Raw genomic sequence first — 288,358 nt, 5'->3', positions numbered from 1 at the left:
TGTGCCTCTTTCTCCTTGATTATGTCTTATGTTGCCTTATCTCCATGGTCAGCCATCTCTATTTCAAAAGGCACCTCTTCATGATGTTTCAAGGGTGAATCACATTTATCTCTATGTGATTCCTCTCCCATGGCTTCCATATGTACTTCTTTAGTAACAACCTCCTTAGGTATTCTTTTTGCTTGAGACCTAGTTCTAGGTTTAGGTTTAGGCATCTCTGTTTCTAGCTTAAGAGCAAAAACCAACCTCTCACCTCTCTTGTATGTCTTTGAAATCTCTTCCCTTGGATGAGCTTTTGTCACTGATGGCCTGCTTGATGTTTGATCTCCTTGTGGTCTAGATGATGATGAAGGAGTACTTGGACTCTTTGACTGGTTAGAGACAAAGAAGAGAATTGCCTCCAAGAAAGCTTCCCGTGACATGTCGATCTGTGCTAGATGGTGGAGGACTATCAATTTGACTAGAGCATGATGAAACATGCTTGCTTGATGATCTCTTCCTTTATATTGCACCTTCTCAGTCATTTTCACCAAACTTCTAAACAGATAGTTAGGTAGGTTTAGGGGCTTCATGGAAGTGAAATGCATCAATAATCTGATGTGATATTGATATAGTCTGCTAAAGCTGCCCTTACAAGTAAAATACTTCATGATAATCTTCATTAAAGGGTTTTACTTGTCCAACAATTTCCTACTAGGAAAAATATGAGAAGGAGACTCCTTATATTGTGGTTTCAAAAACATCTTGTAGTGTGGTCTGGAGTGATTTCAAGGTGGGCATCCGACCAACTCAAGATGAAAGAAAACAAATTTTTATTATAATTCATTATTTATTTAATAAATTATTTTTATTTTTAATTCTTCCATGTTATTTTATTTTTGTTTAATAATGGTTTATGGACTTATATTATGTTTGATGATATAAATTATGATGTTATTAATTATTTATATAACTACCTTTATGTTTTTAACTTATTGTAATAAATTGCTTTTTAATTTTAATTTTATTTTAATTAAATATTTTTTTGTTTTAATGTTTATAGGAGTTAATCTATTACTTCATTATTGCTATATTATAGAATTATTTAAGTTATGTTATTGGTTTTTATGACTTTTAATTATTGTGAATATATATTCCAATATGATTTTTATTATATTTGATAATAAAATTCATGATTTAAAACCTAAGTTTTGGATCAGGTTCGTGGACGACACCAGTGTTGATTGGCCTCATGGGGAGGAAGAACTTAAAAAAAAATTAAACCATCTCAATAGCATGTCTGATGACATTAAGTTCACAATGGAGGTTGAGGAGAACAATTGCATACCATTCCTTGACATCCTCCTCATTAGAAACAAGGATGGTTCCCTAGGACACAAAGTATTTAGAAAGAAGGCACATACTGATAATTACCTTCATGCTGATTCACACCACCACCCAGCTCAAAAAATGGGTGTTCTTCAAACCCTATTTACTAGAGCTTGTAGAATATCAGACGAGATCCATACCAAAGAGGAGATTACTTACTTGAAGAAAGTATTTACCAGCTTAGGATACAATAATAAAAACATCATTAAGCCATTCAGAAAGCCAGATCCGGAAGCAAGAAAGATAAATCTGAGAACCAACCATCTGCGAATGCTTAGCTTCCATACATTCATGGAGTCACTGACAAGCTAGCTAAAGTTCTCATGAGGAAAGATATCAAAACTTCATTCAAACCCTTGACGACTATTAAACAAAGAATGAGATCTGTCAAGGACAACCCAGAGAACCTCCAACAAAAAGGTGTTTATATGATCTATTGCTCTTGTGGAGAACACTATATTAGAGAAACAGGTAGGTCCGTCAAGATTATGCTCAAAGAGAATGGTGCAAATATCCATAATGAAAGAACTCATTCTTCAACTTTAGCTGAGCATGCAAGCAAGACAAACCAACATATCTTCCTTGAAGACACAAAGGTCATTACTATTGAAAAACATCATTTCAAGCATAAATTACGGGAGGCACTCGAAATCATCAAGCACCCGCACAACCTCAATAGAGATGGAGGCCTGGAAGTTAGCAGAAACTGGATTTCCCTTCTCCCCCACATTGAATAAATTGCTTCCCCCTTCCCATCAACCTTACCATTCTTCATCATGCCCACCCTCCGCCCCTGCTTCTCACAGTTACCTCCTCTATCACATTCCCCCTCTCCTCTAAAAAAATTCCCTATCAACCTCTCATGACTCCCCCCCCGTATGAAATTTAGCCCCCTTCTATACCCCTCCCTTCTTTGGACCCATCCTTGGTTTACAACTCCACCCCTCCCATAACCCCTAAAAATAATATTAAGCATTATTAAGAAATACCACTTATATAAGCTAATAGCATGAACTAACATTAGGTATAATTAAGTTGCATAAGTGAATATATTATCTAAGCATTAGTAAAATAATACATAAAACAAAATAAAATATTATTTAACCAAAATAAAATATAAATTATAAATATAAATTATAAAAAAAATAAAAAAATAAAACTTGAAAACATAAAGGTAACAATGGAATTAACAATATCATGAATTTTATTATCAAATATAATGAAAATCATATTTCAATATATATTAACAATAATTAAAAGTCATAACACCAATAACATAACTTAAATATTTCTATAATCTAGCAATAATGAAGTAATAGATTAACTCCTACAAACATATATATATATATATATATATAGATATATATATAATTAAAATAAAAATAAAAATAAAAATAAAATGTAATTTATTACAATAAGTTAAAAACACAAAGGTAGTTATATAAATAATTAATAACATCATAATTTATATTATCAAACATAATATAAGCCCATAAACCATTATTAAACGAAAATAAAATAACATGGAATAATTAAAAATAAAAATAATTTATTAAATAAATAATGAATTATAATAAAATTTTGTTTTCTTTCATCTTGAGCTAGTCGGCTCCCCACCTTGACATCACTCCATACCATATTTATAGCTCCTGTTTCTCTTCTTTGCAAATAAGTCCCATAGATGAGTCTTGTTCTAGACTCGAAACGTAGACAACAAAAAGTGAAGACTGTGGAATATCCGAATCCGGAATCACAAAAACCACACCACAGAAATCTATAAACCACTATCTTGTAGTGCTCTAGATCCAAATCCATTCCCTTGAACCAAATCTCACCTTGATTAGGGATAGTAGTTGTTGAAGTTATGACCTCTGATGACACTGGAAAGTTCACTCCTGCTATAGTGGCATGATCCTTCTTGAAACTAATGGCAAATAAGCTTGTTAAATCATGATGATAGCCCACCACTTGCACTTTCTGATAAAACCCTAGACAACCTGCCTGCCCAAATGATTTTCTAATGAATTCTGATGCATTGACCTCTTGCATATGAGTTGTATCATATCTTGAGATATCTCCTCCCTTATACCTCCTTCTTTCATTGGTCTTCACCATGTTTTGGCTTCACTTTTTGACAGAAAACCCTGATTTCAAGCAAGAAGGAGTAAGGAATTTGAGCTGCAAAATAAGGCTAAAAGTGCAGCAATTTGAGGGAAGGGAATGGAGAGGAAGGAGGATAGGAAAAATTCTGAGGAAATTGTTGGGGGTAGGGATATGCGTTAAGGATACAATGAAAGTGGAATTTCGCAAAATGAGCAAGAAACAAGGGGTGAAAAGGGAGAAACACAATCCTAAGCCAGAAGCGCAGCGACTAGCTAGGCCTATGGAGGAAAATGATGAAATTAGTGAATTTGAATGTGAGGAATGATGAGGAGTGTTTAATGAGGGTAATTAAGGGGATGTAGGCTTAGAAACCAGGGGATTTCTTCTTAAAATAATTAAAAGACTATGGAAAGTAGAAAATGCAGCAAGAAAGCGCAACAAAACCCTAGGGATAGATTTCAATTAGTTTTTGAGGAAAAAGACTGCATGGATGATTTATGAAGCTTTAATTACTGGTTTAAAGAGGCCTTCAAGCATGTGTTATGAAAATTGAACCTACTTTCCCTCCCTTTGGTCTCCAAATGAAAAACACAACGAATACCTCCAGAAACGCAGCAACTACTTCTAGAAACACAACAAACAGATGAGAGGAGCAGTGGTGGTGAAATTCGAAATTCTAATGGCTATGGCAAGTATCAAACTGGTGGAGAGGAGCTCTTGGAGATTTTTGTAAGGATGCAATGAAGTTTAAAAATGCTTTTATGCTCCTTTATAACTTAGAAACTCGATTTTTGGCTTCATAGTGGGATGACATCATGTGTACTTTGACATAATGATTTGATGATGTGATTTGTACTGCAACATTATTTCTTCAATAGGAAGGTTACATCTCCATGTGACATAGAAGTACTTTGATTATTTTTGAAAAACTGTATTCCCTAATTGCTAACTCCCATGATGGTGACCATAATGGATGACATGACTCCCTAATTTGATATTGATGACTAATATAATGATTGCCATCAAATGCATACTCTAGACCATGACCTAAATGGTGACCAACTAACTCATTTGATGACCTATAACAGGAAATGATGACATGACCATGATGGCTATTTATGATCTTGAATAAGTGGAGGGAGTAGCAATGACACTTAGATAATGACTTATGATCATTTGACAACCAAGAAAGATGTCAAATTTTATTTGAAAATATAATAATTTGACCTAAGACTCTATCAACAATGTGAAAGAGTAAATTTGATCATTGTGACTAATGGACACTAACATTGGCTCCAATGGGGATGGAAACTCCTTTATGAGGTGTTAAGAACACTGTAGACTAGATAGCCTTGTTCATTAGGCAATGAATCCACTGCAGCTATAATCCTCAAACTAACTCAAATCAAACTAAAAGTTGAACTATACACCATCAATTGCAAATTGTACTGGAAACTTACACTGAAAAATATGCTCAGAATGTTGAGCTTATTCATCACACCTTACCTACTCTAACTGATCCATAAATCACCTGATCAAGTAAAATGGAACAACCAATGAAACCATGCAAGCATTTTATCCATTGATTGAGTTCTTTGCATATGCTTGTTTACGAGCAAAATAGAAATTCTGCATGATGACAACTCCAATAAAAACTTGCAAACAAATCCAAATTTGGTAGGATTGAAAAATTTAGATCCCCTTGTTGACTCCAAAAATAGTGAAAAAGGATCTTCAAATGAATGTGCACTTAGGTTTAGGTCATCCAACAAATTGCAATTCTACTCTAGGTGGTCTTTATACCATGAATACAAAATTTCATTTTCATCCTTACTCTCATGCAATTCTAACTTATAATTGTCTTGATATGACTGCAAATTTTCGGATGAGCTTTGTAATGAGACTCTTGTTGAACAAGACAATGAAGTCGGTTGCCTGATCAAGTTTTTATCATCTCTGTTTTTAGGCTCATAGCTAGCTAATGGAGAAAGGCTTTGACTACATATATCATCCAAAATATCAGCTATTGGATCATGGAGAACCTGAGAAGGTTGTTGCAAATTTTTATACATTGGTTCCAATGAGACTACAATCTATAGGCTTGTCATTCTTTTCTTCAGAGATATTATCAAAATTTTTCTTCAAAAACTGAATTAATCAAAACTTAATGGTACAGAATTATCTTGCATAAATTCATAATATATTTTAGGTTCTAAGATTTCATCTGTGGTTTGAAACTCAATGTAACTCAGTGGCTACGATTTTGGAGCGAAAGAAGCTTCCATATCACAAGTGACATCCTCAACCGATTCATGAGAAGGTTTCCCATTTATACTGTTGACAACTCGCTTATCTGCTTGCTTATAGTTTTCTCTTATTTTTGCAAATGAGGAGAAACACAAGGGTAAGGAGTCCCGATCAAGAAGTTCATTATCTTCTTTGTGCTCAATATCAAAACTGAAAGACTATTGATTTCTAATCTTGGGAAATTTTTCTCTCAGAAATTGAAATGAAGCAAAACATAAGGGCAAAGACCTTTCACTTGCTTTGAAATTTTTTGCATTTTATTCATTGCTATCATGATTGATCTGCATAGTCTGATTGCTATATTTGAGTTTCTATAATTGAGCTTCCTCCTCCCAAAAACATGTCGCTGATTGCTTTGAATATTTAGCCTCGATATCGACAACATAGTCATCATCATACTGATCATACTTGGGAAAGTCATCCATATAAGTAATGTCATCAAGCATTCACATTGGATCATTTGATCGTTTCTCCACAAGCTGATTTTGCATTTCATCTTCGTACGTGGCTTGGAGTGAATACATAAAAAAATCATTTTCCGATCTATGGTTACAAGGATTAGCAAAAAAATGATTAGGACCAATAACCTTTACTTCTTCTGCAATAAGTGGGACATTTTGTTTTTTAACAACAAGTTCATCTCTCATGATGTCCTTTTGCATCATTTCTTCTATTGTACTTACCAAAGTGTCAAGTTTCGCTTCTGAATATGTCAGGTGCTCCTTCTCTATGTTCTCCCTATCTTATGCCTTAAACTTTGACCTTTTGACCAACATATTAGCTTCCACACCTATTGCATTGTCCTGCATTTCTTCGAGTGTTGTAGTTTTCATTTCTCTTAATTGAAACACCATTTCTGGATCAAAGGCATCTGAGTAGTGTGAGAGAGCTAAACCAGGAGGCAGTTTTATATAAGCAAGCATTGAATAGTATACTTGATTGAACCTGGCAGAAAAGTGTTGCACTGTTTCTCCTGGATATCTTTTCAAATGATTATATTCTTCTAAAATCAGAAAAGGATTCCTCTTAATCACCCATTTATCAAGGAAGACTTTAACAAACTGATCGAAATCGAAAATTCTTGTAAGTGGCAAGTTTTTGAACCATTTCTTGGATCGCCTTGCAAAGATAGAGAAAAAATCCTAATACTGACATCATCTTCTTCAACCTTAAAAATATCGAGAAAGTGTTCAAAACTCTAAATGTGTTTTTCAGCAGTGATGTTACCATATTCTCCAACAAACCTAGGAAGATATTTCTAATAATTTTGAGGGAAATCATGGAGTATAGGAGGTAATATGAGAGACTTGTATCTATATGGAATTTTAAAAGGTGTAGGAGTATGTATAGAAGTTGTAAATTAAGTCTTGATCTCTTGAGGCTCATCAAGTTGAATATGATGAACATAAATTTCAGAACAAGGGTCTTGAGCAATATCAAAAGCGTAAGGAGAATTTGTATTCACAATCTTCAAAGGAAAGGAATCAAATGTAGGTCTGTGATCTTTTCTCAAATACTGTATACATTGGAAAACCTTCTTGACATTCTTAGGAAAAGAGAAGAAATAATGAACAATAAATCATATTATGTCTTGGATGAAATTCCAACTTGAATACCTGATATTTCCATATTGTCTTTTCATGTTTTTGTTGGTAAGGTTCATCCTCTAGTGGAGTCTTTGAATTAAATTTGAAATTGATTTGGAGTCACCAGGTGAATGATTTCAGCCTTCCTATGTCTGATCACTGTCCACCATCAGCAATCAGATCTAATCCTTGTTGTTCACACCCAGGGAAAATGTGACCTTTCTTTCCCTGACAACGGTGCCAAAATGTTAGCACTCCTTAGTTTTTCAAGGCTGAGAAAGGAAACCAAAGGGGTAACCATATACCAATTTTGGACATGAAAACTAGCCCTGCCAAATCAGAGAGGGATCTCTCTCTAAATCAATCCTCACAACCAATGGAAGTCACTGGAGAATACTAGGGTTTTAGGCTAGTTATTAGCTCAGTAGGGTTTTGATTAGGGTTTGCTGGATAAGAAGCACAAGGTCTAGGAACTAGGCCAAGTAGGTCAAAAGATAATTTACAGACATAGAATGAGGAAAGGTAGGTATAATCAGTGACTCAAATGGTTTGTCATTATAGTATGGTAATGAGAAAATCATATGAAAGAGAATAAATGAGAAAATGCATGAATTCACTTATATGGAAGATAAACATGTAAATGTTAATCTCAAACAAAACAAAACACTAAGATAATGATTTTTGTTTATCGCTCAAGAGATAAAGCATAAGAAGAAATATGAATAGCTATTGAAAGTATCTAATAATCATATGCATAAGAAAAACTGGAGAAAAATAGTGTCACTAACCACAACACATGAATCCCATAAAAATAGCTGCAACTGTATATTATTTCTGCCAATATCAAGTACACTAGTTCAAAAAGTATGAGCTTCCAGTATCCAACCCCCTCTTTGATTTGATTCTGACTATATATAGATGAAAAAACAAGATTTCCTTCTAAGGGGTTGAATCCTGCTTCATAGGAACTGATTTCATGATCCTACCTAACCACTACCAAACCATAGGGGAGTTAGAAACCACTTTCCCCTTTAAAACTAACTGATTGAGTTTGTTTTCAAAGCATTTAATTACAAGATTTTTTACTCTAGTAACCACTAATAGAATCATTTACATCAAATGAAATCATAAGGAAACTATTTACATCAAGCTAGCTCGACATTTCATTATTTACATGCAAAAACTAACTTCATTCACAAAAGCGCAACGAATTTCCCAAAAGCGCAACAAATTTCAACATAAGCGCAATGAATGTTTAGGTTGATATTTTGATGGCTTGAAGAGGTTCTAAGATTTGTTGAAGACCTATGAAGAAAGTATGGGATGTCTACTACACCCTAGAACCCTTAAGTCATCCAAAAACATGATTTTGACCTCCTCAATCTTCATCCCAAAACTAAGTGTCCAAAAACGCTGTGACTATCCTGAAGAGGTGGCATAAAGGTGTAAAAAAGGCCTTGTTTGGTGTTTTTATGCAAATTCATGATTCCGCAAGTCTCCCCAGGTACTTTTCTAATGTCCACATGACAATGTCTACCTCCACATGCTTGAAAATCTTGATTCTAACCCTCTGAGAAAATGCGCAACAACTAGTTGTTGCGTTTATGTAGGATGTTATTTGCTTGTGCACAAAAAAAAGCTTCAAATTTTGCCTCCTTTCCTTTATTCTTTGTCCTACATTCAGACCATCAATGATGCATCCGATAAGAGGTCAAGGTTATCCCCCTTTTTTAGTTTCCTTAGGGTTCTTTTGAGCTTCTTCTTCATGTTTTTAACTCTAGCTTTGCAAATCATATTTCTTGCATAGTAGTGCCTTGCCATATTTCTTTGCATGATGGTATCCCTATTTTCCTTTTTCAATAACTTCTCCAAATTCTCATTTACTCTCTCAAGCCAATATTCCTTGTCCTTCTCAAGTTCATCAGCTATGGTGTCATCTATGGTATTTTGGGCTTGAGGAGGAGATGACTCTTTTACATGTTTTTCCTTCCTTGCCATTACTTTAGTTTTGGGTCTCCTTGGTTGTACCTGACTGTTCTTCTCCTCCAACTTCTCTACCTCAATGATGGTTTTCCCTTTATCCTTTGTTGTTAACACACATGCCTGGCTTGATGATGGAGGGTCTTCTTGTGACTTGCTCTACTACATTAGGCCTAATTTCAATTTTCTATTCTCTTGCTGCAAGAAAGCCACCATGAAATTTTCTTTGGCAAGGTCATATTTTAGCTTCCTAATATGTGCCTCTTTCTCCTTGATTATGTCTTCTGTTGCTTTATCTACATGGTCAGCCATATCTACTTCAGAAGGCACCTCTTCATGATGTTGCAAGGGTGAATCATCTCTATCTCTAGGTGATTCCTCTCTCATGGCTTCCAGCTGCACTTCTCCAATAACAACCTCCCTAGGTATTCTTAATGCTTGAGACCTAGTTCTAGGTTTAGGTCTAGGCATCTCTGTTTCTATATCAGGAGCAAAAACCAACCTCTCACCTCTCTTGTATGTCTTTGAAATCTTTGCCCTTGTCTGAGTTTTTGTAACTAATGGTCTGCTTTATGTTTCATCTCCTTGTGGTCTGGATGATGATGAAGGAGTAGTTGGACTCTTTGACTGGTTGGAGATAGGTAAGAGGGCAGCTACCTCCAATAAAGCTTTCCATGACATGTTGACCTGTTCTAGATGGTGGAGGATTATTACTTTGACTAGAGCATGATGAAAGAGGCTTGCTTGATGATCTCTTCCTTTAGATTGCACCTTCTCAGTCATTTTCACCAAACTTATAAACAAATAGTTAGGTAGGTTCAGGGGCTTCATGGAAGTGAAAAACATCAATAACCTCATGTGATATTGATATAGCCTGCTAAAACTGCCCTCACAAGTAAAATACTTCATGATAATATTCATCAAAGGGTTGTACTTGTCCAACAATTTCCTGCTAGGAAAAATATGAGAAGGAGACTCCTTATATTGTGGTTTCAAAAACATCTTGTAGTGATCTAGGTCCAAATCCATTCCCTTGAACCAAATCTCACCTTGATTAGGGATAGTAGTTGTTGAAGCTATGACCTCTGATGACACTGGAAAGTTCACCCCTGATATAGTGGCCTGATCCATCTTGAAATTAATGGCAAATAAGCTTGTTAAATCATGATGATATCCCACCTCTTGCACTTTCTGACAAAACCCTAGGCAACCTTCCTGCTCAAATGATTTTCTAATGAATTTTGATTCATTGACCTCTTGCATATGAGTTGGTTCATATATTGAGATCTCTCCTCCCTTATATGTCCTTCTTTCATTTGTCTTTACCATGTTTTGGGTTCACTTTTTGACAGAAAACCCTAATTTCAAGCAAGAAGGAGCAAGGAATTTGAGCTGCAAAACAGGGCTAAAAGCGCAACAATTTGAGGGAACGGAATGGAGGGGAACGAGGATAGGAAAAATTATGAGAAAATTATGGGGGTAGGGATATGCGTTAGGGATACAATGAAAGTGGAATTTCTCAAAATGAGCAAGAAATAAGGGGTGAAAAGGGCGAAACACACTCCTAAGTCAGAAGCATAATGACTAGCTAGGTTTGTGGAGGAAAATGATGAAATGAGTGAATTTGAGTGTGGGGAATGATGAAGAGTGTTTGGTGAGGCTAATTAAAGGGATTTAGGCTTATAAACCATGGGATTTCTTCTCAAAATAAGCAAGAGACTATGGAAAGTAGAAAACGCAGAAAGACCCTATGGATAGATTTCAATCAATTTTTTTGGAAAAAGACTGCATGGATGCTTTATGAAGCTTTACTTATTGGTTTAAAGAGGCCTTGAAGCATGTGTGATTTAAAATAAACTTTCTTTCCCTCCCTTTGGTCTCCAAATGAAAAGTGCAATGACTACCTCTAGAAATGCAACAAACAGATGAGAGGAGCGATGGTGGTGAAATTCGAAATTATGATGGCTATGACAAGTATCAAACTAGTGGAGAGGATCTCTTAAATATTTTTGGAAGGATGCAATGAAATTTAAAAATGATTTGATGCTCCTTTATAACTTAGAAACTCGATTTTTGGCTTCATAGTGGGATGACATCATGTGTACTTTGACATAATGATTTGATGATGTGATTTGTACTGCAACATTATTTCTTCAATAGGAAAGTTAGATCTCCATGTGACATAGATGTACTTTGATTATTTTTGAAAAACTTTATCCCCTAATTGCTAACTCCCATGATGGTGACCATAATGGATGACATTGTAGAAAATATGTGATAGGTTAACTCGACAATGCAATATAAATCAAAGCAGAATACTATAACCTACTTCTACTATAAATTTGTGAAAGCTTAAAGATCGAGATGAATAATATAACCAGAAGAAGAAGAATCAATGGCACAATACACATGAAAATACTTTGGGGAAAGTCTTAGCTAAAAACCCCACACTATTGTATTATAATACATGGTGGAAATACATAGGAACTATACAAAGCCTTAGCTCTCACAGCTAGCCATATCTCAGTACAATCCTCACAGATGCTCACAGGAAATCTTGGCTTCTCTCCAGCCTTCCTCTCTGCCCTCCAATCTCCTATTTCCTTGTGTTGTTTCTTGTGGATGATTTGCCTATTATCAAGTGAAAAACCAAACCTTCAAAACTGCGCAATCCTCAAGGATGAATTCTTGACTGCATGCATGAGTTTTCTCCATGAGAAAACACATGCAACTGATAGTACATTGTCCTTGAACATTAATCTCAATTGGGTCTTTCTCAGAATAGACATGCATGAGTTTCTGATGAGGGAATCTTCAGTTAACTGGAGTAGCACTAGTTGAGTGCATTAATGCATCAACTAACTATTAACTCTCTATTAGTTCCTCAAACAGTTTGGAACTAATTTAACTGGACTTAACTCAGTAAATTGAGTTAACTAATTACAACTCAAATATAACTCAATCATATCTCCTTAATTTAAGGGATAACTCTTGCATGACTTCAGAAAGACTTCTAACTTGAATTTCTCCAACTAATTAATTTAAAATAAATTAATTAAGTATTTCCAAGTAGTTGTTAAGACTCAATTTGATTTTAATTCACAATTTAATTCAAGGACAAATTAAATTGGAATATTCTTGTTGCCATCTTTCAACACTCCCTCTCAACAAGAAAGGGATTATCTGCCACCCCGATCTTGTCTCTATGGAACTCAAATTTACACTTCGATAATGCCTTTGTCAAAATGTTAGCATCTTGCTCCTCTGTCGAAATATACTGCAGCAACATGATCCTCTCAACCTGTGAAAATCCACGGGAAACAAATCTTGCCTTATGCTTCTCCACACTACCATCAACAGCTTGCTTTACCTTGTAAAGCCAAAGTGAACTCACAACTGACTTGTTCTCCGGTCTCGGAACCATGTCCCAAATACTATTACGAACTATGGAGTCATACTCCTCCACCATAGCATCAACCCAAATCAGCTGCTGCACTGCTTCCTCAAAGGAAGATGGCTCAATCTCAACACATTCCCCAGCAAGGGCCATGTATCCAGTGTACCTCTCAGGTGACCTCCTCTGTTTACGCTGAGAAGATGGTGCTCCCACATTCTCTCTCGCATCCTCCAACAATCTGTCAGTTTCTCTTATGCGTTTCCGTCCATCTCTGGAAGACTCTGCTTGAGTAGATGTCTCCACTCCTGGAACCTCTACATGTGATTGCTCCACATCAGTCTGAGGCTCCTCGTCCTTAGGAACCAGCAGTTCGTCCATAGCCTGTAGTTGGAGCTCCATCTCAAGGGAAACTCGCATGGCCTTCTGCTCATCAAACTTGAGATCTATGCGAACCATTGTCCTCCGACTGGTAGGCAAGTACACCCGATAGTTGTGAGCTGTATCAATGTACTCCACAAATATCCCCAACTCTGTTGTCGGCTCAAGCTTCTTCTGTGTATCCTTTGTCACATGGCAATATACCGATGAGCCAAAGATCCTTAAGTGACCCACATCTGGTCTCTTACCAGAGAAAGCTTCCTCTAGTGTCTTCATCCCAAGTATGTGATGCAGGCTTCTATTCTAGAAATAGACCGATGTGTTGCATGCCTCAACCCACAAGTGAAGTGGTAGGCCTTGGTCATGCAGCATTGCCCGTGTTTCCCCTACAATAGTTCTGTTCTTCCTCTCAGCCACCCCATTCTATTGTGGGTTATGAGGTGCCGTCAACTCTCGTTTAATTCCTTTCGTTGCACATAAGTCCTTAAACTCTTGAGAGACATGTTTGGTCAATTTAGTGTGTCCTAAATTGCTATTTAAAATGTCAATCCGAGAGTCGTAAACTGCTGAAGTGAAGTGCATTATATATGCAAGATAACCGATTTCTTAGTTCTTTTTTGTTTTTGAGTTTTTGGTTTTTTTTTGGGTTTATCTTCTGTGGATTCCCCAGTGTGAGATGGCAAAATTGAAGGTCAAGTATGGATGGTAATGGTGATTTCTACAATGATTTTCCAAACTTTAAAGTTCTCAAAAAGAAGGTTTCAATCTGACTGTGATGAAATCAATTCTCAAAAAAAATAAAAATATACCAAAATAGTGAACTAGTGACAATGAAGCCCAGTATCCTTACTGCTGTCTGAAAAGAAAATAAAAACTGAACTCAAAGCAATTCAAATACTGAAAGCAAAGAAAACTAAATCACACTACTTCAACCCACATTCTGACCCTTCACCTTTCAACTCGCTCCGGCTATAGGAAGTAATCATAAACAAGCTGGGTAATATGATATCTAAATTGCAAGAAATGAAATTGCATAAAATGAAACTAAGATTTAACTACTCATTCATATTTCAATTCCTGAAAATGACATAAGTAATTTAATCACTAACTTGCAGGAAAGTAAACTAAATCATACTACATCGAGTAATATTCTGATTCCTCACTATTTGAGTCGCTTGGCTATAGGAAGGAAATCATAAACATATGAGTAATATGATATCTAAGTTGCAGAAAAGTAAATAAGAAAAGCAAAACTGAAAGAAATGACAATGCTGGAATTAAAACTCAGTAAATGAATCAACAGAAAGGACAAGATGATCTCATGTCATTAGTCATTAAAACTATGTAATTTGCCTGGGCTACCTACAAGAACCTAAAAGAAAATACTGATCAGCTAGCAATCATGAGAAAGCACAAAAGAAAAGATGAACAGCAATTAGTATAAATATCAGGAAATATATACACAAGCAACTAATTATAAAAGCAGTAACATAATGAAAGAAAGCGAGAAACTATACAGTAGATACAGAGCCTTGGTGTACAGGGGCCCTCTGCAACCTCGGCCAATCAATACTCAGTCACAAATTGAACTCAAGAATGTTGTCTTCTCATATATTAAAGTGCAGTAAAAACATAGAAATAGAGCACGGCACAGTGGGCTCGTAAACACAGTCAATATTACATGTAAAGGCTAGCTATCAAGCGTATGATAACATGTTATTTATAAGTGAAAATTCTATAACTGATTCCTAGATTCTACGCTGCCAAACAGACACGTAAATCTCCACGGCCTGAGATCTAGCGGTATGGTAATCATGACAGATAAATCCATGGAGTGGTGGCTGCTCGATTCGGTTCACAGATTGATCCACAGGTGTTAGCACACCTCCGGAGATTGAGGATCTTGCCACACAAAACTTCACGTGGGCAAAACAGAGCCGTGCCACCGCAAAACTCTTGGTTTGACCACTCCTTTGACCGTCTTTGACCATGGCTGTTTGTGAGTGATTCGGCTGAACCAAGGGGACACGCTCCATGTACATGTCATTTGTAGCTTGCCCATGTGGCCGGATTCTCCATTGGACACCTGTAACATAGTCTTTAACAAAATGGCTGCGGAAACTTGAGCTGGCTGCGGAAAGTGACAAGTTTCCACAGCTGATTGAACAAAAATCTAAATCAAACAACAATCACAAACATAGTTAGGAAACCATTTTATAAGCTCTTTTTAGACTAATATGCAATGATTTGACAGCTTGGTGGATCAAGTAAATGGAAAAGAAGGCTGAAAAGGTATATAGGGAAGATGCAAGTTTGGGACTCAACAAGACATATTCTCCACTGTTGTTGCTTCTCAAGGCCTTAATCTTCTTCCCTGACTCTTTCTCGACCAAAGCTTTGAACTCACAAAACTTTGTGAAAGTTTGGTCCTTCTTCTGCATGAAATGAATCCAACATTTACGAGAATAGTCATTAATGAAAATCACATAATACTTTTGCTTCGTTATGGATGCCATCGAGAATGGTCCACAAAAAATAGTATGAACTCGCTCTAAGATAGCCTTTGCTCGACTGTCTCGATCATGAAAGGAAGACTTGGTGTACTTTCCCAAGGTACAACCTTTGCATGTGTCAACTTGCTCAAGTTTACCTTTGGGAAGTCCTATAGATATTTGCTGCATTATCTTCAAAGCGCCATGATGCAAATCACCCAACCACCTATGCCACAACTCGCCAATGTCTTGGCTTTGCACCAATTATGCTTTCGTACTCAATGCTACACAATCATCTACCTCTAATTTATAGAGATTCTTCACCTGAATCCCTATCCTCTTGGTCTGACCCGTGGCTATGTGTCTTAGGAACGCCTTTCCTTTACTGAAGACAACATCGTAGCCTTTGTCCTCCAACATCGCGACCGATACCAAGTTCTTCTTCAGTCCAGGCACATACATCACATCTATCAAGGTGAGAGGAGCTCCATGCTCCTTCTAAAAAGCAATTATGCCCACTCCTGAAACACTATACCTTCCATCGTCACCCATCTCTATGTGCATCTTGAGGTCTTTCTCCTCCAAGGCACTGAATAAATTTTTATCACCGGTCATGTGGAATGAGGCTCCACTGTCAAGATACCAGACACAACCCATCATCGATGACACCATGCATGTGATGAGGGTAAAGTCCATTTCGAACTGAGAGGCTAACGCCTCACCTTCCGATCCTTCCAAAGATCCCTTCTTAGACTTCTTCGATGGGAAATTAGTCACATAATGTCCCATCTTGTGACAATTAAATCATATTACTTTAGACATGTCACCCTTCTTCCCTCCATGAGAAGAATTCGATTTGAAATGGGAAGCCTTCCCCTTCCCTTTCCTTGCCTTACTTGCTAAGGCCATATTTTCTTCATCATCATTCTTGGATGAAGAACCATCTTGTGTGCTCCTCCTGATCTCCTCCTACATAAGATCGACCACAGTCGTTCCCAATTCGACAATTTCTCCCTTCCATTCACAGAGTCCTGGTAGCTATTCCAACTCTTTGGAAGGCCAAGGAGAGTGAGGCTCACCATATAATCATCGGCAGTAGTTATTCCCACACTGCCAAGCTCATCTCTACAGGTGGTGAGCTTGTTCAGATATGTGGAAATAGTATCGCCCTTCTCCATATTGATTCTTCGAAGCTTATCCTTGAGCACCAATTTCCTATGGTCGCTACTATTCTGGTAGAGGTCCTTCAATGTCTTCCACATTGAAAATGGAGTATCCTTCCCATGGAGACTCGAGACAATATGGTCTCGAACTCCCTCAAGAATGATCTGTCTCGCCTTCGCCACACACTTCTTCCACTCAGCCAACTCTTGTGCATTAGTTGAAGTTGGCTTTGGGTCTTCTTGATCAATGAATTCCTTCGAGTCATTGTCTTCTAATACAACCTCCATTCTATCTTTGCATGCTATGTAATTCGAGCTACCTTCCAAGGCATACTCGAGTCTCAAGCCATAGAATGCCATTGGCCAACCTTGAAGTATGATATGAATTCGATTTGCACCAGCAACCCTGAACTTCAAAATTCGAACTCTCTTTTAGTATATTGTTCATAGCTCCGATACCATGTAGAAAATCTGTGATAGGTTAACCCGATAATGAAATATAAATCAAAGCATAATACTATAACCTAATTCTACTATCAATTTGCGGAAGCTTAAATATCGAGCTAAACAATGTAACCAGAAGAAGAAGAATCAATGGCACAATACACATGAAAATTATTTGGGGAAAGTCTCAGCTAAAAACCCCACACTATTGTATTATCATACATGGTGGAAATACATAAGAATTATACAAAGCCTTAGCTCTCGCAGCTAGCCATCTCTCAGTACAATCCTCACAGATGCTCACAGGCAATCTTGGCTTCTCTCCAGCCTTCCTCTCTGCCCTCCAAGCTCCTATTTCCTTGCACTGTTTCTTGTGGATTATTTGCATATTACCAAGTGGAAAACCATACCTTCAAAACTGCGCAATCCTCAAGGATGAATCCTTGACTGCACGCATGAGTTTTCTCCATGAGAAAACACATGTAACTGATAGTACACTGTCCTTAAACATTAATCTCAACTGGGTCTTTCTCATAATAGACATGCATGAGTTTTTAATGAGGGAATCTTCAGTTAACTGGAGTAGCACTAGTTGAGTGCATTAATGCATCAACTGACTGTTAACTCACTATTAGTTCCTCAAATAGTTTGGAACTAATTTAACTGGAATTAACTTAGTAAACTGAGTTAACTAATTACAACTCAAATATAACTCAATCTTATCTCCTTAATTTAAGGGATAACTCTTGCATGACTTCATAAAGACTTCGAACTTGAATTTCTCCAACTAATTAATTTAAACTAAATTAATTAATTATTTCCAAGTAGTTGTTAAGACTAAATTCGATTTTAATTCACAATTTAGTTCAAGGAAAAATTAAATTGGAATATTCTTGTTGCCATATTTCAACAAACATGACTCCCCAATTTGATATTGATGACTAATATAATGATGACCATCAAATGCATACTCTAGACCATGAACTAAATGGTGACCAACTAACTCATTTGATGACCTATAATAGGAAATGATGACATGACCATGATGGCTATTTGTGACCTTGAATAAGTAGAGGGAGTAGCAATGACATTTAGACAATGACTTATGATCATTTGACAACCAAGAAAGATGTCAAATTTTATTTGAAAATATAATAATTTTACCTAAGACTCTATCAACAACATGAAAGAGTAAATATTATCACTGTGACTAATGGACACTAATAGAACCCAAGATAGGAATAGTCCTAGAAGATCATAATCAGTGAACACTCGGGTGGGTATGTACCTTGAGAGAGAATGACTAAGGTGTCTATAACTCACTAGTCTCGCCAACATTGTGCTCTGATCTTACGAGAGATAGAGTTGTTAGTCAAGGCCTTTCTATGAACAATGTTGGTTACTATGATGCTATTACAACCAATTTGGTTTCTCTTATGTGAATTCTTGAAGATTGAAAAATAGCCAAACACCTTGTAATGATTTATGAATACCTCCCTAGTTAGGAGGGAGTGTTGAAGAAAGTGTAACTAGGTTCGGTCTTCATAAATGTACTTTTGATATTTGTATTTATACAATAAAAGAAATATTATTTTTGTTGTATTTATCAATGAGTTTCATTCTCATTGAAATAGGTCTAGCACATGTCAAAGTGTTATATGTAAGTCAAAGAGTCAAAAGAAATTATTGAATATCCTTAAGGGTATGTTGCACCATGTATATATTTGTATAATATTCAAAGAATATCCCTCCAAGCAAAGAAAATTCCTCTCATTCAATGACATCTTCAAAGCAACAAAATTGAAGAAGAAAAATGAAGTCGGCCTATTGTCCTCAAGTCAGCCTCAAGTTGGCCTAAAGAAGGGACAATCCTCTATTTATAGAGGTTGTCCACTCCTCCAACGACAAGCCAACACACCTCTGAAATCAGTGAAGAAGTATAGCCAAGAAAAGGTGAAGAAAAGTCGAGTTTAAGGAGCCCTAGTGCAACGAAGAAGGAGGAGTCTAAATGGAAGTTGAAGGGACTTCTTTTAGTGTGAGAAACAGTCACACGTGCGAGAAATAGAGGACAGTATGTGGTTACATCAGCAGCAAGATCACAATCATATATATCTTATCATTTGGGCTAGAAATTTAGGCCTATAAGGCCTCCTACTCAAGCGAAGGAGAGGCTCTCCCAAGCAAAGGTCAAAGGAGCCTAATATTCAAGGAAACTACCCACACGTGTGAGAAATTAGGGTTGCTCTGTTGTGACATCAAGCCTACAAGTAGACATCAAGAAGAAACTCGGTTGGTCAAGAGAAGGAAGGTGTATCCATAGGTGAAGGATCTCACTAAGTATAAAAGATAAGTAACTCTTCTAGAGCTCACATAAACAAGGTCTATCTCTAGTCGAAGAAGGAAGAAGGAGGACGAAGTGTCAGAGGAAGGAGAATGAAGTGCCAAGAAACAAAGTGCAGGAAGAAGGAAGGACTTGACTTGTGCTTGGAGGATATTCTTGTCAAGGGTAAAGGGTTTGGCATTGATCAATAAGAAGTTTCAATAAGAGAAATTTACGAAAAGGTTTTCCTCTCTAAGAAAGAGAGGTTTTTCCCTGGCATTGAGCCAACATCTTGTGTTCTTGTTCTTATTTTTTTTGGGAGCATTTTAATGATGTAAACACACATGCATTAATAAAAAGAGAAGAGATTAAGCTAACAAGATAAATTGTAAAATAGCTTCACAAATTGTTATCAAGTCTAGAATAATCCTACTATACCTTATTGCGCTAGATTCTTCAACATGGTATCGAAGCTAAGATGACACATCAAGGAAAGGGAATCTCAAGAACACTCGTAAGGTGACTCATCAAGGAAGAACATCTCAAGAAAATTTACAAGGTTGAAGCATCAATCCAAGAAGTCTCAATCACATCAAGGACAAGAAGGTCTACCATCTATCATTCATCAAGGAAGACTGCAAATCAAGAAGAAAAGCCTTATATAAAGACACCTATAAGAAGAGAAAATCAAAGAGGGACCTACATCAAGCTACACCATCTTCAAAAGGAAAAGAACTACAAAGTCAAGTCATCAAGCAAGTCCATTTGGAGAACGCAACTTGAAGAACATCAAAATGTAAGGAAGGCAAGCCATAAAGTCTTCAAGAAGAAATCAAGTCCACTACATCTAAAACTCTATCAAGTAAGTATATGTCCCCTCCTGAATATACCGCAATGTTTTTTGCAAGGAAAGCAACAAATTGGTTGGGACCACTAACTTTCTTGCATGGAAGAACAAGATTGATTTACTTCTCAAAGAGAATGAACTTCTAGACCATGTCAATGTTGGCATTATGATTCAGGTTTGGCGCTATGGCACAAGTATTGTACTTGATGGCAACTCACTCAAGTGGCAAAACTCTGTTTAGGCTCTCAAAATGATGGAAAATAAGAGGTTCGCAGGTGCAATGTTCAAAAGGTGCGGACCCGCAGGTTCACCGACCAAGAAGTGCGGACATACCCGCAGGTTCTCCGTTCAGAAGGTGCGGACCCCAGTTCACTCACTCCAATGCACAGAAGCGCACTCTCGTGGGGTTTCTTATGTTTGGCCCTTGGTATTTAGCCCGTCGATTCATGATCTTATGGTTTTGGCCCGTGGTATAGGATCTAAATTATTGAACCTCGATTTGGATCCCTTGTATTGGTTTTCGATGGTTTTGTCCCATGGTGTGAATAAGGGCTTGACTATAAAAAGGAAAGGAGATCACTTGGCTAGACACTTGTGAAATTTGAATATCTTAAGATCTGAAATTTTGAGTAATCGGTTTAAAAGCTAGATCTAAATCAAGGTGAAATCTGTAAAGTGTAAGGTGGATCTGTTGATAGGTCGTGATCTCTTGGGCGTGTGATCAGATCTATGGATCTGACAGTCGGTGGTACATTGGAGGATTGTTAATTTGGCTCTATTCAGAGGTCCGCAGGCAATCCACTGCATAGGTGCGGAGGTAGGCAACGCAGCAGAAGGTGCAGTTGCGAGGGTACGCAGGGAAGCAGAAGGCGCTAGTGCGAGGTACGCAGAGCAGCAGAAAGGCACAGTGCGGAGGTACGCAGAGAAACAGAAGGACCAGTGCGGGGGTACACTGTCAGACAGACAGTGCAGGTGCGGATCTGAGCTGAGGTACGCAGTTCAGCGGAAGGAGTAGGTGCAGAGGTACGCAGAGTAGAAGAAGGACTAGGTGCGGATCTGCACTGTTCAGCCACAAAAGAGCTACGGATATCCGTAGGTTTATATTGGTGAAGTTGCGGACTTTTCTTGAAATATTTGTTGGCTGCCTTTTATCTATTGCTGCAGAGTTCTGGGTTTAGATTACTGGTATTAGTTTTCTGTTTACAACATTCTGAGAAGTTGGGTGGTTCATTGGTTTGATTGTATAAGGAGATTGGTTGATTCACATGTACTTGATGATTATTTGATGTTCTTGGATCCAGTCTGAAAAATTAATGAAACGTGGTCCTTAAAGAAGTAGAAGAGCAAAGGGGGTTGCAGCTCCCTTCCAGGAGAGACTGGAAAACGAGAGAGAGTTGTAGCTCTCTGTTATAGCTCCAAATCTCACTCTTATGGTTTGTGATGCTGTACTCATGGCCTAGGGCAACCCCTCCTTCTAGACCTGGTCCTAAAATTTAAAAAACAGTGTTTTATCCCTTATACGCGACATTGCCCTGAGTTAAACGCGTGTATACGCGGGTATGTGTATAGCCAACCCGTGTGTATGTATTAGAACACTTAAAAAAATATAAAACTCCTTCTTTTCGGGTGGAGATCGCGGGTTTTACCTGCTGATCACCTGTTAGTGCCCGTGGCCCAACTGTTCCCAACCAACTCCTAACTAAAAAACTACTTTGGAGATGGTATAAAAAGACCTCAAAGGGAAGGCCTAAGGGAGGAGAGAAGAGAGAGAAGGTTATTATGCTGAGATTTTTCCCTTGACCAGGTCTGAAGTCCCTTGTGCCTTCTCCACTTCCCCCATTTTGTACAGGAAACCTTTGTTTCCTTGTGTGTTGATGTTCATCCACCATTTATGACATCATGGAGAGAGTCATGGAAGGAGTTTTGTTAGAGGCTTGAGGCTGGAACGGATCCGGAAGGAAGCTTTGCTTGGAGCCTGCTGAAGGTGACTCAGGTGAAAATATTCCTTTTTATGTACTTTATTTGTCTATAATAAAAGAAACACATGTCTTGGTTCCCGAAATGAATCTTCTTTATGTTAATGATATTCATGCTTAGAATTCATATGTAAATGGTTGTTTGGATTTCATAACTAACTGCCTTTCTTTATAACATGAAGATGGTTTCTTTATAAGTTTTTGTCCATGTACTGTTGTATTCTTTGAATTGGTTGTTTTGCAGGACAAAAGAGAAGAAGGGAACTCCAAGAAGGGTTTGCACCCTAAAGGCCTTCTCAAACGTAGGACCAAAGGTACGTACCCTTATCATAGAATTTGCTTATAATAGCATAATGGCTGTATGAATGTATGTTTCTTTGAATAGATAACTTTCAGTCTGCTAGGGTTTCAACCCAAAAATCCCTAGGGGAACATTTCCCTCTACCAGAATTGGCGACTCCACTGGGGACAACACTCTTGTTGTTCCTAGTTTGGGTGTTTTTCAAGCCAATAAGGGCTCAGCTGCCTTGTCTGCTTGCTGTTACTGTCTAGTCTGTTTTTGAACTTTAAGTTTTGCCAGTTTCTTCAGTTTGTCTTTTTTATTTTTCTTGAAGCTTTTCATATACGCTGTTTTTCTTAGATACAGAAGCGTATATACGCTGGTTTCTTTGAGTGAACCCGCGTATATGCAGGTTTCCTCAAACACAGTCGCGTATACACGCAATCTGTACATAAGTACAGTCACGTATATATTGCAATTTTCAAGATCTATAAATCTTTTTAGTCTCTGAAGGTTTGTCTGGTGGTTTGAGTCAGTCTGAAACAATCATTTTCCAGTATCAGTTATTTGTTTTACAGCGAGCATCTCATTCCGAATTCTCTTTGATTATTAGGAGTATTGGTCTTGTTTTTTGTTGATTGCACGCGTCATTGTTTTTTGCTAAAGCACGCAAGATTTCTTGCTAGGAATCTTGGCTACTCTGTTTCATCAGGGTAGGAAGATTGAATTCAATCTTTGTGTTAATCTTGCTTTTGGGTGACTTTTTGTTTGCATGACAAAACCGCTTTGTGACCATCCACTTCTTTGTTTCATGAAATTTGTTGATTGACACTTTCTTGGAATTTGTCTTTTTGATCTTTTGGTTTTCATTGCCAAAGCTTGCATTGCTGCTTTTGATTGTTAAGAGCGATTTCAAACACATTTATTTTTGTTGAGTCTTCATCCATTGTGTGGTGTCAATTCGCAAAAGTGTTTAATTGCCTATTCTTCAATCACAAGTTTCAGTGTTGTTGAGAGCATTTTTTGAAAAGACTTTTTTGTTTGTTGCTTTGAAGAAAATCTTTTGAAAATCTTAGTTTTGCTTTCTTGAACTTGCTTTTCATTTGGTTTCCTTTTAGTAAGTGAAAGTGCTTTATGTTTGTCTTAGAACTTGTTTTTAGTGTTTAGACGAAATGAATGGTAACATTTCATATTCCATCTAGGCATTTTAAGTGGCAAGATAAAGATTGATAAGCAAGCAACTTTCATTTTTTGTTTTTAGAGTAGTTTTGAATCTTGCATCCACATATAGTTGTTGCATTAGGATAGATTTGCATCCCCTTTTTAGGCATACATAGCTTTGTTAGCTTTTGTGAGTGTGAAGTGTGTATTAACGAAAAGAAAAGAAAAATTTGTTTTATTAGAAGTACCTCTGAACCCTGTAGAAATTGCTCTTCATCGAAAAACGAAAAAGTGCATGTGCATGTAGTTAAGTTTTTATTAATTTCTTTTGCGTCAAAAAACACCACTAGTTTCACTTTCGTTACCTTGTGACTTAAAGAACGGCGTAATAAAATCAATCGCTAACTAAAATTCATTAGAACTTTTTGTTTTGGTTAGTTACACCAACAAGATTAGGATTTTAGGGCCTTGGATTAGGCGAGTGGAGAGTTAACTCTCCAAGGCCATATAAACGTCAAACGTAGGAGTCTGAATAACGAGAGAAAATCCAATAGCGTTAGGAAGACCAGGAAAGCTCCGGATCTGGGAGTTAAGCACGAGGGTCTGTGAAGACAGGGAAGAGAGATACCCCCTCTCCTACTTGTCCGAACTTACCTCACGACTGTTCCGCCTGGTTTCTGTGACGAGTTGGTATCCATAGTTGCTGCTCCTAGGGAACTACACAGGTGGCTGCGGAGGGGAATCCGTGGCACCTGAGGTTGACGTTGCATCACTCTCAACAGTACTACTGGAGGGCACCCTTGCGAAGCTTGGGGGCTTGCACCATCGCAGGCTGTTTTTAGGAGGTCAGCGTAACTTCCTCTGTTACCTTCGTTGATAGGACTGGGCCATCATTATCCCAGACTATCTTTGGAAGGCCCTTGACTCCACTTTCTTGTATTTTGGTATCCGGTCCTCATCACACGGAGCGGAAATACTTGGAAGTTGTTTGACTGGCTGTTATCTTTAGGGACTTTATAGTGTGTGCTCTTTGTTCCTTGTATATAGTTGGCTTTAGGTATTTTTGTCTAGTCACGTTTGGACTTTGTGTTCTGAGTGACTAGCTTACCACTCTACCGATCTTGAAAGGCTTTTGGTCGTTCTTTCAGAAGTTGTGGAGTTGCCTCCTCAAGGGCAAAGGTTTTGATTGCTTATCCATATTCCTTGAAAATTTATTTCTATATTCCCGTAGGGGAAGGGTCTTTTGGAACAGTTAGATATGGCCAATATTCTCGTGGAAACCAACCAAGGTGCCCTCCCAAAAGGGGATCCTTGTGCTTTTCCTTTCTTTGGAAATGTTGGTACTCCCTTGATGGCCACTTTGAATATTCCTGGGTTGAATGTTGGAATACCCGTTTGGCTGTGGTCCACTCCGAATATTCCAAATGCTCTTGAAGCTTCTCAGTTGAATGCTTTATTTCAAGGGCATCACATGGGTGCTAATTGTTCATCTTCTCTCAAAGAGAAATCTGGGGTTCCTTCTTCTCCTCTTTCTTGTCACAAGAAATCTAAAAAGAGGAGAAAGAGGAAGTCAAAGAAGAAGAATAATTCTATCCTTTCATCTTCAACCTCTGCAAGTCATGTTGGAGATGAGCCTTTAGCCACTGCTAGTCATGCTGGGGGCATAAGTCTAGTCACTGCAAGTCACACTAACACTTCATCATCAACCTCTGCGAGTCATGTTGAAGATGAGTCTTCAGCCGCTGCAAGTCATGCTGGGGGCACAGGTCTAGTCACTACGAGTCATACTAGAAAAGAGTCACTGACCTCTGCAAGTCATGTTCAGGACTCTCCGCAAACCACTGCTAGTCATGTTGGCGGAATGGAGGTTGATAAGAAATCTGGACGTAGAAGTTTTAAACCTAAGTTCCCTTGTAAGATACGCAAGGGAGACCATCTTACTCATTTATGCCCTGGTATTCCAGAGGTTCAAAAGATATGGTCCGAGTCTGAAAGTACTTCTACTCTTAGATTTGATATGGTTTCTCATCAATCCCATCAACCATCGGTTGAAAATGTGGTAGAGCCAGTGAAATCACTGGCCGATTACACTCCTCTTTTGGGGGGTGAAGTGCCTAATAAAAGAGTCTGTTTGATCTCTAGTACAGAGTCTTCTGGTATGGGGGGCATTCTTGTTTCTTTGAATGTTCCCCCTCCAAGTGCTAAGAGTGTTTCCTTTGATTGGGATAGTCTTGTTGAGCCTCGTCTTCCTTCTGCTGCATCTTTCCAAATAAAGGTCAGAGTGAATTCCACAAATGTCTATTGATGTATGGTGGATGAAGGATCCTCTACAAGTATTATATCCTCTTTGACTTGGAAAGCTTTGGGTTCCCCAAAGTTGTTGACATCTCAGAGTCGGTTGTTAGCCTATGATAGAAGACCTGGTGAATCTATGGGTGTTCTTCCTCAATTGCCTATCACTTTAGGTGGGAAGATTGTCTTAATCGATATGATGGTGGTTGATAGCCCTTTAGACTTTAATATGCTACTTGGGCATGATTATGTCTATGCTATGAATGTTGTGGTGTCTTCACTCTTTCGAGTAATGTGCTTTCCTCATAACGGGAATATTGTCACTATTGATCAACTTGCATTTGATAATCACCACCCTAATTCGACTTTACTGCAAAATTCCCCTTGGTTTGTTCCAAGTGTTCAAGTAGACTCTACCCCGCCACGGGTCAATTATGTGGCATTGAATCCTCAATGTTCAATCGCTTCTAAGAAGGATCCTTTGACCTATTATTCTCCTTCTTGGGACTTGGTCCCGGCAGTTGACCGAGAGATTCTTCCTATAGGAACATGGGACCCTTTAATTCCCTCTTTCAATCCTTGTAGTTCTCATGATTTCTCAGATCTTGTTTTGCCTTCACAGGAGGAACTCTTTGAAGCCATGAGTTATGACTACCAAAGGAGTCCTTGGCCTGAGCCCTGCAAGGGGTTTGTTCAACAGAACTATTATGCGTAAGCCGTAAGGTTGCGTGGTTCCCTGTACCATATTGTATATATGAGGTACGCATTTTCAAGTCTTGTATTCTATAACACAAGATCTTATATGAAGTTTATATGTGAGATGTATTAACTTCTCGTCTAGTGTTCCCATTTATGTTTACAGAACTTGGAAGATTTCTCCTTTGGAAGTTTATGGTTGGTCCGTTCTAACAGGTATTGGTTCTCGAAACTGGCATATAGGTTAGGGACACCATTTTTCCGTTGCATTATGCATACTAACCTCCATTTGACCGATACATCTGCCATAGGGTCGATCCCATCGTGTTATGGTTCGTAAGCCATCTTCACTCGCTGATTCTTTAAATCATGACACGATGGTAGAGCCATCCTTTACATGGGCATCCTAGTTAGCACCTCACTGACATTTGTTGCTCATGCTGCTCCGATTTGAGTAGGCTCGGGAGTCCTCTGTAGTCCCGCCATGACTTATGCATTGAAGACTCATTCCTCTTAGCTTCTCCGCTTTGTTCTGGCCTTATACCCTAGAGGCTCCTTTGTGTTGAGTTGTACTACTGCATTACATGTTGACTACTTGCACCTTTTGGCCTAGAGCTGGCTTCACTTGGACTCGTGTTTAAGCCAACTTTTGACCATGACGTCTGCAAAATCAACCTTGCATGCCTTTAACTTCTGTAGCTTGACACACCTTGACCCGTGGAAGGAACATACCTTTGAGTGTCACTGACCAGTTTTCACCTCCCTGCATTGAGCATAGGAACGTTCCTTTCCCAGGAACCAGATCATCTGTTTCACCGACACTCGTTCTTTCCACTGTACCATAGCATTCTTTTATTCTTTTTCCAGCTTAACAGAAAAAGACAAAAAAATTAAATATTCCAAAAAGAGCGGGAACAGGACATTATTTCCATTTATTGTTGGCAGCTAGAGTCAGTTGTGTCGCCCTTGAACAAAGCACTCAAAACAAAGTCTCCTCCGTATGGGTGGGATTTAGTTTGACTTAGGTACACCATAACCTTGTTATTGAGTCAGTTCTCCCCTGATTGGTTATCTCTTCCAATCATATGGAGGGTTCGTTCGTGCCTCCTGCATAGCGAACTTATACAGAGTCATCATATGCTGCCACATAGTCACGTTGAGTCGTGCTTTTGTTCAAGGGAAGTTAGCCTGAGTCAGCCTCTCTGCAGTGTCTCTTGACTCATTTTTCAGTCGGCCATCCCTGGTTGTCAGTATCATGTCTATCATCACATTAGTTATATTGGTCCTTTACTCGTTCCGGTTTGAGAAGGTCCCCATTGACTTCTTGCTGGCGGGTCTTGTCCTTATCGACGACGACACATTGCTCTGAGGACAGGCCTAGAGTTGCACCCTAGCCCTATTTTCATTATTGATAGGTTACCTTGTGCTCAGCATCGATCAGTATTATGGGTCTTTGACTGAGTGGTTTCCCTTGTGTTCGACATCAGCTTACATTATCACGCATTGGGATTCGTGCAGTACCTTGGTTTCCATTTGACCCTATTGGTGGATACCTCGCCTCTGTGTCAGCTTTCATTATTGGTTGGTTCAGAGGGTTTCTGCCGTGCGCTAGCCACATCTTGTGTACGCCGAACGTACTTCGGTTGGGTTACTACATCTTTTTCGTCCGATTCCTTCCACATTATTGGCCTACGGGTTACACTCGCGCTAGATTGATGAAAGATGCCTTAATGCCTTCCTTCTAGCGGATCTTTCCCTATCGACTCCGACTCATTGCTCTGGGGCAAAGATCTATAGTCCATTTGGCAGTACCTTGGGGTTTGCAGTCATTAGTGGCAGATCCTTCGCTATCGACAGTGGGGAACCATCATTGTCTCCTGATCGATAGATTCTTACAGGTGTTCGACTCCAGCTCATCTATTCACACTTGTTAGATTGTACTGGGTACCTTGACACTCATTATCATTATCAGTGAGTAGTCTCGCGTTTGTTAACGGTATACATCAATGACCGGTAATCAAACGATTTCTCACATGGTCGACTTCAGATCATTTATTCCCATGGTGTAGAAATGTACCACGGCGGTCGGTGAAGACCTCAGGTTGTATCAGCATTCATTGGTTCACTTGACAGTTGCTCCTGTTGCTGCTAGTCGATACCACTCCACTTTATATGTTGCAGTCAGTCATTGCGACATCCTATATGCTGGCACCTGAGTTTGCAGTGTAGTACCATCCTATTCCATCATGTTCAGTTGGTACCTTTTGGGGATCAATCTTTGATATCAGTGATACGTTGCATCTTTCAGCATCATTGACAGTCTTATATGTGATATTCAGACATGTACTTGTTCATTATGATCAGATGATCCATTATGTATCTTTCAGTCATTTATACTTGTATACTTAGTGGATCCGCTTGTACTTGATATGCGGACATGCTTTACTTTTTCTGAGCATGGGTATGCCCGCCTCAGACAGTGTTTCTTTCTGATCTCCTTTGGTGGCTTGGCAGGATGAATTCTGGTGAAGTCCTCCTCGGTTTTTGACAGACTTCCTTTCCATGTACTTGCATAATATATTTCGGCCATCATGTACCCCTTCTGACCTCATATATTAGGGGGCATCTGTTATAGCTCCAACTTTCACTCTTATGGTTTGTGATGCTGTACTCATGGCCTAGGGCAACCCCTCCTTCCAGACCTGGTCCTAAAATTTAAAAAATAGTGTTTTATCCCTTATACGCGACATTGCCCTGAGTTAAACGTGTGTATACGCGGGTATGTGTATAGCCAACCCGCGTGTATGTATTAAAACACTTAAAAAAATATAAAACTCCTTATTTTCGGGCGGAGATCGCGGGTTTTACCTGCTGATCACCTGTTAGTGCCCGTGGCCCAACTGTTCCCAACCAACTCCTAACTAAAAAACTACTCTGGAGATGGTATAAAAAGACCTCAAAGGGAAGGCCTAAGGGAGGAGAGAAGAGAGAGAAAGGTTATTATGTTGAGATTTTTCCCTTGACCAGGTCTGAAGTCCCTTGTGCCTTCTGCACTTCCCCCATTTTGTACAGGAAACCTTTGTTTCCTTGTGTGTTGATGTTCATCCACCATTTATGACATCATGGAGAGAGTCATGGAAGGAGTTTTGTTAGAGGCTTGAGGCTGGAACGGATCCGGAAGGAAGCTTTGCTTGGAGCCTACTGAAGGTGACTCAGGTGAAAATATTCCTTTTTATGTACTTTATTTGTCTATAATAAAAGAAACACATGTCTTGGTTACCGAAATGAATCTTCTTTATGTTAATGATATTCATGCTTAGAATTCATATGTAAATGGTTGTTTGGATTTCATAACTAACTGCCTTTCTTTATAACATGAAGATGGTTTCTTTATAAGTTTTTGTCCATGTAATGTTGTATTCTTTGAATTGGTTGTTTTGCAGGAAAAGAGAAGAAGGGAACTCCAAGAAGGGTTTGCACCCTAAAGGCCTTCTCAAACGTAGGACCAAAGGTACGTACCCTTATCATAGAATTTGCTTATAATAGCATAATGGCTGTATGAATGTATGTTTCTTTGAATAGATAACTTTCAGTCTGCTAGGGTTTCAACCCAAAAAGCCCTAGGGGAACATTTCCCTCTACCACTCTCTGCAGGTTGCAGCCTGCGTACTGGTAAAGGACTGCACCAGTACAAAATCATTGTAAAAAGAAGTTTCTAATTGAAAGAAGATAGAGACATATTGCAGCAGGTGGTTTTCACCCACATTGGGTTTCCACCTTATATCTGGTGTTCTTTGGTGTGACTATCTGTTTTTCCTTGTTCTTGTTCATTATTATATGGTACTGATATACAAGTTAATGATCAATATCTGAAGAATAGATTAAAGTATAAATCTGGAAGGTATATTGAAAAGAATTTGATAATACTGATTCACCCCCCCTATCAGTATTATTTCCAACAATTCGTATCAGAGTAGGTCCTTCAGAAGAAGCTTGATCGCTTGAAGGAAGATCTTTCATCATGAGCAACTACGAGAGGGAAGCATCAATCAGGCCACCGGTTTTTGATGGGACAAACTTTGTATATTGGAAGGTAAGAGTTACTGCCTATCTTCAATCTCTTGGTACAGAAGTCTGGGATATCATAGATACAGGGTATACTTTTCCTTCAGCAACTCCTACAGATCCAGCTGAGAAGAAGAAATATGAAACAAATGCAAAGGCAGTCAATACTCTATTAGGATGTCTATCTCAATCAGAATTTGTCAAGGTTATGCAGTATAAATCCGCAAAAGAAATATGGGACAAGATTGTTCTAAGCTATGAAGGAGATGATCAGGTAAAACGAGCAAAACTTCAAACCCTCAGAATTCAGTATGAAAATCTCAGAATGTACAATGATGAAAGTGTGGCTAACTATTTTCTTTGTGTAGATGAGATTGTTAATTGTATGAAAAACTTGGGTGAAGAAATAAAAGAGGCTGTTGTGGTTGAAAAAGTTCTAAGATCTTTGTCCCCTAGGTTTGAATCTAAAGTTTCTGCAATAGAAGAAAAAGAGAATCTACAAAACCTCAAAATGTCACAGCTGCACGGAATTCTAACTGCTTATGAAATGAGGAAAGGAGGTCCATCAGATAGAAGAGAAGCTGCCTTCAAGGCTTCAGGCAAAGGAGAGTACTATGAGTCAGGACATGTGTCAGAAGAAGAAGAAGAATCAAATTTTGTCATAAATCTTCAACGGGGTGCTGGACGATTCCGAGGTAAGTTACCTTTCAAATGCTTTGCTTGTGGAAGAGTCGGACACTATGCTTCCAAATGTCCTCATAAGGATAAGATTGACAAGGGGAAGGAACCTGTTAGATGGAACAAGAAACAGAATGCAAATAAGAAAAGCTACTCATGAAGATAGTGATGTACTTTCAAATAGTGACGAAGATGAACGAGGTAATGATTATAAACTTTTAATGGATTTTGAAGTTGATGATTACATGGATGCTATAGATGAAGAAGGTCTTTATGAAGAGATTTATAATCTCAACATTTATTTAGAAGAGAAAAATGTGATTATTGATTCTTTGCAATGTCAACTGGCTGAAAGGGAAAAACATCATGAAAAGTTGGAATGTGAAATTGTTGGTCTTAGAAAAGAGATTGAGAAGAAAAAAGCTATTAATCTTAAATTTGTTAAAGGATCTGAAACTCTGGATGAGATTATCAATGTGCAGCGTTCTCCACTAATCAAGACAGGTCTGGGATATAATGGAGAAACTTCTCAAGCATCCACCTCCAAAAGTTATCTTGATGCAGCAAGGTGGAGCGAGCAAAGCCCTAATAGAAATCATCAGGTAAATCAGGGACAATTTACCTCAAGAATGAACAAAGTCTATCAAGAAAATCAGGGGCAATCTACCTTAAGGGCAAACAGAAGCTACAACCAGCCACAGGTAAAACCTTCCCAATTTGCCTCAAGAATGGATGTCAGTAGAAACTACAATTGGTTGGTTGATAGATTTGATAATCGCAGGAGTTACTTCAATGGCCAATGTTTCTCTTGCCATAACTTTGGTCACAAGGCAGCTCAATGTGTTGCCTATAAGACAATCATGACTAGAGAAGCTCAAAAACAAAGAAGCATGACTGGAATCACGAAAAGGACCTATAACAACTTTTCCGCCCTTGAAAGTGAAATTGAATGTTATATTTGTAATAACTTCGGTCATGAAGATTCTGAATGCAGGAGCAGGTTTCAGCAGACAAAGGAACAAGCCTCTAGCACCAGAACATGGAGAATAAAGGAACCACAACCAGAAAGATGTGGGATAGATTTTTATGCAGAAGGACAGGAAAATCTATGGTACATCGACAGCGGATGTTCGAAGCATATGACAGGTGATAAAGAAAAACTTGAATCATATACTGCTTTAGAAAAGGGAAAGAAAGTTTCTTTTGGAAATGATACCCCTGCAGACATAAAAGGAAAAGGCACTGCTCAGTTGAAAGAAAAGGTCAAAGCTGGAAATGTTTTGTATGTTGATGGCTTGAAGCATAATCTACTGAGTGTCAGTCAGATGTGCGATCAAGGAACCGAGGTAATATTTCGATCAAATGGATGTAGTGTTCGTGATATGGATACAGGAAAAACAGTGATCAAAGGCAGAAGAACTCCAAATAATCTATACATATTTGAAGAAGGACAACAACAATGCTATTTGAGCAAGGATGATGAACACTGGTTATGGCATCAGAGGTTGGGGCATCTAAGCTTTTCACAAATAAGGAAAGCATGCAAATACCAGGCAGTTCGTGGTCTTCCAGATATCAAAATTCCAGACAACACCATATGCAAATCATGTCAGTTTGGTAAGCAAACCAGAACTAACTTCCCTGAGAAGGAAGGATCAGCCAACAGGCCTCTTGAACTAGTCCATACAGATGTATGTGGTCCATTTAGGACAAGGTCACCTCGAGGAGAAGAATACTTTATATTATTCATTGACGACTTCTCCAGGATGGTTTGGTTGGGACTTATGAAACACAAGGACGAAGCATTCGAAAAATTCAAATCTTTCAAAGCCTTGGCTGAAAACGAATCAGATCACAAAATTAAGTGCCTCAGGTTTGACAGAGGTGGGGAGTTTACCTCAAATGAATTTTTCGATTTCTGTGAAGAACATGGAATAAGAAGGGAATTCTCTACAGCTAGGACTCCTCAGCAAAATGGAGTGGTGGAAAGGATGAACAGAACGGTTCAACAAATGGCTCATGCTATGCTTGATGAGTCTGGAACTCCCGCAACCTTCTGGGGTGAAGCTGCATTTGCTGCGGTTGTTATTCTCAACAAAACAAATATCCGAGTGAACAACACTCAAACTCCTCATTAGCTCTGGTATGGTGAGACTCCTTCGGTAAAGCATTTCAAAATTTTTGGAAGCAAATGCTATATTAAGAATAATGATGAACAGCTTGGAAAACTTGAACCTAGAGCAGATGAAGGCATTCTCCTTGGTTATTCTCCCCACAGAAAAGCATATAAGTGTTACAATAAAAGACTTGGAAGAATTGTTGACAACATTGATGTAGTGGTTGATGAAAAAGGATACATCCCTAGGCAAGTAAATTATGAAAATATCGAAGAGGATGAAGACTACTCTCCAAATCAGACAGATGACGAAGAAGAACCTCAAGAGGCACCAGAGGAACAGATAAGGATAGAAGAGAATACTCCATCCAGGTACGTTCAGAAGAATCATCCAGAATCTCAGATTTTGAGGCAAAAGGAGGCAGGCGTACAAACAAGAAGAACAATTGCAGAAGCTTCAAGCTATTTGGCATTACTCTCCTCCACTGAACCACAAAATGTAAGAGAGGCATGCAAAGATGAATTCTGGGTCAAGGCAATGGATGAAGAACTTGAGCAGATCGAAAAGAACAACACTTGGGAGTTGGTTCCTAGAGAAAAATATAAGAATGTCATAGGGACAAAACGGATCTTCAAAAATAAGTTGAATGAAAATGGGGAAGTAATTAGAAACAAGGCCAGACTTGTTTGTAAAGGGTATGCTCAACAAGAAGGAATAGACTTTGAAGAAACTTTTGCTCCCGTTGCTAGACTTGAGGCCATCCGAATGTTCCTTGCTCTCTCAAGCTTTCAAAAGTTCAAAGTATTTCAAATGGACGTGAAATCAGTCTTTCTAAATGGAGACTTAGAAGAAGAAGTGTACATTGAGCAACCAGATGGTTTCATCCTTGGGAATGATCCAAATCTTGTATGTAGACTAAAAAAGGCTCTCTATGGTCTTAAACAGGCTCCAAGGGCTTGGTACTACCGTTTGGACAAATATCTTCATCAACAAGGTTTTTCAAAGGGATCAGCAGATAGCAATCTTTATATAAAAATTGAAAATGACAAATTGCTAATACTTGTTGTGTATGTAGATGATATTATCTTTGGCAGCAATGAAGAAGCTATGAGTCAAAGCTTTGCCTTGGTGATGCAGAAAGAATTCGAAATGTCTTTGCTTGGAGAACTAACATATTTTCTTGGATTGCAAATCCAACAAAATGAAGGCGGGATCTTCTTGTCTCAAACCAAGTATCTCAAGCAGATTTTGAAGAAATATGGCATGGAAGATGCAAAACCAGTATGTACCCCCATGGTCACAGGATGCAGCCTTAGTGCAAATTATGAATCAGCAGCAGTGCATCAACCAACCTACAGATCTATGATTGGAAGTCTACTTTATTTGACAGGTACCCGACCAGACATCATGCATGCAGTGGGAATAGTTGGGAGATTTCAGGCAAATCCAAAGGAAACTCATCTTCAGGCAGTGAAGAGAATCTTCAAGTACCTTCAGGGAACTCAAAACTATGGCTTATGGTATCCTAGAGATACAGATCTCACACTTCATGCTTATACAGATGCAGATTGGGTCGGAAGTGTGGATCACAGGAAGAGCACAAGTGGTGGTGCATTCTTTATGGGTTCCAGATTAGTATCTTGGTTCAGCAAGAAACATAGTTCGATTGCTTTATCTACAGCTGAAGCGGAATATGTGGCTGCTGCATCTTGCTGCACTCAACTCCTTTGGATGATGCAGACCTTGCAGGATTTTCAAATCACTTGTACACCACCTATCTCCATCTTATGTGATAATACAAGTGCAATCAGCATTTCAAAGAACCCAGTCATGCACTCAAAGACCAAGCATATACCGATCAAGTATCACTTTCTCAGGGAACAAGTGCTTGAACAAAAGGTCAAGTTGGAGTATGTTCCTTCTAAGGAACAAGTTGCTGATATACTCACCAAACCATTGCCCAGGGAGACCTTTGAATACCTCAGGCAAAAGCTGGGGGTTGTTGATGCATCATCTTGTTGTTGAATCTCATCTGTTTCAAAGATTGTTGGTTGTACGCAAGTTTCATATGGGGTATACGCGTACATTTGTTGGGTTGCGGATTGGTCGAAGATCGAATGGCACAGGTTCAAGGGGAGCATATATTCTTCTAATAATGCATTGTTGGCATTATGGTAGAAGATCTTGGAGGAAGTATAGAAGGAGATCATGGATGTTGATCTGAATATTGCTGCAATAGTCTCTATCTCTTTCACGGTCATTTATGGTGTATGGTGGATTATGGTTAGGCATGTTCTCAGGGGGAGCATAACCCTTTGCCCTTGATGTAAAAGGGGGAGAATGACGTTGAGGATCTTGAGGTTGCCATCAAGTCCAAAGGGGGAGATTTTTGGCATTATGATTCAGGTTTGGCGCTATGGCACAAGTGTTGTACTTGATGGCAACTCACTCAAGTGGCAAAACTCTATTTAGGCTCTCAAAATGATGGAAAATAAGAGGTTTGCAGGTGCAACGTTCAAAAGGTGCGGACCCGCAGGTTCGCCGACCAAGAAGTGCGGACATACCCGCAAGTTCTTCGTTTAGAAGGTGCGGACCCCAATTCACTCACTCTAATGCACAGAAGCGCGCTCTCGTGGGGTTTCTTATGTTTGGCCCTTGGTATTTAGCCTGTCAATTCATGATCTTATGGTTTTGGCCCGTGGTATAGGATCTAAATTATTGAACCCCGGTTTGGATCCCTTTTATTGGTTTTCGATGGTTTTGTCCCATGGTGTGAATAAGGGCTTGACTATAAAAAGCAAAGGAGATCACTTGGCTAGACACTTGTGAAATTTGAATATCTTAAGATCTGAAATTTTGAGTAATCGGTTTAAAAGCTAGATCTAAATCAAGGTGAAATCTGTAAAGTGTAAGGTGGATTTGTTGATAGTTCGTGATATATTGGGCGTGTGATCAGATCTGTGGATCTGACAGTCGGTGGTACATTGGAGGACTGTTAATTTGGCTTTATTCAGAGGTCCGCAGGCGATCCACGGCGCAGGTGCGGAGGTACGCAGCGCAACAGAAGGCGCAGTTGCGGGGGTACGCAGGGAAGCAAAAGATGCTAGTGTGAGCTATGCAGAGCAGCAGAAAGGCACAATGCAGAGGTACACAGAGAAACAGAAGGACCAGTGCAGGGGTACGCTGTCAGACAGATAGTGCAGGTGCAGATCTGAACTGAGGTACGCAGTTCAGCGGAAGGAGTAGGTGCGGAGGTACGCAGAGCAGAAGAAGAACTAGGTGCGGATCTGCGCTGTTCAGCCACAGAAGAGCTGCGAATATCCGCAGGTTTATATTGGTGAAGTTGCGGACTTTTCTTGAAATATTTGTTGGCTACCTTTTATCTATTGTTGCAGAGTTCTGGGTTTAGATTACTGGTATTGGTTTTCTGTTTACAACATTCTGAGAAGTTGGGTGGTTCATTGGTTTGATTGTATAAGGAGATTGGTTGATTCACATGTACTTGATGATTATTTGATGTTCTTGGATCCAGTCTGAAAAATTAATGAAACGTGGTCCTTAAAGAAGTAGAAGAGCAAAGGGGGTTGTAGCTCCCTTCCAGGAGAGACTGGAAAATGAGAGAGAGTTGTAGCTCTCTGCAGGTTGCAGCCTGCGTACTGGTAAAAGACTGCACCAGTACAAAATCATTGTAAAAAGAAGTTTCTAATTGAAAGAAGATAGAGACATATTGCAGCAGGTGGTTTTCACCCACATTGGGTTTCCACCTTATATCTGGTGTTCTTTGGTGTGACTATCTGTTTTTCCTTGTTCTTGTTCATTATTATATGGTACTGATATACAAGTTAATGATCAATATCTGAAGAATAAATTAAAGTATAAATCTGGAAGGTATATTGAAAAGAATTTGATAATACTGATTCACCCCCCCTCTCAGTATTATTTCCAACAATAATATCACTATCCCTGATAAGGAAAAAACTCAATCCTTAGCTTAATACAATAAGGATGAGACAAGAGCTAAAAGGATTCTAATAGAATCCATCAAAGACTCTCTCATTCCTTATGTCTCCAAATTTGAAACCTCAAAAGAAATCTATGACAAGCTAATAGAGCTATTCTCTATAAGCACAACTGGAGAAGTGATATCTCTACGAAATAATTTGCACAAGATGAAGATATCAAAGGAAGGAATAACTCCATACTGCATGAATATCTCTGAGATGAGGGATCAACTTCAAGAGCTAGGAGAATTCATGTCTGACAGAGAAATGACAATTGTAGTACTCAATGATCTACTTGAGGATTGGGGCAACTTCACATCAAGCATATTTGCCAAGAAGGAAGTTACTCCACTAAGTGAACTATGGTCTCTATGCAAGATAGAGGAAACTAGACTCAAAACGAAGGATGATGTGGAATCAAAGGAGAAAACATTTGCAACCATGGCCAAGAGAAAGAGATTTTTTTTGCAAATTTGGTCCACAAAGAACAAGCAATAGAGATATGTCCAAAGTCCAATGCTTTGGATGCCAAGAATATGGACACTACAAAATGGATTGTCCCAAACTTAAGAAGGACAACAACAAGAAGAGAAAAAGGGAAGAAGCTCACATAACTCAAGAAGTGAAAGAAGAAGACAAGAAACAGAAGAAGGAAGATCCCCGAGAACTCTACTATGAATAAGTCAACTTCTTTACTTAAGTCTTCTTTCAAAGTTTTGAGTAGCATAGGAGCATATAGAGATATGATAGAATGCAGGGTTAGGTAGCATCTTCTAGAATATAGGAGTATGGTGTAGATATAGCTCAAGATATTCATATAGAAGGAGCATACCTATTATAGGACCTCATCCCCAATGAAAGCATAATTGTTCATGATTAAGAATCTTATAAGGCCTCTATCATCAAAAGGAAGAAACATTTGCAGGGTAAGGGTCTTCAAGATCCTCTGATAGAATCTTCAAAAGAAGGTTCATAAATAAGAGCAGATGTCTCATTGGGAGTCCCATTCATGGTATTCAAGAAAAGGATGACAAGCAAACAAGAGAATATGAAGCAAGAAAGACCACACCAAGCACAGTCAAATGAAGCCAAGATGATCAAAGAAGAATCAAGATGAGATATGTATGCGTCAAAGTTAAATCATGTCATCATATATATATATATATATATATATATATATATATATATATATATATATATTATTGAGTCATGGGAATAGTTCTATGGCATGATCAGGTATAAAAGGTTCTCTCTCATATGTACTTGTGTTATTTCATCACTTATACTATTGTTGTATGTTTTTGTTTTCTTTATTTTGCTAATTATATTGTTTTTTATTCATCTTGTTGGCATTTTATATAATTGGTAAGTTTCACAAATATTTTTACACATTTTTGTTTTTGTTTTTTTACTGGAAACATTTTTACACTTAAAACTAAGTATTTCCAATTGTGTAATTTATAATTTAAAAATTAAATTTTTAACATATTTGTTTAATTCTAATTTACATTAGGATGGATCAAAATATTGTAATTCTAAGCATGAGTTATAAATTTTGCACTCTTTTGTTGTACTTTGTGATCCCAAACATATATTTCTAATATAAAACATTTTCTACTCTAGATAATATATTAAAAGTCCATTTTGAATCCTAGAGGTGAGCACTCCATTAAGAACGCTTATTTATAACTGCATTTTTTTAAGATATCAATCTAAATATACTCATTATCTCCTTTCTCAAATGAAATTGTGAGTATCGTCCACTGGGTCTTGGATAGATGGTGAGCGGGTGCTCTGCTAAGGCACTCATTGATGTGAAGTCATCGGTTCAATTCCCCGCCCCGATCGGGGTGATATATTGGACATGATGAAGATATAGTCTTGCCAAGCTTACAAGAAAAAAGAAGACATTGTGGGTATCAATATAAAATAACTCACAAAGTGATAGAAAATGGATAAGGAAAATCATAAATGTGTTATATATGTGTACTAATAGACCTACTAAAATCATCGTCAAAGTTTTTCAATATAGTAAAATAACCTCCCTTAATTTCACTATGCAACATATCTCCATAAGTATAAATGTTTAAAACATTGTGTACAATATCTATGATAATAAGGATTCAAGGTGACAATCCTTCTCAAATAGGAAAATGAGAAGAATATCCTAAAAATGAGAAAATAGGGAATTTGGAAACAACATTGAAGATTTCTTCTAGAAAGGTTCATAAGAGCACTCCATGATTTCGATAAAATACGTTGATTCTTCCCTACTTGACATAAAATGTTTGAGATGACGGAATTAAAAAGAAGGAATGTATAATACAATGTTAGATACTTATTAGTTTATTAATCATTTCACATGTCTTTTCTTTAGGTTTATATCAAAATCAATATAAATCATGAAGTAATAAACCTATGAGGACTTTAACAATGAAAAATTTGTGTATTAATATGTAAAATTAAATTCTTGACATGAGAGGTGAACTCATGTTTACTATATTTAAATCCCAGTTCTTACAATATTATGTAAACTGAAAGGAGGTCTTATGTGCATATGTAAAATGTTGGTTACATCTTTTTATGGACCATAAGAGAAACAAATGGGCTTACATGGATGCATGTGAAGTTTTATTTTTTTCTTCATGGACAATGGAAGAGTTTCGACTTTTCTAATTTTCAATAGTAATTATAAATAAAAGTTGAATTAATAAATATTTTATGGCTAAGAATTAAATGATAGATCGTGTGATGGTGATTAAGAGACATTTTGTTTGAATTTCTAATAGATTTGGTGATGCATTTTTCTTTCCTATTTAGATTATGTAAAATCTCTTTTTAGAATGCAAAACTTGAAAAAGATGTGCATGTCAAAAGATTTAATCTCTTTTAGTGCTTCATAAATCTGTGAATAAGATGGATATATAGGGTTTTTTTTTATCTCTATATATAGACCATATGTAATTTTTCAATGTTTAAATTGTATTTTTGAATAATTTATTATTATTAATTTTTTATATTAAAAAATTAAATGAGTTACACATTTTTCCTTATTAAGACTAACTAAATGATTTTACCTTTAATTATTTTTCCTTGTAAGTATTGAAACAATTTTTTTTTTTCTCGGCAAAGACTAATTCTATTAACTGAAAATCAAAATAAAATTACAAGGGGTTGAGGCCTCGGGCAGCATCAACCGAGAACGATCAACGCAACAAAACCGTCCCTGGTAAGGGATAACCAGTTACAGTAAGCAAGAGAGCAGATGTAGGAACCAGAAATTAACCAAAAGGACATGAGGATGAGGTGGTATAACCACCTAGCAATAAAACGAGACCAGAAAGAGAGACAGAGACACTATCCAAAATCCCAAAAGAGCTTTATACTGCCGCCCACCAGGAAGAAGAACGAAACTGCCTGGCTATAGAGGCCGAACCAGAGCTGCAACCAAAACCGCCTGAACTTGACCAAACGAGTCATCAGAAAAAACCGGGAATGTCTGAACGGGCCCAGGTGGCCTCAAATTGCCACGTCCTCATTCGGAGGCTCCTCCACCACCGGGCACGCGTTGCCAACCCACATTTCATCGTTTCCAGCCATGTTACCTGCATAATCGCCACCTGGGTGCACCGACGAGGGATGAGTGTCACTGGAATTACCTTCCCTGATCATCGAGACAAAGGCTCCTGGAGGCTGAGTGTCGTTGGGAGCACCGCCCTTGTCAAGCAGCTCACCATTCCTTTTCTCTTGGCTTCCCTCTGCCAAAAACTGCTCACTACTCTGGCTGCCTACCTCTCTGAGACCACCCTGAGAAGGCTCAGACGTCAAACGCACCATAGTTTGAGGCAGAGCCTCTTCTTCAGAGAAGATAATAGTAATATTGGCCGTGATAATAGACCTATTAAGATTGCTCTGAAACTTGAAGTGAGTAGACTGAAACGCATTGTGCGGTATCAGCCTGCGGGCAGGGCTTAGAGGAGGCAAATTTACCGGAGAAGAGGGCAAAGTAGTAGGAGGCGGGGTAGTATCCACAGAACGAGCAGCTTGCAAACGCCCACGGCCACCTCGACTCCCCCCATAGCGACTTCTCATCCGTTCGCGAACCATGATGAGGCGATGAAGGGAAAGCACAGCGATATTAGAAGCAGTGTCGTGAAAACAAACCAGCACCACGGGAAACCACTTCAAGCGCAAAAAACAGGCCTGAGAATGAAAGGAGGGCAGCACAATTCTTACTTCAAGAGCCACTGAAAGCTTACCTCTGTTTGCAGAGACTGACCTGCCACAAAGACGCGCAGCCAGCCAAGGCTTGAGATAAGAAGGCGAGGTGCAAACAGTGGGAAGGATAGTCCAGATCGTCATGGTAATATCAGCCAGAGCCTCACCTTGGACGAAGTGAGCAGTTATTACAGAAATCATGCCAAATATCCCTCGCTTAAGATTATCCAGCTTGAGCCAGATACACTCATGGGTAGCCGCGCTGGTATGCATCTGGCAGTACCACGCTCTTCCTCCTGTCATTAAGATCATTAGATGTCATTTATTTCACCCGCATCCGGGTAAGTATTGAAACATTTTACTAATTAGGTTAGAATGGAAATGTATGAACTATCTAAGAAATACAAAAATATTTATGGTAATTTTACAATTATAGTTTAAATCATATTGTTATCACTCAGAAGTCTTCCCTAGAAGTTATCAAAAGAAGGAGTAATCCGAGGTAACCACAAACCTAATCTTTTAGACTTGGGTTCTAGCCAACCTAAGTCCAGAGAGGGCTCTCTCTTTATAATTTAACTTTGTTTTGGGTGGTATTTTAGGCTAGTTCTTAGTGTTCATAAGGTTTTGAATTTGGTTGGGTGGTGGAATTCTAGGAACAGATGGATGGAGCAAGGCCTTCAAGCCATTGGGCTATGGAGTCAATCAAAGGGTGGCTTAACTGGACCAAATCACTAAAGGGAGTGTTCACAGGGCAGGCTAGCAAAGCAAAAGGAAAATCTTCAGGTTTAATGGATGAAATAGTCCTAACCAGGGTGAAAGGGAAATGAAGAATCCTTAGACCGAGATCAAGATGAAGAGTAGGAGGTGATCATGAGCAAAGGGAAACTAAGAATCCTTTACTATAGACCGAGGGGGAAACTACAGAAGTAAGGGAGCATTTAAGAATTCCCTAACTAAGATAGTTTAGCAGAAAACATTAAGAATGTAAACAATCAAGACAGAGAGCATTAAAGCCAGTTTTGAAATATCATTCCTAGTTTACCATTCAGATTTCATAGAAAAAAATATGATTATTAATAAACATAAAGAAAAACAATAATACACATGAGAGAAGATACTTATTTGATTTCCGCTTTACACAAGAATCCTGTGAAATATCTTTACTTTATTCCTTGATCCAGTAAGCCAATCCAGTCTTGATACAATAGCACTTTAACTTGATAGGAAAATGCCTACAGAAATGTCTTCGAATCCACCCTAAATACTTCAAAAGGTGAAGTATTTATACCAAAAATATTACAAAATATCTCATAACATTTTGAGAATTAATCTAGGAAATCAAAATATCTTCAAGCATGAAGATAGAGACAAATGGAAAACTGCATCATGTTGTCCCTTTTGTTGTGATAGTGCTGGTTGTTTTCAGTTTGAATTTGAGCTCTTTATGCTGACTGATATTTGTATGCTAGAATCACCTTTGTCTTTAATCTTTTACTAATACTCTTTAACCTGCTACTCTTTGACCCTTTTTACCTGTTTCATCTGGCTGCCATTTAGATTTACTGTGGTAACTTATAGTAAATCTGTCATTTTTTCCCACCATTCATCTTGAAGTAAATTTACCTTGAGCATCCTTCTATATATCTCGTCTGCCTCAGTCTATTTGGCAAATTTTGGCTTGGTGACAAATAGATGTTTCACCTCATGCTCTAGGAAGAATAGATTTTCTAAAGTATCATATAATACTTTCCCTGTTGGCAATGCTTTGACTCCTGAAGTGCTTGCCTGTTCCTTGGAAAATTTCTTTAATCTGTCAACATAGTCCAATTGGGTCATAAGTTTGTCATTGATTACCATGGGACTGGGAAGGCCTTTATCCATCAAAATTTGAAACTTTGCCATGAATCTGTCAATGCCAACCTGCATGTTATGGCATTTTTTCTCTAGGTTAAGCATAAGGTTTCTTTTAAAAAGAACCTTTTTGACTTTAATGATGGCTTCAGTGCTGTCCTCCACACCAAGCTCATTTATTTCATGCCTGTTCTTACTGTTCAAGAATTGGATGAGTCGATTAGCATCCTCAGGTTGGTCTCCTAGGTCTTCCTTTAACTTTTGTATTGCTTCGGTGGCCACTTTCACCAATTTTGTTTGCTCGAATATTACTTGAATTGATGGCCAAGTATCATTGATAGAGTCAATGATATTGGCCCAGAGCATCTCCTTAGTCTATCCTAGTTTCTTTTGCAATGTTAGATCCTTCTCTAGGAACTTAATCTTCTCACCCATCCTTAGGGCTTTCTGTGGTTCTTCTTTTTGCTGTATTTGGGCAAGCTTACAGTCAATTTCTAAGCTTGTCACTTTCTCCTTAAGATTTTTTAGCTCTGTTTCCTAGATGGACATTTCCTCCATGGCTTTCACTAACTCTGATGGCTTTTCTGTTGAGGTACCTGCTGTTGTAAATTCAGTTGTGACTGGCAGTGTTGTAGCAGGTGAAACTGTTGGTGCTAAAAAGGCTGCCAATGTTGAAGGGACTGTAGTTGTTACTGTGGGAATGGCATCTATGGAGGGAGTGGCCAATTCACTCTATTTGGACTGAATCAATGTGTCCAATTCTTTCTCTGTTTCTTTCAACTGGTCATTTAGCTTAAGGACCAAGTCCATAAGCTCTTCTTGTCTTTTTTGTGTTTCCAGGATTTCTACTATTTGTGGATGATGCAATGGTGGAATTTTGAGTTGCTTCTTCAAATCAGCTATGCCATCATTCTTCCTCTTTATCAACTTTTCAATGGCCTTTACATCTTTGGGATCATGTCCCAACTCAATGATTAAGTCCTCTAAGGACTTGATTTTGGTGTCTTTTGCCTGTGAAGAGGCCTTCTCCAATTGGAACTGAGCTGATATATTATTCAGGAAGTTCTGCAATTGGTGGGTTGTGATGGCTTTCCCTGTCAAGGTGGAGTAAATAATCTCCCCTGTCTGTCTGTGCAACTCAATCTGGTCAATAGGATGTATGTCCTTTGGCAGCACTTCAAAATCTATCTTTTGGAAGTCAGCTGCTGATTTTGGTTGTTGAGTAGTGGGTTTCATGAATGTCATTTGAATTTTTCCTTCTTTCACATCATAGGCTAACATCAACCTTGTTTGGTTGGTAGGTGCCATCTTGAGGTACTGTGCATAAGTCTGGGCCTTTAGCCTCTCATTCCTGACTTTGATGTCCTTGTACCTTTCTCTGATATCTTGATATTTGTCTACTAGCATCCTAAATGAGGACACTTCAACACTCTGTTGCCTCTCCAACATTTGAGTATGAGATGTGGAAGGTTCTGGTATGCCCCTAGAAGGAGTAGCGGGTCTACTTCTTTCTTTCTCTGTGCTGGTGGCCCCCCCTGTTTCTTTTGTGAATCCTTGCTCCGAAACAGGATTTAACCTCTGCCTTTTGACTAGGCTGGTTTCTGCATATGTTTGTATGGTTGCTCTACCTGATGTAGTGGCCTCCTCCCTATTCCTTTTGAGGCTTCTTTCTTCATTTAGAGGAGTTTACAAGTTAGGGGGAGTACTCATATTGGGTTGCTACATACTCGTTTGACCTAATTCCTCTTATAGGTCTGGATGCTCTGGTTCTTCTTGTACCTGGGATTCTTCTTCTATATGTTGTTCACTGTGTGTCTGTGATTCTCCTTGTGCTTGAGATTCTCCTGGCACCTGCAAGAAAGAACCTTCATAAAGCCTTTTCTCTAGATCAATTAGTGCATTTTCAACAGCAACTTCAGTGCTATCTCTATCCACTAGAGTATTCTCCACCCATTCCAACTGATTTGCATATTTCTCTATTTCAGGGATTTGATGGTGAATGTAGGGAGTCATCTTATTTTTATGTCTTCTATTGTAGATGAATTCACAGGGGTCATATTTCCACATGAAGCTTTGTTTTAGTTTGAGTCTCTGAAGGATTTCTTCTACTTCTCTTCCAGCTTCTCTGTTATTGCATACAAAGGGTCCTAGTTAATATTTGATTCTGAGTTGGGCCTTCTTTTTGGATTTAACAAAATGTACCTCATCTGAATTGATTATTTTCCTATAGTACTCCAGAGCAAATAACCTCATTGGGAGGTATCTGGGCAGTTTATATGGGGCCAAATCACAGCCATAGATCCTAATTTCTGTGTGATTTTGGTACAAGTACCAATCTCCCACTTTGTGTTGTTTTGATAGCTGCAGGATCCTCTTGATGTCTGAACTGATTCTTGGAGGAGGACTTCCTAGTAGCATGGTCACTACTGGATATACAAAAAGATCAATGAAATCTGTATATGGATATGGGGAATCATGCTTATGTATCAAAGGAGTCCAAAAAATTACTGACCTAGGATGACCTTTAGTGTCAAGCTTTTGGAGAGTGAATGGGAACTTGTCAGCTTGATAGTATAAGAAAAGGTGGTACAAAACTGAAGAATATTTAAACACTCTTTCATTACTCATTCTCAAAAATTGTTCATGCATCCTATCAACTATGTACTTGGCATAATCATACATGATAGCAGGGGGCTGTCCTGGAGTAAAAATGGACATGAAGGCTAAAATGATTTCATCTATGTACTCACTGGTGGTATAGCCTAAAACACAAGAGATCATTGCTACTATATCCTGACAAAATGGGGAAAATATGGTAGCCACATATGGAGGAGGTTCTGTTGAGACATGCTTTCCCTCCCTGATGAAGGTTTGAAGCATTTCAGCAATCTTGGCAGTGGTAAGCTTGGGAAATTAGTCTAGTAGATCTCCAATTGAAATAGGGGTTAAGTTCTACCCTAGTTGTAGTTGCAACATTTCATTGATTAACTTGGCAGTACAGTTTGATAGGGGATTCAAGGATAGAGGTGTCCTTGATTTGGAAATATTTATCAGCAAGGGGAAGGTGGTCCAGGTCCAGGTGAGGAGTAGTAATTGGCCTGACATCCATGGCAATAGGGGCAGACATTCTTAGTTCTTGTGGATTTAAGAATGGGGGACATAAATTACAGTTTCTTGAGGGTAATGGGGTTTTTCAGTCAATTAGGGCAACTAGGTTCCAATACAGAGTAGTCTTGGGTTGTTGTGCAGTTCTTTCACTTAATTTCTTATTAATTCCAAGAAATGCAAGTAACTGGTTCAAATTTAGACAAGGTTTCCAGTGAATTTTGGGTTAAATACCTGGAATTTGGGGAAAATTGGCTCTGAACAGGTTGACGGGTGACTGTGCACGGTCGAAAAGTTTTGCGTGGACTGGAGGGTGAATTGAGTGTTCTATGGCGCCTTCAAGTTGGCAAATGGATGTAGGTTGACAGGTTCGTTGTCGTGCAGGTGCGTGCATGGCAGTTTCATTTGAAATCACGATAAAAGAAATGATTTTGGGGTTTTTGGCTTTATTAACAAAGTCAAAATTTTGGCGGGTAATGTGAATAGTGACACTTTTGGCAGTTAGCAGGGTGATGTGATAGTTTTGGCATTTAGCGGAGGGGTAGTAAGCGGGTTTTTTCGCATCGCTTATGAGAGCTGGGTGGTTTTGGGGGGAGGCCACCCGATTCCACTCATCGGGCGCCACGTCGCACCGGGGGCCCAAAGGAAAACAACCCATTTCGGGCAAGTAAAGTTTGGGTTTTGAGCCTACCCGAAATTGTTAATAACCATCGGATCAAATGGGAGGCAATCACACGGTGATCGGGCGTAGGAGTTGTACGGGGGGTAATGGAGGGGCCGGGCGGGATTTAATTAAATGATGGATTAAGGCGGGGTTAGGGGCTAAGTATAGTTTATATTTAAACTGGGTTAGGGATATTAAATATTAAAGGGATTTAAATATATACGGGAAAAGGGAAATTTCAGGAATTGATAAATATAATTAAAATTAGAAGTTAATATGAACATTGCGGAAAATGGATTAGCGCTAAGTATAATGTGTATTTGAAACTTATTTTCTTTTCACATAAAAACTTTATGACTTAGGCTAAGTGTTATTTTTGTGGGTTTTTCAGAAAAGGGGTTTACTTGGGGGTAATGGCTTTTCCTTAGGAAAAATAGTGTTTTATCTTAGGAAAAGGGGTTTGTTTGGGAAAATGAAGGAGAGTGAAAGGGGGTAATGTTTGTGGGGGGGAATTTTAGTACTTGGGATCCATAAGTCATCAGGTTGAGGGTCCGGTCCCTCTAGAAGTCAGAGAAATTCTCTTAGCCCTTTGACTTAAGATTTTGCGTACTTAAGACTTTTTATTGGAAATTAGTTAAGTGAAAGGTGTAATGAGTGAGGGAAATTAATCAATTGACTTTGTGGACTTGATGCATGTCCAATTGCTCATTAATACTTGGAATTTTCATGATGAGGGTGATAAATATGCTTTTGTCTAACAATCATCACAATTCTGCAACCTTTCTACTACTTACCCATCTACTCATCCTACCATTTTTACTTCTCTTTATTAGGGTGCACTTAAGCTGGCAAACCCTTATCAAAACATTTTTCTTTTCTTTTACAATAGTAATCTAACTAATTCTAACCTTATTACATCCAAGGGCTCAAATTAAACAGTTGAGCTCCTTTTATTCACTCTACCTAATCTAATTATCTGCCAAGATTACACTATTTGGTCATATTTTCATTCTCTAACTATAAGCATGAAATTGAAAACATGAAATAGCCAAGTTTAAACATTTTGACTATCATGGATTGTGGCATAGGTTACAAAATGCACATAATCATTTATTTTGTACAAAAAGTAAATAGTAGTGGCATTTTGACTTGCACACTTTCATGGTCTTTTCTTTCTTGGGGTTCATATTTTTCATCTTTTTCAACCTTTTTTTATTTTTTTTGCCCTTTGGTTTTTCTTTTAGGACATACCCTCTTTACATTTTTTAATTTTTTGAATATGGAAAACATTTGCAGAAAGCAAAGGTATGTACATATTACAGGTTTAATCTCAACCATTCAAAAATTATGACTCCTATTGGTATAGAAACCTAACACATATTAAACTTTGTAATTTATAAAAATATCTTTGCATTTTTTTAAAAGTAAGTCGTTTTACATGTAATTTCATATATAAAATTTTGATATAAGTTCACCAATGCATAATCTATTATAAATAACATTTCGTAAAAGTAAACATCATGGTCATAACCATATGACAAACATGAACATCATCTAAAATACACATTCAAATTCGCTAACATCATCTAATTATATACACCTTTAGCACATATAAATGTCATTAGCTAGCACACAAATCTAATAATCTAAAATGGCATCATCATTGTGATCACACTGAGAAAACACAAACATTGTAATCTAACCTCATCACCACACACATCCTCAAATATACATCTCGTGTCAAATAATTGCTATCACATACACATCTATCTACAAGTACATTAAATGAACATATCTAACATGACTTAATAATATACAATATACACATCAACACTAACATATGAATTAAGTACATCAACATGAACAAAAAAATCCACCATATATATATATATAAACAAGTCAAATAACTGTTATAAAATATCTGATACAACAATACTAGTGGTAGTCTGGTCTGTAGCAGAAGACAATGGATGGTTAACTGCCTCAACAATCAAACTACAAGGTGGAGAAGAAGGTGGTTGGTTTGCTATCTGAGGAGAAACAGACAATATTAGTGTGTCATGAGGCGAAGGAGGAGGAGGTGGAGTACTACTAGAAGGATCACCAGTACCCTAATCACCATTCGATGGGTTAGTACTGGGTGAAGACTCGTGTATATGTTGCATGCCCTCCCTCCTTATTTCCAGTAGCCTCGTAGCTCTAAGGATATGATGTATAAGACTCACCATATCGCACAGACACTCCCTCAAGAGCACTGGGACTCTAGGATTTGCCCTGATGTCTCGAGTCCTTGCAGGGTAGATTCCATCCTCAACCAAAAGTCTAGAGAGTTGGTCGTAGTACTCCATCCTGAATTTGAATTCAACCTTATGTGACCGCATGGCCATGCCCATCGGCATTCGAGGATGTGCCTCACCTACCACAGGCTTGGCCATCTCTGCATCTACATCTAGTGGGGGGGGGGGGGGGGGGGGGGGGGGGGGGCGGGGGGAAGGCATGTCCCCAACGAATGTGCAAATATCTACAAAATATATAGTACAAATCAAATAATTAGACAATTTCATTAAATAATTTAATAGAACAAGTTAAAGAACATGCTAGAATAAATTTTATTCTAATTAATTAAGACAATAAAATGAAACTATATTAATTTAAAGAAAACACTAATATTACCTCTATCGTCATGTTGGGACACTATTGCCAATCCATCCTCGGATAAGGACACGACACTTAGACACAAATGTGGTCAGCGTCACTGGTTAGTAGCCCTAGTGCCTTAGTGGAAATCCTAGCTGGATACTCCGCATGGCCCCTCTTGGGCATCATCTCACCCCACATGTGCATTCGCACCTTAGTCATCAGCCTAGGAGGGAGACGGTCAAAAGTAGGCCTCGTCTTCAGAAACCTCTCAAAAAATAAACAAAAAAGCTCTTAAGAAAAAGGGAAGTTCGCCCTCCCATGTCTCATATCACGACATCTATAAATCCATACACAACTACCACAAAAAATGGCAGACCATATGATACATCGTGGCCTCTGCACCAAAGAATTGACATAAAACAAAAGAGGGAAACTAATGTGTTTTCCATCACTAATATAGTGTGTAATGGTACTCACTAATATTCACCTAATAGTGAGAGGCACGTAAGCTCCTCTGCACCAAAATAGGCGATCCATAACTATCCACCAGACACTTGAAAATTTGCTGGATTCACTACATGATCCCCAACATATCTCTGAGATTAGATAAGTTGTCTCTCTGTTGCAACACCACTGGGGACATCAGGGAACTGGGGAAAATCCTCCCCTCTCCTTGATAGGTTAGTGATAAAATAAATTTCTTCTTCAGTGGGCACATACCACTAATAAGGACCGACATAGAAATCTTGCTGATGGAAATCCCACTGACGGATCAACTGTGCCAACAACCCAAAGTGCCCCTTTAGGGATGTAGCCTCCTCATAGTACTTAAGCAGGCCTACATTCCTCAAGAGGCTTTGGGTCATTGTGGTAATAGGGCGAGGGTATAAATATCTCTCCCTCTCTCGTGCCTCCCACGGTCATACCATATTGTATTGGTCCACCCTTTACTCTTGTTGTTGTTTCTCCTCCCTCTGTTGACGTCTCTACATGATTGGCATATAAAATACATCAACCTCATACATAAAACATAATTGTTTTTATTAAATGAAAAATGTGTTTATAAATATGGAAATATAAATTTTAATTAAAAAAAACATTCATCCTCGGTGCGCCAAAAAAAATGGAATGCACCAGACATAGTGCACCACAAAAACAGGAAAGCGACAACCACGGTGCGTACATCGACTTGAAACACCGCTTTCAATTTGCATACATACATATACATTAGTTATTTTTATTTTTCAACGTGATGCGTTGACATAAAATTTTGCACCAGTGCATTGCCATAACCTTTTCACACCAAAACAAAACATTTGGGTTAACGAATGGACTGAGCTATAATTTTGTTAACATTATGCGGTGTGTTTGGTAAAAGTAAACGGACTGGGAAGTAAGTTTCACCAGACGCATCTCTGAAAATTACAACTTTTCCTGGTGAGTTTCAATTTACCAAACACATAAAAAAATATTAAAAACCAGCGGTGCGTTAATGTCGCACATCATGTAAATTTACAAGGCGCATCGTTATTAAACAAAAAAAATAAGAGGATTTTTACCTATTTTACAACTGTATTTCGCTAAAAAATTAAATTAGATAGAAACATAGACATTACCTGGACATTTTCTCGTCGGGGAGGCATGATGGCCACATACATGAAAAAATAAATTTGCCCACCATTTGAGAAAATTCAAAATCCACACAGTGAGCAATGGACAAAAGGATGGAAAACAATGGAAGAACCGATGATAGGGAGCTTCACAGAGGCAAGAGTAGCACCGATGCTTAAGAGATCTACAACACTAAAAATGGTAAAATGAATTTTAGAGCTAGTAAGTTTTTTTTTTAACCTTGTTCCAGTGTGCTCGAGTAACCAACGCACTGATGTAGATTATTTATGAAGCGCACTATTATTTCTTAAATTAAAAATGCTACCGTGGTGCACCATGTTTTTTACGCACTGGGGTGTTTCAATACATGAATAACATTAGTGCTTCGTGGGAGTGTAGCACCGAAATGGTGAAAATGGATTTTACGACTGACATTTTTTAAATCAAACCTTTGTCTGGTGTGATCGAGTAATATACACACCATTGCTCCTGCTTCACCTAGTGCACCACCATTTTTAAATTAAAAACCCTACAATGGTGCACCATGTTGTATACACACTGGGGCATTTGTAAAAGGTAATGGCACTGGGGCTTCGTTGGAGTATAGCACCATAATGGTGAAAATGAATTTTACAATTGACATTTTTTTAATCTAACACTAGTCCGGTGCTATCAATTAGTATACTCACTGGTGCTCCAGAGTAACTTAGAGCATCATTATTTTTTTTTAAATAACCCTTGAATGGTGCACCATTGCCTATCAAGCACCAGGAGGTACAATTCTATTAATGACACCAGCACTTATTATATGAGTAACGCATTGATATTTTTAAATTAAAAACCTTGCCACGGTGCGCCATGTTTTTACGCACCGTGATGTTAGTAAAAATGGAAAGCACTAGTGTTTTATGTGAGTATAACACTAAAATGGTGAAAATAAATTTTATGACCGACATTTTTTTAAAATTTAACCCTTGTCTGGTGCTATCGAATAGTATACACACTGGTGCGCCTTATATAGGTAGCACCGTTATTTTCATTTGTATAAAAAATAACCCTGCATCGATGCACCATTTATTATTAAGCATTGGGGCCTTGAATTCAATTAACGACACCAATGTGTATAATATATGCAACACAATGCTATTTTTAAGTTAAAAACCCCACAACGGTACACCATATTGTTTATGCACTGGGGTGTTCATATACAGGTTTAGCAACAGGGCTTACGTATGCAATTTTATCACTAGGGCATCGTCAGAGTATAGCGTCGAACTAGGAAAAAATAATTTTACGAATATATATATATATATATATATATATATATATATATATATTAATTTAACCCTTTCTGGTGCTATCGAATAGTATACGCGCCGACACACATTATGTACTTAGCACACCGTTTTTTTTTTTTTTAATAACTCTATCACGGTGCACCATATGCTATTAAGCACCAATGCGCATAATTGTAGACAGCATCAGTGCATTAGTGTATTATAGATGCATCGTTGAAAAACATCTGCTAAAACATCTGCCCACCCAACTTCGCTACAAACGGATTTTTGGGCTATTTTTATAGGGGCTTATGCAAAAACCTTTGCTAGAGGGTCTTTTCCTTGTAGTGTTTGAAATATAATGATTTTTTTAATCTTATTTTTATCTTGAAAATTTCATTGACAACCTAGGTTCTTTTGTAATGACATATTGTTGAAATATAATACATATGGCTTGTATCCTTTTGAATACTTGAACATTTTGTTCTTCAGTGAGAAAGACATGTTTTCTTGGTGGGTTATTGCCATAAGATAGAAAAGGGCAAATTAACTTTGTTTCCTTGAAATCATCATTGTTAATTGTTGTTGTGTACTTCCTTTGCCTTTTGGGTGATTTGGTCTCATATTAGACTCATAATTCTTCTCTCTGTCATTATATGTTCATTATTTTACTATGAAATCACATACTTTGTTATTGTAGTTGTTGATAAGTTTGGATTAAGTTGGACTTCGATTTATTTTTATTATAAATTATACATTGCCCCTTTTAACCACCTTTTAACTTGTGCTTTGAATTATGCCATGAAACCTTGTTTTAAATCCATTCCTACTCTATTATGATACACTTAAGGTGCAATTGACAAGCTTGAGGGAGGATACTCCAACATGGAATCAGTCACCAGGACTTTAAAATTAGGTGAAAAGTTTTTTGCATAAGTATTTACAATTAGGTGGAAAGTTTTTTGCATAGGAGTTTACAATTAGGTGGATTTTTTTTTGCACAGTCTTGATCATTAGGTGGAATTATTTTTGCAATATATTTGACCACTTGAATAGTTATAAGCTTAGGAGTTTATGATTAGGCATAAATTTTTATACTCATTTCCACTTAGATAGTTAAGGTGTTTGATGCCACATACTTTACCTCCACATCAATTTTGATATTTCATTATAAAAAAAATCAAATTTGCTTTAGAAGTAAGAAACAATGTGTGGGAGAAAAAAACGAGTTAAGCTAAGGGAGGTGTGTAAAGGTTTCCTTAGGTTGGACAAAAATTGGCCCTCAAGTTCAAAAGCAGCAGGGAATACAAACTCATTAGATGCATGTGAATTCAAAAGTTTAAAAAACACACTTTTACTTTTTTATTTTGTAGTTGTTAAGTCATTGGCATTAATCATAATGTTGTAAATGAAGTATAAGCTGTAAATATGATCTTGATTCCATTACATGCTAAAATATGTATTTTTTTTTAGATAAATTTTTATAAGTATATTTATAATTAATAATTTTAAAGTTAATTGGGTTTATCTGAGGTGGTTGGGAGGAATGCTTGTTATCCTCTTCACCCAGAAACAATTCTCACAAGTGACATTATGAAATTTGAAATTAATAACTTTCAATATTTTGAAATATAAGAAATGAATTATTGTAATGTTTAAAATCTTCTTGTACTAACCAACTTACACCTCATAAAATTGTTTGGAATTTGTTGAAACCTTCCTTTAGACACTTTGAAGGTTATATATTTGGTCTATGACCTTCCTTAATACACTTAAGAATATTTATTTTGGTCTCTATAGACTAACATAAAAGTTTGAGACAATCTTCATACTAAACAACCAAAAGTTTGCTACCATTGACCTAAATTTTACCTAGTTTTGATTCAAATGCATTCAATGTGGCTTGTGCATTCTACCAAGAGCATTGTGAATTAGTAAAATGATCTAGAGTGTTATAGGTTGTTTGTATCATTATAAACAAATTTGTAAGGAAAAAGTAATGTCATTGGATGACAAAATTTTGATTGAAATGAGTTCAATGTGTCTGTTCCATTCTACCAAGAGCATTGTAAACTAGTAAAATGATCTAGATTATTTCAGGTTGTTTGTATCATTACAAACAAAATTGTAAGGAAAAAGCAATGACATTGGATGATAATTGTGGGAGTTTATTTCACGAGTGGCTTAAGCTCCTTTGATCATTGTAATTGAAATAATTATAATGGGAGGTAAGGCAATTTCAAGAGTACCCCAAGTCACTTTTACCATTATAAACAAAATTGTAAGAAGAAAAATAATAATTCACAATCTATATGAGGTTGATTTAGAAAGTGCCATAGATTCCATGGACCTCTATAATAGAAATAAAAATGGGAGAAGGGGTATTGGGCCTACACTGGTCACTAATTCATAAACATGTGGAAATAAGAGAAGTGCTAGATGCTTGATTAAATGAGTTAGTCAATAGATCCAAACTTTGTATCCTAACCCTTACATAAAATTACAATGGACTAAACACTTAAGATTTATATCAAGTTATTTTTGTATGCATTACATGTAAATATTTTAATAGCATCAACCAAACCATGAGCGATAACGTAAATAACAATAAAAGAATAAAACCAACCATAATAACTTATTAAAAAAACCACCAACAACTATAATTACCGATCACATAACTTGATTATTAAGATTTGCACCATAACACATAGAACATTATGGAAACATAATATTCAAGTGGGGAAACTTGAGTATAAGTAGAAAACCCATTGTAAAAAAGGACCAAAACACTTAGTTCAATAAATCAAGAGAAGAGGTGAAGACCTAGAACACCAATCACTGCAACAAAAGTTCTTACTTCGTAGATCATAATCACAATAAGTAAGACAATATAACCTAGTATGCTAATAACTACTTCTACTTATATTTGAGCGTTACTTGACATGATAAACCTTGATCACTAATTCAAGTGCCCAGTTAGTTAGCTTATCCGATTAAATCTAGTTATTACACATTATGTTATATGTATTAATTATAAAAAGAAGGGTGTTCATATTTGATAAGGAGTGATTTGGAAAGTACCCTAAGTTACTTATTTTGCTATAAACAAAACTACAAGGGAAGAAATTCCCATGTCCATAGTTCATTGACTATTTTTCCCAAAAGTATCTAGGAAATTAGAAAGCCATCAAACATAAGTTATTTTTGGAAAAGTGACTCACATATGTTTGAGTTCGCTTTTACTTACCATTCCATATAGTGGTCCCAAGTAGTCCTTCAATAAGAAAAGACTTTGGTCTAGGATCTTTGAATCTCAACCAAGAATTAATCAAAGGTATTTATGATAAACAATCTAGAGACTACAAGAGATGGAATGATTAAAAGGAAGAATTATAGCTTTGCCTTGCAAATAAGATTATTCTAGAAAAGGTTTGGGTCTTGATCCTTGATAACCTATTCCTTAAGCTAATCCTTCTAAGGCTAAGATCTAATAGAAACATTTTAGATGAAGTCATAGAAAGGGGTCTATGAAGTATAAGTCAATTGATGTATACAAATGGTTATCGAAAAGGCCTATACAAGAAAGAAAACCTCAATAAAGTCTAGAGAGCCAAATCGAAGAAAAACATTTGGCTACATAGATGAAAATTCATTTGGAAGTGGCAACTTTAATCCCAAAAACTTGTTTTATTTGATCATTGTTGCATGGGCCCAGCATAATCTTAGGAAATCCCTTGAAATACTTGAGAATTTTGTAGCTTGAATGTTCATTGTGTGGCAAGAATCAAACTCCAAAGCACTAATTTTGGTTCAGAAAATTAGTTGAATTAGGTTGGAATTAAGCTTTCAGAACATATCACTCATTGCACTCAACCTATATTCTAAAAATCACCTTCTTAGGAAATCCTCTCCCATGTGTTATTGATTTTACATGGCCTTGATATTGTGCATCATCTTTGGAAAACAATAAATGAATGTTGTTTCACTGGCTCAAAACATATCACAAAATTTCCTTACAAAGGATCTCTAATATGTTCCCATTTGCAATTGTAGATATAGGTTGTTATCACTCAGGTTGTCCTTAAGCTCCGAAAAAGGATACGGACGAGGTAACCACATACCAACTTTGGACTGTAGGTTCTAGCTAACCTGCAATCAAAGAGGGCTCTCTCTTTTAGGTTTAGCTTTGTTTTAAAATGATTTTAGGCTAGTTATTGAGTTCAGGGGTTTTTGTTTTGTTTTTGGTGGGAAGGAAGATGTCTCAAGTAGAGAGGCAAAACATAGTCTGGTAAGTTTCAAAGCATTGGGCGTGGAGTCAAGGAGTGGGACTGCTGGTGCGTTTTCTTGGTCACAAGAGAAATAAGGAGCAAGGTAGCTGCTCATGAAACAACACTTAAAGCTTAAAAGGATGGAATGAGGGATAAGGAATGAGAGGCAATAAAGAATCTCTCACTCGGCTTAAAAGGGGGAAGGTGAATGAGCTCTGTCTAGGAGCAATTAAGAATTCCTAGACAACTGTCAAAGATGAAGGGATTAGGGGAAACATGAGCCATATGGAATTCATATTCATTACTAACCCAGATGAAAACATAAATAAATAGCAGAAAATGAGCATAGAGGGTGTTTAAACCAATTCTAGACTATTCTTTCTTTCTACTATTTTAGACGGTATATCAAATGGAAAAACAGAGGTAGGAAAACTTATTGAGTCATGTTGCAGCACAAGAATTCCAAATTCACTTCTTCAAAACCATTAGACACAGAGCAGACAATCTTTCCTCCAAGCCTTTCAGCAGTCTTTGATTACAGAAAACATATCAGGTATACAGTGCGAGTCTCCACTGAAGACTATCAACCAACCGACCCTTTAAACAATACAGAGGGTGGTCTATATAGAGAAGGTTTTTCCAAAATTTATCTATTGCAGCTGACCTAACAGGTCTGACAGAAAACTGATTACTTTTAACCTAATCTTATCCAAAAATAAATGCCAGAAAATATCTTTGAGCTATGCTGGGGGCAGCTGTAACAAGATGAGTTAAAGTCTGTCCTTGTGGCTGTGTGCTGTTCATCTCTCATAACTGTGCATTGGTCTTTGCACCCTTGCTGTTCGGCGGCATTGAATGCTTCTGACTGTGATTTGAGAGCTAGGACGGGCTTACTCTTCTTGATTTGACTTTTTGGGGGGCTCATCAATGTTCAGGTGCTTCGAGCCTCCAAAAAATCTTCGGCTGATACTCTTTGGCTCTCCTTCTTCCTCTAATACTCTTTGGCAATAAATTGATGTTGTTCTGGCGTGCTCTGGGTCTTTTTCACAAATTAATGGCCGTTGTTCGGCCTCTGTTTCTTTCAAACCTATTTTTTGCTCCTTCCGGCAAGCTTCGCGAAGAAAAATGGGTCATTCGGCGCCTTTCGGGCTTGCTGGGGGCCGCAGAATGAAAAGATTCCCTGAAGATTCCCCATTAAGGCCCAAAAAATTTAGCGATGAGCGATTTGCGCTACATCAAAAACTGCCTCAGAATCTGATTCCGGGGCTCCGAAGTGCGATTTTTGCCCTTCGCGCCAAAAAGGTGCTGATGGCGTCAGCATGACGTGACGTTGTACGGCGAGTGACGTCAGCGATGACGTCAGCATGATGACGTGGCAGGATGACGTCAGCATGACGTCATCATGTACGGACGGTGACGTGGCATGACACGTGGCAAGGGGCCACGCAGGCAGATGACTGGACAAGTGACTAGGCAGAGGGGGTGACATAAGCAGTGACTGTGTAGGGGGTGACGTATGCGGTGACGTCACCAGGCAGGAGGCGGTAAGCGGTATTGTGGCGCACCACCTTTGGGGGAGAGCGGTTTCGTGAGGGGGGCCTCCACCACAGCCCAGGGGCTGACGCATGGCGGGAGTACGGCGGCAATACCGCCCATCTCCTGGACGCTAAAGCTCGGGCGGTTCGGGGATGGGGCGGCCCGCCCACCGTTGATCTGTGGGGCGGGCGATCCAACGGTTGGCGGTAGGCGCGAGGAGATGGCGGGTTAGTGGGCGGGGATATTCGCGGGAATATTCCCATTTAAATATAGCGCGCGGGTGGGTTTAAACAATGGTTTATGCGGCTTTACGGGGGTTTTATGTGGCGGGGTTTAATATTTGATGCCAAAACTTTAGGTTGGGGGCAAAAAAGTGGGTTTTTGTGGGTTAGGGAAGAGGTTATTAGTCTGACCAGGTGTCAGATTAATCCCTGCTAAGACACGGATGGGCTAAAAAACAGCCCCGGATGGACCACTTTTTCCCGGACTTATAAAAATATGGCTATATTGCCAGGGAGGGACTTCACATAGGGGAATTATATGTACAAAGTTTTAATAGGGGAAAGGAGAAAATTGATAGGGAGCTATACAATATTGTTAGTAGTTAATATGAAAGTGATAAGCAAGCACTAAGGTCAGGGACCTTAGGCTAAATTTGGGGAAAAGAACTTGTAAAGAACTGAGATCCTTAAGTGAAGTAGATCTTCACCAAGGCAATTGATATGGAGTATGATGAGACTAAGAGGCTCAAGCAGATCTTGACCTCTTTGGGGAGTTAATAAGTGATTTTTTAGAAGAAGGGGGAGTTAGTTATATCTGCCTTTGAGCTCCTTTGCATGAAAACTGCCTGCACTGTGATCTGAAAAGATAAAACACTTTGTACCACAAAATTGATCACAATTTATCATTCTGCAACTACACAGCTACCTACCCAGACTATTTTTCTAACATTTTTTTTTCTTTTTAATTGGGTGCACTTAGGCTTGCAAACCCAGATTTACAATTTTCTTTTGAACATTTCCTATCTAAATCTACACTTATTTCTGCCAGGGCCCAGATTAAACAGTTGGGTCCCTTCGATTCTCTACCTATCTACAAATCTGCCAAGATTAAACTGTTTGGACAGATATCATTTTCTATATTCTAAAACAGGAAATTGAAACCTAGGGAGGCCAGGATTTAGCTGTTTGGCCTTCCCTTAACTGAAAAACTCATCAAAAATGGAATACAGCAATGGCATTTGGACCAGCACACTTTCATTGCTTCTTGTGGAAATATGGAACACTGCAGCTTGCAAAGTATGACATATTTGGCATGTAAAAATGTCAATCATGAAAGATGAATACCTGCTGCAGCAGGAGGCTAACATAGGTGCAATCTTGGAATGAGATGGAAGTGGCCAACTTATGGGAGCTATTGGATTATTGGACCAACATACCATCTACCATGAGAAAGGAACCACGAGAAGGGCAAACTTTGCATGTTTTGCTCAGAGTTGAGACTTTAATGGCCATTGAAGCCATCATAGAGTAGTGCAATTGTAAGGGTGCATTTAGGAAGGCAAAGAAGTTGGCTTCCAATAAGGAACCCAAAAGTCCTAAAGGTTTGACAACTTTTGTAATGTTCCTCTCACCATATTTGGACTAAAGTGTCCAAAAAAATATTAAGCAAAACAATGATGAGTGGGGAGCTCATCACAATTGTCCCCGAACCCATATTTGAAGGATTGCAACCTAATATTAATTGACTTAATGTTAATGTAGCAATTACATAACAAAAACCTAAAATAAATTATGAAAATAAACAATGAATATGAAATTTGATATCTTGTAAAAATTATGACTAACAATACTTCATAACACGACCATTGTCATAATTAATATTTAAATTTATTTTAATATAATAAATATATTATAATTTATGATAAAAATATATTTATTATTTTATTAATAAGAAAATTATAATAAAAAATTATTTTTATTATTATTAATTTTAATTAATTAAATATTATATTTTATTATTATTATTATTTTTAATCTCACACTTTATTTTAAAAGTATTAAAATATCTCCTTTTAATAAAAAATGAAAAATAAAATAAAATACCTCCAATTATCAACACTTTATTATAGAAGTATTATAACATCTCCCACACGCTGGTGTGAAACGTCTATACAAAATTGGAATATAAAATAAAATGCATTCGATTAAAAAGAAGTAAAAACGTAAATGAAGTATCCATTTCAACAGACTTCTTTGCACGGCATTAATAATTTCTTTTTTAATAATAAAATGATACTAAACTACAAAAGCGTCTGAGCCGAGAGGGAATCATTCTGTAAAAAAATATGGTGAGCCATTCTGCTTCCTTTTCTTTTAAGGCACAAAAAGTGACTTTAATCAACCGACCATACCTAACCACCTTTGCTTAAGAATATATACACAGTAAAAGACGGTAATCAATCTCTCAGGCAAGTAACGAATTCTCCTCGTCCATGAAAACCAGTTAAGTCAGTCTCAAGCATAAAAATCTGCAGAGCAAGGGAATTCCTTCAATTTCGCTTCCAGCTCGTCAATGGCGATCGAGGAGGGTTTGAAAATTTTCCCGGCAGTAGAATTTGATTGCTGCGTTGTGACGGGAGGACGAGGATTTGTGGCTCGTCATCTTGTTCGGAAACTTCTGGAATCCGGTCGATGGATCGTAAGAATTGCCGATTTTGCTCGTACAATGACTTTGGATGAAAACGAAGAGCAGAGTTCGATTCTTGCTGAGGCTCTCAAGTCTGGACGGGCTGTATACTATGGCGCCGATGTCAGAAACAAGTCGGAGCTGGTTGAAGGTTAGGCATATACTTCCAGTTATTAAATTTTAATTACCGGTATTGATTTTTCCCGCGCTGGATCATAGCTTGCTTTTTCTTTGAGTTCTTCGGGCCGGTTTTGGCTTTCGATGCCTCTGCTGCGCAATTTGCTGTAAAAGTTTAATGGATTTTGTGGCAATTATCTGTCGTTTTGCCGTTTCTGCGATTTTTTTCTTGTTTGAACGTTTCTTTATTGGAAAGAGATTAAAAGTGACAGATATTGTGGATATTTTCATTGGAAAGAGATTAAAAGTGACAGATATTGTGGATATTTTCATTTCAATTTTCTTTGCTGCAGTTTTCTATTTACAATTGCATTTAGTTTTGTGGATTTTGTGCGGATGGTCGGGTATTGTGTTTCCATGGATTATTTCATGGTTTAATTTTGATCATGAGATGAAGCATGTTGCTGCTTTAGCAAGGAGATTTTCGAGTGAGATGTTTTGAAGGTACTATTAACAGTTTAAATGAATTTGCCGATAAAAATTTAGAGTCCATTGCCAATTATTTTACTTTTCTATGAAGTATTCAGTTTTCTTGATGTTCAGAGTGCTGGGATTTCATTGTAAATAGATCAAATGCAGAAACTTACTGCGAGTTTTCTATCGATGTTTAGCTTGCCGATTTGTGTTCGCTATAATACGATGCAAAGGTAGTCCTGCAGCACTTTTAATGGAGGGTTCTTGCTTTCCATGTTTGATTGAGCCCTTCTTTAAAAGGGATGGGATGCAAGAACCACTGTTAACAAGTTTTCTGTTAAGAACCGGTGTTAATAAGTTCTGTTTGGAAGAATTCTCTTGTAAAGGTGTGCTTATTGCATTATCTGCATTGAAGTATCGGACTCTCTTGTTAATAAAGGTTCATGGCCGCTAAACAATTTCCATCCATAACCTAAATGCTAGTAATCGATCCATAGGTTTCTCTTTTCCATGGATCCATAGGTTTCTATTTTCCATGGGGTTTTTATAGTTCATGCATTTGGTTTCCTTATGGAAAGACGATATTCTTTGGCCATTAATCATAGAATTATAGGATCAGCACAGATTTCCATATCTCGAGCTATATTTTGGCCGGCTGTGTTAATTTTCTGATATGTTTTGATGAGGGAGATTGAGGTCAACATATGGGTTGCATTCACGTTTTTGAAACTCGAACCTATGGCATCGCTGTTTGAGTTTTCTGCTCATTCTGAGTTTAATGTTTATGGAAAGAGAACCCGTAGATAAGAGTGGTTAACAAAAGGTGAAATCCAGTTAGAGGAGGAACACAAGCAACCAGATCACAGTATTGCATTTCTCTCTTTGGCTAACCCTGAGTGAAAGGATGTTGATAGGTAGCACATGCAGATGCTATCTGAAAATATTTAGTAGATAATGATAATTTATTCTGCAACTTAGAGTATATAGCCTATTGCATTAGAGAACAGCGAACAAAAGGCTATTAGAGTTACATATTTACTAAATTATTGATTTGCTATCCTAGACAAATGAAAAGTAACGTATATGACAGAGATCGAATGAAATGTCAGGGATAACATTTATAGATAGAAAAATTATAAATTATATTTTATTTCTTACGTGTTCAAATTTGATTGATTCATTGATGGCTCTTGATATTATTTTCAAACTAAAATCTTCATCAACACCATATGCTTTGACTGGTTTCAGCAACTAGAATAGTGATACGCACATCGGTAAGTGATGATAAAACAATTGAACCTCCGGATAGATAGTGAGGAGTAATTTGAAAAGTTATTTAGATAGTTTTTAATATATATAGTTTGAGAGAGCTATCGAAGTTTTGTCTAACGGCTATGTGGAGTTCATATATATATATATATATATTTATATATATTTTAAAAAATTAAGTGACGCAATTTTTCTATATATATAGAAAAATAAGTGATTAGACTATTTATCTTTTAAATAGTTAGAAGTGGTTTAAATAGTTTGTTATTTTATAAATTTATATTTTTCAGTTTTTATTTTTATTTTATATATAGCTAGGAAATATATCATAATTGATTCGTTATATTAGTTTGTGTTTTATATATTGTGAGGAAATTTAGATGTGGGACAGTGACTATTATCATTAATGTAGGTTGACTCATTATTATTATCGTGTTAGTTGCTTCTGGATCTTGGATTATGTTTCTTTAAGAAGACCAAATCTTAACCAAATAGAAGTACTTTTAGAACATACTCCAGTCTTGGATTATGTTTCCTTAAGTCATAAAAAAACCAACTCTTAATAAAGTAAAAATACTTTTTAATCATAATCCAAACTTATGCTCTTTTTTTTATCATTCCCATTATTATTAAAAATTAACTTTAATTTTAATCATATCAAGTAAATTAAGAAATTATTTTAACTTAGTTTTATTATTAATAATACTGATATATATTTACGTTAATTTTAAATATAAAAAAAATAAAAATATTGAAAAAATATTTTTTTAATCATTTAAAACTAATATAAATATAAATAAAAATAAATAACAATATTTTTATAATATATTTAATTTTGATATATGTTTTTATTGAAAAATTTTATTAATATGAAAAGTTTTTAACTTATAAAAAGTTTTTCTAATATTTATCTATCTACACTTGTGCCTAACCACCATGTAAGATGAGAAACAATTATCACCTAACCACTATGTATGATGAAAAACAATTATCAACCACTATGTAGGATGAGAAACCATTATCAATGTAGGATGAGAAACAATTATATGTAAGATGAGAAACAATTATATGTAAGATGAGAAACAATTATCACCTAACCACCATGTAAGATGAGAAACAATTATCAATATAAAATGAGAAACAATCATCAAAAGACATGTTTTGCTCAGTTTAAAACCTTTAATAACAATATACACTAACCTAAATCCAAAAGTTCCATGGTTAAACAAATTTCTTCATATTCCTATTTCTTTTTAGGATATATAAATCAGAGTGTCGAATAATCCAAATAGAATAATGATCAACCTCTTAAATGAAAGATGAATGCGCCATTATGTGAATAAAAGCCCTCCTCGATTATTTATGATTATGTTTTTTAATTAACATTATTTTTATGTTCAAACATTATAACATCTTTCAACAATTTAATTTTGAATAACCTTATGTAATTATTTTTAATTGATTAGGATTTATGTTTAATAATAAAGCTTTCATATAATTATTACTTATTAAATAAAGTTGTAATATAGTTATTATTATATGAATATATAATTATTAAAATGAAAATTTTAATATCTGATAAAAACTTTTTGATATAAAATAAAATAATTTAAGATAGTAAACTATAAATATAAAATTTGATATATTATATAATTAGTTATTAAGATAGTAATCCATAAATATAAAATTATTTTTTTGTTAATTAAAATTTATATCTATTATCTATATATATATTTTATTAGTTTATTTTAAGATAAATATCAAAATAAATAATTTGATATGTTTATATATTTTTTTTGCTAAGTAAATTTAATCTATTATATACAAAAAAGAGAACAATTACATCCTTGGATAACAGAGAGCCATCAAGCCTGTGGATTAGGCCGTTTGTTCGTGACAGATTCAGAAACAGAGAGATTGAACCTTACTTCCCGCGCAGGGGAGACAGAGTGATACACATAACCGACACTAGACATTCCCTGTGAAGGGCATACAGACACAAGTAACATCGCCACATCAGACACTAGACAGTAGAAAACGGTAAAGAAAACATGAAGAAAGATTGACAGACAGAACCATAGATAACCTGTCCTCCTTTTCGTTGGGCATCCAAAAAAGGCGAGAGCTGGAACCTGGATTACTCATCGGGCTCCTCCTCTACGATCCTACACCAACCCATTTCCGATTCATGCATGTCTGGCTGCGCATGGGTCTCCATCATGGAGCTGATGGCGCTCGCTGGCTGGGGCTGCTCTTGCATTTCTGAGGTGGGCTTTGGAGAGCTGGGATTATGGACTTCCTCAGAATGAGGAATTGGAGTGTTGGATTCTCCCTCGTGCTAAGCTTCCTCGATGAAGAGAACAAAGACATGAGCCGTTATTCGAGGGCGCGTTAGAGAGCAGTTGAACGAGAAAGTGGCTGAACCAAATGAAGACGAATTGGCTGAGTCTGGAGAATTTGGGTCCAGGTAGTTGCTAGGGGTGAGAATGCGCTCTGTTCCCCGATGATGAGAAGGAATCCCCAAGGAACCTGAATCAGCAGGGGGCCGTGAGGGGGTTCCTCTTCCAGAGCCTCTGCGACTCAGCATACGCTGGCGGGGTCTCGGCATCACGCAATGACGAACACAAACAACAGCAAGAAAGTCTCCAAAAGCTGAGCTGCCTTGACTAGTAGTGACACCACAGGGGTTGTTGCTTGTCTCTGTGAGAGAATTACACCGCCAGAGCGTAGCCTCAGGCTCAAATCGAAACCAGCCTCCGACGTCAGACCTTCCCCAGACCCATTCTTTCTCACAGCTCCGAATCTTACCGAATTGAATGAAGCATAGATGCAGATTACTGGCAGTGAGGTCACTTAAAACGCAGGTGCCATTCCCTCGATCCTCACTCGCCATTACTATGGCAATTAAGTTCGCTGCAGACCGATATCCTCCTGAGCAGGCGTGAATGGACAGTGTTGTAATTCCAAGACCAAACATCCGAGCTCCCGTAGTGTTAATCAACCTCGCATTTATGTCTTCCCACCTGAAGTTCTGTCTGGCGAGCATGCTGGACAGGTGCCAGCCATGCTCCGCCTTCCTCCGTCCCATCTTGGTTATTGCTCTACAGGTCACCCGCATCCGGGGATATGTTTATATAATTGAAAATATAACATAAATAAATTTATAAAATTGTAACTTTTAGAAAAACTTATGGTATATTTAGGATAAAGGTAAATTATTTTTTTATAAATACATATATTTTTATTAAAAATTGACATTTGAATAAAAAATAAAAAAGATAAAATATAAAATGAATTTCTAATTATTGATAAAATTATTTAGTATATCTTTTAGTAAAGTTTTAAGAAAAATTCCAATATAAAATTATGGGATCAAGTTTTGAATGCTATTTGGATAAAATATCTACTTTAATATAAATAGGGTTAAAAATAATTTGCATAAAAATTTATAAAAAACTAGATAAAAATATCAAATTGAAATATTGATGTTAAACCTTATCATTCATCTTTATCCAAATTCATTTATATCTATTGTTTTTTTTTTTTTATATCTAATAAATTTTAAAGAATAAAACAAAATAAAAACTATTTATCATATCTAATAAATTTTAAGAAATAAAACCAGATAAAAAACTATTTATTTATTTTTAAATTGGGTCCGCTAACCCGGAGACTTAAGATCACACAATTCGAATAAAAGTGGAAAAAAACCAAACCACACTACCACACCTCTCGGTTAACTATATATATATTCATTCGACCACACCACACAACCTCCTCTCGCTTGACTATACATATAAATATATAAAAGAAAGAAAGAAAACAGAGCTAATAAAAAAAGTAAAAGTTATCTTTATTGTTTAAGTGGAATAAAGCTAAAGATAATAAAGCTATCTTTATTCTTTAAGTGGAATCCTGCATTTACGGAGAGGTAGAGAAAAATGAACTATAAAATAAAGGATAAAAATAATAAAAATAAAGCATCATCCAAACCGAAATCTTTAGTAAACATAACCAAAATAAAGAAGTAAAGATAAAATAATTTTAAATCACAAAAGTATACCTCCAGGATAAGACAAAATAATAAGGCAAACGAATTTTATAAGCTACGCTCCTTGCTTGTCTTAAAAGGCGGACAAACTAATTTTTAAGCAACCGACCACACCTAACCAAATTTGATTACAATATTTCCACAGTAAAAGACGGGAATCTATCCGTCAAACAACGAATTCTGTTCGCCTTGATGCAAATAAAACAAGTGAGTCTCACGAATAAATACACGCAGACAGAAGGAAATTTTTCAATTTCGCGTCGAGTTCCCTCAATGGCGATCGAGGAGGATTTAAAGAATTTGCCAGCATTGGATTTTGATTGCTGCGTTGTCACGGGAGGACGAGGATTTGTGGCTCGTCATCTTGTTCGGAAACTTCTGGAATCCGGGCGATGGATCGTAAGGATTGTCGATTTAGCTCGTACAAATAGTTTGGATGAGAACGACGAGCAGACTTCGATTCTCGCAGAGGCTCTCAAGTCTGGACGGGCTGTATATTATGGCGCGGATGTCAGAAACAAGGCTGCGCTGGTTGAAGGTTAGGATGTTCTCCAGCTATTAAAATTTAATTACCGGTTTTGTTTTCCCGCTCTGGATTTAAGTAACTGATTGCTAATTTTAGTGTCCATGATAGTTTGCTTATTCTTTGAATTATTCGGGACAATTGTTGGCTTTCGACAATTCCGCTAAGTAATCTGCTGTAAAAGTAAATGGATTTTGTGCCCATTGTCCGTCCTTTTCTAATTTCTGCCAATTTTTTTATTGTTTGAACAATTCTTCATTGCAAAGAGATTCGAAGTGACAGGTACCGTAAAGATTTTCATTTCAATTTTTTTTGTAGTAGTTTTCCATTTTCATTTGCTTTTATAATTATATGGATTTTGTGCGCATTGTCCGGTATTTTGGGTTTCCATGGATCATTTCCTATTTTAATGTTTTTATGATGAGTATGTTGCTTTATCACGGAGGTTAAAATGAATTAGCCATAAAAATTGAGTCCGTTAGCAATTATTTTGCTCACCTATCGCCTTTTTGGTTTTCTTCACGTTTAGAGTGTTGGGATCTCGTTCTAAATAGATCAAATACCAGAAATTTACTGTCAGAATTAAATGCTTAGCTTGTCGATTTATTTATCCTTCCCTTGATAAATTCTCCGTTTGGAAGAATTCTCTTGTAAAGTGGTGCTTATTGCATTATTTCTTTGCTAAAACTATAGTGAAGTATCGGGCACTTTTGTTGATAAAGCTTAGTCGCCGATATAGAAATTCCATCCATAATCTAAGTGCTGGTAACGGAGCCATCGGTTTCTCTTTTCCATGTGAATTTTGTACTGGTTTCCTTATGGAAAGACAATTTTCCTTGGCCATCGAGCACAGGAATATAGGAATACGGATTTTCATATCTCGAGTTTCGTTTTGGTTGCTGGTCTTAGTGTTATTTTTCATACAAGTTTTAAGGAGTCAAATTAAGGTTGAGGTCAACATATGGCCTGCATTCATCTTCTTGAAACTCGAACCCATAGCATCGCAGTTCCAGTCTTTATCCCATCCCGAGTTTAATGTTTATGGAAATAGAACCTGTTGCATAACAGTTGTGTTTACCGAAAGGTGAAACCAAGTTAAAAGAGGAACATAAGCAACCAGATCAAAATATTGCATTTATATCTTTGGCTAGCAACGTCTGGAAGAAATTTTGAAAGGTAGCAAACGCAAATGCATGCTGTTAGAAATGTTTTACTAAATAATGAAATTAATTCCATAGCTCGTAGCTTATAGAATATATATTTGAGATATGAAAACAATAACGCCATGACAAAAGTGTTAGATCCAATGTAAACAATAACGCCATGACAAAAGTGTTAGATCCAATGTAAGGCCATTATATTAACTGTCAGAAATTTTCAGGGTAAGGCCGTTATTTATAGAGTTGAGATTTCCATGGTCGGTTAATTGAATGCGTTAGCTTATGCAGTAGACAACAGCATTATAACTCTATTTCAAAAAAAACAACAGGATAATTCTATTTCCGAAACAGTATAACTTCTAGATTTATATATTTTTATTTATACATATATTTTTCTCCATCTAAAAAAATTTAAACTGCAATTAGGGGTGGCAGGAGGGGGAGCCGTTTCATTTTCACCTAAAAAACATAAAAAAAATAAACTGTAACATAAAAAAAATTAAACTGTAATTAGGTGTCTAGGAAGAGGAAAAAATTAAATTGTAATTAGGGGTTTCATGAAAGGGGATCAAGTTAATTTTTTGTGTTGAAAATCAAGAAGAAATTAGGCATGTTTGGGTTTAGGTCACACTTCCAACAATAACAAATAGGTATGCTTGGGGTTTATTCTTGGGTTTAAGTCACACTTCCAACAACAACAACAACAAATAGGTATGCTTGGGGTTTATTCTTGGGTTTAAGTCACACTTCCAACAACAACAACAAATAGGTATGCTTGGGGTTTAGGTCTCACTTCAACAACAACAACAACATTGTTAGATCTAAGACTTTTGTGATTCATAATATAGACATTTCTAATCAACTAATGTGGTTCATCCTCAAGACAAGGTGAGAAATCAATAAGTTGGTAAATTAGTTAATAAGGTAAGTAAAATACTATTTAAAAATTAATAGCAAGGAGTTGTCTATTAAAATATTAGAGTTAATTTTTTGTGTTGAAAATCAAGAAGAAAATAAGTATGTTTGGGGTTTAGGTCACACTTCCAACAATAACAAATGGGTATGCTTGGGGTTTAGGTCTCACTTCAACAACGACAACAACATTGTTAGCTCTAAGACTTTTGTGATCCATAATGTAGACATTTCTAACCAACTAATATGGTTCATCCTCAAGATAGGGTGAGAAATCAATAAATTGGTAAATTAGCTAATAAGGTAAGTAAAATATTATTTAAAAATTAGTAGCAAGGAGTTGTCTATTAAAATATTATATATTTAGTTAAAAACTACCTGTTAGGAATAAATAAATGTAAAATATTTTATTTCAATAAATTTAATAATTATATAATATTAATATTATTAATTTATATAATATTATTTGTTAGAGAATAAAAATATAGCTATGATGACTAATACGAAACTAGAGTTATAGGTTAAGAATTGCTGCTAGAAATATTAATAATTTATCATAACATATCAAATGAAAAAAGAGGTTACATCTTATTATTTAAATATAAAGGAGAATACATTAGTTATATTAACTAACTTAATAATATTATAAAAAATAAATGGTAGTGAAGGACTTAACAATTATATATACTCATAATGATGAATGGTCAAGAGGGGAAACACAATATTAATTAATATCTAAAAGGTTAAAAAATAATATAAATAATTTAAAAGAAGGATGCTAAAGAAATAAGAGTAATTGCTAAAAAATAATACTATGATAAACAAACAAAATTAAGGAATCTTAATAAGAAAAATAGGGGCTTATAAATGATGAAAAAAATTAAAAAAATTATAAGAGTAAGATAGAAATAATGAGGAGAAAGGAGAAGAAAGGGAAGAAGAATCATGAAGAGAGAGTTGGAATCAAGCTCTTACTCAATTTCCAACCATCATCCCTATTAAGATTTTTGGCATGCCTCTCAATTTCAATGGCTTCTCTAAGCTTCTTGTGGTGCAAGTGATCAACCCTAGCAATGACTTTGGATTCTTCAATGCAGACATGGCGTTTCAATTTCTCTGCATGTTTTGTTAGGGTTGATGAGCGGGAGCGATTGTGTCTAATATCTGCAGCATGCTCATGGATTCTCTGTTTAATAGACCTACATGTTTCCCCAATATAGGGAATACCACGGGAGCAAGGAACAAAGTAGACCCCTTCATGTCCTTAGGGTTAATAGGGTCTTTAACGTATCTAAGAGATTTTTTTTTTGGTTTTAAGGGGCTTGAACGAAGAAGAGACATTAATCTTCCTAAGGATATGGGCAATCATGTCTGTGGTTCCTTGGATATACGAGAGATGAACCTTAGAGATAGGATCAACACGAGCAGGTTTAACTCTTGGCACTTTGCAAGCCCTATGAAAGGCCTTGAGGCTTTGAGATCTACTATACCCATTATTTTTAAAAACCTCAAGAAGATGAGATTTCTCCTGTTCAAGGTGGCTATCATCATAGATTCTTAGAGCATGGGTAGCAAGAGTGCTGAGAACACTGAATTCTTGAGTTGGAAAATGATGAGAACTAGCAGGGAGATATTGTTTCGTGTGAGTTTTCTTACGAAAAACTTGGTAACAAATAGAACCATCATTTATCCTCGAAAGGGGAATGTTTAGAAAGGGAAGGCAACCATTCACCTCAACTTCCATCGTGAATTTGATGGAATCTGATTGAGAATTAAGGTGGTTAAGAGACATGTCCAACTTCTCACGACCACGAGGCTTGATGACACAAGTATCATCAACAAACCTCTTCCACTTTTTAGGGCAAACTTGAGTTGTGGCTAAGGCCTTGGTCTCAAAATCTTCCATAAACAAGTTAGCAACGATAGGGGAAAGAGGGGAACCCATCGCAACACCGCATGTTTGCTCATAGAACTCACCTTGAAAACTAAAGAAATTTGAGGTAAGGCAAAGGCCGAATAACTTGGCAGTGTCTTTGTTAGTGATGCATTTATGATATTAATGGCCTATTGGATGGGGATTTTGGTGTATAAGGATACAACGTCAAAACTAACCAATAAATCTCCACTCTTGAACAAAGGAAGCAGAGTCTTTAACAAAAGAATCAATGTGACCAACAAGAGGTTTAAGCTTTTGAGCTAAGAACTTAGCAAGAAGATAGGTAGGTCCACCTATTGTGTTAATAATAGGTCTTAAGGGAGCCCCAGATTTATGAATCTTCGAAAGGCCATAAATTCTAGGGGTAAGGGGATTGTTCTCGATGATCTTTCAGGAAAGAGGATTAAGAGATAGATTCAATTTAATAATGATTGCTACTTCCTTAGAAATGGACTTGATGGGATTCTTCTTAAGCTTGATGTAACTCCCACTATTAGAAAGGTGGTCTATCATTTCGTAGACATAGTTGGACTTATCAAGAATGACGACGGCTCCACCCTTGTCACCTCTAAGGACGACAATGTCAGGGTTGTCCCTTAGGGACTTAAGGGAAAGAAACTAATTTACCAACGACTAATATTTAACGGCTAACTCTCGGCAATGATGCATCTATGCTATTTATTCTTACAGATCGATTGATTTCTCACCTTGTCTTGAGGATGAACCACATTAGTTGGTTTGAAACATCGACCAAATCCTAATAACAAAAACATTGTTGAAGTCTGTGCCTTATATTAGGGTTTGAGGCAAATTATGAATATGAGAATTTAGAAGGTGATTGTTTTGGGTATTCATGATTTCTTTCCTTAGATGCAAAGTTAAGTCAAATTTCCAAGTGGATTTATGAGTTGTATCAATCTAACCCCAAGAAGAAATGTCTCCATGTTCTCAGATCAAACAACTCCAAGACTCATCACATGGGTAATTTGGGGTCAAGGTTAAATCAATGTTGACTTTGATGGCAGGGAAAAAGAGGTATGTGGGCAAAATGAGCGAATGCTTTGTAAATTTTGATTTTTGTTAGGTTAGTATTGACTAATACACAAGTAGAATGCTATAAATATTGTAGGATTTTTTTTTCAAAAACTTCAATATTTTATATATGGTAGTTGGTTTCAACTTATTTATATAAATCATCTATCTAAATTAAATTTTATCTTAATGTCTTCTAATATATTAACTATTCTTCCCGGATGCGGGTGTTTAGGCATGCATGTACTATGCAGCGACCTTGGGTTGGCAAGTGGCAAGGCCACCTGACCACCCACGCTTCCATTCAGAAGCATATACAGAAAGCCACCACCGATATTAATGGACATTAATTGAACTGCGCGGGTCGAGGCTTCATCAATTTGGTTTTTAAGAGGGCCTCTTCAGATTGTCTTCCCCCCCGCTTCGCCTCCTTTGAACTGCAATTGTCTCCTTGCTGCTGCAGAGCCGAGCTCGCGCACGACAACGGGGAGACGCTGCCAAGTTCTGTGCTACATTGAGATGGTGGATGGTGCACATTTCTCGCAGAGTCTTCTATGTTGCCTACAGATTGGTTCTTCGGTCTTGAATCTCTGCTCTGAACGGTTGATTACAGGTCCTTCTATTCCCATTGACCATTTATTCTTTGGCACTGCTCTTTCTCATCCTCGTTCGCTCAATTTTGCCCAAGTGAGCATGCCTTGTCTGCGTCATCGAATGCGCTGCAGGAGGGGCAGTAGCAGAGAAGATCGCCCCCCCTCCTTGTCCCTCTCTGACTCATCCTCCCCTTTGATGGCTCATTTCTCTGGACGCTACCCAGCCACTCGCAGCGGTCGGGGGCGGGCTCAGACTGTAGGTCCTTGGCCTGTTGACACTGCTCTCCAGACTCCTGCTGCCTCTGTATCATCTCTGTAGCCCAATCATTCTGCACAATTTCAATTTTGCTGCACGTTGGAACGTCCCTGCATAATAACGACTATCTCAGTGACATTTAGAGAAGAGCCACAAAACTCTGAAGACTCAGCCCGCAATACTTAGGCGCGAAACACCACCAGCAAGAGAAAATCCTTTGGAAGCAGTTCAGAGACGCACCAATCTAGATCGCTTCAAGAACATGGAAGAAACTCCGAGAGACAAACAGGACGCAGAAGATGACATGGAGGCATAGAGGTGTTTGATAGTGGAAGAACCTCCTTCTCTTAACGACACCTAGCTGGTCAATGTTTTTCAGGTTCTGGGTTCCCGGCTCCCAATACTATGGGTTTATTCTGGTGTTTTTTTTATGCAATGTTGTTAATTTTGATGATTGTTCAAAAGATTGTTCCACTCTGGCACTACAGGCTATTACCCATGCGTGGGTAGCAAACTCTTATAGTTTTGGACTGGTTTCGCCGGTGCGGGCAGTCTTTTTCCAATCTTTTGATGATAAACATGGCATAGTTTGGGGCTTGCTCTGCAAAGGTCGGTGTCTCCTTATACTACTTTTGTTACATTAATAGAATTAGTGTAATTTAGAAAAAAAAATATAATAACTATTCTCCATTCTTATTTATAAAAAACTAAATTAAAATGTAATTCATTATGAATCTTAAAATTCCAATAATAATAATATTATCTAAAATGTTGAAATTCGATTGAATGAAATAGTTATAGATATAATATATTTGTCATGCAATTATTATATGAATGGAGAAGTGCATTTGACATTATGGGGAATGAAATGTAACTTAAATTTGTTTACAATATTTATGAAATAAAATTATAATTTAAGTATCAGTAAAATTAGATAAATAATAATGAATATTTTAATAGTTACATATCGAAAATTGAGATTTATGTTAGAAGTAGTTATATGTTTTCTATTCTTTTAATTAAATTGATTAATGTTATATAAAATAAATTATTGTTTTTTAGATATGTGATATGGAGAAGTCATGATATTGTAACAAATCTTTTATATATATATATATATATATATATATAATTCATGTATTCATTCGTTTTATAATTAATAAAAATAAGTATTCATTCTTTTTATAATTAATAAGAATAATTGAAGGCAGATATACACTACCCCTTTTTGGTTTTGACCCTGTGACTTTTTAGGAGGAAATAGGTGCTCTTAAAAGTAAGTATTTATTTTTTTTATAATTAATAAGAATAATTGAAAGGATATATACACTACCCCTTTTGGTTTTGACCCTGTGACTTGTTAGGAGGAAACACATGTTTTTAACTATTAGGCCAGCCCACTCAAACTGTTTATCAAAAGTGTAACCCATCTTCATGCATTCACATATTTTACCCACTTAATTCCATCTTAACTCTTGATCTACTAATTTAGAGTGAAAAGAAATTTGATTGCTCTGAGATCTTGATAGATTTAGAGTTAAGGCAGATAGTTTAAAATAAAATTATAGTTTAATTAATTTTATGACTTTTTAAATTTCAACCATATAAAATATATATGATATTTCTTATATGTTTATGGATAAATATATGAAATTAAAAAATATTCAAAATAGTAATATATGATATTTCTTATATGTTTATGAATAAATATATGAAATTAAAAAATATTCAAAATAGTTGTTTTTTTTAATAACTAAATAAATTTTGATATAATTATGGCCAAAAACATTTTTTAATAAACCTCTACATTGAGTGATCTTCATTCAGATCTTCACGTTTTAATGTTAAAAAAATTAAACCGAAACCACAAAACCTCAACTGCATCAAAGATCAACTGTGGACGACCAGGAGCTTCAGCAGAAGGCGGCAGCGGTGTTGGGGCTGTTACCCGGTGGGAAAAGGAGTTGTCTATAATGCGACTTTTTGGAGATTCCGGTGACAGAATCCGGCGGAAGAAATTGAGGTTAAATCTTGATTTGTTGCAGTTAAAATGGGTTTTTAACTGCATATTTGGATTCAGCACCCTCGAAAACCCATGGGACGATTTCATTGTGTAGAAACTAGCTATCAAACTTGCGATTCCAATAAATTCCTGCCGGATTTCTACGGAAAAACCCGCGGAAAAGACTTTCAAAAAGTCGCGTTATAGACAACTGCGTGGGGAAAGATGTGCGATGAGAAAGACCAGTGAACCCACTGCAAGCGCTCGCCGCGAGAACAAGCACTGAACGAGGAGAAGTGGAAGTTTGCAGAGGCAGGTAAAGTTGGAAGCGAAGAAGATGCAGATAGGGACCATCACCCTCCTCGACGGCCAAGAACAATTGGCAAGGGTAGCGCGATTATCAAGCGTAGATTGCAGTCTATATGGCAGTGCGTTTACCGAGACTAGGTGGCAGTCAATTTTTCCCAAATTTATAATCATATTTTAATTGGCACCACTCTTTGCAGAAACGAATTTAAACTCTGTCTAATATTTTATAATTTGGGAATATTTTAAAATTATGCATAAACCTAACCATTCATTGCAGAATCGGATTTAAACTCTCTATTTAATGTCTTATAATGTAATATCTGGATATTATAAAATCATGTATAAATTGATTTTGGGAGATTATAATTTTTAATATTAAATTTATGTTACTATTATAAAACAGATTTAATATTTTAAATTAATTTTTTTTTAATAGTGCATTTAGGTTAGGTTTGATCATTAGTATTTATTATTTTATAATTTTATTAATATTTGTGTTTGTAATATTTTTTTTTAAATTTAATTTAATTTATTTTTTATAGTAGTTTATTAGTCATTTAATTTTAACTTGTATAATTTTGTTAATTCTATATTTTACATTAATTTTTTCAAAACGATTAAAAAATACACAATAATAAATTTGATTCACGGTAATACTTAATAGTTCCAAATTTAATATATATATATATATATATAGATACATATTGTATGCTAGGGGAAGGGGTAGGGCGAGGCGTTGAACCCTTGTTGCCCTCGCCCTTATTATTCGTGCATCTATTTTCTCTTTTGCCACGACGTATTTCCGCAAGTGACTCCGTGGTGACGTTACGAGGTTCACTTTGAGGTGGAGAGAACATTTTTGGTCGCTGAGTTTTTCTCTTTTGCTGATCTATTCGGGGTATACCGATGGATGGATATTGGGCCTGGGGAAGAGGCGGTGAACCTTAATTCCCCTCGCCCTTGTTTTTTCGTGCTTCCCCTTACCCTCTTGTTGCGAAGTTTTTTTGCAGGGGTCTCAATGGTGCGTTTTCGAGGTTCACTCAGTGGTGGATGGTGCGCTTTTGGATGCCGTTCGTTTCTCTTCTGCTAATCTGTTTGAGGTTAGTAGCAGTCTGGTTACTCTCGCCATTCGTATGGTCCCTCCTATTGGTGCTTTTGGTGTTACTACTGATGAGGTGGCCATGGTTTTCCTTGTGCCCAACAACCCTGATTTTGCTTCGCAGTTTTATACTTCACGATAGGGGGTGTTATTTCTTGCCTGTCAATGTTTTGGGGACGTTGTCGGAGATGTTGCCATTCTTTTCGCTTAATAATTTGTTCCTTTGGGGTTTCGATGGCGGGCCTTCGAGCTTTTTTTCTTTATGTTTCTTTGCTGGGTTTTTTTAACCTGCATTGTAATGGGGTTTTTTCCTGCAGGCCTGCGTGCCTGGTTTTTTTTCAAGCATGTAAGAGCATTTCTAGGCTTTTATTACCAGTCAAAGTATCTTTCGATGATGTTATGTTATTGTTGGTTAGAGTATCTTTCGATGTTGCTTATCTTGTTGGTCAGAGTATCTCTTGGCGTGTTATCTTTTCGGTCATAGTATCTTCCGATGCTGCTAGATTGATAAATGTTTGCCCGTTACTTGGGCTATATTTGATGTTCCCTACGAGGTTTTTTAAGGGGCCTACACGCCCTGTATTTTGATATCAATCATATGTAATATGGGGGTTATTCTGACACATATGCTATATGCATAATTATGTAAACATCTTTTTATCTATTAGAAAGATGTTTTTTCTTTCCTGGACCAAAAAAAATCAGATTTAACAAATATAATTTGGTTTACTAAATTCAACTTTAAAATAAATCTATATTAATTTATGTATTAAAATCCAATTTAACATAAATTTAATATATATGTTTGTTTGTTTATGAAATCATTACAATATTTCTGTTATATTAAATTATATTTAAAACACTTAACTACTGTTAATATGATGATTTAACAAATATTCTAAAGTGAATTTGAATTTGAATAAAAAGTAATTATTTTTACCTATTTTATTTAATTAATAAAAAATAAATCTAATCATTTAAATTTAATAAAATAAATAAATTTTCCTTACTCTTGTTTAATTAATAAAAAAAATTAAATCTGATTTTGATTTTAAAAAACACCTCCCATATTTATAATATTTTAAGCTAATTATAAACACCAGCTAATTATAAAGTAGATTGAAAAAATATATATAATGAATAACTACTATTATTTAATTAATAAAAAAATTAAATCTGATTTAACTACTATTATTTAATTAATAAAAAAATTAAATCTGATTTTGATTTTAAAAAACACCTCCCATATTTATAATATTTTAAGCTAATTATAAAGTAGATTGAAAAAATATATATAATGAATAACTCTGTTGAAATTTTATTAGTTAAATTATTTTGATAAAGATTGTCATATGCCTTTCCTAAAATTATATTTAAAATATTGATTTTAAAATTTATATAGTATAATAGGAGGATGTTTTATTATAATAAAATTAAAAATATATAATATATTAAAAAAATAAAATATTTAATTTTTTATATTTGAAAGGGGAATAGGAAGGGTGAGCGAGGTGGTAAATGTAGACTTCGTTAAATAGTACCAAGAAGAGATGTTACTAGGTTTTTATTCCTTTTAGCTTAGTAAGCACATGAATTATTTTTGTTTCAATGATATTTATGAGTTATATTAATGTTATAGGTGGAAAAGGTACTTAGAAGTGTTTTAACATGTATTTTTTCTAATATTAATATCACTTGTACTTTATAAAGTGACTTTATATGTAAAGTACTAAGTGTATTATTTTAATATTAAAGTGATGTGAAAATTCATTTTACAAGAAAAAATAGAAAATGTACACAACTTGAAAAAGGTACTAAGAGACTTTTAAGTAATGAGGCCAATGTATGACGATGATCATTTGGGAGAATTGATCCCAACTACATATCTTGAGATTTGAGGATGAAATCTCAACCATTGGATCCCAGGTTTAGGGATTCAATCTTTAACAATGAGACAAAAGAGGAAAAGGGAGGCTCATTCTTCACTTCATACTTGAGAGAGAAAGCATGAAGACAAGAGAGGAGAAGAGAAACTTCATGAAGGAGGAGAGAAATTACACTTAGAGAAGAGGAGCTTGAATCCTAAGGAGGAGAACCTTCAACATGCACGAAAATTGAGGAGGAAACAACACCACAAATTTTGAGGAGCTGAGGCATGGTTTTCAAGGAACAACACGATTTTAGAGGGTTTTTTTGGGCACATTTTTCAAAGAGATTACAACAGCTATTAGGCCCAAAATTTGAGGCACAACTTTCCGGACAACTGCTACAGGCAATGCGAAAATTAAGGCACAGTTCAGCCGCTGTCAGGCAAAAAAATCGAGGCAGACATTCACCCCTTAAGTGCAGAATTCAAGGCACCTTCCAGCACATAAATCGAGGCATGGTTTGCACAGATTTTGAGGTAGAATTTGAGCACAAAATTCGAGGAGCTGAGTTGTGAAAAAATGTAGAAATTCCGGGCTTGTAATTTTGTGGAAATTTGAAAAATTTAGTGGGCACAAATTTCCAGAAAAGACATTTAATGCTACAACAGAAAAGAGAGATAAGTATTGTGTTTGTTTTATGTACTTATTATAAATTTCTCAAGCAATAAAGTCATACTTTGAAGACTGGTTTTCCCCAAGAGGTTGTGGGGTTTTTCCAGGATCAGATTGACCAAAAATTAGTGTATCAAAAGTGTTGAATGCTTCCATAATTTTTGCATTAATTATCAATTGATAGGAAAATGAAAAATTAGTATAAGCACTCTTTAATGTTTGCAATAAATGCATATTGAAATTCATATCAGCATGACAAAATATGTGGGTTGGGACTAAACAAACACATGCAAACTTGTAAACTAGGATAAGGGTGCCAATCATTTATTTTCCACTGATTGACATGTGGCGGAGAAGATGAACATGGTGGTGGCTCATTATAATTTTGAAGGGTACACCTTGTACGAGCTCACTTGCTAGCTAATATTATCTAGCACGCGGTAACCCAATCATTGCATGATGGATATATATTAGGATAAGGACTCTGATGTTTGCTTTAAATGTCAACCTATGTGCATAATTTTCTAGGCAAATGCTTTTCGGTGAATCTCATCTCTTCCTCCGCAACCATAATACGACTCCACCTCTAGTCATGAGTATGTGTTGGATGGCCACCAACGACCCAAGCGAGGGAGGTAGCTTGTCTAGTTGGCTCCTTGGGTGTGTTGTAATGTTCCAAACTAGAAAATACAATGAATATCAAAACATGCACTAAATTGCAGCTAAGAATTTTCACACATGTAGGCACAAATTTACACAAATAGAAATAGGTCAGAGAGCCATAGAATAACAACCATAAAACTGAGCCATTTTATTGATTTTAAAGTTGGAACTGAATACAATGGAGTGAATAGATAGAACCTGGGCTTGCTATTGCAAGCATGTAATACCCAGGTGAGAAACTAAGTGAAATCTCCAACTGAAATGACTCAATCTATCCAAATACATTGCTAGAAATTCCTGCTACTGTTGGAGGCAAACTGTGAAATGAACCCTCAAAATTGCTCCAAAATTTCTAAAAAATTAGAGAGAGACTCCTCACACCCAACCAATAAATCCCATAAATATTTTGAGCTAATTACAGCTGAATTGGATGCCCAAAATAGTGCAAAAATCCTAGCTAAACTAACAATTCACCTTGCTATAAGAATGAGGATTTCAAGCCCTAATATCGCCTGGAAAATTCTAAAATTTTACCCATGGACCCCCCTCATAAAACACAGAAAAACCCCAGAAAGATATCAAGTTGAATCCACTAGTCACTGAAACCCCAAAATCAGCGTGTGGCCCTTCATAGTGTGCTTAGTGAGCTACAAAAATCGAACTGCTGCAAGAATGCACAATTTCCCCAAAAGGAAACTCCTCCAAATCCCAACAAAATTCCTTCTTGAAACTACCAGCCAAAATTAGCTTCAATACTCGGGAAAACACTATTTCTTAACCCTGCGCAGAGAATAACCAGTAAACCCCAACACAACCCCAAAAGGAAATTGCGGCCCACAAATTATGCTAATCTCTGCCCTGAAAATCCTCTACAAAATCACTGGCATCAATAGGGAAAATCACCTGCAAAATAGTCGAAACTCCAACCCACAATAGTTGATCCCCCAATGAGCAACTTGAACTGCCTCTGCGCCCAAGGAGTGACAAATTGAGTGAATACCTGCAATAAAGCTCTGTGGAAATCCTGAATTGGACTCCCCAAATTACCTCACTAGGGAGACACTCAAAGTTCTTTGAAATGAGGGTGTGATTTCTGCTTGGAAATTCCTTGTACTAAACAACACTGGTTGACTCTGCTAAGCAGCACAAGCAAACTCTTCAATTTTGAAATGAAATGCCAAATAGAATACCCAAAATGAGGTTCTAACTTTCCTTCTATTATTGCTTTCCAAATGAGGCTCTAACCTTCCTTTTATTATTGCTTTCCCTTCCTCATACCATGGGTCAATTTCTCTCACGCTATGCTTTCATACAATGGTTTGATTCTTCCCATGGTTCGATTTCCATTTTGGTAACCTCCACAACTTATCTTCACTTGAATTTTTCTTTTCTCCTAAGTTTGGCCTTCTTTTCTCTCTAAAAACTATATTGAGCCCTCATAACCTATTTTCCTAAGTTTATTTGCTAAAAATATTTATTATTCGCCAAAATTGCAAAATTGAGAATTTCCTTTCACAAAATTATTAATTGGGGACATGACAGTCCTCCTTGTAAAATATTGTTTGTCCTCAAGCAATGTCTACACAAGTGCCCTCTTTGACTGTTGATCACTACTGTAACCATGAATAATACTAGGGTCGCAAATGTGCCACTGAGTCATCCCCAATCTTAGCACTCTCTTGACATGAAGGAATCCCTCGATACCAGGATCCCAAGCCATCCTGATCAACGTGAAACACCCCTTGCTCCACCCATTTTCCAACTAGGTATAAGCCCCATAAGCCCTTAGAGCATCACAATAATAAATAATCTTGAGAAACTGATTGTGAAAATGGCCTACTGAGTAGTCAATCTCATGTACATCAGGAGTAGGCTCCTGAAACCCCTGTGGAGATGAATTATCACCCACATGATCTCCCCCTGTTGATCATCCTGCCATGTTGGTGAAGTCCCTCATACCAACAACGACCCACTAAAATCCAATGGAAAATTTGAATGATCTCCCCCTGTAGGAACTAGATCACCCTTGAGGGTAGTTGAACCACGAAATCCTGTGATGCTAGAAAAACACGCCAGTCTCAGAAGGGTTCCACCATGCTGACGTTGCACCACTCTGACTATGGAAACCTTCCCATCATGTGCAAATTGTATCCTCCTCTCCTGGAAACTGATGGCAAAAAATCTGTGAAGGCCAAGCTCATCTTGCCCTGGCATCTCCATGATATCAATGTCTACCCATCTATTGCCAATCTCGGTCTAGAGTAGTAACAAGGAAAGTTGGCCTTGCCATGCAACTAAGACCTTGGCGCTCCCCCATATGTCAAGCGAAGGGTGAGCTGGGTCACTCTCTACCTTGATACTGCTCATCACGAAATAGAGTGACCAATCATCCAAAAAAATCCTTGGATCCCATAGCCATATCGACTGTGGCATAGTCCTAAAAACTCCTAGCACCAACTCGTACCACGTCTCGGGTCCCTGCATGCAATTAGTATATGTAATCCATACTTCTTGAATTAGTTCGGTGCGTGCAAGATTGATGCGCCTGCCATACCACACTGGCTGCCTGGAGTCTAAACATCTGCGTGCAAGATGGGTCCACCAACCGTTGTATATGCTCATGAGACATCTTAGAATGTCTCGCCCAACAGGTGTCATGCATCTCCTTAAATGTGGGCTCAAGAGCGGGGCACATACTATCCCTGTAGCAGATTGGACCGTCCCCAAGCCCTGCACTTGCCAACTCACACCTTGCCATATGCCATGGATGGAAAGCCTCTCTCCTGATGCATCGTGTCCTGTCCAACTATCTTAGATGAACCTCCTAGGTCTTGTTGTTCTTGATGAGAGCATTAAAAGACAATAGTGAAGTCCCCTGTGTTAGTGCGCAATGTTGGAGAGTGATAAATGGAATCTCACAGTCATCCTTGTGATTAACTAACTCTCCAAATTTGGGTGTGCCAAACCCAATGGTGTGCCTAACATCCCTATCAAGAGCTCTCTTCGGTGGCAACACTCCAACAACCTGTTGTGCATCATCATGCTCTGTTGTACATAAATACGCACCCCTGCACTCCTCTGCATAGCATTGAACTTCGAGGAACAACTTTGTGCACCAATGGATACCAACGCTCACCGTCGTACCACCCTGTACCATATGGCATCCCATGTGTCAATGCATCTATCACTCCACTAGCAAACTCTATGTGGCGTAAGTCATTCCTCCCACTCCATGGTGCAAATCCACGCACCACAAAACACTGCCATGCATCTACGTGCAACTTGCAAACCACGGCTTGACGCTGCATGCTCCTACACGCCATTGGATGCCATGATCTAAAGCTGAGACAATACGTGTCGACGAGCACCCTATCGGTATTGCCACCTCCACTGTCGCATCACCATACCCTCTGATGTATGGGCCTCACCTCCAAAACCTCCATGGGAGACACAAGAGGTGAATCCTCATATGTACAAGTGGCGATGCCACCACTATGTTGCTCCTCCGTGACCACTGTGTCCCACATAACTGGGGAGAACCCTTGGCCCCATATAAGGCACTATATGGCGGCCTGCCAATGCCACCTCCTCCAACAAACTCCTTCCAGAGTATGTTGATCATCCTGTGACTCCATGCACAACCAACATGCTCAAACAACTTGTAGAGTCTACTTGCTCCCCTATCAGCCCAACCCGTCACTAATGTTGATGGAAATACGAAAGTGTGTGGATGCTCAGTCACTAGATCCGTCACATTGCTAATTCCCTCACTGGCCACATCTATGATGTGGTCGGGAATCCCACATGGATCCCAACAATCATTATCCTGCATCTCAAGTATATGGTAGGAAGCCCCTCCTGGATCCCAATGCCAAACTGGGCCTCTAGTATTCCCAATGTATGGAAGCTCCTGTGAAGCTTTACTTCCAACTAGCACCATCTCCATAAATCTAGCCCACTCCATTGAGTACCAACTCAAAATCTCACGCCATCCAACCCCAAGGGAAAGGTCGAATGCAAGTGTACTTGTACATGCAACAACTCCAACGGAAGAACGTTGTGCCCTATGCAACTCATGTTGTCTCATATCATAATCCTAGTCAACACATGAGATTTGTCTAGGTAGCTCTGCCTCTCTCTCCCCAATGTGCAGAGGTACCCTAACAGTGTTATCAACCCTACCTATGTTGTTGGAAATAATACTGAGAGGGGGGATGAATCAGTATTTACAAATCAATAACTCTTTCATTTCCATAATTAGATTTATATACGCTACTTCAGAGAAGGGAACTTGCTTGTGCATGCAACTGTTATTAAGGAAACCAACGTATATCCAGTGAACTTATTATTCAATTAATTCATCATATGTTGATCTTTAATCAGTGCATCAGTACTTTATTAAACATTAAATAGTAACCATGTGCAGTAATAACAGAATAAACCATCACATATAAGCAACACACATGAACACCAAGATTTAAGGTGGAAACCCAATGTAGGTGAAAACCACTTGCTGCTGTCATCTCTATCTTCTTTTAATAATAAGAAAATATGCTTACAATATTGTATTGGTGCAGACTCATACTAGTATGCAGGCACCCACCTGCAGAAGGCTACAACCTTCTCTCGTTCTCCATCTTCTTCTAGAAGGGAGCTACAACTCCCTAGTTCTTGTACTAGTTGATATATTTACTAATACGTAGGCTCCTACCTACGGAAGGCTACAACATTCACTCGTTCCCCAGCTACTACTGGAAGGGAGCTCCAACCCCCTGATCAAATCACCAGCCACTACTAGCAGGAAGCTTAGACTTTCTCACTAACGGCTCCAACCCTCAGTATCCCCCAAGGACCACGTTTCATAAATTTTTGGACTGGATGCTCCTGGTACACAACAATACAAATGAAGGCCTTGTTTCATCAAATTTTCATACTTGACCCATTAGTAACATTGAAGCTCAAAATAAATCACCATTGCAATACAACCATCAAATACATCTGCATCAACCAGTCACTGAAACCCAATCAATCTCTGATATAACTGAAACCCAATCATCAATTTCTGATATAACTGAAATAATCAATCACTGAAACCTCTGAACCTCTGACACAACTAAATTAAACAGTCACCGAACCTTTGACGCAACTGAATCAACCATTCATTCAAACTTAATCAAATTCAACCAATCAACTGGAACAGACAGATCATTGTAACCAGTACACAGATCTGAACCCAGAACACTGCATCAACAACTAGAACTAATTGTAACCTCAAAAGTCATGTGTTAGAATGTATATGCTCCTTTAATGAAGTAAACTAGAATGTATACGCTACTTCCTTTTGCCCAACCTGCGTATACCTCTAAAGATACTGAATCACAAAACCTCTAAACCACAAACTCTACCAATTAGTGACATTTTGAAGATATATTGTCATATTATAGAGTTCTAAATAGATAGCAACAAAGATCATCCTTCTTTCTCAATCAATTAATCAATGAGACACAAACTCTTTATGCATTCAGTTTTACTTTCAGATCTAAGAAGACTTCATTGACAAACAACAGTAAAACAGCAACATTGATCTGATAGACTAGTCATCCTTGAACATCAATCTTTTCTTTTGCATACACTACTTGGAAGAGTCGAACCAACATATATACGCACCTTCGCTAAAGCGAACCAACATATAGATCTGCAAATACTTACTTATAACTTCGTTGCAATTCCCGACTTCAGACATACCTAGATCATCACATATAAAGGATAAAACATGTGTTAGCAATCAGATCTAGCCCATCCATTATCAGATCACATAATGATAAGTCATTATGATCTCGATCCATCATTAGATCTCATCCATCATCAAACGCTCAGGTGCATATTTAGTCTAGATCAAGCAAAGCATCAGAAACCCATAACATGCATATTTGCTTTTGATCTAACACTTCATAAGATATTCATTACTTGTGCACCTATCCCTTTGATCTTCTCCTCCTTATATAGTTTTAGGCCTTTCTCAATACCTTGGACCAAAAAAACCGGACCAAAACCTCGGACTGAATACCTTGGACCAAATACCTTAGACTGAATACCTTGGACCAATACCTCGGACCAAAACCTTGATTTTCCATCCCATACGCGCTTTTCCTTCTGTGAAAGTGCATGCATACATATACGCTTCTTCTGTTCCATGAGCCCACGTGTATACGCTAGTTGGACAAGGTGAACTAACGTATACTTCTTAAACCATTATCTTTCTTCAATTTCTTGATTCTGATCTGTAGTCCTTTGTTCCTTCATCCTATTTTTTTTTGTACCATTACTTTGTTCCCTCTGAATAGACTTGTTATAATGTGATTTGCCATATTACTTTTGAATTGATTCCTTTGAACTACCCTACATTTTGTCACATCTGTAAACACAACTGCCATGCATTCTGTCACACTTGATATCTCTCATGTAGATTCATCTAGTTACCATATACAAGTGAGTTGTTCTCCTACAAGTTGATTTCCATCAAGTACAACACATGTATCATAATGCCAACAATCTCCCCCTTTGGACTTGATGGCAACCATGTTGGTGTTGATTACTGCAAGCTGTAGAAACTGTTAGAGATAACAAGCAACACCAAAATACTCTCCCCCTTTGACATCAAGGGCAAAGGGCGGACCAAGATACTCTCCCCCTTTGATATCAAGGGTAAAGGGCTGACCAAAATGAAGACTTTCATATCTGAACAACTGAATATGAACATTGATCATGCTCCCCCTAGGCACATGCTGAATTATCTTATTAAACTCCCCCTTTGTACATTCTGAGATGCACTATACCATCCACGCTCCCCCTGAGCACATGCAGAGTATGAAAATATATTTTCTAAAAAAAATAACATGACTCTATAACTCAACTATGTGAGTATGACCTTCCTATCACCAATGACTCTATAACTCAACTATGTGAGTATGACCTTCCTATCACCAATGACTCATACATACATCAATCTCCCAACCAAGTGGGGATATACCAAATTTGACTCATCTACCCAACCAAGTGGGGATATACCAAATGTTTATACATGACTGAAATATAGCAATTATTACATCATCCTTCCCATGCATAGTGGGGGTATAAATTACATTATATGACCAAAAGGACTCATTAAAAGACTATGACATACATAGACATATTATTACATCATGGGCCTTTATATGACCTTTTCATCGAGTGATATACATGACATTTATAACAAAGACCAAAGATCTAAACAAGACCATGATAGTCATCAGCAACTATCATACACCATATATGATCTGCACCATAAGCATTTGTCAGCAACATCTAGACCCGCAACCTATATATTTCCATCATCAGTTCCAAAGATATGACAAAGTAAATATCATCAACCTGTGACAAAGTATGCCGTATATAAATATCAACTCATCCTCTTGATCTCATCAAGATCAATTTGCTTCGTTTCATTAGTAGAAAGAGCCTTATCATAACCTTCCATGAATCAACTAAGCATATGTCATATCTCCAAGCGGTAACAAAAAATCATTCACATCATATCATATGTATGTGAAAACACCATAGTCGTCATCTATGATCATAACATCATCATTAAGAACTGCATGATCTTTCCACAAGAACCCTCAATATATCAACCATGTATAATTACTAGGGAACATCCCACATCCGATAAGCATTAACCATGCTAATCAACATATGTGAGTATCAAACCTATCATCATAAAGTAAGAAGGCATCATCATTATGTGACTAAGTAAGCCATGTCTCTGAATATCCATGTATTCAAATAGCTATGTCTTCATGAGACCTGTAATAACACCATTCTCTTGGCCAACCAACAATATTTATCAATATGCAACTTAAGTAATCATCCATGTATCCAGCATAATGTGTATCCATCAAAGAGATAGCAATATGTAGCTAGAAAACCATGAGCTCATAGTCATTTGTCAAGCTTTCTTGATACTATCAACAACAACAATCCTCAACCATGTGAGAGCCAAGAACTATAGGAATCCTGCATCATAACTACACCATATGAACTTTATGCATCTTTGAAGGCATGATGACAACAACATAAAAGAAATGAGTGACTCATCGTCAAATAATGAAGTTGTGTACTCAAGCTTTGTACTTCTCCTTGTCCTTATGAAGATCACCATGTAAGCAACATATATGTATTTTATGCATCATCAAAAGTCATCCATAATCACCCACAAATCTGAGCAATACAAGTATCATCATCATAGGCAACTCATAACCGCAACATAGCATGATGTATCATTTAAACACTTTAGCCACATAAGCCTCATCATCATTGATAAGAATCATTAGGTACCAAAGACTTCTAAACATAATGCCAACAATGCAATATTAGAAGCATAGCATATTCTCCCCCTGAACATGTGCCACATGTTCACTGTCAGATCTGATCATTGCATATATCAGTAAGAAATATCAAGGCATCATCATCAATTAGATATACATCAAGTTATCAACAACTTATGAGGATAAAAAGCACTTCTAAATAACATCCACAGACTGTAGTCATCAATCATTAAGACAAAAAAGATAATTGGTAGTTGTCTAAACTATATCACATCATTTTTCTGAGTCTGTCCCACTGCTTTTTCATCAAACCAACATATACGTGACTATGCAGCTTCGAACTCGCATATATATGCGACTTGTCTTCATGATAACTGCGTATGGGAATTAGAACACTGAAATTTCATACTTTTAGTTCCTCATGAGTCTGTTCTGTTTGTATACTAAGCTATGCCACATATTTCTGACTGTACTTCCTTCTTCTTCCATACCTTGGAGTGTGATGAAGTTTGCTCCTTTTGGTATGTTGGCCAAAATTTGCTCCTGCATTCTTTTGCTATATGCCCAAACTTGTTACAAGCATAACATCTTATATGTTTCATATTCCCTCTATAGCATTCAATGGATTTGTGACCAAAAATATTGCAAGAAAAACAATATCCCTTAAACTACTTTGAAGTTGATGATCTTTTTGTGTGACAGTTATTAGCTTGAATCATTCTACTTCTACATCTGGCTGCAACATGTCCAAAATTATGGCATATAAAACATTCAACATTATTCATCAGAGGAAAGAACCGATTATCACTTCCATAGTTAGGAGTAAATGAATTTCTTTGAAGACTTTCTTTCCTTGGTTGTTGATGGGGTTGACCTCTTAGCTCCTTGTTGAGCATTTCAGATTTTGTATTAGAGTTCCTTGCTTCATTTTGAGAGCTAGATTCACTTTTAACAGTTTCATGAAAACCAAGACCAAATTTGATGGCAGGAGACCTTTGACTACTAAGAATATCATCCAAAATCTTATTACTATCTTGAAATCATAAAAGTTTATCCTTTTCTTCTAATTTACCTTTTAGGATATTTACCTCAACTTGATATTGCTCTTCCTTTTCAAGATATTGTTTCTTCATGATTTCTTCAGCTTTTCTTCCTTCTTCCACTTGTTGCCTTAATTTGAGAACTTCATTTTCTTGTTCTTCAAATGCTTGGAGTAGTCCTTCATTCTACTTATTATTTTTGAGATCTTCTTTTAGAGAAACGACCATAGCTTCAAGACCTTCATAGTAGTTGGTTCTTTCTATAAGTTCCTTGGTTGTTGTGTCCTTTTCATTCACTTCAATTCTCAATGATGTCACTTATCCTGTAACCTTTGACTTTGATCTTCCTTTTCTTGTACTGCTTATTTATTTTGTTTCCTTCCTCCAACTGGGATTTTAACTTGGTAACTTCTTCTTTGTAGGCACATTCCCTTTTATCAATTAGATCCTTTTGATCTCTAATTGTGTCTGTGAGTTTTTTAAATTTTGCCTCTATTTGATTTCTTTCTCTTTCACCCATAAGAACAAATTCGGTTGTTTCGTTGTTACTTTCATTATCTTCAAATGAACAGAGAAATGTATCACCAGAGGACAACAAATTTGTACCTGATAGTTCTTTGGCTTGTTCATCTTTATTCTGAGGTGATTCTAAATCTGAAGAGTTGCTTCCACATAAAGGCTAATCGTCTCTTCCACTGTCACAGTTCCTTTGAGATGTCTTCTTATTTTGAGGTGCTTTCTTCTTTAGCTTCTTTCCCATTATTACTACGGATCTCCTTCAAGCGATCAAGCTTATGCCAAAGACCTGCTCCAATACCAATCGTTGGAAATAATACTAAGAGGGGGGGTGAATTAGTATTTACAAATCAATAACTTTTTCATTTCCATAATCAGATTTATATATGCTACTTCAGAGAAGGGAACTTGCGTGTGCATGCAACTGTTATTAAGGAAACCAGCGTATATCCAGTGAACTTATGATTCAGTTAATTCATCATATGTTGATCTTTAATCAGTGCATCAGTACTTTATTAAACATTAAACAGTAACCATGTGCAGTAATAACAGAATAAACCATCACACATAAGCAACACACATGAACACCAAGATTTAAGGTGGAAACCCAATGTGGGTGAAAACCACCTACTACTGTCGTCTCTGTCTTCTTTTAATAATAAGAAAATCTGTTTACAATATTGTACTGGTGCAGACTCATACCAGTACGCAGGCACCTACCCATAGAAGGCTACAACCTTCTCTCGTTCTCCATCTTCTTCTAGAAGGGAGCTACAAACCCCCTAGTTCTTGTACTAGTCGATATATTTACTAGTACGTAGGCTCCTACCTATAGAAGGCTACAACATTCACTTGTTCTCCAGCTACTACTGGAAGGGAGCTCGAACCCCCTGATCAAATCACCAGCCACTACTAGCAAGAAGCTTAGACTTCCTCACTGAAGGCTTCAACCCTCAGTATCCTCCAGGGACCACGTTTCATAAATTTTCAGACTAGATGCTCCTGGTACACAATAATACACATGAAGGCCTTGTTTCATCAAATTTTCATACTGGACCCATTAGTAACATTGAAGCTCAAAATCAATCACCATTGCAATACAACCATCAAATACATCTGCATCAACCAATCACTGAAACCCAATCAATCTCTGATATAACTGAAACCCAATCATCAATCTCTGATATAACTGAAACAATCAATCACTGAAACCTCTAAACCTCTGACACAACTGAATCAAACAATCACTGAACCTTTGACGCAACTGAATCAACCATTCATTCAAACTTAATCAAATTCAACCAATCAACTGGAATAGACAGATCACTGTAACCAGTACACAGAACACTGCATCAACAACTAGAACTAACTGTAACCTTAAAAGTCACGTGTCAGAATGTATATGCTCCTTTAATAAAAAAATTAGCATGCATACGCTACTTCCTTTTGCCCAACCTGCGTATACCTCTAAAGATACTGAATCATAAAACCTCTAAACCACAAATTGTACCAATTAGTGACATTCTAAAGATCTACTGTCATATTACAGAGTTCTAAACAGATAGCAACAAGGATCACCCTTCTTTCTCAATCAAATAATCAATGAGATGCAAACTCTTTATGCATTCAGTTTTACATTTAGATCTAAGAAGACTTCATTGACAGACAGCAGTAAAACAGCAACACTGATCTAACAGACCAGTCATCCTTGAACATCAAGCTTTTCTTTTGCATATGCTACTTGGAAGAGCCGAACCAGTGTGTATACGCACCTTCGCCAAAGCGAACCAGCGTATAGATCTACAAATACTTATTTCTTCGCTACAATTCCCGACTTCAGACATACCCAGATCATCACATATAAGGGATAAAACATGTGTTAGCAATCAGATCTAACACATCCATTATCAGATCAAATAATGATAAGTCGTTATGATCCTGATCCATCATTAGATCTCATCCATCATCAAACGCTCAGGTGTATATTTAGTCTAGATCAAGCAAAGCATCAAAAACCCATAACATGCATATTTGCTTTCGATCTAACACTTCATAAGATATTCATTACTTGTGCACTTATCCCTTTTATATTCTCCTCCTTATATAGTTTTAGGCCTTTCTCAATACCTTGGACCAAAAACATCAGATCAATACCTCAGACCAAATACCTCGGACTGAATAGTTTGGACCAAAACCTTGGACGAATACCTCGGACCAAAACCTTGATTTTCCATCCCATACGCGCTTTTCTTTTTGTGAAAGTGTGTTCATAGGTATACGCTTCTTCTGTTCCATGATCCATTTGTATACGCTAGTTGGACAAGGTGAACCAGCGTATACTTTTTAAACCATTCTCTTTCTTCAATTTCTTGATTCTGATCTGTAGTCGTTTGTTCCTTCATCTTATTTTTTTTTTGTACCATTACTTTGTTCCCTCTAAATAGACTTGTTATAATGTGATTTTCCATATTACTTCTAAATTGATTCCTTTGAACTGCCCTACATTTTGTCACATATGTAAACACAATTGCCATGCATTCTGTCACACCTGATATCTCTCCTGTAGATTCATCTAGTTACCATATACAAGTGAGTTGTTTTGCTACAAGTGGGTTGCCATCAAGTACAACACCTGTATCATAATGCCAACATATGTATGCTTGAAGAGGGCTTCTTTGACGCTCCAATGTGTGCTCCTCTAACTGTACCATTATGGAATCCAATTGTTCCCCAACACGATTCAACTTGGTCACTTTCTCAGCACAATCTACTCTCATGCCATCCAACTCCTTGTTTTGCTACAAAATGGTCTCTCGGATTGTCGTGGCCTTCTTTTTCAATGCTAAAAGGTCAACCTGGAGCCGATGAAACCGCTGTGGGCGGCTAACATTTGTAAACTCAGTCACAACTTTGGGTACATATGTGTCTCCTAGGACCTCATCAACTGGGGATATGTCTCCTGACACCTCATCAATGGTGGGTAACTTTGTGTCCATGCGCACCTCATCAATAGATGTATAGTCAATTTTCTCCACTAATGTGTCAACCGAGGCAACCAAAGGAAACTCCAACAAGGGTGGCTCATTTGTCACACTGGGTGTATCCATGTGCTCCTCACGATCTTGTGTACCCTTAGTCTCCTACTCAACCTCCTCTCAGGCTCATTGTCAATGTACCCACACTCTAGGCCCCATGATAGGAAGTAAGATCTCCTCCTGGTTCCATCATCTAACTGCTCTCGTCTTGTCCACTCCTCTTGAGGAGGTCTGGTGCCCTGATTCCGCTGATTTTTACCACATGGTGTAAGTGGATTCATTCCCATGGCATGCGCACCTTTAATGCCTCTGTTATAAGGATGAGGATAGCTCGATTTTATTCCCATATTAATACACAATTGCGCTAACATCTTTATCATCTCCTCATTGTTTACGAGGATATCCTCCATGATTTCCTGTGTACTCCTCCCTTTTTGTGCCATTCTAATGTCCATAAATTTTACCAATCACTGTGCATGCATGCCTACACCTTCATGATCTTGCTAGCTTCCCCACAACTAGCCAAGATCATTCTATGATGCCACTATAATGTTCCAAACTAGAAAATACAATGAATATCAAGACATGCACTAAATTGCAGCAATTTTTTTCACACATGCAGGCACAAATTTACACAAATAGAAATAGGTTAGAGAGCCATAGAATAGCAACCATAAAACTGAGCCATTTTATTGATTTTAAAGCTGGAATTGAATATAATGGAGTGAATAGATAGAAGTTGGGCTTGCTACTGCAAGCATCCAATACCCAAGTGAGAAACTAAGTGAAATCTCCAAATGAATGGCTCAATCTATCCAAACTCATTGCCCAGAAATTGCTACTACTGTTGCTGCTACTGTTGGAGGCCAACTGTGAGATGAACCCTCAAAAATACTCCAAAATTTTTGAAAAATTAGAGACAGACTCCTCACACCCCAACCAATAAAACCCAAACTTATTTTGGGCTAATTCCAGTTGACCGAGAATGCTCAAAATAGTGCAAAAATCCTAGCTAAACCAACAATTCACCTTGCTATGAGAATGAAGATTTCAAGCCTAAATATCCCCCAGAAAATTCTAAAATTTTAACCATAGACTCCTCTCGTAAAACCCAGAAAACCCCAGAAAAATATCAAATTGAGTCCTCCAGTCATTGAAACCCCAAAATTAGCATGTGGCCCTTCACAGTCTGCTAGTGTGCTACAAAAATCGAATTGCTGCAAGAATGCACAATTTTCCCAAAGGGAAACTCCTCTAAATCCTAGTGAAATTCCTTCCTCAAACTACCGGCCAAAATCAGCTCCAATACCTGGAAAAACACTACTGCTCAACCCTTGCACCGAGAATAACCAGTAAACCCCAACGTAGCCCCAAAAGAGAAATTGCAACCCACAAATAATGCTGATTTTTGCCTTAAATCCTCTGCAAAATCACTAGCTTCAATAGGGAAAATCACCTGCAAAATAGCCAAAACTCTAATCCACAATAGTTGATCCCCTAATAAGCAACTCAAATTGCCTCTACGCCCAAGGAGCAGCAAACTGAGTGAATATTTGCAATAAAGCTCTATGGAAATCCTGAATTTGACTCCCCAAATTACCTCACTAGGTAGACACTCGAAGTTCTCCGAAATGAGGGTGGACTTTTCGCTTGGAAATTCCTTGTAGCTCAAGCAAACTCTCCAATTCTGAAATAAAATGCCAAATAAAATATCCAAAATGAGAATCTAGCCTTCTTTCTATTATTGCTTTCCCTTCCTCATACCATGGGTCAATTTCTCTTACACTATGCTTTGATACCATGGTTTGATTCTTCCCATGGTCGATTTCCATTTTGGTAACATCCACAACTTATCTTCACTTAACTTTTCTTTTCTCCTAAGTTTGGCCTTCTTTTCTCTCCAAAAATTATATTGAACCCTCATAACCTACTTTCCTAAATTTATTTGCTAAAAATATTTACTATTCGCCAAAATTGGAAAATTGAGAATTTCCCTTCACAAAATTATTAATTGGGGAAATGACAAAGTTGCATGTTGACATAAATCCCATAGGATTGAGGCTTGGATTTGGTTCATTCCAAGGACCAGTGTTGATAATATCGCCGAAATATCGGCGATATTCGGAAATATCGCGATATTTTCGGCGAGCCGAAATATCGCCGACAAAATATCGCGATATTTTCGGCGATATTTTATATCGCGATATTTCCGAAATATCGCCGATATTTCCGAAAATATCGCGCGATAATCGAAAATATCGCCCGGTGACTGTAAAAAATTTCCGCATGACCTATAAAAATCCGATTTTGGTTTTTTTCATATCATTTTCATTTTTGATTGCTGGAGAAGGAAGGGGAGGGCTATGCGGTTGCTGCCAAGGAGGGTTTGAGCGTTCTAGGCCCTAGTATTGATATGCTATTCATGGTAATGTTAAATTCTTAAAGTAAAAGTGACATTCTCCTTAATCTTCATTTTCATCCTTTTACTTAAATTTTTAACATTACCATGAAATGACTCAGGATGTTTGAGAGTGGTTCCGGCCTCATTGGATTTCATATGGAGAAAGTAGAATTTTAGATTTCATTCAAAATGCAGCAGACTTATCAGTTTTTTAGGATTTCAGGATTGGGAGATTGTAATGTTTCCAGGTGACACCACCTGCCCAAGCTACCCCTGCCACCAGTAGAGGACGTGGTCTACCTCCTATAGCTCCTACTTCTAGTTCTTCAGCTTCTAGAGCATAGCAAACTCCACTGCCAACTCCACCAGCGCCAACAACTACATCTAGAGGGAAAGGGAAAGCTGTGGCATTTTCTCGCAAGAGGGGCAGAGGAAATCAATAGGATTAGACTTTAGTTATTTTCTTATGTGCTTGTAAGTTGTACATGAACAATGAACATTGAATATTCAAGAATCAAGACCAAGCATATCACATTCTAATTTCTAAATAGTAAATTTTGATTCTATTTATTTTTTTAAAGTGAATTATGAACTTTGAGAAGTAATTATATTTTAATTTGATTAGATAAGCTGCACCCTGCAATTTAATATGGATAAAAAACTATATTTCGGTATATATATATATATATAACGTGTCCCCCATGTCTTGTTTCCAGGTCGTTGCGTTTCGTAATGAATACTCGTATTTACGTGTCCTCTGTGTCTCGTGTCCTCGTGTCATGTGACTTAGCTTAGACAATATTGATGTATTGTCTCTGTGGAGGGTGGAGTTTGAGGAGCCCCTCTTGGAGGAGTCACCTTCATGGTTAGAGCCAGTGGCAGATGATCCATTAGAGCAGGGGCAGCAAGAGGAGGACTCGGAGTCAGAGGAGTAGCAGCACTCAAAGGAGGAGTAGGAGGAGGAGGAGGACACTGCGGGAGCATCAGCATCAACACCATCTGCTATAGATATAGGAGAGCATAGCCCCATACCTAGCACTCATTATTTGACATTAGGTGCAGAGGCAGGGTCAGGGCCTCCTACTACTAGGGGCAAGCCTGGCAAACAGCCCATCATGTTTTCCCGTAAAAGGGGGAGAGGGCAGTGATTTCAGATAGATAGCTACTAGTTTTATTTGTTATGCTACATATAACTCATGATGATGAGATAATTTTATATATGTGATGTTATTTTGTATTGGTTCTCCATATTTGAGTCCTTGAATGGACAATTATCAGGGATCAGCAGGATTTGGTATCGCCTTTGATGTATCATTTCTATTTGACATCATATATATCAGTGTTTTCTTCATATTTATGTGCGAGTGTGTTTATTTCATGTTGTTATTGCTTTATATGTTTAAAAATCTGAAAAAAATGAATATATTATGCATTTTTTATGCTTGCCGATATTTGCCGATATTTTGCCGATATTTTCGCCGATATTGCCGATAAGATATTTTCTGGACCCTCGCCGATATTTTCCCGATACCGATATTATCAACACTGCCAAGGACAATCGCCATGAATGCATTATCATATTTGAAAAAGGTAACAAAGAGACCTAATGGCTTGCGGGTACGTTGCCCAATTCAATGAATGATGTGGTATTTCCACTAGACGAAGGCTATTTGGGATGACTAATATTATCTAGCATCCAATAACCCAATCATTGCATGATGTATATATGTCAGGACAAGCACTTTGACATCTACTTTAAGTGTCAACCCATGTGCATACTTTCTAGTGAATGGTTATGGAAATGGTTTAATGTCTCTGTACATATTTACTATTAACATTCTTCAACCATGGCTTATGCAAGCTGATCCACCATGCACAGGATGGACCTGATTATCCATATCATATCTGATATTATTAGAGATTAATTATATTTTGAATTAATTTAAAGCTCCATAGAAATTTGGATTTTCCCGCATACTTTTTATATTTTACATTTTGAATTTTCTCTCCCACTTTATTTGATTTTAATTTGCATAAGTTGGTGGGAAAGGATAAAATCCAAGCATAAGTGAAATAAAAACTACTATTTCTGCAACCTTTTACATACTTCAATGTTGTAATTTTTGGCTTTGAGCTCAGTTAGCTGACTACTGCTTGGAAACTCTCCATCATGCGCATGGATAATTAGTTCCATCATGCACATGGTGAATCATCTTGCATAAGCCATGGATGATGAATGTTAATACGTACAAAGACATTAAACCATTTCCATAACAATTTACCAGAAAGTGTTTGCGTGGAACATGCAAATATCAGTGCCCTTGTCCTAATATATATCCATCATGAAATGATTGGGTTACTGCATGCTAGATAATATTAGCCAATCCCAAATAACCTCCCTTTAGTGGAAATACCACATCATTCTTTGAATTGGGCAAGGTACCCACAAGCCATTAAGCTACTTTGTTCCTACCTTCTTCAAATATGACAATGCATTCATGGCGATTTTCCTTGGCATGAACCAAATCCAAGCCTCAATCCTATGGGAGTTATGTCAACATGCACCCTCCCAAGGCACCCATCCAAACCTCAACCCTATGGGAGTTATGTCAACAAGCACCCTCCCAAGGCACCAACTAGACACGCTACCTCCCTCGCTTGGGCCGTTAGTGGTCGTTTGACCCATGCTCATGACTGGAGGTAGATTCGTATTGTGGTTGTAGGGGAAGAGATGAGATTCACCGGAAAGTGTTTTCCTAGAAAATTATGCACATGGTTTGACACTTCAAGCTGATGTTATAGTCCTTGTCCTGATATATATCCATCATGCAATGATTGGGTTACTGAATGCTAGATAACATTAGACATTTGTGATTTATTAGCAACAAGTTTTTTCGAGTTTTGCCCCATTCAACTTTGCCTCAACATCCACAAGGGTTGTGATTTACGCAGAGGGATATTGTAAGTGAAGTGAGTTTGGTTTGTGTACAATCCAATTGTAGAGGGCTTGGGAGTCATGGTGTTGACTTGATGCAAACATAACAAAGGGAAGAAGTTGATTTTTGAATATAGGGGCTTGGCTTGAATTATAGAGATGGGGCCGAGGCATGTGACGTGAGCGGAGTAAGACATGGAAAAATCTCACAGTTAGTTCCTATACAGGTGTCTTGCGGAGGACAAAGTGGCTATGGATGAGGTTGACACCACAATGCAACAGTTATGGGAAAACATGGACACAAAGCGACTTTTGGCAGAGACTCAAGATTGGGTAAATGACCTTGGCAAGAGACTCAAGGCTGACCTTGGAAATACTTGAACCAAGGAAACAAGATATTTTAGGTCAGCCGAGATGTACTGGACTGTCAAATCCATGATTGCATAGGCCATTGCTTTGAAGAGGGTTGAAATTGCAGAGTTGAAGAAGCAACCATCAATATTTGAAGGAATGTTCAAGGCCTTCATGAAAGAAGTATTTGGGCTCACTATATTAGGCAAAGGTCCAATAGGAAGGGGAGAGAACACACAAGATAGGGATGGATCAAGGGATTCCAAATGTTGTCAGGAAAATCCTATTTTGGTCCTTGAGGACCCTCTATTGCCCTTGTCTAGTCTAGCAAACACTCCAAGTTCCCGAATTCCAGGTTTTGTTAAGGAGGAGGTAGCTACAGATCCTCCCCTGGAGAATTAACCCTCCTATGATGAATTTTAGTTGTGTGTTTGTTTTATCTCTTGTGAGGCATAACATTGAGCATAAGAATATAGGGCTAAGCCTTGCATAAGCAAGCTTTCAGATGAATCATCGAGAATTTTCGATGTTTAAAAATTACCATATTTTGATTCTTTTCATGTCCTTCATGTTATTATCTATGCGGATTTGGACTCACTACAAAGCTTTGGTTTCCTAGAGAGGCAAGTTATTTTGAATGCTAAGAAGGGTTTGGTTTTCCTGGTGGAAAGCCTCCATGTACTTGGTGATTTTGTATGTTTTGTGAAATAAAAAAAATCACTATTTTTTTTTAAACTATTTATCGAAATTAAAACTTATATTTTTAAAGAATATATATTCTAATAATATTTAATGTTATTATCTTTGAAAGCGATAATATCTATGTGAACTCAATTTTTAAGCATAACATTTTTTATGAGCTTTTTCTTTTAGATCCATCACACAAGTAGTTTTACGGGTGACGTTTCGAAGTATAAGTGTGATTCATCTTCAGGATTAAAAATGAGAAAAATCTATTCAATCCAAGAGAATAAATAGGGTGGGAACCCTAAGTCAAAGAGACTGACAAAATAATTCAAATTATTTTAGTTAATTTTAATAAGATATATAACTGTTGGGAGATTAATTTAATATCAAATAAAAATATAATGCTTGGGAGATTAATATTAAATATATAGGTTAGTTAAAGAAATAGTTTTAATAATAATGACTTGTAAATGGAGAGGAGGAGAACAGACAAATTCAGAAGGTAGAGTCTACTAATAGACGAAATGGCCTTTTCCTCTGGAATCTGATGATACAATTTCAAACAGGATTGTGATTTCTTGTTATTTAAAATGCGGTTTTGAATGTATAAATGTATTCAACAATTGAAAAAAACCTCGAGGGTACTTGAACTTTGATAATTAAATAGCTTAAACTTATAATTATTAAAAATATCTACCAAATTTTTGGCAAAATTGATTGGAAAAATACCCAGAAAAAAAACCATTTTATCTATTAGTTAGACTATACTAATTTTTTTTTGTAAGCAAACAAAGAACATAATATTACCAAAAATGATTTACATAGAGTACAAGCTAAGGTTAGATGTAGAAGCTTATGCTCAGATGAAGAGTTCTCTGCAAAGTGCCTATTCTAGTTTGAAGAAAACTTGTGAGGGACCGTCTGCCCATGAAAGGGAAACCAAATGATCCCTTGGAAAATGCATATGAGAGTGTAAGACAGTTTGGAACATAGGCAGTACAAAAGTGATGCTGAAATAACTATGAAAACTAAAATAAGGCAGAGGCATTTATAGCCTAATGAGGGATCTGGTCATGTTGGTTGCTTGGTGCTGGAACTTCTTGAGGCTGATGTTGCTTGGATTTGGCCTTTTTTTCTTGCTCCAACATGTCTAGATAGGCAAATGGATCATTGTATCCTTTTGGCAGCTAGGGAGGATGCTCCCATTCAATCACAACACAGTAAGAGCTTGCACCCAGTTGAGAGGATTCTCCTTTGGTGGCTTGGGCGGTGCTGGTAGGGTTCTTTGACTGATTGTCAATTTTTTACTCAGGCCTCTTGTTGGATGGGGCATTGTCACAGTCCTCCGAGCCCTTTTCCTTTTTCTGCACCGCCAGAGGGCTAGGGTTAGGAGGAGTGATCGTCTCATGAGAAGAGTCCTTGCAATTGAACTTTCCTTGGAATTGGTGGATGTTGGAGTTAGAGGGATGGGAGGAAACTCGATGCCGGTTGATTTGGAGAGATTTCGCAGAGAAAGAGGGGTGTGGTTGAGATTGGCACTGACCTACACCATTCTATGTTCAACTCCTTCCTTGGCTTCTTCCATGTTCCAGAGGTGGCACGCTAACATGTTTTTCACTGTCCAGTGTCCGTCACCCAGGCGTCTATGCTCCTTTGCCTCCATTGCTGCAACCAAATGATGAATGTAGGGGAGAATGTCTTGGTCAAAAGCTCCTCATCTTGGCCATGCCAAGGAGGGAGGGGTGGCTGCCCTCGCCCTCTGCCAACACGTCTAATGCTTCCACATTCATGAACCATTCTTGTTTGCCTGGTGTGATGGAGTTTGGTAGTTCTGAGTGCAATTATGTTGCCCCCCACTTCTGAACTTGACGTCTCTAAGAGAGAATGATGGCGCAGACGAATTTGCTGGAGGAGCAGCATGAGTGCATTTGTAAAGTAGATCTCATGCTAGATTTGGAGGGAGTGTCTTGGACACCATCATTTAAATGCGTCTAAACCAAATTGAATGAGCTCTGCAGTGCATGACCGCCACCTGGGCTCAAGATTGAATGCTAGTATGAAGGTTGTCATACAAATCCGGGAAGTTAGACTATGCTGATTAATAATAATAAGAAATAATAATTAATTGGGAAAAACTAATAACTAGCATTTGCACCTGATGTTGCAAAGAAAACGTCGTAAGGCAAGCCAATAGAAAATGAACTAGTAGCTTGAAGTGTCTTGTAAAATCAATGCAATCTCTGCACAACATTATAATGTTTCAAAATGATATATTTACAATGTTCAAGATCATTTAGTCAACATTTATTACCATGAAAAATAACAATATAAAGGCCTGGAAAATAGGCTTTTGATCACCCTATGAGGACACAAATAATAATGTTGAAGGTACATTTGAGATAATTTCACAAAATGGCTACTGAAGATGCAATATCCACTTGCAAAAATTAAATTAACCTGAATAAGCATAGAGGAAGAGTGGGTTATGTAGATGGAAAAATTGAGAAGAAGCCCAAGATCATAAAATGAAGGAGAAATAAACTTCAAATAACAATGTTAAATTGACACTGATTTTCTGAATACAACCATGACCATAAACAACAATGGTGTGATACACTCCATTCCTAGATCTCAACTATAATATTCTATACAGAACCTTTGTGCCCATTTTCACTGAAGAAAAAACCATTACATATAATAAGGTGACAATAAGACAAAGATATGATAGATATGAAATGGGAAATAACCAATAATTGGCGACAAGACTGAAATAGCTATGATATTAAATTTGACAAATAAACTTCTAACTATAATAACAGTTCAATGAATGGAAAAGGAGCGCTACAAAATCTAGAAATAGATGTTGACTTATGAACTTCCATTTAATAAAAATATCCTATTTACATTAAGAACTTGTAAAAGTACAGAATCAAGTTGTAGGTGGAAATTACCTGCATTGCTTCCCCCTCCTTATCACTAGATTTTGGGCCTTTCATTGGTCCTTCTTCACCAAAAATCTTTCCCTCATCCATAGCAATTTTCTGATTTGTTTCTTTCTTTGTTCTCACTTTAGCCTTTGCTAATAGATACAAAACAACAATTGGCATTTTTACTGTAGAAGTTGTTTTTGGAGGTGTTGTAGGATGAGGATACTCAAATAATGAGGGTGTGGCGTGTGAAAGAAACTTAAATTTTGGCTAAAGAACCTTTCTGCCCATTTTTGTTGAAGAAAAAACCATTACATATAATAAGGTGGCAATAAGACAAAGATATCATAGATATGAAATGGGAAATAAGCAATAGGTTGTGACAAGACTAAAATAGCTATGATATGAAATTTGACAAATAACCTTCTAACTATAATAACAGGTCAATTAAAGTTAAAGAAGCTCTACAACAGGTAGAAAGAGATGTTGACTTATGAACAGCCATTTAATAAAAAATTACCATTTATGTTAAGGACCTGTAAAAATATGGAATCAAGTTGCAGGTGGAAATTACCTGCATTGCTTCCCCTCCTTATCACTAGATTTTGGGCCACTTTTTTGGGATTTTTACCCCGACAAACTTCATGTCCATTTGAATCTGTTCAAAAAATGCAAAAATACAGAAAATGATCTAAACATGATACCATCATTTAATATTCGGTGTGCACCCTGCATTTAATTTCAGTCTCCTTTTATAGTATGGGTATTAACCTATTTGTGATAACATAGTTTCTTGAGCTCTCCCAACCGTGTTTTAAATTTATTTCTTTTGTTTCCAAGAACGCATCTTGCTACCTGAGTTGTCTCATCTTCATGGGATTTCCCAACTGTTTATTGCAAAAAGTACGCATGACACAAAATTATGGAGCAACATTAAGAAGATATTTCATAACAGTAACATTATTACTTCAAAATGAATCTTTGTCAGTAGTTAGTGGCTTCTGAGATTTATTATATTTGACATGAAATACATCTACGATGTACAATAAGAATTCAAAAGGCTGGAATACCAACACTATGCGAGCCCCATTATGACCAGCGTTTGCAACAAATCTTTAGGGCGCCTCGTAAAAGTAACAAAATTTGATCTCTATTATAGTAAGATTACAGGATTAATTTCCTTGATGATTTGATTGGTCTTAGCTGAGAACCATGGATGAATTCCAAGCTAAAATCAGGATTTGAAGCGATAAGCACAAAAGGATGAAATTTTGAATGTTGACAATTTAGAAAACTGCAAATCGAGTTGGATAAACATATATTCTATATAATGAAAGCGATTTAACAACGGTAGTTCCCTTTTAGCATATTATATATAACACTTATATTTCATCTTCGGTAGTTCCCTTTTAGCACATTATATATAACACTTACATTTCATCTTTGTCATATCCTCGTCGGTCCTGGGTCAGTGGTCATTCAATACACTTCTTCAAGTATAACGATAAGTATTCTCTTACATTGAGAATGTCTGAAGATCGTTTGAGACGAAACGGTAATGGATCTCGCAATTATCAAAACATTCCTTTTTCTCCATCTTGGAATGATCATGAAAAGAAGTGGACGGAAATGGAGGGCGCGACCCCTCTTTTCCATTGTTCATAATCTGCATAAATGGAAATGAAATCGCCACAAATAAGAACCAGATATCAGATGAATAAAAAAACACTATCTCTTGTGGACTAAGACGTGTACCCACGTCACAAGTTGCCTCAAAATCAATCACAACGAAGTACTGAAAATCTTGGAGTTGAAGTTCCTGGGTATTCCCTTGAGGATGCAGTTTGAAAGGTAGTTGCAGTTCTGGGGCATTCCCTTGAGGTTGTAGTTTAAAAGGTACATTCTGAAGACTGCTTCCTAGTGGCACCATGTAGTCCCAATTCCTTTGACTAATAAGTCCCTGTTTCAATGTATGTGCTGGGTACGTATGAAAACTGAAAGCTTGTGGAAAGTACACAGGGGCATATGGTACACTCAAAGATATTGCCTTTATATAACCTTCATTGAAAGGTAGTACATATCCATGGGGATTTAGTACACTATCAGAATCTAGTATGCCACATGAAAACAAATCTCTCTCACTCTTTATTGTTGTGCAAACTCCAGCAGTGCCATAAAAGTTAAAACCTGCAATTCTATTTGGTGACCACATTATAGGAACCTCGTGGCTCCTTATAATTTGTTCTGTATTATCATGGAGAAAAAGTTAGAACACATCAGCCAGAAAAACAATTATTTAATACTGTATATTCCTAAGTCTAACGTAGTGACCTATCATATCTTTATGTTTAGGCTTGTAGATGGGAGTTTGGGTATCACATCCTTTTGATTTTTGTTAGTCTGATTCTGTGGGCTGTTTTGCATTCTCAACTTTGGATTTTGAAGGTGTTTTTTTGGCAATTCTGGCTTTCCTCAGAGTGGTACTCGGTCTGGCAATTAGAGAACTCTGGGCTTGTCTCTTACTCAAGCCTGGAAAACTTTGACTTATCCTTTTATATTTGTTTTCTCAAGGGATTCCTTTTGGATGTTTGCCATGCATACTCCATTAGGGCAATTATGGGAGCTTTGGGATATGGATTACCAGGAAGTTCCGTAAATGCACAAAGTTTTGTGAAGGCATGAAGACTTCATTAACAGCAACAGGACATCTATATTCTTTGTAACATCTAAGGCCCATGAAAAATTAGCACCAATGAATTAGAATAAAATGGCTATTAGATAAAAATAAAAACAATACAATGCCAAAATCTCACAAAAGAAATAATAAAAAGAATTTGACTCTTGCAACACTTGCCAACTTCTGTTTGCCATTTTGACTGTAAATGAAGATTATAGAAGTGCTCAGAACCACTTATGTTGCATGCTTCAAGACATCCTAAATTAAAACCTAGGTTAGCAAAGAAAATCCTCCATAAGCTGCATACATATGATAAGTCAGTGCTCCAAGTACTCTGGATGTAACAAATTTAAGGATGTTCAATTTGAACTGGTGATTTTTGGCAAATTTTTAAAGTCGTGAGTGATCTAATTATAAATTACAATTTACTTGAATCAAAGCAAAGCAAACAAATTAAACAAAACTGGAAACCTGCAGCATTGTACATTGGATGCAAAGAGGTACACCTTAAAAATCAAATAACTACAAAGCTTTAAACAGTCTACAGTAAAACGGCATGCATCTTAAGCTCCACTAGCCAGAGCTAGCCACAGACTTGACAATCCTTAGATTCAACCTACTATCCATCACGAGTTGACATAAGGAAATAAGTGATATAAATATACGCCGTGTGAAAAGCCTCCCATCAAAATTGGGAACAAAAACTGTAACTTAATTTGACAAAAATTAACTTCTGAAATATAGGCTCAATCTTAACAGTTACTGTCTCAAGCAGAAAAATCAATCTGCTAACTTATGCAAAAACAAGCAGAACTTTTGAGAGTGCACACCGTGAAAACTTTGGTTGGCAGAATGAGGGTATTAGCGCATAAGACACAAAATAGTCATTATTTGCAATTATTTACCCACCAGACATGATCATAATCAGGAATCTCTAAATTTGCTAAGGCTCCTCACCTGAAAAGTGATTATACATGACATAAAAATCACTTGAAGTATGAGATGATGGCACGTGTCTGGACACTACTAATAATGTTCAAGAAATCTTGTGGAAGTAAGTGTGATTGACAGTTTCAGAATAGGGCAATCACAGAAAGAAACAGCAGCAGCAGTACTAAAATTAAATTACCAAATGTGCCTCAAATTATGGACAAGGAGGTTGCTCTTTCACTCTATAGGGGACAGGGCAACTAGGGTAAAGCGCAATTTCAACTAAAGGAGGATCTGGTTATGATGGGTACCTGATACATTTGCTTTCTAATCCTAACGTACTCATCCTAATCTACAATATATCATGTATTTTTTAAATGTATTATATTAAATTGCATTAGCATATTTTGATGTTGAACAATGGATGTATGTCAAACCATGCACCAGGCCTCAACTTCTCCAATGGCAGGAAGCAGACTGGGCAAGGTGAAAGTCTGGGTGATTTTGACCAAAATATGCCCATGTCATAGCAGTAGCTTAGCCAAAGGAAGTGCATCAGGTTAATGGTTTGCCCTTGAGCAATGTTGCTCAAAGCAGGGATGAAGTGGGTCTGTTTTTTGGAAGCAAAGCATCGGAAGCGTTTTTTTCCAAAAATCATCGGAAGCGAAGCGTCATGTGTGTGTATATATTATATATTTGCATTTATATTAAAAAAACATCCAAAATGCCAAATTAGTTGTAGAAGATATGAAAACATGCATATTTGTACATAAATCAAGATAAATATGGCATCCATTGTACATCAATGATTAATTATTTAAGAATCAACCATCTAGAATCTAGATTCCTCTCCTCTTGTCTAGTTTTTGCCTCTAGTTCAATTCTCTAGGGATATTAGTCAACACTGCCCAATTTTGATCAAACGTCTTAATCCAAGCCTTGTAATATGGTAGAGAAACCTTAACATGCGTGATCAATGATTTTGACTTGAGTGAAGGGTACACTTTTGCTAAGGCCATGGCAAAGGGGTTCAACAATCAACACCAAACACTGGGATACATATAGGGCTTGGTGCTCTTGATTAAATGCCAATCACCTATCCTCATACATGATATAATCTAATGAAATGCCACAATCCCGTTGATCTTGAAATCCAAAAAACTGTTAAGTCTGCTAAATTTTGAATGGGTTATGAAATTCTATTTTCTCCATATGAAGTCTAATGAGGTTGGAAACACTCTCAAACATAGTGAGTCATTTCATGGTAATGTTAAAAATTTCTAATCAAGTTTAAAAGGAGGAAATTACAAAAATAGCTATTATATTAGTAGACATGTATGTAATCCCATGCCAATAACACTATATCATGGGGCCAAATGCCTGGAAGAAAAACAACTACACTTTGGCAATGTACGAAGACCATACTAAGGCAACAAACTGCACACCTATTTTTCAAGCATGTTTGAGTGAATTTCAAACTACTAACACCCACTGAATATGACAGAAACAACAAAATTCTATGACATCTTTGGAAATGCATTATGGCCATTAATAAACACCAATTTGAAAAGGGCACAGCCTTCATCTTCTAAATTCCAACACATGAAAAAATATAAGTGGCCAATAGGACCTTATACGACTGTAGTGTGATTGCTAAGAATGTACGGCCATCAACATTTGACGATAGAAGATGATCAATTCTTATATTTTTAGCATAGAATAGACTGATCCATCGCTCCACTAATAAATTGTCCTTTCAGCTTTGAGGCATGCATGAGATTCCAGAATAGAAATTACTTTGGCTAGATGGTAGAAGCAACAAAAGAAAGTTACTCAATGACAAGCTGAAAAGTTCATCAAGCATATCAACAAAATGCATCGATGGGTGGAAGTGGGCATTGCAGAAGACTCAGAAGTATAAGGAATCTCTTGATAAGCAACGAGTCAACCACAATATTAAGCCAAAGGAAAAGAATGGATGAAGGGATAGACTTTTAAATTGAAAACAAACTAATATGGACTATTTCAAATTCTGAAGCAAAGTGGTAAAAGTGCCTTCAAATTGGATCTATCACAATACATAGTCATTCTTCCATTTTGTTCAGTGTGGACAAACTAATTGTTTTGAACCATCAATTTTAGATGTATCAACCTTTCGAGAAAGACACCATTCTAAAAGTCAGGGAGAATGAACCAAGAACAACATGCAATAAATACACTAGATTTGAAGACAAGGACAACTCCATTGAACTAGCAAGTGGTTTCTCGAAGACCAACTCAAGTCTCAAAAGCAATTCCCTCATTTGGTGGACCAGATGATGGGGGAACACTATCCTCAAAAATGAGAGGTTTGATCTCTACCTGATTGACGTGAACAAGTTCACCAGCTGACCTCAACAGTGAGCTGACATAACCATGCCTTCCTTCACCCCTCCCCTTTAAGACTAGACATTTGCAATTAGAAATTCCCATTGACCAATGAACATAATATTCAGAAACATTGTCTACTATCTTCTCCCTCTTTTCGTATTTTTGGATTGAATGTTATCTATAACAGTGACGATAATCCCTTTGTAATCTTAATCGCAACTACTCTGATTAATCGCGATTGGAATATCTCACATCCGTTCAAAAGAGGCAGGGGAACTAAATGTGGTTGCATATTCTCTCATCTTCAACCTCCCCGTTCTCTTCACCCCCCGAAGATGTCATTATTAGGAATGATATCTAAAAAGCTCCATTCTAACTTTTAGGTTGCCCATTTTAGGCTTCTTGGTCTTATGTTGACTTCACACTTCGAGAAGATCCTTCAAATTCATGCTAGCCATATAGTTCATCTCGATGATCCTCAACGGCAGGGCATGTTCTCAAAAGCAGAAAGCAAAGACTGTCCATCACATTTCTTGTGAGGAATGGCTATGTAAGCTTTTGACCCTTATGGAAGGCAGAGACTGAAGAGAATTTTATCTTTTTTAAGTGCTCAATCTATTATATCAGGACTTCCCTTCCAAGGATTTGAGGGAGTTTCCATCCATGTTTTACAAATACTTCGATTGGAGATGTTTCAATTTGCTCCTCAAAGAGGTGGTCACCTTGAAAACTCTCTTGAGTACAATGAAAACTGCATATATTATTTTTTACTCCCTACAATGAACGATGATTGCATGGCCGCTGCTACTACAGATATTACATGATATTCATGACAACAGTCGTAGAACCACTAGACATTGCCCTTTCACAATAATCACCCAGAAGTAAACCTGTATTTGGAGACCCAATCTGTAGAGAGGAATAGGCCCCACCTAGTTTCCATTCCGTCGTAGAGGACCATGCTGTGATCATATTACCTCCTCCGCGTCTTCTTGGAGGAATTTTCAATTGAGGCAATTCAACTCATTGGAAAAAACAGACTTCCTGTGGCCTTTATATGGTAAGAATTAGTTACCTAGCTCTAAATAGACATAGTGGTTCTAAAGAAGTTTCACCGTTTAAAGAAATCATTATGAAATTCCATGGCTATGCACAGTCATCCTAGAGCAATACTAAGAGGGCTGACCTCCTAGGAATGAGTGCTATTTTCTTTTCATTTGATTATGATTTTGCCCTGAGGGCTTAAACATAATACTATGTTTATTTTAGGCACACACATTCTCACCACGTCTTTGGACCCAACCACTTACAAATTTCAGATCATCACGCTCTAGAGTCTAGTGATGCTTAGCATACAACACAGCCAGTGGGATGCGGTCATTCTGGTTCTTCTGCAGACCATGATCCAGGCTACATATTTCGTCAATTTGTACCAAATTTTGATTTCTGATAAAACGACATGATGACTGAACTTGTGGGTGGCTGATACTCCCTCAGCATAAGAGGAAGCCTAATTATTTAAAATGCCCGTCAAACGAAAAAATAGCAAAAGCATTTCTGCATGATCTACAAGGGGCAAAATCAGAGAACATGACACTCCAAACATCAATCAGAGCCCATAAATTAAAAATAAGGGTTTTCAATATCTAGTCATTTCTTATTGAATTGAATAGTAATAAAAACGCCTGCTCTGATTTTTCGGAACTATAGAACCAACCCAGATTGTTTTATATTCAATTCAAGGCACCGCACCATTTTTCATGTATCAGAGACAATACCCGCTTCCATAACAAATTGTCATCGCCTCTCAAATTTGTATCTCCATCACAATCAACTGAATGGAAAACTGCCAGCAAGTTTAGGTAGGCTACAAAGCTTGGCACACCTCTACCTTACCACTAATATGTTTGAAGGCGCTATACCAAAACAACTTGCAATGAGCAGGGACAGTCTTATTTAGGTTGATCTATCGAATAAACGTTTCAATGGAGAAATACCATGGGAATTGGGCAACTGGAGCGGTATTTCAATGACTTCATTTTACCAAAATCAACTCACAGGATGCATACCCTCATGAAAATAAAACCCAAGAGAGTACTGTTGACGTCTCTACTGGAGAAAACCCCTGTGATCGGTCAAAGAATTACATACCTGAATATTTTCACCTGGGAGCAAATATTTCAGAATTGAAATGAGAGAATTCATTTCTTTACGCCGATGTCTTTCAGTCATTTTGTGCTTCCTTTTGTCAGACGGGACCGAACCTCGAAACTGCCCATCATTTGGACGATTAGAACTGTAGAATGCGGTCTTTAGAATAGGAATCGAAAAACTAGAATGACTGGATGTGGTTGCAGAGTTGCAGCCATCGACAAAATTACAAAATTACATAGGAGGGGTGATGGGTATCCATGACACCACGCTGTCTGCGGGCTTGCCGCCAATGTCAAGAAAACGTCCATTGCGAACAGGAACTTTTCATCTGGCTGCTACGCCTCTTGATCTGATCGAAGCCTCAGAGAAGCCGCTGCAGGTAGAGATCCCAACAGACAATCCAAATATTTTCGAAACCGATTCAAATTAAATTGGTATTTGATGATGGTCGGGATCAACGATCAAATTTCGTTTAATCGTCTAACACTACAAATCCACGGTCAACAATAGGACACGGCGTCAGCTGGGGCAATTCATTTCAAAGGGAAACGCCTTACGGCGTAATTAAACATTGTAAGTTAAAAATATTAAAACTTCATATGTAATAATTAATATTAATTAATAATAATATAATATAAAATTTTATAACTAGATTAAAATATAATTGAACTTATAGTAAAAAATAATGATAAAGGGTTGAAAGGAAGAATAATTACTCATAAACAAAGGATAATAATACAGAATTAGTGATAATTAATAATTGATAATAATATTAATAATAGTATAATAATTAGAGGAATAATGCCATTTGTACCAATATTAAAGAATTTTTATAAGGAAATTCAAAGAAAAATATGTAAATAATATATATTTAATAATATTAACAAAAAGAAACATTAAAGATTAAATTAATAATAAGGTTAATAATATCGATATGAAAAATATAGGTATTATAATAATGTGTAGTCTAACTAAAAAATGAAATAGCTTTTTAAGTTTTTTAATCTTCAAAGTTTGAGTGCCTTATAGTTTTTTTTAGAGTGTTGAATCCATTTATGCATTCAAAATCTCATTTTAAAAAATCACAATCTTGCCCGGATTTGTATTGTTAGATTCCGACCAAGAAAGCCATTTCGTCTATTAGTTAGTGTGCACCTTATAATGACTTTAATAATACTATTTTTTTATTTAATATTAAAAATTAATAAATTTGTTGAAGAAAAATAAACGTTGATGATTTAATAGTAATGATAATAAAGCCCTGAGGGTTAGCGCAGCTGGTTGAGTCCTCGTTGTTAAAGAACATGTGCTATTGAGAGGTCACAAGTTCAATTCTCTGACACACTCCAGGCAAGCTCTGTGGTTGAGCTGGCAGGAAGTAATCCTTTTGGGTAGATATGCTCGGTACAATTATTCCGTGGATGTAGCTGTCACCAATCATCGGGGACTGTGAACCACAAAAAAAAATAATGATAATAAATTAATAATAATCTTAGCATTATTAATTTAGTAAGGATTTGAAGGTTAATTTTTTTTTTTTTTGAAGCAAGCAAAATTTCATTAGATCACTGAGGATTTACAGAGTACAGGCAGGAAGAAACATTGACGAATCATGTCCAAATTAAGCATGTTCAGGAAACAAAAAAGCTTTTCTAACTGGGAGCTAGCTTGGGAATGGCCATCTGCCCTAAAGTGGGAAACTAGATTGTCTCCCTGAGAGTCATGAGACCAATTTTTAACAACAAAAGACTAGACTAGCATGTAAAAAAGACAACAAAATAACAGAGACTAACTGATAGTGATCTAGGTCATGCTGAGAATTACTTGAAGGGATTGTCCCGGCCTTCCGGCAACCATGGTGGTCTTTCACATTCGACAAACATCTCTCCAGTGTTAATGTTGGCTTCCTGCTGCGACATCTCTCCCATTGGATTGTTTGCATTGCTACCTTGCTAATAGTAGCCCGCTCCTTCGCCTCATTGTCTGATGAACTTGGTTTTTCTGATTGCTTCTCCTTCCTTTGTAGAGACCATAACTTCTTAGGGATGGGCAAATTTTCACCCTGAAAGATCGAATTTGGGGGACTTGAAGAAGAGGGGTCCTAGTTGTTTCAGGAGTTGGAGGAAGTGGGAGGTGGGGGTGGTAGAGGGCACTGAATGTGAGAATTCCAAACTAGAACCCTATTGCAACAACTGATATTATTTCTCCTAATTGTTAATTAATTAGCAATTTATCTGCTATGACAAATATTGAAATAAATACACAGCAACCTTCACAAATAAAATTTTGCGGAAAAATGAAACACTGGAAGCTGAGAAATGCTAGCACACACATAAAATTAACACAATTGCTTTTGGACAAAAGCCCCAGGAAAAAATCAACTTGGGAAAACCAGTGCAACAACTGAGGGTTTTATTATTAAGTAGCAGTGAGAAATTCTGAGTACAACTGGATGTCGAAATCTGGAAATCCTACAGAGAAAAATGCTGGCAAAAATCCAGTGAGGAATTTCCTCACCCCACAGGCAATCCCCGACACAACTTGCCTTCAGAAACTCGACCCTCTGATCCTCTGCATTAGCCTCTGCGCTGCTCTGCGCAACCTTCTTGATGTTAAGCCTCTCACTGGTCTCTGATGAAGTCGTTCTGCCTTTTGCTAGCTGGAAATATGCTTCTCCGACACTCTGGGACTCCCTCTCGACCTCTGGAACTAGAGCACTAACAAAAACTTGCAGAGTCGACCTAGCTTGTACCAAATGGAAGTCTAAATCGGTGATTCTGGCCTCCACAACTTAGAAATTCTTCCTTATCCCTCAAGTGCCGATCGAGCAGATTTTTAACCGCCTAGTGTCCATCCCCTGTATTTCTTATCTCTTTTGCTTCCATTGCCGTGACCATTCACTTGAAGCGTCATGGAAGGTCCTCGTCAAACTGATCTGCTCCCTGTCCATGCCATGGAGGAGGAGGCTATCGACCCCTTCCTCTCCCTCCTCTCCTGGTTTGACCTCATTCATGACCATGATTGTTGGGTAATAATTTCCCTCGCTGCCACCTTCGAAATCTGTGTCCCTCTCAACTCTGCAAATGCTAGAATGAACAACCTCCTACAAAGCTCTACAATTGTTAGAATGAATAGTCATCTACGAAGTAAAGTCGAGCCCCACATCCCAAGTCGAGATTGAATGCACGATTCTTGATGTCCAACCACCCCATCCCATGCAATGAATGTGGCTGGTGAGGATGGAAGATGGGGTGCACTACCATTCCCCAACTTTAAATGTGTTGTAGAAAGCTACCATGAGAGTGATCACTGCTGCCAGTTAATGTTGGAGCACCCACATCCAGGGTAAAAGTTAAAAACTGTTAATATCATGGGTAAAACCTAAATTAAAATATAAAAGTAATATTGCTATAATAATGTTAAACATTAATGGTTAATAATAATAGACACAATATCAAAGATTAAATCAATAGAATTATCAGTAACTAACCTATAACTAATAAAACTATGAAGAGGGAAATGAAAAAAAGGGGGCAAAAAAATAAGGAAATATTTTTAGGGGATTAGGATAGAGAATGAAATAGAATGGGATCAAGAGGGAATAAACCTGAAATCCAGAGCCATAATCCAATTCTTTTTGATTCTCCAACCATCATCCCTGTTTATATTATTAGCGCGCTTCTCAATTTCAATGGCTTCCCTGAACTTTCTAAGGTGGTAGTGACCAATTGTAGCAAAAATACTAGAATCTTCAATACATACCCGGTACTTAGTTTTCTTAGTGGAATTAAAAGTTGGCGATCATGTCTTTTTGAAAGTGAAGGTTAGGAAGATTTCATTTAAATTGCATGGTTGTTTGTCACCCACCAAAAAGTGGGTAAACCTTAGGAGAATTTTTTTCCCTCTTTGGACAGTAAACCAACCAATAACCCTTTATAATCAGCACATAACATTATGATAGGATCCTCCACTTATTGCTCTTGTTAGAGATCTCTCCCCACTGACATTCCTACTTGAAGGAAGGTGAGTCATCCATCAACAAGTACTTTAACCACTTTTTTAATCATCTACTTTCATTTAATGTTATGGGCATACTAATATGGATCACGGGGCAAATTAGATGACTGACTGATATAGATTGTATTCTTGTTCCCTCACTTCACCTGGGAGGTTAGTCTTTGACTCTAGTCTAGTGGGATTTCCTTTGAGACCTTAGGGTTTAGGAAGTGCACTATTGGGGAAGCACTGTTTGATTTAGCTTGTCCAAGGTAATCCATACTTACCAGTTTCCATTTTTCCCATACAATCCAACTGATGATACTATCCTTGATAGATACATTAGAGCCTTCCCTGGAGACATGTCATATGCTTTAAAAGACAAGAAGCTTAAATCAATAGATGAGGCTAAGATCTTGGCTATTGAAATAGAGAAAAATCTCAATTCATCCAAAATTGATTTGCTTTCTTATCCAAGGCTAGAATTGAACCAAAAGCTAGGCCTAATGCCCAAATAGACCCTGCCTTGCAAGTGTTTGCCCAGAAATTCGTTAAATTTACTATTGAGCTGATGCAAGGACATATGGCTATGATGAACAAGTTGTCAATTTTGGAAAGGGAAAGGGGAGCTTGTCAAAATTTTCCTCCTAAGCCATAATTCAATAAAGAGAGACCTCCCAAGAAGAATGCATTTGCTGGGGGCAATGTTTCATAACAAAGTATTCCCAACACTCTTGCTCCAACCAACATGGTTGGCCAAGAAGGGTCTTGGTGTCAAACTTGCAATGAGTTTCATACCCTTGAGGAGTGTCCCTATAATCAAGTGGAAAAGGAGGAAACTCCAAAGCATCTTAATGTTGTAAATGACAATGCTCCTTTCAATATCTTGCTTGGAGAGTCCTACCAACAACAACATGAAGAAGACATCGAAGAAACCACTAGTGATTGTGGAGGAATGAGGAAGTTTTAAAGGGTTACACTATTATATAAGAGGCAATGACCAAAACCAAGCGAGCTCTAGCACTATCAACACCCTCCAAAAGAAGGATAGGCCACCTCTACCACCTAAGAACATCCCTAAGCCCAAAACACAAAATCCTAGTGTGTCTTTGGATGTTGAATTAGGAAGTGTGCTAGACAAGATGAATATGTAAGTGCCCCTTTTGGAGATCGACAAACTTGAACTCCAAAGAGGGCTAGTCAAGAAGGCCTTCAAAACTGAAAAGGAGCCTCAAGACCCTCTAGTCATTCTCCAAAATATGTATAATGGTAGAAGAAATGGAGGGCACACACCTTTCTTGCTATCCCTTGCAATAAACAATCTAATTTTGCATAATTGTATGCTTGAATCTGGTGCTTTTGCCAAGGTAGTACCTTTAAGAGTCATGAACCAATTGGAAATGGAAATCACTAGGCCCTATAAGAATGTGTGTGGGTTTGACTAATTCTTTACCAGTGCATGGTATTATGAAGGATGTTAAGGTGTCCCTGCTTGCTAACAAAGACATTTCAATATTGATGGATGTTGTGGTCATAGATGTGCTAGATGCTTGGAGAATGCTCTTATCTAGGAAATGGTGTGCCTCTATTGGAGGACATCTACAATTGGACTTATCATATGCTACTATACCTATGGTATGTTAGTTTTTGGTAGCATCGGAAGTGCTCTAGCCTTGAAAATTGGTGGAGAGGCTAAGGCACATGAGTTCTAAAGAACTTAGAAACCGTTTGGTGAAATTCCACCAGGATTGCATTTTATTAAATAATTAATATTTTTAATGGAGTTCCTAAGTCTAAACTTATGGAAATTAAAATATTAATGAATATTAATCAAAATGTGGGTGAGAATGATCTAGAAGGTGGATCAAGTCATGTTTTAATCTTAGTTGTTGATTAGAGACTTAATCTTGGCCGTTGAAGACTCAACAGGAAAAGTATAAAATGGAGGTTTGGGGTTCATTTGAAAATCAATTGCGGAAATCGATTTTCTAAGGTGAGAAGTTCTTAAGAGGAAAATCGATTGGGGAGATCTTACAACTGAGGGGCAGAGAGAATCCGGGAGAAGGACTTTCTGGAAAATACAGAACAGAGAGGCGGAGAGAGCTTGCAAAGAGGCAGTGTAGTAGTAAGGAGAGTTGACGTAGAAAAGATGCCTATCACGTAGAATCCAGAACTGTTGGAACATCTGAAACTACCGAGAACTGTTGGAACTACCTTGAACTATCAGAACAACTGGGAGAGTTGATGCAGAGGCAGCACGGTAGCTGGGAGAGTTGACGCAGAAACGCTGCCTGTCATGCAGAATCCAGAACTGCCGGAATTGCCGGGAACTGCCGAAACAGTTGGGAGAGCTGACGCAGAGGGCATAGAAGGTGACACAGGGCTGATGCAGAGCCAACGCAAAAATAGTCGGGGTTAGCCACTCTTGTGCCGAATCAGCCGGAATTCTGCCGGGTGAAGTGAGGTAAAACCAATGTTTTAAAACTCCAACTCCGACTTAGAAATGGCTGAGGGTCGACTCCGACTCCGACTCGGAAACGGCTGAGGGTTGACTCCGACTCCGACTCCGACTCGGTATCTACTATCGACTCGGCCGGTTTGCTTTCAGTGACTCGGTCGTTGTAAAAAATACATTAAATATATTTTTTTTATAAAAAACATAATTTTAAATATTTTCATTCATGTTTCGAATTACAAAGCTTTAGAATATAGAGAGAAGACAACATATGATCAAAGTAGGCTGATGAATATATCCATTATATCAAAATGGAACCCAGTGCGTTGTGCAATACAAAGTTTATACTTAGCTGCCAATGCCAGGATTCTTTTCTGCCTCAACCTAAGGACAATCACTAGACTACAACAACAATAATACCAATTCTCTGCCCCTAATGAAGTCTCAAAACCCTTGATTTAATTATGGTCAAGCTCCAGGACAATCAAAGGTAAATATGTATTTATTAGCTCATTGCCAAAACATTTACCTTTTTAAAAACATTGTGTGGCTCAATGCATTGTTTCAGTTTTCTAATTCATGCCACTAGGATAACCATACTTCGGTCTTGTAATTTTCAAAACTTTCTCACAGTGATAGATTACTTTAGGGCTATAAATATGCAATAAACAACAACCCAATCATTGATATGTAGGAGGTGGAACAACTTTTGACAAATGTGCTTTAGGATTTTTGTCAAAGAGCCCAGCCGACCGAGTTGTTACCGAGTCGACCGAGTTGTTATCGAGTCGACTGAGTTTTTATTGAGTCGACCGAGTTGTTACCGAGTCGACCGAGTCAATGACTGGCTCAGTAACAATCTGACCAGTCGTTCTGTTTCAGCCATCGAGCCGACCCAGCCAGGCATTGGCTTGGTCTGACTTGGCCGAGTCGGAGTCGACTCGGTCATTTTTTAAAATAATGGGTAAAACTCACTTAGATTTTCCGCCAATATATTCTCTGTAAAGGATTGCTAGATGAGAATCCTAGATTCGCATTAAGATATTTCTCCTGCATAATAATAAACCCTCATAACTGCTGCACCGGTTTTCACAAATTGGGTTTTTCTAGGGACTATAGTGTCCAAAAATAAGTGTGTCCTATGTATCTTGTTCTTTGCTTTGTTTTCTGTTTCATGAGATCAAATATTTAATTAGTTAGGCTGCAAAAGTATTCAGAAGAATAACTTGATGAATGTAATTTAAAAATCAAGTAGGTGACGTAGATTCAAATTTGTTGTAGTAAGGGTTCCTTCAGAGTGTGGGAATTTTCACATGGTATTAGAGCAATTTTGAAACAAAAAGAGTAGATCCAGCGCTGAGCAATGAGGCCGAAAGCTGCATTTGGCAGCAATTCGAATCCCTTTGAAGGGATTGCTCAGTGCTTGCCGGGAAATAGATTCGAGGAAATCTCTCTCTGAGTGAGACGACAGAGGTATGATTTTTAGTTTGTGAGTTTGCAGAGGCAGAGGGAGTGACGCAGAGCCTCAGTGCAGTGCTTGAAGGGCGCAGTTTCTGCTGGGATAGAAATACGCTGGAAAAGAGCGAAGACACATAGAAGGGGAAGTTTCTCCTAAGAGGACTTCTAGCCAAGGAATCTGAATCTTCACTTGCTGAACAACAACGGAGAGGGGCAAATCTACAAGCTACGACAAGGAGTGCGTAGGCCGGTCTAGTGTTGTGCAGAGGAGAGGGGAGGTCATTCGACATTTGTCAGAGATGGCAGCAGTATCTCTAAGAGGGAGGTGGGGAGATTTAGAGTTGTAGTTTGAAAGAGCTACAAATGGGTAGGATCCTTGAGGAGTCCACCTCTTGGATCAATTCCTTGCTACGGGAGCCTAAGATTTAGCAGTAGCGAGTTGGACTTAGTGTCAGATGATGCAGTGGAGTGTTTGGAGGACAAAGGCAGTAGTTGGGGACCAGAGACTGATCAACGCAGAGCAAGGTTGGTAGCAATGCAGGAGTCAACAACAGCACAAAATATTCCGAGGGTCAGAATCAACAGCAATCGGATTCCAACATTCATTGTATTATGTTGAAAATGGTTAAGTTCAACTAACTTTGGATGTGTTTCAGTTGCTTCTCTCAGCAACTGAGTTGCAGTACAGATGCAATGTTACCAGTGGCAGTGCTAGCAGCATAGCAGATGCAACGTTTGAGAGGGAGCTGTAGTACAGATGCAGTAGTGGCAGTGGTAGTGTCATGGGCAACAATACAGAAGCAACAACAACATAGTGTTGGTGGTAGAAACAGTGTGGAAAGGAGGTGCTTCCGAAACAGAGCAGCATGCAGGTAGACATTGTTGCTAGAGCACTTTCCTCGCTAAGAGGGAGTGTTAGTTTTTGGTAGCATCATAAGTGCTCTAGCCTTGAAAATTGGTGGAGAGGCTAAGGCACATGAGTTATAAAGAACCCAAAAACCGTATGGTGAAATTCCACCCGGATTGTATTTTATTAAAATAATTAATATTTTTAATGGAGTTCCTAAGTCTAAACTCAGGGAAATTAAAATATTAATGGGTATTAATCAAAATATGGGTGAGAATGATCTAGAAGGTGGATCAAGTCATGTTTTAATCTTAGCCATTGATTAGAGACTTAATCTCGGCCGTTGAAGACTCAACAAGAAAATATAAAATGGAGGCTTGGGGTTCATTTAAAAACACACACGGAGAGATTGAGGAAATCGATTTCTGAGGTTAGAAGTTCTCAGGAGTAAAATCGATTGGGGAAATCTTGTAGCTAAGGGGTAGAGAGAATTCAGGAGAAGGACTTTATGGAAAATATAGAAAAGAGAGGCAGAGAGAGCTTACAGAAAGGCATCACAGTAGCCGAGAGAGCTGACGCAGAAAAGATGCCTGTCACGCAGAATCCAGAACTGTCGGGAATTGCCGAAACAACCGGGAGAGCTTACGTAGAGGCAACGTAGTAGATGGGAGAGCTGACGCAGAAAGCTGTCTGTCACGTAGAATCCAGAATTGCCGAAACTCCCGGAACAACCGGGAGAGCTGATGCAGAGGTTAGAGAAGGTGACACAGGGCTGACGTAGAGCCAGTGCATAAATAACTGGGGTTAGCCAATCTTGTGTCGGATCAACTAGAATTCTGCAGGGTGACGTGAGGTAAAACTCACTCAGATTTTCCACCAGTATTTTCTTTGTAAATGATTGCTAGATGAGCATCCTAGATTTGTATTCAGATATTTCTCCTGCATAATAATAAACCCTTAGAACTGTTGCACCAGTTTTCCTGAATTGGGTTTTTCTGGGGACTATTGTGTCCAAAAATAAGTGTGTCCTATGTACCTTGTTCTTCGCTCTGTTTCCTGTTTCACGAGATCAAATATTTAATTAGTGTAGGCTGCAGAAGTAATTTGCTTCAGTATTCAGAAGAATAACTTGATGAATGTAATTTAAAATTCAAGTAGGTGAAGTAGATTCAGATTTGCTGCAGTAAGGGTTCATTCAGAGTGTAGGAATTTTCACATGGTAGATGGAGGGCCATTCATCCTTTATAGAGAGCCTCACATTCATGAGTGTGTAGAAGATATGGAACCTTTTCCATTCCCTCAACCTATTGGGAAATCCAAAAGAAACATACCTCCAAAACACCTGATATCATGTAAAAACACCTTGAGACAAAAGGCCATGAAAAACTTAAAGAGGTTGAACCATAAGGAAATGTTTGCTAAGTTAAGAACACACAGGTAAACAAAACAAAAAGGTCGGCATTCCAAAATAAGAAGAAGCAGTGGGTTCAAAGACAAGGCAAAGAGTTTCAAGTGGGTGATCAAGTCCTTGTTGATGGCAACTTTATCCTATTTAAGGTCCACGACAAAGTAGGAGTTGGATATTCTTACATTGCTAAACATGATGGTCAAAAGACTTGAATTTTTTGTTATCTTTTCTTCTTCCTTACTTTTTTCGGCCCTTCAAGGCAAGCCACAAGGGCTAAATTCAACTAGGGCTTGAATATCAGCAACATTGGAGCTAATTTGGAACCTTTTCACCTTGTTTGACTTTACCAACTCAAAATTTAGCATCTTCCTTGGTGAAAATTGCCGCATGGATGTTGCCATCAATCCTAGGCAATTTAGGGCCTCATAAAACCATACTTCTATAGAAAGGCTTCAGCTTAGGGCTCGTTGAATGTATACCATTCCATATTGTTGATCATATCCTTAAAGTAAATCTTTTCCTTATACTTTTATGCCTAGTTGTTCTCTTATTGAATCACTTATTGAAACCCTAGGCCTCATGCACTCTTTTCAAGGCTTATTTTATGGTACGCTGCTCCTTAGCTAAAGAATTGTGCCCTAATCCAAGTAAGAAGAACCTTGACTATGCCTTTCTCTTACATCATCTTGAACTTATGAGTTAGAATACCTTTTAGGTGATATATACTAGGAAGCCTCCCATGTGGTGAAATTCCACTAAAGAGCAGGAGGTGGACTGTTAAGGCGACAGTGGCAGCCACCTCATTATTGTATCTACGTCTAGTTCTCGCCTTGTGAGGCATCTGACAAGGCTTGCTAGATTTTGAGGCAGCAAGGCACATGCACATAAAAGGCTAAATTTCTAGTGTTATTCCATTGATTCTAATTATTCCATGCCATCATTCCAACTTGGGTCTAATCATTGGACTCCTTGTAGGGAGAAAGGGTGTGCCTATATGATTGTTAACCTCCTAGGTTGGAACTCCTGGAAGCCATAAGGCTTTGAGACTCCTTGGTTGGACTGAGTTGGGAACCCTAGAGGGGTAGTGGCATAGCTTAATGGACTGTGGATGCAGAGAAGGGTGTGCACTACCTTGGGTTGTATAGGATGATGGGGGATGGGAGATTGTGGGTTGGAGGCTATTGGAGTCAAGTACCTTGGCTTGTTATCTTGTCAGTGCAACCATGAATAATAGATGACTTTAGGTGGCCTTTGCCTTGGTGGAGTCATAGCCCTAGCTTGGGGGTGACTCACTATTGAGAGATTATGAACATGGCCTATGGTTAGGTGGAACATCTGATTTCTATAGTCAATTGGTGCTTCAATATTAAGATATATTCTTTTTACGATTATCTGATTTTTGTTATGGTTATAATGTGTATTTACTCTAGATGTTTATGGATAATGAACTATATGTGTGTATCATGCTTTTCTTGCTATGTACATGTGAACATTGCATGGTAAAATGCATTAGGAAAGCATGACAGAGCAAGAAATTAGCTTTGAGTTTGATATTGGAGCTTATTGGAAATTGTATTTCATAGTATTAGAGATGCATGATCCCAAATTTAAGGAGAAATTTTAAAGGTTAGGTTATAGAGATAATAATATGATCTAGTGGGTGTGTGAGGGTGTTACATGCAACATGAAATTGATATTCCAGAGTGAGAACTTTGGGAATTTTTTGGGACTTCTCAGAGTTTTAAACTACTTGGGATTGCAACAAGGGAGGTGGGGAACAAGTCCTTGTGCCACCTATTTGAAAGGAGGAATTTTGTGAGGGGTATGTTGCCTTCTTCCTAGTGGTCTAGGCCATGGACTTGAAAGGATATTACAAGTTACCAAAGGTAGATGACTCACTAGAATGAGCCTTTTAGGATGCAACTATCTTGTATTTCTAGGAGTTCTTACAAACTACTCAAACCCATCCACAATTAGAGTCATTAGGAGCTAGAGTAGTCGAGTGAACCTCAACTTAAAATGCTTGGTTAGTTGGGGCAATAGGTGGGTTTGGCATAGCCATGACTAGATGGTCATGGATCTTATGATTGGGGCTCTAGCATTGGAACAAGTAGTGGACATATTAATTGGTTGCTTAATCATTGCGTTCTTGATCTTGATCAGTACAATTTCCTTAAGGTCTTTTAGCAATTTAATTCTTAGATAAATTCTTTTCTGGGACGTAGGGTTGAAGAAATGTGGAGGTTTGTGAAAAATAAAGTGACTTCTTATTGTATAATTGTGCTCAAGGAAAGGCCATGATTGCATTGGAAGGTTGATGAAACCAGTCCATATTGGGCAATAGAGATGGCGATTTGTTCAAATGAAAAATTTCAGCACTGGGCAAAAACACAAGGGTATTATGGAAGACCTAGGTCCACAAGCAGTGATGGCAACATTGTGCAGGTTCTCAAGGAATGAAAAATATAAATCTTTTAGTGAGGTTATGGTTGCTCAGGCAATGGCAACCATGTGGCTGTCATAACTGATTCACCGATGTCTTAGTCATGGCCTCTAGAGATATGTGAAAGGATATGCTTATCTGAAATATATAACTTGAGCCCTATGACAGTGAGGGGCTTGGTGCTTTGAATACCATAATGGAGAATGGTTTAGAGTATTACCAAGGCTCATTCCTTTCTGTTACCTACTTTTGTATCATAGAGCAGACTCCAGCATAGCTTCAATTGCTAAATAATGAACAAATGTTGCTGAAGGATCAGTGCAAAAGTTATATTGCATCAACTAATTTGTACTATGATGTGCTATTTGGTTGTAAAGATTTCCTCTGAAGAGTATTCATGAAACAAAGTCCATTAGAATTGGTTACATGCCATGTTTGAATTATTGTAATGTTCCTAATGGAAAAAATAAAATGGATAACAAAAGCAATGAACTAGCTACCGCTATAAAATTCAAGCGTGCACAACCATACACAAATAAACACTGAAACGTGGGCAAAAACTTTGAGCCATTTTATTAATATAATAAATTATGAGTACAATAATCGTGATAAGAGAAACCTAGGTTTGCTACAGCAAGAAAAGCCAAACCTAGGTGTCAAATCAAGGCTCCAAGTGCCGGAAAAGCTCCCAGAAGAAACTGCGCCCTACCTGGTGTACACTATTGTTGCAACTGGAAACAACCCTATTTTTGACACCTCAAAAGTGCCCAAAATTTTCTGTAATTTTTGTTGGAGTCTCCCCACATAAAACCCAGGAAAAACCAAAAAGGGTTTGGGCAAACTTTACTGACCACCCGAGACCTAAAATTTAAGCTCACTCCTCCCAATTGGCTGCCAAATAATTCTGCTGTTTTGGGGCACCAAAAATAATCCAAAAATTTTGAAAAATTAAGAGAAGATTCCTTGATGTTAGTCCAAAAAAACCCACAAATGTTTTGGGATAATTCTGATCTCCCGGAATTACCCAAAATTGGTGCTATGCCCTCCTCTACTAGTTTTGTGTCCCCCTCAAGCTACTGCTGCAAATTTGGCCCTGTTTCCTCCCTCAAATGACTGTAGAATTCTCTGCAAATAAATCCCAGAAGGTAAGAGGGAAATCCCTTCCTAAACCTTGCATAACTCACCTAGCAACATCTCCATGGAACTTTGCCCAACAAAAGACTGCGGAGGCCCTAGGAATGCTGAATATCGTTCTCATCAGAGCAGCAATATCCAGCCCTAAAAATCTCCACAAAATATGGTCCAATATCAAGGGACTTTCTCCTAAATTCTCCAGCTGAATTTTCCCTTGAAGACCCCTCAACCAAGCAATTGATTTCTGCCACTGCGTCCTCCTAGAAGTTCGAATTGGCTGAAGTATCGCAGGAAATAACCCACAATATCCAATAAGCTCTAAAATTCTCTCCTAGGGTGGCACTCTAAGTCCACCGAAGAAAGAGCTGAGATTTCTGCCCGGAAATCTCCTTGTGCTAAGCAACATTGGTAGTCTTGGCTAAGCAACTCAAGAGTACTCTAAATAAAAAATTCAATTTGTCAAAAAGCCCCCAAAATGATGTCTCTTCCTTCTATTTATCTTTGCTTCCCCCTTTCTCTCCTTGTGGGCCCCACCAATTCGACCTCCTTCTCCCTAGCTCGATTTTCCTAAGGGGTTTGAATTCCCCTTTTGGGTGGCCCCACATCCCACTACCAATTTAATTTTTCCTTTTCTCTAATGTTGGTGGCCTCCATCTTTCCAAAAATTAAGTGGGGACTCCCTCCACCCACTTTTCCTAAGTTTACATGCCAAAATATTTCCCAACACCCAAATTGCAAAAATGGAAATTCTTCTTAGCAAAATTAATTTAATTGGGGACATTACAGTCCTCCCCACCAAAAATTGCTTGTCCTCAAGCAATGCCTGAACAAGCACCCTCTCGATCAGCTGACCCCAACAATCTCTGCACACAATACCTGGGTCCCAAATGTACCACCCAACCATTCTTGATCTTTGACCTGTCCTACCAGGATCCCAAGCCATCCCGATAAGCATGAGGCATCCTTTGCTCCGCTCGTTATCTAGTTCAGCATAGGCACCAGATGCTCTCTGCATACCGCCACTAAGTAGAGTATCATGGTAGTATAAAATCCTGGTCACCACCTCGTGAAACTGCTCTACTGAATAGTCCCTGTCATGCACTTCAAGAGTAGACTCCTGAAGTTGCAATCCAAACCCTGGGGGGTTGAGTCCTCATCGTATGAGCTTCCCCTGATCTCCTCCTGCTGCTCACCCTGCCACACTGGTGAAGTCCCCCACACCATCAATGAATCATTAAAACCCCATGGAAGATCTGGATGAACTTCCCCTGTAGAAACCAACTTACCTCTACAGGTAGCTGAATTGCTAAGCCGTACTGTGTCAGAGTCCCTTGCACATTGTAGAATGAACCTATCTTGCTGACATCGTGACACCTTGGTCATGCCTGACTGCTCAACATGCTGGTACCGGATCCTCCTCTCCAGTAAATCTCAGCCACTATATCTATCACGATTAGCGCTATGCCCAACCTACAAGGGAAACTCAACAATGCTCGAGTCCACCACTCCACGGCTAGCCTCGATCCTAAGCAGCAACTTGCCTCGCCATATGATGAAGGTCTCAGCAACTCCCCATGTGTCAGCCTGGGAAAGAATTGGATCACCCTCCATTGTAACCATACCCATTGAGAAGTGGAGTGATCCACTCACCAACTGAATCCCTAGATCCCCCAACCATATTGGGAGCTCACAATTCCCTCTCCTCACAGGCTGCCACTGTGTAGCACTGCTACCTGCTAGAATCCGTCCGACCCTCATCTCTGGCCCCTATATGTATCCCATAGGTGGACCCCAAGTATTAGGAACCTATACCATGCATGCCAATCTTCCCTACTCCTGCCAGACCACATAACAAAATCTACTATCCCAACTCCTGATGATACAACTGGACACTACTTGGAGTTTGGACACCCTTTTGTAGACAAATTCTACCATCCACTATCCCTCATGCTCATGTAGTGCCTCCGATTGCCTCACCGAAAGTTTATCATGCAACTCTTTAGTGATCACCTCCCCAAGTGTGAGCTCAGAGGTGGGACATATGCTCCCTCGATAGTAGACGACGCCATCCCTAAGCCTGTATCCGTTAGCTCGTGCACCCACCAAATGCCTCCACTGGAGGGTCTCCCTCCTGCCCATGACACACTATGTCTCATCCAACTGTCTAGGGTGAGCCTCCCATGTCCTGCTGCCTCTACTAAGGGCATCATGGGGTAGCAACCCAACCCTCAAAAATTGTAAGCCATGCTGGAGAGAGATAGGTATGTAAGTCCCCACGGGTATGACCAAGAGTCCGCATGGACACGGATAGGTTATCCCGTGGATGCACCTCCTTCTATCCTGGTCCTGCTGATAACTCCATCGAAGGCCTGACTCTGCCGAATAGGATGTCCCTAGGTGCTCACCAGTGCCCCCATCCATACGAGATGAGATGCATCTAATAGTACGCCCCCTCCCACTCCATGGTGTAAACCCGTACACCACATCACACCACCATGCGTCTACTTGCTCACCTACAAACCACTGCTCATTGTTGCATGCTCCTACAGGCCACTGGATGCTAGGATCTAAAACCGAGATAATACGCGTCGACCCGCACCCTACAGGTATCGCCACCTCCACTATCATATTGCCATACCCTCTGATGCATGGGACTTGCCTCCAAATCCTCCTTGAGAGATGCAAGTGGAGAATCCCCGTATGTACTAGTGGTGATGCCACGACTGTGCTACTCCTCAGTGAGCGCTGGGTCCCAACTAACTGCAGAGAGTCCTTGGCCCCAAACAAGGCACTAACTGGTGGCTTGCCAATGCCACCTCCTCCAACAAAATCCTGCCAAAGTATGTTGATCATCCTGTGATCCCATGTACAACGATCATACCAAAACGAACCAAGGAGTCCCTTAACAAACTGATCGGCCACTGGCGCTGACTGAGACACCCCTAATGAAAGCGTGCGCTCAACTGCTAGGTCAAATATATCTCTAATGTTGTAGCCAATCTCCGTACTTGGTAAGTGGTAGGTAGTCCCACCTAGATCCCAATGCCAACATGAGCCTCCAGTATCCCTGATGCTTGAACGCACCCGCTGACTCTCACCCTGACCTATGACCAACTCCATACACCTAGCCCACTCCAACGAGCACCAACTCGGAATCTCTCGCCATACAACCCCAAGGGAATGATCGAGAGCATGAACTCCCGTACATGGAACTAGCCTCCCATCATGTGAATGTTGCCCCCTGCGTAACTCATGTCGCCTCATCTCACTAATCCAGTCGACACATAAAATTTGTCGGGGTAATCCTACATCTCTCTCTCCAATGTGCAGAGGTAGCCTAGCAATGCTGCAAGCCTTGTCTATATAGGCCTGAAGAGAGATGTTGTCTGGAGGTACAACAATGCTGTTGATGGTCTGTGCATTCGTTTGCTCTAAATCAGTGTCTAACCCAAAAGATGATTGCTTGTCGTCCTCCACTATGGGCTCAACACAAGTCACAGACTGCCCCTCCATGACTAGCTCACGTTCCCCTATGTGTTCCCCATGCTGCTGAAGGTGACTGTTGTCGGGGAACTCAGTCGTGGCTATGGGTACCATTGTGTCTCCTAACACCTCATTTGGGGACAGTACCTCATCAACGGACGACTCTGTGGGTGTAGGCTCCACTCTCTCCACCAAGGTGTCAACCAGTGCTATCAAAGGGGTCTCCAACAATGGTGACTCCTGTGCCACATTGGGTATATCGGTGAGCTCCTCACCATCCTACATGTCTTCATGCTCAAACTCTTCCTCAGGCTCCTAAAATCTAAGGCCCGGTCTCCACCAACAATAACGCATCGTGGCTCCACCCATTGACTGACCTCCTCTCTGCTCCTCAAACAAGAAAGCCCTCCTAGTCCAAGGGTCCAACGCCTCATACTCATCAATCCTATCTAGGACCTCCTCAAGTCTACAAAGGTGTCGGGTTCCCTCCACTTCTCTGGTTCATCCAGAAAATCTGGCATGGTAGGTTGGCTATGGGTATTGTTCTGCTGGATTGTGCGTGCATGCGCATGGCTTCTCTGCTGGGTGTGTATCAACGTCCCTATCATTTGGTGCATCATCTGTAGGACCTATTGGTTTTGCTTCCTCAACTGTCGGTTCTACCTCATCAACTCCTCCATGATCCCCTGTGTATTCTCCCCTTTTTGTGTCATCAGAGTGCCCATAAATTCTCTAGTCACTATGCATGCATGGCCAAAGCCTCCATGATCTTGCTAGCTTCCCCATAGCTGGCCAAGATCATGCTCTGATACCACTGTAATGTTCCTAAAGTAAAAAATACAGTAGATAACAAGAACATCTGAGATCTCCTTGTGCTAAGAAACACGGGTAGTCTTGGCTAAACAACTAAAGAGTACTCTAAATCAGGAATTCAATTTGTCAAAAAGCCCCCAAAATGATGTCTCTTCCTTCTATCTATCTTTGCTGCCCCCTTTCTCTCCTTGTTGGCTCCACCAATTTGACCTTCTTCTCCCTAGCTCGATTTTCCTAAGGGTTCGAATTCCCCTTTTGGGTGGCCCCACATCCCACTACCAATTTAATTTTTCTTTTTTTCTAATGGTGGTGACCTCCATCTTTCCAAAAATTAAGCGGGGACTTCCTCCACCCACTTTTCTTAGGTTTACATGCCAAAATATTTCCCAACACCCAAATTGGAAAAATAGAAATTCTTCTTAGCAAAATTAATTTAACTGGGGACATTACATATAATGCTAAACTGATCTTCACCGGCTAGAGCACCATTTCTCCGGTATTTTATTTCTTCTTTGGCACGAATGCTTTTGTATCTGTTTTCTGCATATACTTTTCTCCATGTAGGAGCAAGTTTTATATCGTGTTTTATTCATAGAGGAACAATTATCTATTGTTTCATTGCTGCCTATTTCTATCAGTTTATATTTAAGTATAGAATTTATCCGTTGGGGATTAAACGGTCTGCTGTACAATTTTATTTTATTTTTTTATTTTTATTTTTTATTTTTTATTTTTTAAAATTTAATGGTTGTCTCCAAGACTTTGCTTCCTTATCTAGTAAGCTTATGGCTTAATTATCCTACTGCATGATGATTGCATTTTCTATTTTAGACCGAGTTATCTGTTATTTGCAGTCTTCCAGGGGGCATCTGTTGTCTTCCACATGGCTTCACCTGATTCATCCCTCAATGATTTCAAGCTTCATTATGATGTCACGGTTCAAGGTTAGTTTTCATATATTTTCATTGTTTTTGTTAAAGATGCCAAGTTTTCTGAATCTATTAAAACTCGAGGATGATTATTTCATAGATATCCTTGGCTTGGTGGAGCTTTCTCAATTGAACTTCAAGTTTATATCACCTTGGTTCTGTACGTTGCAGGCACGCGTAATGTAATAATTGCTTGTCTTGTGTGCAAAATTAAGAAGCTTATTTATACAAGTTCTCCAAGTGTTGTCTTTGACGGTGTTCATGATATAATTAATGGGGTTGAATCCTTGCCATATGCTGACAAGGTATGTCTTATCAATGGTTCCAGAATTAGGTTAGCATTTCTTGAGTGAGCCGCTTCTTGTTGCCTTGTTTTTGATCAACCATTACTCTTCCTTTCAAAAGAGCATGTCCGATTCAGTGAAGGCAGATATTCTGCAACAGATTCTGCAATTATAGATGTTATATTGTAGAACTATTACTCTCCCTCTGAAAAGGGCATTCTGATGCAATTGAGGCAGATATTCTGCAACCTAATTTGCTGTTATACTTGTTATATTCTGTTTAACTTGCTTCCTGCAGCATGATGATACCTATTCTGAGATGAAGGCAGAGGCAGAGGCAATGGTTTTGCAATCTAATGGCAGAGAAGGGTTGCTAACATGTGCTTTACGCCCAAGCAGTATATTTGGTCCCGGGGACAAATGTCTTATCCCATTGATAATAGCAACAGCAAGAGCAGGAAATTTTAAGGTGGGTACCGAATGATAAGAATTTTAAGTAAATTGTGTTTTCCTTATCTTTCACAAGTAGGATTCTTTTGCGGTTTATCATTGCAATCACATTATTCTTTTCTTTTCTGAACAAAGTTGGCATCATGATTCCTAGATGTAAAATAATATTTTGAGAACAACATTAAAACCCAATCGTTATGGTGATTTATTAGACATAATGATATAATCATCTAGTCTACATTTCTTGCTCAGTGTCACCGTCATATATTAAATTTCACCTGGTACATGCTTTCACGATTAAGCATCTGAAGAGCTGTTGAAGTAAATAAGTACATAATATCTACCTTCCAAGCATGATCACAAACACTCGCATCCAACAAACAACTAGCGCTTGTTAACTTGTTTCACCTTGAGAGTGAGTTGATGGCATTGCTAATTGCTCTATTTCATCTAGTCTAAGCAACTCCCTTCTTGTTGCAATAGACTATGTTAGATTGATCTTCAGGGAATCTCCCATTTGTTTGAACTTTGGATTCTCCAAGCCTACAGTGTGGAGTGGTTACAAGGTGACAGCTTGTGACCACTTCATAGTATCCTTAGGCATTTCTTGTAAGAGAGATTAGGAATTTTCCTCGAAGGAGAATCTGAGAGATAACAGGGCCAAAGTTAGCAACATCTACTTTTAGCAAACACTAAACACTTCCAATATATCAAAATCGTAAATATCCAAAAGTGTTCATTGTGAAAACAAATGAAGTGGAAGATGAAGAATGTGAAACCTTGTTCCATAACAAGATTAGGGTCAATGATTATTGGTTAATCGCTTACACCATTTCTAATTATGAACGTTAATAAAACTTGGTTGTAATTGATGCTATGAAGTGCCTCTAATTGCCAATAGATCCACACCCAATCTTATTTACTTTGTTGTATGTAGGAAGGTAAGCAGCAATGAATCACTCTTTGATGTTGCTTGTGCAATCTCTGGAAAGAAGCAAAAACTCCTTTGTGACAGATTACCCATGCCATTTGTGATATACTTCTTGGATACATGTGTGAAAGGTACATTGTCTACCAAGCTGGACTGCAATCTCATTAAGCTCTCAAGGATAGTGTCACATATGTAGTACCATAATTACTCATATAGAATAGTAGTATACCTCTCAATTCTGCCAAGTAATCCTGCAAGATTATCAAGTGCACCGAGAATTTTGTGCTCTTGATGTTTTGACCTGTTACCACCCAAATTAGCAGCCTTGGCAGGGTCATGGTCAAGGTGCTAGGGGGTAAGCACATAGGAGATATGCCCACTATCACCTCCAACTGATCTCCTACAACATTAGGCCAACCCTTAAAAAGCCACGGGGGTATCCCAATTTGCACATGCTTCACTAACAATTTTAGGGACCGGTGCATATATATGATGAAGGTTGAGAGTTGATTGAAAGAAGATGCAAATACAAATATAAAATACAAATATGTGGAAGCTCACTCAAATTTTGTAATAAATGCTTATCTTAGATTTACAAGAGCGAAGTAAGGGCACATACATCAAGTGAGATGATTTACCTTTGGTTGCCACTTTCAGACCTGCAAAATTGGCAAAATACGCAGAAATCTCAGATTTGGAGTGACTTTCAAGCACCCCAGTAGTGTGGAAACACAATATGATGATGGATCCTTGGGTGTTTGAGCTTGGGCACTGAAGTAAGAGTGAAAATACAGCCCAACAATAATAAACATGCAAGTAAATAGTGAGCTACAACAATCTGATCCAAACTTGCATTAAATAGGTAGCCAATCCCCCTAGGATCAAAGTTGGAAAACACCTTAAACAAGATTAAACATTTTGCAGCACTTAGAGTGGCTTGGAACACTTCCAATGGTTAACAATATTAACCTGTAACACTTTAGAAATGAAACCATGGATTAAGAGGGTTATAACAACCTTTGTCACAGAGCCCTAGGCCTAGAGTCTTACCAATTCTTGTGAAGATATTACTGTAACAAAATTTCCGAATTGTAAAGACATACATGAAACCTTCAAAATGATGTTAGATAAACCTTGAAAGCACAAAATAAGAGGGCTTCCTTACACTTGGGCTATTAGATAAGCAATTATGGCACAAATCCCAAGAAAAATGTCTATCTGAAAAATATGACTTGTAGATTTTATTCTAGACCATAAATAAATGGTTTTTAATGTATTTTTTTAAATATATTTTATGGTTAGATATCTCTTCTTTGACCTTTTCTCTTTTTCTATTTTTTGTATATTTTAATTTACAGGAAAATAAAAGAAATAATTTTGAATTTTTGAAATAACTGGTTGGTTATTGGTTTACGTCTTAGTTGCCTTATCTCCACTAGGGCAATTGGGGTCAGGATGAATTCCCCTCTTAAAGTTGGTTATTTAATTTTTGTGGATTAGGGGAAAAGGCTAGAACCCTAGAAGTTAAATTATCCTCTTGTCTAATCAAGACAAATTATGAAACCAAATCCCTACATGAAGGGATCCCTTTAGGTGAAAGTTTTCATCCACAAGATCGACTATGGAATGAAATAAAATAAAAACCCTTGTTAAGGAACCTCTAGGGTATGGTTCAACAAGAAGATTTAATGCTTACCTCACACCAACAAGAGAGAAGTAAGAGAATTTACCCTACACATCTCCCTCCAAGTGACAAAGTTGCCCCTCAATGGATCAATCTTCATAGCCTTGTAGTTGTCTTGAATTAGCACAATATTGTATTGAGAATTATATAGAATAGCCAAGAAAAAGAGACTTTAAAGTTGAGACCAAAGCTTCATGAAATTATTACATTGTGGCATAATGATCTTAACGATTCACAACGATTTGGGAGGATAGGGAGCTCTAATTTATAAATGATTCCCTCAACATCTCTCCCCCTTTTCTTTCCTAGAAATGTCTAAGAAACTTCAAGAAAAATTGACTTTTCATCCACAAAATGTGAAAGACTAAGTCATTACATAAAAAAATTGATTTACATTGCTTAAAACCCTTAAGAGAGGTGTGATATAATCCTCCAAAGGGGGTGACACCTTCAAAACAACTCCGTTAAAACCTCAAACATTGCTTATTAACCTTCAAAATATGCTTCAAATTAAGGCCCATGTCCATAGCACAAGTCAAGGCACTTCCATGAAGCTTGAGAATCAGTTTCCAAGTTCAAAAATGGGTCATAAAATCCCCAATAAACAAAATGTCGTCAAATATAAAAGGAAGCCAGTGTTTTTGAAAGGTCCTGTTGTTGCCCAAACCATACAGACAATATGCGACAATGGGGGGTTGTCACTCTGATCCCCGCCTCTCTGTTCTAGCTGTCTCCCTACAACAAACTATGGGGGGTAGTCCTTATAAAATGTGAAGATAAGAGACTTGTTGGCAACCAAAAAATTGGGAGACACCATTGAATGGCCTAGCAACTTGGTTGAAATAGCAAGTTTAAATGATTTGATTGGATTATTATGGAAGACCAGTGCCTTGAATGGAGTCAATTACTTGCTTAAGAGAAATTATTTACCAAGTTATCAAATGAATAGTTGTTGCTTTAAGGATGCTTCACTATCCTAAATGAGATGCAAATCCTACAATCTAGGTGAGATGCAAAATCTTGGTTTATTTTAAATTATATGCCTATTCTAAGTGTATCCTTCCTCTTAACTGTTTTGAAGCTAGTCTCTAGAGTAGGTTGTGAGAGAGAAGCCAAGGGGAAGCAAGTTGAAGCTTGATTAACAATACCTCCCATTAGGTTCTAACCACCCAATGCCTCCGGCGCTGTAGAGATTGTGGCTCTGACTACTGCAAGGTCACCATGTTACCACTAAAGAGGCGCTAGACTCCTCAAGCTAGATGAGGAAGGTGGACCTATCTCTCTATCGACCAAGCTCATGCTTGGAAGTTAATTAATTTATGCAAGAGGTTACTCCTAAGATGCAAATGCAACATTTGAGTGCTCTTAAGTTGAGATTATTAAGGTTCTTAAGTACTCAATTACAATGATCTTTAGTTATGAACAATGAAGTACTTAAACAATAGATGAATGACAATCTCGACCACAAGAGAAAGTGCCCAAACTTAAACGATGCTAGAAAATGTTACTGGTAATACCAATAGATAATTGCTCAAGTGATAAACAAGACAAGGTAAAGGCCTCTTAAGACAATTAGCAATCTTCAAGATTATAATCAATGAATCACCAATATGCCCACTAGATACACAAGAGAAGAGAGAGGTTCAAATTTATTATCACAACTATGATTAAAATAGTATCACAAGAGATATCCAATTTAGCAATGAACAATGTACCCAATTATAAATAGCAATGAGAAACATGATCACAATGTCACTTAGAGCAATTAGCCAAACTTATTAAACACTTATCAACTTGATTAGAACAATTATGTGTGGGAATGCAAGAGTGCAAATAGATGCCAATGACCAAATTTTAAGTCCAAATCACTTCAACCATAAATGATTATGAATTATAAGAGTTCCTTAGCCAATTTTAGAGACTTAAATGTGATTTATCATTGTTGCAACCTTGTTTTCAGAGGTTTGCAAATTTATATCAGCAGTCAAAAAACAATGCAAGATGTCAAATATAAGCTAGAAAATCAATGCATTAAACTTCCAATGATATCCAGTTGATTATGAGATTGCTTAGAAGCTATAGATTAGACTTTTTATGTTCAGATCAGACCTCAAAACAACATATATCAGACTTGTAATAACTCAGAAAAGTTAATGATTCGGTCACTAGTGTTTGATAATCCAACAAGATAACAAATTATCAATGCCAAATAAACTCCAATGATTAACTAATTAAGTTAAATGAGTATTAGATGATCTTTGGTCCATTTCAATGGTTTTTATTTTATTTATATGACTGCATAAATGACTATAGCAAAACAGAGAAGATAATGAAGGGAAGAGAGGCAAACCAAGAGGTCGGAAGGCCTAATTGAGGGCTAGTTTGACTTCCAATGAGCTTGGCCACCTGCAACCACCAAGTTAGCTCTAATATTGCTGCAAAACCATAATGTTAGCCTACTCAAACAATGTCAAAACTAGATATGACTGAACAAAGAGCTAGGGCAAGGGCTAGAGGGCTAGGAAACCTCAAGACTAGGGTTAGAAAGGGCAAATGAAAGGATAGAAAGGCTGAACAAGGGGAGAGGTGAAGGGGAAAGGGTCAAAAAAGGATACAACTAGGGAAAATAAGCCCTCTAGGGTTGAAGTCAAGTCCAATAGGGTTGATGTTGGGTTGGAGAAGGTCCCTTAGGGGTTAGCAGCCAAGGAAAAGGCCCTTTTAGGGTTGCGGCTAAGGGTTTGAGAGGGGCCGAGGCCTTGGAAGGGACTCTAAGGGCTACGACTAGCCCTTGAAGGGCTAGCATTATCTGAAGCCTGCAAACAAAAATTTCTCCACAAATCCACTGCAAAAAATAAATTGGACAACTTCCTTCTCAGGCTGGATGTTGAGCCTGGAGGCTAGATCTTGCCTTCCTAGGCCTAGATCTGTCTCAAAACCCCAACAAAATTCTCTTAAGCAATTTTGAAATCCCCCTGCACAAATAAATCAAAGAATGCCAAACCCCAAATATATATGCAAAATATAAAACCCTAAGTGCTGCAAAACAAATGGGTTAGAAATAATTTACAAATTTACAAAACAATAATTTTTTTGGAGAAACAATTTTGGATAAACAACAATGGATGAATATATTTCGAAAAATGGTATTGGCCAAACCCTCTTGCAAAATTAAATACTACAATGAAATCTTAGAGCCCAAACATAATCAGCGCTTCCCACATTCTGTGAAATTGGAGCCCAAGGGCTGGCGTACCCGTAAATCTCTATAATATTCTTAAAGAAAATTGTAATATCATATGGTGAGTCATATCACCTAAGATAACATGTACCAATAGATTGTTCTTATCACCGACAAATGAAATAACAATTATTTAGCAGTATTCAACACAATATAGGATCACACATAGCTAACACATATCACAGATTAGCAAAAGAAGAACACCATGAAATGAACCCCAAAGTCTTTCTATTATGATACAAAATGTTCCCAGCAGAGCAGTAGCTCAATACCAACATTCAAAAATTACACCATCCAAAGATATCAAATAGAAGCTCAATGGCTTCTTTATATTGAGAAACTCCTCCAAGTCAAAATAATCATGACCGCTGAAAATAGTGTGATCATCTTTTATTCTCCACTTTCAAATGTTTAATTTTGAGGAAAAATTCGATTTTTCCTTGAAACCCAATTTTAATTAATCCAAAAATTAATATTTTGGATTAATTTCCTCAAAAATTTGACTTTGACTTAATCACCAAGGTCCAAGGGTTCAAATTTTCTTAAAATATCCATTTTTCCCTTAGTGGGGGATCTCCAAAAATTGATTTTTGTTTGACCTACGAATTTTAGATTATTTTCCACTTGGAAAGAAGTTAATTTCTCTAAAATTATTTTTGACCCAAAATTAATTAATTTTCTGGCTTAGAATTTTTATTTAATTTAACCAGAAAAATTAATTAATTGACACTAGAGGGAATTAATAATTTTTCCACCATCAAATATTTTAGCCATGGTGTCTAATTGACACTAGAGGGGATTACTAATTTTTCTACCCTCAAATATTTTAGCCATGGTGTCTAAGTATGAGAGACCAATGTTACCAGACTCGGAATCGGCAATAAATCGGCGAGGCAAAAGAGCGAAGAGTTTTAATCGGATCGGGAAAAAATCGGGAAAAAATCGGCAAATTCATTAAATAAAAATATACACATATATTGAATTAAAAAAACCATTTTTCATTAATATTGGGTAAAGGTATGTCCAAACAATGCATAATATCAATAGATGTCCAAAATATCATGAATAAATAAGTATCTCATATATGTTATGAGTCCACACATGATCCAAAGCACTGAGTTTTGAGTCCTTAGAAGCATATGCTTCTAAAAGTTTATAAAAAAGTAAAAAACTGCATACTAATCAGAAAAAAATCAGCAACTAAGAGTCTAAGACTCTTAAGAGTGAGAACTAGAAGCAATTCCTCCCGCTCCTTCGCTTGCTTGACTCTCAAAGTTCTCCAAGTCATGAAGGCTGAAAAGAGGAGGCTCATCTAATTGAACCCATTCTGCCGCATTTGTAGCTTGCAAATCTAACTCTTCAAGGTCAATTGGTGAATGATCAATACCTGTCATTATCATGAGACATTGAAATGTGAATTAAAATTTCACTTTGAAGTTTGAACTTTAAAGTTTAAACTTTTAAAGTACGAACTAGATTACGAAACCTTCAAATTCAAGCTCTCGAATCTCACCTTGTATTTGTTTGTTGCGAAGTCGTAGATTGTAATGGACAAATACAAGGTCATTCAAGCGCTTTTGTGTCAATCGGTTGCGCTTCTTAGAATGTATTTTCTCAAACATGCTCTAGTTGCGTTCACAACCTGAAGCACTGCATGCTTGGTTTAAGATTCGAATGGCAAATCTCTTCAAATCTGGCGTATCACTACCAAAGTTTTGCCACCAAAGACCTAGCAAGTGGTAAGGGTTTGTGAGTAGAAGACTAGAAGTACCAAATTAGTAAATAGTAAAAACTTAAAAAGAAAATAAAATTTAATAAAACATTTAACATACAAAATAAAGTTTAAACAAATTTAATGAATTGATGAAGCCTTCAAGCTGGGTACCTGGCAACATCTTTGACCTTTGTCTTATAGCACTGTTATAGGCAAACAATTTAGATGGTGTCCTGTAATCTTGTAGTTGGGAAAAGACACGATTTTGTTGTTCTGGATCAGGGAAGCACCTTTCCAAGCATGTCATAAGTCCTCTGCCAACCTCCCCATCCTCATTAAATTTGCTCTTATCATAAAAATATTGTGGGTTTAAGAAGTACCCAGCAGCATGTAAGGGGGAATGCAATTGCCTATCCCAACGTGCATCTATAATGTCCCAAAGGGGCATATACTTTGTCTCATCATCCCCATATCTTCTTTTGATGGCCTCCTTTGCGAGATCCATCGCCTCATAAATGTAACCCATAGCGGGTTTGTCACCATCAACCATCCTGAAAGTTCAAGCATTCAAATTTAAAGAAATATGAAACATTGTAAATAAAAAGAAGCTTGAAATGAAATTTAAAAAATGAAAAAGTTAAAAGACTAAAAGTACCTGAGAACTCTAACAAGGGACTCCGTCACAGCAATAATCTCTTCAGCATCTTTCCAGAAGCCATCATTAAACACAAGTGCAACAATTTCGATGCCTTCAGGGGTCTTGGAATGTTTAGATCCCATCCACTCAGGTCCCAAGAACATCCTCTTCAGATTTATCTTTTGCTCAACCACAGATTGCAAAGATATGAAATTTGTTGCAAATCTAGTCACTGCAGGTCGAACAATTTCTTTACCTTCAGTGTATATTCTCATAGTGTTTAGGACAATAGTGTGGTTGTATAGGTATTTGGTTATGGATTTTGCCTTCTCCACAACCTCATGTATCCAATGAAGCTTACCAATGTCCTCAAGCATTAAATCTATGCAATGGGCAGCACAAGAGGTCCAAAAAATAGTGGGGTGCCTCATCTCAAAAAGTCTACCAGCAGCCATATAATTCGCTGCATTATCGGTGACAATTTGTACAACATTTTCTTCTCCCACTTCTTGAACAACTTCCTCCATCATTTCACAGATAAGTTGGGCACTCTTAACCTTATCTGAAGCATCCACTGACTTGAGAAACATTGTGCCTGCGGGACAAGATACAAGGAAATTTATTAAAGTTCTATTCCTCTGATCTGTCCATCCATCACTCATGATGGTGCACCCTGTTTCTACCCATGATGAACGAAACTCAGCTAGCAGAAGCATGACATCTTCAACACTCTCTAACAACATATCTGTCCTAAGGCTCTCTGATGTAGGGGCTTTGAACCCTGGACCTGCATTAGCAATTGCATCAATCATAGCTTGCCAATAAGGACTTCTGGCACAGTGGAAAGGTATGTCAGAATAGTACCAAAAGTTAGCAATGGCCTTCCTTGCCTGACTATGGACATTTTTTTTCCAACCAGTGCCATCCAAGGTAGGTTGGGAACCGGGTTTTGTGCGGGGAGCAAAAAAGGCGTTTATGTTTCCACCTCCAGTGTTCAAGGAAGGAGTTGAAGGACTAGCATGGCTTTGAGGCATGTGTGGAAAACTTGGGAACGGCATTGAGGATTCAACAGATTGAGGTGACATGGGGCTAGTGACAGAAAAAGTATCAACTCCAACATTTCCTATTTCAGCAGTTTGCTTTGCTTTCTTGGCATTATGCTGCTCTAACATTTCAAGGGCCAAGGCTACTTGGTGTTGGACATTCTCGTCAACCTTGGTGCAAATACCTATATCATGGCCAGGTATTTTTGCAAGGTGGAACTTGAATCTATAAATGCCTCCACTGCATTTTGTTTTGCAAAATTTACAAAGGAGCCCGGGGTCTCCGGGAATCCTGTCACAATAAGCCCAAGCAAAGTCCTTCTCTCTCGGCATTGTTGTTGCTTTGAACTTGTGTTTAATTTGTGGCTTCTGTTAAGATGAGTCCTGTGAAAGACAAGAAAAAATCAAATTTAAAAATCATCCAAAAATTTAAAATATGCTAGAAATTTAAAAAAGTAAATGAAGAGTCAAGACAGATGGACAAAACACTCATATCTGTAGCTGCTTCAAGCTCAGACTTGGTGGCAGGTGCTACTTGGAACAGTCACCTAGGAACAGAATTGTGGCTCAGATTTGTTGGAGGGCTCAGTCCTTGAGGCACAGTTACTAACTTACTGTTACAGTGTTATGAAATTATGAATACAGTGCAGACTCTGCAGAGTCCAGACCAACATTGTGAATTTCATTTTCTCGTTTAATAACCAACAATGAATCACTGAATAATCGAGGCTGCTTGAATCATTTTATGCATATCAAGTTATCAACTTCAAGTTTTAATAGGGTCCCTAAAACCATCATCTCTGCAAGTGCAAGGTTATTGGTAGTTGGTACCCCTTCTCCAGCCAGCTTTAAAAGTTTAAAGTTTAAAAATTTTAAAGTAATTTACTAATTCGTATCTGAAAAAAATAATACTGGCCTAGGGGGATCTTGATACTGGCCTAGGGGGATCTCTTAAGAGTCGACTGTTATTATAAACTTTAATACAAATGTTCTGAAATATACTAAAGTTTCTAAACCAGTCCCTTACATATTCTAACTAAAAGTTAAGTTTATAGACTACTTACATATTAAACGTAAAGTTTATCACTGTAAATATTCTGAAAAATGTAAGTTGTAACAACTTGTAACTTGTCCTTCCACTTCAGTGACTCAGTAGCTCAATCCAATGGGCATTTTTCTGTTGAGGACGGTCTAAGACTTAAGTCCTGTAGGTAATAGTGAGAAGCTGCTATTGAACTATCCTGTTAATAATTACAATTCAGTTTTTCTAATGGTCAATGGGATAGCCTGTGTCTGAAGGCCTGAAGCAGCTAATGGGGTAATTAATACCGCATCAAGTTTCATAAGTTTTTGCACAATCTAGACCTTGTTAATATATAAAAAAATAAAAAACAAAAATCTTAGCCAAAAAAGAAAAATCTAGTCCATTCCCATGACAAATAGACTACCAACCGCTGTGTGGAAATAATTTGAACAAACTGTTGTGATTATTAAAAAGACATCTCTATCCTGACCATGACAAATTACTAACAGTCATATAACGTATATCAAATGCGATATGGAAGTTGGCAATCTGAAAAATGAAGTCATAATAATATTTATATAACGTATATCAAATCCGAAAAATGAAGTGATATAACCGTAACGTATATCAAATGTACAGTGGACGCAAGCTATCGGTGAAGGCTGAACCAATGTACAGTCGAACTGTCGAAGAGAAAAACTGTGACGCTGACCTGCGTTTCAATTTCACGCGACAGGGACTGTGCTTCCAATGCGGGCCGCGGCTTCGTCGTTCCAGAATCCAAACTTCGAATGCGCTTAGAGTCTTAGACAGGCTTCGTCGTTCGAGAATCGACTGTCGACAGGGATATGCTTCGGTTCGAATGCTGCAATGACAGATGTTATATAATATAAACAATGCAATTTTATGCCGGCACCGTTAAACTGTTAAAAAATTCACCGAAGCGGGAATGCAAACGCGGGAACAGGCGACAACCCTAGAATTTGGCGGGACTCGTAAAAATCGGATGAAATCGGACGAATCGCATAAATCGCGCGTCGAACTCGAGTTGACCACGAGTTAAACTCGGTCAACGCGAGTTGACACGCCCAGTTTCGTAACGGATCGTTCTGCCGCCGATCAGACTCAAAATCGCGATTATTCCGATTTTTTCACGATTCCTGTTACACTGTGAGAGACCATGCACTAAAATATTTTTTACATCAAATTATTGCAATATCAACCCTTGAAAGGGGAAAACACATTTAGGCTCATACCCTCAACAATTTATCCAATTCCGTGCCACAACATGGTCTAGTATAAACCAAGTGTGTTTGTAATAAAATAATTTAGCCAAATGTGCTAAAATTTGTTGGAATTTCTAAGTCTGACACGTTAGAAACCCTTCATGCACTTTACTGATTGATTCCTACCTACTTGTTCTATTAATTAACAACTTATTTACCATGTAAATAACTAGAAATAAATACAAGTGCATGCTCAACACATTACAGATCATCAACTGAAGGAAATAGAAACAAGCACACAAGTGACACTGTTGTTTTTGGACTAATGTCCCCAGAAAAACCCAATGCAGGAAAACCGGTGTAGCTATCTGAGGGTTTGATTTATTAAGTAGTTTCAAAATACAATCTGGGTGCCAAATCCGGCTCACTCAACAGAGAAACATCTTGGAAGTAGTACCTCTCTACTCGGACGCAAAGATTTCACTTGAACCCCAGATAAACACTCTAGCAGCTTTACAACGCTAATCTGCCCCACGAAACCCCAACGTCAGCCTCTCTTTGGCCCAGCGTTAGCCCAACATCACTCCGACTTGGCCTGCGTCAGCCTCTGGAGGCGCTGCGTTAGCCTTCTGGCCCTTTGCATCACCCATGTTGGCCCTCTGAAGCACTGCGCAGCTCCTAGCTGCCTCTGCGTGAGCCCTAGCTGGCTCTGTGTGAACCCTTGGCTGCTTCTGCATCCCTCGCTCCGGCTACTGTGCTGATCCTCCTGGTGCTATCTGTGCCTCTCTGCTTCTGTATTCATTGCCCCTCAGCTGCAACTTTGATCACTCTATCAACTTTTTTAGCAAACCCAACCCTAGAAAGTCGAAATCTTGACCTCTTGGTGTGTTCTCCAAGTGACCCTCAAGCCTCCTCTTATCTTTTCTCGTTGACAAATCAATGGTCGAGATTAAGTCCCTAATCAATGACTAAGATTAGATCTGGCTTGATCCATGTCTTTTGGACCATTCTAACATAGTTTTATATTAATACACATTAATATTTTATTTTCCCTAAGTTTAGACTTAGGGACTCCATTAAAAATATTAATTATTTTAATATCTCCCAAACTGTTTAGAATCTACCCAAACCCTTTTTGGGTATTGGAGATCTCATGTGCCTTGGCCTCTCCACCAATTTTCGTGGCTAGAACACATTCGATGCTACCCCAAAGCAACACTCCCTCTTAGCGAGGACTATGCTTTAGTAATACTCCTTACTGAGTATCACTCTGATCATCCAACATTGGTCCCTGTGCTGATGCTAGGCCTGCTGCCCAACATCCTCTGCACTGTTGCATCCTATACTACTACCCATGGCCCTGCCACTACCACTACTGCATCCGTACTGCAACTCCCTCTGCATCTGTGCTGCTGCCCATGGCCTTGCCACTGCCACTGCTGCATCTGCACTGCAACCCCTTTCATCATGTTGCATCGTGCTGCCCATAGCACTACCACTGCTAATTGCTGCACTGCAACTCAGTTACTGAGAAGTAAGTAACTGATCTCCCAACTCTGACATCTCTGTCAGGCTAGAAACACTCTTAATGTTGAAGCTCCCTCTGTTGCTGACAAGTGCTCCCTCTCTGACCTCTGTGCTACTACAACAACTCCATGCATCTCGCACCGTTGCACACCTCTTTGTGCCATCCTGCACTAGTGCAACATTCCCGTGCCTCTCGCACTGTTGTAGCCTGCTAGCCTCGCGTTGTCCCGGGAATCCTGCACTGTAGCTCCCTCTCTCGCTCCATCCGCATCCGTCTCTACCGACATCCGCCAATCTTGCTACTCCTCTTCTGGGCTCCTGTAGCAAGGTATAATCCAAGAGGCTAGGTACCTCGAGGATCCTGCCCCTCATCGCTTGTAGTCCGCCTGACTATAACTCGATGTCTCCCCACTTCTTCTGAAGTGGCACATGAGCACTCATGGCACAATCATCATCTGTCTCCACTTCCTTCTCTGCCCTTGTTGGCGCTGCCTTGATCTCGGAGGCCTCTCCCTTACTCTTCTTCCTTGGAAACTGGGTCACATAATGACCTAGCTCCCCACAGTGGAAGCATTTGACCTTGGAGAGTTCCTTCTTCTTCCGTTTCTCCTGCTTTCCCTTAGATGCTAGGGCAACATCTTCCTCCTCCTCCTTCTTGATTCTAATCCCCTTGTCGCTACTTCCCTCCTTGCTCAGCCTTCTGATCTCTTCTTGGCGAAGAGCAACCCACATTTCCTCCCAATCTAAAAGGGTCGCCTTGGCCAATATACTCTGGACAAACACCTCCCAGTCTTCTGAGACTGCATTCAGGGCTGTTCTCACCATCAATTCTGGATCTGGCGTTGCCCCTAAAGTCAGTTGATCCCAAATCTCCTTCAATCAATCGAGGAATGGATTGATTTGTTCTCCCTTCTTCATCTGGTATGATCGCAACTGATTTTCTAGTAGCATCTTCCTCTGCATGGAAGTATGCTAATACAATTTGGTCAGGGCCTCCCACATCTCCTGTGCCATGTTCTTCTTGGCAATATGTGGTATTATATGATCCTTGACCCTGTCAAGGATGATACTCTTAGCCCTCGCCATTGCATCCTCGTACCTGTCGTTATCAGCCAGATCAACTCGGATAGCTATCCTCAAGGTGAAGTGCTTGACACGATTCCTGTCTAGTATGGATAAGATTCTGGCCTTCCAGACTACGAAGTTTGAGGCTTCGTCCAGTTTGTCCTGGTCTCTTACTCCGTGTAGTGCCATTTCGCTGCTCCTCTACTTCCCTCCTGGAAGTTCTCGGTATGACTCCTCTAAGCCTCGATTTCCCTCCTGGAAACCTTTCTACCAATGTCGAGATGCCCCTCTCCAATCGTTTGTGCAACTGCAACACTGATTTGGATTCCTTGGCTAGAAATCCACCTTGGCAGCAACTCCCTCTACCTTGGCCTTGCCCTGTTAGGTACTGTTCTGACTACAGTACCCCACCAGCTCCACTCTGCAACTTACCCACAGCCTCCTAAACCCCAACAACCTGAAGGTTAGAGCTCCTAGGCTCTGCGCAATCTCGACACCGGCAAATCAGCCTCCTCAGCCAACTACATTAGCCCTCCTGGCCTCTGTGTGGCTCTGCGTGAGTTTGCCTTTGCCTCCCTCAGCCTCTGCTCTGCCTCTTCCTGGCTCAATCTTAATGATGCAGGCACTACGTCACCCCTTCCTTACTACTACTCTGCTAGGAACAACTTTTGTCACTCGGGACAGCTGTTTTCTGCTGCTGCTGCTCTGTTCAGTTAATGTCCTCAGTGCTCCTGTGATCTGCAACCACGCTCTAATACCATGTTGGAATTTCTAAGTCTGGCACATTAGAAACCCTTCATGCACTTTACTGATTTATTCCTACCTACTTGTTTTGTTAATTAACAAGTTATTTACCATGTAAATACTGGAAATAAATACAAGTGCATGCTCAACACATTACAGATCATCAACTGAAGGAAATAGAAACAAGCACACAAGTGACACTGTTGTTTTTGGACTAATGTCCCTGGAAAAAGCCAATGTAGGAAAACCGGTGTAGCTATTTGAGGGTTTGATTTATTAAGCAGTTTCAGAATATAATCTGGGTGCCAAATCCGGCTCACTCAACAGAGAAAAATCTTGGCAGTAGTACCTCTCTACTCGGACGCAGATATTTCGGTTGAACCCCAAATAAACACTACGGTAGCTCTATAGCGCCAATCTGCCCCACGAAACCCCAACGTCAACCTCTAGGGACTACGTCAACCTCTCTCTCGCCCAGCGTTAGCCCAACGTCACTCTGACTTGGCCTGCGTCAGCCTCTGGAGGCACTGCATCAACCTTCTGGCCCTCTGCGTCACCCACGCTGGCCCTCTGAAGCACTGCGCAACTCCTAGCTGCCTCTGCGTGAGCCCTAGCTGGCTTTGTGTGAACCCTTGGCTGCTTCTGCATCCCTCTCTCTGGCTACTGTGCTGATCCTCCTGGTGTTATATCTGCCTCTCTGCTTCTGTATTCATTGCCCCTCAGTTGCAACTTTGATCACTCTATCATTTTTCTCAGCAAACCTAGCCCCAGAAAGTCGAAATCTTGATCTCTTGGTGTGTCCTCCAAGTGACCCTCAAGCCTCCTCTTATATTTTTTTCGTTGACAAATCAAGGGTCGAGATTAAGTCCCTAATCAATGACTAAGATTAGATTTGGCTTGATCCACGTCTTTTGGACTATTCTAACATAGTTTTATATTGATACACATTAATATTTTATTTTCCCTAAGTTTAGACTTAGGGACTCCGTTAAAAATATTAATTATTTTAATATTTCCCAAACTGTTTAGAATCTGCTCAAACCCTTTCTGGGTATTAGAGATTTCATGTGCCTTAGCCTCTCCACCATTTTTCATGGCTAGAGCACATTCGATGCTACTCCAAATCAACAAAATTATTCCCAAACACACTTTTACAAAGACTTGATATAACACTAGGACTCACCTAATACCTTGTCATGGAATTCCACCTTAGCTTTGGGGTTTAAGCTAGAATAAAAACTCTGCCGGTTATCCATGTTTAGAAACACATAATTTGGTGAGGTTAAAAATCTTCCTAAGATGAAATCCTTTGCCAAAATTAGAGGCTTACCTAGGTGTTGTGATCCAGGTGGATGTTGGTGGCCACCCGCCATCCCACTTGGACCCCCACAACTCTCTTTCAGTTTTTCAGTTTCCTTAATTGTAGCAAAACTGCTAAAAATAGTAAACTGTGCTACAATTAAAGAAACTGAAAAACTGAAAGAGACAGTTGGGGGGTCCAAGTGGGATAGGCGGGTGGCCACTAACATCCACCTGGATCATGTTGTTACATAATTAAACGATCAAACTAACATCATTTACAATACATCTTGCAGAAATTGGATTTACAATTATTCAAATATGCTGGCTAATGACTTTGAACTTTGAAAAAATTTCTTCACGTCTTTGCATTCTACTTCCTTGGACTTGTTGACAAAGTGCGGTCAACAGGTCCAATGTTTCCCTTGAAATTAGCTTGAGGTGACTTGAAATAATTTTTAGATTCCTTAGGAGGCTCAATGTCTCCCTTTCTTGCTCAACGTCCTCTTGGAATTGACCATTTGATCCCCAACGACTATCTTGATGGTTGACAACTTCATATTTTGGGCTTCCTCTTGCTTGTTTAATGAATTAAGGCTTGATTTCTTTGCTTTCCTACTTGACCTTGGTCCTTGAGGTTTGACACATCATTTTTTTTATATGTTTGTTCCCTCACCTTAAATGGGGGGTTAATCCTCAATTCTAGTCCCATTGGATCCCACCTATTGGCTTATAGTTTAAGGAAGGGAACTACTTGGGAAATCTCACTTTTGGTAGCATGGTCCAATTTTTTCGCTTCACATTTTTCACTCATTTCCGCACATTATGAGCCATATTTCATCATCTTCCTTCTCTGGGTCCACATGACCGCTAGATCCACAAGGCACAAGTATGCCCCCTCCCCTTGTCCACATGTTTGGGTTGGGCCTAGAAATGTTTTGCCGAAGGTTGATGCAGCTAAAAGAACGTTAAAAGCATATATGGCCACAAGTAAGAAACAAAAGAAAAGAATCTTAGAAAATGCAAAAGATGGTCAACACATGGGAAAAAGCCAAACATGAGCTCTACCCCTTATCCTTATGACCATCACCCTAGTTCCTGTGAGAATTCCTACACTTTGAAGGAACCCCTACTGCAGCAAATCTGAATCTACACCTACTTGATTTTAAATTACATTCATCAGGTTATTCTTCTGTATACTGAAGCAAATTACTTCTGTAGCCTACACTAATTAAATATTTGATCTCATAAAACAAAAAACAAAGAAAAGAACAAGATACATAGGACACACTTATTTTGGACACAGTAGTCCCCAGAAAAACCCAATGCGGGAAAACCGGGGCAGCAGTTCTGAGGGTTTATTATTATGAAGGATAAATATTTGAATACAAATCTAGGATGCTCTTCTAGCAATCCTTTACAGAGAAAATAATGGCGGAAAATCTGAGTGAGTTTTACCTCACTTCACTTGACAGATTTCTAGCTGATTCAACACAAGACTGGCTAACCCCATCTATTTCTGCGTTGGCTCTGTGTCGCCTTCTCTACCCTCTGCGTCAGCTCTCCCGGCTGTTCCCGACAGTTCCAGTAGTTCCCGGCAGTTTCGGCAGTTCCCGACAATTTCGACTGTTTCAGCAGTTCTGGATTCTGCATGACAGACAACTTTTCTGCGTCAGCTCTCCCAGCTGTTCCGACAGTTCTCGATAGTTTGGACAGTTCCCTGCAGTTTTGGCTGTTCTGATAGTTCTGGATTTCGGGCGACAGGCAACTTTTCTGCGTCAGCTCTCTCGGCCACTGTGCTACCTCTTTGCAAGCTCTCTCCGCCTCTTTGTCAGTATTCTCCGGAAAGTCCTTCTTCCGGATTCTCATTGCCCCTCAACTACAAAATCTCCCCAATCGATTTTCCTCGTGAGAACTTCTCACCTCAGAAAATCGATTTCCTCAATCTCTGTGTGTGTGTCCAAATGAACCCCAAGCCTCCATTTTATATTTTTCTTGTCGAGTCTTCAACCACCGAGATTAAGTCTCTAATCAATGGCTAAGATTAAAACATGACTTGATCCGCCTTCTAGATCATTTTCACCCATATTTTGATTAATACCCATTAATATTTTAATTTCCCTAAGTTTAGACTTAGGAACTCCATTAAAAATATTAATTATTTTAATAAAATACAATTTGTGTGGAATTTCACCAAACAATTTCTGGGTTCTTTAGAACTCATGTGCCTTAGCCTCTGCACCAATTTTCAAGGCACTTCCAATTCTACCAGAAACTAACACTCCCTTTTAGCGAGGAAAGTGCTCTAGCAACAATGTCCACCTGCATGCTGCTCTTGTTCTGAAGCAGCTCCTTTTTGCACTGTTGATGCCACCAACATTGTGCTACAGCTGCTACTGTACTGCTGCCCATGACACTGCCACTTCCACTGCTGCATCTGTACTACAACTCTCTCTCAAATGTTGTATCTGCTATGCTGCTAGCACTGCCACTACTATCACTGCATTCATACTGCAACTCAGTTGTTGAGATAAGCAACTGAAAAACATCCAAAATTAGCTGAACCTAACCGTGTTCAGCGTAATACAATGAATGTTGGAATCTGACTGTTGTTGATTCTGACCCTTTGGATCTTCTGCGCTGCTGCTGACTCCTGCACTGTGCCAACTGCATTGCTACCAACCTTTCTCTATGCTGATCAGTCTCTGGTCCCCAACTACTGCATCTATCTCTCCAAACAATCCACTGCATCATCTGACACTAAGTCCATCTCGCTACTGTTGAACCTTGAGCTCTCGTAGCAAGGAATTGATCCAAGAGGTGGACTCAAGGATCCTGCCCACATGTAGTCCTCCTGACTACAACTCAATATTGCCCCATCTCCCTCCTAGAGATGCATGGGTACTCATGGCATACTCTTCCTCATTTATCTTCGCAACTGCAACCTTTGGATCATGCTTCTTGTCCTTATCCTTTTGCTTCAAAGGACACTGAGATGCAAAGTGACCCATCTCGCCACATTTGAACCATTTCACCTTTGAAATGTCCTTCTTCCGCTTCTGCTTCTGTTGTCCCTTTGATTCTAGAGCTGCGTTTCCTCCTCCTCCATCTTTGTGCCATTCCCATTGGTGCTATTGAGGTTGACCTTCACTAGGTCCCTCCCTAACTCCTCTTGTTGAAAAGCTGACTACATCTCCTCCCATGAAGGTAGTTTTTCCCTACCCAGTATGCTTTGTACGAAAACTTGCCATTCATCCGAGACTCCATTTAGTGGCCCCACTTCAGCAAGTTGGTCTCTAGTGTCCTGAAGACGTTGAAGATAGAGGTTCACCCCTTCTCCTTTTTGCATCAAGGTCTGCTGCAAATTCTGCTCTAAATACATCTTCCATTGTTCGAAAGAGCCTTCATAGAGTGACGACAAGGCTTCCCACATCTCTCGGGCTGTATCCTTGCGTTGCAAGTGTGAGACCACATGATCTCGAACTCCATCGAGAATGAGCCTCTCTGCCTTCCCCTGCTTGACCTTGTACTTCTTCTTTTGATCGTTGTCGGCAGGAACAACTACAACACTTTTGACATAGGCCTCGAGATCATATTCCTCCAGAACAACTAAGATTCTGGTCTTCCATATGACATAGTTGGAGGCACCTTCCAACCTGTCCAGATCTTTGAGCCTATGCGATGCCATCTCACCCAACTGTCGAACTAATTCCTCTAGTCATTTCTTAGCACTACTCAACTGCTTAGCAAGTGAGAAATTCAAACTTTCTAGCGGAAAGTTCTCTGAGGAGAAAATCCCCCTTCTACGTGTCTTCGTTCTTTTCCAGCGGATTTCTGCCCCGGCAGAAACTGCGCCCTTCAAGCACTGCACTGAGGCTCTACGTCACTCCCTCTACCTCTACAAACTCACGAACTGGAAATGGTACCTCTCTATCGTCTCACTCGAAGAGAGATTTCCTCGGATATTCTTTCTAGCAAGGATTGCGCAATCCCTTCAAGGGGATTTGAATTGCTGCCAAGTGCAGCTTTTGGCCTCTCTTGCTCAGTGTTGGATTTGCACTTCCTTGTTTCAAGATCAATGCTTTGATACCATGTGAAAATTCCTACATTCTGAAGGAACCCCTACTGTAGAAAATCTGAATCTACTTCACCTACTTGATTTTAAATTACATTCATCAAGTTATTCTTCTGAAGACTAAAGTAAATTACTTCTGTAGCCTACACTAATTAAATATTTGATCTCATGAAATAGAAAACAGAGCAAAGAACAAGATACATAGGACACAATTATTTTTGGACACAATAGTCCCCAGAAAAACCCAATGCAGGAAAATCGGTGCAACAGTTCTAAGGGTTTATTATTATACAGGAGAAATATCTAAATACAAATCTAGGATGCTCTTCTAGCAATCCTTTATAGAGAAAATACTGGTGGAAAATCTGAGTGAGTTTTACCTCACTTCACTCGACAAATTTCCGGCTGATTCGGCACAAGACTGGCTAACCCAAGCTCGAAGTCATTGTAAATTGGCTTAAGCTCAATATTGCTACAGAAGTTAGAAGTTTTTTAGGGGCAATGCAATATTGGAGAAAGTTTATTGCTAACTTTTCTTTGATTGTAGCTCCTTTAAATGCTTTGACAAGTGTGAAACAGGTGTTTCAGTGGGGAGGCAAACAGTAGAAAGCCTTCGACACATTGAGAGAAAGGATTAGTACAACGCCAGTAATAGCACTGCCAGATCTTCAGCATCCATTTGAGATCGAGATAGATGCAAGTGAATATGCCATGGGGGTAGTGTTGTTGCAGCACAGAAAACCTATATGCTTTCATTTTGAGACATTCACATCAGGAGTAGTTAACTATCCTACATATGATAAAGAATTGTATGCATTAGTTCAGAGTGTTAAAAAGTGGAAACATTACATAATGGGTAAAGAAACAATCATACACACAGATCATCAACCACTACAATACTTACACTCACAAACTAAATTGCAACAATCACGACATTACAGGTGGATGGGTTTTCTACAACAATTTCATCTTGTTATCAGATATAAGAAGGGCATACATAATAAGGTTGCAGACATGTTATCAAGACCAATTATAAATACATCCACAATACTTGAGCATAATTCGGTAATTCATGAAAGTTACATTGAACAATATGCTTAAGACATAGATTTTAAGGATGTATATGCAACTTTAAGTCATGGCAAGTAGGTGGAAGAATTGGATTATTTCATAAAGGACAAACTCTTATATCAGTTGGGAAAGTTATGCATTCCACAAACTGAAAGAGTTAATATAATTTGAGAAGCACATACTTCTCTCATATCAGGTCATTTTGGTGTAAGTAAAACAGTTGCACAATTACAAAGATTCTGCTATTGGCCATGAATGAATGAGACAGTTTCTAGATATATTAAAGGATGTACTATTCGTGCTACAAGCAAGCCAAGTAATAGAAAATTAGGCTTGTATACTCCACTTCCAATTCCTTCTCGTCCTTGGGAAAGTGTTTCCATGGATTTTGTTGGGGGATTGCCAAAGTCTAGAAAGAGTCATGGTTATTTGTATGTAGTCGTGGATAGGTTCAGTAAGATGTGTATTTTGACACCATGTAATAAACAGGGCACAACTGAACAAACTGCAAAGTTGTTCTTTCAAAATGTATGGGTTCATTTTGGGTTACCCACTTCTATTTGTCAGGAAATTTTGTTCAAGTCTATGGGAGTTAATGGACACAAAGTTAAAGAAGAGCACGACATTTCATCCACAAAGATATGGTCAGACAGAAGTGGTCAACAGGACAGTGATATAGTTGCTTCGGGGATATTGCAGCAAGCATCCCAAACTTTGGGATGAGCATTTGTGTTATGTGCAGCATGCTTACAACCATGCAAAACATTCTTCTACTCAGAGATCTCCTTTTGAGACTTGTTTTGGTTTTATACCAAAGTCTCCCTTGGATTTTGTCTTTGGTAAAGACATAGCAGTTGATGGACACAGTGATGTGGACAAAGCAACCAAGTTCATTGAACAAATCCAGGAAATTCACCAGGCAGTACAGGAATAGCTAGAAAGAAGCCAAGCAAAGTATAAGGCGCGACATGACAAGCATCGAGTTGAGCATAGTTTTCAAGTTGGTGATCAAGTTTGGTTGTACATCAACAAAGAAAGACTGCAAGGGGAAGGTAAAAAGTTGAAACCAATTAGATATGGTCCTTTCAAAATACTTGACAAAATTGGTGAAAATGCTTTCCGCCTAGATCTACCAGCTTACATGCAAATCTATTCTGTCGTAAATGTTGAAAACTTGCGATTGTATGAGCCCTCATTGATTGAAGATCCCGAAGAGCAAGGTCAACTACCTTCCATTGAAGATCTTTTGCCCAAGTATCTCAATGAGCTATAGGAGGACACAGTTCTTGACAAGAGGATAAGGACTTCGCAATGGGGAAATGTTGAGTATCTTTGAGTTGGACTCAAAGGTACAAATCCAAGTAAAGCACGATGGATAGAGATTGGAAAAGTGAGGGAACTTTATCCTCACTTACTCGACAGCTAAAACCAACTTTTGGTGGACCAAAAGCTTCTAGTGGGGAGGAGTGATCCAAAATGGATTCAGTTTTGCCTCCAGATCAAAGTCTTCAAATGTAGATGAAAGTGGTATCAGAGTAGCGAAGCACAGTTGTTGGATCAATCAGATCAACGAACGAGAGTGAGGGAGATAGACGGCTAGGATTAAGTCGCGCAAAATAAAGTTAAGAAATGAAGAGATCAGATTAAGCCATGTGTTAGCATAATAGAGGAGTAGTATTCGTAAGCGGTAAGCAGTATCTCGCGCGCTTATAAAATGGTAAACGATATTCCTCAATTTCACGTGATTAACCTTAGCAGGCGACACGTAGCACGAGAAAACCACTTTTCTCGCGCGCTCTTGATCTGATATCGATCATGCAAGAATTCACGCGAGATTGCGCGATAGCCGTTGGATCATGCGGGATTGATCGACGGTGGAGATCGGCCAAGATAGTTGGTGAATGGGTGACGTGATAGCTGTTGGATCGGATGGGACTTGGTAATGGATATGATAAACTTGTATTTATTTTGGTGTCGGGATCTCCGCCGGAAAAAGGTCGGACGATCGGGGTCAACCCCACGACCGTCGGTCCTTTGATTTTATGTTATCACATTATCCCACATTCACTGCAGATTGCAACTACATATGGTATATCAATACCATATCACTGAAACAGAACCAACATGCCGAAGGGTGGGACTTGGTTAACCAAGCCACCAATTTTTTAATAAACCATTGCAGGTGCCGAACCCGCCCTACCACTAGCGCACAGTCTGAGGTGGTTTTATGCAGGCCGAGGTGGTTTTTTCCAAATAGAGGGTGGTTTTGCAGGGACAGAGGTGGTTTTGGACCATTCCAGGGGGTTTGGAGGTCACAGTGGCCAAATATGGTCGAGTTTATACTCGTTTGACTCGAAATTTCGAGCTGAACGCAGTGGTGATGTCCATTTTCTTATTTGAGACTCTGTTTTCGAGCTCATACTTGTAACAACAATTTGAAGACAAAATAAAGAGGTCAACACTGGAAGCGAAAGGACCAGGAGATGTAGCCAGAAATTCTGGTGAACTCCTTTATTAAATTTGGCTGTGTTGATGTGTTTGAATGTGTTTTCAAGTTGTTTATGTGTTTATGTTATTCGCAATCTTTTCGATCCGTTGCACTAAGTAACATAAGCGAATTCACACATAGTCTATAATACCTTTTTCATTAATGGATCAATCATACTCAATTGGTGGTGTATCAAGCTCATTTTCTTAGCATATTGAATACTTTTCCATCGCTGGTCTGCAATATTTATTTGCTGTTACATCATAAATCAGATTAGAATTTGGTTATTTGACTAACTCCTACCTCTTCCATATACTTTATTTAGGCACTGGTCTATCATTTCTTTGGTTGAGTTGTGTGTACTACCCGTGGCATTTAGTGGGAGTTGGCATAAAGCGAGAGGAATACGCTGTGGTGACATTGGGCATCCTCCTAATAGGTCTAACCACATAAAGGTGTTGGTTTAACCTTGTCAACATTGATAATTTGAATAGTGACATAGCCCAAGCTTGCATTTGAGAGATTTAATGTTTATCACCCCTTAAGATGAGACAGTTTATTGCTCATTAGGGTTGGGACATTACAAGGGTTCCTTTTTATGTGTGGAGCATCAAGTGCTCTAGGAATCGGGTGATGGCTAATAAGGGGATAGAGTTCATGCTTGGTTTTTTCCTGTGCTCACTGCTAACACTAGCCCCTGCCATCTTTTGCATTTTTCCTTTTTCTTTTATTGTGACTTTTTTTTGTTTTATCAATCTTTTAGTTGCATCAACCTCCAGGACAATGTTTTCCAGCCTAGACCCAAGGATGAGGATGAGAGAGTGCTAATCCCCACGAGCAATGACCACCTGTCCAAAGAATGGATGTGAAATAGAGGAAATGATGGAATGTGGTAAGTATGGATCACAGATATGCTCTACTTCAATCAGAGCCTTCTCAGTGGTGTCTATCCTATAACCCTCCTATAACCCTTAAGGCTTTAGAGGAGGTCCCACTGGACTAGGATCAAAGACTACTTGCCCAAGTGAAGTGAGGGAACAAGAATACAGTCAAGATAGGTCAATTATCTAGATCACCCCTTGATTCATAATAGTATGCCCCCAAAAAATAAGCAAAGGCACATGATTGCGAAATAATAAAAGTATCTGTTGATGGATGACCCACCTTCCTTCAAGGAGGAATGCCAGATGGGAGAAAGAGATCTGACAGGAGCACATGCATGTGGAGGGTCCATGGCATCATGTCAAGTGCTGATCAATAGGGCTGCTGGCTGGCTGGCTCTCCAAGAAGGAGAAAAAATTCTCCTATGGGTTACCTACTTTTTGGTTGGTAACAGGGACAATGCATTTTTGCTAGATATTCCTTCATACCTCGATCTACATTCAGCTTCCAATGTTGAATTGGTCAAGCGTTATGTCGCACGTTTGTTGGAGTAAGTGCCTGACTCTTTGCAATGGACGTTTGATTTAGATCCCAAGTATGATGCACCACTTACCATGATTAGATTGTGTTCACTCTGACCAAGTAGACTTGTTCAGCCACAATACATTTATTTGAGCAGCTAAGGCTGGAAACATTCCATATCAGAGAAAATGGTATACTCTGGAACGGATGAATATTAACTACCTTAGTTGTGTGGCCATGTAATGTGGATTATTCTTTTTGAAGGCTGAGGGTGTCTGATTTGGTTATATAGCAGCAGAAGTTGATTGCAGCACAAAACTGTCTATATGTGACTTAAAGTTAATAAACAGGTTGGACAATTGACAGAGTTGTGGGAACCATAGACCCCTGCAATTCAAAGTGCAGAACCGTACAATCCAACTTTGCAATGACTGGTAAACTTGTAAGGAATTGGAACCTGCAACATATTTTTGTTGGAAATGAAGACCCACAATAAGAAGCTGTATAAGCTAGAGGATGTACAACGCAACGGTGCAAACAATAGACCTGCAACTCAACATTGTGAGAGCAAAGCACCTACATTACTGCCTAAGCTACCTACAACATGAAAAGTCGGCAGACCACATTGCAGTACATACTACATGCAACACAAGATAGCAGGAGCAAGTGAAAATAAACTGTTGGTAGAACAAACAACAAATAGGATGTGAAAATAGAACCCCGAGAATGGAAGCTGTCATTGTAATATCCATAGTTTCGCAACTACTTTGTAATTTAATGGATATAGATACAAGGCCTTAGAGCCATTAAAAGGTGGTGTTTGGATAGTCTTCTGCCTAGCTAGAGACAAGCACTTAATTCCAAGCTTTCGTAACATGTTGATATTAATTTTCTTCAGTAAATTTCCTCACCCTATTGCTATGCATGCACAAATATTAACACCATTCTCCACACTCCTTACAGGAATTTGTACAGCAAACCTAAAATTCCAGACTATAATGGAATCTGGGTTACTTGTTACTGCGAGCTTTAATAGTATCCCAAGTAGCAGAGTTGAAAAGTAATAACCTGAAAACTTGTAATATGATAGTTTAAATTCTAAAGGCCATATTACACTGAAATTCAACTCAAGGTTTCCATAATGTTCTTTCAATTTGGACTGTCAGAGAAGGAATTAGGCCTTTTCAGCTTGGGAAAATTTCTGAAACGGGTATTTAGATAAATTTTTTGTCTTATGCACACGTTTTATTACCTGCTGGTTGTATTGTAATTTGTAGAAGTATTTTAACTTGAATATTTTAATAATTAAATGCTGGTGATTTTTGTTGTCTACCGCAGTTCATTATTGGGAATGGAGAGAACATGAACGACTTCACTTACGTTGAAAATGTTGCTCATGCCCATATATGTGCGGAGCAAGCACTAGATTCTGCAAAGCATGATGCAGCAGGGAAGGTATATGCATATTAAGACTAATTCTTCGGTTTACTGCAGGGAAAATAATAATGTAAATAGCTTTCCCTTCAGGTTTACTACAGTTATAAAGTAGATAGTTTAATTCTCTGGTTTACTGCAGGCTTATTTCATAACCAATATGGAGCCCATGAAATTCTGGGAATTCTCGTCGTTGATACTAGAAGGATTGGGATACGAAAGGTATCATTGAACCTATGAGTTTGTTTGCTATTCTTATTTAGCATATATGATTTTAGTTTCATTTTTCTTCTGAGAGTGGTTTTATCTAAAATAATTGATCTACTACATTAAAATAAATAAACTATGCCATAATCATAATACAAGTTGCAGATGTATTTGGAACACCTTTCTTCATTTTGTGAGGATATTCAAGATAAGCGGGTAACCTATAGGAGAAATTTTTTCTCGTCATTTGCAGCCAGCTAGCCAGCACCCCTATGATGATCTTCACATAGCTTTGTGTCATATCTCTCCACCTGTTGTTCTGGTCAGTGTTTTCACCTATCTAGTGTTCTTCTTGAAGGAAGGTGGGTCATCTATCAACATTAACTATTTTAACAATCATGTGCTTTCATTTAAAGTTAAGGGCATGTTATAATATGGATCATTGGGCAAACTGGATGATTGACCTCCCTTGATTGTATCCTTGTTCCCACACTTCACTTGGAAGGTTAACCTTTGATCCTAGTCCAATGGGACCTCCTCTGAGGCCTTATAGTTAAGGAGGGGCAATCATAGGGGCTGCTGATTGATATAGCGTGTCCGTCATAATACATACTTACCATTTTCCATCCTTCCATGTCATTCATCCCTAATCTTTGGGTTGATTATCATTTGTCATTAGGATTGGTACCCTATATCCACACATCCTTGAGTCAAGGCTTGAAAAATTGGCCCCAAAGGTTGATGTCGCTGAAAGAATAATAAAACCATATAAAGAAACATTAGAAAGAAAATGTAAAATGTGTTAGCGCTTGGAATTCACCTAGGCTGAGATAGACAAACTCTCAAGGCTACATCAAACCATTTCACCTCGTAGCTAGCCCTACGAGGTATGAGAAGGCTCTCTCGGGTCAGATTCGATAGATCTTTCAATATGATTAGGCTGACCAATTAATAATAAAGATTTTAGGCTAGTAAATTGATAAGGGGGTTGATTTAATGATTTTTGGGGTTTTTGGTGGCAATTGGTGGAAGTGCAATTCAAGGTGCGGGGATTGAGCACAGTTTTCACAGGGGGATCTAAGGGGCAAGGTAGGAATGAGTGCTGATGCCTTAATCTGAGATGGATGATCAGAGATGATAGAGGAGAAGCTAAAGAGGGCAAACACACAATTCGAATCCTCTCTAGACAGTAGAAAACATTAAAATTGAACAAACTAAAAAGCTGAGCATGTCAAAACATGAATTCAAACTTTACCACTTCATCTGTCCAATTTAGAAGCATAAGAGAGATGTGAAACACATAAACAAACTTACAAGAACATGTAGAGAACACACCATCAACAATCAGATCCACAAGAATCCTCAAAGATGTCTGTAAAACCCTGGCTTTCCTTGCCTTCAATTGCAGAAATAGATGCACAATATACAATAAAGCTTCCTTACACAAGAGTCCAACCATGAAAATGAGAAGGAGAGAGCATAATATAGACCTCCTAGACCATCTAACTCCTTTCCCCACCTCTAGGGGTCGAGCTCAGCTTCCTAGGAGCTGTTACAACTAATTCTAAATCAGTCACTAGATAATAGGCCAGCACAACAACTTGCCTCTAAAAGTTAGGAAGCCTATCCATGCATTAAATATTAACTATTTACATCAAAGAAGCTTCTAGAAGAGTAAAGAAAGATAAAGCCTATCAAAGTACCATGAAAATATTACATTCATCCATCATCTATAAGTAAAAATGGTCAACCATAGTCAAAACAGTGTTTTTTGACCGAAAATGGCAATTCTGGCAAATCTGGAAGTTCTGGTCGCGCCCCTGGAAGTTCTGGTCGCGCCCCTTTACAGCTGTTTTTGAGTGGGTTCCACTGGTCCAAATCAAGTGCAAGATGGCTCATTGGAAAGCTTGGCCTGTCTACTTTCCATCCCAAGTGGAATTTCTGAATTTGGTGTTGATTTGACCCCTCAAAAACCATTTCTCCCAAGGTCACTTTCTGCAACTCAAAAAGTGGGCAGAAAGTCATTTTTTAGGTGTATTTTGAGCTTTTGGAGGCTCAAAACTCAAAATCAGGCTTCTCCCAAGTATTGGTAATTTTTCTTTTTGAATTCCCTTTCCAAAAATGCCAAGTTTTCAAAATTCCGAGCAGCCCTTCAAACTGGTCTCACCCGGGGTGAGACCAGTTCTTGGGAAAAACCTGTAAATTGCACAAAAAATTCACAAATGACAAAATTTTCTCCAAATTTCTTGAAATTTGGGCTGGGAGTCCCCAATCAAGTACCATGCTGAGTCAAAGAGGCTTTGGCCAAAGTTTGGAGTGGATCGGGCGTTTTCCTTCGTTTTTGTGCTTTGGCCAACCGTCCTTGGAGCACCTTTGTTCTCGCCGGTATTTTTGACATTTCTCTCAAACCATGACACCTGTGTAAAAAGTGAAAGAGGCTTTTCTTCCTTGGCATGTTGTGGACAAAAACCTCTCTCAGTTTTGCAAAATTCATCTTTGATTGCTCTGGAACATCATTTGAGTGCGACTTGTCCCGATGTGTGAAGCAAGGAATTTTGTCGAAATGGAGCGAGATGAAGGGGATAGGGGGCTTCTAAATTCTTGGGGAAATTTTTGGGAGTGGGGAAGGATGTTAGGAAACAGGGGAAAGTGGAATCTCAGTGATTGAGTGAGGGGAAGGGGTCGAAAAGGGCAAAACACAGGCCAAACCTAGAAAATTGCCAGATTGTAGCTAGAAACTAGGGTTTGTGCAAAAATGAGGAATTTGGCGGATCTAAGGGATGGGAAGTGTTTGATAAGGTACTTTAAGGATAGGGGAAGGTGTATGAACATCAGGAAACAAGTTTTGCCGGTGATTTGACCATCCAAGAGAAATTGGCTTCAAAACCCTAGGAGAGGGAAATGACCTTGCCTGGGTGGCAACTGAAGCATGGACCAGGTGTAAAATGACTCATTAGACACTGATATGATAATGACAACCATATGAATGATGATAGACTCAGCTGAATAGTGACATGGACTGACATTTAGGCAAACCCTAGACCTAATGCCTAGTGACCAAATTTTGCTTGAAGACTCACTGAAATGACAAAATTTGACCTTGATACTTCAAAATCACTATGTAAGAGCACATTTGATCACTGGAGGAAGGCTGTAAATACTGACACTAACATTGGCTCCAATGGGGATGGTAGCTCCTTGGAGGTGCCAAGAACCTCAGACCTCTTGGGAGAGCAGACCAGTGTTTTATTCATTGGGCAATGGAGTCAATTTATTCACATGTGACCAACTCAAAAACAACTTTATTTGACTTTGACAATTGACTGAAACTTAACTGATGCTTGACTCAAACCGACTCGATGGCAAACTGAAATAACTTGAAAAACTTACTCAACAGACCAAACACAAATGACTCATGACTTGACTTAAAACAAAACTTACAAAGCTTATGAAGGGCAGCAGTCCATCAAGATTTGAAATCATGATGACAACCACCTGTGTTTCTTACAAGACAAAATACCATCAAACTATATCATAATGCCAATGCAACCAATCAAGCAGATGCCTTCTTGACTGATTCTCCCAATCTGATCTCATGATCAACAATAGAAACAGGTAACTGGGCATCCAAAAACATAGCTGACCGTGATCTCCTTCATCACTGAACACTGCAATAAACACTATCACTGCTGGCTGCAACAAACTTGCTAGAGGATCGTGAAAAACATGAAGATTTGCCACTGCCACCTCCTGCTGAAAGATCAAGGTGTCCTTTGCTTCAAACTCTGATCTGCCTTCATCATGTGCTTCAGTAAAAGTATGCTCATGGGCTTCAAAAAATTCTGAACAAGTAGGTGAGCAAATCTCCTCTTGAAATAACATTTCAACACATGAAACATATGAAGAATCTGAAATGTAATCCTGTATGCTATGATCTTCGGTAGTCAGATAATATGGTAGGTGATCTTCAAATGATATGACAGCCGGATTATCATCTTTGTGAAGGAAAACATTATCTATTTGCTGATCTACAAGACAATCATCTTCTTCAACAGAGGAAGAAGCTTCCCCAACACTTTCCTGACTATGTGTGCATTGCAAATCTACTGTAGCTTGGGCTGTAACAAGACCTTTCAAAAGCTGATCTATCTCCTCTTCAGACAAAGGAGACAATGCCTTTTGGTTTCTTTTGCTTAAACAATAATTATCTTCATATGACAAGGCATTCAAACTATCATTTAGTACTGAGCTATTGAAAGGAGATTCATCACTTACTTGCACAAAGATCTCACCTTGTTGTTCATGAACATCTGAATCCAAAACTCCGTCTATGATCTCAACAGTAGAGCTCTCTTTGATGGGTTGCATGCTGCTGTCTTCTTCTGTGGGTAAATCTGAAACAACATTTGCTCTTTCCTCATTTTCAACCATATGGAAATCTTCAGCTTGCTGATCTTGACAAGTATCCTCTAAGATTTCTGTGTGCTGCTGAAATGAATTTTCATACAATGCTTCCATGATCTCTTCATCCATGAAATTATCATCTTCATAAAACTTCTCAAGGCTTTCAATAAAACTATAGGCATGCTTGCAACAGTCTTGAACTAAATTTAATGATGGATATGAGCCCTTATATCTTTCAATGAACATAGCATGAAAATCCTTTAAACAGTAAATACAAGCAGGCGGCAAACTTTCATACCATGATTGGGCTTTACCTTCCAGAGTGGCCAAGAATATCTTCATCAAGCAATCTTTAGGAAAATCGATCTTGAATTTGCGAATATGCATGTGAAATCTGACCAGATGTAGAGCAGCGTCCTTCCGACCATCATCTTTAAATGTAGGCAAATTCCTTGACCAATCTACCTTCGGAATTTTATTCGGAAAACCTGGAATGTGATCTCGGCTCAATGGAGCATATCTTCTTGCAATCTGATCCATCTTGAAAATCTCAAAGCCACTGATCTATCTGCAGTGAAGTCACCATGAAACATCGATCTCTGGAGTTTTCAGTGAAGGAGTCGCCAGTGAATGATTTCAGCCTTTCAAGTGTCTGATCGTTGTTCACCATCAACAATCAGATCTGAACTTGATACATGTACTGGGGTAAAGTGTCAATGAAGCGCTATGTTCACGAATCCCACGGAGATAGACTGAAGCAGCGTTTATCTACTTGCGCTGATGTAAAACAAGAGCGTTTTCGAAGGCTTCTGGCGTAACTTCAGGCTCCGTCTAAGACTTATGAAATAACACGACAATGAGCAAACGATTAATATGTTCTCCCCAGTATGGTCGCCAATATGTTAGCGCTTGGAATTCACCTAGGCTGAGATAGACAAACTCTCAAGGCTACATCAAACCATTTCACCTCGTAGCTAGCCCTACGAGGTATGAGAAGGCTATCTCGGGTCAGATTCGATAGATCTTTCAATATGATTAGGCTGACCAATTAATAATAAAGATTTTAGGCTAGTAAATTGATAAGGGGGTTGATTTAATGATTTTTGGGGTTTTTGGTGGCAATTGGTGGAAGTGCAATTCAAGGTGCGGGGATTGAGCACAGTTTTCACAGGGGGATCTAAAGGGCAAGGTAGGAATGAGTGCTGATGTCTTAATCTGAGATGGATGATCAGAGATGATAGAGGAGAAGCTAAAGAGGGCAAACACACAATTCGAATCCTCTCTAGACAGTAGAAAACATTAAAATTGAACAAACTAAAAAGCTGAGCATGTCAAAACATGAATTCAAACTTTACCACTTCATCTGTCCAATTTAGAAGCATAAGAGAGATGTGAAACACATAAACAAACTTACAAGAACATGTAGAGAACACACCATCAACAATCAGATCCACAAGAATCCTCAAAGATGTCTGTAAAACCCTGGCTTTCCTTGCCTTCAATTGCAGAAATAGATGCACAATATACAATAAAGCTTCCTTACACAAGAGTCCAACCATGAAAATGAGAAGGAGAGAGCATAATATAGACCTCCTAGACCATCTAACTCCTTTCCCCACCTCTAGGGGTCGAGCTCAGCTTCCTAGGAGCTGTTACAACTAATTCTAAATCAGTCACTAGATAATAGGCCAGCACAACAACTTGCCTCTAAAAGTTAGGAAGCCTATCCATGCATTAAATATTAACTATTTACATCAAAGAAGCTTCTAGAAGAGTAAAGAAAGATAAAGCCTATCAAAGTACCATGAAAATATTACATTCATCCATCATCTATAAGTAAAAATGGTCAACCATAGTCAAAACAGTGTTTTTTGACCGAAAATGGCAATTCTGGCAAATCTGGAAGTTCTGGTCGCGCCCCTGGAAGTTCTGGTCGCGCCCCTTTACAGCTGTTTTTGAGTGGGTTCCACTGGTCCAAATCAGGTGCAAGATGGCTCATTGGAAAGCTTGGCCTGTCTACTTTCCATCCCAAGTGGAATTTCTGAATTTGGTGTTGATTTGACCCCTCAAAAACCATTTCTCCCAAGGTCACTTTCTGCAACTCAAAAAGTGGGCAGAAAGTCATTTTTTAGGTGTATTTTGAGCTTTTGGAGGCTCAAAACTCAAAATCAGGCTTCTCCCAAGTATTGGTAATTTTTCTTTTTGAATTCCCTTTCCAAAAATGCCAAGTTTTCAAAATTCCGAGCAGCCCTTCAAACTGGTCTCACCCGGGGTGAGACCAGTTCTTGGGAAAAACCTGTAAATTGCACAAAAAATTCACAAATGACAAAATTTTCTCCAAATTTCTTGAAATTTGGGCTGGGAGTCCCCAATCAAGTACCATGCTGAGTCAAAGAGGCTTTGGCCAAAGTTTGGAGTGGATCGGGCGTTTTCCTTCGTTTTTGTGCTTTGGCCAACCGTCCTTGGAGCACCTTTGTTCTCGCCGGTATTTTTGACATTTCTCTCAAACCATGACACCTGTGTAAAAAGTGAAAGAGGCTTTTCTTCCTTGGCATGTTGTGGACAAAAACCTCTCTCAGTTTTGCAAAATTCATCTTTGATTGCTCTGGAACATCATTTGAGTGCGACTTGTCCCGATGTGTGAAGCAAGGAATTTTGTCGAAATGGAGCGAGATGAAGGGGATAGGGGGCTTCTAAATTCTTGGGGAAATTTTTGGGAGTGGGGAAGGATGTTAGGAAACAGGGGAAAGTGGAATCTCAGTGATTGAGTGAGGGGAAGGGGTCGAAAAGGGCAAAACACAGGCCAAACCTAGAAAATTGCCAGATTGTAGCTAGAAACTAGGGTTTGTGCAAAAATGAGGAATTTGGCGGATCTAAGGGATGGGAAGTGTTTGATAAGGTACTTTAAGGATAGGGGAAGGTGTATGAACATCAGGAAACAAGTTTTGCCGGTGATTTGACCATCCAAGAGAAATTGGCTTCAAAACCCTAGGAGAGGGAAATGACCTTGCCTGGGTGGCAACTGAAGCATGGACCAGGTGTAAAATGACTCATTAGACACTGATATGATAATGACAACCATATGAATGATGATAGACTCAGCTGAATAGTGACATGGACTAACATTTAGGCAAACCCTAGACCTAATGCCTAGTGACCAAATTTTGCTTGAAGACTCACTGAAATGACAAAATTTGACCTTGATACTTCAAAATCACTATGTAAGAGCACATTTGATCACTGGAGGAAGGCTGTAAATACTGACACTAACATTGGCTCCAATGGGGATGGTAGCTCCTTGGAGGTGCCAAGAACCTCAGACCTCTTGGGAGAGCAGACCAGTGTTTTATTCATTGGGCAATGGAGTCAATTTATTCACATGTGACCAACTCAAAAACAACTTTATTTGACTTTGACAATTGACTGAAACTTAACTGATGCTTGACTCAAACCGACTCGATGGCAAACTGAAATAACTTGAAAAACTTACTCAACAGACCAAACACAAATGACTCATGACTTGACTTAAAACAAAACTTACAAAGCTTATGAAGGGCAGCAGTCCATCAAGATTTGAAATCATGATGACAACCACCTGTGTTTCTTACAAGACAAAATACCATCAAACTATATCATAATGCCAATGCAACCAATCAAGCAGATGCCTTCTTGACTGATTCTCCCAATCTGATCTCATGATCAACAATAGAAACAGGTAACTGGGCATCCAAAAACATAGCTGACCGTGATCTCCTTCATCACTGAACACTGCAATAAACACTATCACTGCTGGCTGCAACAAACTTGCTAGAGGATCGTGAAAAACATGAAGATTTGCCACTGCCACCTCCTGCTGAAAGATCAAGGTGTCCTTTGCTTCAAACTCTGATCTGCCTTCATCATGTGCTTCAGTAAAAGTATGCTCATGGGCTTCAAAAAATTCTGAACAAGTAGGTGAGCAAATCTCCTCTTGAAATAACATTTCAACACATGAAACATATGAAGAATCTGAAATGTAATCCTGTATGCTATGATCTTCGGTAGTCAGATAATATGGTAGGTGATCTTCAAATGATATGACAGCCGGATTATCATCTTTGTGAAGGAAAACATTATCTATTTGCTGATCTACAAGACAATCATCTTCTTCAACAGAGGAAGAAGCTTCCCCAACACTTTCCTGACTATGTGTGCATTGCAAATCTACTGTAGCTTGGGCTGTAACAAGACCTTTCAAAAGCTGATCTATCTCCTCTTCAGACAAAGGAGACAATGCCTTTTGGTTTCTTTTGCTTAAACAATAATTATCTTCATATGACAAGGCATTCAAACTATCATTTAGTACTGAGCTATTGAAAGGAGATTCATCACTTACTTGCACAAAGATCTCACCTTGTTGTTCATGAACATCTGAATCCAAAACTCCGTCTATGATCTCAACAGTAGAGCTCTCTTTGATGGGTTGCATGCTGCTGTCTTCTTCTGTGGGTAAATCTGAAACAACATTTGCTCTTTCCTCATTTTCAACCATATGGAAATCTTCAGCTTGCTGATCTTGACAAGTATCCTCTAAGATTTCTGTGTGCTGCTGAAATGAATTTTCATACAATGCTTCCATGATCTCTTCATCCATGAAATTATCATCTTCATAAAACTTCTCAAGGCTTTCAATAAAACTATAGGCATGCTTGCAACAGTCTTGAACTAAATTTAATGATGGATATGAGCCCTTATATCTTTCAATGAACATAGCATGAAAATCCTTTAAACAGTAAATACAAGCAGGCGGCAAACTTTCATACCATGATTGGGCTTTACCTTCCAGAGTGGCCAAGAATATCTTCATCAAGCAATCTTTAGGAAAATCGATCTTGAATTTGCGAATATGCATGTGAAATCTGACCAGATGTAGAGCAGCGTCCTTCCGACCATCATCTTTAAATGTAGGCAAATTCCTTGACCAATCTACCTTCGGAATTTTATTCGGAAAACCTGGAATGTGATCTCGGCTCAATGGAGCATATCTTCTTGCAATCTGATCCATCTTGAAAATCTCAAAGCCACTGATCTATCTGCAGTGAAGTCACCATGAAACATCGATCTCTGGAGTTTTCAGTGAAGGAGTCGCCAGTGAATGATTTCAGCCTTTCAAGTGTCTGATCGTTGTTCACCATCAACAATCAGATCTGAACTTGATACATGTACTGGGGTAAAGTGTCAATGAAGCGCTATGTTCACGAATCCCACGGAGATAGACTGAAGCAGCGTTTATCTACTTGCGCTGATGTAAAACAAGAGCGTTTTCGAAGGCTTCTGGCGTAACTTCAGGCTCCGTCTAAGACTTATGAAATAACACGACAATGAGCAAACGATTAATATGTTCTCCCCAGTATGGTCGCCAATATGTTAGCGCTTGGAATTCACCTAGGCTGAGATAGACAAACTCTCAAGGCTACATCAAACCATTTCACCTCGTAGCTAGCCCTACGAGGTATGAGAAGGCTCTCTCGGGTCAGATTCGATAGATCTTTCAATATGATTAGGCTGACCAATTAATAATAAAGATTTTAGGCTAGTAAATTGATAAGGGGGTTGATTTAATGATTTTTGGGGTTTTTGGTGGCAATTGGTGGAAGTGCAATTCAAGGTGCGGGGATTGAGCACAGTTTTCACAGGGGGATCTAAGGGGCAAGGTAGGAATGAGTGCTGATGCCTTAATCTGAGATGGATGATCAGAGATGATAGAGGAGAAGCTAAAGAGGGCAAACACACAATTCGAATCCTCTCTAGACAGTAGAAAACATTAAAATTGAACAAACTAAAAAGCTGAGCATGTCAAAACATGAATTCAAACTTTACCACTTCATCTGTCCAATTTAGAAGCATAAGAGAGATGTGAAACACATAAACAAACTTACAAGAACATGTAGAGAACACACCATCAACAATCAGATCCACAAGAATCCTCAAAGATGTCTGTAAAACCCTGGCTTTCCTTGCCTTCAATTGCAGAAATAGATGCACAATATACAATAAAGCTTCCTTACACAAGAGTCCAACCATGAAAATGAGAAGGAGAGAGCATAATATAGACCTCCTAGACCATCTAACTCCTTTCCCCACCTCTAGGGGTCGAGCTCAGCTTCCTAGGAGCTGTTACAACTAATTCTAAATCAGTCACTAGATAATAGGCCAGCACAACAACTTGCCTCTAAAAGTTAGGAAGCCTATCCATGCATTAAATATTAACTATTTACATCAAAGAAGCTTCTAGAAGAGTAAAGAAAGATAAAGCCTATCAAAGTACCATGAAAATATTACATTCATCCATCATCTATAAGTAAAAATGGTCAACCATAGTCAAAACAGTGTTTTTTGACCGAAAATGGCAATTCTGGCAAATCTGGAAGTTCTGGTCGCGCCCCTGGAAGTTCTGGTCGCGCCCCTTTACAGCTGTTTTTGAGTGGGTTCCACTGGTCCAAATCAGGTGCAAGATGGCTCATTGGAAAGCTTGGCCTGTCTACTTTCCATCCCAAGTGGAATTTCTGAATTTGGTGTTGATTTGACCCCTCAAAAACCATTTCTCCCAAGGTCACTTTCTGCAACTCAAAAAGTGGGCAGAAAGTCATTTTTTAGGTGTATTTTGAGCTTTTGGAGGCTCAAAACTCAAAATCAGGCTTCTCCCAAGTATTGGTAATTTTTCTTTTTGAATTCCCTTTCCAAAAATGCCAAGTTTTCAAAATTCCGAGCAGCCCTTCAAACTGGTCTCACCCGGGGTGAGACCAGTTCTTGGGAAAAACCTGTAAATTGCACAAAAAATTCACAAATGACAAAATTTTCTCCAAATTTCTTGAAATTTGGGCTGGGAGTCCCCAATCAAGTACCATGCTGAGTCAAAGAGGCTTTGGCCAAAGTTTGGAGTGGATCGGGCGTTTTCCTTCGTTTTTGTGCTTTGGCCAACCGTCCTTGGAGCACCTTTGTTCTCGCCGGTATTTTTGACATTTCTCTCAAACCATGATACCTGTGTAAAAAGTGAAAGAGGCTTTTCTTCCTTGGCATGTTGTGGACAAAAACCTCTCTCAGTTTTGCAAAATTCATCTTTGATTGCTCTGGAACATCATTTGAGTGCGACTTGTCCCGATGTGTGAAGCAAGGAATTTTGTCGAAATGGAGCGAGATGAAGGGGATAGGGGGCTTCTAAATTCTTGGGGAAATTTTTGGGAGTGGGGAAGGATGTTAGGAAACAGGGGAAAGTGGAATCTCAGTGATTGAGTGAGGGGAAGGGGTCGAAAAGGGCAAAACACAGGCCAAACCTAGAAAATTGCCAGATTGTAGCTAGAAACTAGGGTTTGTGCAAAAATGAGGAATTTGGCGGATCTAAGGGATGGGAAGTGTTTGATAAGGTACTTTAAGGATAGGGGAAGGTGTATGAACATCAGGAAACAAGTTTTGCCGGTGATTTGACCATCCAAGAGAAATTGGCTTCAAAACCCTAGGAGAGGGAAATGACCTTGCCTGGGTGGCAACTGAAGCATGGACCAGGTGTAAAATGACTCATTAGACACTGATATGATAATGACAACCATATGAATGATGATAGACTCAGCTGAATAGTGACATGGACTGACATTTAGGCAAACCCTAGACCTAATGCCTAGTGACCAAATTTTGCTTGAAGACTCACTGAAATGACAAAATTTGACCTTGATACTTCAAAATCACTATGTAAGAGCACATTTGATCACTGGAGGAAGGCTGTAAATACTGACACTAACAAAATGCAAAAATTTAAAAGATGGCTAGGACTTGTTTAGCATGTGGACTGTGAAAATTCTTACACTGGAATCCCTATTGCAGCAAACTCATGTTACTTCTCCTACTTGATTAAATCATACAAGTTATTTATTGTCTTCTACGGTAAATTTCGAAGTGAATACATCTGCAGCCTTCAATTAATTAATATATTTGCAGAAACAAAATACTAAGCATGAAAGAAAAACACACATAGGACACATTTATTTTTGGACAAATAGTCCCCGGGAAAACCCAATGCAAGAAAACTAGTGCAGCAACTTTGAGGGTTTATTATTATGTAGGGGAAAATTTTGAGTACAAATCTCGGATGCTCAATTGGCAATCCTTTACAGAGAAAATACTGGACAAAAGACTGGTGAAATGATCTCACCCTATCACTGGAGAATCAGTGACTGATTCTTCAACTCTAGAGGCTCTGCCTCACCCTCTACGTGGCTTCTGCGCAGAGCTGCGTCACCCCTCTTGGGTATTATGCTGCCTCTCCGCTCTGGATCCTCTACTGGCTGAGAAATCGACTTTCCTGCCTCCCAGACTCACACCCTAGCTTCCAACAACTGAACTGCAAATTCCCTCAACAGAAGCTCGACTTCCCCTCACTGACTGCGTTGCCTCTGTGTCAGCACTACGTAGGCGCGTCAGACTCTCTCTGGACGCCTTTCTGTCCTCTCTTTGCCTTGTACTATCCAGAAATTCCTTCTCCCAGATTCTCACTGCCCCTCTGCTGCAAGATCTCCTCAATCAATTTTCCTCTTGAGAACTTTTCACTTCAGAAAAATCGATTTTCTCAATCTCTCTGTGTGTTTTCCAAATGACCCTCAAGTCCCTTCTTATATCTTCTTATTGGGTAACCAACGGCCTAGATTAAATCATAATCAAAGGCTCAGATCGTTTTGACTTGATCCATGTTTTTTTCTAGAAGATTCACCCCTAATTAGATTAATATCCATTAATATTTTAATTTTCCTAAGTTTAGACTTAGGAACCCCATTAAAAATATTAATTATTTTAATAAAATCACTTCTGGGTGGAATTTCCCAAAACGCTTTATGGGTTCTTTGTAATACATGTGCCCAAGCCTTCCTGCAAAATTTGAGGCTTAGAGCACATTTGATGCTACCCCAAATCAACACTCCCTCTTAATGAGGAATGTGCTCTAGCAATACACTGCCTCTCTGCTTACTGCTCTGACTCTGAAGCATCGTCTCTGTGTTGTTGATGTTTGACCTGCTGTCCATCAACCATTGCGCTGTTGTTGCCTTTAACATTGCCACTGCCAATGCTACATCTATACTGCAGCTCCCTCTCAAACGCTGCATTTGCTATGCTTCTATTACTGCCACTGCTAACACAACTTCCGCACTGCTACTTAGTTGCTGAGAGAAGCAACTGAAAACACCCACAATTGGATAAGTATCTAGTGGATACTCCTCGGTGTTGACATCTTGACTGTTGCTAGTCCCACTCTGCCTCTGAAGCCACTGCACTGCTAAAGCTCTGCACTGTGCCTCCTTGCACTATTACCTCTTTGTTCTGCGCTGCTCAATCTTTGGCTCACCTAGCCACTGCATTTGTCGAATCAACACTCCTTGGCACCAACTGAAACGCCACCATCCTGCTACTACTGATCATGGGCTCCCGTAGCAAGGTGATTATCCAAGAGGTGGGCTCCTCAAGGATCTTGCCCATCTGCAGTCCTCCAGACTACAACTCTATATCAGCCCACCTCCCTCCTGGAGGTATCTCGGCTATCATGGCGAAGTCCTCCTCGTCGATCTTAGCGGCTGCAACCTTGGGATCATGATTCTCATCCTTGTCCTTTTTCTTCAAGGGACACTGGAATGCATAGTGGCCCATTTCGCCACATCTGAAGCACTTTACCTTGGAGACGTCCTTCTTACGTCTTTGTTGCCTCGAATATCCCTTCCATGCAAGGGCTGCGTTATCCTCTTCCTCCACTTTGGGCTTCAACCCACTGCTGCTGTTACTCCTGTCAAGCTTGACCTTGAGCAGTTCTCTCCTCAGCTCTTCTTGTTTCAGAGCTATCCACATCTCGTCCCAATTTGGCAATACTTCCTTGCCCAGGATACTCTGGACAAATATCTGCCGATCATTTGAGACGGAATTTAGAGCCAATCTCACTAACTCCGAGTCTTGAGGAGTGTGTCTCACAGCTGACAGCTCATCACGGTTCTCCTTCAGTTTCGTAAGGAATGGATCCACTCGCTCCCCCTTTTGCATCCTGAGCAGATCTCAGCTTCTGCTCTACGTACATCTTCCACTGCTCAAAAGTTCCGTGATATAATGTGGCCAAGGCATCCCATATCTCCTTAGCGGTCCTTTTGCTAGCAACGTGGCACACCACGTGATCCTTGACCCCGTCCAGGATCATCCTCTTTGCCTTATCCATCTCAGCTTTGTACTTTTTCAGCGGATCTGCATTCGTAGGTTCAGCCACCACATTGTCAACATACATCTTGAGGGCATGCTCATCAAGCAGGAAGGTCATCCTAGCCTTCCAAATGGCATAGTTGGAAGCCCCGTCCAACCTGTCCTGATCCCTCAAGCCACTGGTTGCCATCTCCTACAAAAACTGTCGAACAACTCCCTCTTTCTCCCTACTGCGTAGCTCCTGGGCTGACTTACACACTCCCTAATGGAGCTGGTAAGTTGTTGATCCTCTGCTTCTCAGCAATCGAGAAATGTTGATTTCCTCGGCAAGAAATCAGAGAGGAAGTATTCCCTCACTATGTTTTGATGCTTCTTTCTTCTGATGTCTTTTCAGCTTGACAAAGCTACCTACTGAAAAATCTGTGTCCACCAACTGCTCCTCACGCCGAGGCTCAGCACTGCTCCCTCTGCCACTGCAAAAATCAAACTGGAATTTCTTTCTCTCCATCAACTCACTCGGAGAGAGACTCCCTTGGATTTTCGACCCTCTAGCAAGAACTGTGCAAACCCTCTGGGGTTTCGACTTGCTGCCTCCTGCAGCTTTTCGATTTCCCCTTCTGCTCAACGCTGGGGTTTTTAGTTCTGCTCCTCTTGCTTCTCCTGCACTAACTCTGATACCATGTGAAAAATCCTACACTGGAATCCCTACTACAACAAACTGATGTTACTTCTCCTACTTGATTAAATCATACAAGTTATTTACTGTCTTCTACGGTAAATATTGAAGTAAATACATCTGCAACCTTCACTTAATTAATATATTTCCGGAAAAAAATACTGAGCAAGAAAGAAAAATACACACATAGGACACAGTTATTTTTGGACAAATAGTCCCCGAAAAAACCCAATGCGAGAAAACCGATGCAGCAGCTCTGAGGGTTTATTATTATGCAGGAGAAAATTCTGAGTACAAATCTAGGATGCTCAACCGGAAATCCTTTACAGAGAAAATACTGGACAAAAGACTGGTGAAATGATCTCACCCTGTCACTGGAGAATCAGTGACTAATCATTCATCTCTGGAGGCTCTGCGTCATCCTCTACGTGGCTTCTGCGCAAAACTGTCACCCTGGGCAGCTTCTGCATCACCCCTCCTGGGTATTACGTTGCCTCTCTGCTCTGGATCCTCTACTAGCTGAGAAATCGACTTTCCTGCCTACTAGACTCACACCCTGGCTTCCAACAATTGAACTTCGAATTCCCTCAGTAAAAACTTGACTTCCCCTCACTGACTGCGCTGCCTCTGCGTCAACACTGTATAGGCCAGCATTAGCCTTTCTCTGGACGTCTTTCTGTCCTCTCTTTGCCTTGTACTCTTCGGAAATTCCTTCTCTCGGATTCTCACTGCCCCTCTGCTGCAAGATCTCTTCAATCAATTTTTCTCCTGAGAACTTCTCACTTCAGAAAATCGATTTTCTTAATCTCTCTGTGTGTTTTCCAAATGAACCTCAAGTCCCTTCTTATATGTTTCTGTTGGGCAACCAATGACCTAGATTAAATCATAATTAAAGGCTCGAACCGTTTTGACTCAATCCATGGCTTTTTCTAGAAGATCCACCCCTGATTAGATTAATATCCATTAATATTTTAATTTTCCTAAGTTTAGACTTAGGAACCCCATTAAAAATATTAATTATTTTAATAAAATCACTTCTGGGTGGAATTTCCCAAAACGCTTTCTGGATTCTTTGGAATACCTGTGCCCAAGCCTTCCTGCAAAATTTGAGCTTAGAGCACATCCGATGCTACCCCAAATCAACATGGACAAAAGCCTAGCATGAGCTCTAACCCCCCTCATTAACCATCACCCATTTTCTCATGCATTCAATGCTTCATCTAAAATAAAGGAACTCTTGAATGTTCTAACTTGGATCAGCGAGAAACTACTACATCTTTAAGGGTTATTGGAAAAATGCAAAGTAAGCTTGGTATCCTAAAAAAATCATAAAAGTAAAAGGCACACCAAATGGGTGGAAAAAGCTGCCTAAGGAAAGGGATAACTCATGCTTCCATGATTGCTCTCTCCTTACATCATTATACTTTGGTGAAAGACCTCCATTAGTTGGTCTAATGGTTGTGGCCTCTTCCTTGAAGTCTTTCCCACTCCATGTGATGTTGGGCATTGGATAATCCAATGCTCCCCATGTGTTTCGCGACATGTGCTTAACTGCCTCTCAAGGATTCGTTAACTCTGGCGATGCGTCCGTTTACTAACACTTGTGGGTTTTGGTGTAATGACAATCGTGATTCCAACAAGTAATATCAGAGCCAAAGGTCTCCAGCCCAAAACACACCCGGGTCATGCTGGGGGGGAGATTGTTGGGCATTGGGTAATCCAATGCCCCCCATGTGTTTCGTAACATGTGCTTAACCGCTTCTCAAGGATCCGTTAACTCTGGTGATGCATCCGTTTACTAACACATGTGGGTTTTGGTGTAATGACAATCGTGATTCCAACATGTGACTTTGTAGCCCTAATGTTGCCCCTCTAGAGATAAGTGTTGGGCCTCGAGTAGATTCCACATGGTTCCACACCTCTTGATCTACCTGCACATGTTGAATTTTCTAAGTCTATCCATTAGAAAATTAATCTGTATTTTGCTGGTTTATTTCATCTACTTGTAAATTCTGAACAAGTTATTTAAAACATTTAAATACCGAAATAAACACAATATAGTCACAACATCTACAGATCATTAACTGAAAGAAAACAAGCACACAAGTGCCACCATTATTTTTGGACAACTCGTCCCTAGAAAAACCCAATGCGGGAAAACCGGTGCAGCAATTTTGAGGGTTATCTTATTATGCAGTCTTTCTGAGTACAATAGGGTGCCTAACTGGCTCACCCGACAGAGAAAAATACACGACATAAATACCTCTATATTCAGAAACAGGTATTCAGAAAACCTGTGCCACGAAACCCTCTCCAGCACAACTAAAGCTTAGCGCTGGCCCTTCTGGCCTCTGCGTCAGCCTCCTGCTGACCTGCGTCAGCCCCAGGACCCTCTACGTCAACCCTTTGAGGCACTGCGCAACCTTTGGGATCCTCTGCGTCACTCTAGCAACCTCTGCGTGGATGATGCAGTCCCTCTGGCTTCTGCGTTGTCTCTGCTGGGCTCTGCATAGCCTGGATTGGCTGCTGCTCTCGCTCTCTCTGCTTCTGCGCTGGTCTCCCAGTATTGTCTTTGCCTCTCTGCCTCGTACTCACTGCCCCTCACTGTTGATCACTGATTCAACTTTGCTTAGCAACCCCGCTCTAACAAAATGAATGATTGATCACTCTGGTGTGTTCTCCAACTGACCCTCAAGCCTCTTCTTATACTTTTCTCGTTGGTCTTTCAACGGCCAGGATTAAATCTCTAATCAACGACTAAGACTAGATTTGGCTTGATCCATGACTTTTGGAACCTTCTAACCCATTTTTATATTAATACCCATTAATATTTTATTTTTCCTAAGTTTAGACTTAGGAACTCCATTAAAAATATTAATTATTTTAATATCTCCCAAACCAGGTACAATCTATCCAAACCATTTCTGGGTCTTCGAGATCTCATGTGCTTTAGTCTCTCCACTAATTTTCATGGCTAGAGAACATCCGATGCTACCCCAAATCAACACCCTCTCTTAGTGAGAACTGTGCTCTAGTAATACTCCACACTCAACATCACCCTGATTATTTGGCATCGGTACCTGTGTTGATGCTACGCCTCCCTGCCCAACATCCTCTGCACTGCTGCATCCATACGGCAACTCCCTCTGCATCCGTGCTGCTACTGGTCCATCCTCCCAGCACTACATCCCTTCTCATCATGTTGCATCGTGCTACTGCACTGCAACTCAGATACTGAGAAGTAAGTAACTTATCCACCCAACTTCTGACATCCTTGTCAGGCTAGAAATACTCCCGATGTTGAAGCTCTCTCTGCCGCTAACAAGCGCTCCCTCTACTGACCTTTGCGCTGCTGCAACAACTCCCAACATCTCACACCTTTGCACACCTCTCTGTGCCATCCGGCATCGTTGCAACACTTTCGTGCCTCTCGCACTGTTGCAGCCTGCTAGCCTTGCGCTGTCCGGGGACTCCTGCACTGTAGCACTCTCTGCCGCTCCATCTGCATTTGTCTCTACCCACATCCACCAGTCCTACTACTCCTCTTCGGGGCTCCCGTAGCAAGGTATAATCCAAGAGGTTGGGTACCTCAAGGATCCTGCCCCTCATCGCCTGTAGTCCTCCTGACTATAGCTCGATGTCTCCCCACTTCTTCTCAAGTGGCACATGAGCACTCATGGCACAATCGTCATCCTCCTCGACTTCTTTTTCTGCCTTCGCTGGCGCTGCCTTAGAGTCAGAAACCTCTCCCTTACTCTTCTTCCTTGGACACTGGTTCACATAGTGACCCAGTTCCCCACAATGGAAGCACTTGACCTTGGAGAGGTCCTAGTGGCCTAGGCGCAGGCGATAAAGACAACCTCTCAAATCTAGCTATAAATTCTTCAATTTCAGGCTGAATCTCCCTTTCTGCTTCTGATTGCGTATTAGTCATCTAACGGTAAAACTGATAGCCACATGGGATTTCCCCAATCACCCCTATCTTGGTTATAATTAACAAACCGCCTCTGTTCCTATCGAACTGTAAATCCATAGGATTTACACAAAAACACTATCGGCGGCTTTTAGTATGGAGTTCATACAATACACTATTGGCGCTTTCAAAAACATTGTCACAACTTCAAATAGTCTTGGTGTAATTCCAAAGGAATTACACTATCAGCGCTTTATTTCAAAGACTTTGTATTAACTGCAAATAACACTATTGACGGTTTATAATTGGGCTTTCAAACACTCTTACCTCCAATGCGATAACACGTGCTCTTGGCAATCGCTATCGGCGACCTCCAATGCCCCTATACTTGGTTCCTTCCGCTCCGGGTTTGCGATGCGATAATCCTCGCGGACCTGACATCCCTTTCCACCCTTCTCTATAATGTTTCGGGTCCGGACTATCAGGGTTTCGGCACTCGGCGGTTCCAAAGGGCTTTCCACTCCACTTGCGATTCTCCGATGCGATATCGGTTCGGACCCGACACGGGTATGAACCAAATCTAATAGAATTTCAGGTCCAGAACTATGTTCCGGCTAAGTGATTTTCACGATTTCTCTGTGTAAAACAGAGTTTGGCCACAGAACTCTATAAAAATGATTCAAGAAGCTTGCGCTTGTCGATATGAAGGAAAAACGATTCTAAAAGCTTCAGTCTAAGCATCAATTGGAAAATAAGGCTAATTAATCGATATTGAACTCAGAAGAAAGCAATTGAACAGATACATGCATACAATTATCAATTAACAGAGAACCATTAACTCAGATGAACAGAGAGAGGTGTTTGCAGATGATAATGCTTCCGGGCTCTATCTTCTGAGAGTCTCGTTGTTTCTTATTTATAATTAATAGATAAAGCCTTCTCGGCCATTATCCTTTACAGAAGCATGCTTTTACATAGAGTGATTTAAAGTGTATAGTTTTGTTACAGCTTATCCATAAGCGATATATTTAGCATGATTTATTCTTAACTCTATTCTTATCTTAAACTAGGAAAGCATGAAAAATGCTGGCCAAAGGACCCCACTCCCTTGCTTGTATATTTTTTTGGATTTTTGGAAGATGTTTGAAGATTTTCCTTCTAATTCACATTCTCTTGCATCAGACTCCTGAGGACAAAATTCTTCATGGGCTCCTGTCCATGAGCTCATCTACAGAACTGCCCAGTTTCTGTAGCATGTCTTATGTAACCCAAGTAGCTTCAACGGTTGGCTGTCCCTTCCATTTTACCAAATATTGGAAGTATTCTTGTCCCCTTGTCTTCTTAAACAGCTTCTTGTCCAGAATTCTTTCTGGTTGCAACTCCTTTGTTGTGGGTAACTGTTTTACCTTGTCAATCTCTTGGATCTCTTGATCTTGTGCTATATCATCTACAGTTTCACTTTTATACTTGTACAGGTCTGCAACATTAAAAACTGGTGATATCCCAACATCAGGGGGGTAACTCAATTTCATAGGCATTTGCAAAAAATTTCCTCAACACTCTGCATGGTCCAATTTTCTTGAACTTCAATTTATTATACTCCCTCTTTGGAAACCTCTCCTTTCTAAGATGTGCTAAAACCAAATCCCCAACTTCAAAGTTCACCTCTCTTCTCCTCATATCTGCTCTGGTTTTATACTTGATGTTGCTATCCTGCAGCTGCTGTTTCACTTGTTCATGTATTGCTTGCATTTCTAAAGCAAAATCTTCACCCTCTGCACTTCTTATTTCTTCTTTTCCCAAGTTCCTTAACTCAGATACTCCTCTTGGATGCATTCCATAAACAATATGGAATGGACTCTGTCTTGTACTCCTGTTAGGTGAGTCATTATATGCATATTCAACTTGTGCTAACACTCGATCCCATTGCTTTCGATGTTCTGCAGTAAGGCTCCTTAAAAGATTGCCTAAACTCCTGTTCACCACTTCAGTCTATCCATCAGTTTGTGGATGATAGGCAGAACTGAAACTTAATTTAGTTCCCAGCTTCCTACATAGTGTCCTCCAGAAATGTCCAACAAATTTGGAATCCCTGTCTGAGACAATACTTTTGGGCAATCCATGCAATCTTATAATCTCAAAAACAAATTAGCAATGTGAGAAGCATCATTAGTTTTATAGCATGGAATAAAGTGTGCCATTTTTGAAAATCTGTCCACTACAACAAATATTGAATCATTACCTCTTTGAGTCTTTGGTAAGCCCAAAACAAAATCTACACTTACCATATCCCAAGACCTATCTGGAATTGGTAATAGATATACAAACCTGTGTTTTGGCTCCTTCCCTTTGCATATTGACAGACTTTGCAAGTTCTCACATACTTCTCCACTTCAGATTTCATTTTCGGCCAGAAATAAAATCTGTTTAGCTGGTCATAAGTCTTCTCCACACCAAAATGTTCTGCAAGTCCTCCACTATGTTTTTCTTTGATTAAATTCTCCCTCATTGAATAGTTTGGTATGCACAACTGATTTTTTTTAAATAACAACCCATCTTGTAAGAAGTAATCCAACCATTTACTTCTATCCACCAAAACAAGATTTTTACAAGCTTCAAATGCCTCTTTAAAATCTAGATTTATTTCATACAATTCTTTAAGAAAATCAAAACCCAACACTTGGATTTGACTCTCTTGAAATAATACATTCCTCCTACTTAAGGCATCTGCAACTTTATTTGATTGGCCATTTATATGTTTCAAAACAAAATGGAAACCTTGAAGATATTCCACACATTTGGTATGTTTCTGGCTAAGCTTTGGTTGCTGCATAATATACTATAGTGTATGGTTATCTGAATAAAGTATGAACTCCTTTGACATTAGATAATACATCCATTTCTTCAATGACTGCACAACTGCATAGAACTCCTTATCATAAGAAGAATACTTCTTTGTGGAATCATTTAGCTTTTCACTAAAGTAAGCTATTGGTCTGTCTTCCTGACTTAAAACACCTCCAATTGCTCCTCTGCTGGCATCACACTTCACTTGGAAAGGTTTGTTAAAATCAGGCAGAACCAAAATAGGCTTTTCAGTGATTTTTTTCTTTAACAACTGAAATTTTTTTCTGCTTTAGCAGTCCATCTAAATCGTTGTTTGTCCTTCTTATGGTCTCAATAATAGGTGCATTAATCTTACTAAAATTCTTGATGAATTTTCTATAAAAGCTAGCAAGACCATGAAAACTCCTTACCTCAAAAACACTCTTGCGTGAAGGCCACTCCATGATTGCCTTGATTTTCCCTGGATCCATCTTCAGCCCTTCAGCAGAAATAACAAAACCCAAGTACACTAGTTCTTCTTTCATGAATGAACACTTATCAAATTCAGCAATAATTTCTCCTGCTGTAGCCTTTGTAAGACATAATTCAAATGCCTCATATGCTCCTCCTTAGACCTGATTGTGATTTTATTGATGGCTCTTGAATCTATACACATTCTCCAGCCTCCATCTTTCTTTGGACTCAACACTGTTGGTACTACGCAAGGACTCAAGCTTTCTCTGATCAGCCCTTTGTCAAGCAATTCTTGCACCTGCTTCCTAACCTCTTCATTTTCTGTAGGAGTCATTCTATAAGCTGCTTTGTTAGGCAGACTTGCTCCAAGTATCAAATCTATATGATGGTTGATTCTTCTAATGGGTGGTAATTCATTAGGCAAATCATCAACAATAATATCACAATATTTCTCCAACATTTCTTGAATTTCAATGGGTAAATCAGAAACTTTAATAGAAGTCATTATTACCTTCGGCTTGCAAATTACAGCAAAATTTACCTCATTTTTTTCAATCTACTTCAAGTATTCCTTTCCTCCAAGTAACAGAGTTTTTGGATCAATCTTCTTTCCTAGTACATCTTCTTCTTACAGAGGCAGCAACGTATGATTGACACCATCCTTTCCAAACTTGTAGGTATTTCTTTTTCCATCATGCATTGCTCCTCTGTCATATTATCAAGGTCTTCCAAGCAATATATGACACACATCCATTGGCATCACATCACAAACAATTTTATCTTTATACTTGCCCACTTGAAATTCGACTTCACATTGTTCATTTATTAACAGTTGATGTCCCTTTTGCAACCATGACACCTTGTAAGGTGTTGGATGTTTCTTTGTCTTCAGCTTCAATTTCTCCACCACCTCTGTAGAAACCAAATTATCAATGCTGCCACTATCAATGATCATCTACCAACATTTCCCTTGGACTTTACACATTGTCCTGAATGAAGTCTTTCTTTGTGATGGTTCAACTATCTCCTTTGTTGGCTTGAGCAAAATTTTATTAACTACCAAAGATTCTCCTCTCTCTGGTATATTTTCTTCTTCTGTCACTGCTGCTTCTGGTGCTTCTCCCTCAATTTGAGCAATAATGGCATTCCTCTGATTTGTTTCTGCGTTCTCTGGGCACTCAAAAGCTCTGTGTCCCAGCTTGTTACATCTGTAACATCTTATTTCTCTACCTCTTCCTCTAGAAAAACTCCCTCTGCCTTTTCCATCACCTCCTGTGGATGCATGTTGAGTTGAGCTGCTGCTAGCTCCATCCTTAGGTGCTGTAGATCTTCCTCTACCACCTTGACTTCCCCTTCCTCGGAAAGTACCTCTCCCTCTGGCAGACTGCTTCCTTATGAGTTTTTCTTCAGCTTTCAGTGCTATCTGATATGCTTCCTCTACTGTTTTAGGAGACAATAGACTTATCTCATCTTGAATGTCCATCATGAGACCATTCATATATCTAGCCATCTTCTCATCTGTATCCCGGGATTCTCCAACCCTTATGCTTACCTTGTAGAATTCCTATGTGTATTCTTTCACTGTCAAAGACCTCTGTCTAATATTTTGCATCTGTCTGAACAAGGTTTGTTGATAATTACTTGGCAGAAACTTACCTCTTAGCTTTGCTACCATCCTGCTCCAATTATTGATTGGTTGCTTTCCAAGTCTCTTTCTTTATGCCTGCACACCATCCCACCAAAGCGCTGCATGGCCTTTTAACTTGGTGACAGCAAACTTTACTTTTTTCTCATCTTTTGTTTCTTCGTAATCAAAGAATTTCTCCATGCCATTAATATAGTCTATCAATTCTTCTGGATTCAGTCCTCCATATATTGATACCTTGGTCTTTGGCCTGGCTGTGGATCTCAACACTGACTGAAAGAACCTCATCTCAGGAGTAATTGCTACAACTTCCTCCTCTGCAGCTTCAATCTTAGGTTCACTAACATCTCCATCATCTATGTTTCTACCTGTTGTTAATGCATCCAACCTAGCTTGCATCTGTTGCAAAGCTTCCATTACTTCAGCGTTTGCAACAGGTTGTCCTCTTCCACCACGTCCTCGTCCTCTTCCAAATCTGAAAGCCATAGTAACTTTCCTTCTCCTGCTTTTGAGATTCAATCCAACGTCAGCTGGCTGCTCTGATACCACTATTGGTGGCCTAGGTGCAGGCGATAAAGACAACCTCTCAAATCTGGCTATAAATTCTTCAATTTCAGGCTGAATCTCTCTTTCTGATTCTGATTGTGTATCAATCATCTAACGGTAAAACTGATAGCCACATGGGTTTTCCCCAATCACCCCTATCTTGGTTATAATTAACAAACCACTTTTGTTCCTATCAGAACTGTAAATCCATAGGATCTACACAAAAACACTATCAGCGGCTTTTAGTATGGAGTTCATACAATACACTATCGGCGTTTTCAAAAAAACTGTCACGGCTTCAAATAGTCTTGGTGTAATTCCAAAGGAATTACACTATCGGCGCTTTATTTCAAAGACTTTGTATTAACTGCAAATAACACTATCGGCGGTTTATAATCGGGCTTACAAACACTCTTACCTCCGATGCAATAACACGTGCTCTCGGCAATCGCTATCGGCGACCTCCAATGCCCCTATACTTGGTTCCTTTCGCTCCAGGTTTGCGATGCAATAATCCTCGCGGACCCAACATCCCTTTCCACCCTTCTCTATAATGTTTTGGGTCCGAACTATCGGGGTTTCGGCACTCGACAACTCCAAAGGGCTTTCCACTCCACTTGCGATTCTCCGATGCAATATCGATTCAGACCCGACACGGGTATGAACCAAATCTAATAGAATTTCAGGTCCGGAACTATGTTCTGGCTAAGTGATTTTCATGATTTCTTTGTGTAAAACAGAGTTTGGCCGTGAAACTCTATAAAAACAATTTAAGAAGCCTGCGCTTGCTGATATGAAGGAAAAACGATTCTAAAAGCTTCAGTCTAAGCATCAATTGGAAAATAAGGCTAATTAATCGATATTGAACTCAGAAGAAAGCAATTGAACAGATACACACATACAATTATCAATTAACAGAGAACCATTAATTCAGATGAACAGAGAGAGGTGTTTGCAGATGATAATGCTTCCGGGCTCTATCTTCTGAGAGTCCCGTTGTTTCTTATTTATAATTAATAGATAAAGCCTTCTCAGCCATTATCCTTTACAAAAGCATGCTTTTACATAGAGTGATTTAAAGCGTAAAGCTTTGTTACAGCTTATCCATAAGCGATATATTTAGCATGATTTATTCTTAACTCTATTCTTATCTTAAACTAGGAAAGCATGAAAATTGCTGGTTAAAGGACCCCACTCCCTTGCCTGTAGATTTTTTTGGATTTTTGGAATATGTTTGAAGATTTTCCCTCTAAGTCACATGCTGCTGCATCAAGTCCTTCTTCTTTCTCTTCTCCTACTTTCCCGCAGATGCTAGAGCCGCATCTTCTTCCTCTTCCTTCTTGATCCTGACCCCTTTGCTGCTACTCCCCGTCTTGGTCAGCTGTCTGATCTCTTCTTGACGAAGAGCTGCCCACAGTTCTTCCCAATTTGGAAGACTCGCCCTGCCCAGTATGCTCTGGACAAATGTCTCCCACTCCTCGGAGACTGCGTTAAGTGCGGTCCTCACGATCAACTCTTGATCCAGCATGGCCCCTGTGGAAGTCAATTGGTCACGGATCTCCTTCAACCAAGTGAGGAATTGATCTATCTGCTCTCTCTTCTGCATCTGGTATGACCTTAGCTGATTCTTCAGGAGCATCTTCCTCTGCACGGAAGTATGCTAGTACAATGTCTTCAAAGTGTCCCACACCTCCTTTGCCTTTTCCTTCTCGGCAATATGTTGGACCACATGATCCTTGACCCCATCAAGGATGATGCACTTTGCCTTAGCCATTTCCTCCTCGTACATTTCATTAGCTACCGGGTCAGCTGGGATGGCCATTACTCTCAAGGCAAAGTCCTTGATGCGATGTCTGTCTAGAATGGACAAGATCCTGGCCTTCCAGACTACAAAGTTGGACGCTCCATCCAGCCTGTCTTGATCTCTCACCCATTTGCGGCCATCTCTCTGCTCTTCTTTGTCGACTCCTCCGAGTCTCTCTACTTTCCACCTAGAAGTTCTTGGTTCGACTCCTGCTGAGTCTCTCTACTTCCCGTCTGGAAGTTCTCGGTTCGACTCTTGCTGAATATCTCTACGTCCTGTATGGAAGTTCTCGGTTCGACTCCTCCAAGTCTCTCTACTTCTCGTCTGGAAGTTCTCTTTCGGACTCCCTGTGAGTCCTGATTTCCCTCTTGGAAATCCTTCTACCAACCGTCAAGTTGGTCCTCTCCGATCGTCTGTGCAACTGCAACACTGATCCAGATTCCTTGGCTAGAAATCTGCCTCGGCAGCAACTCCCTCTACCTTGGTCTTGCCCTGTTAGGTATTGTTCTAACCACAATACTCCACCAGCATCAATCTCGCAAACTGCCCACAGCTTCCTTCGCCCCAACAAATGAAGGACTGAGCCTCTAGGCTCTACGCAGTCTTGGCTACAGCAAAAATAGCTCCCTCAGCCACTGCGTCAACCCTCTTGGTCTCTACGTGGCTCTGCGTGAGCCTCTTTCTGCCCTCCTCAGCCTTTGCGCTGGCCTCTCTCTGGCCCAGACTGATGATGCAGTCCCTCTGCATCAACCCTTCCTCTGTTGCTTCTGCAAGGATCAACTACTGTCACTCGGGACAACTGATTCTACTACAAATGCTCTGCTTAGCTGATGCCTTCAGCTCTCCTGTGATCTGCAACCACACTCTAATACCATGTTGAATTTTCTAAGTCTATTCGTTAGAAAATTAATCTGTATTCTGCTAGTTTATTTCTTCTACTTGTAAATTCTGAACAAGTTATTTAAAACATTTAAATACCGAAATAAACACAATATAGTCACAACATCTACAGATCATCAACTGAAAGAAAACAAACACACAAGTGACACCGTTATTTTTGGACAACTCGTCCCCGGAAAAACCCAATGCGGGAAAACGGTGCAGCAATTTTGAGGGTTATATTATTATGCAGTCTTTCTGAGTACAACAGGGTGCCTAACCAGCTCACCCGACAGAGAAAAATACACGGCAACAATACCTCTATATTCGGAAACAGGTATTCAGAAAACCTGTCCCACGAAACCCTCTCCAGCACAACTGAAGCTCAACGCTGGCCGTTCTGGCCTCTACGTCAGCCCCAGGACCCTTTGCGTCAGCCCTCTAAGGCACTGTGCAGCCTCTAGGACCCTCTGCTTCACTCCAGCAACCTCTGCGTGGATGACGGAGTCCCTCTGGCCTTCGCGTTGTCTCTGTTGGGCTCTGTGTAGCCTGGACTGGCTGCTGCTCTCGCTCTCTCTGCTTCTGCGCTGGTCTCTTAGTATTGTCTCTGCCTCTCTACCTCGTACTCACTGCCCCTCGCTGCTGATCGCTGATTCAACTTTTCTTAGCAATCCGGCTCTAGAAAAATGAATGACTGATCACTCTGGTGTGTTCTCCAACTGACCCTCAAGCCTCTTCTTATACTTTTCTCGTTGGTCCTTCAACGACCTAGATTAAATCTCTAATCAACGACTAAGATTAGATTTGGCTTAATCCATGACTTTTGGAGCCTTCTAACCCAGTTTTATATTAATACCCATTAATATTTTATTTTTCCTAAATTTAGACTTAGGAACTCCATTAAAAATATTAATTATTTTAATATCTCCCAAACTGGGTACAATCTGTCCAAACCATTTCTAGGTGTTGGAGATCTCATGTGCTTTAGCCTCTGCACCAATTTCCATTGCTAGAGCACATCCGATGCTACCCCAAATCAATAACACATGCTGAAATGCTGAGCCAAAAAGCTTAGGCATTGGCTTAATTGGTGATGTGCCTAGGCCCTAGATAGATCTAGGCGCCCTTAGGCTAGCCTTGACCCTGTTTGATTGATGTTGCCTTATTCTAGAGCCCAGATGAGGATGCATGTCATTGAGATGACTTGGGAGAGTTAGCATACCATGGCTTGATGCCAACACTTGCACAAGATGATGCCATGACATCCCCACGTGCCCTAGGTGGGTGATGTAATACTATTTGTGGATGATGTCATGGTGGAGGAGGTGCCTTTGGAGATGTACCCATGTGCCTTGATGATTTCTTGAAGTGAGGAGCACTCATGGATAGTGTCATCGCTTGTTTGATGGAGATAGCTCATTCTTGAAGGATTACATCATGGTGGAGAGTCTTTATTCCCACACGTGTGGGTTTTTTGGTATTTTATTACGTTTTTGAGCTATCTCAAGGTTGGCTTATGACCTTTGACCTAGTTGGATGCTTTAAGGAAACTTTTTAGGGATTTCCTGTAAAATTATGGAAAAGTGAATTGGATACTGATGCAGGAGCATCTGGACTTAGCTAGCAATGTGATGGTTTATTCACATGTTGTGGCTAAATGAGTTGAATTTCACTGACTTGAGTGGTCAAAAGTCAGTTTTTGTAGAGAGGGTTGGATCTCTCGAAAATGATTTGTACTTCATTATTGTAATAGTTAGGAAATTGTCTTATTTTAGATTAAGGGATAAGTTGTTAGAATAGGTGTGTAATAGAGCTTAAAAATAGAGATTTGATTGTTAGATTGATTAAAATAGAGATCGAGTTGTTAGTACAGTGAGAATAGGATTTGACTCATAAAAGAGAAGAAATTGTAATGGAAAGGGATTAGCTGAGATGATTGAGAATTGAGTGAGAGGCGAGAGTTGAGTGATAGATAGGATTTGGAGATTGAGACAGAGGTCTGATAAATTACTGTAATTGAGCCGAGAGGGCCAAGACTCTGTAACTATTATTATATTGAAGAAATTGATTCAGTGTGCGACTGTGTGTTAATTCTGGTGAAGACTCTCGTTTACCTCTATGAATCTGCGTTCTGAAACTTAATCGGGTATTTCTCTGTTTTCCCATTTTAATTGTAAATCTCAGTGTTTATGTGTTAATCGCGGTCATTTAGTATCAACTGCGGGGTAGGAGAGCGTGGAAATTCTTGATCGTGGTTGGAGACCCACACTCATTCCTGGCCGTCGATCTCAATTTCAAACTTTTAGGTCACAGTCAACAGCGGGGGTTAGGCTTGGTTTTAACCCGTGTGTTAGTTGAAGACCCGCCAGCCATAGGATTTGATGGGCTCTGTTTTCCAATGAATATCGAGTCACCAAGTGTTCGGTTTTTAATTCCAAAGACAGACCTAAACTTTTATAGATCAAGGATTTATAATCCTTATCGCCTGCATAAGGGCGGGTAAGCGTCGCGCAAGTTCCCCGGCCGATATCGTTGTGAACCATTGGATCCAGCGCGCTTTGATCAACGGTGGAGGATCAATGGATTGTTTTGTTGATCGGGGTGAGTGATGACTATTAGATCTGGAGAGAGGAGATCAATGGCGTAGAGTGAAGCGCCTGTTTACAAAGGAAAAGTCAATGTGGGACCCTCAGTGTAAGGTAATCCACATACAGAATCTGCTATAACGCATCTGATTGGTTATAAAGTAACCAATAGTCTATTTTTAAGACTACCACCTTGATTTCATCAGCCTCTTGTGTCATTTTTGGTATCAGAGCACAAAGATTGATTTGACTGCAGTAAACATGCCACCAAGGAGAGGAGCTGGCATAGGTCGAGGAAGACCTGAAGCAAATGCAGTTCTGCTGGAGGAGATCCGGAGTCTGCGTACAAGGATGGACACAATGGAGACTGCTCAGAGGAGAACACCTGATGAAGGAGTTGCCAGTGCTGCAGAAGAATCTTCTGAGGAAGAAGAAGAGGAGGAGGAAAATGAAACTACCAAAGTTATCAAGATGTTGGCTAAAGTAGGTGGAAAACCAAAGGTGGAAATTCCTGCGTATGAAGGGAGTCTCAATCCAAAAGAGCTAATGGATTGGATCAGTTCACTGGACAAATATTTTGCCGTGAAGAGGTTGATGAGAAAAAGAAGGTGAAATTTGCAGTTACCGGATTGAAGGGTCATGTAGCTATTTGGTGGGATGAACTACAAACATCCAGAACAAGAAAAGGAAAGTCCAAGATCAAGCAATGGGATAAAATGGTGAGTAAAATAAAAGCTAAATTTATGCCAAGAGATTATCAGTTAAATATTTTCAAACAGTTACAGAATTTAAAGCAAAAAGGAAGTTCTGTTAAAGAATATACATAAGAGTTTTATAGATTGAGTATTAGAGCAGGACATGTAGAGGATGACATGGAGAAGGTAGCCAGATATATCAATGGCTTAAGATATGACATACAGGATGAGATCAGCTTGCTGAGTCTGAAGACCATTGAAGATGCCTATCAAGCAGGTTTGAAGGCAGAAGAGAAGATGTTGAGAAAACAAAATCAGAGGAATAGAGGGAAAAGTTCAGTAAGAGGTAGAGGAACTACCAGACCAAGGTTTCAACAACATCAGAATGAAGCAGGAAGTTCAAGTAGCAGACCACCACAGAGGGGAGATTTTAATAGAGGAAGATTTTCACCCAGAGGAAGAGGTCGAGGAAGAGATATTCGGTGTTACACATGTGGAGAATGGGGACATGGATCATGGGACTGTCCTCATAATAAAACAACAAGTCAGAGGAATGTGAATGTGGCTGAGGCAAAGGAAGAAAAACCTCAAATTATAGACAAGGAAGAATCCCCTAAAGTAGGAGAATCCTTGTTGTTGAAAAGGGCATTGCTTAAGGCAGAGAAAGAGACTGAAGAACTAGCTCAGAGGAAGAGTTTATTCAGAACTACATGCAAATCCAAAGGTAAATGTTGTAAAGTGATAATTGACAGTGGAAGCACTGATAACCTTGTTTCTACAGAGATGGTGGACAAGCTAGGATTAGTGAAGACAGTACACCCTACTCCTTACAAAGTGTCATGGTTGCAGAAAGGACATCAGATTATTGTGACAGAACAATGCAAGGTAGAGATATAGATTGGTACTTATAAAGATGTGATATTGTGTGATGTAATGCCAATGGATGTATGCCATGTATTGCTGGGAAGACCTTGGCAGTTTGATCGGAAAGCTATTCATGATGGGAGGAAAAATACTTATACTCTAGAGAAGGATGGAAATAAACATACACTGTTGCCATTGAAGGATGAAGCTGACAAAGGAGCACCTGGAAACAGTGTTATGTTGATGAGTGGAAAGGAGCTATTGCAAGAGGTTGGAAAAGGTGAAGAAATGCATTTTGCTGTCATAGGGAGACCTAAGGTAATTTTGACTTCCACAAACTTAGATGATTTACCTAAAGAAATCAAAACTCTGTTGAATGATTTTGTTGATATTATTGTGGATGAGTTGCCAAATGCATTGCCACCAATCAAGAGTATTAGTCATCACATTGATCTAATACTATGAGCAAGTTTGCCACACAAAGCAGCATACCGATTAACTCCTCAAGGGAATGCAGAAGTTGGAAAACAAGTGCAAGAATTGATGGATAAGGGACTAATCAGAGAGAGTCTTAGTCCATGTGCTGTACCAACAGTACTCAGTCCAAAGAAAGGAGGTGAATGGTGTATGTGTACAGATTCCATAGCCATAAACAAGATCACTATCAAGTATAGATTTCCTTTACCACGCATGGATGATTTGATGGATTGTTTGAGTGGGTCAAAGTATTTTACTAAGATAGATCTGAAGAGTGGATATCATCAAATAAGAATTAGAGAAGGAGATGAATGGAAGATTGCATTTAAAACAAACAGTGGGTTGTATGAGTGGTTATTGATGCCTTTTGGACTCACTAATGCAGCTAGCACGTTCATGAGATTGATGAATGAAGTTTTGAAGGAATATGCAGGCAAGTTTGTTATTGTTTATCTTGATGATATTCTAGTTTTTAGTAGAAGTAAAGAAGAACATCTAGAGCATCTTAAATTGGTTTTAAGAACTCTGCAGAAAGAGAAACTACTGATAAATATGAAGAAATGTAGTTTCATGAAAGAAGAATTAATTTACTTGGGATTTGTAGTTTCTAAAGAAGGGTTGAAAATGGATCCAGAGAAAGTCCAAGCAATTTGGAACTGGCCTATTCCAAGGAATATATTTGAGGTAAGAAGTTTTCATGGTCTTGCAAGTTTTTATAGGAAATTTATCAAAGGTTTTAGTCAGATTTGTGCACCAATTCTTGAAACAATCAAGGAGACTAATCAGCCATTCAAGTGGACAGAAGCAGCAAATAGGAATTTTAAGTTGCTGAAGAGGAAAATCACAGAGAAACCAATTTTAGCTTTACCTGATTTTGAAAAAGTATTTCAAGTTGAAACAGATGCTAGTGGAGTTGCAATTGGAGCAGTTTTGAGTCAGGAACAGAGACCAATAGCATACTTCAGTGAGAAATTAAATGAAGCTAAGAAGAAATATTCTTCTTATGATAAAGAATTTTATGCCATTGTAAAAGCCTTAAAAAAATGGAGACATTATTTGCTACCAAAAGAGTTTATATTGTATTCTGACAATCATGCATTATAGTTCATAAACAATCAACCAAAATTGAACTAGAAACATGTCAAGTGGGTAGAGTTTTTTAGAGCTTTACTTTTGTGATAAAACACACCAGTGGTAAGTTGAACAAAGTTGTTGATGCTTTAAGCAGTGTAAATTTCATTGTGCAAGAATTAAAAGTTGGTGTTGTAGGATTTGAAGAAATGGTTGAAATGTATAAAGATGATGCAGATTTAAAAGATATTTATATAGCAGTACAAAATCCAATAGTTCATAACATAAGTCATTGGTTAGATTATCTTATCCAAGGAAGTTTATTGTTTAAAGGCAACAAGTTGTGCATTCCCAAATGTTCTATGAGGGAAAACATAATAAAGGAGAAACACAGTGGAGGATTATCTGGTCGCTTTGAACAAGACAAAACCTTTGCTCAGGTAAATACTTTTTACTATTGGTCAAAGATGCAGATTGATGTTAAGAGATTTTTTGAGAAGTGCAGTATATGTTAGCATGCTAAAGGGAGAAGCCAGAATACAGGATTGTACCAGCCATTACCAATACCAGATCGACCATGGGATGCAGTTAGCATGGATTTTGTTTTGGGGTTACCTAAAACTCAAAGGGGGAATGATTCCATTTATGTTGTGGTAGATAGATTTTCCAAAATGGCACATTTCATTGCATGTAAGAAGACTAGTGATGCAACACATATTGCTAATCTATTTTTTTCAGAAATTGTAAGATTACATGAATTGCCTGTAAGTATTGTGTCTGATAGAGATACAAAGTTTGTAGGGTATTTCTGGAGAACTCTTTGGAAGAAATTAGGTGCTAACCTCAGTTTCCATTCAGCATACCATCCTCAAACAAATGGACAAACCGAAGTGGTAAACAAAAGCTTGGGGAACATATTGAGAAGTTTAGTGTATCAAAATCCTAAGCAGTGGGATTTAGCACTAGCTCAGGCTGAGTTTGCTTATAATGACACTCCAAACCAAAGTACTGGAATGATTCCATTCAGATTGTTTTTGGGACGAATCCAAGGGGTGTGTATGAGCTCAGAAATTTGGGTAAACAGGAGACAAGAAGTGCAAAAGCTGAAGAGTTTGCAGAGCAAATGCAGAGACTACAAGAAGATGTCAAAGGTAGATTGCAGGAAAGCAATGGCAAATACAAACAGAGAGTAGATATGAAAAGAAGAGAGAAAGAATTCCAAGTGGGAGATTTAGTGATGGTGTATTTGAGAAAAGAAAGATTTCTTGCTAAGACTTACAATAAACTAAAAATGAAAAAGATAGGACCATGTAGAATTGTAAGGAAGTTTTCAACTAATGCTTATGAAATTGAATTGCCAGAAGGGATTGGAATATCACCTATCTTTAATGTTGCAGATTTGTATCCATACAAAGAGACAGAGACAGAGCTACAGGAGGAAACTACAGAAGATGAAGTTCAAACTTTGAACTGGGAAGAACAAATGCCAAAGACAGTTAAGAAAGAGGTGGAAGCTGTTTTGGAGAAAAGAGTATCCAAAAGAACCAGAGGATAGGTTTATTTTCAATATCTAGTCAAATGGAAAGGACAGCCAGTGGAGGATGCTAGTTGGTTGACAACAACAGAGTTGCAGAAGTATGGAGTAAACCCTGAAAGTCTGAGGGATGATTCTTTTCTTCCCCGGGAGTCTGATGCAGGAGCATCTGGACTTAGCCAACAATGTGATGGTTTGTTCACATGTTGTGGCTAAATGAGTTGAATTTCACTGACTTGAGTGGTCAAAAGTCAGTTTTGGTAGAGAGGGTTGGATCTCTCGAAAATGATTTGTACTTCATTATTGTAATAGTTAGGAAATTATCTTATTTTAGACTAAGGGATAAGTTGTTAGAATAGGTGTGTAATAGAGCTTAAAAATAGAGATTTGATTGTTAGATTGATTAAAATAGAGATCAAGTTGTTAGTACAGTGAGAATAGGATTTGACTCATAAAAGAGAAGAAATTGTAATGGAAAGGGATTAGTTGAGATGATTGAGAATTGAGTGAGAGGCGAGAGTTGAGTGATAGATAGGATTTGGAGATTGAGACAGAGGTCTGATAAATTACTGTAATTGAGCTGAGAGGGCCAAGACTCTGTAACTATTATTATATTGAAGAAATTGATTCAGTGTGCGACTGTGTGTTAATTCTAGCAATGTTACTTGGGAGCAGGAGCGAGAGCGGGGAGCGGGAGCGACCATTTTCAGAAGCTCCCGGTTTGGGAGCGAATCCGGGAGCGATTTTTTAAAAAATATATATATATATATATATATATTTATATTTTTTTTTAATTTTTGATACATATATGTCAACAAAAACATGTAGAATGATAAATTAGACATAAAAAACATAAAAAAGCATAGATTGATCATTGAACCATATCACATCAATCATCTAGAAATTATAATCGTCATCAACCATGTCCACAAGTTAGTAAAATACATATTACAACTGCAACATATTGAGTCTTATAAATCATGATTCATCAAATTCAATCTTAAAGTTTCAACTTCAAGCTTTCAGAATTGAAAATTCAATAACATTTATCATCATTGATCACCAAAGTTGTACTTGTAAGCTAATTTTAACCATTACAAGAAGTAATATCGAAGATATTTCTAAGTCCTAACTTCTAACTGTTAACATGATATGAAATGTTAAAAATTTATAAAATGAAACATGAATAATGAGATGAAATGAAACAACTTTAGTCTTTCACAAAGCATCATATTCATAATTCACAATCATTACCAATGAGTTATAATTGCCAAGGCCCAACTTCAAACTTCAAATTTTCATTGTCACAGTGATATAATGTTTACAAAAAATAACATTATGATATGAAAGAGTCAAGAGTCAAGAGTCAAGGACTCAAAACTCAACAGTTATGAAAACTAAAGTCTAATAGAAACTAAAAAAGACAAGTAAACTGTAAATCTACATGTGGCCCTTGCCATGAGAGTCTCCAGGAGTATAAGCAGGTCGTGGTGGTCTTCTAGGAGTCTCCTGCACAGACCGACGACAAGAACTAGAACCTCCACGCGAGGGTGTAGATGGAGGTGGCGACAACAAAGGAACAAGACTCGGACCTCGAGCACTGCTACTGGATGGTGGAGGTGGAGGTGGAGGTGGCATGGTTGCTGCTTCATTTTCATCCCTTACAAGTTCCTCTTCTAGTTCTTCAATATGTACAATGCCATCCTCCAAATTGTCATCCTTTGGGTGATTGTCCCAAATTTTATATGTGGGATCCTCATTAGCCCAATCACAGTAATGACTCAACAACCTCAAGTTGTAGTGCACATAAACCAAGCTTTCTGCTCGGTTTTCATTGAGTCTGTTTCTTTTCACATTATGTATATAGCTGTAGGTGCTCCAACACCTCTCTGCAGAAGAAGAATTTACAACCTGTGAAAGAACTTTTTTTGCCAATTTTGGCAAAAGTCCGTGGCCGCCATATGTTTCCCACCATGTGAGAGGTTCAAATTTATCTTTGTCATCCATTGCATGGAAGTTACCATACAAACCAGTGCCAATGAAGTATCCGCCTATTTCAAGGCGCACAGCTGCACATTCCTCCCTGTCAGGTACCAACTTTTCTAATGCTTCCAAATATCCTTTAGCTACCTCTGGATCTAAATGGGGTTTGGTCCTAACCCCACCCCCTACTGCAGGTTGGCCCAACCAAGATGTAGAGTAGTATTTTGGCGTAAGGATATACCCCAAGCAATGTAGTGGAAGGTTAAGCCTATTCCACCGTTCACACACACAATCATGAATCAGTTTGTACAAGTTGAGATCTCTATTATGAACAATGTCTTTTATTTCCCCCAACATGGTATCCATTTGCTCATACACCTCGCCAATCACTGGTTTGTCTGTATCTGCAAACCGAATCATGTGATAAATTGGCTTGGTGAAATCCAATACCTGCCTCACACTTGTCCAAAACTGCCCATCAAGAGCGGCCTCCTCCACCATTTCAAAACCTGCCATGTCAGCTACATTTGTAGCCCTTTTGCTTTAACACCTGCCAATGTGGACTTGATACCATGCTAGCTAATGCCTCTCTTACCTTCAAAAGGCGCCTGAAGGTGAGGTAATAGCTACCAAATCTAGTCTTCACAATCTTCAGCAACTCCAATCTCGAGTGACTGCGGAAAAGGCCATGGGTATTGCTATGATTTGTAATAAATTTTATCATTTGTTTGCCTTTCTTGTACAAATCACCAATCCATTGGTATTGTTCATTTTTGTTTTTGACAATATCATGCAACAGAAGGTTCAATGTGTGAACCAAACATCCAGACCAAAATATGTTGGGGTATTTATCCTCAATAATTGCTCCCGCTGCCTTACAATTAGGAGCATTATCAGTGATGACTTGGATGACATTGTATGGGCCAATACGCTCAATTGTTTCAAGTAATGCTTCTGCAATGTTGATGGCGGTCTTGAACTTGTCTGAGTAATCATGTGCAGCTAGAAAGATGGGACCACTAACAGACACAACAAGAACACTTATCAATGGCTTGCCTTTTACATTTGTCCATCCATCAGATACAATGGACACCCCATGGTCAGTCCAAGAACTTGTCATTTTATTCAAAGAATGTGATATTTTTGCTTTTTCATGATCAAGGCCAACGATTCTTGCCTTGTCATACCCAGGGCTCTTGTATCCTTTAGGGGCATCATTTATGCCAGAAACCATTTCGTGCCAATAAGGTGAGCGTAGAACATTGAATGGTATCCCACATGCATAGAGAAACCTGTAAACTTTTGAATCCACATCATTCCTACACCCCTCATCAAGGAAATCTGATATGGTTCTACGCCTTAAAGATGATGACCCTGTGCCTCCATGTCCATATCCACTGCCTTGGGAGGATGCTGAAGGAGTTCTTTGTGATTGTGAGCTTGGTTCAAAGAAACCCCTTGATTTTTTTGTTCTGTATTGGGTTTCCTCCTCTTCCCTTATGTATTTGGCTCTATCCGCTGTTGACACCGCTGTACAAGTTTTGATTCCTATTTGTTTTTCTCCATCCCATGGCCTTTTCCCGCAGAGGTGTCTTCTAGCACGGGTGTATGAACCTGTGTAATCAGTGTTGCAATGGGGGCAATGAAATTTAGTGGTTCCACCCCCTCCCTATTTCAGCCCTGTGAACATATTTCCACAATGGAGTTTGGTCTTGTTTAGTTTTTTGAGGGTCATGTTCACCCTCCTCCAGCTCCTCCTCATCGGGGTTTTCACCCATTTGACTTTCTCCGGCTTCTTCATCCCCCTCTTCAGTTTGGGGCCCCCTCTGTTTCCTACTCTCCAGCACCATAATAACCATAAAAGGGACCAGGAAGAGGAAAATGCCAATAAATATAGCCAGGTCCATGGTGTTTGATGTTTGTAGGGTTTTGATTCTTGAATCTGCAAATTAATTTAATTTATTGGGATTAATTAATTTAATTTATTAATTTAATTTAAATACATGATTTTTAAACTCAAACAGTTAAATTAAATTAACTAAATTACTATCTAACCAGCTAAACTAACTAAATTACTAAGTTACTTACCTCTGCAGGCTTGCTCCTCGCTCCTTGGCACTTGCTCCTCGCTCCTCAGCACTTGCTCCTCGCTCCTTTGCTCTTGCTCCAGCTCCAAACTCAAGCTCAATGAAGTTAGAATGAATTTTTTTTGGCCCATTGGGCTTTTAAAACCCAATTTTTTTTTAAAATTTTATTTTTTATTTTTCGGGTCCGCTGATTTTTTTTCCGCCGAACCACTCTCGGAGCGATTTTTAATGCTCGGGAGCGATCAGGGAGCGATCGCTCCCGAGCGTTAAAAATCGCTCTGGGAGCGCCGGAGCGATCGCTCCCTATATCGCTCCCTAACAGACCAGGGAGCGCAAATTTTTTTAAGGGAGCGTGCTCCTGAAAATCGCTCCCGTCCGGGAGCGCGCTCCCGAGCCGCTCCCGCCCGGAGCGCGATTCGGGAGCGGGTTCGAGGGGGGGGGGCGCTCCCCCGCAACATAGAATTCTGGTGAAGACTCTCATTTACCTCTGTGAATTTGTGTTCTGAAACTTAATCAGGTATTTCTCTTTTTCCCATTTTAATTGTAAATCTCAGTGTTTATGTGTTAATCGCGGTCATTTAGTATCAATTGCGGGGTAGGAGAGTGTGGAAATTCTTGATCGTGGTTGGGGATCCACACTCATTCTTGGCCGTCTATCTCAATTTCAAACTTTTAGGTCACAATCAATGGCGGGGGTTAGGCCTGGTTTTAACCCGTGTGTTAGTTGAAGACCCGCCAGCCGTAGGATTTGATGGCTTCTATTATCCAACGGATATCGGGTCACCAAGTGTTCGGATTTTAATTCCAAAGACGGACCCAAACTTTTATAGATCAAGGATTTATAATCCTTATCAGCTCCGTAAGGGCGGGTAAGCGTCGCGCAAGTTCCTGGCCGATATCGTTGTGAACCATTGGATCTAGCGCGCTTTGATCAATGGTGGAGGATCAACGAATTGTTTTGTTGATCGGGGTGAGTGATGACCGTTAGATCTGGAGAGAGGAGATCAACGACGTAGAGTGAAGTGCCTGTTTACAAAGGAAAAGTTAACGTGGGACCCTCAGTGTAAGGTAAGCCATGTAGAGAATCCGCTATAACGCATCTGATGGGTTATAAAGTAACCAATAGTCTATTTTTAAGACTACCACCTTGATTTCATTAGCTTCCTGCATCAGATGCCCTCATAAAAATAGAGGGGAGTCACTTTCCATTATTCACCAACGTCATTCATCACACTTCTTCTTTAAAAGTGTGCACTAGCACTTGTCTTCTTTTCAACTTGGTCGCAATGTAAATTTATGGTGCGAATTATATTTTGAGAAAGATTTTTGCATGAGACTTCTTTTGGACAGATCAAAGAGATTCTTGTGGAGATTTTGTCAGTTTATTGCTTATCTCTTCAACTTTTGCATGCTATAATATGTGAATTAAGGATTCTATGTGATCCATGTTAAAATTGCAATATTTATCTTGAAATGATGATTCTTCATGGTATGTAAAAGTATTTTCCTTGAATCCTTCAAGAGAACTCTAATATGCACATCACTTTAACTTAAAATCTGCTATCTAGGGAAAGTTAATTTTCAAGTACTAGTTTTAGATTTTTTTTTTCTTTGCCGCTGTTTTATCCCTAAAAAATATTTTACCCAACAAATTATTTTTCTGTTGAAAATAAATTATGAAAACTACATAACATAAATACTCTAGTACTTTTAACTCAATAATTTTGCAGCAGAAATACTAAGAAAAATCACACACAAACAAGAAATATTTTTCCCTCCAAATTCTCTTCATTAAATTCTTCTTAGAAAAATTAGAGGTTCCCTTATTGGGGGAAATGGCCCTTTGAAAATACACAAAAATGCAGCTAATAGAACCTAGCAGAATAATTCCCCATAAATCGTCATGCACTTTATTGGTTCTCTCACAAGCTAGACCCTCCTAAAGCAACCCGACCCCTCCACTGGTGTAGCCTTGTTGACCACTCCATGTCAACTACCCCATAGCTGTACACTTTTTCGCACAAGGATTTCCATCATGTTCGAGCACTCAGATAATCCACAGATTCATCATTAGTATATGTACATTGGAGTTTTGTAAATCCATTCTGCATTTTGTAATGTAAATGATCCTAGTAAGTCAAATGTATGTAACAACCTAGGTAAATTTATTTTTCTAATGATGATTTCCATTCTAGAAGGTTTTTCGTCTCACTGATTCATGTCTGTTTCTAAACACAGATGATTGGCAAAGTTTTTTCCTCCAGCCTCACCCCAAAGCCAGGGTGGATTTTGTCGTTAGGATCTTAAATAAGTCCTAGAATTATTTATCAAGTCTCTGCAAAAGTGATTTGGGAATAATTCTAGCTATTTGGTTAGATTATTTTATTACAAGTCACTTAGTCTACTAGATCATATTTTATGTCGTTGAAATGGGTAATTGTTGATGGTCTATAACAAATGGGTGTTCCCCCTTCATGGGTTAGAATTGTAATCTTTCATGTAAATAATATTTTAGCTATAATGCTAAAGTATTAGAGGGTTGGAAAAATTAATAATCTCCTCATGAGTCAATTAATTAAATTTTCTGGCTAGAATAAATCAAAATGCTAAGGCTAGAAATTTAATTAATTTAAGTCCTAGGAAAAATTAAATCCTCCAACATTTAAATCAAGACTACATGACAACAAATTTAGTTATGGGATCTAGGGATTTAGTTGGCTAACAGGCCACTCCATTTCATGAGGAGCAAGGCCATAGCAGAGGGTGATCTTGTTCACTTTGGGGTTGACTCATGGGGGTTCGCTGAGGCCTCCATCTATGGTGAGGCAGGTTTTTCCAGTTGCAGCTTAGAATTGAGATTAGCCATGGCTGGGTAGATACTAACATCATAGAGATACCTGAGCAGGATGAGGTTGACCTTTATCGATATTTCACCACCAGGTTTCAGGGGAGGAGGATACAGTGTGTGCACAATGGATGGCCAATGATAGCACGGTGGCACCCTTCTAAGACTGGCATGGGACCCATGCATCACAATACTTGACAACTCAACGACCTATAGGGATGAGCTAGCTACTACAGGAGGAGATCATTCGATCTTCCATTGGGCTTTAGTGACTTACTGATGGCATGGGGAATTTCGTCAGCATGGTAGGTTGGTCAGTAGGAGGATATCAGGGGAAGCTCATGTAGTAGAGACTTCATCCCCATAGGGATTGGGTTGTATCTTTAGGAGTTTACTCTTGGAATGCATGAGGTGGACTACTCGGTAGGGAAACTTCATGGGGGATTGGACAAAGTCATACATTATCATGATGCTCTACTTATTGATAGTATGCAGAAGGCTTCTAGAACCTATACCTAGTTGGACAGTGAGGGGAGCAAGGGGTCCTTCACATTGATCAGGATGGTTTGGGATCCTGGTATCGAGGGATTCCTTCATGACAGGACAATGCAGAGATCAGGGATGACTCGAGGGCCCATTCGGGGCTATGGTATTGTTTGCAGTGATCGTTTGGGCCAATAAATAGTGAGGGCGTTTGTTCAGGCATTGCTCGAGGACAAGCAAATTTTGGCAGGGAGGACTCTAATGTCCCCAATTTTAATTTTTCATCTAAGGAGGTCAACGGGGATCCATGGGGTGGTCCTAAGCATAGCATAATTTTGCAATTCGGGCATTGGAGGCAATTTTTCTATGGGAGACATGAGGACTTAGGAGAATAGGAGAAATGACAGCCTTAGTGGAATGTGGGGACCATAGAAAGGAGGCAATTTGATCTCTAGAGATAATTCACACTTGTGGAGGAAGAGAGAGAAAGGAAGGGGTACGAATTAATGGAAAATGGGGTCCACCAAGGGAGAGAGGATCAACTTCTATAAATAAGGCATGGAGGCCTCCCTTTGGGATCTTTTGACAATTTAACTTTGAACACACATTTTCTTGAGCTGTTTAGCCAAGTCAACTAGTGTTGTTTAGCACAAGGGATTTACAAGTGGAAATTCCGACTCTTCCTTCGGTGAACTTCGAGTGCCACCCTAAGAGAGAATCTGGGGAGTTGAATTTTTGGATCAAGGAGGAGCAATCTACGTGTTTCCTTCAGCTCGTGCGAGTTTTCTAAGGATGCAGAAGGGATTTTGTGGGGGTTGAGAAAGTCCAGCAATAATGGAGTATAGAATGGAGAAATTGCAAAGATTTACCCTTGAGCAGGACAAGTGTTTTCCTGGTGATTTGCAGGTGTGAGCTTGCTACATTTTGGAGAGCCGAACTCTTCTATATTTGGCCCTACGTAGGGGTCGTTGTGCAATGTTTGCGCAGAGGTTTGGAGATGGAGATATTGCTAGAGATTCAGTTGGGAAGTGGGCTATTTCTGGAGGATATTTTTGCAGGGAAATTCTTCGCTATTGTGTAGAAGTTTTGAGTTATTTTCAGCAGTATTCCACTAGCTGGGCATAGAGCAGACTGGCTATGAATTTCACACTATTTTAGGGCTTTCCGGGTTACTTGGAATTTGCTCGAAATATTTCTGGGTTTTTGTGGGCATTTGGAGAGGAGTTCATGATTGTGATTTTAAAGCGATCCGGGTAGTATTCAAGCTAGATACCCCCTTTCCCTTCAACAACGCATTTTACTATTCAGCTGGTAATTTGCATAACTTTGTGGACTCAATTTTGGCTTGGAGTTGAACCAAACCCTTTCTGGGTTTTCAAGGTGTGGGGAGGTCTCCAGTTAAATTAGCAGAATTTTCTGAGCACTTGGGAGGCAGAAAACTCAAGATCTTTCCAACAACAAAAGTAGTTCTCCCTGGGCATGCGTAGTATTTTCTGAGGGGTCATTTCTAGCAGCTAGAGCACAATATTCACACCTAGGTTTTGTGTAGCTTGCAGTTGCAAGCCCAGGTTCTATCTTTTTTATCATCTGATGTACTCAGTTCTTCACATTAATAAAATGGCTCAATTATTCGCCCTATTTCTTTGTTTTATTGACTAGTGCATGTGTAGTAAAAATCATTTGCTATAGCCTAGTTCATGTGTCTATTATTAGCTGTAAATTTCAATTTAGAATATTACGCCTATTTAATGTGAATAAAAGACAACTGCTTGTGTTGAAGACTCTTCTTGCTCTTTAGCTTTTCCTCTTGATTGTGAAGTTTCCTTAGGATACCTTCTTCTACCTACAAATGTGGGCATGCGTGATGTGGCTCTTATTGCACCACGTGTTGAACTAGTTGGTGTGATTGGTGGACGAATTGTTGAAGTGATTCTACCTCTAACAAATCTACCTCTAGAATCTCTTTCCCTATTCATGCATCCTACTTATCGTGCTTTACTTATGCAAATAATTGTATGCTTACATTAGAAACTAACTCCTTTGTACACTTCTCTAGCAATGATGCCAAAAATGTCAGTCAAATTATATGTATAATTTCTATTACATTTGACTTATAAATCCAGGATTGTAAACTTCGAGATGCAAGCATAAGAAATGCGGGATCAAAGCTTACCTAAGCATAGTAAACTAACTTTTTAATAAAGCAAGTAGGTTCTACTACATAAATTAAACTAAAATTGTGGCTAGTATTTGCTTTAATGGCTCCAATTCCTTTGTCATCCAAAAGGTGATGATTCTGTAATTTTAGTGAAGCAATACATTAGAGCTCATGAAGTCATATATTAATTTCTAGTTTTTGTCTATGGCACACAAAATCAACAAGCAAGTGAAGAGCTGCAGAAAATAAAAGCTATGTGCAAAAATCTACAAAATTGATGCAACATGAGCCAAAGCAAGAGGGTTCTCTAGGCCAAACACATGCGCAATGAGGACTAAGTAATTAAGAAAATCAAATCTTTATTAACCAGAAGCTTGTTGATAATTTCTCAAATTTAGAGTTTCATCTGTCAAATTCTAATTTGTTTGACGGTCTAGCGTTGGGCATTTATACAAAATGAAACACAACCACTTAGGCTCAATTCTTTTGAAGAGATTGATAAATCATCAAACTAGATTTTATTTCAGCTGGGTTGTGCTCAGAATTAGCGATCTCCTCCTCGATTTGATGGGCAGTTAGAAGCCTTGCTTCTACTGCTATATATTTTCCAGCTGAAACACGAAATATGGGTAAATCCACTTTAGAAAAACCTCCAAATCTCCCAAACCGTGCATTCTTTGGAAAATCTACTCGCGAGTCGCCTAAATGGTCTCATTCTGCACAAAACCCATGTTTTGGATTTTCGATATTGCCTTCATTTGCCCATAAATTGCATTGGAAGTTAACTTCCTAAAAACTGCTGCTAAATTTAGACCATAACATTGATCAAGCATTGGAGGCTCACACGTGGACTTGGGTGAGATTTGAGCAACATACATCCATATTGGGGATCCTAGTGACAAAACCCATACACCCGAATTTCTTCTAGAACTATGTTGATATCTCAATCACGAAGGTTGCTTTGAGAGTTGAATTTTAGCTTCAAGAATTGAATCACAATCCTTCATTATCAAACCAAGCATGATCCTTCTTAATTGTTAAAAATAAAGGAAATACATGATAATCAACCACTTAAGCATTTAGAGATGTATCATGGTGTTTTCGTGAAGATTTATGGTAGGAATGGCAATAAATGAGTGAAGGGTGAGGTAATAAGAATGAATTAAATAATGGAAAAGGTGACAAAATAGTGAGCCAACATGGTACGTGCATTATAGTGGATGACTACTTTGACTCAGATCAAAGTTCATAAATGGAATTGTGTTGCAGATGCACTAATGTTCTAGTCATGCATTTTTTATGTTGTGCTAATTGGGTTTTCTAATCCTTGTTGTAGACATAAACCAAAATAGTGTAGGCTCATATGAATCTTCACACATTTGTTTCATTTGGTAGAATAGTGGTCACATTGAATTGTCTTCTTCTTTGTGTGTTTTTCTCCTTGCAAATTTGATACATAACATACAAAAAATGAATTTCTTTTGTATTTCTACTAGATTATGAATACTCCAACCTAGTAAATGCGTTGGTAGTGAGTAGATGGATTGATAGTTGTTGTAAGCTTCATGTGGTTCATGTCTCCTTATACAATATATTTCAAATAATAAAAATCTGAAGTTAAATTTTCGGCCCAAATCACAGTGCCATGGTATGTTTGATGTTTGAATTCATTTTTTTCTCGAGTAATCTTATTGTTTTGTTGTAGCATAGCTTATAGGGTAGCATATATGAGTTAAGCTGGTTTTATATTGTCACTTTAGTTGCACTAATTACAATAATGTACTCCCGTTTGGATCAAGCGATTGTGAAAATTTCTAACACGAAAATTTACTGCAGTAACTGATTTATTTCTCCTACTTATCTTCCACAATAAGTTATTTACAAAACCCTTCAGTAAACATTAAAATAAATTCTACTGTAGTTATCACATAATAGCATAGAGAAAATAACAGCGATATACAAGCATAAGAATCAATCACATCAACACAGTTGTTTTTGAACAATTGTCCCCAGAAAAATCCAATGCGGGAAAACCAGTGCAAGAGATGAGGGTTTATTTATTATTCTTCAACAACAATCTCTTTTGAATTAAGTATTGGGGGTTTTCGCAATGCATTATATTAGATATCATTTTGGGATTCAACTGCATTAAGTAAGTCATTCATCTATGACCATTTCCATAAGAGGTAGTTGTAACTGACTAATTTCTCATGATTTTTGAATAGTCCACTTAGCATGCATTGCATTGGGTGATGCTCACAAGGGTGAAGAAACCTTCAAGAAAACACTTGAGATAATTTTCCTCCTCAACTAGGAGAAATTTTGACACCCAGAGACCCTCTAGCCTTCACTGTGTCACCCCTGCATCATCTGAGTGAGGACTGCATCATCCCTACGTCATCTACGTGAGAACTGTGTCCTTGCTTGCATTGTCTCTCTGAGGCACTGCGTCACCTCCTCCTCAATCTCTAACTGATGCTGAAACCCTCCTCTCCCTTCACCCTGCAACTCTCCCTCTGAAATCAAAATCTTTCTCCTTGAGAACCGATTTCCCTCCGGTTACTGAGTATTTGCCCGGTGTGTCTCGAAATGACTCTCAAGTCTTCTCTTATACTTTTCTTGTTGATTAATTAATGACCGAGATTAAGTCCCTAATCAACGGCTAAGATTAAAATAGACTTGGTCCTCGTCTCTTAGAAGCTTCTCACCCATATCTTTATTAATACCCATTAATATTTTTATTTTCCTAAGTTTAGACTTAGGAACCCCATTAAAAGTATTAATTATTTTAATAACTCATCATCCGGGTAGAATTTCTCCAAACGGTTTCTGGGTTTTGGAGATATAATGTATTCTAGCCCCTCCACAATATTTCGAAGCTAGATCACATATTATGCTACCCAAAATCAACACTCCCTCTTAGCGAGGAATGTGCTCTAGCAATGCTTCCCAATAGAAGCATCACACTGATCCATGACATCAGTCCTCTGTGTTGCTGCAACTTGTACTACTACCCATGACACTCCAAATGTCACTGCTACATATGTACTGCAGCTCCCTCTGAATATGCTGCATCATGTTGTCCATAGCACTGCCACTGCTAACTACTGCACTGCAACTCCTTATACTATTTTCTTATGCTACTGAAATAGATTCTTAACCATCCCCATCCTCTCCCTAAAATAAACAAAATTTGTTCTTCCTAGAGCCTTGGTGAGAATGTCTGCCGCCTGTTCTCCTGTCGGGGTGTACCTTAACTATACTACCCCTCGTTGGACATAGTCTCTGATAAAGTGACACCTGATATCAATGTGCTTCGACCGATCATGAAAAACTAGATTCTCAGAGAGCTTGATGCAACTCTGATTATCACACAAAATATTGGTCGCTTCCATCCTTCTCCTGAATAGATTCACAAACAATTTTCTAATCCATATGGCTTCACACGAAGCTGTGCTAGCTACCATATATTCAGCTTCGACTGAGCTCAGAGCTACGGATTTCTGTTTCCTACTACACCAGGAGGTCATTCCCGATCCAATGTTGAAACAGTACTTAGAGGTACTTTTCCGATCTACTGAACTTCCAGCCCAATCTATGTCAGTGAACCCACTCAGTCTGATGTCATTGCCTTGGGTGTACATTAGTCCATGTTTGACGGTTCCTCGTATATATATGAGAACATGCTTTGCTGATGTCTAATGTGCCCTCTTTGGTTCCACCATGAATTGAATGAGGGTGCTGGCAACATAACAAATGTCTGCCTTGGTATTGACCAGATACATTAGGGACCCTATGAGCTGCCTGTACAAGGTGGTGTCGACTTCTTTATCTTTGGATGCATCAATCTTCTACCAGTTGGTAATTGGAGTGGCCATAGGTCTACAATCCTGCATTCTGAACCTTTTCAAAATCTCTGTAGCATATCTCCCTTGTCCAACGAAAATCCAACCCTTCTGCTGCCAAACTTCCAACCCCAGGAAATAATGCATCCATCCCAAATCCTTCATGTCAAATTTTGTAGCTAGGTTTTCCTTGCAATCTTTGATGACCCTTGATGAGCCTGTTAGAAAAAGATCATCCACATATAACACCGGGACTAGAGGCTCATTATCTACAACCAGATAGTAGAGGTTAGGATCCACTTCACTCTTGACGAATCCCATCTTCTGCAAGTAACCATCAATTTGACCATGCTCTAGGCACCTGTTTAAGCCCATACAATGCTTTCTTCAACGTGCATACATGAGATTTCTTCTCATGTGTCTCCAAACCCTCTAGTTGTTCAATGTATACTTCTTCTTCTATCACCTCGTTCAAGAACGCAATCTTGACATCCATCTGGTGAATCTCCCACCCCATCTGTGCTGCAAGGGATATCATGGATCTAATAGAAGTATACCTGGCTACTAGGGCGAAGGTTTCTTCGTAGTCTATCCCTTCCTTCTAAGCATACCCCTTAGCCACAAACCTGGCTTTGTATTTTTCCACACTGCAATATGCAGTGTATTTAACTTTGTAGATCCATCTCGAACCTACAACTAATCTGTCTTGAGGCCTAGGTACCACTTCCCAGACATCATTGACCATTATGGAACTGTATTCCTCCACCATAGCATCTACCCATACTTGATGTTGAACGGCCTCCTGAAAACTAGAGGGTTCTCCAACCTGAGCCACCAAAGCTTGGTATCTGTCAGGTTGTCTACGCTCCCTTTTCTCGTTCCTGGGCACACCAACAAAATCCTCTGCATCCCGTAGTATCTGTCGAAGTTCCCAGCTCATTCTTCCACTGGTAGTGGGTATATCTAACTTCTCCTCCTCTTCTTGCGACTCCACCTATTGCGATACCTCTGGAGTTTTATCTTTAGGAGAAATACTGGTGCTGGTTTTTGCTAGTCGAAGTGGCTGGACCAATGGATCATCCTTTGACTGCTCTTCGAAAGGCATTTCTCGGGATTTTCTAAAAGCTTTGTCCTCCATGAACTTTACATCCCGTCGAATTACGATCTTCCTATTCCCCGGAAGATAGATCCTATATTCCTTAGCATTCTCGCTATATCCAACAAGATATCCTTTTTCTGTAGTTTGATCCAATTTCTTCCTCTTTTCTTCAGGTACATGGTAGTATGCCAAACTCCCAAATATCCTGAAATGACTCACCTCAGGCTTCTTACCAGTGAAGACACTCTCCGGAGTAATCTTACCTAATGCCCTGTGAGGAGTCCTGTTCTGAACATAAACTGCCGTGTTGCATGCTTCTGCCCATAGGAATTTTGGCATATCCTGATCATACAACATCGTCCTGGCTGCTTCAACAATAGTCCTGTTCTTCCTTTCTCCTACTCCATTTTTCTCCAGATTATAGGGAGTTGTCCACTCTCTTTTGATGCCTTCCCTTGCACAAAAATCAGTGAAGTCCTTGTCAATGTATTCTCCACCATTGTCTGAGTGCAACACTTTTATCCTCTTTCCTGTCAAATTCTCAACTAGAGCCTTGAACTCTTTGAATCGACCAAAAACCTCATCCTTGGTTTTTAGAAAGTAGATCCAAGTCTTTCTGGAATGGTCATCAATGAAGGTGACGAAGTATTCGGCACCACTAAGAGCTTTTGTGGACATGGGTCCGCAGATATCTGAGTGTATCAATCCTAGAACACTCTTAGCCCTATTGTTACTCCTGGAATAAGCTGCTTTGGCGTACTTGCCTAGTGGGCACCCTCTGCATACGTCATCTTGTTTGGTACTTAACTCTGGAACTCCTGTAACGATTCTTTCGAGAATTCTTAGAGCCCCATGGTGTAAGTGTCCCATCCTCCAGTGCCATAGTTCATTCAAATATTTTCCCCACTGCTACCTATCAGTGCCATGGGAGATTCTAGCTATAACCTACACAACCTGTTACTTCTGACTCCAATTTGAGCCTTCTTTTTCCAACTCGGGTGTTTGACATATACCTTCTTCCCAATGAAGAAAACATCATAGCCCTTGTTTTGTAGCTGAGATACAGAGAGTAAGTTCATCCCCAATCCTGGCACATGCAGCACATTGGTTGCTTGAAGCCGATTCCCTGCTTCTGTTTGAAAGACCACAGTACCTCTTCCTACGGGGGTACATTTTGACTTATTTCCCATGGTGATTTGGAAGTTCATCTGTTCTTCCTGATAATTCGAAAAACATTCTCGTATTCTTGTCATGTGCGCAGAAGCTCCACTATCAATATACCAAACCTCAGAGGAGGCAGAACTTGCTAAGCAAGCGACTTCTTCTTCCAGTCTGGAAGCTAACATAGAATAATCGTGATCCATGTTCTTCATGCTTTCTCCTTTCCCTAGAGAACTGTGTGAGTCCTTCTGAGTTGCTGCCCCAACATTATGCTCTTGACTCATAGCATATTCTCTAATCCTGTTGCTCGATTTCTACTCTGATACCATGTGAAAATTTATAACACAAAATTCTACTGCAATAACTGATTTATTTCTCCTACTTATCTTCCACGATAAGTTATTTACAAAACCCTTCAGTAAACATTAAAATAAATTCTACTATAGTTATCACATAATAGCATAGAGAAAAAAATAGTGATATACAAGCATAAGAATCAATCACATCAACACAGTTGTTTTTGGACAATTGTCCCTGGAAAAACCTAGTGCGGGAAAACCGGCGCAGCAGATGAGGGTTTGTTTATTATTTTTCAACAACAATCTCTTTACAAGGAATGATTTTGCAGTACATAGAGAAACCTTCAAGAAAACACCTGAGATAATTTTCCTCCTCAACTAGGAGAAATTCTGACACCCCAGAGACCCTCTAGCCTTCACTGCGTCACCCCTGCATCATCTGTGTGAGGACTACGTTAACCCTGCGTCATCTGCATGAGGAATGCGTGAAAGCTGCGTCCCTGCCTGCGCTGTCTCTCAGAGCTCTCCCTCTGTGCTGTCTCTCTGAGGCACTGCGTCACCTCCTCCTCAGTCTCTGACTGATGTTGAAACCCTCCTCTTCCTTCACCCTGCAACTCTCCCTCTGAAATCGAAATCTTTCTCCTTGAGAATCGATTTCCCTCGGGTTACTGAGTATTTTCCTGGTGTGTCTCCAAATGACTCTCAAGTCTTCTCTTATACTTTTCATGTTGATGAATCAACGACCGAGATTAAGTCCCTAATCAATGGCTAAGATTAAAACAGACTTGATCCTCGTCTCTTGGAAGCTTCTCACCCATATCTTTATTAATAACCATTAATATTTTTATTTTCCTAAGTTTAGACTTAGGAACCCCATTAAAAGTATTAATTATTTTAATAACTCATCATATGGGTGGAATTTCGCCAAACGATTTCTGGGTTTTGGAGATCTCATGTATTCTAGTCCCACCACAATATTTTGGAGCTAGATCACATCTGATGCTACCCAAAATCAACAGTGATCAAGTCTGCCTATCCAACATAGACAACTTGATTTCTTGATTGGTCAACACCTTCAACACTCTCCCACTTGTTGATCACCTTAGAGTTATATGGTGTAGAACCTCTTTTGGTAGGTAGCAATTTTGACAAATTCCCATGGAATCCCAATGTGATTCCAACTTATCACCAGTCATTCCCCTTGTAAGTAAATCAAGAATCACATCTTCAAATATGCATTTCATTAGGAACCCTTTCTTAGTTGCAACCATCACCTTAATGAAATTATTTTAAACATCTATGTTCTTTGACTCAGCATGATAAGTGTAATGCCCTACTTGATTCTATTATATTACATTATCTTATTACTATTAACCTTCTTGTTAAGTAATTAACTTTTTGTGCTTGATTCCAATAAGTATTATTAGTATATGTACGAGGTATCCACATGCTAGCTACATACCTATACTTCGCATGAATAGACTAGTTTTCTAAAGCTTGAAATTTTAGATGATAAAATAAATGGAAAATCTTGGTTAATGACTAATTTTGATTAGTGTTTAATTAACGTTAAAGTCTTGGCTTATAATTATTCAGTTATATTAGTATATATTTATTATTAGATACTTGTGACTCTGTAATTTTATTTTATTGATATGGCTTAATATTAATATTTATTATTAGTTATTATTTAATTATTTCATTTCCCAAGGTTTAACAAATTGTCTCAAATTTATTTCTGAATTAAATATTAATATTTCATTTCCCAAGTTTTCACAAGTTGTCTCCTCAAATTTATTTCTTAATTAAATATTAATATTTCATTTTCCAAAGTTTGACAAGTTGCCTCCTCAAATTAATTTTTGGATAAGATATAGGAAGGAAAATCAAAGTGATCAAATTAAAAGGATGAAGGGGTATCTGTGGCTTTAATGGTAGGTGGTTGAGGTGGATGAGTGGGGGAGACTTAAAGGGAAGGAGGACGAGAGGAGAAGGGGATCTTTTGGTCCTTACTCTTTTTTGGCATGGAAGGAGAGAATTTAGAGGGAAAGGAAGGAAGAAGAACAAAGGAGATTGACGTTGGTGGTGAACTTGATTTTGGCTGTGGTTAAAAAACATTGGACCTATTTTTGGACATACTATGGTAGTTGTTGTTGGACTTGGGCTTTGAGGGCTAGGGAACCTGTGGAGGTTTCTTGGGCTAGGAAGTCGGATAGACATTCCTAGTTGGTAGGTTGGTAAATTCAGTTGGGCAGCCCTAGAGAGCACCCCAACCAAGCCACCAGATTAGGTATTCTTCATTTTGTTGTTTTATTTATGAAAATTACTAGAAATTAAATTTCTTACATGTTTAATAAGTTTTAATTTAATTTTTATTTTTATTCTATTGTCAAATAATTGTTTTGTTATAAACATGTTATTGTTGTGAAATTAGATGGTTAATTTAGTTCTAGTTAGAGGACCCCAGGTAGGCATCTCACAATAAGTCAAGATTTTCCCCAATGAGCTAAATTTCCTCTTTCCATGCTTGCATTTTATGTAAGTACTTAGCTTCAATGCTTGACAAAGCTATAATTAGCCATAAACTTTTTGACTAATCCCACTACATGTGCAATGTCAGGACTTGTATAGACCATTGCATACATTAGGCTTATGACTGCACTTTGATAAGGAAAATTTCTAAGGTCTTCTCAATTAATGTCAGCTTCAAGGGTATCGACTTCATAGTTGACACCTTGTTTCATTAGGGTCCTAATTAGTTTGCAACTGTGAAAATTCTTGAATCTAACACATCAAAAACCCCTACTGCAATTACTGGTTTACAATCTCCTACTTGTACTTTACATTAACAAGTTATTTAATTGCATAAACATTGAAGTAAACACTATTGCAGCCTTCACAAATATATAGACCATGCACTGAAATAAACTGAGACAATAACACAAGGGACATTGTTACAATTGTCCCCGTAAAAACCCAATTCGAGAAAACGGTGTAGCATATAGAGAGTTTGTATTATTAAGAAGATTTTGTGAATACAACTAGGGTGCTAGAAATGGCTCGCCCAACAAAGAATATCCTCGGCAGTAGTACCTCTATCCAGAGACAGATATTCTGGCAAATTAGCAAACGGATGATCAAACCCCGCAACAACTCTGACTGTTCCCTATGCTGGACAGTGAAAGTTGCTTCAAGCACTGCTCTGGAACTACAACACTCCTCCAGGAGCTGCGTCACCCTCTCCCAGCTCAGAATCTCCTGATCTGCTCCTAGTCTGCCCCACAGAATCTCCCCAGCGCTGCCTCTGAGGCCCAACGTCAGCCTTTGCGGCTTCTGCGCGTCACTGCATTAGCCCTCTGCATCCTTTGCGTAAGATTTACGACCTCTACGTTAGCCCTTCTAGGGCCTGCACTGTCTCTCCCGGCACTACGTTGCGTCTCTGCTATGTATTCTTCAGCCTCAGATAAAAATCCCTTGTTGAACTGCCCCTTGCTGCAACTTTGATCACTAACTCGATTTCCTTGGCAAACCTTACCCCAAAAAATCGAATTCTTTGATCACTTGGTGTGTCGCCAACTGATCCTCAAGCCTCCTCTTATACTTTTCCTGTTGACGAATCAACGGCCAAGATTAAGTCTCTAATCAACGGCTAAGATTAGAACTAGCTTGATCCTCGTCACTTAGAAATTTCTCACCCATATTTTATTAATACACATTAATATTTTTATTTTCCTAAGTTTAGACTTAGGAACCCATTAAAAATATTAATTATTTTAATAACTCCTCATCCGGGTGGAATTTCTCCAAACGATTTCTGGGTCTTGGAGATCTCATGTGTTCTAGCCCTTCCACAAAATTTCGGAGCTAGAGCACATCCTATGCTACCCAAAATCAACACTCCCTCTTAGTGAGGAATGTGCTCTAGCAATACTTCCCCATAGAAGCATTATACTAATCTACTGCATCGGTCCTTTGTGCTAATGCTTGGCCTACTGCCTCACATCCACTGAACTGCTTCTTCCTATACTATTTCCCATGACACTGCCGTTGCCACTGCTACATCTGTACTGCAACTCCCTCTCAAAATGTTGCCTATGCTACCCATAACACTGTCATTGCTAACTGCTGCACTGCAACTCAGTTACCGAGAAGTAAGTAACTGACTTCACCCAACCACTGACACGCTGGTTAGTCTGGAAGAATTGTGATGTTGAAGCTACCTCAGGTGCTATCTTGTGCTCCCTCTGCTGCCACTGCACTGTTGCAAACACCTCTGTGCCTCTCGCACTGCTGCAACCTCCACTACATTGCCTGAGATTTCGACACTCTATCACAACCACTATTGCTCCATCACACTTTGCTCCATCCAACGCATGTCATCATGCTACTGTCCTTAAGGGCTCCTGTAGCTATATGTGATCCAAGAGTTTGGGTACCTCAAGGATCTTGCCCGCTCTCTGTAGTCCTTTTGACTACAACTCCATGTCTCCCCACCTCTTCTCTAGAGGCGCATGAGCACTCATGGCATAATCGTCCTTAGTCTCGACATCCTTCTACGCCTTTGCTAGAGCAACCTTTAAGTTAGAAGCTTCTCCCTTGCCTTTCTTCCTGGGGCACTAAGAGGCATAATGTCCCAGCTCGCCACAGTTGAAGCACTTGACCTTGGAGATGTCTTTCTTCTTCTTCTTTTGTAGCCCTTGTTGTCCCGCTAATGCGAGAGCTGCATCATCCTCCTCCTCCTTTTTGATTCGAACTACTTTACCACTACTCCCCACCTTGGTCAATCTCCTGAGCTCTTCCTATCGAAGAGCTACCCACATCTCCTCCCAAGTGGGGAGAGTTGCTCTGCCCAAAATGCTTTGGACAAACATCTCCCACTCCTCGGATACTGCATTCAGGGTAGTCCTGACTAAGAACTCTGGATCTGGAGTAGACCCCACAAAAGTAAGCTGGTCGCAAATCCCCTGCAACCTGAGAAGGAAGGGATCTATCTCCTCTCCTTTCTGCATCTGATATGACCTCAACTGATTCTCCAATAACATCTTCCGCTGCACGGAAGAGCCCTGGTATAAGGTGGTCAAGGTGTCCCACATCTCCTTTGTTGTTGTCTTCTCAGCAATATGTGGTATGACATGATCCTTGACCCCATCTAGGATCATGCATTTCGCCTTCGCCTGGGCCTCCGCATACTTCTCAGCTGCATTAGCATCAACTGGGACAGCTACTACTTTCAAGGCATAGTCCTTGATGCAATGTTTGTCCAGGATTTCCAGGATCCTAGCCTTCCAAATGACAAAATTGGAAGCCCCATCCAATCTGTCATGATCCCTTAATCTGTTCATTGCCATCTCTGCTCCTCTTCTCTAGACTCCCTCTGAGTCTAGATTTCCCTCTCGGAAATCCTCCGGCCAACCGTTGAATCACTCCTCTCCAATCCTCCTTTGCTGCTGCAACCCAGATCTAGATTTCTTGGTTAGAAATCTGTCAAGGCAGTGATTCCCTTCTACCTTGGTTCAGCCTCTTTAGACACTGTTCTGCACTAACAGAAACAGCGTCCCACCAGCTCTACAAATCAAAATCTACACAACTCCCTTAGTGCCGACAACTCAAAGAATCTGTTCCCTTCAGGCTCTGCACAATCTCTGTGTGGGCTGAATCTGCTCCACCCGACCAACTACGTCAATCCTTCCTGGCTCAGAAGAATGGCGTGGCTCTGCATGAGACTTATCTTCCCTCCTCTGTCTCTGCACTGACCTTGATGGTTGACGCAACTACTGCGTGGGCTCCTCCTAGCTACTGCGTCTTCCTCTCCCGACTCAGAATGTTGATGCATGCACTACGTGAGCCTCTGCGTCACCTCTTTTGAATTGTGTCACTGCTCCTTCTGCCTCTACGGCTTTGGAACAACGCTATCTCTCGGGACAGCTGCTTCTCTGCTGCAAATTCTGAAATTTCTCGGTTGGTGCCTTCAGTCGCCTATGATATGCAATCACTCCGATACCATTTGAAAATTCTTGAATCTAACAAATCAAAAACCCCTACTACAATTACTAGTTTACAATCTCCTACTTGTTCTTTACATTAACAAGTTATTTAATTGCATAAACATCGAAGTAAACATTACTGCAGCCTTCAAAAATATATAGACCATGCACTGAAATAAACTAAGACAATAACACAAGGGACACCTTTATTTTTGGACAATTGTCCCCGGAAAAACCCAATTCAAGAAAATCGGTGTAGCATATAGAGGGTTTGTATTATTAAGCAAATTTCGTGAATACAACTAGGGTGCCAGAAATGGCTCACCCAATAGAGAATATCCTCGGCAGTATTACCTCTATCCGGAGATAGATATTCCGACAAATCAACAAACGGATGATCAAACTCCACAACGACTTCGATTGTTCCCTATGCTGGACAGTGAAAGCTGCTCCAAGCATTGCTCTGGAACTGCGTCACTCTAGGAGTTGCATCACCCTCTCCCGGATTAGAATTTGTTGATCTTCTCCCAGTATGCCCCACAGAATCTCCCCAACGCTGCCTCTGAGGCCCAACATCAACCTCTGCGGGTTCTGTGTCTCACTGTGTCAGCCCTGTGTGTCCTCTGCATCAGATTTACGGCCTCTGCTTCAGGCTTCTAGGGCCTGCGCTATCTCTCCCGGCACTACGTTGCCTCTCTGCTATGTATTCTTCAGCGTCGGAGGAAAATCTCTTGTTGAACTGCCCCTTGCTGCAACTCTAATCACTAACTCGATTTCTTCAGCAAACCTCACCCCAAAAAATCGAATTCTTTGATCACTTGGTGTGTCTCCAACTAACTCTCAAGCCTCCTCTTATACTTTTCCTGTTGATGAATCAACGGCCGAGATTAAGTCCCTAATCAACGGCTAAGATTAGAACTAACTTGATCTTCGCAACTTAGAATTTTCTCACCCATATTTTATTTTTTTCTAAGCTTAATTCTATTAACAAAGTAAGGAGGTACAATTACATCGAGACCGAAGTCAAGACTCTGCTTTGAAAAGAGGCAGAACTGTCAAAAAAAGCAAGTGAGAAGACTGATTGTAGGCAGTGAGTACATAGTTGAGACTGATTTCAGGACCCACGCAGGGGACCGGGTTGATATTCTCTTGATGCTGCATAATTAACAAAAAATACAAAAGACACATGAAAACCACAAAACTATTTGCATAACAAACTTGCCCAGTGGTGAAGGTCGCATAACATGAAGACAAAGTCGGGGAAAGCGCACTAGTCATCTGGAGGCTCTTCCTCGATATGGCACCAACCATACTCTGGCAATTCCCTTGCTTGAGCCACGTTCTGACCGGAGGGACCAGGGTCAACCGGCACCATCGTCGTATCCTGAGCGCTGCAAACCTGAACATTCAAATCCTGCCAAGGCGCAATTCCAATTCCCAACTAGAGGGAAGAAGAAGGAGCAGAGACTACCCCCGAAGCTCTCGGATGAGATCCTGAGTCCTCAATCTATTCCGACTCATGGAAGACCACCGAGATATGAGCCGTTATCCTAGGGCGATTCAGAGAGCTATGAAAAGAGAAAATTGCAGTGCCAGATGAGGAAGGAAGCTTAGGGTGATATCTGGATGAACGGAGCCGCCCTCTCCCACTGCAGGTGTTGGGGTAGCGGCCTGCAAACAGCTCACTAGAGAGGGAAGGCGAATCTGAGGACGAGCTGGTAGGCGCACGCCGGGGCTGGCCTCTTCGGCACCCCATTCTTTGGCGAAGACAAGGCATCTGATAGGGAGCAACAGTGGGATGCCAGTAAGGCAGAGCAACAGCCAGGTATACAGAGCAGTAAAGACACCAAGACCAGGAAGGGAGCCCGCGAATCCCCTTCACCGAAAAAACAGAATTGTGCACTGAATTAACCTTTCCAAGCAGAGTTCGAGAGGCCTTTGAAAAAATGACAAGGCCGACCACCCACCACCCGAAACCATAGACGATGCCTAGGACCAGATTAAAAATCGACGGGACAAAGGCTACTAAACAACAGCTCGAAACCCACAACCCGAAACCAGAGACAAGGCCTGGGACTGGATAATGAAACGACGAGTCAAAGACAATGAAACAACAACTCGAAACCCAGGAGAGGAACGAGAGGGATAGCAAGAACCGTTCCGCCAGAAGGGCCGAGCCAAGCACCAGAGAAACTTTCCCTCGCAAGTGCAGAGAGTCCTCCGGAATAACAGAGCTTACCTCAGAAAACCTAAAATCCGAAATGAGGCCAGAGGCAAGGGAATGAACCAAGTGAAACAGCATAAGTGACTTCATCGCATACCCGAAACAATGCCTGGCTTTAACCTTATCTGGCATGCATCGAGATGCTCCATCCATTACTATAGCATTGAAGAACGCCGCCTCCTGATGCAAGTCGGAGCGTGCGGAGGGAGGAACCATCACTGCGGACATGAAGTATGAACCAGAGCGGTTGGACTGAAAGTCGTTTAACCTGAGAAGGAAGGGATCTATCTCCTCTCCTTTCTGCATCTGATATGATCTCAACTGATTCTCCAATATCATCTTCCGCTGCACGGAAGAGCCCTGGTACAAGGTGGTCAAGGTGTCCCACATCTCCTTTGTTGTTGTCTTCTCAGCAATATGTGGTATGACATGATCCTTGACCCCATCTAGGATCGTGCATTTCGCCTTCGCCTGGGCCTCCGCATACTTCTTTGCTGCATTAGCATCAACTGGGACAGCTACTACTTTCAAGGCATAGTCCTTGATGCAATGGCTGTCCAGGATTTCCAGGATCCTAGCCTTCCAAATGACAAAATTGGAAGCCCCATCCAATTTGTCATGATCCCTCAATCCATTCATTGCCATCTCTTCTCCTCTTCTCTAGACTCCCTCTGAGTCTAGATTTCCCTCTCGGAAATCCTCCAGCCAACCGTCGAATCACTCCTCTCCAATCCTCCTTTGCTGCTGCAACCCAGATCTAGGTTTCTTGGTTAGAAATCTGTCAAGGCAGTGATTCCCTTCTACCTTGGTTCAGTCTCTTTAGACACTATTCTGCACCAACAGAAACAGCATCCCACCAGCTCTACAAATCAAAATCTACACAACTCCCTTAGTGCCGACAACTCAAAGAATCTGTTCCCTTCAGGCTCTGCACAATCTCTGTGTGGGCTGAATCTGCTCCACCCGACCAACTACGTCAATCCTTCCTGGCTCAGAAGAATGACGTGGCTCTGCATGAGACTGATCTTCCCTCCTCTATCTCTGCACTGACCCTGATGGTTGACACAGCTACTGCGTGGGCTCCTCCTAGCTACTGCGTCTTCCTCTCCCGACTCAGAATGTTGATGCATGCACTGCGTGAGCCTCTGCGTCACCTCTTTTGAATTGTGCCACTGCTCCTTCTGCCTCTACGGCTCTAGAACAACGCTGTCTCTCGGGACAACTGCTTCTCTGCTGCAAATTTTGAAATATCTCGGTTGGTGCCTTCAGTCACCTATGATATGCAATCACTCTGATACCATTTGAAAATTCTTGAATCTAACAAATCAGAAACCCCTACTACAATTACTAGTTTACAATCTCCTACTTGTTCTTTACATCAACAAGTTATTTAATTGCATAAACATCGAAGTAAATATTACTACAGCCTTCAAAAATATACAGACCATGCACTGAAATAAACTGAGACAATAACACAAGGGACACCTTTATTTTTGGACAATTGTCCCCGGAAAAACCCAATTCAAGAAAATCGGTGTAGCATATAGAGGGTTTGTATTATTAAGCAAATTTCGTCAATACAACTAGGGTGCCAGAAATGGCTCACCCAATAGAGAATATCCTCGGCAGTATTACCTCTATCCGGAGATAGATATTCCGACAAATCAACAAACGGATGATCAAACTCCACAACGACTTCGGTTGTTCCCTATGCTGGACAGTGAAAGCTGCTCCAAGCATTGCTCTGGAACTGCGTCACTCTAGGAGTTGCATCACCCTCTCCCGGATCAGAATTTGTTGATCTTCTCCCAGTCTGCCCCACAGAATCTCCCCAACGCTGCCTCTGAGGCCCAACATCAACCTCTGCGGGTTCTGCGTCTCACTGTGTCAGCCCTGTGTGTCCTCTGCATCAAATTTACGGCCTCTGCTTCAGCCCTTCTAGGGCCTGCGCTATCTCTCTCGGCACTACGTTGCCTCTTTGCTATGTATTCTTCAGCGTCGGAGGAAAATCTCTTGTTGAACTGCCCCTTGCTGCAACTCTAATCACTAACTCGATTTCCTCAGCAAACCTCACCCCAAAAAATCGAATTCTTTGATCACTTGGTGTGTCTCCAACTGACTCTCAAGCCTCCTCTTATACTTTTCCTGTTGATGAATCAACGGCCGAGATTAAGTCCCTAATCAACGGCTAAGATTAGAACTAACTTGATCCTCGCAACTTAGAATTTTCTCACCCATATTTTATTTTTTTCTAAGTTTAATTCTATTAACAAAGTAAGGAGGTACAATTACATTGAGACCGAAGTCAAGACTCTGCTTTGAAAAGAGGCAGAACTGTCAAAAAAAGCAAGTGAGAAGACTGATTGTAGGCAGTGAGTACATAGTTGAGACTGATTTCAGGACCCACGCAGGGGACCGGGTTGATATTCTCTTGATGCTGCATAATTAACAAAAATTACAAAAGACACAGGAAAACCACAAAACTATTTGCATAACAAACTTGCCCAGTGGTGAAGGTCGCATAACATGAAGACAAAGCCGGGGAAAGCGCACTAGTCATCTGGAGGCTCTTCCTTGATATGGCACCAACCATACTCTGGCAGTTCCCTTCCTTGAGCCATGTTCTGACCGGAGGGACCAGGGTCAACCGGCACCATCATCGTATCCTGAGCGCTGCAAACCTGAACATTCAAATCCTGCCAAGGCGCAATTCCAATTCCCAACTGGAGGGAAGAAGAAGGAGCAGAGACTACCCCCAAAGCTCCCGGATGAGATCCTGAGTCCTCAATCTGTTCCGACTCATGGAAGACCACCGAGATATGAGTCGTTATCCTAGGGCGATTCAGAGCGCTGTGAAAAGAGAAAATTGTAGAGCCAGACCAGGAAGGAAGCTCAGGGTGATATCTGGATGAACGGAGCCGCCCTCTCCCACTGCGGGTGTTGGGGTAGCGGCCTACAAACAGCTCACTAGAGAGGGAAGGCGAATCTGAGGATGAGTTGGTAGGCGCACGCGGGGGCTGGCCTCTTCGGCACCCCATTCTTTGGCGAAGACAAGGCATCTAATAGGGAGCAACAGTGGGATGCCGGTAAGGCAGAGCAACAGCCAGGTAAACAGAGCAGTAAAGACACCAAGACCAGGAAGGTAGCCCGCGGATCCCCTTCACCGAAAAAACAGAATTGTGCGCTGAATTAACCTTTCCAAGCAGAGTTCGAGAGGCCTTTGAAAAAATGACAAGGCTGACCACCCACCACCCGAAACCATAGACGATGCCTGGGACCAGATAAAAAATCGACAGGACAAAGGCTACTAAACAATAGCTCGAAACCCACAACCCGAAACCAGAGACAAGGCCTGGGACTGGATAATGAAATGACGAGTCAAAGACAATGAAACAACAACTCGAAACCCAGGAGAGGAACGAGAGGGACAGCAAGAACCGTCCTGCCAGAAGGGCCGAGCCAAGCACAAGAGAAACTTTCGCCCGCAAGTGCCGAGAGTCCTCCGGAATAACAGAGCTTACCTCAGAAAACCTAAAATCCGAAATGAGACCAGAGGCAAGGGAATGAACCAAGTGAAACAGCATAAGTGACTTCATCGCATACTCGAAACAATGCCTGGCTTTAACCTTATCTGGCATGCATCGAGATGCTCCATCCATTACTATAGCATTGAAGAACGCCGCCTCCTGATGCAGGTCGGAGCATGCGGAGGGAGGAACCATCACTACGGACATGAAGTATGAACCAGAGCGGTTGGACTGAAAGTCGTTTAACCTGAGAAGGAAGGGATCTATCTCCTCTCCTTTCTGCATCTGATATGATCTCAACTGATTCTCCAATATCATATTCTGCTGCACGGAAGAGCCCTGGTACAAGGTGGTCAAGGTGTCCCACATCTCCTTTGTTGTTGTCTTCTCAGCAATATGTGGTATGACATGATCCTTGACCCCATCTAAGATCGTGCATTTCGCCTTCGCCTGGGCCTCCGCATACTTCTTTGCTGCATTAGCATCAACTGGGACAGCTACTACTTTCAAGGCATAGTCCTTGATGCAATGGCTGTCCAGGATTTCCAGGATCCTAGCCTTCCAAATGACAAAATTGGAAGCCCCATCCAATCTGTCATGATCCCTCAATCTGTTCATTGCCATCTCTGCTCCTCTTCTCTAGACTCCCTCTGAGTCTAGATTTCCCTCTCGGAAATCCTCCGACCAACCGTCGAATCACTCCTCTCCAATCCTCCTTTGTTGCTGCAAACCAGATCTAGATTTCTTGGTTAGAAATTTGTCAAGGCAGTGATTCCCTTCTACCTTGGTTCAGTCTCTTTAGACACTGTTCTGCACCAACAGAAACAGCGTCCCACCAGCTCTACAAATCAAAATCTACACAACTCCCTTAGTGCCGACAACTCAAAGAATCTGTTCCCTTCAGGCTCTGCACAATCTCTGTGTGGGTTGAATCTGCTCCACCCGACCAACTACGTCAATCCTTCCTGGCTCAGAAGAATGACGTGGCTCTGCATGAGACTGATCTTCCCTCCTCTGTCTCTGCACTGACCCTGATGGTTGACGCAGCTACTGCGTGGGCTCCTCCTAGCTACTGCGTCTTCCTCTCCCGACTCAGAATGTTGATGCATGCACTGCGTGAGCCTCTGCGTCACCTCTTTTGAATTGCGTCACTGCTCCTTCTGCCTCTACGGCTCTGGAACAACGCTGTCTCTCGGGACAACTGCTTCTCTGCTGCAAATTCTGAAATTTCTCGGTTGGTGCCTTCAGTCGCCTATGATATGCAATCACTCTGATACCATTTGAAAATTCTTGAATCTAACAAATCAGAAACCCCTACTACAATTACTAGTTTACAATCTCCTACTTGTTCTTTACATTAACAAGTTATTTAATTGCATAAACATCGAAGTAAACATTACTGCAGCCTTCAAAAATATACAGACCATGCACTGAAATAAACTGAGACAATAACACAAGGGACACCTTTATTTTTGGACAATTGTCCCCGGAAAAACCCAATTCAAGAAAATCGGTGTAGCATATAAAGGGTTTGTATTATTAAGCAAATTTCGTGAATACAACTAGGGTGCCAGAAATGGCTCACCCAATAGAGAATATCCTCGGCAGTATTACCTCTATCCGGAGATAGATATTCCGACAAATCAACAAACGGATGATCAAACTCCACAACGACTTCGGTTGTTCCCTATGCTGGATAGTGAAAGCTGCTCCAAGCATTGCTCTGGAACTGCGTCACTCTAGGAGTTGCATCACCCTCTCCCGGATCAGAATTTGTTGATCTTCTCCCAGTCTGCCCCACAGAATCTCCCCAACGCTGCGTCTGAGGCCCAACATCAACCTCTGCGGGTTCTGCGTCTCACTGTGTCAGCCCTGTGTGTCCTCTGCATCAGTTTTACGGCCTCTGCTTCAGCCCTTCTAGGGCCTGCGCTATCTCTCCCGGCACTACGTTGCCTCTCTGCTATGTATTCTTCAGCGTCGGAGGAAAATCTCTTGTTGAACTACCCCTTGCTGCAACTCTAATCACTAACTCGATTTCTTCAGCAAACCTCACCCCAAAAAATCGAATTCTTTGATCACTTGGTGTGTCTCCAACTGACTCTCAAGCCTCCTCTTATACTTTTCCTGTTGATGAATCAATGGCCGAGATTAAGTCCCTAATCAACGGCTAAGATTAGAACTAACTTGATCCTCGCAACTTAGAATTTTCTCACCCATATTTTATTTTTTTCTAAGTTTAATTCTATTAACAAAGTAAGGAGGTACAATTACATCGAGACCGAAGTCAAGACTCTGCTTTGAAAAGAGGCAGAACTGTCAAAAAAAGCAAGTGAGAAGACTGATTGTAGGCAGTGAGTACATAGTTGAGACTGATTTCAGGACCCACGTAGGGGACCGGGTTGATATTCTCTTGATGCTGCATAATTAACAAAAAATACAAAAGACACATGAAAACCACAAAACTATTTGCATAACAAACTTGCCTAGTGGTGAAGGTCGCATAACATGAAGACAAAGCCGGGGAAAGCGCACTAGTCATCTGGAGGCTCTTCCTCGATATGGCACCAACCATACTTTGGCAGTTCCCTTGCTTGAGCCATGTTCTGACCGGAGGGACCAGGGTCAACCGGCACCATCATCGTATCCTGAGCGCTGCAAACCTGAACATTCAAATCCTGGCAAGGCGCAATTCCAATTCCCAACTGGAGGGAAGAAGAAGGAGCAGAGACTGCCCCCGAAGCTCCCGGATGAGATCCTGAGTCCTCAATCTGTTCCGACTCATGGAAGACCACCGAGATATGAGCCGTTATCCTAGGGCGATTCAGAGAGCTGTGAAAAGAGAAAATTGCAGAGCCAGACGAGGAAGGAAGCTCAGGGTGATATCTGGATGAACGGAGCCGCCCTCTCCCACTGCGGGTGCTGGGGTAGCGGCCTGCAAACAGCTCACTAGAGAGGGAAGGTGAATCTGAGGACGAGCTGGTAGGCGCACGCCGGGGCTGGCCTCTTCGGCACCCCATTCTTTGGCGAAGACGAGGCATCTGATAGGGAGCAGCAGTGGGATGCCGGTAAGGCAGAGCAACAGCCAGGTAAACAGAGCAGTAAAGACACCAAGACCAGGAAGGGAGCCCGCGGATCCCCTTCACCGAAAAAACAGAATTGTGCGCTGAATTAACCTTTCCAAGCAGAGTTCGAGAGGCCTTTGAAAAAATGACAAGGCTGACCACCCACCACCCGAAACCATAGACGATGCCTGGGACCAGATAAAAAATCGACGGGACAAAGGCTACTAAACAACAGCTCGAAACCCACAACCCGAAACCAGAGACAAGGCCTGGCACTGGATAATGAAACGACAAGTCAAAGACAATGAAACAACAACTCGAAACCCAGGAGAGGAACGAGAGGGACAGCAAGAACCGTTCCGCCAGAAGGGCCGAGCCAAGCACCAGAGAAACTTTCCCCCGCAAGTGCCGAGAGTCCTCCGGAATAACAGAGCTTACCTCAAAAAACCTAAAATCCGAAATGAGACCAGAGGCAAGGGAATGAACCAAGTGAAACAGCATAAGTGACTTCATCGCATACCCGAAACAATGCCTGGCTTTAACCTTATCTGGCATGCATCGAGATGCTCCATCCATTACTATAGCATTGAAGAACGTCGCCTCCTGATGCAGGTCGGAGCGTGCGGAGGGAGGAACCATCACTACGGACATGAAGTATGAACCAGAGCGGTTGGACTGAAAGTCATTTAACCTTTCAGTGCGCGCATGCCAAAATCGAACCACCTTACCTGTATAAAACTCTCTGTACTAGGTGGGCAGGTGTCGATTTGCCTCGCCCCACCCCTGTCTCTTCAAAGTTAATGCCACCTCAAACACCCGCATCTGAGGTCTCACCCATATTTTATTAATACACATTAATATTTTTATTTTCCTAAGTTTAGACTTAGGAACCCATTAAAAATATTAATTATTTTAATAACTCCTCATCTGGGTGGAATTTCTCCAAATGATTTCTAGTTCTGGGAGATCTCATGTCTTCTAGCCCCTCCAAAAAATTTCAGAGCTAGAGCACATCCTATGCTACCCAAAATCAACAGCAACTTGACATTCTAAACCTTTTATGAATTGTGTCAATGCAATTCCTCTGCTTAAAAATAATTTGTCTTCTTCTCTCATTAGATATAAATTCCAAATTAGTAAGAAACAACACAAAAATTCTTCATCTCAATTTGAAACGATAGTTGAAGCTTCATCTACTTAAATCCTTTGTTATCAACTTATCGCCAATCCACATGATCTTCTTGAGAAGTGAAGCAATTATAATCACATACCCATCATACAATTTAAATTAGATGTGGCAATCTATAAAACTCCTTTCAAATAAATCCATTGAATTTATTGGACCTGTTACTGCTCCTTTTAGTAAATTTGTTGAAGATTCACACAACCTACTAGGCTATCGCACACAGGACAAAACCCCACTGTTACTAAGTCACCACTTTTTAAGCCCAAATCCTACCAAAAATATATGGGCGACTTTCCTTGGATGACTACAACCAACCACTACAAGACTAGTTCCTTTTGATGGGGTCAAATGGCTGAAGTGGAGGAGTTACGTTGTTGTTCTACTCTCTTAATATGAAAAAAATTGCAAATAAAACTACTAAACCAATGAACAAAGATACTCAGACTTGATTTGGCCTCTTTCGATCGCTTGCTCCATCCCTGCAACCATTGTTACTCTAGTGCCCTCTACTAACCCCTCTGAGTTCAATTGCCTCATCATGAGCCATGAGAGAGGTAGGGGACATTGCATTAGGCGTGGTAGAGGCAAAGGTCGCTCGCCCACCTCCCTTGTTCATGAAAAACACTGGCTCATGTTCAACCATGCAATCCCTGATCACATACGCTATCAAGTCTTTGAACTGGAGGCGAAAGAGGTCCACCAAGGACACAACACCATCTAGTTGCTTCATAACATACTTGCTCGTCGCCTCTGGGACCAAGAACGAGACAAATATCAGGCCACCTGTTGGATAGACGAGCTCTTTGCCTTCCATGCCCATGCTACCACCTCCCTGTGACATCTCTCCCAGGACCTCGACATTAATTTCCCACCTGACGTCCCTTCACCCTCCTATACTGATCCCTCCACTTACGTTTGGTGCCCATTGATGTCGCCTCTCCTCCAATTGGTCCCGCTGCTGGTAGTCGGCCATCCCCAATGCGCAGGCTTTAGATCATCACTGTGTCTCTGATGTACAAGTAGGTGTTGGCTCCAACGTTGTCTCCTCCTTGTCCAAGTCTGCATGGATGCTACATTTTCAAGGAGATTCCAGTTGATGTGGACATGGCTAACCCTCTCGGCAATGAATGCAAGCTGCAACAACAAGTCAACGCCCCTCATGGCCATCAAGGTGCCAAATAAGCACGTCTAGGTCTCTCCCAGCTATGGTTATTTTGATATTTTGTTCTTTCCCAAGTATGTCTACCGGTGGCTTGACTCTATCACAAAATGTTGGTTCCGATTTTTGTAATCCTAAGTCTAAACATGGTCTAATGATGCTACATACAAGACTTGATCTGCAAATCTTAGAAAGGTTCTTTGGTTTCCCTCCCCAAGGGAAGAGAACCATGATGGTGATGGGAGAAGACCCCCCAGAATTTTTTCATGTATTTTATGTATATTTCAATGTTAATATAATGTGAATGTTTACCAACAAAAAAAAACTATTGACTCTTTCATATTTATTATGGTATTTTTTGTAAACAATTTATGACAATTTAAGTTTGAAGTTTGAAATTGGCAATTATAACTCATTGGTAATGAATTATGAATATGATGCTTCGTGAAACATTTCATTTCATGTTTGATATTCTTTTTTATAGTTTGGTAATGGTTACAAGTACAACTTTAGTGATGACAAATGTTATATATTGAATTTTGAAACTTTAAGGTTGATGAGAATTGAGATGTTGTGGACCTGTGGTTGATGAAGATTATAACTACTAGATGATTGATGTTATATGGTTTAATCCATGTTTTTATGTTTTTTATAACTAATTTATCATTATACATGCTTTTGTTGACATGTATGCATAAAAAAATATATATATATATATATATATTTTATATAAAAAACGCTTCTGACCCGGAAGCTTATGAAAATTGTCGCTCGCACTCCCACTTCCAAGCCTTGCTTGGAAAAATAAATAATGGAATATTTTATATTATCAATACTTCTACTCACTGAAAATATAAGTATCACATTATTTAGGATCATAATAGTGTTCTTGGAATATGATAGGTATTTGATTTGAAGAAGGCTAAACACCTTATGATTTTGACCTTTCTGTTTTTCCATCACTGGAATTTGGCCATGAAATCTTTGTTGAAAATTGAAATTGCAATTTTGGATGATTAAAATCATTATATTTTAATTTTAATGCAGAAAAGGGTTCAACACCCTCTATGATCCCTACTGTAACTTGATCTTGCATTGTTATCAATTGATATTTGTAATTCCATAAATCCAAAATGATTCTTATTAGTTTTCCAGTAATAAATGTCGCTCTCCCTTCTTTGTTATTTCAGGTGGCCTGAAAAAGGTCAAATTTGAAAACTTTTAGACTGCAACATTTTATATCATTGATCCTTTTAAAGAAAAAAGAAATAATGTTTTCTATTATATTGAGTATTTTTTGAATGGAATGTAGAAACATTTTCACTGTACGTTCACTAAAAGTATCAAAGAGGCATTCATTGGATGCAAAATAAAATAGAAAATGTTTCTACATAAAATTCAGTGACTACAAGAGATAAATGCAAAATTATGTCTATATTTATGCTAATAGATTGACAAAGCATTAACCCTACACTAGCGCTGATGTGGGCTACATACAAAGAGTAGTGCTGATATGCTACACATAAAGACTAGGGCTGATGAGGGCTGATGTGGGCTACATACAAAGAGTAGTGCTGATATGCTACACATAAAGACTAGGGCTGATGAGGCCTACACAATCACTAGGGCCAACGTGGCCTACACAAAAACTATATTTAATTGCTTGTCTTGTGTTCGTGGCACAACATATTTCTTATTTAGCTGCTATGGAAGGGAAAAGATTTCCCAAGTACAATTGTCCGATGTTCAAGTGCATTTGCTTGTTTGTTTCCGGTCAGTTATTTCTGTGTGGTAGATCTTTTTTATGCCCATGTCTGGACGTTGCGAATTCATTTTCTTCTTTTATTTTAATAATTTCGTTTAACATGTAACTTCTCATCCCACCCTCTAGTGAGATATTCCTCATAACTTGCAAAGGTTGAACCTGTCATAAACATGGGTAAGGAGATAACAATTTTGAATTTTCTTTTCAACAAGCGAGTTAGATTCAATTGACAAGTGTCTACTTCATTTTCTTATCTGTTAAATTGAGTTTCAGGCCCTACATCCACGTTCCCGTGAACCTGGTGATGCCCATTGCTTGGGTGGTTGAATTGGCATTAAAAAAGCTGGCTTCATATGGGATGGCAGTGCCATGGTCGACACGTTCGACGATCAGATTGCTTTCTTGTACAAGAACTTTCAATTGTTCAAGAGCCCAAAAGTATATAAATTATTCGCCTGTAGTATCTCTCAAGGTCAGCTTTAAGCACCCACCATTGAAAGTACGAGTGTTAATGTGGAGTATCTTCTGGTTTGAGATGAATGATTAGCTTCTTAATAAAGCAGATTGTTACTCGTATTTTTCCTTTTGATATGCAGGAAGGTATTAGGTTGACACTTGATTCTTTCCAACATTTAAGATCTGGAGTGGTTGGTGTAATGTGTGAAGACTTTGATGAACCATCCAAGGTTTACAAATTTCTCGGAGGTGGAAGAGGTACCCACTCGTATGACACCTGCGAAGTATTTATTTAACATGTAAATTTTCGTGTTGAATACATCATATTTCATTTTAGCTTCTTATTCTGTGCAGTTGCTGATATACTCCTGTGGAGAGATGAGAAGCACACATTTACCATATTGGTGGCACTTGTAGTCGTTTTTTACTGCTTTTGTTTATCTGGATATACCTTTTTATGTGCTGCCGCGCAACTGCTGCTACTGATCTCTGTGGTGTTATTCATCCATAGTATTCTGCCCTCTTCAATGTTAGTCAATACTTACTTTTTCAACATAATATGAACTTTTTATGGGCTTGACTTTCCTCTGGTACTGACATTTGTATTGGAAATTCTAACCACAAAAAGGAAATGGACCTGACAGGCTAGGATATACTATAAAAAAGATTCCTTCCTCAGCTTTTGAAATCTCGGAAGAAACTGTACAGAATATCTTCCTTTCTATAAGATCTTCCTGGAACAATGGAGTAGCAACTTTGAAGCCTCTGGCCCAAGGAAAGGATTGGACACTGTTTTTCAAGGTAATCAAACTCTTCAATGTTAGTGTTGTAGTTTCTAGAATACTTTGTGTGTGGCTAGAGGGTAATGTTTGAAGTGGTCACCGGGACAACCTTGAGCAAATTCACAAGTAGCTAGATTGCGATGATAAAATATTATTTAACAACTATGAGCAGGTGCATAAGTAGCTAGATTGTGATGATAAAAAATTCATAAATGACTGGTGAATATCTCCGAAACCACAATTAGAATGTGGATGCCTAATAAGCACGGAGTTATGTTTAAATCTAGACCTTGGTCAGATCACAATCAACACATGTAACTATGGTGAAAATTTTCCAAACAGACACTGTTTTTGAAGGTAATAGAACTGTTATAGTTTGTCATGGTTTCCAGAGAACTTTTTGGGTGGGACTAAGGTGCTATGGTTGAAGTGTTCACTGGGACTGTTATGAGTGTATTTTTAAGTGACTAGATTCATGAAGCATGGTAAAAAATTCATAAGCGGCTAGTGCAGATCTCTTGAGCTACAATGAATTATGCAAATATGGATGCCTAATAAATATGGAGTTATGTTTAAGCCGTGATTTTTTATTACTAAATCTCGAAATCAAAGTCAATGAACATAACTATGGTGGGAATTAGAAATAACAATTTAGATAGTTGCTGGACTTCATCTGTTCTGATGTTCATTGTGTGCTTTCCTCCACTGAATGTTGAAACTTTTTTTCCCTCAGTCATTGTGATCACTAATCTTGCTGGCATTGATCATGTAACTAGGCAATGAGTCTCCTTTGTTTTCTCAACTTACTCGGAACAATCTCTTTCCCCACCTTGGTTGCAACAGGTAAGAAATCTCAATCGACTTAAGCAACATATACCTCCCAAATTTTAATCAGTATTTTTCTAATTTGTTAAATATTTTTTCTTCAGGCTTTATTTCCATGTTTACTTCCTTCTATATATACGAACAGAAGGAAGAAGAAATTGATGAACTGGCTAAAGTCACAGTCAAAGTCATCTTGCGTTTGAAGGAAACATTGATGAACAAATTGCCAAGCAATGTGACAGATTGTCTTCAGAAAATGTGACATCTGGTTTTCTGGAAGCCTGGCTTGATTCTGGAACCTGTCTCTCTTCTTATATATAGTTGTTTCTTGAATTACATTCCTTAGATGAGAGAATTGTGTATAGTTGAGCAATAATGGTTACTAACAGTTGCAGCGGTTGTTAATAACTGCAAGCCTCTTACCAGTAAGTAAAGTCTATGCCAAAAGACTAAAGTGGTGGCGGGCATTACGTGTAGGAGACGCATGTCATTGTTGGCATCCTGAATTACAGTAGTCTGTTGCTGTCTCTGTCAATACAGCAGTTTATTGCAGTCTGCTGGCATGCCATGAATGTGGCCGATTTGGCTGTGCGCAGGCATCTATTTGATATCGATGTCAATGGTTTGTTGTTGCAGTGTGATAAGCCGCGTTGAAGGAGGGATTTGCCTCTGCGCGCAGGTTGATTTTTGTGTTGTAATCTTATCAAAATAAAAAACAAAAAGTTGTTGAAAATTTTGTGAAACTCCGTGAAATTTCCATTCCCCAGTCTTCAGAGTGAATTGAAAGGGTATTGAGTCTCCAATCCTCCGAGACCCATGAGATGTAAAAAGGCTTGAAACTATCTCTTCTTTTATTTATAAATATAAATTTTTGATAACACAATTTTTGTGGATGTTAAAATATTAAAAAAAACAGTTAAAATTGCGTTTTGTTGATCCTTGTAAATATAATTCTTTCGTCATTGAATCCATATAATTCTATCATAGCACAATCTACATATGTTAAAATTACATCCTAAATTTTGGTGTATAGATGGGTTTATTTATTTTTACGAGTTAATAAGTAAATTTCCAATAATATTAAATGATGAAATATATTACATTTAATAATAAATTTATTATTATAAAATATTAAATTGGGTTAGTGTTTGGAATGGTATATATAATTTACTAGTTAAAAAATGATAAAAGAAATATAAAAAATAGTGTTGGGAAATTGTATATATGATTTGGGTTAAAAAAATGATAAAACATTTGTATGGAAAAATTGACATAATTAAATTTTTATATAATTTTTTTTTGGTAAGTTAGGTGTTACACACTAATATAATATTTGGTATTACATATTAATGCATGTCCGTGAACATTTACATTTTTCATTAGAAATATCTATAAGTAAAATAGAAATTAAAATACAATTGCATGTTAATATTGATATAATTAGCCTTGTCAATTCTATTTTTATCATTTGCAAATAACAAACACAAAAATGAACTAGAGTGATTAACAAAATTACATAACATAGTTTTGCTCATTTATGAGGTGAATCCACTTGTATAGTAACAGGTGGGTTGATCTCGTTCTTGGAGTCCGTAAACTCTAGATTAGCCAATTCTCATGCCATCTTTGTCATCTTCATTTCCAATTTCCTCGTATGTTTTTGGGTCTCATCGAGGCTCATAAGTATCTTCTATTGCTTCTCTAATATCTCCACCAAAATTTGTCCCATTATTGTTTTGACCTACTAGTAAATATCAACAACTTGCATATATTCTATATTGTGAGTCCTTGTTGTGCCAATGTCAGGAATCCATATCCCCACCAGCACTAACACTTCCTTATTGGTCATAAACTTTCTTTCAACCCAAGCCTTCTCTTTTGCCTTCTCAATCTCCTGTTGGACAAACAAGGGAGTGGTACTATGATAGATAAGAGCTAAAATTTTTGCAGCTTTTGTGTCGAGGACATGGAGTGCCTTAGACCCTCTTGTCGCCACTTTCTTCTCAATATCTTGTTGGACAGATAGGAGAGTGGTATTGTGATAGATAAGAGATGAAATTTCTACATCTTTTTTTGCTCGAAACGTGATGGGCCTTAGACCCTCTCATCACCACTTGCAACTTCTACCTCCCCTACCTCTTTCCATAATAAAATTGAGGTCACAAGGAGATGAAATATAGCTTGAGGAGAGTTGAGAAAATTGATACAAAGACCCCACAAACTTACAGACAACCAAAGGACGAAGAGAGGTACCAATGGAGATTGTTAGAGTAGAATCCCTGTGAAGACATCCTAAATAGGAAATATGCAAGAGGACTTGGCCATGACCACTAACCTCTAAGTTGTTGGGAGTCTTGAAACGAGAGTTGGCTTTCCAAGTTCTTACTTGAGGATAGTTCAAATTGAGAAAATGAATAAGACCAAGAGTAGGGAAACTTGAAGCCCATAGAAAGCTAAAAGGAAAGGGCTGTGAGGTGGATTAGAGTCTATTCACATAGGCGAAGAGAAACATAAGCTCTAGGAAATTGCGACCAGAAAGAGTTGAGTAGCAGATTGTGTACATTTTAGAATTGCCAATGTTAGGTTATACAAAAGGAACCACCTTTGAAAACTTGCCACAACATGTAGAGCATGCGACCATAGGATAGCCCACTGCCAAAGAAAGAAACACAGAACAAAGGAATTACTAAAACATTAGGGGAATTTTTGTTGAGAAATATAAGGCATTAGCATTAAGGGATTTCTCTTCCATTAGTGATTGCTTTTTACTTCTTTAGATTAGCATCTTCTTCATGTTATTATTAGTGTTCTTCTTCATCAAATAGTAACCAATGCATGAACATAAATACACAAGAGACACATCATGTAGGCTATGAGCCAGTGCCAAAACCTCTCACTCTTTGAGAGGAAAACCCCCACAAATTCTTATAGAGATTCCAATTGATGAATACCAAGACCAAGACCCTTAACCTATTGCCCTTCCAAGACCAAGACATGAGTCCTCTTTTCTTCTTCCTGACTCCTCTTTCGCTTTGACCTTCTGATCCGAATTAGATCCCTAAACATTTCCATGACTGTTTCAAATTATGTTAGGCTTCAAAATCTTATGAATAACAAGCTTATCAGAAATGACCTCTGGACAATGGCAATTGTGGCTAGCACAGAACAATGAGGACCCTCAGTCAAAGCGTGCTGACTGTTGGCCCATGGATACCGCGCATGGATGCAAATTGGCAATCGGAAGCCCAGATCCAGAAACAGAGGTAGTTTCTGATATGCACACTAATCGTGTATCGTAGGGAAAAACCCTCAGAGAAGGAAAGCCCTGAGCACTCGGTCATGAGGAAAATAGGAAACCGTGTGGAAACCGTTAGAAGGTGGGTCCCGCACCCAAAATTGGTAGGATATTCCATGCACTTCGAGCGGTAAGTGGGTTTGGTCGAGTTTAGTGCGATGCCACACACCGGGCGACGCGTGTCCAGCGAATGAGAGAGAAAACCACTTACATCGTGTGAGTGACGGTCGAGCAACTTACGTGCGTGATATAGACAAAGACCGTAGGATCTAGTGGCTCCAGATCAACGGTAGAGAATTAACTCGATGGATGACCGGATTCGATGGGAAAATAGACTAAGGCACATAAAGAGTTGAGGTCGGGCATGACCGACGAGCTGGCAGAAGAATCAATTTTGTGAGCAAACCCTAGCGTAACGGAAATAACGACCATTTAAAGAAAACTGACACTTAGTTCGTAAGGCGACAAGTGGCCACCTCTCTGTGCAACATTACACAACGATGATGACGCAGAGTAGGGGAATTCCAGCGGACATAGGTAGGCGGTCCGGAGAGCCGGGAAGAGGAAACAAATAGTTAGGGAGCAGATTGGATTTAAGCCACGAACAGACAAAGAGCAAAGGGGGAATAGAAGTAGAAAAAGAAGCGAATTGCAGAGAACAGAGAAGATGAGCTGACCTGCAAATCAAAGGCAGCATCGAGCAGACAGAAATAGAGAGAGTCCGAGAGTTTGTGAACTCCAGAGAAGGCTTGAGAGGTTCAGGCAACTCCTCTATGTGTACCTGTCTGGTATCAAGTACCAAATTGGGCTCATACCATCAAGACCAATTGAGGTCGAGATTCAGTAAGGGGGAGTTCGTGTACTCTAGAGGCTTTGGGGATCCAAGTACCACCCTACTGATCATCATCTGTTAAGTGAGACTCAAATTGAGCTCCTTATTGTAAAATCTCTGCTTTAAGACATAATAAAAAAGGCCACCACTGAAGGTTGGACCAGGAGACGTAGCCCAGGAGGATTGGGTGAACTCCTTATTAAATTTGTTGTGTTTTTATATTTGCTTACTATGTTTCTCTTATTGTTTCAAATGTCTATGTATTTCGCAATCTTATCGATCTGTTGCTTAAAATAACATAGACACACCCCAGAACATCAGTCTGTAATACCTTCATTAATGAACTGAGATCATTCACTAGTGATTTCAGATCAAGTGGTGTCAGAGCTTTAGGTTGTTAAGGTTAGACAAGCTTGTATTGGATTTTGCTGTTGAATGCTAACTAGATCAAAGCTTAAATTAGGAGAAGGAGAATTGGTCGAAACTAATCCGGAAATTGGAAGAGTCTATCCTCAAAAGAAAATGTCAGAGGAAAGTCCCTTGGGGCCAGACCCTCAATTTATAGATAGTTTCCTGGCCATGAGATCCATGGTAGAGGAAATGTATAGGGACTTTAGGAAACATAAAGATGAGGATTCCTCAGACTCCAAACAAGATAATGGAGAAGAAGAGTCTCTCCTCCATGACCACTCAAAAGGCAAAGGGAAAGAAGAAAGCTTTCTCACACCTCCTAATAGCCCTGAACATAAAAAGAAGACATCTTTGATGAAATTAGATGTTAAATTTGATTTACCCATATATGATGGAGAGCTGAATGCAGAGAAGTTGAATAATTGGATCAGACAAACTGATGTTTATTGCAGAGTGCAGAGTATCGACTCAGACAAGAGTAAGATTCAACTGGCCAGCCTACGCCTTGGAGCCACTGCCTTGGTATGGTGGGAAGGCAAGACCCAAGTTGACATGAAGAAACATGGTAAGATTCTTTCTGTCTGGAGTGAATTTGTTTCTGCAATAAAAAAACAGTTCTATCCACTAGCTTACATGCAGCAAGCCATGATGAGCTGGCAAACTCTTCGCCAATTGAAAGGGAAAAGTGTACAGGGTTACACCCAAGAATTTAGGAAGAGAGCTTTGATTCTAGGAATTTCATTAGACTCACCTGAGACTCTGTTGAAGTACATAGGTGGTCTACATAGCTACATGAGGCACACTATCCTCATGTTTAATCCCACTAGTATAGATGAGGTATCTGTTCAAGCTACGCATCTAGAAGCTAGAGGAAAGAATGGGAACTCAGAAGTTGGGGAATTATCCAAACCCATTGCAAGCAAGAATAAGGAGAAAATAAAACAGAAATGGAAAGAAAGGAAGGCTAATACTACACAAAAGACAAAGTCTTCATGCACTCATTGTAAAAAGGATGGGCATGATGATGAGCATTATTGGATTCTGCATCCGGAGTTGAGACCTAAGAAGTTCGAGGGAAAGAAGAAGAAGACAGCTGCAACTATTCAGAAAGATTTGGGGTCGGACTCAGGAGATGAAACAACCATTGCAGCCACAGGTATAAAAGGTAAGAATTCTGAAGCATCTATTAGTAATTCTACACAATCTATTGATGATGAAGAAAATGAGAGAAAAAGACATGAACTTTTCCATATTCGAGTTATTTCCAAACATCAAAAGGTTGATACTTTGTTTGATAGTGGCTCACAAGTAAATTTAATTTCTGAAGCAATTGTAAAGAAGTTGGGATCACTGACTACACCTCACAAGAAACCATACCCATTAGGTTGGTTAAGTGACAAAGCACAACTACAAGTGACTAGACAATGTAAACTTAAGTTTTCTTTTGGGTCTGCATTTGTAGATGAGGTTGAGTTAGATATAGTTCCTTTGGATATATGTTAGGAAGTCCTTACTTGTATGATAGAAAAGCTATTTTCTATAGAGCTAAGAACAAGTATCTTCTTGTTAAAGATGGAATCAAATATTTTGTAAGAGATCATAAGCTCAAGAATAATTATAGTCTCATAAATTCAGGGCAGATGAAACGAATTGTAAAATCATGCAAACAATTTTTACTGATGGTTGTAAAGGAAAATAAACCTGATAAAACCAATGTATTTGAGAGCTGTGATGCTAAACAGCAAGCTGATTTAGAAAAAGTTGTTTCAGAGTATGATATCTTGTTTCAAGAATCTAAAGGTCTGCCACCCAAAAAGGAAATAGTTCATGATATTAACTTGCAGCAAGATGCTCCATTGCCTAACATCGGAATGTACAGGTTGTCCGCTTTAGAGAATGCCGAAATCAAGAAGCATGGGCAGGAGTTGCTCAAAAAGGGGTTCATCAGACCTAGCACATCACCATGTGGGTCTCCAATCATTTTGGTGAGAAAGAAAGATGGCTCGTGGAGAATGTGCATTGATTACCGAGCACTGAATAAGATAACGATAAAAAATCGTTATCTCATTCCTCGCATAGATGATCTATTAGATCAATTGAAAGAAGTTGTTTATTTTTCCAAGTTAGACTTGCATAGTGGGTATCATCAGGTCAGAGTTGCAAAGCAAGATGCATGGAAGATTGCTTTCAAAACAAAGCAGGGATTGTATGAGTGGTTGGTTATGCCTTTTGGCTTAACTAATGCTCCTGCTACTTTCATGAAAATAATGAATGATGTACTCTAACCCTTTCTTGATGATTTTGTTATTGTATATTTGGATGGCATTCTTATATTTAGCAAAACGTGGGAAGAACATTTAAATCATGTTAAGCAGACGCTAGATGTTTTGAAAAGAGAAAAACTTCATGTTAAACTCTCAAAATGTGAATTTGGCAAAACATCTTTGAATTATTTGGGACATATAGTAGGGGGTGGTGAATTGAAGATAGATCCCTCTAAGGTGGCAATCATTGTAAACTGGCCTAAACCCAAGTCTGCTACAGAAGTGAGAAGCTTCTTAGGAGCAGCACAATATTGGGGAAAGTTCATTTCTAACTTTTCCTTAATTGCAGCTCCCTTACATGCTTTGACAGGATTGAACAAGGTGTTTCAATGGGGAGGCAAATAGCAGAAAGCCTTCGACACCTTGAAAGAAAAGATTAGTACAGCATCAGTACTAGCACTACCTAATCTTCAAAGACCATTTGAGATCCAAACAAATTCCAGTGACTATGCCATGGGAGCAGTGTTGATACAGCATGGTAAACCCATATGTTATCATTTTGAGACATTTAATTCTGCAGTAGTTAACAATCCAACATATGATAAAGAATTGTATGCATTAGTACAGAGTGTGAAAAAGTGGAAACATTACCTAATGGGCAAAGAGACAGTCATACATACTAATCATCAACCACTTCAATATCTACACTCCCAAACTAAGTTGCAGCAATCAAGACAGTATAGGTGGATGGGTTTTCTACAACAGTTTCATTTAGTCATCAAATATAAAAAGGGCATATACAATAAAGTTGCAGATATGCTATCTAGAACTATTATAAATGCATTCACTATACTTAAGCATAATTTAGCATTGCATGAGAGCTACATTGAACAATATGCTCAAGATATAGATTTCAAAGATGTATATGCAACTTTAAGTCAGGGCAAATGAGTAGAAGAATTGGATTATCACATTAAGGACCAACTCTTGTATCATTGTGAGAAGCTATGCATTCCACAAACTGAAAGGGTAAATATAATTTGAGAAGCACACACTTCTCTAATTTCAGGTCACTTTGGGGTAAGCAAAACAGTTTCACAACTACAAAGATTTTGTTATTGGCCAAAAATGAATGAGACAGTTTCTAGATATGCAAGAGGGTGTACCATGTGTGCTAAAAGCAAGCTCAACAATAGAAAACTAGGCTTGTACACTCTACTACCAGTTCCGTCTCATCCTTGGGAAAGTATTTCCATGGACTTTGTTGGAGGACTGCCTAAATCTAGGAAAGGTCATGACTATTTATATGTTGTTGTGGATAGGTTCAGCAAAATGTGTATTTTTATACCTTGTAACAAACAGATTATAGCTGAACAAATTGCAAAAATGTTCTTTCAGCATGTATGGGTTCATTTTGGATTACCCACTTCCATTATATCTGATCAAGACACTCGATTTGTTGGGAAGTTTTGGTCGAGTCTGTGGGAACTGATGGACACCAGACTAAAGAAAAGCATAGCTTTTCATCCATAAATAGATGGCCAAACAGAAGCAGTCAACAGGACAGTGATCCAGTTGCTCAGAGGCTATTGCAGCAAGCATCCCAAGCTTTGGGATGAACATTTGTGTTATGTGCAACATGCTTACAACCGAGAAAAACATTCTTCTACACAGAGATCTCCTTTTGAGACCTGTTTTGGTTTCACACCAAGGTCTCCCTTAGATTTTGTCTTTGGTAAAGACATAGCAGTTGATGGACACAGTGATCTGGACAAGGCAACCAAGTTCATTGAAAAAATCCAAGAGACTCACCAGGCAGTACAGGAACAGTTAGAAAAGAGCCAAGCCAAATACAAGGCAAGGTGTGACAAGTATTAGATGGAGCATAGTTTCCAAGTTGGTGATCAAGTTTGGTTGTATATCAGCAAGGACAGAATGCAAGGTGAAGGTAAAAAGCTTAAGCCAATAAGGTATGGACCTTTCAAGATACTTGAGAAAATTGGTGAGAATGCTTTTCACCTTGATTTATCAGCTTACATGCACATCTACTTAGTCATTAATGCAGACAGCTTGAGACTATTTGAACTTTCATTAATTGAAGATCCCGAAGAGCAAAGATAATTGCCTTCTATTGATGACCTGTTACCTGAATATCTCAATGAATTGCAGGAAGACACAGTTTTGGACAAGAAGGTGAGGACGACGCGCAGGGGAGATGTTGAGTACCTTAGGATTGGACTCAAGGGTTCCAAGCCAAGCAGTGCAAAATGGATAGAGATTGGACAAGTGAGACAGTTATACCCTCACTTAGTCGGTGCTTGCAAACCAACTTTTGGTGGTCCAAAAGCTTTTTTAGTGAGAAGGCCGTGATCCAAATTGGATCCTTAAACATTTCCATGACTGTTTCAAATTATGTCAGGTTTCAAAATCTTATGAATAATAAGCTTATCATAAAAGACCTCTGGACAATGGCAATTGTGGCTAGCAAGGAACAACGAGGACCCTCGGTCAAAATGCGCTGACCGTTGGCCCTTGGAGACTGCGCATGGATGCAAATTGGCAATCGGAAGCCCAGATCAAAAAACAAAGGTAGTTTCTGATACGCAATTAGCGCAAGCGCTAATCGCGTATCACAGGGAAAAACCCTCAGAGAAGGAAAGCCTCGAGCACTCGATCATGAGGAAAACAGGAAATTGTGTTGAAACCGTCAGAAGGCGGGTCCTACGCCCAAAACCGGCAGGATATCACGTGCACTTCGAGCGGTAAGTGGGTTTGGCCGAGTTCAACGCGATGCCACACACCGGGCGACGCATGTCCAGCGGATGAGAGAGAAAACCACTTACATCACGTGAGTAACGGTCGAGCAACTTACTCGCGTGATATAGATGGAGACCGTAGGATCTGGAGGCTCCATATCAACGACGAAGAATCAACCCGATGGATGACTGGATTCGACGGGAAAATAGATTGAGGCACATAAAGAGTTGAGGTCCGGCATGACCGATGAGCTGGCAGAAGAATCAGTTTCGCGGGCAAATCCTGGAGTAACGGAAATAATGACCATTTAAAGAAAACTAACACTCAGTTCGTAAGGCGACAAGTGGCCACCTCTCTGTGCAGCATTACACAGCGATGATGATGTAGAGGAGGGGAATTCCAGCGGACAGAGGCAAGCGATACAGAGAGCCGGGAAGAGGAAACAGTCAGGGAGCAGATTGGCTTTAAGCCACGAACAGACAAAGAACAGAGGGAGAATAGAAGTAGAAAAAGAAGCGAATTGCAGAGAATAGAGAAGCCGAGCTGACCTGCAGAGCAAAGGAAGCATCGAGTAGACAAAGACAGAGAGAGTCCGTGAGTTTGTGAACTCCAGAGAAGGCTTGAGAGGTTCAGGAAACTCCTCTATGTGTACCTGTCTGATATTGAGTACCAAATTGGGCTCGTACCATCGAGACCAGTTGAGGTCGGGATTCAATAAGGGTGAGTCTATGTACTCTAGAGGCTTGGGGGATCCAAGTACTACCCTACTGATCATCATCTGTTAAGTGAGACTCAAACTGAGCTCCTTATTGTAAAATCTTTGCTTTAAGACACAATAAAAAAGACCACCACTGAAGGCTGGACCAGGAGATGTAGCCCAGGAGGATTGGCTAAACTCCTTCTTAAATTTGTTGTGTTTTTATATTTGCTTACTGTGTTTCTCTTACTATTTCAAGTGTCTGTGTATTTCGCAATCTTATCAATCCGTTGCTCAAAATAACATAGACACACCCCAGCACACGAGTTTGTAATAGCTTCATTAATTAATTGAGATCATTCACGAGTGATTTCAGATCACCTTCTTAGCATCAAGACATAGTTACCATCGAGACCTTGACATTAATATGTCACAGAGATCTTATTTCTGTGATGACATTGAGTCCTTATTGATTCCTTGATATTGTGATAGTACCAAGCTACATCACTACAATGTCACCTAAATATGTGTCACTGCAATCTGAGTTCCTATAGTGAAATACTTGTCATTGCAACTTATCTGATCTTGATTCTTTTACTTATCACTGTAACGTTCATTCAAATCTCATAGATAAACCTTAACTCCTTGACTGTGAGACAACACCCAATTGATCTCTCCAATCATGTACCCTGATTGAGCTCCTTTACCAAACTTATTGCTACAATCTATCTGAATTTGTCACTGTATCTATTCATCTAAATTCAAAGAAATATCATAACTTATGTTGACTGTGATCAACCCTAAATAGAACCTTGTTGTCTCTTTCTTATCCGAACTCCTTCAATGAAAATGCCTTTGCAATCCTGTACCTTATTTGAACTTCTTCACTAAACTGTTCGCCCAAAAAAACTCAGAGAGATGTCTGCACTTCGTTGTGTTTCTACGAGGAGCCTAGCCTCATATATATAGTTGTTCGACCATATATTAAGCTGACATTACCATCCGAATAGGAGTGACATTTTAGGTGATTTGACATAAGTTGTTTTCTTCATACTGCAAGCCGACATCAAATCAAGAGGATTGAGCTTGTCTTGGAGAGATTTCTAGACACTAGATTGACCCATATATATTTTACATATGCTCAAGAAGAGCTCTTCATACATGACATTAATTCTTTGACCTTAATAAAAAATCCTAAGGCTCTCAATGGGAGCCATCTAAAATAAAATGACTTACTCACGAAACATATGAAGCAAGGCTTACAAAAATAATTTTATTTCATTTATTACATCATTTACAAAAGTCACAATTACATGTCATTATGAAGAACGAACCTAGTTACACTTTTCAACAATTTTGAGGTCTAAAATGGGCCTCCTAAGTAAATTACAAAATAATAGTGGAAATAATAAAATAAGATTAGATTACATCATCAAATAAATTTAGAGGGAAAAAAAGAAAAAATTATTTTTCAACTTGTATTTTCAACTTATCGTCTTATCAGTTACTCAAATTTCGAGCGGCAACACTCATTAGATACAGAATTTGATTCCTCATCCAAAGAGTACCCATGTTGCATACTTTCGATGCACCCTGCTACATGAAAAATGAGAAATACATGAAAAACGTGATTGCAATCATGTTTTTTCATGTATTTCTCATTTTTAGTGTAGCAGAGTCCATCAAAAGTATGCAACATGGGTACTCCTTGAATGAGGAATTAAATTTTGCATCCAATGAGTTCTCCCACTCGAAATTTGAGTAAAAACTTAAGGATATAAGTTTAAAATACGAGTTGAAAAAATAGTTTTATTATTTTATTATTTTTTAATATTTTTACTTTCTTACTCCAAAAATGGTGAATCATCCCCCATGGTTATCATCATCTTGAATCCTATTGGTTCTTATAAAGTTTATTTTGGTTTTACATTTTTCTTAGGAGGCTCATTTTAGACCTCAAAATTCCCCTAATGTTAAAGTAGGAAAAATTAACATGAAACAATGAGGGGTGGAATGAAAACAACTAGTTTAATAAAGAGTGGAAAAGCAATGACTTGTCCTTCTAATCAATTCCTTGACCTTCAAAACTCTATGTGGTCTCTTGATCTCCTGTCTCGATGCTAATGCGTTTATACTTCTTATAATTGACCCTTGTATTTGTTGTCACCCTCTGAAAAGAGAGTTTCAGTTGTACAAAGAGGTTGTTGTGCTTTGTAAATTGGAGATTAAAGGAGGAAGAACAAGTCCAGTTTAAATTGTTTTGGAGAAATTTCCATATTCTCTTAAAACCATTTCTTTCACAAACCCCATTCTTTCCTTTGTTTTTTAAACTCTAGCCGTAGTGACCCATTTTTAACTCTAGCCGAAATCCCTTTGTATTTCCAACTCTAGCCGTGTTTCCCCATTCCCCTTTGAAATATCTTAAAAACATTCATAAAACATACCAAAGGCCTTTTAAAAGGCTGGGACCTGCAAAACTTTATCGTTATCGGCCAATTTTCCTTTACAACACATATCCGCTCATCTCCCTTTTCCTTTTGCGATTGCGATATCGCATATCGCAAAGTTTCTTGCCTACTGCAATAAAGTTCTTCCCCCGCCGATTGCGATATCGCAAATTCTCCGCTGATATCGCATATCACAAATTCCTCGTCGATTGTCATATCTAAGTCCCTTCTCTGCCTGCCGATTGCGATAAGGTCCTCCCTGCCGATCGTGATATTTCCACCTTCCCATCGATCACAATAAGGTCCCCCCACCGACTGCGATATCGCAATCGGGGATCACACAAAACAGAACTCCCTCCTCTATTGAAATCCCTTCCGACTTATGATTGCGATGGACCCGAAAGGTTATGTATTTTGGTTTTGAGAAATTTCAGGTCCGACATATTAGGAAATCACCATAAAATTAGTGTTAAATCCCCTTTTCACTTTTCGATGGCGATATACGAGTCTTGGTTCCGAATGCGACATTTTATGTGTGTCATGCCTTATTGAATTTTCTCATCCAGACAATCGGCAAGCACTATAAAATGTGGTAAAAAGGCCCTCTCTTGTATTGCGATTGCGATACCAGCAGGCCCAGATCAATGACCCAGATTGAATCGGCTTGGATCAACGACCCAAATTGAATCGGCCTGGATCAATGGCCCAGATTAACAAACATTAAAATGTCTATTTCACTTCTGCTCAGTGGGATGGCGAGGGTATTTTTTCGGTGTATGGGTCGGCAGCTGAGGTATTAAATGAAGGCATGGAGTAGTTGGAGAGCGATATGGGCTAATCCTGTGGAAACCTCCGCAACAAGAAACCCAAGACAACAATGGCCTCAGAAATGAATTCGATTGTTTCGTTGCATGTCTTCGGAGAGTAAATGAAGGTATGGGGACTCAGGAAGATTAATGGCTCAACATGGGGCTCCACTCAGATACACAGCAAAGGACTACCAGGACATTCTCCACTTCTAGTTGGTAACATGCAACTCACAGTCGACCCACTCCCTGCTCTAGAGAACGAGCGATTCATGAAGTTAAGAAGAAAATGACAGAAACTGGCCAAGCAACAGGAGGGATACATTATGGTAGAGACGTGGCATGACCAGGGCCTTTCACAGGAACCGCAGGACGATATTTTCCTCCATCATCATTCAGTTTCCTCTTTTCTATTTTTCTGTAATTTCTTTTATTCTATAATTTCTGTTTGTTTTCAAGAAAGGAATAAAATCCTTGGAAATCATTTTGGGCAGCAGAGCTGTTGCAGGCCTAGATCGCTAGTCAATTTGATAGTTGGCCCTGGGTTGAGATATTTTGTAAATGTTAATTCAAATCCCCCCTTCTCTGTATAAATAAGGGGGAGAAACACTTAAGACAGGTTCTAGAATTCTGCACCCACAGTGGTCCTAATTCTTGGGTTCCATTTTGGTTCTAATTGCCTGTTCATGAGGGATCAAAGCGACGCATGCTAAATGTAATGGACTGGTTATTTGGACCCTTCAAGTATTAATGAAACTCCATGGTGATTCCAAGCAGGTCAATGCACAATATTTTTTCCCCTCTGTAATCTCATTCCATATATATGTTTTTCTTGCTCTAAAATAGTGTGATGAAGTCGCATGTTTCACCCTTGTTCATGATTCTATATTTTTTACCAAGTAGCAACAGTACCTATGTTAGCTACATATTTACTTAAGTACCTGTAATGTGCACATATTTGCTTAAGGTTTTGGGTACAAATGTGCCCATGAGTATATGGCCTAAAACCTTGGCTAGCGCTCCACTATTTCCACTCTTTCATCTCCTCCCTCTTCCATATTTCTATCAGAAAATCGTTGCTTAGGATTATATGTTGTTTATAGCCCTATGCATCGAATTCCATCCTTCTGCTAGAACATTGTTGCTTAGGATTTTGTCCTGTTTATAGCCCTATGCATCGAATTTCGTCCTTCCTTTCCTCCTCTTCACTTTACTACAACTTCAATATAAAGTTGCCTGTTGTTGTGCGTCGGCCACTAGAACCAAACATTTCTCTTTGAGGTTTGCCTGGTTTACCCCCTAAGCATTTAGATCTATGTATCGGCTTGAGTTTACCAGGATGACAGACTATTGAACCAAGGCCCCTTTATTCTTTTTTAATTATGTGACAATTGGAGTGCTGTAGAAACCCCCTCATAGATAATCTTCCATGCACTCCTCTTTTTAAGATGTCCCAAGCACTGGTCTATAATCAACCTAGAGGTTGTCACTAGGAAGCATTCTATGTCTCCCAAAGCACTTGTGCTACGAGTGCCAGTTTAAAGTGACAACAATATCCTCCATAATAGACCAATACCTCAAAGCCTCTACGAAATTGTTAATTTTCCAACAAGTAATCACACTTGCACTCTCACTACAAATGCCTTAAATGCATAGGGTGGTATGGCAAGGTGTGGCAATTACCCATTTCAAATCAAGTTCATTGGTTGTGCTAGGTGGAGGGCATTGTTCCCTCCCACATACTTTGCTAATGAACCATTATCTCCACCATATTGTGTTGGGACACCTGCATGGGGAATTATTATATAAATTTATTAAATGATTAGAAAAAAGGAATTTTATATCATATTAAGTTAAAAAAAAAAACCATGTTGGGGCTCATAATTATGGAGAATGATGGTTCAATCTCTTTCAAAGAAACCCTAGCTTATTTTCGCCTACTTTTAAGCAGAAATTTTACCTAACTCGAAGAACAAACCAAACAAGAGGTAATTTTAAATATTCTCAAATGTATTTGCCTTAACAAATGTGAGGATCATGTGATCATAGGTATTAAGCTTAATGGCATTTTGGTTTACATTTTCAAACTCAAGTCCCTATGGTTGATTTGTATATTGATGGGTTTAAGGCCTTTGAGAAATTATATTTCAACAAACCATAATTGAAAGATAGCTTTGATATGAAACCCTTGAGTAAAGTATATTTTTTAGATGTTTTTTGTGAGGAAGTTTTGGGAGGGCATGAAGGGCCTCTACATGAAGTATTGGGGATATGAGTTTGATCCTGAGGTTGATACCTTACTCAAAATCCATATTGTTTAGCTTTGGCATCCTTTCCTATCCTTTGAATTTTGGAATACTTTTAGCTTGATTAAAATTAGAGAGGGTTAAACCAACTTTATTTGGCCTTCACAAAACATGGTTGAAAAGAAAATGGCTTCGTATGCGAGGACACATTAATTTGGGCCTCAATGAACCCATTCTTTCTAGATCACTCCAAAAGTTTAGGCAAACATAATGAGATGTAGACTATGAAAATATTCATGTAATTATTGCATATATCATGGATATGAGCATATTGGAAGTAAATACTATTCAAACCTAAAGATCAATAGGAATAGTAGCAAAAATTTGACAATCCATCTTCAAAATTTTTGAATCTCATCACTTTAAAAGCCACTATGCAATGATATTTCTAAACATGAAACCTCCCCAATATTAAGTTTTTCCTATTTTTCTCTTAACACTCAAGGTCATTCCCTTGGATAGAACAAAGCCATCCCCATCCTTCCTAAGTTTGGCCTTTCGAAATCTTAACTCCTAGCTCCATCTAACCCCGCACTTACTAGAACTAGGGTACAAAACTTATTGTTGAACACTTCATGTTTATGAAAAGGATATCTAATGTTTTCAATGTTGAAGAAGAGAGTCAACTCAATGTGGCTAATGAATCCCAAAAATGTTGAATAATTTGTGAATGGGTCATTAGAGTCCCCCTTATCCACAAAATAATAAATATCCTAAATGGATTTTCTAGACAATCCTCCTTGATATGATGATCCTTAAATGTGATAGTTGATATTGACCCTAAAACAAAAAGGAAAAACACTTGGATTAAAACTAAAAGAGAAAAATCAGACATTGGTGTCACACTATAATCAAAACACAAGAAAGTGTTAGAAACTGTATTAAGAAATACTCAATTTGACTTGTGCCTTGTCAAATTGAGTAATTCGATTTTCCACACCAGCAAGATGACTTGGATTGCAGTTAGCTAGAATGACATGGTCGTGTCTACTAGTTAAGTTAGTAAATTCAAGTTATAGGCTTGGAGTAGAGTTGTGCATGTAGTGATTGCTAAAATTTAGCAATCTAGTTCAATTATTTTCAGTTGAACTTAGTTAACTGAGTTCAAGTCATTAATTGAGTCAGTTGAAGGTCAGTTGAGTAGTAGAACTATTGTTAACTCATTGATCTCTTAGTTAAACTAGTCAATCAACTAAAAATAGCCCAAACATGCATGGAATTCGAATTGCCTAGATGGAGTGGAGGAAAAGGTACATTGTAATTATCAATTGTATACTAGTTGAGTGTACATGCTTGGCAGTTAAGTAGGTGAACAATTCCTTGGGATTTGCACAAGGAAATAGGGAATTCCCCTATTATTTGGGATCTCAATTTCTCCTGAATTGCGCAAGGAAATAGGAGGAAGTTGGAGGATTGAATAGGATAAGTGTTGGCCAGAGTAGGACAATCAACAAGAGAACATGTTTACAGTGTAGGGTGTGCTTCAGAGGTGAAGAAAGACATTAGAATAGTTTATCATTATCATTTGATTAATGAAAAGCAATGGAGATGTTTTTTCCTAGTTGATTTCCCCTGTAAATGATTGTGTTCTTATGGTTTTGATGGTTGCATGTCATTGCATGTGTTTCTAAATTGTGATTTCCATTTCGCATAATTGTAGAGGAGATTTGTAATCTCTTGTTTTCAGTTCAAATTCATCAATAGTAGTAAATTTATATTAGTTTCTACATGGTATCATATCTTGAAATCATAATAGAAACCAGTCAATAGATCTTCTCCTTCAAAATTTTTGATTTGTAGATTAAGTGAAGCAAATTTTTCTTCTGTGCAGGAAAATGTATTTCAACGAATTGAGATTGGAGTATGCCCTAGAGGGAACCTTGAATTTCATAGCTTGGAAGGACAGGATGGAAGTTGTACTCAATGATAATGGAGTGTTGGAGTACACCAAAACTGACATTCCAAAACTAGTAGTATCAGATGCACAACAGTTAGCCCAGTGGAAGAAGGATACTGCAAAATCCAAGAGGATCATCCTGGAGGGTGTGAGAGACCATAGTCTCAAATTTACATGGCAAAGAAACTCCATTTTCTATGTGGAAGACCCTCACTAATTTATTCAAAAACGACAACGATGCCAGGAAATTGGCATTGAGGGACAAGCTTAGAAACATCTACATGCAAAAAAATGAAACTATTCCACACTACCTCTCCAAAGTCACTCAGGTTTGAGAAGAACTTGGAGGAGTAAGAGAAAATGTGCCTTCCTCAGAGCTAGTGAGCTTAGCTCTCCTTGGCATTCCAAAATCCTGGCACAACTACCAGGACTTTGTAAATGGAAGGGAAAAATTACCAAATCGGGAGAGACTTTGGTTTGATTTGGTGCAAGAATAAATTCGAAGGAATACTAGAAATGGAGTAACATCCAAAGCTGAGGAGGAAAAAAAAATTTCCTTGGTTTGTAAGGGTAGGAAAATTAAGCGAAACAAGGCCCAAAGAAAGCGAGAGTCCAGCCGGAACAATGGCAAGAAGAAGGACCTAAGCAAGATAAAATGTTTTCATTACCATGAATATGGGCACTATGCAACAAAGTGTCTGCACAAGAAATCTAACAAGAAGCCTTCAAGAGGAGCAAGAGGTGAAACACTTGCCTCACAATTCGAATTACACTTCACCCTAATTGCATGCATGAACTACATTGTGATGGAGAGTGTTTAGCACCTAGATTCAAGTGCCTCGTTCCATATGACAGGATGCAAAGAATTCTTCAGTAGCCTAGAGGAGAAGGATCTCTAGATGCACATAGAACTTGGGGATGATGGGAGGTATAATACCAAAGGAATTGGAATTGTAACCTTTAAGAGGGAGTCAGGATCCCATCTTCATCTAAAAGATGTTATGTATGTACTTGGGTTGAAGAAGAACTTGATCTTTGTAGTTGTATTGGAGGATAGAGGCTATGATGTTGTTTTCAGTAAGGGGAATCCTTTCTAAGACATGTAGCTACCGGGCAAGTGAAACAGATTGGAGTTAGAGTGAAAAATATCTACAAACTTGAGGTGGAAGCTTGCACTGCACTGAGTAGCAAGGCAAAAAATGTGCAAGAGTCGAGATGTTGGAGAACTCTAGCACAGACGCATGGGACACTTACACCATGGGGCCTTAAAAATCATGTAGCAGATTACCACCAGCCTCCAATTTTGAGTTTTGAGATCAATTCTTCTTACTTTAATTTCATATTTCAAATGAATGAAGAATTAACAAAATCCTTGAGTATGCTCTCTTATTACGCCTTGTTGCGGCCTGAAAAAAATAAAAATAAATAAATAATAAAAAATAAACAAATTGGATAAGTTAACTTTGAAATTTCACAATAAAATTCATAGATTTGAAAAATAGCTAAGATATCTAAATTCACTATTCATTCTAAGAAAATTATTTAAAATTTGATCTCCAACCTTAAAAAACAAAAGAAATTAAAAACCTAATTAATTTTTTCATAAACATTTTTAAATAAATTCTTTATTAAGAAAAAAAAAAACAAATAAACAAACATATAAAAAATACTAAACCATAAAATATATATATTCAATTAAAATAGAAACACAAAAACATATAAATAAACACAATAACAAACAATAAATTAAAAAAAAACAAAACATATAAAAAAAAAAAAAAAAAAAAAAAAAAAAAAAAAAACACAAAAACACAAATATGAATACATAAAACCAAAAAAATAGTAGCTCAACGTATAAACAAATCCATTGCATATAATAAGTCATCGTTGAGAACATTTGGCAAATGATATGACAGAGCAAAGGGTAAAAAAAGCTTACCTTTAGATTTACATCAAATACCTTGTGGATGATTAACAATTATACACGTTTGTGAACAATGATTGAAAAATCAATTTTCTAGTTGGAGATCTCGTATCTACCATTCATCATTTTGTCGCTTTATTTGTCATTTTATCGTATAGTTAACTTTTCAAAATTTAAATAAAATATTTAATATTTTATTTAATGAAGTTTGCTGGTGGCTTAGTGATAAGTTGTATTTGTAGGCAAAGGTTCATGAGTTCAAAACTCATTTAGCCTATTGAACATTTTCAATTTTGCAACAATTTCACTACCACATGGTGATATAGGATTGGTGTCATTTCAAATTTGTAACAATTTCGCTACCACATGGCAATATAGGATTGGTCCATGTGGCAGCGCAGCATTGGCCTATCTCATTGACATCACTACCCAATTAGCGTGCCACATCAGATTTGCTGTGGCAGCACAACATTGGCCTGCCTAGTTGACATCACTGCCTAATTAGCATGTCACATCAGAGTTACCACCTCATCTTCCATGTTAGCATCCCATTCACCCTACCACATCAGCGTTGTACTGCCACGTGGCACTCCTTGGGGCTGCCATGTGGCACCCCTCATAATTTTTTCACTCTTTGATAAAAACTTTAGGCGTGCATAACTTTCTCATACAACATCTATTTGAGGTGATTAAAGTGTCATCGGAAAAATATCGACGAGTTCTACGTAATGGGATAGGCGATTTGACTTCAAAAACATCATCATATCATTAAAACATGTTCCTAATAATATTTTTCTTTAACTTGGTTTTTGAATCACTCTAATCAGAGGTCAAATGAAGAATTTATCAATAAAACACTAATGGTAAACCCAAGATGCATAACTTCTCGATAGGTAAAAAGTGCATTTTATTTTTATTTATCTTCCTTGAATTTGTTTTATTAGCGCCATTTGTAAAAAAAATTGTGTATATATAAGATGGAGAGAGACTGATCACCTCTATATCTTGATAGTCTTACGTTTTATTTGCAGATCGGTGTTATGTTTTTGCAGGTTCTAGGATTATCAACAAAGATCAATTTACGCACAAGTGACACTCAAAAACCAACTTATTTTTAGAAGAAGCATGTTCCAATGGAATCACGAAGAAGTCAAGTGCAAGTTTGTCATTGCTATCAAACAAAGCCCCTCATATACCAATTTTACCATTGCTACTCATTCATTTTCCTATTTTCTAAGCTTACAATCCATCCATGTTGACATCCAAAATTCATCTTCCTACTACTAGATCATGAGTCACTTCAAAACCATTTTTCCTTTGCAAGTTTTATATTTTCCTGCTTCACTTACATTTCATGAATAACCCATGAATAAATTCATTCAAATCACTTACATGTTGAGTTACCCCATTTTCCTTTTCCTTTTCTCAAATAAATCCTGCTTCATAAGAGAAAATCTTTCATCTATGGTCCTCTACATTATTACTTTATGCTCACGTTAGATGATGGGGGATTCATTAAGGCCTCCCTTCTAACAAGCCTTGACCCATCGACTTTAGCACATTATCTGGGTTTGGTACTAGATTTATTTTTTTAGTATCTTGAGGCTTGCATGCCTTAATGGAAATTTCTCTCGCCAATGAACAATGTGAATACATCAATGTCCCATGTTTATCAGATCTTGTAGGTGACTTGACTCCAACTCATTTATTTGTACCTAGTAATATGTACTTGGGAATCTTGACTCTCATTAACATTAATGGTTAGTAGTTTCGTGTTGGTTAACAACATTCATTAATGGTTGGTAACCCAACAATTTTATTCTATGTTCGACATCAGCAAAATTTATTCACATAGAAAATAATTATGCCACGATGTAGATATGAATGAAGATTATATCATTTCAACAGCTTGCAACAATTTTCTAATAAACCAAAATTCAGTTTTAGAGTTCAGCAGTAGTAGCTTAGTTCTAGCAATAAAAAGACACAAAGATTCCAATTTTAGATATCACCATCTATTTCTACATCTAAGAGGAAAAGAAGCAACATATCTCATTCTTTCACTTCACATTTCATGATTAAGTATCCACATCCAAGATCTCTCAAATGCATAGCTTATTGACTTTTTAGGTAGGTGAAGGTATCTTATTTTCTAATATTTAATCATGGATTCCTTGAATGTTAAAAGAGATGTATTTGGAAAATTTCTCATGTAACATGATCCAGGTGGCTCTAGAGACATTCAGAAGTCAAAGAGGGCTCAAAAATCAAAGTCATCCAATTGAAGTGAAATTGTGACCGGATCATAGTGTTCACTGTCCTTATTCCAATGGTGCGAACAACATTCAAATCTGAGTTTTAATGCTCAAGTTATAGCTGGTCAAAATTCTGGTCAAACTTCGCCAAGTGGCAGTCACTCATGAGGCAACAATTTGGCGAAGTGGATTGCGCATGGAAAACAACATTTGGAAAAGGTGAATTTGTTGCCTCCTTAATTTATCTAGTAACCCTTAAAATCTGGTGAACAGTTTTTAACCATATGGTTTCAAAAATTAATTTAAAAAAAAAACAAAAAAACAAAAAAAAACAAAAAAAAAAACAAAAACAAAAACAAAAACAAAAAACAAAAATTATGTAGGCTTTAACCCTTTACAGATATTACTTGCATACGGATTCTAAAAACAAAAAATAAACAATGGTGAGAACATAAAACACAAAATAGATATACACAAAGATTTCCCCTGGATCCCAGAACCGAAACTACGAGATTGATTTTTCATTATATTTATTTCAATGTTACAATACATATGTATACATGCTGAAGCATCCATAAACCCCAATCCATTAACCCTGGATTAGAACATAACCGTAGTTCCCTTGATCGGATCTACAAAATACCATGGGAAAAAAACCATCATGCCCAAAACCATGTGTGAAATCCATGCACAAAACCATAGGTAGGTTTGCCCACCTAATATAGGGAAAGAATATAACACACACCCAACGAATTATGGGTTGGCGGGCCACCACCCCTGCAAACCCCCAAACTAACATATTAAGAATGGGGTGGCAGGCGGTCAAACCCTGCCACCCCTGTCATATTATATGACATATATATGATATATACCATTTAAACTATCACAATGTTGGAATCGACAGGATTTGAACCTGGCCGACCAGTTGATTGGCCTGCCCACGAGCGGTCCCACGCTATACACCATAACTATATAACATATCTCCAACAAATAAACCACAACACATTTAATAGCATGCCACCAATCAAAGCGTCGATTGTAACAAAACACATCAACATATGTATTAATGTACGCCAACCTTAAACCGTAACCACTTGCCTCCACGGTTAGTAACAAAATGTTAATGCCATAACCGCCAACACATTGTGGCCCAAGTTGAGTTTTGAACCTGGGCCTCACACACCCAAGTTGGCGACTCCACCAACGGCCCACATACCCTCTTTGATATGTTCATCGCCATCTTATTATTTAATGTGTGTCATTTCATTCATGAGGGGTAGAGGAGAGCATTGAGCGAAGGATCCACATAGTGGACCCAGGTGTGGGCATGATTATCGAGGCGAGTATATTATAGGGAAATATTCTCTAGAATATTCCATAAAATATCCTCTGATGTAGTGAGGAATCTAAAAGATTCCTTGGAGGGTGATTTTTCATAGTGACCGAATCATGCCAAGTTTATACTCAAATAAACTAAAATTTCATAAGGAACGTGATGGTGTGGTTTGTTTCCCCATCTGAGTAGCAGAAATTTAGGGGACCAACAACAAGAAATCTTTGCAGAATCTTGTGGAATCTAAAAGATTTCCTTGGAGGCTGATTTTTCATAGAGGTAGAATGATGCCGCCTTTATAGTCATTTTTCACAGAATTTTGCAAGGAGCGCAATGGTGTGCTCAGAATTTTCATCCGAGCAGCTAATTTTTCGGCCATCTTCAGGGAGGAATCTTTGGGGAAATCTTCGAGATTCTTGAGGGTCTAAATTTCGACGGTGTCAGAAACATGTCAAGTTTATAGTCATTTCACACGATTCTACACCACGAATTCAATGATGCAATCCATTCGTCGATTGAGCTTTTCATTTCTAGTCCATCCCCAAAAGTGGAGGTAAATGACGTAGTGATGTCATGTCTTTCTTCTAATTTGCTAAGATGATGTTCTTATTGTTGATATCATTGTTACCATTATGTTGAAGGATACTTGTATGCCACATCATGTGATAATTTATTAGCTTGTCGTCTTGAAGGAGGGCCCATTTGAGTGAGAGTTCCTATAGGGGAATGTCTCGTGGAGAGACATGCCACTCTAGTTGAGGAAATTTATCCTTGTAATGACAAATAATATACTATGTAGTCATAATCATATTGCAGCATTTAATGAAGCAGACTCCTCACTCTTGACACTGGGCTCGGAGACGTATCCCACACTGGGTGAAATCCGTTATCAATGTGTTTGTGTTATTTGATTTGATGATTGTCGTTATGTTTCATCTTCTTTACAATATGCAGATGTGGATTTTCATACTATTTCACATGCAATTTTGTTAACATCACAGAAGTAAAAGATCTTGGTTAATTCCAGTACCTGAAGAGATCCGGATCAAGTTTGGTATCAGAACGGTCTTCTCGCTAATGTGAATTGCGAGTGTGAATGATTGAACGTGCAACAAGAAAATAAAATGGAGGATGAAAGAGATCTCTATGAGACCTTCTATAAAAGGTCAAAAATGGTAGATTTAATGTATGGAGCTTATGAGGAGAAGATGGAAAGAGAGGAATGGAAGAAATAAAGAGAAGAGGATGATGCTTCATCTACCCCCTCAAGTGAACATTCATCTTCTTCATCGTCTTCTCATCATTCAAATGAGGAGATCAATCAGAGCTTTCAAGAAGATAATGTTGAATTGAGGAGACTTCTATGAGAAGAAAAAGAGGAGAAGCAGAAATTGCAGCTTCAGTTACAAGCCACGGAAGAGGCCTTGGAAAAGTTGAAGTGAAACGAAGGCTTAGCAAAGCCATCATCATCTGCTTTAGAATCGATAGCTAAGGTAAACAATGTCGATCGTTCTTTCATTTCATTTTCACATGATTTATTTATGTTGGAAACATGGAGGTACCCATTTCAGGAACTGGCATGAGATTCTTTACTAAGATGGAGTATAAAGGAGGAGGAATTGGTGTTAATGGACAAGGAATGACTCATCCATTGGAGGCTGTACAGAGACCTCAATTTGCAGGCTTGGGATACACTAAGGGAGAGTGCTCGAATGTAGAGAAAAAATCCAAGACATTATTGAAACCATTAAGGAAAGAAGATGATGGGAACACATCACAATCCTCCCATGCCAATGCACATTGCAGAGGAAGAGCTAAGGCAAGCTCTCATCGCCAGTGATGCACCAGAGGCAGCCAAGAGAGGTATAAATAGTCTTAGTATTCTAAATTTCATTTTGATTACAAACATATTGTTAATGATGAGCAAAAATCATGGCATAGAAAACCATGTCGTTTTTGTGGTTTGCATAACCATGTGGTTGTTGAGTGTTGGAAGAGAATGGAAGCAATAAAGAGGACAAGATGTGAAAGACCTTCTCCACATCAAGGAAAGAAGAAGGTTAAGTAGTTGTGGAGGAATATGACTTTTTTTAATCATTGTAACAGAGGTGGACATCAAAGAGCCACATGTTGGAGGCTCCATCCAGAGCAACTTCTCAAGGACAAAGCGCCTGTGAAGAAACCAATTAGTGAAGGTGTTCAACAAAAAAATCCACCACATTCCTCATGGTAAACTTTTTTGAGTAAGATATGGTTTTAGTAGATATGATAGCTTGTCATGGCTGCATTTTGTAAATCATGTGTTGCGATATAAATGTAAAAGTGATGATGCGTTTTCTATCGCTTATTAAAGAGACAATGATGTTTTAGTCTTTTATTGATAGTTAGGGCATTGGTTTTTATTATGATGTAACATTGACCACAGAGTGTGTGTTATAAACTCTTGGAAAGTATGGGGATGCTTATGTCATGATTGGTCATGTAATTGAACATGTAGTTTGCAAATATTGTACTACAGGTTTGCAGAGGATGCAAGTGTCGGTTCATCACTTATGGCTCTGAAGGACAAGGGTGAAGGGGAAGGAAGTGTGACCTATCAAGACACTTGTTGTGCAAACAATGTAACTCAGCAGTTGCAGATTATGTTCATGCTTTTGGAGGACCAAAATCTCCTCAGTGGGGAGGAATGATCGAGGTGGCTCGAGAGACGCTTAGAAGTTAAAGAGGGCTCAAAAATCAAAGTCATTAGACTGGAGTGAAACTAGTACCAGATTATATTGATCATCGTCTTGATTCCAATGGTGTGAATGATGCTCAAATCCAAGTTTGTACGCTCCATTTATAGTTGGTTAATGTTTTGGTCAAACTTGGCCAAGTGGCAGTCACTAACGAGGCAACAATTTGGCAAAGGGACGGCAGTCAGAAAAGGCGAATTTCTTGCCTCCCTAATTTGTTTATTTTTAGATTCATAGATAATCATGAATGATTCTAATTTGACAATGCACACATCAGTAATTTCAATTGATCTCTCATTGTTTTCATAATAGGTTTCCTTTAATTTTCATAGCTTAAGAATTCAATGCTTTCTTAGTATAGGATTTGTTGCTTTCTAGATTAAATTTACTTTCAATTCATTAGAATAGATTTACCTTCTTGTTGATAAGATATATTTACTTTCATGTCACTAGAATAGATTTATTTTCATGTCAATAGAGTAAGTTTATTTTCATGTCAATTGTCATTTCAGTTTCCTAGATTAAAATTTTCTTTCCAATTTCCGAATTTGATACTTTTGAAAAAGAAAGCGTGTGAATACTCATCTTATATCATTTTCATGAATAGGTTTTATGTTAGTCTTTCAATTTCTTTCAATAGATTATAATTTCCTTTTGAAATTGAAATTTGATTCCTAGCATATATTGTGCAAGTATACTTTACAAGTATATGACCCTCAATTGATAATTTAAAGCTAAGTAATTTAACACAATTAAATTACTCAATGCCTCTTGTGCTAAAAATGTGAGAGAGGGCCTCAAAAATCATGATGAAGATGATGGTACCCTCCTTATGCTACAAAATATCTCCAAACTCCTATTTGGGCTTTGTGGGCTTCAAATGGGTCTCATCGGTCTCCAAAAGGCTAAATATCAAGTCAATGCTCCATCAATGAATACTAGAATATGATGCATGCTCTCCCAAGTGCATCATCATTTCTGAATAATTATGGCACGAGCAAGCAAATGGTGGTGCTAAAGAATCCCATGGTGTGGAAATCAATGCTCTGCATGGATGGAGGCCCATGGCTCTCAACGCTCACCCTACAAATAGCATTGTGATCATCTTTATGGCTTGGATCTAGTATAGGGAGGCCAAGTCCAAGATGAAAACCCACATAGAATCATGTATAAGAACCAATGCACTCCTCACCTTCCAGTACAATTATTCATTAGTGAAATTGAGTAAATAATCTTGTTAATCAATGTTAGTGATGGACACTTCAAAGTGGGTTTCCCTTCTGTTGAAGCCTCAAAAATCGCTGCATTACATGGGGGAAAACAACCCGGTCGGGGACTTGAATAATGTCCCTTATCCGTTTGGATTAGTGGCTCCAACTGGATATAATGGGACCAGTTTCCCAATAAAAATGTGATAGGATGGATAGGGTGTTGATTACCAAAAACTAAGTGATAGATGGGGTGGTTTTCAACTGAAATACATGTATATTTGATCTATATATTAATTACCTAGGGTTTGACTAACGTTTATGCAATCTAAAATGATTATATTTTAGTGTATGATAATGAAGATTAATCAAACACTAACAGAAATGAAAGGGTATTAACATAATTATTTTGATTAAATAGTTAATCAAAATAATTTATGAATCATATATCGCATTAAATAACCGTTCAAACGTTGCTCATCAATATATTACAAGATAATAGTTCTAACATTTTCAAAAGTGAATAGATCCAGAATTGCGTTTAAAAGAGATACATATAAAAAACAATACAGAGAGAAATGGCTTATCAATTCATAAAACAAATCAATACACAATGATAGAAGTACCTGATGCATATAACTTTTCTCATGAAGTAAATAGCTCCAGTCCAATCTTTTTCATTAAGATGGTTTCCAAAAGTACAAAAGTGCAAGCTTCCAAAAGCCTTCTTCACAAAACCTCAGGACTTTGATCCAATCATTCTACTAAGACCAACTTTAAAAGTACAGAAGTGTAATCTTTTAAAGAGTTTCTTTATAAAATTGGGGACCCTTTCTTCAAAGACATGAAAGGGTTTATATAATAAAAATAAAGTACAAAAATAGATATTACATGAAATTTCTGAGGAGGTTTAAACAACTCTCCTTAAAATAAGTGACATAAATACAAAAATAGAAATTGTTGCAATGACGAGCTCCAGCATGTAATGGTGTCTACTCTTTCATTTGTTGTCTGAGCTCGTAGATATCCATCATCGGCTTGACTTCAGGAGGCTGACCTGTCCTCATGTGCAGTTGTCCTGTATACACTACATCTAAAAGAGTAGGAATCATGTGCATGGATGAGTCAGCGAGGCAGCGTAGCATTAGCCACTAACTGTGTGGCTTCACCAGATATCTCCAATATACTTCCTAGTCTAGTTTGGTCAGCTGTTTAATCGCCTCTTCCCTTTCTTTTGAGGTTTCTTGCCATTGTTCTTCCAAGGCTCTGATATCGAGACTCCCAGGTGGGAATTCCTGTATTAAATTAGCATTGTGTAAATTATCATTGATGGTTTCAATGATATTAATTGCAACATCGATTGCTCCAGAAACTTCTCTTTCTGCTTGCTTTAGTTGAATGTCCCAATCAGGAAAAAGGATTTCTTTATGTGATTCTTCTATCCTGGGAAGATCTTATGCTTTTCCCTCTGGAGTATCCTACCATGTTATATATCCTGAAATCTTATCATCAATCTCATTAGTAAAAGTGATCCTCATATCATATGCTTGATTCAACAATGAATCACTTGTCTTGCACATTGGATTGATGACAAATAGCTTCTAACAAAATTTCATTCGTTGCCTTGATAATAAAGAATTGAGTTCTAATGCTTCTTTTATAAAATCCTCGACCTTAGGATTATCCTTCAACTGGTCTAGTGAAAATTGTAGCTGTTGTATTTGGATATCCTTAGCACTTGTTTCTTCTTGAGATTGAAGCTTTAATTGGTCAAAGCTCTATTGTAATTGGGCCATTTGTGCCTTCATTTGATGGTTGACACTCTATCTCTCTTCTTCCAACTGTTTCTTTGGCTGTTGTATTCTTTCATATTTATCCCTTACTAATTGTTAGACTTCAGTTGCCTTGTCAATAGTAGAAGATGCATAATCACCTGCAAACTATGATAGTTTTTTCAAATTGTTTGAAGGATCCATGGGTTTATCCTTCCATACTACATCCATAGGTTCATTTTCAGGAATTATTGCTGATGAATGTTCTATTCTCCTCCTTTTCCTCTGTCTTTTTACTACAAATCGATGCTTGGGACTGTAAAAGACATCAAGAGGAGGGATTTCCTCCACTCTTAGAACGATTTTTGTTGAAGGGAAGGCTGGGATGATCTCAACTTCTTCTGTGGTGACAAATTTTTCAGTAGCCCTTCTGGTGAGCGAGCTTTGTCCAGTGTTTTGGGGTGTGTTGAATGTTATTTCCATTTCAACATATTTTTCCTCTTGCTGTCCTCTTAGTTGTTGGTCAAATTGTTTCCATGCCTCATCCAGTTGATTTTTTAGAGGGGATTCATTTGTATGCACTTTGGTGGAAACATCTTCCACTTCTTTGTCCTTTAAGACCTTTGCAAATTCCTTCTCAATGTATTTTTTTGGACACTTCTCTGAGCTCTTCTTTGAGTTGTGCTCTGAGTTATGCTTTGAGCCTTGCTCTAAATCATGTTCTGAACTTTGTGCCAATTTCTACTCTGAAGTTTGTTCGGAACCTTGTTCTGATTTCTCTTTGAATTATGCTCGAAACTATGTGTTGACATGGCGAATTTTTGCTATACCAACAAGGGGATTCAACCCGATCACAGACCACAATTAGATCTGCTTTCATTTGGAGTGGCTAGTTCCAATGGGTTTTAAAGGACCTCGTGAACTGTTATAGGTGTTGAGAGATTGCTTCCTGGAGGAAGACTTCAATTAAATCAACAAAAGAAACAGCTAACCTATATGCATCAAATCCTATCTACACTACTATTAACTACTCTAATCTAGTCCTAACTATCCTAATCTATCCTACAGGAGCATAACAAAAGAGAGGTTAAACATCATAGGTAAATTCCAAATCCAAACGAATCAATTAATGGTTCACATAAGAACAAGGTTGCATCAAATCTAAATTGCAATCCAATCACTCATACAGGAATACACATTCCCTTTTATACAAATAAATCTTGCAACTGATGTCTAACACAATTTCAAATCAGGGACTACCTATGAATTAACTATGATGAAGAATTACATTCAAAGAACCAAGGCTAATCATAAGTTGTATTTTTATCAAAATGCACAATACAAAAACACATTTGTATATATGCCAGCAACAACACCCTAATTCAAAACATACAAAAGCAAAGGACCTTAAATCTGAAACCAAAGGCTCCTCATTCAACCAAACAGTATTCTTTATTCATAATAAATCAAAGTTGTTCTTTCTAAACTAAAAAGCCCTCCCTTCCTATCTGGAAGTAATTCTTATGGATCAGGCCATGACCCTTTGGCTTCCCCTGATCTCTTCAATTTTCCTTTTCTTTTCAATATACAAATCGGAATGTGCCGACGTAGCACAATCAATGTAACTGCTGACACATAAAGGGTATATCTGTTGGAGTGCTTTGTTTCTGGGAGAATGAATAGATGTTGATTGAAAGAGAACAACTGTGAGTCATCTCTTCGCACCTATATAGAGTGGACGTTATCCCCTAATATTTCCTGAAGGAAACTGAAAACACTGTGCCTATCATCCCACATCTGGCATGATTCTAGGTGGGTTTGGAAGTGATGACATCTTGATGGATCAGCGCTGTCATGAGTGCTTCTACTGAACTCAGAGAGTGCCTCCATTATGAAATATGGCAGTATGTATTCCCTTTTGCAGAGTGTGTTTTGCAATATTGACACCGGTGGTGCAGAGGTGTCATCTTGATATAACTTACATTTATTCGTTACCAGGTCTGCTCGAATTTGCCTACAGAAATAATAAATATCAGCTATGATTATGCAAATATGATAAAAATTCTTAAAAAACACAAATCTTACCTTCATTAAATGTTTATAACATCAAAAGGAACAAGTGTGAGAGAATCGCCCCTTGGTTTTTTTAATTCATGCATTGATTGAATCCCACAAGCGTAAATCTGATTTACATTGAAAATCATTGCATAACACATAACCAGATACGAAATCCAGACTTGAAATATTATAGGCAGGAACCTATACCCTATCGGGTCCACCATATGGGATTTTCCATTAAAAACTGCGACCATAACATTTTATTGAATACACAGGAAAACACGGAAAAACTCGTAACCAGGCCGTACAGCTGGACTTCAAATCTTATATACTCGAGCCTATAATTATCGGCGGGTCCGCCATATTGCAAATCGCTTTATGTATAAACAATGAACTCTGCCGATTGCGATAAGCGATTGGGGAGGTGGACCCGAAATACATATGAGCCAGGTTAATAATCCTTTCAAGTCCGCCGTATAACACTCTCCTTTGAAAACCGGGTCCGGAACGTTTTATCGAAAATACAAGGGAATACATGGGAAAACTGCATCCGACCACAAGGCCGGACTTGAAATAATATATACCCGAATTCATAGTTATTGGTGGGTCTGGTATATCATAGCGCACCATATATATAACCCCTGGGTTCCGTCGATTGCGATAAGCGATTGGGGAAGTGGACCGGATAATGTATGTATTGTAGTTGACAGTCCTGTCGGGTCTGCTATATCGCATCAGCCTTATGGCTTGGCTTTGACTCCTGCCGATTGCGAAATGGTTCCAGACTCGATATATATGAAATGTGGTTAATAATGTCGTTGGGTCCGGAAGACGGCGATGCGCCTTATATAAAATCCCTGGACCCCACCGATTGCAATATGCGATATGGTTCTGGATCCGATATATATAAAATATGGTTAATAATGCCATCGGGTCTGGAGTATAACGGTGAACATCATGCCTTAGTGTTGATTTCGATAGGAGAAAAGGGGTGATTTGTGCATGTTTCGCGAAGTATTTCCATTGTAAAGAGTTATTATGGAAATAATGATGCGATAGAAGGTTTCGTGGGTCGAAAAAGTCCCGATGAGGATATGAATGAAGGGCTTAGAGAGGGTTATAGATGAATCATGTAGCAGGGATTTATTAAGGGGGCCTTAACCATTTAAAAATTGAAGATTTGACTTGGCAAAGAGTTAAAATCCCTGGGATAAAACAGATCATTCGAAGGGGTGCAAGATCAACTTCTAGGGGACCCATTCAAAATTGCTACCAGGGAAAATTTTAATAGGGTGGTTGTTGTGGCCACAACAAATGGCAAACCGCTGGGCAAACCAATTATCTTTGTTTCCAAATAAACCTTGGATCAATAGAACATCAGGGTGTTAAGATAAACTTGAAATGAAAACTGTACAGATGGACAAGCATGGGTTCCACTTCAACATTAATTGCTTCAGGTGGGATAAAGACAAATAGCTTCTACTTACTGATAGGGTTTTGACAGGCATTCTCCAATGGTAATATTATGGAATTTATTGACCTTCCTTTGCCTGTTTCCTACTTTAAAAAATCCTTTCGGGGCCATCACTGGTCTATCAATACTTGTTTAGGTGTGTAATTCATCTCTTTATTGCTCATCAAACTTGATGTCGATATGTTTATCTGCACTTTATATGAGAATTTCAGTGCTATATTTTCATATGATTGAATGGGGCACAGCCATGGATCATGCCATATTTTTAAACCGCTTAAGGTTGGGCTTGCTGTGTCAATCAGTACTCTGAGCCCAGCAACAGTCCTTACTCTAACCGGCTTCCCAAACAACCTGTCCTTCCAGATTGGCACAAGGACTTGACATTTCATTTTCTTTTAAATAAGTCCGTCTAGTTTTAGGCACAAGGACTAGAGCACAATTGGATTTACCACATGGTATATGACAGTGAGTTTAGCCCATGAAAGGAGATTTACTTGTAGATGATAGGTATTGGCGAATTTAGTGTGGTGGATGGGACCAATGGAGAATAACTGCAAACCTTGCAGCAAATCATAGGCTAGGTCTGAGTGGGATTTATTTAAAATGCAGCGTTTCTCCATGCCAATCCAGTTGTAGTTACACATTTTTTGTTTTATAAAGATGCCCCTACATGCTCCAGATATCCAAGTTATGAACATATCTTACCTAGTTCCCAAAATATGCCAATGAGTGGCTTCAGTTTGAATTCCACCACTGATTTTCCAGTTCTCATGGGCTCATTGAAAATTTGTTCGATTTGCAAAGTTTTGTGTGTGGAGCATGACTGTTCAGAGGTCTTTGTTTCAGCTGGATGTATACCCCAGGAATTTTGTACACCCCTCCATGCGGGGGGGTCGATCCCCCCCAGCTGGGGGGTCCGGGGGCCAGCAGTCCCCCAGCGGGGGCTCGGGGGCAGCGCCCCTGAAGCAAAAAACAGATGTAAAATTGCCTTGTAAAAGGATAGTAATTTCTGGTCAATCTGGGTTGTTCATTAGGCGGATGATCTAACGGTAGAACTTATGTTTAGTTTAGGGTTTTTTTCCCTAGAAGGCAACCCCTCTCTTTGTATGAGGGCATTGTATTTGAGGCTATGTAATAGGTGTGTATTCTATGAGCGAGAAATAGAGAGGTGAGACTGTGAGAGAAAACAGAGGATATTACAACGGATTTGTTGTAGGTTGTGTCTCTTCATTTTGCTGGATAATAGAAATGAAGGACTGGCTATTCGGGGTGGACGTAGCCCAAACTGGGTGAACCACGTATATCTGTGTCTCTCTTGTTTTATGCGTCTTTTCTGTGTTTATATTTCTGCAATATTTTTTGTGTTCCATTGCTCCGTAATATATAATTTTATAACAACTGGTATCAGAGCCGAAGGTCTATTTGGCTGATAAACTCACAGGAAAGAAGGGTTCCTCGTTCAAGTGGGAGCAATGGCGGAAGATGGTAAGTTTAGGGTCGAGAAATTTAACGGCCAAAACTTCTTGCTATGGAAGATGCAGATGGAAGATTATCTATATCAGAAAGATCTGTACCTACCATTGAGCAGAAAAATAAAGAAGTCGATAGCTATGACAGATGAAGAATGGAACCTTCTCGATAGAAAGGCACTCGAAACAGTACGGTTGTGCCTCACTGCGTCAGTCACCTTCAACATTTCGAAGGAAACAACGATAGAGGGTTTGATTCAGGCGTTGTCGAAACTATATGAAAAACCCTCAGCCTCAAACAAGGTATTTCTTATGAAATGGTTATTTAATATGAAGATGTCGGAAGGTGGATCTGTTGCAGATCATTTAAATGATTTTAATACAGTTACAATTCAGTTAAGTTCTGTAGGGGTAAACTTTGAAGATGAAGTTAGAGCTCTGTTATTCTTGTGCTCATTACCAGAAAGTTGGAATGGTTTAGTAATGGCCATTAGTAACTCTGTCTCTGGATCTAGTACTTTAAAGTTTGATGATGTTGTCGGTGCTATCCTTAGCGAGGAAATGTGACGAAAAATCTCCGGTGAGACATCGGGTAATGCTTTGAGTGCAGAGTCTAGGGGAAGAAAAATGGAAAGAGGAAAGAGCTTAGGATATCACAGTAAATCAAGGAAAGGCAGATCCAAGTCCAGATCGGGATAGTGTGCTATAAATGTGGAAAGAAAGGACACCTAAAGAAAGACTGTAGATCTCGGAAGGGAAAAGAAGGAGATGCACAACAAGAAAACAATCATGAAGCAAATGTGACAGGTGAGGTGTTACAAGATGCTTTGATTCTTTCTTTCGAAAATATCACTGATTCCTGGGTGGTAGATTCAGGGGCCTCATTCCATGCCACACCTGAAAAGAAATTCTTTCATGACTATGTTCAAGGAGATTTTGGACAAGTTCGTTTGGGTGATGATAAACCCTGTAAAATTGTTGGAATGGGTAAGGTTCTTGTAAAACAGCAGAATGGAAACCAATGGCTACTAAAGGAGGTAAGGCATGTTCCAGATCTAAAGAAAAATCTGATTTCAACAGGGCAGTTAGGCGGTGAAGGTTGTGTGACAACTTTCACAAATAAAGCTTGGAAGGTCACCAAAGGAGCCCTCGTAATAGCAAAAGGCGAAAAGGTTGGTACATTGTATTTATGCAATGGTATTTCTAACTCTGTTAATGCTTTAACTTCCAAAGGAGCAGATGCAGCATTATGGCATCATAGGCTCGGACACATGAGTGAAAAGGGGATGAAGATTCTTCACTCAAGGAATTTGTTGCTGGGTTTGAAGAATGTTGATTTGGACTTCTATGAGAATTGCATTTATGGAAAACAGAAGAGAGTTAGATTTCTCAGAGTTGGGAAAGAAAAGAAGAGTGAAAAATTAGAGCTTGTGCATATAGATGTATGGGGACCTGCTCAGGTATCATCTCTCGGTGGCTCTCGTTATTATGTTACTTTTATTGATGATGCAACTAGAAAAACTTGGATTTATTGTATTAAGAATAAATCTGATGTATTTGATACTTTCAAGAAATGGAAAGCTTTGGTTGAGATTGAGACAGGAAAGAAATTGAAGTGTCTTAGATCAGACAATGGAGGTGAATATTGCAGCAAAGAGTTTGATAGGTATTGTTCAGAGCATGGAATTCATAGAGAGAAGATAGTTCCAAGAACACCACAAGAAAATGGTGTGTCAGAAAGGATGAACAGAACAATCATGGAGCGTGCAAGGTGCATGAGATTGCATGCAGGATTGCCTTTACAGTTTTGGGCAGATGCTTTACATACTACTGTTTATCTAATAAACAAAGGGCCTTCAAGTTCCTTGGATGGTGTTGTTCCAGAGGAAGCATGGACAGGAAAAAAGGTAAACTACTCTTTTTAAAAGCCTTTTGGTTGTGATGCCTTTGTCCATATTGATAAAGAAAATAGAACAAAACTTGAGGCAAAGTCAAAGAAATGTACCTTTATTGGATATGGTGTTAATGATTTTGGTTATTGCTTATATGATTACGAAAATCACATAATCATTAGGAGTAGAGATGTAATATTCAATGAAAAGGTCTTGTATAAAAATCAGTTGCAGGAAAAGAAACAGGAAAAAGAAAACAAGGAATACGCAGTTCTTGATGAAATAACTGAAAAAGTAAAGGTGCCTGAACATAATAACAATCAACAACAGCAACCACCACAACATCAACAGTCACCCTAAACACCTGAAAGCGGTGTTAGAAGATCTACCAGGATAAGTAGACCCCCTGAACGATACTCTCCTTCATTATATTATTTATTGTTGACTGATTTTGGTGAACCCGAATGTTATTAAGAAGCAATGCAGGTTGAAAGAAGGAAGAAGTGGGAGGTAGCCATGGAAGAAGAGATAGAATCCTTAATGCATAACCAGAATTGGGACTTAGTCAAGTTGCCTGCAGGAAAAACTACATTGAAGAATAAATGGGTTTACAGGTTGAAGGAAGAAGATGGAGGAAAACAGAGGTACAAAGCTAGACTTGTGGTGAAGGGGTTTGCACAGAAGAAAGGTATTGATTTTGATGAAATATTTTCTCCTGTTGTTAAAATGACTTCAATCAGAACTATTTTAAGTCTAGTCGCAGCTGAAGATTTGCATCTTGAGCAGTTAGATGTAAAGATAGCCTTTCTCCATGGGGATTTGGAGGAAGAGATATATATGCAGCAGCCACAAGGATATGAGGTAAAAGGGAAGGAGAAACTAGTGTGCAGGTTGAAGAAGAGCTTGTATGGCTTAAAACAGGCTCCAAGGCAGTGGTATCTAAAATTTGACAAGTTTATGTCTGAACAAGGTTATACTAGATGCCACTCTGATCATTGTGTTTATCTGAAAAAAGCAAAATGATGGCAGCTATATTATATTATTATTGTATGTAGATGACATGCTTGTTATAGGGTCTAACATGTAGGAAATAAATGTGCTCAAAATAAAATTGGCAAATTCATTTGCAATGAAGGATTTGGGAGCTGCAAAACAAATCCTTGGTATGAGAATCACTAGAGACAAGAAAAATCACAAATTAACATTGTCTTAGAATGAGTACATACAAAAGGTGTTGAAAAGATTTAATATGCACAATGCAAAACTAGTTAGTACACCTTTTTCTAGCCATTTCAAACTTAGTAAGGAAATGTGCCCAAAGACCCAAGAAGACATGGATTATATGTCTAAAGTTCCATATGCATCAGCAGTTGGAAGCTTAATGTATGCAATGGCCTGCACAAGTCTTGATATTGCACATGCAGTGGGAGTTGTAAGTAGGTATATGAACAATCCAGGAAAGGAACATTGGATGGTAGTGAAATGGATTCTCAGATATTGAAAGGTACCACAAATCAAGCATTATGCTTTGGTGGTGCAAACATTTCTCTACAGGGATATGTTGATGCAGATATGGAAGGTGACAGAAATAACAGGAGGAGCACTACAGGATATGTATTTACTGTTGGTGGAACAACTGTCAGTTGGGTTTCAAAAATCCAAAGTGTTGTTGCACTTTCAACAACAGAAGTAGAGTATGTTGCTACTACAGAGGCTAGTAAAGAAATGATTTGGTTACAAAGGTTTATGGGTGAATTGGGTAAGGAGCATGATATGGGCACGTTATACAGTGATAGCAAAAGTGCCATTCATCTTGCAAAGAACTCAACATTTCATTCTAGGACTAAACACATACAGCTCAAGTACCATTTCATATGATCAATGTTGGAAGATGGAGAGTTGAAGCTGGAAAAGATACACACTAGCCAGAATCCTGTAGATATGCTAACAAAAGTTGTAACTAGGGAGAAACTGAGAATATGCTTAGTTTCAATTGGTCTTCAAGGATGACGATGAAGATGAGAAACATCCAGGCCCAAAGAGGAGTCATTGTCCAGCAAATGAAGCAGCGGTGGAGTTGCTACAATCATTCTCCAAGTGGGAGATTGTTGTGTGTGGAGCATGATTGTTCAAAGGTCTTTGTTTCAGCCAGATGTATAGTAATTTCTAGTCAATCTGTGTCGTTCATTAGGTGGATGATCTGACGGTAGAACTTATGTTTAGTTTAGGGTTTTTTGCCCTAGAAGGCAACCCCTCTCTTTGTATGAGGGCATTGTATTTGAGGCTATGTAATAGGTGTGTATTCTGTGAGCGAGAAACAGAGAGGTGAGACTGTGAGAGAAAACAGAGGATATTACAGCGGATCTGTTGTAGGTTGTGTCTCTTCATTTTGCTGGATAATAGAAAGGAAGGACTGGCTGTTCGCGGTGGACGTAGCCCAAACTAGGTGAACCACATATATTTGTGTCTCTCTTGCTTTATGCGTCTTTTTTGTGTTTATATTTCGACAATATTTTATGTGTTCCATTGCTCCGTAATATATAATTTTATAACACAAAGTAACGATGGATTTAGAATCAGTAGACTCATCAGTAGGTTAATGAGGAAGGGAAAGGTTGAAGGTGGTGAATGAGGGCCATTTGAAAAAGGTAAAACAAGACGAGAGGACCGAAATCAATTGGCTAAAAAGGGTTGAAATTCAAAATAGAAGGAAAATAAACTTTGCAGAAAAACAAGGAAAAGATGGAAATGTAACTAAACTAACAACAAAAATAAAATGAATTCTAACCTACTCAGGAGGTAACCACCATGTGGTGGCTACTGGAAGTATCTCTTGAGATGTTGGCCATTAATAGGGAGTTTTTCAGTTTCTCCCAATAAAGTTTTCAATCTGTAAGTTCCCTAACCAATTTTTTCCACAACTTGGAATGGGCCCAGCCATAGCCATAAGTGTTGGAATTTCATGTGTTTACCTTTTGGCTCATTCAACTTGTCCCATTTCAGGACTAGATCTCCTACTTTGTAATCTTTATCACCTACCATATGGTGATCAAACCATCTCTTCACAATCATTTGGTGATTTCTGAATTTATTTCTGGCTTTATCTCTCAATTCCTCCAACCTCATCAGTTGGTTTATCCTCTGTTGAAGTAAGGTTGAAGGGGATCCTCTTGAAGCTTGGGAGAGCTGTAGAGAGGGAAGGGTAACATTGGGAGGCAAGATGGCTTCTTATCCATAGACGAGGAAGTATGGGGAGTTTCCTAAGGCCACTTTTGGGGTGACCCTATCAGCCCAAAGTGCGTTTGTTAAATCATTGTGCAAATTCCTCTGGTTGTTGGCGACAGATTTATGGATTATGCGAATGAGATTTTTATTCGAGGACTCTGCAACTCCATTTTCCCGGGGGTAATAGTTTGATATATACCTTATGTGAATTTATTTATCAATCAAAAATTCAGTCAATTTTAGTGATGAAAAGTAAGAAGCATTATCAAATATGATAGCGTTAGGGATGCCAAACCTATTGATAATAAATTTCTCAACAAATGATATTACCTCGTCTTCGTTTACCTTCTGAAGCGGGATGGCTTCGGTCCATCTGGTGAAGTAGTCGGTCACTGTGAGTATATACTTATGATGTTGCGAAGAGTTTGGAGTGATCTCGCCTATGACGTCTAGGCCCCATTGCTGGAACGGGCGATAAATCATAACAAGCCTGTGGGGAACAATTGGCTTTCTTTCTCATCCTGCGACGGTTTGACACACCTTGCATTTGCGATCATAGGCATGCGAGTCTCTGAACACTGTGGGATAATAATATCCAGCTCTTAATATTTTGTGAGCAGTGGTCTCTCCGCCACAGTGACCACCTATTGGGTTGTCATGCATTTCTTTCAAGACATGATCAACATCATCCTTTTCCAAACACCTCAGGCAGATTCCATCATAATTTTTTTGTATAATATGTCGTTGGCCAAGTGATACTGATTAGATTTCAATCCGAGCGCTCTCCTTTGTGATGCATCCATGTGTTGAGGACATGATCCCTGTGTTAGATAGAAGCGTATGTCATAATACCATGACTTAGGATCCAAAAGGGCTTCTGACGCTTCACATTCATATATCAGTGTCTCATTAATCCATAGGGGCTCCTCCCTGAGTTCTACTTGTTCGTTTTGCATGCTCTGCACTTTTGGTTCTTCGGATGCCCCTTCTTTATCCTCCAAGGCTTCTACTGCTAGCCTACACAATCCCTACCCTCGAACTATCTTTGTCGGCTTGATCTCGAGGTCGAATTCTTGAAGTGTGGTTATCCAATTCCCTCTCCGTTCACCCATTTCCTTCTGCATGAAGAGGGCTCTTATAGCAGGATGGGGAACGATTACTTTAGTCTTGGCCTTTAATAAATAAGGGTGGAAGTGTTTTACGGCTTTAAAAACCGCAAAGCCTTGTTTTTCCATGTCTAGGTAGTTCAGTTCTGCTCCCTGAAGATTAGAGCTCATATAAGAAATAGGGACTTCGTTGCCATCATCATTTTTTTGAGTGAGGATCGCGGCATATGAAAGATCAGAAGCAAAAGTGTACAAGAAGAATTCCTTGCCGAAATTGGGGCTGACCAATGTAGGAGCTTCTGCGATGGCTTCCTTGATTCACTGAAATGATTTCTTAGCTTCATCGCTCCACTTATACACAACGTCCTTTTTCATCATTAGCTGCATGGGACGCACTATTTTTGTGAACCCTGAAACAAATTTCCTAATGAAATTAATCTTCCCGAAGAAATATTGCATTGCCCTTTTATTTGTAGGGGGTTGTATTCTCATGATGGTCTCTACTCTTTCAGGATCAATAACAATCCCTTCTTTAGAGAGGATATGACCTAGTAGTTTCCCTTCTATGACTGTGAAGATGCTCTTCTTGGGATTCAACGATATTCTGTATCTTCGACATCTTTCGAAAATTTGTTTCAGGTGATACATATGATCCCTTTTGCAATATGAATACACAGTAATGTCATCCATGTACACTACTACTGATCTATTGATCAATCCTCGAAAAGTTATGTCCATGGCTCTTTGGAATGTGGCGCCCGCATTAATAATTCCAAAAGGCATTTTATGATATGTGTAAGTGCCCCATTTAGTGTTGAAGGTTGTCTTCAGTTGATCCCCATTAGATACCAACACTTGATTATATCTTGAAAACCCATCTAATAGGGACAACATTTCAGACCCAAAAACACATTGAAGAATGTGTTCCATAGAAGGGACAAAATAGTTACCTTTCTGCGATGCTTTGTTCAGGTTCTGAAATCGATACATAGCCTGATGTCTCCATTTTTATTTCTTACTGGCACGAGATTAGCTACCTAGCAGGTGTGTCTAACTGGAAAAATGATTTTAACATCCAACATTTTGTTTAATTCTTTCTTCACCAACGGTTCTAGGCTTGGATTCATCTTGCGAAGCTTTTGTTGGTAGGGCTTAGCCTCCTTTTCCAGAGGAATTACATGTTGCATAACACTGGTATCAAAGGTTTTTAGGTCACCATATGTCCATGCAAAGACGTCCTTGTATTCTTTAAATAGCTTGACAAATGCAGCCTTCTCTTGTGGAGAGCACCCCAAGCCCAAATTGACATTTTTTGGGTCTTCTTTGGTTCCAAGGTTGACCGATTCATACTTCATGGATGAGCTATGTGTTTTGCAGTTAGTCGGCTTCTTGAATTTACCATGCAGGTCATACAAGTGCTTCATCTTGACAACTAACTTAGGAATCATATTGGACTGATCCTTTTCCTCATCTTCCCTCTCATTTATAAGCCTGTTATGCTCTTTTTCATCAATGATTGAATTCTTGAATGTCTTCTCGTAGTGTAAGAACTCAAGGATTTGCTCGTCATCATCGAACACCTGCCAATTTGATATGTTATCGGGCACGGATGGTCTAAAAATCAATTCAACATAACATTTATTCTTCTTTAATCTAAAATCAGGCAGAAGTTTTGCAGTTATACCAGCCATCAGATCGGCATCTTGGTTTTGTCATCGAGGCATGTATGTGATATTAAAAGAATCAAAACTATCAATTAAGCTCCATACCTCATGCTGGTACCTTACCAGGTGTGGCGAATGGCAGTGTATCCTCTTCCTTACCTGGTCCATAATTATATGTGAGTCACCAAAAAATTTAAGATTTTTTACCTTCATATCAATGGCTTTTCTTAGGCCTTGCAACAAGCCTTTGTATTCTGCCGTGTTGTTGGTGCACGTGAACTCCAACCGACTGGCCATCAGATTTTGGTTCCCCTGTGGATCAACGAGAACGCTCCCAACACCTGCACCTTCAAGGCAGTTAGAGCCATCAAAATAGAGTGTCCAAAATATAGAATCTAGTGTTACATCAATTGAATTGCTTCCTACGAAACTAGTTCTATCATCTACTATATTACAAGGTGGTTCATCAATTGGACTACAGGGGAGAGCTTCCAACAGTGTGTTTATTGGAGTTTCTTCAATTGTTTCTACATGGAATTCTCCAAAACAGGTTTCTGTGGCACAAACATTAAAACTATAATTCTCAAGGATAGAATTGGTAAACATTACAGGTTCATGGGGGCCGTTTAATTTCGTCACCACATACTTCATGTATCTTTCATGGTCAAATCTCAGCATATCACCCTTCCCCTTCTGAGGCAACAAGAGATGGGACCAATCAGTTGAGAAATATCCATTCAGTTTTGCTGACCAGTCCCTACTAAGCAGCGTTCCATAAGCCTCGAGTATATCGACTACCACTATATCAATTGCTTGTGTGTATTATGGTTTAGCAGCCATCCGAATCAACACATCTTTCAATTCCCCAATCACTTTCACATTTGTCCTATCCAATTGCATAATTCGAGTCCTAGTTTTCTCGGGTATCGCATGCAGTCTTTTAGCAACAGCGTAAGGCATCACAGTGGACAAGGCACTAGAATCTACCAAGCAATTGTGTATGTTCATGTTGAGGATTTCAAATGTGATAAGGAAGGGTGGAGTCATGGATTTTGATTTCCTCCCTATCATGGCTGCACTGACATCTTAGGAGTTTCGATTCATTTTAGACAGAGTGGCTTCCATAGCCAATGGTATTTGGGCTGTACTAGAAGTACTAACAGGTCTGGACACTGATTTCTTGGTTTGGCTGCTTGGGATGGTGGGAGTTTTTCAATTTCTTTCATTCATAGCTTTTAAGAGACGATCTCTGTGCTTTGTTAATTTTAGCAAATCGAAGTATGTTATATTAGCCCTAGATTTCTTAAGATCATCCACAATATTGTAATCAATGTTATAAACAGGATAGGGCAGAGTAAATATACCATTTTTTCTATTCTTAGGTGGGAGTTTACCTTTTTGAGTGGCCTTCGTTGCAGTGGGAGATGTGTTATCTTTCTCTGGATGGTTTGCAACTGGAGTATTCTTGGAATCACCACTAGGTTTATTCCTTTCAATAGGAACCTTGGGAGAAGATACCTTCAAAGGGCGAACATATTTCTTTGTCTAGTCTACAGTCTTCATCACGCCTGCAAGTGGCCCTTTACTTCGTGTATGGATTTCATTAGTGTGGATTTCTGCCATACTATCTTCTTCGTCGTCATCATTCTCATTTGTGTAGAAATCCCACAGTACATTGATTTGAGATTCTTCGTCCAAGGGCTCTTCTACTTGGTATTCTTCCTCATTTTCTTGTTCTGGCTCTAGCTCCACTATAGGTTCTTCTTGGTTAAGGAGTGATCCAATAAGAGCCAACTCTTCTGTATTTAAATTCCCTTCATTGGGTGGAGCAGGCAGTGCAAGTTGACCATGATCGCCTTCTGTCTTCTTACGATAGAAAGGTTTAAAAGATTCTCTATTGTTATACTCTCCTCCACTCCTGCTTGTACTCTCTCCAAAATTCCTTTTCATATCGATCACTGTGTTTTTCAACTTCTTAATGATACGATGCAAACCTTCTACATCTGTGGTATCCTTTTCTTTGATTTCAACCCCTTTGTTATCACTCCCATTATTCTTCTTGGATGCTTGAGAGGCTTTATTTTCTCTGGTTGTATGATGACATGCTGTGAGACTGATCATTTCATTCTCGACTTTCACTGCTTCATCAATAGCACCCTGTAAGGTTTGTGTGTTACTCCTTTTAACCCACATTGCAGTAGGGAAAGGGAGAGCAGTGATGTAGAATTCCATGAGAACCTCCTCAGTAGGTCTAGCATTAGTCGGGATTCTGTTGAACAAAGTGTTGAACCAAATGTTAAAATCCTTGACACGGATGTTAAAATCCTTGACCTTTTCTTTGGTTTCCATTTTCAAATGAGATAGTTCTAAAACTAAGTCCGCAGGTGTTTTGTCATTGCCATACTTGTCTAAAAAGGCCTGTTGAAAGGCAGCCCACGAGGTGATCGATCTGGTTCTCAAGCTAAAGTACCATGTGGAACCTGCACCAATCAGGGTAAAAGGGAATAAGTGACATACTATATCTTCATCGGCTACCCCCAACATGCGCACGGCCAGGAAGAAAGAGTGAATATGGTTATCAGCAATGTCTCCCTTCTCAGGGTTGAATTTAGGCAGTACTCTTTCTGCATTCTTGGGTAAGGGATACTGCTGCCCAAGTACTGCTATAGCATCTTGAGAGAGCCAGGGAGGAAGTGCTCTCAGAGGAGGTGGGAGTTAGTTCCCACCCAGTTGAAGTTGATTCCCACCTGGAAGAGGAACGTTAGCCATATTATGGATAAGGAGGTTTTGGTTGAAGGTTTCTTCGAGGTGTTCTTTATTAGGACTTCCCAAATCAGGCTAGGGATTACCTTCAGAGAGTGGATCCTCAGGAATTTCTTCCCAAGGAGTGTTGATACTTTGCAAGGACTCTAGCACAATATCTTCAAGAGATGGGGCTGCAGAGGTCTCTTCGTTTATGGAACAAATCCTTGGCTTTCTTTTAGTTTTTGAAGGTAAAGAGTGAAATATGGGGAGCTGAGAGAGGGAACGAGCGTAAGCCCGAGTAAGTACTCTGACTGGTTGTTCCTGAGTGACAGGATACTCCCACAATGTCTCTTCTTCGAAATGAGGCTTTTCCAAATGGGAGGAAGTATCTTTTCGACCTTTACGATCCATGCATTAATATTTTTGAATCCATGACATTTATAGATGGAATTCTAAAAGTTGTGGATGGCAGTTCAGGCGCTCCTTCTAGCGCCAATTTGTTGACATGGCGAATTTTCGCTATACCAACAAGGGGAACTAACCCGATCACAAACCCTAATTAGATCTGCTTTCGTTTGGAGTGGCTAGTTCCAACGGGTTTTAAAGGACCCCGTGAACTGTTATAGGTGTTGAGAGATTGCTTTTTGGAGGAAGACTTCAAATAAATCAACAAAAGAAACAACTAACCTATATGCATCAAATCCTATCTGCAATATTGTTAACTACTCTAATCTAGTCCTAACTATCCTAATCTATCCTACAGGAGCATAACAAAAGAGAGGTTAAACATCATAGGTAAATTCCAAGTCCAAACGAATCAATTAATGGTTCACATAAGAACAAGGTTGCATCAAATCTAAATTGCAACCCAATCACTCATACAGGAATACACATTTCTTTTTGTACAAATAAAGCTTGCAACTAATGTCTAACACAGTTTCAAATCAGGGACTGCCTATGAATTAACTGTGATGAAGAATTACATTCAAACAACCAAGGATAATCATAAGTTGTATTGTTGTCAATATGCACAAAAACAAAACACATTTGTATTTATGCCAGCAACAACATCCTGTTTCAAAACATACAAAAGCAAAGGACCTTAAATATGAAACCAAAGGCTCCTCATTCAACCAAATAGTCTTCTTTATTCATAATAAATTAAAGTTGTTCTTTCTAAACTAAGAAGCCCTCCTCTCCTATCTGGAAGTAATACTTATGCCTCGGGCCATACCCCTTCGTCTTCACCTTATCTCTTTAATTTCCCTTTTCTTTTCAATATACAAATCGGAATGTGCCGACGTAGCACAATTAGTGTAACCGCTGACACGTAAAGGGTATATCTGCTGGAGTGCTTCGTTTCCTAGGGAATGAATAGATGTTGATTGAAAGAGAATGACTGCAAGTCATCTCTTCACACCTATATAGAGCGGACATTATCCCATATTATTTCCTAAAGGAAACTAAAAACATTGCGCCTATCATCCCACATCTGGCATGATTCTAGGTGGGTTTGGAAGTGATGACATCTTGATGGATCAGCGCTGTCATGAGTGCTTCTACTGAACTTAGAGAGTGCCTCCATTATGCACTATGGTGGTCCATATTCCCTTTTGCAGAGTGTGTTTTGAAATATCGACACCGGTAGTGCAGAGGTGTCATCTTGATATAACTTACATTTATCCGTTACTGGGTTTGCTCGAATTTGCCTGCAGAAATAATTCATATCAGCTATGATTATGCAAATATGATAAAGATGCATAAAAAACACAGATCTTGCCTTTATTCAACGTTTATAACATCAAAAGGAACAAGTGTGAAAGAATCGCCCCCTGGTTTTTTTAATTCATGCACTGATTGAATCCTGCAAGCGTAAATCCGATTTACATTGAAAATTGTTACATAACACATAACTAGATCCAAAATTCGGACTTGAAATATTATAGGCGGGAACCTATACCCTATCGGGTTCGCCATATGGGATTTTTCATTAACAATTGTGACCACAACATTTTATCAAATACACAGGAAAACACGGAAAAACCTGCGGCTGGGCCGTACAGCCGGATTTCAAATCTTATATACCCGAACCTATAATTATCGACGGGTCCATCATATTGCAAATCACTTTATTTATAAACAACGAACTCTACCGATTGGGATAAGCGATTGGGGAGGCAGACCCGAAATACATATGAGCTGACTTGATAATCATTTCGGGTCTGCTGTATAAGACTCTCCTTTGAAAACCGGGTCGTTTTATCGAAAATACAAGGGAATTCATGGGAAAACCGCGTCCGACCACAAGGCCGGACTTGAAATAATATATACCCAAATTCATAGTTATCGGTGGGTCCGGTATATCATAGCGCACAATATATATAACCCCTGGGTTCTGCCAATTACAATAAGCGATTGGGGAAGCGGACCTGATAATGTATGTATTGTAGTTGATAGTCTTGTCGGTTCCGCTATATTGCAACGGCCTTATGGCTCGGCTTTGGCTCCCGCCAATTACGATATGGTTCCGAACCCGATATATATGAAATATGGTTAATAATGTCGTTGAGTCCGGAAGACAGTGGTGCACCTTATATAAAAGCCCTGGACCCTGCCGATTGCGATATGCGATATGGTTCTGAACCCGATATATATAAAATATGGTTAATAATGTCGCTGGGTCCGGAGTATAACGGTGAACATCATGCCTTAGTGTTGATTTCGATAGGAGAAAAGGGGTGTTTTGTGCATGTTTTGCTAAGTATGTCCGCTGTAAAGATTTATGATGGAAATAATGATGCGATAGAAGTTTTCATGGGTCAAAAAAGTCTCGATGAGGATATGAATGAAGGGCTTAGAGAGGGTTATAGATGAATCATGTGGTAGGGATTTATTAAGGGGGCCTTAACCATTTAAAAATTGAAGATTTGACTTGGAAAAGAGTTAAAATCCCTGGGATAAAACAAATCGTTCGGAGGGGTGCAAGATCAACTTCTAGGGGACCCATTCAAAATTGCTACCAGGGAAAATTTTAATAGGGTGGTTTTTGTGGCCACAACACTATGTTCTGATCCCTTCTCTGGGTTTTGGCTTGAGCTATATTCCTCTTTAACAATTGGCGGAGGGACCTCTAACAAATCCAAAGGGACCTTTTGTAAACTTTTCCTCCTGTATCGTTGGAATTGAGCTAACTTTTGTGGGTCCAATCTTAGAGCAACCAAATGTTGCACTTGTGAAAACAACGCAGCTGACTCAAACAGGTCTTCAAAATCATCATCCTCATGGCTAAACTGCCTTATTTTCACTTGGGCAATGAAGTTATGTGCAACCTTATTGGGGTCAAATTGTCTGCTAGGAGTGGTGGCAAATTTTAAACATGTAGTGTGATCGATTTCAAGTGAAACATGCTTGAAATCATGTAACGTATAAACACCGTATTGGAGGGGAAAGGAAGGCCAAAGAGACCTTTTTTATTCTTTTATGGTCTTGGTTATCCCATCCCCTACAATTTGGTAAGAAATTTCTCTAGAAAATAGTTTATCTGGTACATACCATGGGAGAACATGGGGAAGTGTTATGCTTCCATAGACTTGGACATAAGTAAATAGTTCTTCCCCAAACCACCTACCTATTGGTATAAAATCAATCTTGGCCTCACCAGATAAGCTTGGGGCCTTCTTGTAAAAAAAAAACTTGGTGGATGGGTAGCATAACTCCTTGGCATATTTTGTAGAAATGGGTGTGGAAATTGGATTCCCATATGATTTTGTGATATATTTGAATGGGGTTAGGATCTTGAATAGTCCATTTCCACCCTATAGTTGGGAAACTAGTAGTGAAACAGGCTGCATCCATAATGTAGGCATTCATAAAAAATGGTGGAATTATTCTAGAGGTGACATATTGGTATTATCTAAATTCTCGAATTTGGATGGAAAGGTTGTTAGACAAGATAGTGCCCCAATCCATTATAAAATAATTTATTTCCGCATCAATTAAGGGAACCCACTCAACAAAGTACTTGGTTGTATCAGCATATGAGAACAATCTATACATCATAGCTTCGATATAAGAGTAGGGAGCAGCGAGAGATGATATAGAATACATACTCAATTTCTCATGCTTGTGCTTGTGCTTGTTTGAATTGAATCTTCATTGCTTAATTGGGTCTGATGGCACATCATTCTCAGCTGCGAAATGCTCGAGGAAGAATTTATCATACACCTTCTATGGGTCTAGTATATGATACATTCTCTTCAGTTCTTCCATTGTGAAGGACCTGATAACTGTTTTCCTTGAAGTCTGGAATGTCCAGTCAGAAATGTTAATATTCTCTATTATCCATTTTACCATATCGGTGTCAGGTAAAATATTGGGTCTAAAAGCAATTTTGTGAAGGAAAGAACTTGCAACTTCAAAGTGGGAAGCTCTAGAAGAGGTAGTAGTGTCTGTTGTTGCTTCTCTTTGAATTATCTTAGGACCCTCGCTCTCCTACAACTGGTACATGGTTTCCCATGAGGAAGTATCATTGTCGATAGTGCATGTCATGCCTAAGAATAGTGGGGGAGTTTGTGTTACATTAGATGTAGAATATTGTGTGGCTTCCATGGCTTTCTTTCCTTTCTTCGACTTACTCATCCTGTTACACAATTATTTCCTGGGTGAAACCTGCAAATTCAGAATATAGAGGAATGAAGAGCAATAGGAGTTAAACACAGAATCATACAAACCCACAAGGACTTGAAATGACGTGAAGGGAAGTTTAAATGTGAATCAATCTAAACAGGACATCAAATCTCCTTAGGCTTTGAAATCATAAGTATTGTTAGAATCCTTTAATGACTGAAATCATGGCTTCGTGTGGTTATTTATTATCCATTAATATATCACATCGCAAAAAACTTTTCAAATGGTAAATAAAATTTATTTTCAAGTACTCTTCCAATATGTGATAGGGATATCGTTGTATCAGTTTATTAAGTATTAGAGATGTGTGATTTTGATAGTCACAATATCGTAATATTGCAATCAGAGGTTTCAAGATTAGCGAAGAATAGATATGGCTAAAAGCTTTGAGTGATTGCGAAATTGCGAGAAGTGACATGACATTGTAATGGGCCCATGGTTTTATTATTAAGTGTGGCTTTTGTTTTTTAGCTTTATGATTTTCCTTAGGCGTGCTCTTTAAGAAATAAATTTATTGCAATCAAGGAAATTGGGAATGATACAAGTAGGGAGCATGTTGATACTCTTGCGATTTATCACGATGCGATGTTTTTAGAAAGTGTGTTTTATTGTTTTGTTGGGTATGGTAGCTTGTCGGATTTCGCAATAGGGATGTTCCTAGGTCTTATGATATATCACTTTTGTTATGATATTGTGATGCGGGGAATTCCCCCCGTGAAGGAATTTAATCAATACTTAAGCTTTTTAAGGAATATATAGTTTTGGTTCCCGGGGGCTATCTTTTATCATAGTCACAAGTTTCGAAAGGGTAAATGAAACTTTACGACATGTGATATTGTTGGGTTTACTTTAAGGTAAGCCTTATTTAATTCATTCAATCTTTAATCATGATTTATTTATTAAAAAATCAATTTTGTTCTTAATAAAAACCCTAAATTAAACTATATTCCTATGTTTTTTTAAATTTTAAGGGTCCCTCTTTATTTATACAATAATCTCCTAAGTCTTTTATGTAAAATAAATGGGGGGGTTGTTGCACAGCACAATAATTGGCGATTCACTCGAAGAACCAGTTATCTTTGATAATAGTGAAATTTCTAAAACTTTCCTAAGCAAAAATAATTGAGGAAAGGAAAAATATTTTCGAAATATTTAGATAAGTTACATTACTCTCAACATAAAAGCTCACTTAATTATAATTCTTTTTATATCCTCTTATATATGAAAATACCTTTTGTCTATATCAGTCATTAATTAGTTGTAAAGATAAAGTAGGGGGCTTTTTACAACTTAGCGTTTTTAATATACTCATTCGTCATAGGTAGAGCCACTGCTGCCAGCAAGCATTCATAACCTCGACAAGGTTGCATTTTAACCATCAATGATTCAGAATCCCATCCATATAAGAGTGCAGTCTTTTGAGATAATTTCAAAAGTATATCTGGATATATATATATATATATATATATATATATATATATATATATATATATATATATATATATATATATATATATATATATATATATATATATATATATATCATTTTTCTTTTTTATTTATTTATTTACTTTTCTTTTAACAACTTTTTATTACCTAAAAGCCATTGTCCTGGTTTGGTGACCAGAAAGTGACAATGCCATTCACTCGTTGTAATTGAACTGAACAAGCTGGCTCGTGATGAGACCCCTTGTCTTAAGATTAAAATAATCATAAGCCATTACCCTGGTTTGGTATTCAATGTTGGTAATGTCAGTCTATTATTTCCCTATGAACATGGTAAGCAGGCTCGTGATGAGACCCCTTATCTTTTAAGGTTAATATATTTTTGAATTACACTCTAAAAATAGTAAATTTAATGGATGGGGAGAATCATTGACTCCTTAAGGGTTTTGAGTTGAAGATGCTTAGTTGTAAATGGTCTTTACTTTGTTAAAGATAACCTTTCTTGATTGATAATAGAATAAAAGGATTTTATAAAGTTTAGGTTTTCAAAGAATTTGCAATTTCAATGGAAAAGAAAATTTCAGAGTTTTATGATACTTAGTTAATTTTCAAATGTTGTGATCATTTCCTTAAGAATTCCTACTCTCAAAGAGAAAGATCAAAAATATTTGCAGAGATTTTATTTGCAAAGACAATAGTAATGTTATTCAACATTATTTTCTAAAATAACTAAAAAATAAATGCAATATTGTTACATTAGGAGACATAATCTTCTAAAAAAATATTTTTTTCAAAATAATCCCATTGACAGGAAGAGAATCTCTCTTTCTTGATAAATCTTGCAATATGAATGTTGATGGGCCTACTTGTTCAACAATTTGAAATGGTCCAAGCCACATTTTCTGGAATTTAGTATGCTTTCCTTTTTCCTCATGTGCCTTGTCCCATTTAAGGATGAGATCTCCAATTTGAAAAGATTTTGTGGAAACAGAACTTGCATCAAAGGAAGATTTGACTAGTTGTTGATGGCGAGTATGTGTAAGTTTGGCTTTCTCCCTTTCTTCTTCTAATTTAAGAATTTGAGACTGTCTTAGTTGTAAAGAAGAAGAAGGTGTTTCTTCAATAAATTGGACTAGGGCTAATGAGGGAAGGGCTAGATTTGAAGGGATGATAGCTTCTTTCCCATATACTAGATTGAATGGAGAAGTGCCTATTGAGGCCTTCTAGGTTATTCGATCTGCCCATAGAGAAAATGTCAAAGATTTATGCCAATTCTTTTGGCTTTGATCAACAGTTCTTTTAATAATTCTTATGAGGTTCTTGTTGGTTGATTATGCTAAACCATTTCCTTGAGGGTAGTAGTTAGCAGAGTACTTAAGTTTAAAACCCCTCTTAAGAGAAAATTCAGTCATATTATTTCCTGAAAAGTAAGATGCATTATCAAACATAAGTGCAGTTGGTAAGCCAAATATAGTAATAATGAATTGATCAATGAATTCAATGATAGCATCAGAATTGGCTACCTTTAGTGGAATTGCTTCCACCCACTTAGTAAAATAGTCTGTAGTTGTAAGGATATACTTATGTTGCTTTGAGGAATGAGGAACAATCTCACCTATGATATCCAATCCCCATTGTTCAAAAGGTTGTTCAATGTTGATCGGTTGTAGAGGTAAGGCATGTTTTCATTGCCTTCCAGTAGCAGTTTGACATATTTTGCATTTCCTCACATATTCATGGGTATCTTTGAACAAAGTTGGCCAATAGTACCCAACATGCAAGATCTTATGTGCAGTAGTATCTCCTCCAAAATGTCCACCAATTGGTCCATCGTGGAGTTCCCACAAAACCTTCTGTGCTTCAGACTTTTAAAGGCATCTTAATAGTATAGAATCATAATTTTTCCTAAATAACTCATTGTCAATGATTTCATATTGATTTGCTTTCAATCTTAAAGCCCTTTCCCTTTTATAGTTGAGTTCTGGGGAGCACATCCATTTTTCAAATAGAAAATGAGATCAACATATTGGGACTCTAAATTGTTAAGGCTTACCTCTTATATGTGTATAGTACTACCTGAGTCCTCCTCTACTGACAGGTTGGAAGCTCCTATAAGCAATCTCCGAAAACCTTGTCCTTTGACAATATTGGCTGGTTTAATGTCAATATCATATTCTTGTAGAGTTGTTACCCAATTTGCCCTTTTTTCTCCTACTTCCCTTTGCATAAGTAATTGTCTCACTGTTGAGAATGGGACTATTATTTTAGTGTGCGTTTTTAGGAGAAAATGCCTGAAGTGCTTTACATATTTGAAAACAACAAAAGATTGATTTTCCACCTCTGAATAATTTAGTTCAACACCTTGAAAATTAGAACTAAATAAAGAGATGGGTGCTTCGATTTGTTGATCATTAAGTTGCATTAAAACAACATCATAAGATGTTTCAGAAGTGAATGTATACAAGATGAAATGATTAGAAAAATTTGGAGTTGTTAAAGAGGGAGCATTCATAATGGCTTGTTTGATTAAATCAAAAGATTCTCTTTCATTATGTCCCCACTTAAAGATTGAATTTTTCTTAATCATGGTTTGTAATGGTAAAACAATTTGGGAAAAGTCAGGGACAAATCTTTTAACAAAATTTATCTGACCTAGAAAAGACTGCATAGATTTTTTATTATGGGGTAAAGAAATTTCAGCAATTTATTTTACTCTGTCTAGATCAATACAAATTCCTTTTTTGGATACAATAAACCTTAGAAGCTTACCTTCATCTAGAGAAAAATAAGATTTCTTTGGATTTAATGAAATTCCATACTTTTGCAACGTTCAAAGATCTGCTTTAAGTCATGTAAATGGTTATTTCTCTTCTTGGAATAAACAGTTATATCATCCAAATAAATGACAACAGTTTTGTTTATCAGACCTTTGAAGGCTATATCCATAGCTCTTTGGAAAGTTTCCCCTGCGTTAATTAAACCAAAAGGCATTTTATGATAGGCATAGGTTCCCCATTTAGTCCTGAATGTAGTCTTTAATCTATCATCTGGATGAACCAGGATTTGGTTATATCTTGAAAATCCATCAAGAAAAGACATTAGTTCTGAACCAGCTACTGATTGCAGTATTTGCTCCATAGTCGGTAATGGGAAATTGTCCTTCTGACAAGCTTTGTTGAGATTTATAAAGTCTATACAGATGTGAATGTCACCATTCTTCTTCCTGACAGGTACTAAATTTGAAACCCATTTTGAATGCCTAACAGGAAAGATAATCTTGGCTTTAAGGAGTTTATTAAGCTCATACTTGATTTGACTTTCTAGATTGGGGTGAATTTTCCTTAATTTTTGTTGTATTGGTTTTTCATTAGATATCATGGGAATGGTGTGTTGTATAATAGAGGTATCGTATGTTTTAAGATCATCATAGTTCCAAGAAAATATACCTCTATATTTTTTCAACAAATGAATAAAGGATGATCTCTCATCAAGTGAGAGACCAATTCCTAAATTGATGTTTTGAGGTTTGATATCAGTTCCAAGGTTTACTAGTTCAAACCTTAAGGTTGAAATTTGGAGTTTAGAATTAGTAACCTTCTTAAATCTATCTTTTAGATCATAAATATCTTCAAGTTTTACCACAGATTTAGGTATGGGATTCTCATTGGACTTCTGTTTTAACTGATTATCATGCTCACTCTCATCAATTATTTGATCATCATATGACCCTTCAGATGTTAAAAAGCTTATGATATCCTCGTCATCATTAAAGACTCACCAATTGGTGACATTATTGGGAATGGATGGTCGAAAAATTAATTCTATGGAAAACCTATCTAGACTGTAATCTTCTGATGGTATAAGCTTGGATGCTATGTTAGCTAGAAGGTCAGCACTTGCATTTTGAATTCTAGGGATAGGAGAGATGTTGAATGCTAAAAAATGTGAAGTAAGATCCTAGACTAATGATTGGTAATGTTTTAAATGTCTAGAAAGGCAATGAATGGTGTTTCTTACTTGTTTGATAACTATTTTTGAATCTCCAAAAAATTGAAGATATTTGATATCAAGGCCTATTTATTTATATAAATCTTGAATCAGTGCCTCATATTCAATAATATTATTTGTGCATTCAAATTCTAACCTACATGCTAGCATGGTTTTTTCTCCTTTTGGACTAATTAATATACAACCGGCTATTGCACCGTTATTGGATTTAGATCCATCAAAATATAATGTCCAAAACAAAGTTTTAATTAATGGTTTATCTACAAGATTCATACATCTGGAAGAATTTGTTTGAGAAAAGTTCTGAATCTTGGAAGTAACAAAGCTATTTAGAAAAGGTGACTTTTGTGCATTGAAATTTCCTAAAAATGACTCAGCATAGTAGTTTTCAATGATATTGTTGTTAAAACCTACTGGCTCATTTTCATTTTCAAAATCAATTACTGCATGCTTCAAATGATTTTCTTAGACAATTATGTTTTGCTTTGGCTTTCCGTTGTAAGGGAGCCACATGTGAGACTAATATGTTTCAAAATAGCTTGTAAGTTTCTTAGACCAGTCTCTACTAAGAATTAAACCATAGAAATCGGGAATATCATCAACTAGTATGTCAATTACTTGAAAAACTTTTGGATTAGAAGAGAGTCTAATAGTGTCTGAATTCATTTCTCTAAGACCTTAACTTTTGTTCTATCAAGTTGCACAATGTGAACAACAGAATTTTGGGGTGAAACATTTAATTTAGTGCAGACTGTTCTTGGCATAATGTTTGAAGAGGCCCTTGAGTCTATTAAGCAGTTGTGTAGATTTTTATTGAAGATTTCATAAGTCAAGAGGAAAGGGGGAGTATGTGAATTGGATCTGTCACCAATTAAGATAGCATCAGTAGGATTAACCTTATTTGATGAATCATTGGGAGGCTTACCCATTCCTCCAGAAGCTTTGGATAGGACAATAGCAGGAAGAGGAGAAGCAAGAACTGCATTCAATTCTTTAAGTAATAACTTTTATCAATGTTTAAGCTTACTAAGCTCATGAAGAGAGATATTTGCTCTATTTTTCTTCATGTCCTCCACTATGTTATACTCCATGGTATTAGTAACTACCAAGGTTTTAGATGAATATGGAGGATTAGATGAGGATGGAGTTGGTTGAGGAGATTTAGGAGAAGACTTTTTACTAGCCACTTTATCCTTGGTAGCAAAGGTTGAGGGATTTTTATTTTGAGTTGATTGTGTTGAATCAGGAGGGCCCTTACTCCTAGTGCTAACAGGTAGAGATTCTTGTTCATCTTCATCGTCAGAAGAAGAAAGGATAAAATCCCACATTCCATGTACTTCAACTAATTCTTGATCTTCAGTCTCAACACCAAATAATGTAGTTTCTTCATCATTTTCATCTAAATCAGATTCAACATTGGATATAGTATTTGGTGGCTATGGATTAGATGTTAGATTCCTCTTGAAGGATCTAAAAGATTTCTTAGAAGAGGATTCAACTACCTGTTTCTTAATCTCTACCATCTCATTTGACATGGTTTTAAAGACTTTTTGCAAGCCTTCGAGATCAAAAGGATCCTTAGGACTTTCTTCTTTGATTCTTCCTTAAATATAACCTTTTTTGTTTTCTTATCTTCCTGGGATGTCTTCTTTTCCAATGCAACTATTCTCTTTTCTATAGACATGTCTTCTTTCATGTTTTCTACCAGAGTAGCCTTATTGGCTCTATCTACAAAAAATTCTATATTGGAAGGAAGAAAAGAAATATACCACTCGATCTGGACATCAACACCATGGCTTGATGTGGCTGGGATTTTGTTTAGCAATTTATTGAATATAGAATTAAAATCTTTGATCTTTTCACCTGACTTAGCTTTTAAATTAGAAATATCATTGATAAGGGATGAAATTGTACGGTCATCACCGAATTTAGCTAAGAATTTCTCTTCAAACATGTCCCAATTAGTAATAGACCCTGGTGGTAGAAATATTGTGAACCTGTTGATCCTTGAAGGGTGTAGGGAAATAATCTTACTACATAGTCTTCTTCAACTACTCCATTCAGATTAATGGCTAACATATAATTATGGAGATACTCTTCAATAGGTAATCCATCATCAGGATTAAATTTTGGTAGCCATCTTTCAGGATGCTTAGGTAGATCATGAATAGGTGTTTCCATTTGCACAGCTCCAGGATTTGTCCATGGTTTGACTAATGGGGTTTGTTGCAGTTGTTGTTGTTGTCTTCATGCCATTATTAGGTTTTGGGAGGAAGTGGATATTGAGGGTGTTTGTGTGGAAGAAGAGGTAGGTTGTGTACTTGGTCTAGATGAACTAGCACTAGTACCTTGAGAAGAATGGGTATTAACAAGAATGAATGGAGGGAATGAAGGTGTTTGTGGAGGGGAATTTGATAAAACCTCACTAGTTGATGTCTGCGACTCATATTTCTTAGTCTTCTTTCAGAAAGAAGGAAGAGGAAATTCAAATGGAGGAACTCCAAGATTTTTTCTTTGAGAACGAGTTAGAATCCAAGTAGGTTGTAAAATAGAAGTGATACTTCCTTCAGATGCTTCAGATGGCACAAGATTTTCTGCTGAAATAGAGATTTCCTCTAATTTCTTTATTAAAGTATGGACCTCAAGTGATTCAGGATTATAATCTGAAGAAGGTGCTTCAAGAAATGTACTAGGATATTTTGGAGGTGACTGCTCAACTTTTGATCTAAAAATAGGAGTTTTATATGAGGATCTAGAAGTTGGAGGTGATCTTGAGGGGGAGTGACTCTTGGAATGTCTTGTTAATTTAGATTGAGTTCTCTTTTCCATTCATAGTCTTGGCCCTCCTTCTAGCGCCAAAATGTTGAAGCCTCGAAAATCGTTGCAACAACATGGGGGAAAATCATGCGGCCGGGGACTTGAATACCGTCCCTTATCCGTTTGGATTAGTGGCTCCGAATGGATATAATGGGACCAGTTTCCCAATAAAAATGCGATAGAATGAATAGGGTGTTGATTACAAAAAATTAAGAGATAGATGGGGTGGTTTTCAACTGAAATACATGTATATTTGATCTATCTATTAATTACCTAGGGTTTGACTAACGTTTATGCAATCTGAAATGATTATCTTTTAGTGTATGATAATGAATATTAATCAAATACTAACAACAATGAAAGACTATTAACATAATTATTTTGATTAAATGGTTAATCCAAATAATTTATGAAGCATATATCGTATTAAATAATCGTTTGAATGTTGCTCATCAATGTATTACAAGATAACAATTCCAACATTTTCAGAAGTGAATAGATACAGAAATGTGTTTAAAAGAGATACATATAACAAACAATACAAAGAGAAATGGCTTATCAATTCATAAAACAAATCAATAAATAATGATAGAAGTACCCGATGCATATAACTTTTCTCATGAAGTAAATAGCTCCAGTCCAGTATTTTTCATTAAGATGGTTTCCAAAAGTAAAAAAGTGCAAGCTTCCAAAAGCCTTCTTCAAAAAACTTTAGGTCTCTGATCCAGTTATTCTACTAAGACCAACTTTAAAATTATAGAAGTGCGATCTTTAAAAGAGTTTCTTTATAAAATTGGGGACCCTTTCTTCAAAGACATGAAATGGTTTATATAATAAAAATAAAGTACAAAAATAGATATTACATGAAATTTCTAAGGAGGTTTAAACAACTCTCCTTAAAATAAGTGACAAAAATACAAAAATAGAAATTGTTGCAATGACGAGCTCCAACATGTAATGGTGTCTACTCTTTTATTCATTGTCTGAGATCGTAGATATCCATCATCAGCTTGACTTCAGGAGGATGACCCGTCCTCATTCATAGCTATCATGTATACATTGCATCTGAAAGAGTAGGAAGCATGTGCATGGATAAGTTAGCGAGGTAGCATATAATTAGCCACTGACTATGTGGTTTCACCAAATATCTTCAATATACTTCCCAGTCTAGTTTGATCAGTTGTTTAATCGCCTCTTCCCTTTCTTTTGAGGTTTCTTTCCATTGTGCTTCTAGGGCTCTCATATCGGGGAGACTCCCAGGTGGGCATTCCTGTATTAGATTAGCATTGTGTAAATTATCATTGATGGTTTCAATGATATTATTTGCAGCATCGGTCGCTCTGGAAACTGCTCTTTCTACTTGTTTTAGTTGAATGTCCCAATCAGTAAAAAGGATTTCTTTATGTGATTATTCTATATTGGGAAGATCTATTGCTTTGTCCTCTGGAGTATCCTGCCATGTTATATATCCTGAAATATTATCATCAATCTCATCAAGATTGATCTTATCGGATGCTTGATTCATCGGTGAATCACTTGTCTTGCACATTGGATTGATGACAGATAGCTTCTGACAGAATGTTTTCTGTTGCCTTGATAATAAAGAATTGAGTTCTAATGCTTCTTTTATAAAATCCTTGACCTTAGGATTATCCTTCAACTTGTCTAGTGAAAACTGTAGCTGATGTATTTAGATATCCTTAACGTTGTTTCTGCTTGAGATTGAAGCTTTAATTGGTCAAATCTATACTGTAATTGGGCCATCTGTGCCTTCATTTGATGGTCGACACTCTTTCTCTCTTCTTACAACCGTTGCTCGAGCTGTTGTATTCTTTTCTCTTTCTCCCTTACTAATTGTTTGACTTCAGTTTCCTTGTCAATAGTAGCACATGCATAAGCACCTGCAAACTGTGATATTTTTGTCAATTTGTCTTAAGGATCCATGGGGGCATCCTTCC

At 38.7% G+C, this 288,358-nt stretch overlaps 2 protein-coding genes across 3 annotated transcripts; one reads left to right on the top strand and one right to left on the bottom strand.

Moving 5' to 3' along the window:
* Nucleotides 1-61,276: 61,276 nt before the first annotated feature.
* Nucleotides 61,277-229,728, top strand: LOC149138764 (3beta-hydroxysteroid-dehydrogenase/decarboxylase-like). 2 transcript variants are annotated; one of them, XM_089446875.1, is made up of 12 exons: nt 61,277-61,663; nt 129,726-129,815; nt 129,972-130,105; nt 130,383-130,553; nt 157,043-157,159; nt 157,281-157,360; nt 227,082-227,280; nt 227,405-227,522; nt 227,619-227,793; nt 227,909-228,065; nt 228,823-228,889; nt 228,976-229,728. In XM_089446875.1, exons 1-12 carry the CDS (start codon nt 61,399-61,401, stop codon nt 229,131-229,133), a joined length of 1,731 nt encoding a protein of 576 aa, XP_089303001.1. In that variant the 5' UTR covers nt 61,277-61,398; the 3' UTR covers nt 229,134-229,728. The 2 variants fall into 2 exon arrangements, with proteins under 2 accessions (XP_089303001.1, XP_089303000.1); XM_089446874.1 differs by lacking the exon at nt 61,277-61,663 and adding an exon at nt 67,593-67,961.
* Nucleotides 135,918-139,911, bottom strand: LOC149138765 (uncharacterized). Its single transcript, XM_089448348.1, has 4 exons — nt 138,757-139,911; nt 138,273-138,652; nt 137,710-137,774; nt 135,918-135,962 (listed from the first exon to the last, which is right to left on the bottom strand). Exons 1-4 carry the CDS (start codon nt 139,908-139,910, stop codon nt 135,918-135,920), a joined length of 1,644 nt encoding a protein of 547 aa, XP_089304474.1. The 5' UTR covers nt 139,911.
* Nucleotides 229,729-288,358: the final 58,630 nt, after the last annotated feature.

Source organism: Pinus tabuliformis, chromosome X (genome assembly GCF_031772625.1).
Source record: "Pinus tabuliformis cultivar Carrire ecotype Pingquan chromosome X, CPIR1, whole genome shotgun sequence".
NCBI classification, from domain to species: domain Eukaryota; kingdom Viridiplantae; phylum Streptophyta; class Pinopsida; order Pinales; family Pinaceae; genus Pinus; species Pinus tabuliformis.
The sequence above is the reverse complement of the archived record's forward strand: the minus strand, read 5'-3'. Positions and strand labels throughout refer to the sequence as shown.

Bases quoted from the DNA above. Each gene is read 5' to 3' on its own strand.
- LOC149138765 (XM_089448348.1), bottom strand. From the start codon at position 139,910: ATGTTAGAGCAGCATAATGCCAAGAAAGCAAAGCAAACTGCTGAAATA. The intron at 138,653-138,756 runs GTACTTTTAGTC...TTGAACTTTCAG, and splicing joins TCCCTTGTTAGAGTTCTCAG to GATGGTTGATGGTGACAAAC. The intron at 135,963-137,709 runs GTTCAATTAGAT...TTTTGTTTGCAG, and splicing joins CTACAAATGCGGCAGAATGG to GCTTCAGATAATGCTAGCCC.
- LOC149138764 (XM_089446874.1), top strand. From the start codon at position 67,616: ATGCAAATAAAACAAGTGAGTCTCACGAATAAATACACGCAGACAGAA. The intron at 157,361-227,081 runs GTATCATTGAAC...ATTGAGTTTCAG, and splicing joins GAAGGATTGGGATACGAAAG to GCCCTACATCCACGTTCCCG. The intron at 227,281-227,404 runs GTCAGCTTTAAG...TTTGATATGCAG, and splicing joins CGCCTGTAGTATCTCTCAAG to GAAGGTATTAGGTTGACACT.